Here is a 288,358-nt window from a genome sequence, read left to right as displayed (position 1 = left end):
CTCTTTGTACTTGGACTGCTAAATTTATATAACATAACAATATTTATCATAAACAAACGTACAAAAGGTATTTAAGATAATCTTTCATAGGACAATGTAATAAAACTCTTTATTACTCTTAAATCCATGGTGTCTGTGGGTACCGGTCCAACAATAACATAATCTCCCATGCGGCCATACAATAGTTGCTTGTAATCTAGAAGTTCTGTCCTATAAGCTGGGCCTCCACTAGTGCAGACTGCTTTTTCTTGGTTAATTTAATTTTTATAAGTTTTCGGGTGTTTGTCAATACTTTTTTTGCATACCTTTACATCTTTGGGACAACTTTCCTCTGCGGACACTGCTTTGCTTATTTGTTCCCAAAGAAATTGTTTTCTAGCAGCCTGCTCCATAAGAATAATATACTGTCGTTGGGTAGCTCCATAAGAATAATATACTGTCGTTGGGTAGCTCCATAAGAATAATATACTGTTGTTGGGTAAATTGAACACTTCTTCCGCTGTTGGTTTTTCCACTGGAGGCCATGTTAAAAATATTGTTAAGAAGGCGCAAAAATAATATATAAGAAAGTGCAAATAAAACATATATTTTCTTGAAGATCATTGTTTTTTTTATACTGAAAAAATGTCTGTAGAAAAACATAATTTATGTAAGAACTTACCTGATAAATTCATTTCTTTCATATTAGCAAGAGTCCATGAGCTAGTGACGTATGGGATATACATTCCTACCAGGAGGGGCAAAGTTTCCCAAACCTTAAAATGCCTATAAATACACCCCCCACCACACCCACAAATCAGTTTAACGAATAGCCAAGAAGTGGGGTGATAAGAAAAAAGTGCGAAAGCATATAAAATAAGGAATTGGAATAATTGTGCTTTATACAAAAAAATCATAACCACCACAAAAAGGGTGGGCCTCATGGACTCTTGCTAATATGAAAGAAATGAATTTATCAGGTAAGTTCTTACATAAATTATGTTTTCTTTCATGTAATTAGCAAGAGTCCATGAGCTAGTGACGTATGGGATAATGACTACCCAAGATGTGGATCTTTCCACGCAAGAGTCACTAGAGAGGGAGGGATAAAATAAAGACAGCCAATTCCTGCTGAAAATAATCCACACCCAAAATAAAGTTTAAATGAAAACATAAGCAGAAGATTCAAACTGAAACAGCTGCCTGAAGTACTTTTCTACCAAAAACTGCTTCAGAAGAAGAAAATACATCAAAATGGTAGAATTTAGTAAAAGTATGCAAAGAGGACCAAGTTGCTGCTTTGCAAATCTGATCAACCGAAGCTTCATTCCTAAACGCCCAGGAAGTAGAAACTGACCTAGTAGAATGAGCTGTAATCCTTTGAGGCGGAGTTTTACCCGACTCGACATAGGCATGATGAATTAAAGATTTCAACCAAGATGCCAAAGAAATGGCAGAAGCTTTCTGGCCTTTTCTAGAACCGGAAAAGATAACAAATAGACTAGAAGTCTTTCGGAAAGACTTAGTAGCTTCAACATAATATTTCAAAGCTCTAACAACATCCAAAGAATGCAACGATTTCTCCTTAGAATTCTTAGGATTAGGACATAATGAGGGAACCACAATTTCTCTACTAATGTTGTTGGAATTCACAACCTTAGGTAAAAATTCAAAAGAAGTTCGCAACACCGCCTTATCCTGATGAAAAATCAGAAAAGGAGACTCGCAAGAAAGAGCAGATAATTCAGAGACTCTTCTGGCAGAAGAGATCGCCAAAAGGAACAAAACTTTCCAAGAAAGTAATTTAATGTCCAATGAATGCATGGGTTCAAAAAGAGGAGCTTGAAGAGCCCCCAGAACCAAATTCAAATTCCAAGGAGGAGAAATTGACTTAATGACAGGTTTTATATGAACCAAAGCTTGTACAAAACAATGAATATCAGGAAGATTAGCAATCTTTCTGTGAAAAAGAACAGAAAGAGCAGAGATTTGTCCTTTCAAAGAACTTGCGGATAAACCTTTATCTAAACCATCCTAAAGAAATTGTAAAATTCTCGGAATTCTAAAAGAATGCCAAGAAAAATGATGAGAAAGACACCAAGAAATATAAGTCTGCCAGACTCTATAATATATCTCTCTAGATACAGATTTACGAGCCTGTAACATAGTATTAATCACAGAGTCAGAGAAACCTCTTTGACCAAGAATCAAGCGTTCAATCTCCATACCTTTAAATTTAAGGATTTGAGATCCTGATGGAAAAAAGGACCTTGCGACAGAAAGTCTGGTCTTAGCGGAAGAGTCCACGGATGGCAAGAGGCCATCCGGACAAGATCCGCATACCAAAACCTATGAGGCCATGCCGGAGCTACCAGCAGAACAAACAAGCATTCCTTCAGAATCTTGGAGATTACTCTTGGAAGAAGAACTAGAGGCGGAAAGATATAGACAGGATGATACTTCCAAGGAAGTGATAATGCATCCACTGCTTCCGCCTGAGAATCCCGGGATCTGGACAAATACCTGGGAAGTTTCTTGTTTAGATGAGACGCCATCAGATCTATTTCTGGAAGCTCCCACATTTGAACAATCTGAAGAAATACCTCTGGGTGAAGAGACCATTCGCCCGGATGCAACGTTTGGTGACTGAGATAATCCGCTTCCCAATTGTCTATTCCTGGAATATGAACAGCAGAGATTAGACAGGAGCTGGATTCCGCCCAAACCAGAATTCGAGATACTTCTTTCATAGCCAGAGGACTGTGAGTCCCTCCTTGATGATTGATGTATGCCACAGTTGTGAACGATTCTCTCTTCAGAAGAGGCCAAGACTGAAGAGCTCTGAAAATTGCACGGAGTTCCAAAATATCAATCGGTAATCTCACCTCCTGAGATTCCCAAACCCCTTGTGCTGTCAGAGACCCCCACACAGCTCCCCAACCTGTAAGACTTGCATCTGTTGAAATTACAGTCCAGGTCGGAAGAACAAAAGAAGCCCCCTGAACTAAACGATGGTGATCTGTCCACCACGTCAGAGAGTGTCGTACAATCGGTTTTAAAGATATTAATTGAGATATCTTTGTGTAATCCCTGCACCATTGGTTCAGCATACAGAGCTGAAGAGGTCGCATGTGAAAATGAGCAAAGGAGATCGCGTCCGATGCAGCAGTCATAAGACCTAAAATTTCCATGCATAAGGCAACCAAAGGGAATGATTGTGACTGAAGGTTTTGACAAGCTAATATCAATGTAAGACTTCTCTTGTCTGACAAAGACAGAGTCATAGACACTGAATCTACCTGAAAACCTAAAAAGGTTACCCTTGTCTGAGGAATCAATGAACTTTTTAGTAAATTGATCCTCCAACCATGATCTTGAAGAAACAACACAAGTCGATTCGTATGAGATTCTGTTAAATGTGAAGACTGAGCAAGTACCAAGATATCGTCCAAATAAGGAAAAACCAATACCCTGTTCTCTGAATACAGACAGAAGGGCACCGAGAACCTTTGTAAAAATTCTTGGAGCTGATGCTAAGCCAAACGGTAGAGTCACAAAACTGGTAATGCTTGTCTAAAAAAGAGAATCTCAGAAACTAAAAGTGATCTGGATGAATCGGAATATGCAGATATGCATCCTGAAAATCTATTGTAGACATATAATGCCCTTGCTGAACAAAAGGCAGGATAGTCCTTACAGCTACCATCTTGAAGGTTGGTATCCTTACATAACGATTCAATATTGATAGATCCGGAACTGGTCTGAAGGAATTGACCTTCTTTGGTACAATGAAGAGATAGAATAAAACCCCAGCCCCTGTTCCAGAACTGGAACTGGCATAATTACTCCAGCCAACTCTAGATCTGAAACACATTTCAGAAATGCTTGAGCCTTTGCTGGGTTTACTGGGACACGGGAAGTAAAAAAATCTCTTTGCAGGAGGCCTTAACTTGAAGCCAATTCTGTACCCTTCTGAAACAATGTTCTGAAACCAGAGATTGTGAACGGAATTGATCCAAATTTCTTTGAAAAGAACGTAAACTGCCCCATACCAGCTGAGCTGGAATGAGGGCCGCACCTTCATGGGGACTTAGGAGCTGGCTTTGGGTTTCTATAAGGCTTGGATATATTCCAAAGTGAAGAAAGTTTCCAAACTGATACCGCTCCTGAGGATGAAGGATCAGGCTTTTGTTCCTTGTTGTGATGAAAGGAACGAAAACAATTATTAGACCTAAATTTACCTCAGATTTTTTATCCTGTGGTAAAAAAGTTCCCTTCCTTCCAGTAACAGTTGAGATAAAAGAATCCAACTGAGAACCGAATAATTTATTACCCTGGAAAGAAAAGGATTGAAAAAAGTTGATTTAGAAGACATATCAGCATTCCAAGTTTTAAGCCATAAAGCTCTTCTAGCTAAAATAGTTAGAGACATATACCTGACATCAATTCTAATGATATCAAAGATGGCATCACAAATAAAATAATTAGCATATTATAGAATAATAATGCTATGAGAATTATGATCTGTTACTTGTTGCGCTAAAGCTTCTAACCAAAAAGTTGAAGCTGCAGCAACATCCGCTAAAAATATAGCAGGAGTAGAGACAGCCCCATAAACCTTAGGGATTTTGTCCCAAACTTTAATCTGTCAGATGACACAGGATATAACTGCTTAAAACGTTTTAAAAGGAGTAAATGAATTACCCAAATTATTCCATTCCCTGGAAATTACTTCAGAAATAGCATCAGGGACAGGAAACTCTTCTGGAATAACTACAGGAGATTTAAAAACCTTATTTAAACGTTTAGTTTTAGTATCAAGAGGACCAGAATCCTCTATTTCTAATGCAATTAATACTTCTTTAAATAAAGAACGAATAAATTCCATCTTGAACAAATACAAAGATTTATCAGCATCAACCTCTGAGACAGAAACCTCTGAACCAGAAGAACCATTATCAGTATCAGAATGATGATGTTCATTTAAAAATTCATCTGAAAAAGAGAAGTTTTAAAAGACTTTTATGTATACTAGAAGGAGAAATAACAGACATAGCCTTCTTAATGGATTTAGAAACAAAATCTCTTATGTTATCAGGAACACTCTGAGTATTAGATGTTGACGGAACAGCAACAGGTAATGTAACAGTACTAAAGGAAATTTTATCTGCATTAACAAGTTTGTCATAACATTTAATACAAACAACAGCTGAAGGAACAGATACCAAAAGTGATACACTTAGCTTTGGTAGCTCCAGCACCGGGCAGTGATTTTCCTGAAGTATCTTCTGACTCAGTTGCAACGTGGAACATCTTCCGATATGTAATAGAAAAAACAACATATAAAGCAAAATTGATCAAATTCCTTAAATGACAGTTTCAGGAATGGGAAAAAAATGCCAGTGAACAAGCTTCTAGCAACCAGAAGCAATAAATAATGAGACTTAAATAATGTGGAGACAAAAGTGACGCCCATATTTTTTTAGCGCCAAATAAGACGCCCACATTATTTGGCGCCTAAATGCTTTTGGCGCCAAAAATGACGCCACATCCGGAACGCCGACACTTTTGACGCAAAAGAACGTAAAAAAATGACGCAACTTCCGGCGACACGTATGACGCCGGAAACAGAAAAAAATTTTGCGCCAAAAAAGTCAGCGCCAAGAATGACGCAATAAAATGAAACATTTTCAGCCCCCGCGAGCCTAACAGCCCACAGTGAAAAAGTCAAATTTTTTAAGGTAAGAAAAAATGATTGATTCAAATGCATTATCCCAAATATGAAACTGACTGTCTGAAAAATAAGGAATGTTGAACATCCTGAGTCAAGGCAAATAAATGTTTGAATACATATATTTAGAACTTTATAAAAAAGTGCCCAACCATAGCTGAGAGTGTCACAGAAAATAAGACTTACTTACCCCAGGACACTCATCTACATGCTTGTAGAAAGCCAAACCAGTACTGAAACGAAAATCAGCAGAGGTAATGGTATATATATAAGAGTATATCGTCGATCTGAAAAGGGAGGTAAGAGATGAATCTCTACGACCAATAACAGAGAACCTATGAAATAGACCCCGTAGAAGGAGATCATTGCATTCAAATAGGCAATACTCTCCTCACATCCCTCTGACATTCACTGCACGCTGAGAGGAAAACCGGGCTCCAACCTGCTGCAGAGCGCATATCAACGTAGAATCTAGCACAAACTTACTTCACCACCTCCATAGGAGGCAAAGTTTGTAAAACTGATTTGTGGGTGTGGTGAGGGGTGTATTTATAGGCATTTTAAGGTTTGGGAAACTTTGCCCCTCCTGGTAGGAATGTATATCCCATACGTCACTAGCTCATGGACTCTTGCTAATTACATGAAAGAAAAGTGCATTGACAAAGCTCCTCAAGGGGCAGAAACATTTATTTTATTGGTTGAAAATCGCCTTTATATATCAGGAAAATTTTCCTCTGTGAAAAGCACAATTGGGCTAAAAGAGGCTGTTCCTGGGTGGTAACTCGCTATAGAACAAGCTACTGAGCTGTTGTTCATTCCGGGTAGAGCACTTCTCTCTTTGTATACAGCACAATACAATGCGACAAAAGTTGCATTGTGTTGTGCTGTAGCAATAGACCAAATACAAGTAACAAATAATAATAAATATATTTCTATTGTGTAGATGAAATATGCTAGGTTAGAAAAATAGTATGTTGTTATTAAAATGGTAAGTCACTATAAAAAATAAGCATATCAGTGTTCTTTAAAAATTACAATAACAAGGCGGAGCCTGGCCACGCTAGCTGATGGCCGCACACTGATTGAGCTCTGAAGTCTCAACGCTCTCATATAAGGCTCAGTGTAAGCACATAGCAAGTTGGAACCAAGATATATTTACTTAAAGCACTAGGGAACAAGTAAGGCACTTAAATTTGAAAACAGGTGCTTTTCTGAGCTTCGCGGACTGAACTTTGTACCACCCCTGATTGACTTTGCTGCTGCGCAGTTGGGCCTACCTCAAAACAGAGCGCACTCCGCACTGCACAGCTGCGGTATCTACGGCGATAACGCTGAGGATCCTTGGGCACGGACATCTGGCCTGATTACCCTCTAGGAGGTCCGCTGGTCTGGAGTAGGAGCCATCGTCAGACGCGGCATAGCACACCGCAAGCGGATTGACGGGGTTGGCAGCGGCCCATACTCTTACACGCAAGTAGCTGCGAAGAGTCTCAACAAGCAGGGGACACAGCTGGAGCCATACTGGGTAGCTGCATTTCCCTCCAATTACTCCGTAACTAAACTTATAGCAGATCTCTGCTGGCAGAGTGGGACAGTAAGCTAGGCCGCCATCAGAAGAGAGGGTGAGAGATAAGCATCTAGGAGAGCTTGGGCCAGTCTCATAACAACATTGCAGCCTGTTAAAGGGGACCGGTGTCTGGAAGTGAGGAGGCTTTTCCTAATATATTCAGAGGCCATGAGGGAAGCCTATGTTGAGTGACGGCACTACACAATACACAGTGCACATAGGGAGCTGATGTCTATTGGGTCCGGTCAGTTTATACAACACATAGAGCCACTATATACCCCATTGTACTGAGGAACTCAGATCTAAGGGGTGCCACACCATAGAGCAGCAAACATCAACCCCTTCACATCTAACCCTCATATTCAAGCTGCAAATAAAGCGTAAGAGAGGGGGAAAGAAGTAGTGCCTAATTGCACATAACGACTGTTGTTTGGGGATGTCTAACAGAAGAATAGCAAAGTCAACTTAAGGCTCCCAATCCACCAATATGGAGAACTACCTAATCCCTTCTGAGGTAACCCCCTGCTCAAATAGAGATCCACCTGAGCCCTGCAGGCAGGCAGCCACTGCACAAATGCAAAATGCAGAGCCCACGTAGCATGGCTACATTACCAAAGATGACATCAAGCACTTATCATCTAAAAATGACATCAAAGAGGCTATGATAGATGTTAAGCACATGTTCGGTGAACTAAAGAAGTATATTGTAGCAGTGGACCACATGGTCTCTCAAGTAGAGGAAATGCAGGAAACCTTGCGTTCTGACCTTCAGCATCAGACAAGTTGTATACAATCTCAAGAAACAAAAATGCTAAATCTGACCGACAGAATTGAGGACCTTGAAAACAGAAGCAGGCAGAACAACCTGCAGCTCAGAGGGGTGCCGGAGTCGATAAACTCGCCTGAAATAGGCCAATATATTCAAGAGCTATTTAAACTTATCAAATAATCAAAAGCTAACAGCGAGATTATGAGCTTTGCGGTAACAGCCTCGGGTGCGGTGCTAACTCTCAGTTTCAGCTCACCGCTCACCTACAGACAACGCAGGTATAACAGTTTTTTTTCAACCCGGCGTTAGCCTCTAAAAAGTGAGCGGAGAGCAAAATTTAGCTTCACATCTCACCTCAATACCAGCTCTGCTTAAGTCAGCGGTGAGCTGGCTGAACGTGCCTGTGCACAATTTTCCCATAGGAATCAATGGGGCAGTTTCGGCTGAAAAAAAACCAAACACCTGCAAAAAAGCAGCGTTTAGCTTCTAACGCAGCCCCATTGATTCCTATGGGGAAATACATTTTATGTCTACACCTAGCACCCTAACATGAACCCAGAGTCTAAACACCCCTAATATTACACTTATTAACCCCTAATTTGCCGCCCCCGACATCACTTAGACTTAGAGAATTCATTGATACAATTTATCATCACATTACTCTGGAACAAAATTTAGTTGATACGCAATCTGATGCAAGTGTCCAAAGATTTATTTCAAAATGGAAAGATATAATTAAAGCGTCTCCTCACAATGTTTAAAAAATTATACTCTATCCCTTTAGAAACTCTGACTTTGTGACTCAGTCTGAATTTTTTGTTCCTTTATTCGCAAGGGAAGGAAGCCCTGCTGATTGAGAATTTAAGCCTGGCGAGAGCTGGGGGAGGAGAGGGTGGCGAGGGTAGGAGGAGGTTGGGGCCTATCCTGTTTTTTTTTTTGTTTTGTTTTTCTCCCCTACCTCTTTCTGTTTAATTATTTTTGTTTCATTTGTTTTTTGTTTTTTTTAGTCTCTCATGTAGGAATTATGTCCTAAATAGATGTTGCAGTAAAATTATTTGATTTAAGCGCCTCAGTTTACTTTATTTGCATGGCTAAAACTCCAATAGCACTTAATTCAATGGGAAGGGAGGTAAATCTGCTAAAAGACACTGTTGTATTCAGTTTCTTATTGACACATAATGTATATTATTTAAAATTTTACATAAATAAAAATGTATAAATATTGCATGTCACCATTAGTTTAAAAAGGGGACTTGTATTTAAATAATCAATAAAAAATAAATAAAAAATATATCATTTGTGTAATACGATTTGATGTCTCACAGCCTGAGAAAAACAACTGCGCAACTGAGGCGCGAAAATAGGTCCGCCCATCTCACTCGATGTCTCACAGCCTAAATTAACTGCACCAGAGCGGTCTAAAACCTAGCCATGTGGGTTCATATACCCATAAATGAAGCCATGTGTACCCTTGTCAAAAAAGCATAAAAACGTCTCTCTTATTAAAAACGTTATCTGCACTCCCAGTCATGTAAACGTTTGCCCACAAACATTCTAGCATCAGTGTCAATCATTTTTTTATAGCCCATATATGCAAGCTCAGTAATACCCCTCTTTATACTTTAGGATTACTGCTTACCCTCTCCCTCATGGGGATACTGTCAGCCAATTCTGAAATAACACAGTCTCTCCAGAAAAAAATGACTGAACATACCTCACTGCTTATAGCATGAAAAACATTCCTCACACTGAAGTTTCTTATGTACTCCTCAGCCATTCTGTGGGAACTGCTCTGGATCTTAGTAACAACTGCTAAGATCATCAGTCTCCAGGCAGAAGTCTTCATCCATCTGCTGCCTGAAGGAAAATAGTACACACCGGTACCATTTAAAATAAAAAACTTGAAGAAAATAAAAACTAACATTTTATCACCTCTTTCACTTTACCCTTCCTATTACTTAGAGTAGGCAAAGATAATGACTGGGGGTAGAGTCAAGGGAGGAGCTATATAGACAGCTCTGCTGTGGTGCTCTTTGCCACTTCCTGTTAGCAGGAGGATAATATCCCACAAGTAAAGGATGAATCCGTGGACTCGTCGTATCTTATAGAAGAAATAAGGGAAGCGCTAAAAAAGTTCTTCTACTCCTAAAGAAATTTATAATAGGACAGGTGCATTGAGTCACTTTGTGATAGACGAGTGCACTCTGTATGCATAATCCCTGTCCCAGAATCTACCAATAACCCTTAGATATCTTATCATAAAGGTTCCTGTACAGGTGGACAGCAGCCTCCTGAAAGGATTACAGCTCACTCTACTAGAGCGGTGGCTTCCACATGGGCTTTTAAAAACAATGCTTCTGTTGAACAGATTTGTAAGGCTGCGACTTGGTCTTCCCTTCATACCTTTTCCAAATTTGATACTTTTGCTTCTTCGGAGGCTATTTTTGGGAGAAAAGTTCTTCAAGCAGTGGTGCCTTCTGTTTTGGCATCTGTCTTGTCCCTCCCGTTCATCCGTGTCCTGTAGCTTTGGTATTGTATCCCACAAGTAAAGGATGAATCCGTGGACTCGTCGTATCATATAGAAGAAAAGTAAATTTATGCTTACCTGATAAATTGATTTCTTCTATGATACGACGAGTCCACGGCCCACCCTGTCATTTTAAGACAGATTATATTTTTTGATTTAAAACTTCAGTCACCTCTGCACCTTTTAGTTTCTCCTTTTTCTTCCTATACCTTCGGTCGAATGACTGGGGTGTGGAGTCAAGGGAGGAGCTATATAGACAGCTCTGCTGTGGTGCTCTTTGCCACATCCTGTTAGCAGGAGGATCACAGAAGAAATCAATTTATCAGGTAAGCATAAATTTACTTTTTTGTTCAAGTTTATAACTACCACATTTGAGACCATCTTTCTCAAGCTAATGAGGAACATATCAAGTCTGTAAATGAGTCAATAAAAAAAAGTACCAAAAAACAAAGCCAAGCGATAGAAAACGAATCACTTTATTCCATTAAAAATGTATGTGGAGATACAAAAACATGAGGTTAAGCTTGTAGGCAAAGATGAATCTGACCGGTTTCGGTCGTATTGACCGTAATCATAGACTAACACCTGTTAGGGGGTGTTCCCTTTTAAGCTAAACACACAATATTTTCATTGGTTAAAAACAAATAGCCAACAATTTAACCCTTTATAAACTTACTAGCATATATGATAGATGTGAATGCAAACTCATTATTTAAAATATTGGGTACAATAAGATGGATTTGATAATTTGATAGGAAGAGGTCAAGTTATAAATACACAATTTGTTAGGATCTGTAGCAACCACAATAAGAAAGGATTAATCAATGTAATGATGAACATATAGTTAAACTTATTTGCAATAGATTTAGCAAATATATGTGACATAGAATAAATGGTAAAGAAGGAACAAACGTGGATACATAGATAAATGCATATGCATGCATATACAGTTGTTACCAGTTGTATAAATATATACATAAATAGATAGTTAAAGTATGCATGAAATCACAATTTGAGACAAATATATATATACATCATACAGAGTGCTACAAAAGATACTTAAATGTCCATGGAAATCCATGGAAAAATAGATCAGCAATATTGACTCCATATCATATAGACATATATCTCTATCAATACTTCAGGTATTTTGTCTAGTTCAATTTAATTGAATAGTGATTCCTGGTAGTGGACCTTCACTGTTGCAATTAACCATAAGACACTCAATACTGTTATTAAACAGTTGCTGTATAGAAAAAATGTTTTTTCTGTCTACACTCTCGAAACATACATTAAGATAAAGTGTAAAAAAAATACTATATACAGACATTTAGTATCCTATTAGTCATTCCATATTGTTCCATACTAGACACAGACATTTAGTATCTTATTAATCATTTCATATCATTCCAAGCTATATACAGACATATGGTGTCTTATTAGTCATTCTATGCTAGTAGCTGAAAAATAGAAGAAAAGAACAACTACAAAAGTGCTTATTATTGGAAAATGGGTAATGCCAATTATTTCTGCCAATAATTGATGATGTCATACTCTGAATTAAAACCCAGTGGTAATAGACACTTGGTTTTGAAAATCCAGTATGTTTCTTGTTTACAAAGTATGGGTAGCTTGTCTCCATCTCTGAGTGGTGTTCTGATCTGCTCAATAGCCTGCCACCTAAAATAGGTCACATCCTGCTGATGGAAATCTATAAAATGTGTAGAAAGTGCAGAACATTTACGTTTGTTAGTAATGTAGGACAAATGCTCTCTGACCCGTTTGCCTACCTCTTTTGTGGTCCTGCCTGTGTATTGTTTTTTACAATTAGTGCATTCTATGATGTAGATAACAAATGTACTTCTGCAATTAATGCATCCTTTGGTATTATATTGTTCTCCCGTGACATGGGATTTAAACGTGGTAGAGACATTAATGTGGTCACATGACGTACATGTATTACGACCACATTTGTAGGTTCCATTGTACCACAACCAGGATGACCCAGAGTTAATTTCTGTCTTTAACATGTTGGGGGCAAGAATATTGCCCAATGTTATGTTTCTCTTTGGAACAAATATGCATCCCTGTTCAATGGTTTTTCTTAGACCTTTGTCCCCCATAAGTATTAGTAGATTTTTCTTAATTATTCGACACACATCTTCATATTGGTTCGAATATGATGTAATAAATTTTGGTTTATATGGGTTGGACAGTTTACTGTTATTTATGGATTCCCTCCTACTATTAAGTAGGTTCACTCTTTCTATATCTTTACTAGCAAAAAAGGCTTTATTTATTACTTTCTTAGGGTAACCCCTCTTCATCATTCGTGTTCTCAAATCTCTGCTCTCTGAACGAAAAGTTTCCTCCAGGGAGCAGTTCCATTTTGCTCGTAAGAACTGGCTTTTAACAATACCCCTAAATACATGTTGTGGATGACAACTTCTAGCATGTAAGAGGCTGTTGCCTGAAATGGGTTTTCGATATAGAGCAGAGGTAACCATATGTCCTTTCTCATCACCTGAAAAGGTCACATCCAAAAAATTAATCTTGGTTTTATGCCATTCATAAGTGAATTGTAATCCCACACTATTGGTGTTTAGGATAGCAACAAAATCACTGGCCGTCTGTAAATCTGATGACCATACAAAGAGCAGGTCATCAATGAATCTAACATATTTGACTATATGTTTTGAAAGGGCATTACTACCTCCATAGATGTGGCCCCTCTCCCACCAACCCATGAACAGGTTGGCATAGGAGGGGGCAAATTTAGCCCCCATTGCGGTGCCACATCTCTGGAAGTAGTAGCCCCCCTGAAACATAAAAAAATGATGTTCCAATAAGAATTTAACAATTCTAACAATCAAAGTTACAGATTCAAATGGCAAGTCTGTAAACAAGTTCAAGAAAAAAGTAACTGCATTGAGACCATGAACATGTGGAATGGAGGAGTACAGGGACACCACATCAATAGTTAGCCAACTGTACTCCTCCTTCCAGCTCACAGGTTCTATGAGTTGTAGGGAGTTGTAACTCCCTGAGTCCAGACTTGCATCTTGTTTTGACTGTTTGTTGCACCTATATTGCCTTCTCTGTTTGTTCTTGTTTTTATTATTTTTGTACTGTCAAAACAAGATGCAAGTCTGGAGTTATCCTAAAAAGTTTACATTTTCTGATTCCGAAAATGAATTAACAGATGAGGATAGATTTGCATCTAGTTTTGAAGGCACTTCAGGGGGGGGAAGAGTCTAATTCTGAACCGGATGAGCCTGTTAATGCACCACCGATGAACGTGGGAGTCAGCACACATAAGAGTATCTTAAAAGGGCATCCAAATCAGGGAGCTAGACCAAAAACTAATGGTCCCATAACATCTTATACACAGTCACATAAGTCTGGTACTAATTCACAGGTTTTTCAGGAGGCCCCCAAACAATTTCAGGGAGGAGGACAAACAATAGAGGGGACCAACAGCAAGGTAAATACAAAACAGATGAGATACACTCGAAGAGGGAAAAACACCAAAACAAAGAAATATTAATAAACATGGTTATTAATATTTCTACATATCAGTTGACAGAAGTTGAAACTAGATTGCTTAATCTGGGTTTGGGATTTGTTCCATCGAGAAAGCTTAATCTCTTTCAGACTATCCTTGATCTCAATAAATTGATCAGAGATTTGAAACTCAAGAAATATTTCCAAGATAGTGTACAGGTGAATCCAGAGGAAACTGGTACTCCAAACACTGATATAGTTGAAGGTAGTAGCATCTCTTTTGCAGATTCATGTGCTCTAGTTACTCTTGAAGACCTGAGTAGTGAAAATAAGGATAGTGAACCATCTCAGGTTTCAAAAATTAAACCCAGACTTAAAGATAAGTCACAATTTTATCAAACACAGGCAAGAGGTAAACTACTTGAAATATTTCATGAAAGGGTTGTTGAAGAACTAACTGACCTTTCTAATTCATTTGATCCTAATCCCTCAAATCTCACCATCAAACAGAGAGAGGCTTTATTAAATCTGCAAAAAAATGAAAAGATAGTGATCAGGCAGTCTGACAAAGGAGGGAGTGTAGTGGTTATGGATACGGTAGACTATAATAAAGAGGCTCTAAGGCAACTTAGTGATACCGATACCTACACAGTTCTTTCCAAAAATCCTACTGCAGCATTTGCAAGAGAGTTATCTTACCTTTTGGATGAGGTGGTGGAGGAGGGTCTTATGGATGGGGACACAGCCAGACTATTTCAGGTAGCAGATCCAGTGACACCCATCTTCCACCACCTCCCAAAGGTACACAAGAATTTAGTGAATGTAAAGGGGAGACCTATAGTGACCGGTATTGGATCTCTATTGGAACCACTAACAAAGTGGGTTGATGATTACCTACAGCCACTAGTTCTTTTGCTCCTCAGTTACATTAGAGATACATCACATGCACTACAACTCATAGAACCTGTGAGCTGGAAGGAGGAGTACAGTTGGCTAACTATTGATGTGGTGTCCCTGTACTCCTCCATTCCACATGTCCATGGTCTCAATGCAGTTACTTTTTTCTTGAACTTGTTTACAGACTTGCCATTTGAATCTATAACTTTGATCGTTAGAATTATTAAATTCTTATTGGAACAATTGTTTTATGTTTCAGGGGCGCTACTACCTCCAGAGACGTGGCACCGCAATGGGGGCTAAATTTGCCCCCTCCTATGCCAACCTGTTCATGGGTTGGTGGGAGAGGGGCCACGACTACAGAGGTAGTACCGACCCCTTCCAAACATATAATAAAATATGTTAGATTCATTGATGACCTGCTCTTTGTATGGTCATCAGATTTACAGACGGCCAGTGATTTTGTTGCTATCCTAAACACCAATAGTGTGGGATTACAATTCACTTATGAATGGCATAAAACCAAAATTAATTTTTTGGATGTGACCTTTTCAGGTGATGAGAAAGGAAATAGGGTTACCTCTGTTCTCTATCGAAAACCCATTTCAGGCAACAGCCTCTTACATGCTAGAAGTTGTCATCCACAACATGTATTTAGGGGCATTGCTAAAAGCCAGTTACGAGCAAAACGAAACTGCTCCCTGGAGGAAACTTTTCGTTCAGAGAGCAGAGATTTGAGAACACGAATGATGAAGAGGGGTTACCCTAAGAAAGTAATAAATAAAGCATTTTTTGCTAGTAAAGATATAGAAAGAGGGAACCTACTTAATAGTAGGAGGGAATCCATAAATAACAGTAAACTGTCCAACTCATATAAACCAAAATTTATTACATCATATTCGAACCAATATGAAGATGTGTATCGAATAATTAAGAAAAATCTACCAATACTTATGGGGGACAAAGGTCTAAGAAAAACCATTGAACAGGGATGCATGTTTGTTCCAAAGAGAAACGTAACATTGGGCAATATTCTTGCCCCCAGCATGTTAAAGACAGAAATTAACTCTGGGTCATCCTGGTTGCGGTACAATGGAACCTACAAATGTGGTCGTAATACATGTACGTCATGTGACCACATTAATGTCTCTACCACGTTTAAATCCCATGTCACGGGAGAACAATATAATACCAAAGGATGCATTAATTGCAAAAGTACATTTGTTATCTACATCATAGAATGCACTAATTGTAAAAAAATAATACACAGGCAGGACCACAAGAGATGTAGGCAAACGTGTCAGAGAGCATTTGTCCTACATTACTAACAAACGTAAATGTTCTGCACTTTCCACACATTTTATAGATTTCCATCACCAGGATGTGACCTATTTTAGGTGGCAGGCTATTGAGCAGATCAGAACACCACCCAGGGGTGGAGACAAGCTACCCATACTTTGTAAACAAGAAACATACTGGATTTTCAAAACTGTCTATTACCACTGGGTTTTAATTCAGAGTATGACATCATCAATTATTGGCAGAAATAATTGGCATTACCCATTTTCCAATAATAAGCACTTATATAGTTGTTCTTTTCTTCTCTTTTTCAGCTACTAGCATAGAATGACTAATAAGACACCATATGTCTGTATATAGCTTGGAATGATATGAAATGATTAATAAGATACTAAAGGTCTGTGTCTAGTATGGAACAACAGAATTTATGCTTACCTGATAAATTTCTTTCTCTTGTGATGTATCGAGTCCACGGATTCATCCATACTTGTGGGATATTCTCCTTCCCAACAGGAAGTGGCAGAGAGAGCACCCACAGCAGAGCTGTCTATATAGCTCCTCCCTTAGCTCCACCCCCCAGCCATTTGACCGAAGGCTAGGAAGAAAAAGGAGAAACTATAGGGTGCAGTGGTGACTGAAGTTTTTTAAATAAAAATATACTACCTGTCTTAAATAGACAGGGCGGGCCGTGGACTCGATACATCACAAGAGAAAGAAATTTATCAGGTAAGCATAAATTCTGTTTTCTCTTGTAAGATGTATCGAGTCGACGGATTCATCCATACTTGTGGGATACCAATACCAAAGCTTTAGGACACGGATGAAGGGAGGGACAAGACAGGTTCCTTAAATGGAAGGCACCACTGCTTGTAGAACCTTTCTCTCAAAAATAGCCTTCAAAGAAGCAAAAGTATCGAATTTGTAAAATTTGGAAAAAGTATGAAGAGAAGACCAAGTCGCCGCCTTACAAATCTGTTCAACATAAGCCTCATTTTTAAAAGCCCATGTGGAAGCTACTGCTCTAGTAGAATGAGCAGTAATTATTTCAGGAGGCTGCTGGCCAGCAGTCTCATAAGCCATACGGATGATGCTTTTCAGCCAAAAAGAAAGAGAGGTAGCCGCAGCCTTTTGACCTCTCCGCTTACCAGAATAGACAACAAACAATGAAGATGTTTGACGGAAATCTTTGGTTGCTTGTAAGTAGAACTTTAAAGCACGAACCACATCAAGATTGTGCAACAGACGTTCCTTCTTTGAAGAAGCATTAGGACACAGCAAAGGAACATCAATTTCCTGATTGATATTCCTATTAGAAACAACCTTAGGAAGGAATCCAGGTTTGGTATGTAAAACCACCTTATCTACATGGAAAACAAGATAAGGTGAGTCACACTGTAAAGCAGATAACTCGAGCCGAAGAGATAGCTACTAAAAACAAAACTTTCCAAGATAGAAGCTTAATATCTATGGAATGCTTAGGTTCAAACGAAACCCCTTGAAGAACTTTAAGAACCAAGTTTAAGCTCCATGGCGGAGCAACAGGTTTAAATACAGGCTTGATCCTGACCAAGGCCTGACCAACTGCTTGAACGTCTGGAACATCTGCCAGACGTTTGTGTAAAGAATAGACAGAGCAGATATTTGTCCCTTTAAGGAACTAGCTGATAATCCTTTCTCCAATCCTTCTTGGAGAAAGGACAAAATTCTAGGAATCCTAATCTTACTCCATGAGTAACCCTTGGATTCACACCAACAAAGATATTTGCGCCAAATCTTATGATAGATTTTCCTGGTAACAGGCTTTCTAGCCTGAATCGGGGTATCAATGACCGACTCAGAGAAAACACGCTTTGATAGAATCAGGCGTTCAATCTCCAAGCAGTCAGACGTAGAGAAATTAGATTTGGATGCTTGAACGGACCTTGGATTAGAAGGTCCTGAGTCATTGGCAGAGTCCACGGTGGAACAGATGACATGTCCACTAGGTCTGCATACCAAGTCCTGCGTGGCCACGCAGGCGCTATCAGAATCACCGAAGCTCTCTCCTGCTTGATTCTGGCAACCAGACGTGGGAGGAGAGGAAACGGTGGAAATACATAAGCCAGATTGAAGGACCAGGGCACTGCTAGAGCATCTATCAGTACCGCCTGGGGATCCCGGGACCTGGACCCGTAACAAGGAAGTTTGGCGTTCTGTCAGGACGCCATCAGATCCAATTCTGGTGAGCGCCATGGCTGAGTCAGCTGGGCAAATACCTCCGGATGGAGCTCCCACTCCCCCGGATGAAACGTCTGATGACATAGGAAATCCGCCTCCCAGTTCTCTACCCCAGGGATATGGATTGCTGAGAGATGGCAAGAGTGATCCTCCGACCATCGGATCATTTTGGTTACCTCCATCATCGCTAGAGAACTCTGTGTTCCTCCTTGATGATTGATATTGGCTACAGTCGTGATGTTGTCCGACTGAAATCTGATGAATTTGGCCGCAGCTAGCTGAGGCCACGCCTGAAGCGCATTGAATATCGCTCTCAGTTCTAGAATGCTTATCGGGAGGAGAGATTCCTCCCCTAACCATAAGCCCTGTGCTTTCAGGGATTTCCAGACTGCACCCCAGCCTAGCAGGCTGGCATCTGTCATTACTATGAGCCACTCTGGCCTACGGAAACACATTCCCTGAGACTGGTGGTCCTGAGACAACCACCAGAGAAGAGAATCTCTGGTCTCTTGGTCCAGATGCAGTTGAGGAGATAAATCTGCATAATCCCCATTCCACTGTTTGAGCATGCATAGTTGCAGTGGTCTGAGGTGTAGGCGGGCATAAGGAACTATGTCCATTGCCGCTACCATGAGTCTGATTACCTCCATACACTGAGCCACTGATGGCCGAGGAATGGAATGAAGAGCTCGGCAAGTGATTAAAAGTTTTGATTTTCTGACCTCCGTCAGAAATATTTTCATTTCTACCGAGTCTATCAGAGTCCCTAGGAAGGAAACTCTTGTGAGAGGGACGAGAGAACTCTTTTTTATGTTCACCTTCCACCCGTGAAATATCAGAAAAGCCAACACGATGTCCATGTGAGACTTGGCTAGCTGGAAAGTCGATGCCTGAATTAAGATGTCATCTAGATAAGGCGCCACTGCTATACCCCGCGGTCTTAGAACCGCCACAAGGGACCCTAGCACCTTTGTGAAAATTTTGGGAGCCATGGCCAACCCGAAGGGAAGGGCCACAAACTGGTAATGCCTGTCCAGAAGGCGAATCTGAGGAATTGATGATGATCTCTGTGAATAGGGACGTGTAGATACGCATCCTTTTAAATCCACGGTAGTCATATATTGACCCTCCTAGATCAGAGGAAGAATAGTCCGAATAGTCTCCATCCTGAAAGATGGTACTCTGAGGAATTTGTTTAGAATTTTGAGATCCAAGATTGGTCTGAAAGTTCCCTCTTTTTTGGGAACCACAAACAGGTTGGAGTAAAAACCTAGTACTTGTTCCGCTCTTGGAACTGGGCGGATCACTCCCATGGTATGTAGGTCTTCTACACAGCGTAAGAACGCCTCTCTCTTTGTCTGGTTTGCAGACAATTTAGAAATGTGAAATCTCCCCCTAGGGGGGGAGTCTTTGAAGTCCAGAAGATATCCTTGGGACACAATTTCTAAAGCCCAGGAATCGTGAACATCTCTTGCCCAAGCCTGAGCAAAGAGAGAGAGTCTGCCCCCTACTAGATCCGGTCCCGGATCGGGGGCTACCCCTTCATGCTGTCTTAGAGGCAGCAGCAGGCTGCAGGTTAGGTCTCCAGACTGATTTGGATTGGACAGAATTCCCCTCTTGCTTTGCTGCAGGGGAAGCTGAAGCGGGACCACCCTTGAAGTTCCGAAAGGAGCGAAAATTATTTTGTTTGGTCCTCATCTTATTTGTTTTATCCTGAGGGAGGGCATGGCCTTTCCCTCCAGTGATGTCTGAAATAATTTCTTTCAGTGCAGGCCCGAATAGGGTCTTTCCTTTGAAAGGGATGTTAAACAATTTAGATTTTGATGACACATCAGCAGACCAGGACTTAAGCCATAACGCCCTGCGTGCTAAAATGGCAAAACCTGAATTCTTTGCCGCTAATTTAGCCATTTGGAAAGCGGCATCTGTAATGAAAGAATTAGACAACTTAAGGGCCTTAATTCTATCCATAATATCCTCTAATGGAGTCTCCACCTGAAAAAGCCTCTTCTAGAGCCTAAAAGCAGAAAGCAGCTGCAGTAGTTACAGGAACAATGCATGCAATAGGTTGGAGAAGAAAACCTTGATGAACAAAAAAATTCTTTAGGAGACCCTCTAATTTTTTATCCATAGGATCTATGAAAGCACAACTGTCTTTGATAGGTATAGATGTACGCTTAGCAAGAGTAGAAATTGCTCCCTCCACCTTAGGAACAGTCTGCCACGAGTCCTGTATGGTGTCAGATATGGGAAACATTTTCTTAAAAACAGGAGGGGGAGCGAACGGAATACCTGGTCTATCCCACTCCTTAGTAACAATAGTCAAAATCCTCTTAGGGACTAGAAAAACATCAGTGTAAACAGGAACCTCTAAGTATCTGTCCATTTTACACAATTTCTCTGGGACCACTATAGGGTCACAATCGTCTAGAGTAGCTAATACCTCCTTGAGCAATAAGCGGAGGTGTTCAAGCTTAAATTTAAAGGCCGTCATATCAGAATCTGTCTGAGGGAGCGTCTTTCCTGAATCAGAAATCTCTCCCTCAGATAACAAATCCTTACCCCTACTTCAGAACATTGTGAAGGTATATCGGATACGGCTACTAAAGCATCAGACGGCTCAGCATTTGTTCTTAACCCAGAGCTGTCACGCATTCCTTGTAAACCAGGCAGTTTAGAGAAAACCTCTGTGAGGGTTTTATTCATAACTGTGGCCATGTCTTGTAAAGTAAATGAATTAGACGCACTAGAGGTACCTGGCGTCACTTGTGCGGGCGTTACTGGTTGTGACACTTGGGGAGAGTTAGATGTTAAACCCTCATTTCCTTGTAACTGAGAATCATCTATTGCAATATTTTTAAGTGCTAAAATATGCTCTTTATAATTTAATCAGTGCAAGTGGGACACATTCTAAGAGGGGGTTCCACAATGGCTTCTAAACACATTGAACAAGGATTTTCCTTGGTGTCAGACATGTTCAACAGGCTAGTAATGTAACAAGCAAGCTTGGAAAACACTTTAATCAAAGTAAATAACACTTTAAACAAAAACGGTACTGTGCGTTTAAGAGAAAAAAAGCTGCACAAACTCTGCAAAACAGTGTAAAAAAGCAGTAAACACAACAAAATTTTTACAGTAGCATCATAAAGCCTTAGTAACTTTGCACCACTATGCAAATAAACAATTAACCCCTTAATGTAAAAACCGGATTGAAAAAACTTCAAAACCGGTAAAATAATGTTCAGCACCTTGCCACAGCTCTGCTGTGGCACCTACCTGCCCTTTAGGAACGATTTGTGGGAGAAAAAACCTCTTTACAGCCCTCAAATACAGCAGGAATCTCTGGAGAAGTAGCTGGATGCTTCTGATGTAAATAAACTGTGCAACTGAAAATAGGCCCCTCCCACCTCACTCGATGTTATGGGGCCTAAAAAACACCACAGAATGTTTCTTAAACTAGCCATGTGGGTTAATAACCCTTAAACAAGCCACAAAGACCCCTTAAAGTCCCTCAAAAAACATTTTATTTGTAATTAAACCAAAACGTTTTTTCCTATTAGTGTCACCAGTAACTATGAGCCCTTTATGCAAGCTTGGATTCCTCTTTTACTGAATACAGCTTACCTTTCCCTCATGGGGATATTGCCAGCCTTTTCTAGAAATAACACAGTCTGTCTAGAAAAAAATAGACTGACCATACCTTAATGCAGTTTAGCCTGCAAACTGTTCCCCCAACTGAAGTTTTCCTGTACTACAGCCCTTGTGAGAACAGCAGTGGATCTTAGTTACAAAATGCTAAGATCATCATCCTCCTTGCAGAAATCTTCATCCCTTTTCTGCCAGAGAGTAAATAGTACACACCGGTACCATTTAAAATAACAAACTTTTGCTTGAGAAAATAAAAACTTAACATTTTTGTCACCACACTCACTTTGCCCTTCCTAACAGTTAAGCAGGCAGAGAGAATGACTGGGGGTGGAGCTAAGGGAGGAGCTATATAGACAGCTCTGCTGTGGGTGCTCTCTCTGCCACTTCCTGTTGGGAAGGAGAATATCCCACAAGTATGGATGAATCCGTGGACTCAATACATCTTACAAGAGAAAATATGGAATGACTAATAGGATACTAAATGTCTTTATATAGTATGTATTTTTGACACTTTATCTTAATGTATGTTTCAAGAGTGTAGACAGAAAAAACATTTTTTCTATACAGCAACTGTTTAATAACAGTATTGAGTGTCTTATGGTTAATTGCAACAGTGAAGGTCCGGTACCAGGAATGACTATTCAATTAAATTGAACTAGACAAAATACCTGAAGTATTGATAGGGATATATGTCTATATGATATGGAGTGAATATTGCTGATCTATTTTTCCCATGGATTTCCATGGACATTTAAGTATCTTTTGTAGCACTCTTTATGATGTATATATATATATTTGTTTTAAATTGTGATTTCATGCATACTTTATCTATCTATTTATGTATATATGTATTCAACTGGTAACGACTGTATATGCATGCATATGCATTTATCTATGTATCCACGTTTGTTCCTTCTTTACCATTTATTCTATGTCACATATATTTGCTAAATCTATTGCAAATACGTTTAACTATATGTTCATCATTACATTGATTAATCCTTTCTTATTGTGGTTGCTACAGATCCTAACGAATTGTGTATTTATAACTTGACCTCTTCCTATCAAATTATCAAATCCATCTTATTGTACCCAATATTTTAAATAATGAGTTTACATTCATATCTATCATATATTCTAGTAAGTTTATAAAGGGTTAAATTGTTGGCTATTTGTTTTTAACCAATGAAAATATTGTGTGTTTAGCTTAAAAGGGAACACCCCCTAACAGGTGTTATTCTATGATTACGGTCAATACGACCGAAACCGGTCAGATTCAGCTTTGCCTACAAGCTTAACCTCATGTTTTTGTATGTCCACATACATTTTTAATGGAATAAAGTGATTCGTTTTCTATCACTTGGCTTCGTTTTTTGGTACTTTTTTCTACTTTTTAATTGAATCCTATAGTGGATATTGGGGCATCCACACCATTTTTAAACAAAGCATTCACTTGTTTGTTAGGCTCTAATACACTCACGTTTTTTCCATATTGGCCATTTTTCGAATGAGCATTTGTGACACTCTCTATGTCATCTGGGGCTCTGGATGAATTTCTACCCTACAGGGAGTGCAGAATTATTAGGCAAATTAGTATTTTGACCACATCATCCTCTTTATGCATGTTGTCTTACTCCAAGCTGTATAGGCTCGAAAGCCTACTACCAATTAAGCATATTAGGTGATGTGCATCTCTGTAATGAGAAGGGGTGTGGTCTAATGACATCAACACCCTATATCAGGTGTGCATAATTATTAGGCAACTTCTTTTCCTTTGGCAAAATGGGTCATAAGAAGGACTTGACAGGCTCAGAAAAGTAAAAAAATAGTGAGATATCTTGCAGAGGGATGCAGCACTCTTAAAATTGCAAAGCTTCTGAAGCGTGATCATCGAACAATCAAGCGTTTCATTCAAAATAGTCAACAGGGTCGCAAGAAGCGTGTGGAAAAACCAAGGCGCAAAATAACTGCTCATGAACTGAGAAAAGTCAAGCGTGCAGCTGCCAAGATGCCACTTGCCACCAGTTTGGCCATATTTCAGAGCTGCAACATCACTGGAGTGCCCAAAAGCACAAGGTGTGCAATACTCAGAGACATGTCCAAGGTAAGAAAGGCTGAAAGACGACCACCACTGAACAAGACACACAAGCTGAAACGTCAAGACTGGGCCAAGAAATATCTCAAGACTGATTTTTCTAAGGTTTTATGGACTGATGAAATGAGAGTGAGTCTTGATGGGCCAGATGGATGGGCCCGTGGCTGGATTGGTAAAGGGAAGAGAGCTCCAGTCCGACTCAGACGCCAGCAAGGTGGAGGTGGAGTATTGGTTTGGGCTGGTATCATCAAAGATGAGCTTGTGGGGCCTTTTCGGGTTGAGGATGGAGTCAAGCTCAACTCCCAGTCCTACTGCCAGTTTCTGGAAGACACCTTCTTCAAGCAGTGGTACAGGAAGAAGTCTGCATCCTTCAAGAAAAAACATGATTTTCATGCAGGACAATGCTCCATCACACGCGTCCAAGTACTCCACAGCGTGGCTGGCAAGAAAGGGTATAAAAGAAGAAAATCTAATGACATGGCCTCCTTGTTCACCTGATCTGAACCCCATTGAGAACCTGTGGTCCAACATCAAATGTGAGATTTACAAGGAGGGAAAACAGTACACCTCTCTGAACAGTGTCTGGGAGGCTGTGGTTACTGCTGCACGCAATGTTGATGGTGAACAGATCAAAACACTGACAGATTCCATGGATGGCAGGCTTTTGAGTGTCCTTGCAAAGAAAGGTGGCTATATTGGTCACTGATTTGTTTTTGTTTTGTTTTTGAATGTCAGAAATGTATATTTGTGAATGTTGAGATGTTATATTGGTTTCACTGGTAAAAATAAATAATTGAAACGGGTATATATTTGCTTTTTGTTAAGTTGCCTAATAATTATGCACAGTAATAGTCACCTGCACACACAGATATCCCCCTAAAATAGCTATAACTAAAAACAAACTAAAAACTACTTCCAAAACTATTCAGCTTTGATATTAATGAGTTTTTTGGGTTCATTGAGAACATGGTTGTTGTTCAATAATAAAATTAATCCTCAAAAATACAACTTGCCTAATAATTCTGCACTCCCTGTATATACAAGCTGTCCGTGGGGCGCAGTTGTTCCTGCAAGAAGACCGGCTAAGTGAGGACTCGCAGTGATTGGTTCTTTTGCACACCGATAGTGAGAACTATACAGCGGATTTTGACGTCCTCAACAGTGAGCTGTTAGATGCTGTCAGACGCCGCTCCAGATTTAACATATTGGTGTGTATCAGCTACATTTACCAGCAGTGCTGCTTGACATATGGACATTGGTGAGTGTCAGTTTTACTGCTCTTTTGAATCAAATATAGACATTTGCTGTTGTTATGGAGATTGGGACTAATTGATTACTCGGTTTTGGGTCATTTATATTGACTTTATTTCTTTACCGGTATACTTATATTATTTGGTCCCAGACCACACACCAGTGTATCTAATAGCCTGCTTTTATAATTATAACAGGCTCAGAAGCTTCGCTCAGAGTGTTCTCCTTTATTTAAACACAGCAATACCTATTGGGATTTGGAAGGTGAAATACCTCCTGGCCACGTACACCACTCCTATTTTTCTCTTTTTTTTTCTGTAAATGAGTATTTACATTGCTGAGCCACTTGAAATCTCCTTTGAATATGGAAGCCCTGGACAAGTGGGAAACCAAGGTGACGCAGCTAATAGAAAACCACTACAAAAGTTTAGAACTTGATCTATGCAACCTATTCTTAACTTCAAGACCTAAATACATTGGTCAAACAGTGAGAATGAATGAGCTGATAAAGGAAAACCATAACAGCTCTCTGACAAAATAAAATGGCACATCAAAGAGATGATAATATACCTCTGGGAGCCCTGGCATACGAACAAGAGCCTGATGACGACCGGGGGCAGATCATACTCCAAGGCAGGACTACAATGGAGCCTTCACCTAACATCTCTAAACAATAGAAGATTTATGAGTTAATCCTATCTTCAGAGCAAACTGATACTAGTGAGGGCCACTTACTTAACTTCGTTGACGCAGTACAGCGATGATCCCTAACAGCATCTGAAACTGTGAGCAGCAAGACGGCAATGTCCATAAATATCCTCGCAGACCCTCAGTACAAAAGCAGGCTGATAGTCTGTGAAGGGTGTCTGGATTCACCCACAGCATATCAACGATCCTCACCTTGTTGATCTACAGGGCCAACACCATGCGCAGCTGTCTCTCCATACCTCACTTGTGATGCCGGACATAATGCTTGTTTGGGACAAAGCTCTCTTCAAACATATATTGCCATTTCAGTCTAGACATCACAGAAGGAAAACATATTACAGTACCAACCCTTCCCTGCTCATACAAGGCAATTGGGACTGAAGGTGATCTATATTTGTTTCTCTATAGATAAGTCAAGCGTTGGGGTGGGCTAATTGTGTAATATTTTCCCAAAGGACATCACTAAATCTAATCTATGCATAGTCAGTTTAGGAAGCTGGACTTTATATCTCATAGTGAATGCTGATGACTACAAAGACATTGTTTTTTTATAACTCTTGTTCACTTTGATGTAACCGCTACAAGGAATGTTATGCATTCACATAAATCTATAACACTAAGATATACATGTTTTGAGCAACAGATGTGCTATGTTTTATTGTGTTAAGGTTACATACACCGACCATTATACCCATCTAGAGTATTCAAGATGATTATTATTCATGTTGCTGGGCCAGTGAGCTTCCAAACATAAGTTGTATTTTATCTTTCTATAAATGCTTAGCCTACCTAATGAAATTAAGATCTTATATAAATAAATACCATAGAGCCCACCAACAACAGGCACAGCATGATCATTGCTCTATCTTGAACCCATAGTCTAGATAGTTCATCATAGTCCTCAGGGATGCCAAATAAAGCCAAACTAGCATAACAAACTCTATTACTACAACCTATATCTTCTGGTTGGCCTACTCCCACAAAACACCTTATAGTATTCCAGCCCTATACAGACAAGGACTATAGAGAAGGTTAAGGGAGTTAAATCTACACATTAAGTTTGTATATACTCTATATTGCACACTCTCATATTCTAGGTATCTGATCAGTGGGATCTAAGGGTGAGGCTATACTCTATGTTAGTTTGTTAGCTAAAACCATTCTATTAGGTGGGTGTGCTATCTGCGCCTGAGATGGTGCATCCTAATCTCTAATAAAAAAACATGCACATTTCTACTTAGTGACAACTGTTGCCCTGTCAGAAAATTCCTTATGGTGATTTAATTTATCCCTCCTAAAACTATTTGAAAATTTTACGATATACAGTGGCCTAGAACTTTTGTATCTACACTAATTAACATTTATAGGATAGAGCTAGTCATTTAAAGATGAGTACAGAGTCTCCCTGTTTACATTATAAGATCATTTCAGTTTACCTACAGTTCATTTGGCTCCTATGATATTTGCTTGTTGATGGTTCTCTCATCATCATTACTCCTATATATGTTCCTCATAGATATTGGATTCAAGTGTGGACCTTTTTATTCATCACATTATATCTTTATATCTCATTTTCAGTAGTATCACAGACAATGGGGCTCTACAATACTATATACTTGTTTTCTTGTTCCCTTTTAGATTGAACCCAAAGTGTTTTTTCTTTCTTTTTCTTACGAGCTCCAGTTACATATAAGCAAAATAAGAAAATAGAGATTTACCTTTAAGACTCAAGAGTAGTCTTCTAATGCCCATGACGGCCCTCCGTAGCTCCGTATTTTTAGTAGTAGTAAGAGGTCCAAAAGTGGCGTCACACACCAGTTTGAGGGCTTACAATAAGCTAGCTGCATGTTTTCTTTTCTATATAATATAATGTTGTCAGTTGAACATGTTATGTCTATTATGTCTGGTTTATATTCACTATTTGTTTGGAAACAACTTCAATGTATGGACTTTATTGACATTATTGGATTGTAAATTACGACTTTACATTTTAATATATTTACTATGTAACACAATTTCATTACTACTATAGACAAGGCACTTTTTTAATCTTATGACAATTATTTGTCTGGATTTTAGAATTTTTGTCCTCCTCAAAGATACGACATTTCTTGACACTTTCATTGTTATGGTATTAGACTTATCTTTAACACACACTAGACATATCTTGACATATGTCTACTTCTGTTATCAATCTTTGAATCAGACTAGAAGGGAGACCACGGAAAAGTAGATTATGTCAAGAGATAACATTAGCAATGCTCTGCTGGATTTTACATGTCAATTTAAATCCATACTAAATTTATAGACGTTTGTTTTCTTCCAAAATTGTAAAAAAAAAAAAAAAAAAAAAAGTAACAAATTAAATATTTAAAACTGTATAAATACAATACAAAATTAGTTAGAACTGGATTTTTTTTAACCTATTAAACACAATATATGTGGGTAAAATAATACTTATTTCATGTATTTTATTCTGTACAGTTTCACCTAGAAGAGAACCTAGATATCTAAGGTCTGTACCAGGGAGTGATGAACAAGATAGTGATGTTGATTCGAACCCACTCCTTAAAGTTTTTCTCTATAATAAAAATAATTAAAAAGTCCAGAGCATTTGCATCCAGACAACTGTAAGTTTATGTCCACAATATTTATCTTTTAATTATGTGCTTTACATTCTGGAATTGTTAAATGTGCATTGTGTTTGTGTTGATTTTTTTTAATAAAGTTGAAGTTCTGAAAAGAGCAGAAGTTTATAATATACAACTTTATTAGTGACACTGGAAGATCATAATCCTGAGGATGGTGATGTCCCACAGAATGAGGAGCTTGTTTTTTTAAAATTTTAATTTACTTCTCATTTAAGTTTTACATGGCATTTGTTGTTTAGAGATAGAAACACCTGAATAGGATAAAAGTCCAGATAAAAAATGTGGATGAAAGTGAGTTATTTCCCTCTTGAAGCCTTTATTGACAACTATCCTGTTGTACTTAATCTTCCTACATTTTCTTGTTTTTCCACAGCTACCTATGGATTGCAGGAAAATTAATCAATGTTTTCAAATTTATTTTTCTCTTTCAGATGACAATAAAGTAACAATAACATTGAATAAAAAAAAAATTTTGGAACTTTTTGAACAAGTTGAGATAACATTTTGCAGAATCTTTAGCGCTATGAAAAGATAAAGTATGAGGCTTTTTTTTTTCTTCACAAAATTATGAGTGATTTTTTCTTAATAAAGATTTTTATTTTTAAATAATACTGTTACTTAATCTTTTTTAAGTATTACAAATAAAAATATGATAACAGGTGAACTAAAAATATATGGGCTAGATTACAAGAGGAGAGCTAATTTATCACACACCCGCAAATGGGCAAATTAATCAGCCATTACAAGTGGCTGGTTATTGCTACCATGAGCTTGCGGTAGCAATTAGTGCTTATAAAATTAACCAGAGATCAGATCTCTGGTTAATTTTATAAATGGGCCCCAAAATACAGTCTAGTGTATTTTATTAAAAAAATATTCAGCTAGATTACGAGATTTGCGGTACGGCTATTAATGCTGAAAAATTGTCCATTACCCTGGAATGGCCAGGAACGCATATTAGGAGTCGAGACGGTATAGCTATACCGCAAGCATTTAGCCTGTAACGCAACGTCCATTCCGCACTCAAAAAAATGATGTTTGAGTGCGGGATTTTCCATAGTGGCATATTACAGGTTGTGTGGTCTGGCTAAAATGCTTGCATTACAGCCTATACCAACACGATCCATACCGCCATCTGAGACCAGTATTTATGGATTTTGCGAAACAAAAATCTTTCACAAAACTCATAACTAAAATGTTACGAAGTACACTATAACCCATAAACTACATATTAACCCCTAAACCGTCACCCTCCAGCATAGCAAACACTATATTAAATTTATTAACCCCTAATCTGCCGCCTACCCATATCACAACTATTAAATAAACCTATTAACTCCTAATCCGCTGTTCCCTGACATCGCTGACACTAAATATAATTATTAACCCCTATTTTGCCACTTCCCGACATCACCAACACTAATAAAAGTTATTAACCCCTAATTTGCAGCCCCCAATATCGCCAACACCTAAATAAACCGCCAGCCCCCACATCACCAAACACTATAATAAAGTATTAACCCCTAAACCTCCAGCCCCCCACATCATAACTACTAAACTAAACCAATTAACCCCTAAACCACTGGCCCCCCACATCGCCAACACTATAATAAAGTATTAACCCCTAAACCTCCAGCCCCCACATCATAACTACTAAACTAACCCTTTTAACCCATAAACCGCTAATCCCCACATTGCAAAACACTAAATTAAACTATTAACCCCTAAACCTAACACCATCCCTAATTTAAAATTAATATATAACTATCTTAAAATAAATAAATAAAAACTTACCTGTGAAATAAAAAAAACTAAGTTTAAACTATAAATTAACCTAACATAACTCTTGTAATAAAATTAAAAAAACTTCCAATTAAAAAATCTAAATTACAAATTTAAAAAACCCTAATCTAATAGCCCTATAAAAATAAAAAAGCCCCTCAAAATAAAAACACCCCCTAATTTACCATAAACTACCAATAGCCCTTAAAAGAGCCTTTTGTAGGCCATTGCCCTAAGTTAAACAGCTTCCCCCCTAAAAGTAAACCCCCCACCCAACCAACCCCCCAAAATAAAAAACCTAATGCTAAAAAAATCCTTAACTACCAATTGCCCCTAAAGGGGCATTTGTATGGGCATTGCCCTTAAAAGGGCATTCAGCTCTTTTACAAGTGCCCATCCCTAATCTAAAAAAAACCCATAAAAAAAAACATTAAAAAATCCTAACACTAACCCCATAAAATCTACTCACGGTTCTTGAAGTCCAGACATCCATTTTTATCCAGGCAGCATGAAGTCTTCATCCAGGCGGCGACTTCTTCATCCATCTTGGGGACATCTTCTATCTTCATCCCGGCAGCGTGGAGCAGAGCTATCCTGGACGGGGAAGACATCCTGCGCGGAGCGTCCTCTTCATGCAGTCACTGCCGTACACTGAATTTGAATGCAAGGTAGCCGTTTCAAAATGGCGTACCTTGCATTCAAATTGACTGATTTGATTCTTCAAATTAAAATCAGCCAATAGAATGAAAGCTTCTGAAATCCTATAGGCTGTTCAAAACAGCCAATACGATGAGAGCTTCTGAAATCCTATTGGCTGTTCAAAACAGCCAATAGGATTTCAGAAGCTCTCATCTTATTGGCTGATTTTAATTTGAAGAATCAAATCAGTCAATAGGAATGCAAGGTACGCCATTTTGAAACGGCTACCTTGCATTCAACTTTAGTGTATGGCGGTGACCGTATGGAGAGGACGCTCCGCGCAGGATATCTTTGCCGTCCAGGATAGCTCTGCGTAGCCAGGATGAAGATAGAAGACGTCCCCGAAATAGATGAAGGTGTCGCTGCCTGGATGAAGACTTCTCGCCGCCTGGATGAAGATGGATGTCCAGACTTCAGGAACCATGAGTAGAATATATGGGGTTAGTGTTAGTTTTTTTTTTTTAGATTAGGGATGGGCACTTTTAAGGGCAATGCCCATACAAATGCCCCTTTAGGGGCAATGGGTAATTTAGGATTTTTTTGGGGGGGGGTTGGTTGGGTGGGGGAGAGTTAGTAATTTTTGTAAGCCCTTTTAAGGGCTATTCGTAGTTTATTGTAGGTTAGGACATGTTTTTATTTTTATAATATAATAATATTACCTATTAGATTAGGTCCAATTGTTTTTATTTTTGATAATTTCGTTTGTTATTTTTTGTAGTGATTGTTTTTTTTAAATTTGTAATTTAGATTTTTTAATTGGTAGTTTTTCTAATTATATTAGAATAGTTATGTTAGGTTAATATATATAGTTTAAACTTAGTGTTTTTTATTTCACAGGTAAGTTTTTTTTTTTTTTAAGAGTTATATTGTAATTTTAATTTAAAGTTAGGGGGGTGTTAGGTTTAGGGGTTAATAGTTTTAGTTTAGTAGTTATGATGTGGGGGGCTGGAGGTTTAGGGGTTAATACTTTATTATAGTGTTGGCGATGTGGGGGGGACGGCAGGTTAGGGGTTAATAACTTTTATTAGTGTCGGCAATGTCGGGGAGCGGCGAAATAGGGGTTAATAATTATATTTAGTGTCAGCGATGTCAGGAAGTGGCGGATTAGGGGTTAATAACTTTCATTAGTGTTGTTGATGTCAGGGAGCAGCGGATTAGGGGTTAATAATTATATTTAGTGTTGGCGATGTCGGGGAGAGGTGGATTTGGGGTTAATAACTTTTATTAGTGTCAGCGATGTTGGTGATTTAGGGGTTAATAACTTTTACTTAGTGTCGGCGATGTCGGGGAGCAGCGGATTAGGGGTTAATAATTTTATTTTGTGTCAGCGATGTCAGGGGGAGGCGGATTAGGGGTGTTTAGACTTGGGGTTTATGTTAGGGTGCTAAATTAAAACATAACTTTCTTTCCACCATAGACATCAATGGGGTGTGTTACGGCGATCTCCATTCCGCGATCGCAGTTGTTAGTTTTTTCTAACACCTTCTCCCCATTGATGTCTATGGGGGAAAGCGTGCATGAGCACGTCAAATCAGCCCTTGGCTTTTGCGCAGTATGGAGCTTAACGCACCATAATTTCACAGCACAAAGAGGCTTTCAATAACTTGTAATGGCAGCGCTATGGAGAGTGCAATAACGCAATTTTTTTGAGGGTTTTTTCGCACCCTGTTTAGCATAAAACTCGTAATCTAGGTGATTGATAGCAGCATCTTTCATTTTTAATAAAATGACTGCACTAGGAAGCATTTTGGGGCTTAAGTTGGTGTGAGTGGGGTGTTGTAAAAAAAAAACAGCACTGAAAATTGTCTTTTTATTGCTGTCTATGAGAACTCTGTGTTCCCTGTAAATATATATATATATATATATACCTGAAGAAATATATTTCTGCAAACTCCAAAAAGCCTTAAAATATATTAGTGTTTCAAGTACATTGAGTGGACCGACCCAAAATATGTCATTGCTAATATTTTGAGGGTGCTGTCATTAAAAAGCTGAGATTAAGAAACTGATTTGGTCATTATTGTACTGAGCAAATATTCCAATCTATTATAGGCTCGCTTGCTATACTAGTAATTATGTTTATTTGCTTGACCCTGCTTTACCGGTAGTGATTCCAATGCTAAGTTAAACATTTATAAATAGCTTATCATATGGATTATTTTAATATGCAAAAACTGCTTCCTGGGATTTCCTGTTAGAGAGAATTCCAGCTGGGATTCAGAAAGCAACGTCTGCTTCTGTTTTCTTATAAGGCCCCTTAAAAGGGGGAACCAGAATCTTGCTTTTCTTATTGGTAACATATGGTTTTCATCTAAAATGAAAGACAAAAAAGGTGATTAGGAATATTAAATGTTTGTGTTAACTATGTGATAACCTAGTGAAGCTTTATTTTATTTTTTTTCAGGGGGGGAGGTAAAAAATGTTGTTATTCAAACCTTTACCTGAATAACTGTTGCTCGTTAGCTATATTACGGCTAGATTTAGAGTTTTGTCGGTAAGGACCCGCGTAGCTAACGCCGGCTTTTTTCTGGCCGCACCTTAAAAATAACTCTGGTATTGAGAGTCCACATAAAGGCTGCGTTAGGCACCAAAAAAGGAGCGTAGAGCATATTTAACGCAGCTTCAACTCTCGATACCAGAGTTGCTTACGGACGCGGCCAGCCTCAAAAACGTACTCGTGCACGATTCCCCCATAGGAAACAATGGGGCTGTTTGAGCTGAAAAAAAACCTAACACCTGCAAAAAAGCAGCGTTCAGCTCCCAACGCAGCTCCATTGTTTGCTATGGGGAAACACTTCCTACGTCTGCACCTAACACCCTAACATGTACCCCGAGTCTAAACACCCCTAGCCTTACACTTATTAACCCCTAATCTGCCACCCCCGCTATCGCTGACCCCTGCATATTATTTTTAACCCCTAATCTGCCGCTCCGTAAACCGCCGCTACTTACATTATCCTTATGTACCCCTAATCTGCTGCCCCTAACACCGCCGACCCCTATATTATATTTATTAACCCCTAATCTGCCCCCCACAACGTCGCCTCCACCTGCCTACACTTATTAACCCCTAATCTGCCGAGCGGACAGCACCGCTATCATAATAAAGTTATTAACCCCTAATCCGCCTCACTAACCCTATAATAAATAGTATTAACCCCTAATCTGCCCTCCCTAACATCGCCGACACCTAACTTCAATTATTAACCCCTAATCTGCCGACCGGAGCTCACCGCTATTCTAATAAATGTATTAACCCCTAAAGCTAAGTCTAACCCTAACACTAACACCCCCCTAACTTAAATATAATTTAAATCTAACGAAATTAATTAACTCTTATTAAATAAATTATTCCTATTTAAAGCTAAATACTTACCTGTAAAATAAATCCTAATATAGCTACAATATAAATTATAATTATATTATAGCTATTTTAGGATTAATATTTATTTTACAGGTAACTTTGTATTTATTTTAACCAGGTACAATAGCTATTAAATAGTTAAGAACTATTTAATAGCTAAAATAGTTAAAATAATTACAAAATTACCTGTAAAATAAATCCTAACCTAAGTTACAATTAAACCTAACACTATACTATCATTAAATTAATTAAATAAAATACCTACAATTACCTACAATTAAACCTAACACTACACTATCAATACATTAATTAAATACAATACCTACAAATAACTACAATGAAATAAACTAAAGTACAAAAAATAAAAAAGAACTAAGTTACAAAAAATAAAAAAATATTTACAAACATAAGAAAAATATTACAATTTTAAACTAATTACCTACTCTAAGCCCCCTAATAAAATAACAAAGACCCCCAAAATAAAAAATGCCCTACCCTATTCTAAATTACTAAAGTTCAAAGCTCTTTTACCTTACCAGCCCTGAACAGGGCCCTTTGTGGGGCATGCCCCAAGAAGTTCAGCTCTTTTGTCTGTAAAAAACCCCACATACAATACCCCCCCCCCAACATTACAACCCACCACCCACATACCCCTAATCTAACCCAAACCCCCCTTAAATAAACCTAACACTAAGCCCCCTGAAGACCTGCACCGCGGACCCATCTTCATCCGGCGACGTCCAACTGAAGAATGACGGTTCCTTTAAGGGACGTCATCCAAGATGGCGTCCCTCGAATTCCGATTGGCTGATAGGATTCTATCAGCCAATCGGAATTAAGGTAGGAATATTCTGATTGGCTGATGGAATCAGCCAATCAGAATCAAGATCAATCCGATTGGCTGATCCAATCAGCCAATCAGATTGAGCTTGCATTCTATTGGTTGATCAGAACAGCCAATAGAATGCAAGCTCAATCTGATTGGCTGATTGGATCAGCCAATCGGATTGAACTTGATTCTGATTGGCTGATTCCATCAGCCTATCAGAATATTCCTACCTTAATTCCGATTGGCTGATAGAATCCTATCAGCCAATCGGAATTCGAGGGACACCATCTTGGATGACGTCCCTTAAAGGAACCGTCATTCTTCAGTTGGACGTCGCCGGATGAAGATGGGTCCGCGGTGGAGGTCTTCAGGATGGAGCCGGTCCTCATCGGATGAAGATAGAAGATGCCGCTTGGAAGATGATGGTTGCCGGTCCGGATCTACTCTTCTTCCCGGATAGGATGAAGACTTTGGAGCCTCTTCTGGACCTCTTCAGCCACCGGATGATGGATCGCCAGCCCCCGCTTTGGTTGGATGAAGATTTTGGAGCCAGGACCGATCGGTGATACCCGGTGAGGTGAAGACAAGGTAGGATGATCTTCAGGGGCTTAGTGTTAGGTTTATTTAAGGGGGGTTTGGGTTAGATTAGGGGTATGTGGGTGGTGGGTTGTAATGTTGGGGGGGGGGTATTGTATGTGTTTTTTTTTACAGACAAAAGAGCTGAACTTCTTGGGGCATGCCCCGCAAAGGGCCCTGTTCAGGGCTGGTAAGGTAAAAGAGATTTGAACTTTAGTAATTTAGAATAGGGTAGGGCATTTTTTATTTTGGGGGTCTTTGTTATTTTATTAGGGGGCTTAGAGTAGGTGTAATTAGTTTAAAATTGTTGTAATATTTTTCTTATGTTTGTAAATATTTTTTTATTTTTTGTACTTTAGTTAGTTTATTTCATTGTAGTTATTTGTAGGTATTGTATTTAATTAATGTATTGATAGTGTAGTGTTAGGTTTAATTGTAACTTAGGTTAGGATTTATTTTACAGGTAATTTTGTAATTATTTTAACTATTTTAGCTATTAAATAGTTCTTAACTATTTAATAGCTATTGTACCTGGTTAAAATAAATACAAAGTTACCTGTAAAATAAATATTAATCCTAAAATAGCTATAATATAATTATAATTTATATTGTAGCTATATTAGGATTTATTTTACAGGTAAGTATTTAGCTTTAAATAGGAATAATTTATTTAATAAGAGTTAATTAATTTCGTTAGATTTAAATTATATTTAAGTTAGGGGGGTGTTAGTGTTTTTTTTCTCCATTGACTTCTATGGGGGAATACATGAACGTGCCCACGTTATTTTGATTTCGGCTTTTTGCGCTTGTCGGGTTAGAGCAAGAGCGAGTACAGTTAACTTTCAACTCAAAAAGCTTACTTCTAGCGCAATTAACACTTGAGCGTAATCTTTCATTTGCGATTCACTCGTAATCTGGCCCAAAATGAATGTGAAAAAAAAAGGTACTGCTAACCCGATATCATTAGATGAAATGATTACTTTGCTATTGTTTCCGTACCTTAATTAGTCATTTAAATGAATGATCTAAGACCAATTGTGTATAATTTGCGTTACAAACATATGTTGTTCTAGGGCTGTTTCAGAAGAGAACATAATATTGAATCATTAATCAGGCCACTTTCTAGTACATGTGCACTGTGTCTGCAACTCATCTGCTAACATCTGTACTGGCTCAGATCTCTGCATGCAATGTTTAAAATGACAGTGCACACTTTATTTTAAAACATAAAACAATTTAACTATGGCCAGTGACTGTTAGTGAAGAGCTTCTAGTTCACAAAAATCTATTGTTCTGAGTCATCATCAGTATGGGTTTAAAAGGGCCAATAAATACCTTGAGATTTTTATATACAATTTGTAGTTACGTGTAATGGAACAACTTTGCAATGTACTTTCATTCATTATTTTGCTCCCTTTTCATTTAATTTAACTCTTAAAGAGATGTTTGTACCACCACATAGATCTGGTATAGGTACAAAACAGTGCGTCTGACCCCTCTTTGACACCTTACAGTAGCCTTTGAAGTGCCACTCTATAACAATGCTTACATCTGAAGTTATATTAGATCTCTGGCGTATTGTATGTTTTTGTATATCATATTTTATTGTTTTCTTCTCTCTGCTAGTTTTGAGCCATTAAAGAAATATAATTATTGTCTTTATGTGCCAGTTTGCTCCCGAAGCTCTTAAATGGTTTATAGTTACAGTTCCTCCAAGCCCTAAGAAAGTACTTAACAGCTGTGTAACCCTATAGAGTTATGTAGTATTTGAGATTTTTTTATAGAGGTAACTCTATGTGTATATACGTGTATATCTATGAATGAATATATGTGTATGTGTATGTATACGCTAACACTTGAGGTTGCAGTGCTCTGAGGTACAGGCCTTATCCATTATAAGCATGTAGACCTGGTGCCACCCAGAAAGGCTACTTTGGGCATTAAAATTGTGAACACTCCAACACAACATTCATACATTTAAAATATCTAAACTCTGAGGTCATAGGTTAATAATTAAAGAGGGTGAAATTAGTTAGTTATACCCGGCCTTGTAGACTAGATTAGTTAGTTATACCCGGCCTTAGTTGCTTGTGAGATATTTTGTTTAATATGTGATCTCAGGTTTGAAAATTCTGACTGTCAAATATTCAGATGCGATACCTTGAGAAAATCACATATTATCATAAACTGTCAGAATATATCATTGGCGTGGAAAAATTGGGAGAAGGGGAGGGGTGATAGCTTCATTGACAGCTATGTTTAAGTGGGTTAGTAGTAGGCTAAAGTGTTATGTTTAAACATGTGATTGATTCCACAATTCTGTGCCCAAGCACTATACTTAGCAATTGTAATATATATTGATTTTTAATGTTATAATATATTATTTACACTTATTCTAAGTTCAGTGGATTGGAAGCTTGACACTATTGGATAGCAGTCAGTTGGAATCTGCAGTCTTAGTCTATGCACATTCAAATGATTATCAGGTTTAGCGTTGGGCCAGTGTCATAATATACTTTATGCGAGTATATTTATTAGCCTTCCCTATGTCACTAAAAAACGTGAAATTAATATATACCCATGTACCATCTATTGAAAGTTGGGTTGTAATACTACTTATGTAGCAGTTGTTACTCTCTTGGTTCAATTCCAGGTGCTATATGTACTAATGAATATGGGACAGTTGCAATTTAGTTGCCAAGCCTGATAACTTGTTTCTTGCGTCAGACATTTGTCTCACGCCTTGTGAGTATTTTTATAGTGATCAACAGATGCAACTTAATATGAGGCAATTGTGACAATAAAGTGCCAATTAAATAGGTGAGCCCCTTATAGCTCCCACTGTTATTTACGTAAGTATCATTAAGTAGTAATTTTATTTAATCATGTATATACTCTCTTAAGCTAATATTTAACCACAGAGTTTAAGCTAAAACAGCGTCCGTGTTTTAGCTTAAACTCTGTGGTTAAATATTAGCTTAAGAGAGTATATACATGATTAAATAAAATTACTACTTAATGATACTTACGTAAATAACAGTGGGAGCCAGTGACGTGCAGTGACATCAGAGGCTGGTGAGGCAGTGGCTAGGATACGCCTTCATTATTTAGATATCTTTTGTTGAAGAAATAGCAATGCACATGGGTGAGCCAATCGCATGAGGTATCTATGTGCAGCTACCAATCAGCAGCTACTGAGCAGATTTAGATATGATGTTCAACAAAGGATATCAAAAGAATGAAGAAAATTAGATATTAGATGTAAATTGGAAAGTTATTTAAAATTGCATGCTCTTTCTAAATTATGAAAGAAAACATATGGGTTTCATGTCCCTTTAAATGGTGTCTTGGAAAACTGGTCACACAATGGTGTCTTGGAAAACTGGAGACAGAGGGGAGTGAGACACATAAGTGGGGAGAGAGGCACATAAGTGGGGAGAGAGGGAACACTGAAATGGGGGAGGCACCACTGAATGTTTAAGTAGTTTATTTTAAGTGACTATCAAATGCTAATAGTCTACAATCTATTTTAAATATCTGAAACAGAACAGCACATATGAATGGGAGCATTAATAAATTATTATTTGTTGTCTACATCAGGGTGGTCCAACATACACCTAAGGAATCCCTGGTTTAAATGAAATACTATAGCTACAGGAGCCATGGAGAATATTTGCTACAACTCATTCTAAACTGCTTGGTTTCATTTTACATTACCATGCTGTTGGTCTAGTTTACTCTTGTCAAATAACAACTCATCCATGCAAACAGCATAATAGGAAGATGTAAGAAAACACAGTTGCAGAGCTACAGAGAGTTCATAAGAGAGTGAGACTATAAACTAGCGTGTAGTACAGAGGCAAGCTGCTAATGTAGTGGGTGTATAGTTTGATTAAACAAAATACAAAAATGATCCTTAAACTGCTGTAAAAGAGTAAAAAAACAAAAAACACTAAACCACATTCATTAAATTATCATTTTCACTAACAGAATCCCTATCAGCAAAATCTAAGGTTGCAGAACTTACTATAATAAAATGTGGCTAAAACACTGCTCTCTCTGCATCTCTTCCTGCTCTGTAAGGAAGTGACAGTGGAACATTCCACTGCACTTGGAGGGGAAGTACTGGACTCTCTTTTTCACTGGAAAAGCTGGCCGCTGCATAGGGCAGCAACAAATTAAATGAAAGTAGTTTTTTTCCGTTTTTGTTTTGTTTTGTTTTATATGATTTAACATCCAGCCCCAATCCTAAATTCCCATGACTGATGCCTCTTACTGAATTGGGTCAGCCCAAAGAGGCCTGCCTCAAATAAGCACTTATGGGTCATGCAATGATCTTAACCACTTTCATCCAGTAGATGGCGCAGCATGTTGTGTAATGGAGGGCAGACCTGCTTGTGCCTCTCCTTTGCACAATATGTAGCTGTGAAAAAAAATGCTGGAAAAAAATTGCAATTTTTTTAAAAAAAAACCCTATAAAAAAATATATATTGTTGCCCATATGAGAGGTGAAGCCCTGCCTCACCTGCCTCTAGTGACTGCACATCACTGGTGGGAGCTATAAGGGGCTCAATAGTTTAGAAGTTAATAAAACTGACGGTGAATATATTTAGTGTGACAGGATAGCTATGCACCAATAAGAGCTATAACACTATTAACTGTGATAAGAATTTAGCGTGACAAGAAGTCTTAGTACAGATAACGTTAACGTTATTCCTGTTACATCCTTGCTGATCCAACTCAGTATATTATGTTAAGTTGAGCGGGGAATTATAAGACGGCAATTTAACCGCTTTGACGGACTTTATATATTTAGTGTAGCAGGATAGCTATATACTAACAAGAACTACAACACTTCTAACTGTGGAATCATTTAACGTGATAAGAAGGCTTAGTAGCGATGACATGAACGCCATGCCTGTTACATCTTTGCTGATTTAACTAAGCATAGTATGTTAAGTTGAGCGGGGAATTATAGACGATAATCTAACCGCATTGATGGATTGTATACCAGAAATATTAGAGGGCCTTTTGCTCAAAGTAATTCTAACCTAACTGTTACAGACTTTGGCGTGATTGATACAGTGTATCCATATCAATTAACCCGAGAGTTAACAACAAATATATTAAGAGTGATACAACTTTATCAGTATTTAACTGGTTAATATATAATACTACGTATTTACATGTAATTATATTAGATGTAATCTAGGGTTAACTGGTCATTATACACTTTGGATATTACGGTGTATTATACCATTCATTATTATTAAATATTGAACTGGGCGGCCAGGAGACCGATAAAGATACTTGATAACAACAGCAATCACCTATTTAATTGGCACTTTATTGTCACAATTGCCTCATATTAAGTTGCATCTGTTGATCACTATAAAAATACTCACAAGGCGTGAGACAAATGTCTGACGCAAGAAACAAGTTATCAGGCTTGGCAACTAAATTGCAACTGTCCCATATTCATTAGTACATATAGCACCTGGAATTGAACCAAGAGAGTAACAACTGCTACATAAGTAGTATTACAACCCAACTTTCAATAGATGGTACATGGGTATATATTAATTTCACGTTTTTTAGTGACATAGGGAAGGCTAATAAATATACTCGCATAAAGTATATTATAACACTGGCCCAACGCTAGACCTGATAACCATTTGAATGTGCATAGACTAAGACTGCAGATTCCAACTGACTGCTATCCAATAGTGTCAAGCGTCCAACCCACTGAACTTAGAATAAGTGTAAATAATATATTATAACATTAAAAATCAATATATACTACAATTGCTAAGTATAGTGCTTGGGCACAGAATTGTGGAATCAATCACATGTTTAAACATTACACATTAGCCTACTACTAACCCACTTAAACATAGCTGTCAATGAAGCTATCACCCCCCCCTTCTCCCAATTTTTCCACGCCAATGATATATTCTGACAGTTTATGATAATATGTGATTTTCTCAAGGTATCGCATCTGAATATTTGACAGTCAGAATTTTCTAACCTGAGATCACATGTTAAACAATATATCTCACAAGCAACTAAGTGGATTCTAAAATTTACGTCTGAAGATCAATTAGTTATTTTAACAACTATACTCTACATAGCTCCTTACAATAGTGTATTATCACTAGTGATGTCGCGAACAGTTCGCCGGGGAACAGTTCCCGGCGAACATAGCTTGTTCGTGTTCGCAGCGGCGGGCGAACATATGCGATGTTCGATCCGCCCCCTATTCTTCATCATTGCCTAAACTTTGACCCTGTATCTCACAGTCAGCAGGCACATTCCAGCCAATCAGCAGCAGACTCTCCTTCCCAGACCCTTACACCTCATGGACAGCAGCCATTTTAGATTCATTCGGAAGCTGCAGTGCTAGTGAGAGGAGGGACAGTGTAGCTGCTGCTAATTTAATAGCGAAATCAATAGCTAGGCTAGTGTATTCAGTGTCCACTACAGTCCTGAAGGACTCATCTGATCTCTGCTGTAAGGACAGCACCCCAAAAAGCCCTTTTTAGGGCTAGAACATCATTTTTTTCTTTTTATTTCTTTTTCTTTGTAATCTAATTGCATTTGCCTGCCTGTCAGCATGTGTCAGGCTTACAGCATATACTGTGCCTACTTGCTCACTGCCACCACTCATATCTGGTGTAACATTAGTGTAAATTTAAAAAAAAAAACTTTTACATCAGTCTGCTAGTGTAATCTAATAGCAGTTGCTTGCCTGCCACTGCCAGCCTGTGTGTCAGGCTCACAGCATATACTGTGCCTAACCACCAGTCATATCTGGTGTAACAGTAGTGTAAATTTTTTAAAAAAAACTTTTACATCAGTCTGCTAGTGTAATCTAATAGCAGTTGCCTGCCTGCCACTGCCAGCCTGTGTGTCAGGCTCACAGCATATACTGTGCCTACTTGCTCACTGCCACCACTCATATCTGGTGTAACATTAGTGTAAATTTAAAAAAAAAAAAAAAACTTTTACATCAGTCTGCAAGTGTAATCTAATTTCAGTTGCCAGGCCAGCCTGCCACTGCCAGCCTGTGTGTCAGGCTCACAGCATATACTGTGCCTACTTGCTCAGTGCCACCACCAGTCATATCTGGTGTAACATTAGTGTAGATTTTTTTTTAAAAAACTTTTAAATCAGTCTGCTAGTGTAATCTAATAGCAGTTGCTTGCCTGCCACTGCCAGCCTGTGTGTCAGGCTCACAGCATATACTGTGCCTAACCACCAGTCATATCTGGTGTAACAGTAGTGTAAATTTTAAAAAAAAAACTTTTACATCAGTCTGCTAGTGTAATCTAATAGCAGTTGCTTGCCTGCCACTGCCAGCCTGTGTGTCAGGCTCACAGCATATACTGTGCCTAACTACCAGTCATATCTGGTGTAACAGTAGTGTAAATTTAAAAAAAAAACTTTTACATCAGTCTGCTAGTGTAATCTAATAGCAGTTGCCTGCCTGCCCCTGCCAGCCTGTGTGTCAGGCTCACAGCATATACTGTGCCTACTTGCTCAGTTCCACCACTCATATCTGGTGTAACATTAGTAAAAAATTAAAAAAAAAAACTTTTACATCAGTCTGCTAGTGTAATCTAATTTCAGTTGCCAGGCCAGCCTGTCACTGCCAGCCTGTGTGTCAGGCTCACAGCATATACTGTGCCTACTTGCTCAGTTCCACCACCAGTCATATCTGGTGTAACAGTAGTGTAAATTTAAAAAAAAAATTACATCAGTCTGCTAGTGTAATCTAATTGCAGTTGCCAGGCCAGCCTGCCACTGCCAGCCTGTGTGTCAGGCTCACAGCATATACTGTGCCTACTTGCTCAATGCCACCACCAGTCATATCTGGTGTAACAGCAGTGTAAATTTAAAAAAAAAACTTTTACATCAGTCTGCTAGTGTAATCTAATTTCAGTTGCCAGGCCAGCCTGCCACTGCCAGCCTGTGTGTCAGGCTCACAGCATATACTGTGCCTACTTGCTCAGTGCCACCACCAGTCATATCTGGTGTAACATTAGTGTAGATTTTTTTTAAAAAAACTTTTACATCAGTCTGCAAGTGTAATCTAATAGCAGTTGCTTGCCTGCCACTGCCAGCCTGTGTGTCAGGCTCACAGCATATACTGTGCCTACTCGCTCAGTGCCACCACTCATATCTGGTGTAACATTAGTGTAAATTAAAAAAAAAAAAACTTTTACATCAGTCTGCTAGTGTAATCTAATTTCAGTTGCCAGCAGGCCAGCCTGCCACTGCCAGCCTGTGTGTCAGGCTCACAGCATATACTGTGCCTACTTGCTCAGTGCCACCACCAGTCATATCTGGTGTAACAGTAGTGTAAATTTAAAAAAAAAAAAACTTTTACATCAGTCTGCAAGTGTAATCTAATAGCAGTTGCTTGCCTGCCACTGCCAGCCTGTGTGTCAGGCTCACAGCATATACTGTGCCTACTTGCTCAGTGCCACCACTCATATCTGGTGTAACATTAGTGTAAATTTAAAAAATAAAACTTTTACATCAGTCTGCTAGTGTAATCTAATTTCAGTTGCCAGGCCAGCCTGCCTGCCTCTGCCAGCCTGTGTGTCAGGCTCACAGCATATACTGTGCCTACTTGCTCAGTGCCACCACCAGTCATATCTGGTGTAACAGCAGTGTAAATTTAAAAAAAAAAACTTTTACATCAGTCTGCTAGTGTAATCTAATTTCAGTTGCCAGGCCAGCCAGCCTGCCACTGCCAGCGTGTGTGTCAGGCTCACAGCATATACTGTGCCCACTTGCCCAGTGCCACCACTCATATTATCTTGTTTAATAGTAGTGTAAGTGTACATTTAAAAATAAAAAAACTATTTTGACTGTGAAACATCAGTCTGCTTTTTTGTGTCAGGCTCACAGCGTATACTGTGCCCACTTGTCCAGTGCCACCACTCATATCTTGTTTAATAGTAGTGTAAGTGTACATTTAAAAATAAAAAAACTATTTTGACTGTGAAACATCAGTCTGCTTCTTTGTGTCAGGCTCACAGCGTATACTGTGCCCACTTGCCCAGTGCCGCCACTCATATCTTGTTTAATAGTAGTGTAAGTGTACATTTAAAAATAAAAAACTATTTTGACTGTGAAACATCAGTCTGCTTCTTTGTGTCAGGCTCACAGCGTATACTGTGCCCACTTGTCCAGTGCCACCACTCATATTATCTTGTGCAAAAGGAAGTCATGGCATATGGGGTCTTTCAAACTGTCTGGCCTGTTGAGGGTCGGGGACCCTCGTATAAAAAGGCTGAAGGAGAACGACCTGTACTGGGTGTCCAAGCATCTTTTTCCATCGCCCGGTTCCTAAAAATTATCTCCGGGTTCCAAAAATCGATGCCATACCTGTACTCGATTGTGCAAAAGGAAGTCATGGCATATGGGGTCTTTCATGCTGTCGTGCCTGTTGAGGGTCGGGGACCCTCGTATAAAAAGGCTGAAGGAGAACGACCTGTACTGGGTGTCCAAACATCTTTTTCCATCTCCCGGTTCCTAAAATCGATGCCATACCTGTACTCGATTGTGCAAAAGGAAGTAATGGCATATGGGGTCTTTCATGCTGTCATGCCTGTTGAGGGTCGGGGACCCTCGTATAAAAAGGCTGAAGGAGAACGACCTGTACTGGGTGTCCAAGCATCTTTTTCCATCTCCCGGTTCCTAAAAATTATCTCCGGGTTCCTAAAATCGATGCCATACCTGTACTCGATTGTGCAAAAGGAAGTAATGGCATATGGGGTCTTTCATGCTGTCGTGCCTGTTGAGGGTCGGGGACCCCCGTATAAAAAGGCTGAAGGAGAACGACCTGTACTGGGTGTCCAAGCATCTTTTTCCATCTCCCGGTTCCTAAAATTATCTCCGGAATCCTAAAATCGATGCCATACCTGTACTCGATTGTGCAAAAGGAAGTAATGGCATATGGGGTCTTTCATGCTGTCGTGCCTGTTGAGGGTCGGGGACTCTCGTATAAAAAAGCTGAAGGAGAACGACCTGTACTGGGTGTCCAAGCATCTTTTTCCATCTCCCGGTTCCTAAAATCCATGCCATATACACGTCCCCTGATAGGGGACGTAACAGGGATTAAACTGATAAGAATAGTACTAGTTAACACACCACTCCTATCTGGTGGCACAGTAGATTGCACGCGGTGCTCTGACAAAATGCAGAAGGACATTTGGCAGACGGACATTTGGCAGACGGACATTTGGCCGACAGGCAGAAAGCTAAAGAATGTTCCAATTTCGGCCGAGGGCAGATACACAGAGTGCTCTGTTCTAATCAGAGCCTCGGGCACCGCAACTGCCTCTGGGAACCTTACCATGGGTCCCAGTCCGCTGTCTTGTAATTCTCTGTCTGGGAAATTATCTATCTATCAAATCTATCTATCTATCTATCTATCTATTGTAGCTATCATCAAATGTATCTATTGCATCTATTGATCTATCTATCTAATCTATGTATTTATCTATCTCGTGGCCGGACCGACCAAGCATCTTTTTCCATCTCCTGGTTCCTAAAATCATCTCCGGGTTCCTAAAATCGATGCCATATACACGTCCCCTGATAGGGCACGTAACAGGGATTAAACTGATAAGAATAGTACTAGTTAACACGCCTATCCTATCTGGTGGCACATTAGATTGCACGCGCAGTGCCCCAAATTGGAACTTGGAAGTAGGAGGACCGACCAAGGATCTCATCTCTGTGTGATTCCTGTTCTTGTAGGACAGTTAATGGGTCAGTCATGTTGCACAGTTTCTCAATGTGACAAATCTTCCTGGTTAGCTCGTCGTTCTCTTTTTCCCAGCTGCTGGATCAGATCAGAGATTGTGAGTAAAACCTGCTGCTGCTGCCGGGTGAGCTCACTCAGGATTCGCTTCTCTAGGTCTTCCAGCTGTTTCCTGATGTCCCTAATCAGGGCAGTAAGTCTCTCTTTTACACCAGCTGCTTTCTCTTGCACCCCTCTCCTGTGCTTCTGCAGACTCTGGACTCTTTTCTCAGTCTCCTCTCTCTTTGTGGTCAGTTTCTGCAGAACATTTCTCAGTTTCTTTTTCTTCTTCTCAGAAGCCTCATTCAGCAGCTCGACCTGGTGTCCCCTGTGCTCTCCGGCCAGGGAGCAGGACACACAGATACAGGCAGCATCCTCAGTGCAGTAATATAATAGGAGCATCTTGTGGGTGGAGCATTTTCTGTTACCCCAGGAAGTGATTGCACGCGCAGTGACATCAGTGAGGACAAGGAACGGGACATGGCTAGCTTGGTATCCAACCTTGTGCAAATGGGGAGTTTGCGGTTGTGCAAATGGACTGTTTGCGGTTGTTTGCGGTGCGTTAAACGGGGAGTTTGGTCTGTCACTGTGAAGCGGGCGTAACCCTTACACTACCTGAACGATACAACATCATACCTGATGTTTTAAAGCACGTTATTCCAAACAATTTAGGAATTTTAGGTGATTTATGCCCTTTATGGATTAAAAACAGACTGCATCAACTATGTAATTTTCCATGAGAGTTTTGCCATGGATCCCCCTCCGGCATTCTACAGTCCAGGTGTTAGTCCCCTTGAAACAACTTTTCCATCACTTTTGTGGCCAGAAAGAGTCCCTGTGGGTTTTAAAATTCGCCTGCCTATTGAAGTCAATGGCGGTTCGCCCGGTTCACCCGTTCGCGAAAGTTTGCGTTCACTGTTCGCGAACGCAAAATTTTAGGTTCGCTACATCACTAATTATCACACATATTAATATTAGAGGGTGTTATTGACTGTCTACAAGGCGGGGTATAACTAACTAATTTCACCCTCTTTAATTATTAACCTATGACCTCAGAGTTTAGATATTTTAAATGTAAGAATGTTGTGTTGGAGTGTTCACAATTTTAAGTTATTGAAATAAAAGTGATGTTTTAACTTAGGAATACCGCTAACTTCCGAGTCTGGGCATGAGAGTGCTATTTGCATACTTTTTTGTGGGTAACTCTTATCCACTACTTCCAGTGTCCAATTAATTTATGCAGAGCACCAACCCACATAATAATCAACAGTGGATTATAGCACATTTGTATATTTTTTAAATCAAGTGTGACCACAGTACTAAAATTAAGTGGGGATTGCCTATTCAAATAGTGCCATTGTTACTTCTCTTTTTGTACTTTGGGCATTAAGCTGGGTTTACTAATACCATATTAGATTTCTCCCATTTTGACCACGCTTTCTCTATTGACCTTGTTGTTTTCTTGTGTTTGTTTTTTCCAGCGTATTATAATAGCTCATTATAGCATGGTCTCCCCGTAGTATCTTCATATCATAGTTTTTATGTTTCCAAGAGTGACCCTATTTCCCCATAAATCCCCCTTTTAGTCAAAGGTAATATTTTAGGAGTCCATGAGAGGCCCTTGTTTACTATTTGGGGATAACATACCACTAGTTCTCTAATCATAATTGATGGGGATATATACTTATATATACTGTATAAATCATTAAAAAAAATAGGTGCTGCATTGTTTGCTTACTTTCATTGTCGTACAGACCATTATAGTTTGAGACATTTACATTTTCTGGCATATCACTTTGTTCTGTAACAATTATTTATTTTCTTTTTGGAGCAGAAAGTATTTTGCAACATTTATGTTACTTTCTTTTCTGTGCAGAACATTGTATTTTGAGATATCTATACTTTTTATGACAAGTCTGAAAAATGTATTTATTGTTTGTATCTGTATAACTCAATAAACCTTATTTTAAAAAAAAAAAATTCTACTGCTCATTTGAAATTCATAATAAGAGCCTCTGCATTGTATTTTTATAATGTATTTGTTGATTATGCAATTCTACTGTACTCAACGGTCCTTTTACTTAAAGGGATATGAAACCCATTTTTTTTTCTTTCATGATTTAGATAAAGGATACAAGTTTTAAAAAGTTTCCAATTTACTTTTATTATAAAATTTGCTTTGTTCTATTGCTATTCTTTTGTTGAAGAGATATACAGATAGGTAGCATACTGCCATCTACTGCTCGTTCTAATGTACTGCAGACATATGCACACTCCTAAACTTACCTTCCTGCTTTTCAACAGAAATAACAAGAAAACAAAGAACATTTGATAATATAAGTAAATTGGAAAGTATTTAAATAGTACGTTCTATCTGAATCCTTAAAGAAAAATGTTGTGTTTCATATCCCTTTATTACGGGAGAGTTGCCCTTTTAACCCTTTAGAGGTCTCAGAAGGTTGTAACACATTGCACACCTTTCAGGCACGAAGAGATTAGCTTCATCCCTAAATCTACTGCAAATAAAATGTATCCCAAAAACAAAGATCTGGTGCTAGTCACTAACCCCTAAACATCTTTTACAACAACTGAGATTGCAACTTTGTTTACTCAAATATCTCCATGGTAATCTTCAGGTTGGATACCCTTTTTTTCCTCTTTAAAAAATGATATGCTAATTGCAGCTTTTTATACAAAATATTCACAATTAAAGGGACATTCTACTCCAAAATTGTTATTGTTTAAAAAGATAGATAATCCCTTTATTACCCATGCCCCAGTTTTGCATAACTAACACTGTTATATTAATATCCTTGTTACCTCCGTGATTACTTTGGGATCATGTCTGTCGCACATCGATAAATGCTGATAGCATACCCTGTCCGCATTTATCACTGCAATGCTGTCCCCTGCACATTAGCGGCCAATCGACCTCTAGCAGGATTGACCTCTAGCAGGGGGTGTCAATCAACCCGATCGTATCCATTCGGGCTGATTGCTGTCCACCGCCTCAGAGTTAAGGAGCAGTGGTCTTAAGACCACTGCTTTTTAATTTACATTTCGGGCGAGCTGGAAAGTATGGGGATAGATAGCAGCGTCCACTGCTTGGTAAATCTACCCCCTTGTATCCAAGCCTCTGCAGACTGCCCCCTTATCTCAGTACTTTTGACAGACATGCAGTTTAGCCAATCAATGCTGACTCCTAAATAACTCTACAGGAGTGAGCACAATGTTATCTATATGACACACATTAAGTAGCACTGTCTAACTGTAAACAACTGTCAAAATGCACTGAGATAAGAGGCAGTTTTCAACTGCTTAGAAATCAGTTTAAACTTACCTAGGTTTAGCTTGCAAAAATGAATACCAAGAGAACAAAGCAAACTTGATGATAAAAGTAAATTGGAAAATTGTTTAAAATTGCATGCCCTATCTGAATCATGAAGATTTAATTCTGTCTAGACTGTCCCTTTAAAGGGACACTTTGAAATTTGAATAACATGTTTAATTATATGAAGTAAAACAACTTTGCAGCACAGTTTTATTATTTACTTAGACCCTTTTTCCTGTAATTTAAGTCTAAAAATTTTGTTTTTTAATTCTAATAGCTGAAAGATCACATGGCGGGCTTCATAAGTCTAACCCTACCACATGTCTGTCCCTTCAGCAGAAATAATCATATAAGTATAACATACTGACCGTGGCTCATCCAAATCAGCTCATTCAAATAAGGCAAAGTGAGGGTGGAGTTTAGCTGCTGAATAGAATTGCCACAAACAAGGTCTTATTTAAAACCCATTTACTGTGTTAATATATTGCAATAGTTTATAAAAATGTTGTAATTACAAGGTGTTTACTGTCCCTTTAATTTCCTGGGTGATAATGTGAATCTCATGTTATCCTTTAAAATATTATTTTCAAATAATGTTTTTTTCCCTCACTGGATTTTATGGGTTAAAATACAATCCTCTTAGAATTATCCTGAACATTCTCTTGTGAAAACCCAGTTTAACAGCACAAGGAGGGGGTAATCTGTTCCCTGTACATACATTGAATTGTTGCATAAAATATTAGCCATTAAGACCCTTCTCATGTTTTTAAAGATGCAAGCTGCGTTGAGAGTTCACCACGAGTCAGCGAGAGCATTGCCTGTGTAACAGAGATTCCATTGTGTACAAAATCTCCCCTGTAATTAAAAGGAGTGATAAACAAGGCATTCACTCACAGGAACCTCATTGCTAAATATTTACAAGTGCATTACAAATACCTTTTGCAGAAGCTTGTGTAAACATTTCACTCTTTGTTTTGAAGGGAATTAGATTTAACATTATATAAATGACCATATCTCTGTGTAATTCTGAAACTTCATTATATTACATTTATTAAAAGCAGACACCTAATATCGTGACAATATATTTAAAATCAACTTTACTTTGGATTTAAAGGGGAATGAACCCCAAATATTTATTTCATGATTATCATAGAGGATACAAATTTAAATTTAAATACAACTTTCCAATTTATTTCTATTATCAAATGTGCACAGTCTTTAGAACTAGAATGAAGTAGTTAAAGGGACAGGAAACCCAAACATTTTCTTTCATGATAGACAGAGTGATTGTACAACTTACAGTAAACCTCTGTTATCCAAATTTGCTTCATTTTCTTGATATCCTTTGTTGAAGGAGCAGCAATGCAATAGTAGAAGACAGTGGAACACATCTGGTGAGCCAATGATAAGAGACACATGTGCTGCCACCAATCAGCAGCTAGCTCCCAGTAGTGCATTGCTACTCCTGAGCCTACCTAGGTATGCTTTTAAAAAAATAAACCAAGAGAATATAGCAAATTAGATAGAAATATATTGGAAAGTTGTTTAAAATAGCGTCCATTTGTTTTTTACTTTACTCTGCATATGCTCCTTTCCTAAAGGGACATAAAACTAAATACATTTCATGCATCCCCCTCTAACTATGGGTACCACCATATTGGAACCTAGGTTTCACTGCAGGTAGGAGAGAGCAGACATAGAAACACAAGGGATGCGGGAGAATAACCTTTATTGTATGCTTATAATATGTATTTAGGGGTAGATTTATCAAGCAGTTGATGAAACATAAGTTAAGAAGCAGCGGTCTTAAGAATATGCAGGGGATGGTATTGCACAAGCAGTTCACATGAAATGCTTGTGCAATGAAAAATGCCGACAGCATATGCCGTCAGCATTTATTGATGTCCGCCCGACACATGATAAATCAGCCCCTTAGTGTTTAACCCCTTCGCTACTGGGACTTTAAGAGAAAACCTTGACCAAAGTCCTGGAGAATTTTTAGCATTTTTGCTATCACTCCGTTTAAACAGAAATAGATTTTAGATTTTTTTAATTTACCTATGAAAACGATATATCCTGAGATGGCATTAGGTAGGCCGTGCATTAAATCTATATATAGCGAAAAGGAAAATGTGTGGTTTAGCTCTGATATTGTATTTTTATTTTGCTCTTGAGAAAGTTGTGTTGTCACCGAAACCGGCTGATTAATTTTATCTGTATATGAGCTTTTATTGTTTTATTAAACTGGAACAATTTGCTATATAAAGATTCTGGTATTTTGAATAAAAGGATGATTTTATTTGCACATTCCTGTACATTCCTTTAAGTGCAAATTCCCAGTCTTGACGTATTGCACTATTATGGTTCTTCTCCTTTGAGGTACTTTGATCTGGAAATCAAAGAGGGGAAACTGACCTGTAACCCAGCAGGAGGACAGCTCCGCCATTTTATCTACAAACAGAACTGAACTTTGCCTTTATATTCACAATTATTGTAGTCAAAATAGACTCCAACAACCATTTTCTCACTCTAATAGATCTGCATTTTTCAAAAAAAGAAAATATGTACCTTTAAGTGGGTTTGTTGGTAGGGGCATTACTATGTATTTCATTGTAAAGGGTGAATACTCTTAGGGTGTTATTTATCTAACTCTTTGGGGTCTATTTATGATAGTGCGGATGGACATGATAAGATGTAGCGTATCATGTCTGCCACACATCGATAAATGCCGACAGCATACGCTGGCTCGCCAGAAACACGGGCCTTCAAGCTCCATATGGAACTTGATAAATAGGCCCCTTTATCTGCAGTTAGGAAGATGGAAGCTCAAATGAAAGGTTTACACTTACCAATAAATTTATGTATTCAATAATTGATATCATATTAATCTATAACGATGGGTATATGGCTTTGTGTCACTTTTAGAAGGTCAACATTTCCCACAACTTTTAGTGACCTCCTCACCTTACATTTGTGCTTCCTGCTGATCTTATATAGGGCTGCATGGTGCTACAGAGAAGCCGACATGTTGCTCACAGGCTGCTTAGGGTAATCAACACCAGCTCCTAGTTCTTATTATGTTGAACTGTGTGTTTACCATATGAATGCTGCTGACATGTCCTCCAAATGTTCTTGTATTCTACAAGAATACATAAAATAACAAATACATGTATATAGAACCAAGAAATGCCTCAACAATGATGTAAATCTGCATCGCATGTGCACACTGACTAGAGCCCACTCTATAAATGTCTATGGCAGTTGCAAGGCCTGCTTCCTGACTGTAACTCAGTTTACTCCTTTGGCTTCAACACATGGGTGTCCTTGCAACCACTCTGGGACTGGGGGATGGTATATGTAAGATTTTGATAGCCCTTTGCATTTGCGTTCCAAGTTCACAAAAAGAGTCTTTACAAATGTGAAGCTTACATTTTGTTTTCTATTACGTTCTAGTGAGATTTTATTAATTTTCACTGGTTCATATAAATAAATGACTACAAAAAAAAAGTCACATTGAAATGAAAAACAATGAATGCTAGAAGGATTAACACTCAATTTAAAATGTATACATTTCTTTCTGTGTTCAAATTCAGTATGGTCAAATAAGTACTGAGAGCTTTCTGTCTATTATGAAACTAGCTGCATCCAGAAAAATTATAAATGATTCTAACTATATCAAACCTGTTTAGGAAAGCTACCTTAAACAACACGACAGGTGGGCACAGAGATATGAAAGTTTGTCAATTTATTGCAGGATAAGAAGAAGTATAAAATCAATCATGAATGGAAACACAGTCTACGCGTTTCGGCTGTCATTTGCCTTATTCATAGACTTGTAGGAAAGCTACCTTGCCATCCATAGGATTATGACCAACAGAATAACTATTTCAAAATGGCCTTATTTTGAAGAAAAATAGTAAAGATGAAAGTCTCTAATCTGACTCTGCTCTAGATATGAAAAAGAAAATGGTTAACTTTAAAGAAAATTGTAAACCCCCCAAAACATGTCTCAATTCCCAAGGGGAACTGGACATATTCTCTTTAGAAACTGAAAGAATATTAAAACAGCAAGATAAATAACTATCTTGCGCTGAAGCAAAACTGAACAAGAAGAGATCACAGTGCTAATAGCTAAAGCAATAGCTATGTTTTCAAACAAATTTTAAACCCCAATCTGATTGGTGGCTGTGGTAAAGACAAAACTCTTCTAGAATATTTGCTATTCAAACACCAACTTTAGGATCAATGCTCTTGAAAAGTGGAATGTTTTGGATAGAGAGATTGCAATGTCACAAAATAAAAACAAACTAAATTTATGCTTACCACAAAAATTAATTTATTTTTAATTGTGGTGAGATTCCACAAGCCATCACGTGTGGGATTAAACTCCAGTCTACTAGGCGGAGGCAAACAAATACCAAACATAACAAGAGCTTTTAATATTTGTGGGAGCTGGACACAAAGAAGGAACCAAGTTATGTTGCCAAAATAAGTAGCCACCAATCAGAAAGCACTACGCAAGGGTGCTGAACCAAAAATGGGATGGCTCCTAAACTAGATTGAAGAAAAATTGATAATAGGAGTAAATTAGAAAGTTGCTTAAAATCGTATGCTCTATCTGAATCATCAAAGAAAACATTTGGATTTAGTATCCCTTTAATTTCTCTGATAAGTGGGACCATGATCTTGGTGAATGTACCTGGGGCTGCTAAAGTCTCTAAACGAACAAACAATAGCATAATAGCTTGTTCTATGGCTAGTTACCACCAAAGAAGCAGCCTCTTTTTGCTCAACATGTGCCTTTCACAGAGAAGAACTTTCCTGTACATGTTGAGCAAAAGGAGGCTGCTTCTTGGGTGGTAACTATCTCCCTAAGCGTGATGCGGAAATCCAGATGTGGATCCGTTGCTCAGTGTACCTAGAGGGATATGGCTGCACCTCACTGACGAGGCCCACCATAGGCCGAAACGTACATCTGGGGTTTTGCTGTTTCTCTCATTCAGAGAGGGATTGCCTGGTATTTTGGGGCTGGACTATACTGTGAAGTCAGGATCAGACTGATATACTTCAGGAAAGTTCTACTCTGTGAAAGGCACATATTGAGCAAAAAGAGGCTGCTTCTAGGGTGGTAGCCATAGAACAAGCTATTATGCTATTGTTCGTTCCCAGGTTGAGCGCTTCTCTTTTTATTTATAGTTCTAATTAAAACTTTCATGATTTAGTTATGGCAGTTTACTTTTATCATCAAATTTACTTTGTTCTCTTGGTATTCTTAGTTAAAAGCTAAATTTAGGTAGACTCATATACTAATTTCTAAGCCCCTGAAGGTTTGTTATGCAAAACTGGGGAATGGGTAATAAAGGGATTATCTATATTTTTAAACAATAAAAATTGTGGAGCAGACTGTCCCTTTAAATAGAGATAATCACGGGGGGGCGGAGCCTGGAGGAGCACAGTGATGGCTGCTTAATCACTGTGCTCTGTGCATTGAAAGCAGATAAAAAGCTGCAAAAGTTTGAATAATGAGCTAAACTGGCTAAAATATAGCAGACAATCTTCCTGAGACTAGTGGGACAAAATTGAGCCGAGGTAAATCACACTGAGGAGAGCCTGCACGGCAAGGATTCAAAACAGACACCCACGCAGTGAACACCTTGGCGCGCCCGCCATTAAGGGAGCCGGTCACAGATGACCATGGAAACAAGCAAAGGGAGGTGAAGATGAAATCCATCCGTTACCGCAACACAGCTTAACCCGGCTCTGGTAAGAGATCTCAATCAGCCATTTGATGCAACGCAACACATAGTTGAGATAAGAGGAGGGGGAACTGAAAAGTGCTATAAGCCGCCATTACTACACTGCCCTAACAGGATCTCTGGCATATAACATATTACACTGCTTACAGGGACCGGGAGCAAGCACATAGCACACAGAGGCATAAATGTACATATCTTGAGACCCCTGCAAAAAAGACTCAGAGAGCAGAGGATTAGACGACAGAGATTACAAATGACAGGGCCCCAGCATCCGGTACATAACAAGGAAAATGTAAATGCGCAATCAGCAATATAGATATATCCCAAAGCCATTAGCAACTATCCAGCTACTGAAAAGTTCACCCCCTACACAGGGCAAGAGCAAGATGATACCATAAAGCCCCAAAGATTTATTTAGGGGAACAAGCATGTGAAAGGCAGATATCGAAGGCCTGCAGAAAGTTATATACCAGCAGCTAAGAGAAAGGAGCTCATCACAAACCGCACAACTATTTGAGGCACAAATGTTTATATATGCTAACTGTTCTATGAAGCTAGATGTTAATTCAGCATATGAAATAATGGGATATTGATACTCAGATCTCAAAGATATTATATTTAGCACTGCCCACCCGGCCTGATTTATCTGACTACAAACAAGGGACAGAATATTCCCCTTCTTTTCTTTTTCTTTCTGCATAAAATGTATTTGCTGGTGCAGGGGACAAATATGTCTGTTAGAAAACAGAATAAAGCAGGACCCAATGCAAAATCGCAACATCCCTTTTTTAAGTCATCTAAAGGAGATAAAGGTCTGGGGACAGATACTGTACCATCAGAGGAAGACATGGACTCTGACACAGACTCCCAAACCACTAAGCAGCAAAAGCAGATATTAAAAATCTTGTATCTAAACAAGACATCAACACGATCTTCGACAAGATGTGGGAAAAGATGGATACTTTACAGACCACAGTTACCACTAGTCTAGCAGAAATTAAACAGGATATCACAGACCTAGGAACCAGAGTTGAATCGATCGAAGAGAAAGAGGAGACAACAATGGAAGAGATAAATGCATTGTCCCAAAATATGACCTCCCATCAACAAGATATAGCTGAAATTCATGACAAGATGGAGGATTTAGAAAACAGAAGCCGCCGATGCAATCTAAGGTTGAAGGGAGTCCCTGAAGCCGTCACACCTTCGGAGCTGCCTGATTTCCTTTTGCAGCTATTTCAAGCTATTACAGATAATAAAGAAGATGGCAAATACGAAATAGAGAGGGCGCACAGGGCCTTACGAGCAAAACCCAAAAAAGGAGATCCACCAAGAGATATAATAATAAAGATGCTGCGTTTTCGAGAAAAAGAGGAGATAATGACAGCAGCAAGAAAGAACCCGACTTTCAAATTTAAGGGCTCAGTTATCCAGTTCTTTCAAGATTTATGTCTAAGAACACTGCAAAGACGAGGTACCCTGCGCCCTCTCACACAACTTCTACGTAAAAACCAGATACCCTACAGATGGGGATTCCCATTTTCCCTCAATATTCAACACGATGGGAAGAATTTGTCAATTAAAGACCCAGCAGAGATCCCAGAAATATGCCAATACTTCAAACTCAACTGCCCAGACATACCTACCTCACCCCAGGGAAACAAAGAAATACATCAGCCCTCCCAACAACCAATGGACAGATGGTCCAAGGTGGCAAAGAAGAAGCAAAGAACCTAAAGTCCCATCAACCTTACAATATCATATTAGGAACTTAACCTTGAAAATAACTGAATCAAGTTGCAGTATTTGGGGGGGACCCTCACAGGAATACACTCCTAATGCTGGAAGCAGTTTACAGCACCATATCAGGAACTAAACTAAAGGATAAGCAGAACTGAGTTGCAATAATCCTGGAGGACCTCCACAGTAATGGACTCCTGATGCTGAGGACAGCTTGCAGATGAGTACACTTCTGTAATCTGTAAAATGTATATATAGATTGGGGGGAAAGAGGGGGTTTCATGTTTATGTCTCCTCTGGGGCCATTAGCTTCAGAGGATAAAACAGGTATGCTATGCACCAACTAAGACTGTCTTTGGAGCTGCCAAATAATTGGAGGTAGCCTAAAATTAATCTGAACTTTATCACACTAAGACTGCTCTTAAATACGCATCTAGCTTTACAATGCACATCCGCCTAGATGTGTAATCACCGAATGTTATTAGATGTTATATATAATTTACACGTTACTGTTTTTATGTTTTATTGTTCTAGTTTTTGTTTTTTAGTTAATGTTATCAGTTCAGTATGGGATTTCTCATACTACACAGTTACTAAATTCAACCGGTCACATACTAGGTATCTTTACCCAGACCCTCACAAGGTGTCACGACTACTAAGAAGAAGATTTAAGGTAAATTATAATATGAATGACTATATGATATGTTTCTGCCTGATTGCTTGCAAAATAGTTTTAGATCCTTATTTCAAAGCACACTTAAAAAGCAATGGTTATGTTAGAGATCACACATACATTATAAAATATGGATACATGGACCATTAACTTAATATCCCACAATGCTAGGGGTCTGAATTCAGATATCAAACGTAGGACAGCAATCACACAGTATAAATCCTTACAAGCAAATATAATTTTCCTCCAGGAAACTCACTTTATGAAGGCTCAGATACCTAAATATTGGACCAGGGCTTTTCCACAACATTTTCATTCCACATCAGACGCAAAAAAACGCGGGGTATCTATACTTATACATTCTTCATTACCCTTTGTACACAGGGAAACAATTGAGGACAAGGAAGGTAGATTTCTAATTGTGAGAGGTCAGATCCAGGGCACTGATATTACCCTATGCAATATATATGCTCCTAATGATAAACAAGATACTTTAATTAGACATATTACACATCTTCTGACAGAGTGGTCTCAGACGAGGACGATTCTGGCAGGCGATTTTAATGTAGATTTTACGCTACAATCTAGAGGATCTCACCTTACGCTCACCAATAAACAGAATAAGCAATGCAAAATGACTAAACTAATACAAGATCACCTAACCACACTTGCTTTAATAGACTCCTGGAAAACTTTATATGGTCACACAGACGACACTACCTTTTTTTCAGCAGCACATAAGACATATACAAAATTAGACTATGTTTTTGTTAGTCAGTTTTTACAACCTATATTAATAACTTCGTCCATTCACTCCTGTGTGTGGTCAGATCACTCTATAGTGCAACTCAAATTAGGCAGTATTCAGGTACCAAATAGGAAAAGAGTTTGGACATACGATCCAATCTGTCTAAAAGATCCTATGGTCCACAACACAATCACACAAAATATGCTGGAGTATTGGGATATTAACACGGGATCTACAGATAATCCTATTTCAACATGGGCAGCTCATAAGACTTACTTGAGAGGACTGCTCATTAAATAAAAATCTATCTTACTCCGCAAAATCAACACACAAAGATTAACTCTCCAAAAAGAGATAGACACGCTAGTGAGACAACACAAACTTACACAATCTGGAAGTATACTAACACAACTCAAAGACAAGCGCATGAAACTGGCAGCAATTCTAAATGATCAAGCGGTAAAAGCAGCATTCCGACTCAAGACAAATTACTATATTTATACTAATAAGCCCGACAGATATATGGCGAATAGAATTTGTGAGAGAACAAAATTAGCCACAATACCACAAATTCAAAAACAAGACGGCACCACTACATCCCACCCGCAGGAAATTGTTGATTGCTTTGCCCAATACTATAGCTCGCTATACGAGGGAACTCATGTCAGCCATTCCCCACATACCGAAAGCATACTCACTAAATTATTAGACGAAGCCCAACTCCCCTCCATTACAGAGACAGAAAGAGATGACCTTAACAAGGAAATCACTATTAATGAGGTACAACAAGCTATCAAAGATCTGAAGCCAGGGAAGGCCCCGGGTCCGGATGGTTTGCCCGGGGAATATTATAAACTATTTAAAGCCTCATTAGCCCCACATTTAGTTAAATTCTCAAATTATATTATGCAAGGTTACGAGATTCCATCTGATCTTCTAAGAGCTAAAATAGTTGTCATCCCTAAACCAGGGAAAAACCCGAAATGGTGCACTAGCTATAGACCTATATCCCTTATAAATCAGGACTTGAAAATTTTCACTAAGATTTTAGCAAACAGATTGAAATATATCCTCCCAAACATAGTACACCCAGACCAGGTAGGGTTTGTTTTAGGTAGAGAAGCACCGGACAATGTTCGGCGCATAATCACTGCAATAAATCACCTAGACCACACTAGAACGCCTTCTCTGGTCCTGTCGTTGGACGCGGAGAAGGCGTTTGACAGAGTTGACTGGACATACATGTTCACAGTCCTAGACAGAATGGGATTTGGAGGCCCCTTTGTAGAAGCCTTGAGAAGCATATACTCTAACCCCATGGCTACGGTAGGTGCCATGGGACATCACTCTGGGCCTATTTACATACGAAATGGCACGAGGCAGGGATGCCCACTGTCTTCGTTGCTATTCGCCCTATGCATGGAACCTCTGTCGGCTAATATTAGACGTTCCCCCGATATAACAGGACTTAAAATTAAAGACACTGACTATAAAATCACCCTCTTTGCGGACGATGTTCTGCTGACGCTGACCAGACCCCTCACGTCTTTAACAGGCCTCTATGATATCCTACAGAGGTTCTCTATTGTGTCAGGATATAAGATCAATATGGATAAAAGTGAGGCGCTAGCAATATCTTTACCAGCCCACACAAAAAAACTAATCGAACTGAATTTCTCATTCTCATGGGCCAAATCATATATTAAATACCTAGGAATTAAGTTAACAGTTCGCTATAGTGATTTATATAATACAAACTATCTCCCTATGTATAGAGAATTGCGAAGAGATATGGCTAAATGGAAGCTTCTTAACTTTTCTTGGTATGGCAGAATCTCTGCAATAAAGATGAATCTATTGCCAAGAATCCTCTATTTGTTTCGGACCTTGCCTATACTAGTCCCGAAAAAAGACCTAAAAACCCTTCAGACAGATATTATCTGCTTTGTAAACGGCAAAAAGCAATCGAGACTCCCTTATAGAGTACTAACTAGACATAGACAATTGGGGGGGGTAGGGGTCCCTGATTTATTTAATTATTATGACGCCTCTAGGCTGGCCCAAACTGTGCTGATGGGATCCTCAATAACACACTTGGTGTGGATGGACCTAGAGAAGGAGATAGGAGAATTAGATTCCCCAGGAGATTTGGTTTGGGACAGACTCCGACCCCAAAGTAAAAATAAAAAATATTCCCAGACCACAGTATTTTTGGTTGATCATTGGACAACGCTAACGAATAATGAGAAACTGATGCCAAGCTTTTCCTCTAAGATGCCACTTAAATATCTTATTCCACATGACTACCGAAGACAGTTAGACAAATGGGAAAACAAGGGTCTGTACCGGGTGGGGGACTTGCTAGCACATAATAAACCACTAACCTTTAATCAACTAAGAGAAAAATTGATACCCATTCCCCTACATTGGTATTTATATTTACAGATTGCATCTGCACTAAATCGATATATACCACACATGCACAAACAGATTAGCACTACATTGGAGAGATTATGCTGTACCCCCTCTAGACCTAAGAAATCCATTTCACTGTTATATCTAGCGATACAAAACTTAAATAATGAAAATAAACCAGCGGTCATGCTCAACTGGGAAACAGATACACATTCAACACTAGAAATAAGCGAATGGCAGGAATTGTTCTATTCCTCCTGTAAGGGACTAATTAGTGCCGATTTAAGAGAAAATAGCCTTAAGACCATTTTTAGGTGGTATCTGACCCCAATCAAAACGTCACACTACACTGAGGGGAGAAGTAGAAATTGTTATTGTGGATGTGAATCGACTGGTACATACATACATATGTGGTGGGAATGCCCTGGTGTGACTCACATCTGGACTAGACTATCGGTATTTCTCAGCACCCTTCTAGATGAGCAGATATCACTGACCATATCCCAGGCGTTATTAAATGCTCCACTTCCAAACTTTAATAGGCATATTAATACCTTCATTAAAATACTCTGCACAGTCACAAGAGTAGGAATAGCCAGACACTGGAAAGAGGGAGTACCGACATGGTGCGAGATACTAGAAAGATTTAAACTGACATACTCTCTACACGAAATGGCAGCAAAAATACTAGATACAACGGAAAATTTCCACAAGATTTGGTTCTATTGGATAATGCATCCACCTTAATATGACTACCCTAATCTAACCTGATAGAACAGTAAAAAGAAACATGATGGGAGTGGGAAGAAGGAAGGAGTTCTGGAGAGACATAATTACGAAGACTACATTAAGTTTACTATATCATATTCAGAGATGTGACACATCAAGAGTTCATTCTAGTGACCAAAAGTTATGTTTAGCTAGTTTTCTTTTATTGTAATAAAAATCCACATGAGAGATAGGTGTCTTTCATAAGAAATATATCAGGTATGCCTTACTGACTTTGAGACTTGATTGTATGTTGTACCAGGTGAAAAAAGATAAACTTCAAACTGTTAAACTTAGGAATTAAAGGGTTTATTTGCCTGACAAGCTGATAATGTAATCAACTGTAAAAGACCAATATTGTATTTAATGATGTTATTTCAATAAAAATTATTTTATCATAAATAGAGATAATCACACTGGGTTTAAATATATATATAGTATATATATATATATATATATATATATATATATATATATATATATATATATATATATATAGTATATATATATATATATATATATATATATATATATATATATATATATATATCTTTGCACAATAAACACAAATATAATAATTTAACTAATACACATTTATAACCATATTATTATTATTATTCAAAGGATGCCAACAATAATAAATGTGAGAATTATCCCCAATAGTTTATAATGGCATATTCTGAATTAAAATATTTTGTAATAATTCTGTACTCTAGCCTGCCATTTAAGTGAGTTTGTATTTTTATGATGAACTTCAATAAAATGTTGCAGATCATGCGTTGACATATGTTCCCTAATAATGGTCCCCATATCATGCATTGTTTTCCCAACGTATTGCCTTAAATACACTACACATTCATCAAGATAAATTACATAAGGGATATTACAATTAAAGGGATATGAAACCCAAAATTGTTCTTTCATGATTTGGATAGAGCATTCATGTTTGAACAAGTTTAAAGTTTATTTCTATTATCAATTGTGCTATATTCTCCTTGAATGCTTTATTGAAAGAGCAGCAATACACTACTGGGTGCTAGCTGAACACATTGGCAAAAGGCATATATGTGCATCAACCAATTAGCAGCTAGTTCCCAGCTTCTAAGCCTACCTAGGTATGCTTTTCAACAAAGAGAACAAGAGAACAAATCAAATTAGATAATGGAAGTAAACTGGAAATTTGTTTAAATTTGTATGCTCTATCTGAATCATGAAATAAAAAACAAACAGATTATGAGTTGTGCGTTCGTGTTTTAACGCTGAAAAAATGGTAATTTCAGCGTTAAAAAAGCAACGCAGCCATTACGAGTCTTGTTGGTATAGCTATACAGCAAGCCTTTTAGCCTGTAACGCAACGTCAGTCCCGCACTCGAAAAAATTACTTTTTTCATGGGATTCCCATAGCGCTGCCATTAAGAGTTTTGCGGTGAGGCTAAAAAGCTTGCGTTACAGCCTATACCGACAAGATCCATACTGCCATCTGAGAGCAGTAGTTATGAGTTTTACGCAACAAAACTGTTACATAAAACTCATAACTAAACTGTTACAAAGTACACTAACACCCATAAACTACCTTTTAACCCCTAAACCGAGGCCCTCCCACATCGCAAAACACTATATTAAAGTTATTAACCCCTAATCTGCCGCTCCCGACATCGCCACCACTAATACAATTTATTAACCCCTATTCCGCCGCTCACCGACATCGTCGCCACTAATAAAATTTATTAACCCCTATTCCGCTGATCCCCGACATCATCGCCACTATACTAAAGTTATTAACCCCTATTCCCCAACATCGCCCACACTATAATAAATATATTAACCCCTATTCCGCCGCTCCCCGACATTGTCGCCACTAAATAAAGCTTTTAACCCCTAATCCTCTGACCTCCCACATCACTACCACTAAATAAACCTATTAACCCCTAAACACGCCAGCCCCCCACATCGCAACAACCTAAATTAAGCTATTAACCCTAACACCGCCTAACTTTAACATAATTAAAATAGAGCTAAATTAAAGTTACAATTATTAACCAAATACCTATTTAAAACTTAATACATACTTACCTGTGAAATAAAACCTAAGCTAGCTACAATATAACTTATAGTAGCTCAGTAGCAGTAAGTTTAACATCCAAAAAATGAATAGTAAATAACTGCCATTAATAAGTAAACTGTAAACCCACCTTGTTTGTATTTAGACATTTTATGAATTACCTTTCCAATAACGAATCAGATTTCCAAACTATCAGCAGGTCATCAATAAATCTTATATATTTAACAATGTATTGTCCAAATTGATTGTTACCCCAATAGATGTGGGTGTGCTCCCACCAATTCATAAACAAGTTGGCATAAGAGGGGGCTATAGCTGCCCCACATCTCTGGAGGTATCAGCAAGCATTGAATTTAAAATAATTATGTTCTTCTAGCAAAAGGCTGTTCATTATATATCAGGTTCAGGCATTGGGGTATATTTACCAATGTGCGAGCGGACATGATACAAAGTAACGTATCATGTCCGCTGCACATCACGGCACATTGATAAATGCCGACAGCATATGCTGTCAGCATTTATCATTGCACCAGCAGTTCTTGTGAACTGCTGGTGCAATGCCACCCCTTGCAGATTCGTGGCCAATCGGCCGCTAGCAGGGGGTGTCAATCAACCGATCATACTCAATCGGGTTGATTTCTGTCCGCTGCCTCAGAGCAGGCGGACAAGTTACGGAGCAGCGGTCTTTAGACCGCTGATTTATAACTTCTGTTTCAGGTTCGCCATATGAAGCTTGATAAATATGCCACATTATCTGGGGTATAAGGAGATGGTTAGGCAAGTTCTCTATGGATTAATTAAGGTGGGAGTGAAGCTTCCAACTGTAGTGGTTTTACTTGCATTAGTTTATGGCTTGATGAAGTGTGGTTGTTCCTCTTATTTTTGGTCCATCTAGATGGCTAGCCCTCCTCAAGGACACCCCACCTCTCATCAAAAACTAGTCTTGCACCTGCTGCTGCTAATATAGTGAAGTGATCTTCCACCTTTAAAAGAAAACTTTAGGAGCAACTGAAGTGGTTGCAAACCAAAATAAAGTGTTCCTCTAATCCATTTACAAATTACACTTTGGGCATAGAACTTATAGGATTCTATCATTCTAGAATATGAAAACAATAGTGTAAAAAGAAGGAGGGTTGATAAATAAGTGGGCTATCTGGAAGGGTCTACAACCAGATATCAGATTAGTTGGTATTAGAGCTGTACAATTGTTTTGCAACAAATGCAGAAAATACCAAATTTTTCATTATTCGTTATGTTCATTAATATACAATTAACAAATATAAAGGGCAATGAATATGAAGAAACGGATTTCCATTCAACACATAGTATTTGTTTATTTATTTTTGTTTCCATAACAACCTGCTGTTATGATGCAAGTAGGCTGTTATCCAATAAAACGAAACCAGGAAAAGCATGCAAATAGATTGACATTTTCACTCAGCCTGTCAGTGGATACCTGTGATGTTTTCTAGCCAACCAGGATTTTCAGGGGGAGGGATACAAGTGGAAAGGGGGATTATTAGGTTATTGCTGATGTTCTGATGCTCAGATCTGTTTGCAATCAGTGAGTTAGCTGTTGGTGTTCCACTGTGCCCCCCACTGAGAGTTACAGAACATCTTCTGGAGAGAAATTGTCTTTGCTTTCCTTTGGGATTGCTGCTTCAGAGAATAATATACCAGCACCTTGTGTGTCTGTGTGTATTCAGTCTCCAAAGACATCTAGACTAGAAAGAAACTAGTGTACTTAATATATTTAATGGTCTGGTAGCGGGAGCGAGCTACATTCATTTTAATGGTTCGATCGGGCCGGCTGTGACTAGACAGTGTGCCCGATGGGCTTAGAAAACAACAGACCCGCTCAGTAGAGCCAGGAGCAGTGGTCTGTAAAATACATTTTTGTAGGAAAATATCTGTGACATACTTTGATTTATACTTTGATTTATAAACTTGGCGCTAACCTAATGTTATATAATTCTGCACTATGTGCAGAATTATATAACATTATTTGGTGGGTTTACTGGCCCTTTAACTGTTTGGCTTTGCATTTGTAATCAGTGTTTCTATAGTCTGACTCTTTAAAACAACAGTTTTTATTTAAAAAATCTTGTGCAATACTGCAGTTGTAGTAATTTGGCATTGCGTGCATACAATGATTTGTTTAATTAAAGGGACAGTCTAGTCAAAATTAAACTTTCATGATTCAGATAGGGCATGCAATTTTAAACAACTTTCCAATTGACTATTATCATTAAATTTGCCTTGTTCCCTTGGTGGTATTTTTGAAAAGCTAAACCTAGGTAGGCTCAAACTGATTCTTAAACCATTGAAAACTGCCTCTTAGCTCAGAGAATTTTGAAAGTTTTTCACAGTTAGACAGTACTAGTTCATGTGTGGCATATAGATAATATTGTGCTCACTCCCGTGGAGTTATTTAGGAGTCTGTACTGATTAGCTAAACTGCATGTCTGTCAAAAGCACTGAGATAAGGGGGCAGTCTGCAGAGGCTTAGATGCAAGGTAATCACAGAGGTAAAAACATAATTTATGTAAGAACTTACCTGATAAATTCATTTCTTTCATATTAGCAAGAGTCCATGAGCTAGTGACGTATGGGATATACATTCCTACCAGGAGGGGCAAAGTTTCCCAAACCTTAAAATGCCTATAAATACACCCCTCACCACACCCACAATTCAGTTTAACGAATAGCCAAGAAGTGGGGTGATAAGAAAGGAGCGAAAGCATAAAAAAAAAAAGGAATTGGAATAATTGTGCTTTATACAAAAAAATCATAACCACCACAAAAAAGGGTGGGTCTCATGGACTCTTGCTAATATGAAAGAAATGAATTTATCAGGTAAGTTCTTACATAAATTGTGTTTTCTTTCATGTAATTAGCAAGAGTCCATGAGCTAGTGACGTATGGGATAGCAGATACCCAAGATGTGGAACTTCCACGCAAGAGTCACTAGAGAGGGAGGGATAAAATAAAGACAGCCAATTCCGCTGAAAAAATAATCCACAACCCAAATCAAAAAGTTTTAATCTTTATAATGAAAAAAACTGAAATTATAAGCAGACGAATCAAACAGAAACAGCTGCCTGAAGTACTTTTCTACCATAACCACCACAAAAAAAGGGTGGGTCTCATGGATTCTTGCTAATATGAAAGAAATGAATTTATCAGGTAAGTTCTTACATAAATTGTGTTTTCTTTCATGTAATTAGCAAGAGTCCATGAGCTAGTGACGTATGGGATAGCAGATACCCAAGATGTGGAACTTCCACGCAAGAGTCACTAGAGAGGGAGGGATAAAATAAAGACAGCCAATTCCGCTGAAAAAATAATCCACAACCCAAATCAAAAAGTTTTAATCTTTATAATGAAAAAAACTGAAATTATAAGCAGACGAATCAAACAGAAACAGCTGCCTGAAGTACTTTTCTACGAAAAACTACTTCAGAAGAAGAAAACACATCAAAATGGTAGAATTTAGTAAAAGTATGCAAAGAAGACCAAGTCTCTGCTTTGCAAATCTGATCAACAGAAGCTTCATTCCTAAAAGCCCAGGAAGTAGAAACTGACCTAGTAGAATGAGCCGTAATCCTTTGAGGCGGGGACTTACCCGACTCCACATAAGCATGATAAATCAAAGACTTTAACCAAGACGAAAAGAAATGGCGGAAGCATTCTGACCTTTCCTGGAACCAGAAAAGATAACAAATAGACTGGAAGTCTTCCTAAAATCTTTAGTAGCTTCAACATAGTATTTCAAAGCTCTAACTACATCCAAAGAATGTAAGGATCTTTCCTTAGAATTCTTAGGATTAGGACACAATGAAGGAACAACAATTTCTCTACTAATGTTGTTAGAATTCACAACCTTAGGAAAAAATTGAAAAGAAGTCCGTAACACCGCCTTATCCTGATGAAAAATCAGAAAAGGAGATTCACAAGAAAGAGCAGATAACTCAGAAACTCTTCTAGCAGAAGAGATAGCCAAAAGGAACAATACTTTCCAGGAAAGTAATTTAATGTCCAGAGAATGCATAGGCTCAAACGGAGGAGCCTGCAAAGCTTTCAAAACCAAATTAAGACTCCAAGGAGGAGAGATCGACTTAATGACAGGTTTGATACGAGACAAAGCCTGTACAAAACAATGAATATCAGGAAGATTAGCAATCTTTCTGTGACAAAGAACAGAAAGAGCAGAGATTTGTCCCTTCAAAGAACTTGCAGACAAACCTTTATCCAAACCATCCTGAAGAAATTGTAAAATTCTAGGAATTCTGAAAGAATGCCAACAGAATTTATGAGAAGAACACCAAGAGATGTAAGTCTTCCAAACTCGATAATAAATCTTTCTAGAGATGGATTTACGAGCCTGTAACATAGTATTAATCACTGAGTCAGAGAAACCTCTATGACTGAGGATCAAGCGTTCAATCTCCATACCTTCAAATTTAATGATTTGAGATCCTGATGGAAAAATGGGCCTTGAGATAGAAGGTCTGGTCTTAATGGAAGTGTCCAAGGTTGGCAACTGGCCATCCGAACGAGATCCGCAAACCAAAACCTGTGTGGCCATGCTGGAGCCACCAGCAGTACAAATGAACGCTCCATTAGAATTTTGGAGATTACTTTTGGAAGAAGAACTAGAGGCGGAAAGATATAAGCAGGATGATAATTCCAAGGAATTGACAACGCATCCACTGCTTCCGCCTGAGGATCCCGGGATCTGGACAGATACCTGGGAAGTTTCTTGTTCAGATGAGAGGCCATCAGATCTATTTCTGGAAGACCCCAGATTCGAACAATCTGAAGAAAAACCTCTGGATGAAGAGACCATTCGCCCGGATGTAACGTCTGGCGACTGAGATAATCCGCTTCCCAATTGTCTACACCTAGGATGTGAACCGCAGAAATTAGACAGGAGCTGGATTCCGCCCATACAAGTATCCAAGATACTTCTTTCATAGCTTGAGGACTGTGAGTCCCACCTTGATGATTGACATATGCCACGGTCGTGACATTGTCTGTTTGAAAACAAATAAACGATTCTCTCTTCAGAAGAGGCCAAAATTGAAGAGCTCTGAAAATTGCACGGAGTTCCAAAATGTTGATTGGTAATCTCGCCTCCTGAGATTCCCAAACCCCTTGCGCTGTCAGAGATCCCCATACAGCTCCCCAACCTGAAAGACTCGCATCTGTTGAGATCAAAGTCCAGGTTGGACGAACAAAAGAGGCCCCTTGAATTAAACGATGGTGATCCATCCACCAAGTTAGAGATGATCGAACATTGGGATTTAAGGATATTATTTGTGATATCCTTGTATAATCCCTGCACCACTGGTTCAGCATACAAAGCTGGAGTGGTCTCGTGTGAAAACGAGCAAAAGGGATCGCGTCCGATGCAGCAGTCATGAGACCTAAAATCTCCATGCATAATGCTACCGAAGGGAACGATTGAGACTGAAGGCTTCGACAGGCTGAAACCAATTTCAGACGTCTCTTTTCTGTCAGAGACAAAGTCATGGACACTGAATCTATTTGGAAACCTAAAAAGGTTACCCTTGTCTGAGGAATCAAGGAACTCTTTGGCAAATTGATCCTCCAACCATGACCTTGAAGAAACAACACAAGTTGATTCGTATGAGATTCTGCAGAATGTGAAGACTGAGCAAGTACCAAGATATCGTCCAAATAAGGAAATACCGCAATACCCTGTTCTCTGATTACAGAGAGAAGGGCACCGAGAACCTTCGAAAAGATCCTTGGTGCTGTTGCTAGACCAAATGGAAGAGCAATAAACTGGTAATGCTTGTCTAGAAAAGAGAATCTCAGAAACTGATAGTGATCTGGATGAATCGGAATATGCAGGTATGCATCCTGTAAGTCTATTGTAGACATCTAATGCCCTTGCTGAACAAAAGGCAGAATAGTTCTTATAGTCACCATTTTGAATGTTGGTATCCTTACATAACGATTCAATATCTTTAGGTCCAGAACTGGTCTGAAAGAATTCTCTTTCTTTGGTACGATGAATAGATTCGAATAAAACCCCAGACCTTGTTCCAGAACTGGAACTGGTATAATTACCCCAGCTAACTCTAGGTCTGAAACACATTTCAGAAACGCCTGAGCCTTCACTGGATTGACTGGAATGCGTGAGAGAAAGAATCTTCTCACAGGCGGTCTTACTTTGAAACCTATTCTGTACCCTTGCGAAACAATGTTCTGAATCCAAAGATTGTGAACCGAATTGATCCAAACCTCTTTGAAAAATCGTAACCTGCCCCCTACCAGCTGCGCTGGAATGAGGGCCGCACCTTCATGCGGATTTAGGAGCTGGTTTTTACTTTCTAGAAGGCTTGGATTTATTCCAGACTGGATTAGGTTTCCAACCGGAAACTGTTCCTTTAGGGGAAGGATCGGACTTCTGCTCCTTATTCTGACGAAAGGAACGAAAACGATTAGCAGCCCTGTAATTACCTTTAGATTTTTTGCCCTGAGGCAAAAAGGCACCCTTCCCTCCAGTAACAGTTGAAATTATAGAATCCAACTGAGAACCAAACAACTTATTACCTTGGAAAGAGAGAGAAAGCAAAGTTGACTTAGAAGTCATATCTACATTCCAGGATATAAGCCATAAAGCTCGTCTAGCTAAAATAGCTAAAGACATATACCGGACATCAACTCTAATGATATAAAAAATGGCATCACAGACAAAGTTATTAGCGTGTTGAAGAAGTTTAACAATGCTATATGTATTATGATCTGTCACTTGTTGCGCTAAAGCCTCCAACCAGAAAGTTGAAGCTGCTGCAACATCAGCCAAAGAGATAGCAGGTCTTAGTAGATTACCTGAACATAAATAAGCTTTTCTTAAAAAAGATTCAATTTTCCTATCTAAAGGATCTTTAAACGAAGTGCTATCTGCCGTAGGAATAGCAGTACGTTTGGCAAGAGTAGAGATAGCCCCATCGACTTTAGGGATTTTATCCCAAAACTCCAATCTATCAGATGGCACAGGGTACAATTTCTTAAACCTTGGAGAAGGAGTAAATGAAGTACCCAGACTATCCCATTCCCTAGCAATCACATATGAGATAGCATCAGGAACTGGAAAAACTTCCGGAATTAACACATGAGTTTTATAAACCGAATTTAAACGTTTAGCAGTTTTAGTATCAAGAGGACTAGACTCCTCCATATCTAAAGCAATCAAAACTTCTTTAAGTAATGAACGAATAAACTCCATCTTAAATAAATATGAAGATTTATCAGTATCAATATCTGAAGTAGAATCTTCTGAACCGGAAAAAAACTCATCAGAAACAGATACGTCAGAATGATGGCGGTCACCTAAAAATTCATCTGAAGTGTGAGAAGTTTTGAAAGACCTTTTACGTTTACTGGAAGGAGGAATAACAGACAGAGCCTTCCTAATAGAATTAGAAACAAATTCTTTAACATTAACAGGAACATCCTGAACAATAGATGTTGAAGGAACAACAACAGGTAAAGGATTATTACTAATGGAAACACAATCTGCATTGGAAAGTTTATCATGACAGGTTTCACAAACTACAGCTGGAGGAACAGTTACCACAAGTTTACAACATATACACTTAACTTTGGTAGAACCAGCATCAGGCAGCGTCTGTCCATTAGTGGATTTAGATCCAGGGTCAGGGTGAGACATCTTGCAATATGTAATAGAAAAAACAACATATACAGGGAGTGCAGAATTATTAGGCAAGTTGTATTTTTGAGGATTAATTTTATTATTGAACAACAACCATGTTCTCAATGAACCCAAAAAACTCATTAATATCAAAGCTGAATAGTTTTGGAAGTAGTTTTTAGTTTGTTTTTAGTTATAGCTATTTTAGGGGGATATCTGTGTGTGCAGGTGACTATTACTGTGCATAATTATTAGGCAACTTAACAAAAAACAAATATATACCCATTTCAATTATTTATTTTTACCAGTGAAACCAATATAACATCTCAACATTCACAAATATACATTTCTGACATTCAAAAACAAAACAAAAACAAATCAGTGACCAATATAGCCACCTTTCTTTGCAAGGACACTCAAAAGCCTGCCATCCATGGATTCTGTCAGTGTTTTGATCTGTTCACCATCAACATTGCGTGCAGCAGCAACCACAGCCTCCCAGACACTGTTCAGAGAGGTGTACTGTTTTCCCTCCTTGTAAATCTCACATTTGATGATGGACCACAGGTTCTCAATGGGGTTCAGATCAGGTGAACAAGGAGGCCATGTCATTAGATTTTCTTCTTTTATACCCTTTCTTGCCAGCCACGCTGTGGAGTACTTGGACGCGTGTGATGGAGCATTGTCCTGCATGAAAATCATGTTTTTCTTGAAGGATGCAGACTTCTTCCTGTACCACTGCTTGAAGAAGGTGTCTTCCAGAAACTGGCAGTAGGACTGGGAGTTGAGCTTGACTCCATCCTCAACCCGAAAAGGCCCCACAAGCTCATCTTTGATGATACCAGCCCAAACCAGTACTCCACCTCCACCTTGCTGGCGTCTGAGTCGGACTGGAGCTCTCTGCCCTTTACCAATCCAGCCACGGGCCCATCCATCTGGCCCATCAAGACTCACTCTCATTTCATCAGTCCATAAAACCTTAGAAAAATCAGTCTTGAGATATTTCTTGGCCCAGTCTTGACGTTTCAGCTTGTGTGTCTTGTTCAGTGGTGGTCGTCTTTCAGCCTTTCTTACCTTGGCCATGTCTCTGAGTATTGCACACCTTGTGCTTTTGGGCACTCCAGTGATGTTGCAGCTCTGAAATATGGCCAAACTGGTGGCAAGTGGCATCTTGGCAGCTGCACGCTTGACTTTTCTCAGTTCATGGGCAGTTATTTTGCGCCTTGGTTTTTCCACACGCTTCTTGCGACCCTGTTGACTATTTTGAATGAAACGCTTGATTGTTCGATGATCACGCTTCAGAAGCTTTGCAATTTTAAGAGTGCTGCATCCCTCTGCAAGATATCTCACTATTTTTGACTTTTCTGAGCCTGTCAAGTCCTTCTTTTGACCCATTTTGCCAAAGGAAAGGAAGTTGCCTAATAATTATGCACACCTGATATAGGGTGTTGATGTCATTAGACCACACCCCTTCTCATTACAGAGATGCACATCACCTAATATGCTTAATTGGTAGTAGGCTTTCGAGCCTATACAGCTTGGAGTAAGACAACATGCATAAAGAGGATGATGTGGTCAAAATACTCATTTGCCTAATAATTCTGCACTCCCTGTAAAGCAAAATTATCAAATTCCTTAAATGACAGTTTCAGGAATGGGAAAGAATGCAAAAAATAAGCTTCTAGAACCAGAAGCAAAGAAAAAGAAATGTTTAAATAATGTGAGTGATAAAAAACGCCCACATTTTTTTGGCGCAAAAAAATGTCTGAATACGCATGCGTAACAGAATACAACTTCCGGCGTAAATTACGTTACCGGAAATGACAATTTTTAGCGCCAAAAAACTTCGCGCCAAAAATGACGTAATAAAAAGAAACATTTTCTGCCCCCGCGAGCCTAACAGCATGCAGGAAAAACATAATTTTTGTAAGAACTTACCTGATAAATTCATTTCTTTCATATTAGCAAGAGTCCATGAGCTAGTGACGTATGGGATATACATTCCTACCAGGAGGGGCAAAGTTTCCCAAACCTCAAAATGCCTATAAATACACCCCTCACCACACCCACAATTCAGTTTAACGAATAGCCAAGAAGTGGGGTGATAAAAAAGTGCGAAAGCATATAAAATAAGGAATTGGAATAATTGTGCTTTATACAAAATCATAACCACCACAAAAAAAGGGCAGGCCTCATGGACTCTTGCTAATATGAAAGAAATGAATTTATCAGGTAAGTTCTTACATAAATTATGTTTTCTTTCATGTAATTAGCAAGAGTCCATGAGCTAGTGACGTATGGGATAATGATTACCCAAGATGTGGATCTTTCCACACAAGAGTCACTAGAGAGGGAGGGATAAAATAAAGACAGCCAATTCCTGCTGAAAATAATCCACACCCAAAATAAAGTTTAACGAAAAACATAAGCAGAAGATTCAAACTGAAACCGCTGCCTGAAGTACTTTTCTACCAAAAACTGCTTCAGAAGAAGAAAATACATCAAAATGGTAGAATTTAGTAAAAGTATGCAAAGAGGACCAAGTTGCTGCTTTGCAAATCTGATCAACCGAAGCTTCATTCCTAAACGCCCAGGAAGTAGAAACTGACCTAGTAGAATGAGCTGTAATTCTCTGAGGCGGAGTTTTACCCGACTCAACATAGGCAAGATGAATTAAAGATTTCAACCAAGATGCCAAAGAAATGGCAGAAGCTTTCTGGCCTTTTCTAGAACCGGAAAAGATAACAAATAGACTAGAAGTCTTTCGGAAAGATTTAGTAGCTTCAACATAATATTTGAAAGCTCTAACAACATCCAAAGAATGCAACGATTTCTCCTTAGAATTCTTAGGATTAGGACATAATGAAGGAACCACAATTTCTCTACTAATGTTGTTGGAATTCACAACTTTAGGTAAAAATTCAAAAGAAGTTCGCAACACCGCCTTATCCTGATGAAAAATCAGAAAAGGAGACTCACAAGAAAGAGCAGATAATTCAGAAACTCTTCTGGCAGAAGAGATGGCCAAAAGGAACAAAACTTTCCAAGAAAGTAATTTAATGTCCAATGAATGCATAGGTTCAAACGGAGGAGCTTGAAGAGCCCCCAGAACCAAATTCAAACTCCAAGGAGGAGAAATAGACTTAATGACAGGTTTTATACGAACCAAAGCTTGTACAAAACAATGAATATCAGGAAGAATAGCAATCTTTCTGTGAAAAAGAACAGAAAGAGCAGAGATTTGTCCTTTCAAGGAACTTGCGGACAAACCTTTATCTAAACCATCCTGAAGAAACTGTAAAATTCTCGGTATTCTAAAAGAATGCCAAGAAAAATGATGAGAAATACACCAAGAAATATAAGTCTTCCAGACTCTATAATATATCTCTCTAGATACAGATTTACGAGCCTGTAACATAGTATTAATCACAGAGTCAGAGAAACCTCTTTGACCAAGAATCAAGCGTTCAATCTCCATACCTTTAAATTTAAGGATTTCAGATCCTGATGGAAAAAAGGACCTTGTGACAGAAGGTCTGGTCTTAACGGAAGAGTCCACGGTTGGCAAGAGGCCATCCGGACAAGATCCGCATACCAAAACCTGTGAGGCCATGCCGGAGCTACCAGCAGAACAAACGAGCATTCCTTCAGAATCTTGGAGATTACTCTTGGAAGAAGAACTAGAGGCGGAAAGATATAGGCAGGATGATACTTCCAAGGAAGTGATAATGCATCCACTGCTTCCGCCTGAGGATCCCGGGATCTGGACAGATACCTGGGAAGTTTCTTGTTTAGATGGGACGCCATCAAATCTATTTCTGGAAGTTCCCACATTTGAACAATCTGAAGAAATACCTCTGGGTGAAGAGACCATTCGCCCGGATGCAACGTTTGGCGACTGAGATAATCCGCTTCCCAATTGTCTACACCTGGGATATGAACCGCAGAGATTAGACAGGAGCTGGATTCCGCCCAAACCAAAATTCGAGATACTTCTTTCATAGCCAGAGGACTGTGAGTCCCTCCTTGATGATTGATGTATGCCACAGTTGTGACATTGTCTGTCTGAAAACAAATGAACGATTCTCTCTTCAGAAGAGGCCAAAACTGAAGAGCTCTGAAAATTGCACGGAGTTCCAAAATATTGATCGGTAATCTCACCTCCTGAGATTCCCAAACTCCTTGTGCCGTCAGAGATTCCCACACAGCTCCCCAACCTGTGAGACTTGCATCTGTTAAAATTACAGTCCAGGTCGGAAGCACAAAAGAAGCCCCCTGAATTAAACGATGGTGATCTGTCCACCACGTTAGAGAGTGTCGAACAATCGGTTTTAAAGATATTAATTGAGATATCTTTGTGTAATCCTTGCACCATTGATTCAGCATACAAAGCTGAAGAGGTCGCATGTGAAAACGAGCAAAGGGGATCACGTCCGATGCAGCAGTCATAAGACCTAGAATTTCCATGCATAAGGCTACCGAAGGGAATGATTGTGACTGAAGGTTTCGACAAGCTGCAATCAGTTTTAGACGTCTCTTGTCTGTTAAAGACAGAGTCATGGACACTGAATCTATCTGGAAACCCAGAAAGGTTACCCTTGTCTGAGGAATCAATGAACTTTTTGGTAAATTGATCCTCCAACCATGATCTTGAAGAAACAACACAAGTCGATTCGTATGAAATTCTGCTAAATGTAAAAACTGAGCAAGTACCAAGATATCGTCCAAATAAGGAAATACCACAATACCCTGTTCTCTGATTACAGACAGAAGGGCACCGAGAACCTTTGTAAAAATTCTTGGAGCTGTAGCTAGGCCAAACGGCAGAGCCACAAACTGGTAATGCTTGTCCAGAAAAGAGAATCTCAGGAACTGATAATGATCTGGATGAATCGGAATATGCAGATATGCATCCTGTAAATCTATTGTGGACATATAATTCCCTTGCTGAACAAAAGGCAAGATAGTCCTTACAGTTACCATCTTGAACGTTGGTATCCTTACATAACGATTCAATATTTTTAGATCCAGAACTGGTCTGAAGTAATTCTCCTTCTTTGGTACAATGAAGAGATTTGAATAAAACCCCATCCCCTGTTCCTGAACTGGAACTGGCATAATTACTCTAGTCAACTCTAGATCTGAAACACAATTCAGAAATGCTTGAGCTTTTACTGGATTTACTGGGACACGGGAAAGAAAAAATCTCTTTGCAGGAGGTCTCATCTTGAAACCAATTCTGTACCCTTCTGAAACAATGTTCTGAATCCAAAGATTGTGAACAGAATAGATCCAAATTTCCTTGAAAAAACGTAACCTGCCCCCTACCAGCTGAGCTGGAATGAGGGCCGGACCTTCATGTGGACTTAGAAGCAGGCTTTGCCTTTCTGGCTGGCTTGGATTTGAGATTGGAGATGGTTTCCAAACTGAAACTGCTCCTGAGGATGAAGGATCAGACTTTTGTTCTTTGTTGAAACGAAAAGAACGAAAACGATTATTAGCCCTGTTTTTACCTTTAGATTTTTTATCCTGTGGTAAAAAAGTTCCTTTCCCACCAGTAACAGTTGAAATAATAGAATCCAACTGAGAACCAAATAATTTGTTACCCTGGAAAGAAATGGAAAGTAGAGTTGATTTAGAAGCCATATCAGCATTCCAAGTCTTAAGCCATAAAGCTCTTCTAGCTAAAATAGCTAGAGACATAAACCTGACATCAACTCTGATAATATCAAAGATGGCATCACAGATAAAATTATTAGCATGCTGAAGAAGAATAATAATATCATGAGAATCATGATGTGTTACTTGTTGCGCTAAAGTTTCCAACCAAAAAGTTGAAGCTGCAGCAACATCAGCCAAAGATATAGCAGGTCTAAGAAGATTACCTGAACACAGATAAGCTTTTCTTAGAAAGGATTCAATTTTCCTATCTAAAGGATCCTTAAACGAAGTACCATCTGACGTAGGAATAGTAGTACGTTTAGCAAGGGTAGAAATAGCCCCATCAACTTTAGGGATTTTGTCCCAAAATTCTAATCTGTCAGACGGCACAGGATATAATTGCTTAAAACGTTTAGAAGGAGTAAATGAATTACCCAATTTATCCCATTCTTTGGAAATTACTGCAGAAATAGCATTAGGAACAGGAAAAACTTCTGGAATAACCACAGGAGATTTAAATACCTTATCCAAACGTTTAGAATTAGTATCAAGAGGACCAGAATCCTCTATTTCTAAAGCAATTAGAACTTCTTTAAGTAAAGAACGAATAAATTCCATTTTAAATAAATATGAAGATTTATCAGCATCAACCTCTGAGACAGAATCCTCTGAACCAGAAGAGTCATCAGAATCAGAATGATGATGTTCATTTAAAAATTAATCTGTAGGGAGAGAAGTTTTAAAAGATTTTTTACGTTTACTAGAAGGAGAAATAACAGACATAGCCTTCTTTATGGATTCAGAAACAAAATCTCTTATGTTATCAGGAACATTCTGCACCTTAGATGTTGAAGGAACTGCAACAGGCAATGGTACTTTACTAAAGGAAATATTATCTGCATTAACAAGTTTGTCATGACAATCAATACAAACAACAGCTGGAGGAATAGCTACCAAAAGTTTACAGCAGATACACTTAGCTTTGGTAGATCCAGCACTAGACAGCGATTTTCCTGTAGTATCTTCTGACTCAGATGCAACATGAGACATCTTGCAATATGTAAGAGAAAAAACAACATATAAAGCAAAATTGATCAAATTCCTTAAATGACAGTTTCAGGAACGGGAAAAAATGCCAAAGAACAAGCTTCTAGCAACCAGAAGCAATGAAAAATGAGACAAAAGCGACGCCCATATTTTTTAGCGCCAAATAAGACGCCCACATTATTTGGCGCCTAAATGCTTTTGGCGCCAAAAATGACGCCACATCCGGAACGCCGACATTTTTGGCGCAAAATAACGTCAAAAAAATGACGCAACTTCCGGCGACACGTATGACGCCGGAAACGGAAAATAATTTTTGCGCCAAAAAAGTCCGCGCCAAGAATGACGCAATAAAATAAAGCATTTTCAGCCCCCGCGAGCCTAACAGCCCACAGGGAAAAAGAGTCAAATTTTTGAAGGTAAGAAAAAATGATTAAATCAAATGCATTATCCCAAATATGAAACTGACTGTCTGAAAAATAAGGAAAGTTGAACATTCTGAGTCAAGGCAAATAAATGTTTGAATACATATATTTAGAACTTTATAAACAAAGTGCCCAACCATAGCTTAGAGTGTCACAGAAAATAAGATTTACTTACCCCAGGACACTCATCTACATGTTTGTAGAAAGCCAAACCAGTACTGAAACGAGAATCAGCAGAGGTAATGGTATATATAAGAGTATATCGTCGATCTGAAAAGGGAGGTAAGAGATGAATCTCTACGACCGATAACAGAGAACCTATGAAATAGACCCCGTAGAAGGAGATCACTGCATTCAAATAGGCAATACTCTCCTCACATCCCTCTGACATTCACTGCATGCTGAGAGGAAAACCGGGCTCCAACTTGCTGCGGAGCGCATATCAACGTAGAATCTAGCACAAACTTACTTCACCACCTCCATCGGAGGCAAAGTTTGTAAAACTGAATTGTGGGTGTGGTGAGGGGTGTATTTATAGGCATTTTGAAGTTTGGGAAACTTTGCCCCTCCTGGTAGGAATGTATATCCCATACGTCACTAGCTCATGGACTCTTGCTAATTACATAAAAGAAAAATGGTCAAATGAAATTTTTCAAGGTAAGAAAAAAAAATTAAATGTATTATCCCAATAATGAAACTGACAGTCTGTATTAAAAAAGGAATACTGATTATCCTGAATCAAGGCAAATATAAGTTTATAGACATATATTTAGAACTTTACATATAAAGTGCCCAACCATAGCGTAGAGTGTCACAAAAAATAAGACTTACTTACCCCCCAGGACACTCCTCTACATATAGCAGATAGCCAAACCAGTACTGAAACGAGAATCAGTAGAGGTAATTGTATATAAGAGTATATCGTCGATCTAAAAAGGGAGGTAGGAGAAGAAATCTCTACGACCGATAACAGAGAACCTATGAAATAGATCCCCTAGAGGTAGACCATTGTATTCAAATAGGCAATACTCTCTTCACGTCTCTCTGACATTCGCTGCACTTTGAGAGGAAAACCGGGCTTCAACCTGTTGCGAAGCGCATATCAACGAAGAATCTTAAGCACAAACTTACTTCACCACCTCCACGGGAGGCAAAGTTTGTAAAACTGAATTGTGGGTGTGGTGAGGGGTGTATTTATAGGCATTTTAAGGTTTGGGAAACCCCTCCTGGTAGGAATGTATATCCCATACGTCACTAGCTCATGGACTCTTGCTAATTACATGAAAGAAACATATATTAATATAACTGTGTTGGTTATGCAAAGCTGGGGAATGAGTAATAAAGGGATTATCTATCTTTTTAAACAATAAAAATTCTGGTGTAGACTGTCCCTTTAAGTGTTGAGTCACAGAGCGCAACAGTAACACACAAGTAAGTAAGAGACTTAAACAAAAAGGAGGCTTTTTGGATATTCCAGTTAGAAACTAAGATACCCCATGGATTGAATAAGGAATGGGACCTTTCTGTGTTTTGTAAAACATTAAATAATGCCACTTTAAAATACTGAATACTGTCGCTTTAAGTAAATAGACTGCTTGTTTTGAATGGGTTAACAAAATGGTGTCTTGGGTGAAGCTATAGGGTATTTAAAGAAGGCTGTATCTGAATATTTTTATGCATGATTAAGGACATGATGGTCTGAAACACTTTCTGATTCACTTTTTCTAAATATTGTATTCATTATTTTATGTGCTGCTGCTTTTTTGTAAATCAAATTCTAATTGGTGCAGTCTTGCAATGTGCACTACTACATACTGGTGCTGAATTATTTGGATTTTTATATAATTTCTAATTCCAGACTTTTATCTCTTTATTTACAGAGAAAGATTTTATTTTGTTCTAGTTTGGATTTCCATTATTACCACTGTCTGGGGTTAAGAAGCTTTTCTTTCTCAAGATTTGTAGTCCAAGGGTATATTTGAAGCTAAGATTTATGTTTTGATCCTTTTATTGGATTAGGGCTCAGAAATCTTTTTCTGCCTAGTATCAGAGTTCTGGTTCCGTTTGGAAATAATATAATAGTTTTTGGTTAATGTTTCAGTGCCTTTTACTGGATTTGAGCACTATACCCTCTGCTTGCAAGCTGGCAAAGCTAGATACCAAGCCAATTTATTTGCTCTGGGGAATGCTGAGGCCCAGTGCCCATTAGTTGAATTAGAACAAGTTAAGCAGTTTAAGATCTTATCCCCATCCAAATTTGCATATAGGTGCAGCCCTTGATGGAGAGGCTTTGGTAGGGGGTAGGTTACTTCTTTTTCAGGAAGCTTGGTTTTAGTCTGTTCAGGTTCCTTGAATTCTTTATATAGTCTCAAGGATATCAAAACCCAAGGGAGGTTTTTTTCTGTTCTATGTTACTAGGAACTCTGTAGACTCAAGTAGATGGGAACTCCAACCTATGAATTGTTTGATAACTTGGAAGGAATTTTCAGATCTATTCTGATCTAGAACCTCTGAATAACTTTCTCAAGTTCCTACTTTTGAAATTGAAACCATTTAGACTTTTCTGTGAGGTCAGTTTATGTCCTCAATAGATTTTAAGAATGCTTACCTTTATGTTCTTACTTATAGTAACAACATGTTTTATTAAGATTTTATTAAAAATGGGTTGAAATTAAAAACTGTCAAGTACTTTATTGTTTCTATGACCAGAACTGATTTGGTACTTTTTGAGAAAGCCAGTTAGCCGGCGAAACATGTAAAGGGGAAAGGGCTATTGGGAGCCTTATTTTAAGTTCCAAGTACTTTAATGGTTGCAAATAGAACGGTGCCAATTATAGCAGTATGTTGAAGATATTTGAGTAAAAGTAGGAATCCTGACCTATGGCTTTAATTTGATCAGTAAAATATCTATGCTGCATAGCGGTTAATTTACAATACCAACCACGCTAATGGTCACAACCAGTGTTTATACAATATTTGGAATCAGCAGCTACTATCTGTAATTTCACAGTCTAAATACAATATTATAATATCAGTAGCATCTAGCAGCAAATATTGAACTGATCTATATGAGACATCAGCTACTTTTGTATCCATCTAAATTGATCAGCTCACAAAAGATACATAAGACCAGTTGAGTAGAGCTAAATTAAAGTTACAATTATTAACTAAATACCTTTATTTAAAACTTAATACATACTTACCTGTGAAATAAAACCTAAGCTAGCTACAATATAACTTATAGTAGCTCAGTAGCAGTAAGTTTAACATCCAAAAAATGAATAGTAAATAACTGCCATTAATAAGTAAACTGTAAACCCACCTTGTTTGTATTTAGACATTTTATGAATTACCTTTCCAATAACGAATCAAATTTCCAAACAATCAGCAGGTCATCAATAAATCTTATATATTTACAATGTATTGTCCAAATTGATTGTTACCCCAATAGATGTGGGTGTGCTCCCACCAATTCATAAACAAGTTGGCATAAGAGGGGGCTATGGCTGCCCCACATCTCTGGAGGTATCAGCAAGCATTGAATTTAAAATAATTATGTTCTTCTAGCAAAAGGCTGTTCATTATATATCAGGTTCAGGCATTGGGGTATATTACCAATGTGCTAGCGGACATGATACAAAGTAGCGTATCATGTCCGCTGCACATCACGGCACAATGATAAATGCCGACAGCATATGCTGTCAGTATTTATCATTGCACCAGCAGTTCTTGTCAACTGCTGGTGCAATGCCACCCCATGCAGATTCGTGGTCAATCGGCCGCTAGCAGGGGGTGTCAATTAACCGATTGTACTCGATCGGGTTGATTTCTGTCCGCTGCCTCAGAGCAGGCAGACAAGTTACGGAGCAGCGGTCTTTAGACCGCTGCTTCATAACTTCTGTTTCAGGCTCGCCATATGGAGCTTGATAAATATGCCCCATTATCTGGGGTATAAGGAGATGGTTAGGCAAGTTCTCTATGGATTAATTAAGGTGGGAGAGAAGCTTCCAACTGTAGTGGTTTTCCTTGCATCAGTTTATGGCTTGATGAAGTGTGGTTGTTCCTCTTATTTTAGGTCCATCTAGATGGCTAGCCCTCCTCAAGAACACCCCACCTCTCATCAAAAACTAGTCTTGCACCTGTTGCTGCTAATATAGTGAAGTGATCTTCCACCTTTAAAAGAAAACTTTAGGAGCAACTAAAGTGTTCCTCTAATCCATTTACAAATTAAACTTTGAGCATAGAATTTATAGGATTCTATCATTCTAGAATATGAAAACAATAGTGTAAAAAGAAGGAGAGTTGATAAATAAGTGGGCTATCTGGAAGGGTCTACAACCAGATATCAGATTAGTTGGTATTAGAGCTGTGCAATTGTTTTGCAACAAATGCAGAAAATACCAAATTTTTCATTATTCGTTATGTTCATTAATATACAATAAACAAATATAAAGGGCAATGAATATGAAGAAACAGATTTTCATTCAACATATAGTATTTGTTTATTCGTTTTTGTTTCCATAACAGCCTGCTCTTGTGATGCAAGTAGGCTGTTATCCAATAAAACGAAACCAGGAAGAGCATGCAAATAGATTGACGTTTTCACTCAGCCTGTCAGTGGATAACTGTGACGTTTTCTAGCCAACCAGGATTCTCAGGGGGAGGGATAAAAGTGGAAGGGGGGATTATTAGGTTATTGCTGATGTTCTGATGCTCAGATCTGTTTGCAATCAGTGAGTTAGCTGTTGGTGTTCCACTGTGCCCCCCACTGAGAGTTACAGAACATCTTCTGGAGAGAAATTGGCTTTGCTTTCCTTTGGGATTGCTGCTTCAGAGAATAATATACCAGCACCTTGTGTGTCTGTGTGTATTCATTCTCCAAAGACATCTAGACTAGAAATAAACTAGTGTACTTAATATATTTAATGGTCTGGTAGCGGGAGCGAGCTACATTCATTTTAATGGTTCGATCGGGCCGGCTGTGACTAGACAGTGTGCCCGATGCGCTTAGAAAACAACAGACCTGCTCAGTAGAGCCAGGAGCGGTGGTCTGTAAAATACATTTTTGTAGGAAAATATCTGTGACATACTTTGATTTATAAACTTGGCGCTAACCTAATGTTATATAATTCTGCACTATGTGCAGAATTATATAACATTATTTGGTGGGTTTACTGGCCCTTTAATTCTTTGGCTTTGCACTTGTAATCAGTCTTTCTATAGTCTGACTCTTTAAAACAACTGTTTTAATTTAAAAAATCTTGTGCAATACTGCAGTTGTAGTAATTTGGCATTGCGTGCATACAATGATTTGTTTAATCAAAGGGACAGTCTAGTCAAAATTAAACTTTCATGATTCAGATAGGGCATGCAATTTTAAACAACTTTCCAATTGACTTTTATCATTAAATTTGCCTTGTTCCCTTGGTAGTATTTTTGAAAAGCTAAACCTAGGTAGGCTCAAACTGATTCTTAAACCATTGAAAACTGTGTCTTAGCTCAGAGAATTTTGAAAGTTTTTCACAGTTAGACAGTACTAGTTCATGTGTGGCATATAGATAATATTGTGCTCACTCCCGTGGAGTTATTTAGGAGTCTGCACTGATTAGCTAAACTGCATGTCTGTCAAAAGCACTGAAATAAGGGAACAGTCTGCAGAGGCTTAGATGCAAGGTAATCACAGAGGTAAAAACAGAATTTATGCTTACCTGATAAATTTCTTTCTTTTGCGATGTACCGAGTCCACGGATTCATCCTAACTTGTGGGATATTGTCCTTCCTGACAGGAAGTAGCAAAGAGAGCACCACAGTAGAGCTGTCTATATAGCTCCCCCCTTAACTCCACCCCCCCAGTCATTCGACCGAAGGCCAAGGAAGAAAAGGAGAAACTATAAGGTGCAGAGGTGACTGAAGTTTACATAAAAATTACTATCTGTCTTGAATAGACAGGGCGGGCCGTGGACTCGGTACATCGCAAAAGAAAGAAATTTATCAGGTAAGCATAAATTCTGTTTTCTTTTGCAAGATGTACTGATTCCAAGGATTCATCCTAACTTGTGGGATACCAATACCAAAGCTTTAGGACACGGATGAAGGGAGGGACAAGACAGGAACCTAAACGGAAGGCACCACTGCTTGCAAAACCTTTCTCCCAAAAATAGCCTCCGAAGAAGCAAAAGTATCAAATTTGTAAAATTTGGAAAAGGTATGAAGCGAAGACCAAGTCGCAGCCTTACAAATCTGTTCAACAGAAACATCATTTTTAAAAGCCAATGTGGAAGCCACCACTCTAGTGGAGTGAGCTGTAATTCTTTCAGGAGGCTGCTGTCCAGCAGTCTCATAAGCCAAACGGATTATGCTTTTCAGCCAAAAGGAAAGAGAGGTAGCCGTAGCCTTTTGACCTCTATGCTTTCCAGCAAAGACAACAAACAAAGAAGATGATTGGCGAAAATCTTTGGTTGCCTGCAAATAAAACTTCAAGGCACGAACCACGTCCAAGTTGTGCAACAGACGGTCCTTCTTAGAAGAAGGATTAGGACACAGAGAAGGAACAACAATTTCCTGATTGATATTCCTGTTAGAAACAACCTTAGGGAGGAACCCAGGTTTGGTACGCAAAACCACCTTATCAGCATGGAAAACAAGATAAGGCGAGTCACATTGTAATGCAGATAGTTCAGAAACTCTTCGAGCTGAAGAGATAGCAACTAGAAACAGAACTTTCCAAGATAGAAACTTAATATCTATGGAATGCATGGATTCAAATGGAACCCCCTGAAGAACTTTAAGAACTAAATTGAGACTCCATGGCGGAGCAACAGGTTTAAACACAGGCTTAATTCTAACTAAAGCCTGACAAAAAGCCTGAACGTCTGGGACATCTGCCAGACGCTTGTGCAACAGAATAGACAAAGCAGATATCTGTCCCTTTAAGGAACTAGCGGACAATCCTTTCTCCAATCCTTCTTGGAGAAAAGACAAAATCCTAGGAATCCTGATCTTACTCCATGAGTAGCCTTTGGATTCACACCAAAAAAGATATTTACGCCATATCTTATGATAGATCTTCCTGGTGACAGGCTTTCGAGCCTGAATCAAGGTATCTATGATCGACTCAGAGAAACCCTGCTTTGATAAAATCAAGCGTTCAATCTCCAAGCAGTCAGTTGCAGAGAAATTAGATTTGGATGCTTGAATAGACCTTGAATCAAAAGGTCCCGTCTCAGTGGCAGAGTCCATGGTGGCAGAGATGACATATCCACCAGGTCTGCATACCAAGTCCTGCGTGGCCACGCAGGCGCTATCAAAATCACTGAAGCTCTCTCCTGTTTGATTCTGGCAATCAGACGCGGAAAGAGAGGGAATGGTGGAAACACATAAGCCAGGTTGAACGACCAGGGTACTGCTAGAGCATCTATCAGTACTGCCTGAGGATCCCTTGACCTGGATCCGTAACGAGGAAGTTTGGCGTTCTGACGAGACGCCATCAGATCCAATTCTGGTGTGCCCCATAGCTGAACCAGTTGAGCAAACACCTCCGGATGGAGCTCCCACTCCCCCGGATGAAAAGTCTGACGACTTAGAAAATCGGCATCCCAGTTCTCCACCCCTGGGATATAGATCGCTGATAGATGGCAAGAGTGAGTCTCTGCCCATCGGATTATCCTGGAAACTTCTATCATCGCCAAGGAACTCCTTGTTCCCCCCTGATGATTGATATAAGCTACAGTCGTGATGCTGTCATAACAAACTGAGTGCCCACAAAAAATTAACCCTTTATGCAAGCTAGTAAAAACCTCTGATAACACTAGGATTACTGCTTACCCTTCCCCTAATGGGGACACTGTCAGCCTTTCTGAGTTAACACAGTCTCTGCAGAAAATATGACTGAACATACCTCATTGCTGTATAGCAAGAAACCGTTCCTCACACTGAAGTTTTCCTGTACTCCTCAGCTTCTGTGGGAACAGCAGTGGACCTTAGTTATAAATGCTAAGATCATCATCCTCCAGGCAGAAATCTTCATCTATGTCCTGCCTGAGAGTAAAAAGTACAACACCGGTACCATTTAAAAATAACAAACACTTGATTGAAGATAAAATAAAACTAACAGTTTAACACCTCTTCTCTTTACCCTTCCTGCTTAGAGCCAGCAAAGAGAATGACTGGGGGGTGGAGTTACGGGGGGAGCTATATAGACAGCTCTGCTGTGGTGCTCTCTTTGCTACTTCCTGTCAAGAAGGACAATATCCCACAAGTTAGGATGAATCCGTGGACTCTGTACATCTTGCAAAAGAAAAATATATTAATATAACTGTGTTGTTATGCAAAGCTGGGGAATGAGTAATAAAGGGATTATCTATCTTTTTAAACAATAAAAATTCTGATGTAGACTATCCCTTTAAGTGTTGAGTCACAGAGCGCAACAGTAACACACAAGTAAGTAAGAGACTTAAACAAAAAGGAGGCTTTTTGGATATTCCAGTTATAAACTAAGATACCCCATGGATTGAATAAGGAATGGGACCTTTCTGTGTTTTGTAAAACATTAAATAATGCCACTTTAAAATACTGAATACTGTTGCTTTAAGTAAATAGACTGCTTGTTTTGAATGGGTTAACAAAATGGTGTCTTGGGTGAAGCTATAGGGTATTTAAAGAAGGCTGTATCTGAATATTTTTATGCATGATTAAGGACATGATGGTCTGAAACGTTTTCCGATTCACTTTTTCTAAATATTGTATTCATTATTTTATGTGCTGCTGCTTTTTTGTAAATCATATTCTGATTGGTGCAGTCTTGCAATGTGCACTACTACATACTGGTGCTGAATTATTTGGATTTTTATAGAATTTCTAATTCCAGACTTTTATCTCTTTATTTACAGAGAAAGATTTTATTTTGTTCTAGTTTGGATTTCCATTATTACCACTGTCTGGGGTTAAGAAGCTTTTCTTTCTCAAGAATAGTAGTCCAAGGGTATATTTGAAGCTCAGATTTATGTTTTGATCCTTTTATTGGATTAGGGCTCAGAAATCTTTTTCTGCCTAGTATCAGAGTTCTGGTTTCGTTTGGAAATAATATAATAGTTTTTGGTTAATGTTTCAGTGCCTTTTACTGGATTTGAGCACTATACCCTCTGCTTGCAAGCCGGCAAAGCTAGATACCAGGCCAATTTATTTGCTCTGGGGAATGCTGAGGCACAGTGCCCATTAGTTGAATTGGAACAATCTAAGCAGTTTAAGATCTTATCCCCATCCAAATTTGCATATAGGTGCAGCCCTTGATGGAGAGGCTTTGGTAGGGGGTAGGCTACTTCTTTTTCAGGAAGCTTCGTTTTAGTCTGTTCAGGTTCCTTGAATTCTTTATATAGTCTCAAGGATATCAAAACCCAAGGGAGGGTTTTTTTCTGTTCTATGTTATTAGGAACTCTGTAGACTCAAGTAGATGGGAACTCCAACCTATGAATTGTTTGATAACTTGGAAGGAATTTTCAGATCTATTCTGATCTAGAACCTCTGAATAACTTTCTCAAGTTCCTACTTTTGAAATTGAAACCATTTAGACTTTTCTGTGAGGTCAGTTTATGTCCTCAATAGATTTTAAGAATGCTTACCTTGATGTTCTTACTTATAGTAATAACATGTTTTATTAAGATTTTATTAAAAATGGGTTGAAATTAAAAACTGTCAAGTACTTTATTGTTTCTATGACCAGAACTGATTTGGTATTTTTTGATAAAGCCAGTTAGCCGGCGAAACATGTAAAGGGGAAAGGGCTATTGGGAGCCTTATTTTAAGTTCCAAGTACTTTAATGGTTGCAAATAGAACGGTGCCAATTATAGCATTATGTTGAAAATATTTGAGTAAAAGTAGGAATCCTGACCTATGGCTTTAATTTGATCAGTAAAATATCTATGCCGCATAGCGGTTAATATACAATACCAGCCACGCTAATGGTCACAACCAGTGTTTATACAATATTTGGAATCAGCAGCTACTATCTTTAATTTCACAGTCTAAATACAATATTATAATATCAGTAGCATCTAGCAGCAAATAATGAACTGATCTATATGAGACATCAGCTACTTTTGTATCCATCTAAATTGATCAGCTCACAAAAGATACATAAGACCAGTTGCTACAGACTGTCAATTGCTAGCTTGACTATATGAAAAGTCCAAGGATAGGAATAACTAATATATCTGCTGAAGTGTGTATAAATATTTCATGATACCAAATTACATCCTTTATTATTTTGAATATAACGTGAAAACATCCATTTAATAGACACCCTATCATACTTCAGTATTATTACAGACAATAAGGAGAAATAATTTATACTGAATCCTTAATTATATTTAATCCCTTATTGACCAGATTATACAAGGGGGTATAATCATAGAGGGTGTCCATATACAAATAACATGTACTTATGGTATTATCTATAATATTAATACTAAGAAACACGTTACCAATAAACGCTACTCCAAGTATAAAAGTACCTGTTTGTACCTACATTATATTAGACCAGCACATACAGTACTAACCAGAAGGACTTTAAACCTATGGAATAAATTTCTATATACATATACCATAATGGAAGTAATTGGTGGTCATATTAAAATTATAGATAAACTGTGGTGCAATTTGAGCTATATAATTAACAGAGGTTGTGACGACAATTGTTGGTACTAATAGGTAATAGAACTGACATTACAGCAATAAATTCACTACCATTTATAGAATTAATCTTCAGTTACCAAACGTTCTTATTAGACCAAGTGATATTTGCAATAGGGTAAAACCTTGTTTGAACAGACTTAAAATAAGTTCAATACCCAATCAGTACTGGTCATAGAAACCATAAAGTACTTGACCGTTTTTAATTTCAACCCATTTTTAATAAAATCTTAATAAAGTTTTTTTTGTTTAAATTGCATCACCATGCACAATATAAAAGGGATCAATAGAGTGCTGTATATAGTATCCTTTTTTCAGTCCTTTAGACTAAATTTGTAAAAATAATTACCAGATACTAAGCACCTTATGCCCTTTAAATTCATTTAATAAAGGCATATTATTACCTTAAAATGTCAGTATCCCAAATTTTGAAATAAGACAAGCAGTGCCATTGGTTCCACACAGACTTATTTATAGGAACATCATTGGTTTCTGAGTTTTGATTTTGTTTGGATGAACTTTTTCATTTTGTTGCTCTACTGTTTGGTCTGGCTCCAGCTCTTTCTTCTTCTCTAAGGTACTGGATACCCTCTTATCTGTAATCAGTTTTCAGGGTATTGCAGTGTTTACTGGACTTAATTATATCTTGGTTCAAGTTCCATCTTTTCATTCGGCACTATTTCTCTCCTGCAGACTGCTGTTTTTTGAACATTTTTCCAAACATTTTACTGGATCCTCAGATAAAGGTTGCTTTTCTGAGGGTTTTATAGATTCAGTTTCTATGAGACTTTCTTTGGCAGAGCAAAGATGATTGTACCTGGGGTTTGCCTGTTAGAACCTTGAGTCTCAGTTTTTTTCTTCAGTTTCTACTTGCATGGAGGTATCAGGTCTCGTGTTTTTGGCCTTGGTTGCTATTCCGTTTGCTCGCTTCCATACGAGTCCTCTTCAGCTTTGTATCTTTTTCCAATGATACAAGGACCTGTCTCAGTTGTCTTTGATGACTCATTTACATTCCAGAACAAGTCAGTTTCTGTCTTAATAGATGAGCTATTAGCTCTTTATGTAGGGGGCTTCATTTGTCTGTAAGGGGGGCCTTCTGGGTGTCACAGAAGGCATACGGAATTTTGTTTCCTCAGGAGGCAAGGTTACCTGTTGATGTTTTAACAGGACCCATCAGATTTGGCCTCTCTTGAAAGGGAAATTTTGTTTTCTCTGTTGCAGATTAGACTATGTTACATCTGTATCTTATTTTAATCACCAGGGGGAGGGAACGTTTAGTTCCCTAGTTATGAGGATAGTATCTTTATTTCTTTCATGGTCAGAAGCTTATTGCTGTCTGATTTCTGCTGTTCATGTTCCAGGACTGTATCATTGGAAAGCAGTTTTTTTTTAGTCTTCAGTTCTTCTGTTTGGAAGTGGAGTGATCTCTTCACCTGGTTATGTTCTATCAGATAATAGATATTTGGGGCCACCCAGAGTTAGTTATGATGGCTTCCCAATTGCATCTTAATTTTTTCAGGTACTGTGTAAGGCCCAGGGGTTTCTTTTTTAACTGTGTTTGTGGATGCTCTGATCTTTTATTCCAGGGTGATTGCCAAGATTTGGCAGGAAGAGCTTTGGTGATTCTGTTTTGCTCCAGCTTGTTCCTGCAGTATTTGGTATGCAGATTTGGTTCAGTTATACCGTTTCTCTCTGCTTCTTTTGCTTCCAGAACTTCTATTTTAGGATCATTCTTTCTATCTTGATTCTAGTTCTCTTGGCTTGATCTCATGCAGATAGAATCAGAAACCCTTTGAACTGTTTTGTTCAGTTATTGAGTTTCTTATACAGGCTTGTAAGTCTGTGACTAGGGGAATTGTCTGGAAGTCCTTTATTTCTTGGTGTTCAAATCAAATTTTTTCTAGGCATTCTTTTTGAATTCCCAGATTTCTTTATATTTTTACAGGATGGTTTGGATAAGGATTTATTCAATAGTTATTCACCAGTTCTTTTAACGGTCATTTTTTTGTCCTTTTTAGTTATGTTCTGTAAGACGATTGTTAATCTTTCTGACATTTATGGTTGAATCCTAGCCGGGCCCAGAATTAAGCCTCTTATTATTAATTTTTTCTTCCTTGAAACCATTATTAGGTCTTGAGGATTTTGCAGGTTCCATTTTTTGGGCCTATACTTCAGGTGGATATTAAACTTATTTCTGGAAGTTTTGTTTCATTTAGCTACTCTTTTTTGTGTTCCTCCTTATCTTTAGTATTAGGTTATGTTTTCTGACTATATAAGTTGGGACATTGTTGTTCCTTCTTTATTATTCAGAATGGTCTCTTCATGTTTTGAATTCTGTTATGCTGACACTACTAAGGTTTTCAGGAAAATGTTTAGTTTGTTTGTATGAGGAAGTTAGGGTGTATGGAACTCAGAATGCAGGAACAGATACACAGAACAATGAAAGACTTTTTAAAAGCTTTACTGAATGAGTAAAAAAATTGTTGGTAGTTCAGATTGAAGATCACAGAAACAGCAAGTTTGAACATAGGCCTTATGCAAATCACTAAGTCTTTTTGCAGTAACAAAGTCCAATAGACACTGAAAACTTGTCAGGTGTGGCTGGTTTGAAGAAGGCTGTCACTGTCCGGGCCGGATTATGCCACCGGGATACCAAGAAAAATCCCGGTGGGCCAGGATGTCAGGGCGGGCCGGTAACTGCAGAGTGAGTGACTGAGTGATTGACGACTCGAGCAGCAGAGCACTGACTGAGGGAGCGCAGCTTGAGCAAACAGACTGGCTCAGGCAATGATTTACATAATTCTTTCATGATCATATGTAAACAGGTGAGGGAACAGCAGAACGGCCGCCCTGCTTTTTAGGCTGACTGTGAAAGAGAGGCAGACGAGACAAGCAAGCAGCTGATCAGGATGCAGCAGTGCTGCCGCTGCTGCTCCAGCTCCAATTGGCATTGCAATTTGCATGAATGATGCATCACATCATGATTATAATGCCGCAGCCACAATACTCACTGGGGGAGGGAATATTGGGGGGGGGGGGGGGGGCGTCACATGAGCACACTCACAGTCTCACGCAACATGGTCTGGGTCTGGACTCCAGGAGGGAGCCGAGTTTGCGAGACCACGTGGGACAGACAGCAGTCAGTGTCAATCTCCCCCCTCCTCCTCTCTGCCCAAGCGCGGCACTGACACACTTTACAGCCTTACGCAGGCAGAACTGGCTAGTAAATTAAAATTACTGTAAGAGGGACAGGATGGGCTACAGGGAGGCTTCTGACTTAAGTAATTTATGTCTTCTTTAATGTCTGTTGTTGTCCGGCCTGGGCTAAGTGCTCCCAGCCTCACTTCCTTTAATCATCCCCCCTCCCCCAGTGTACATCTATAGGATTCCTTTGTATAGAGGAGAGACCCATACTATTGTGCACAGCAGAAGTTCCAAAAAAGGAAAATGATCGTACAGACAGTGCTGTAAGGCAGGAGCGGAGCAGAGCAGCAGCCCCCCTCTACCTCACAGCATACAGCAGCTGGTTTGAAGCTCCATGGGAAAGTGTGGGATCACTTTGACAGTGTTGGAGATTTGTTAGGTGGAAACTGTATGGCAAAGAAGTTAGCTGTGGTAAAGTTTTAGGACATATTACCTGCTCCAGGACAGACCACCACTTGCGTTCACACCATATGGCTGTTCTTTTATTGGTGAGCAGAGGAGCACACTGCCACAGAAAGCCACAGCATCAAAACACTGGCATCAACCTCAATATCCTCAGGCCTCCGAAGAGCAGTGTCAGAGAGAAAAGCAGGTCAGGGCAGTTGGAGGCGGCAACAGCCCACCCTTGAGCAATTTGGTGATTTTCATTCAGGGGGAAGTTAAAGCAGCAGTCCAATAAGGTGACTTGGCTAATTGGATAGTTTATCACTGTAGGAGGTGCTTCCTTTTCTATGATTGAAGAGCCCTTCAAGAAACTACTAGATGCCATAGACCCACTATACCACCAGTTGTTTCGACCCACCTTTAGCAGGAACGTGGTGCCTTCACTTTACCATCCCTGCATGACATTGCTAAAAGAAGAGCTGTCAAAGGCTGCTGGGCAGAGCGCACACTTCACTTCAGACCTATGTAGTGCATCTAGAGCACAGCACACCTTCCTATTCTTTACAGCCACTGGTATCAACACACCAACCTCTGGAGAGGGAAACAGTGTCGCTGATGACAGTTTTTCAGAGAGGAGGTCTGGCAGTGGAGCTGGAAGACAACAGGAACTGGGCTATTGTACCTTCCTCCACACTGAGATTATGGATCGCCAGCATACCTCAGTACATATATTGTCAGCCCTCCAATAAATGTTGGTACAATGGGCTGGAGAGCAGGCTGGGACCAATGTGATTAAGGATATTGTGCATAGACCAAATAGACTAGCCACTCCAAACAGTCTATCTCCCATTCTCCTTCCTTGATAGATTAAAAGTATATAAACCAAAAGAAAGAATGTCACAATTTATTAAATTGATAGCTGTTGCTACAAATTATCAAAATAAAATATACACAATTAAATTAAGTCCTATATAGGATTTTTTTTATGTCAAGTCGTAGCAATGCTACGGTTAGCTGAAATCAATTTCCAGATGGGAACGTTAAAATGCTTTCTTGAAAATTGTTGCACATATAAAAAGTATGGTATGGTATCCATGCTGAGGATCTCTGGTGCGCACCTCTTGTTTGACCATGTGGCTTTGCTTGACCACGTGATACTTTGTCACAATGTCATCACCATACACACTGGGCAACAGTATCTGCTCGCAGTCCTCCGACGGCTTATGTAAAAAATGTACTTGTTTCTTTTTTTTCTCTCCAAATCCTGCACTTTATGTGCTTCAGCACGCAGGACATCAGGATTACAACAGTTGGATTTTTAAACGGGACTTCAGTTAAGTCCCAGTAATCACAACTTAATATCAGTGATGGTTGCCATGTGCTTTTGTAGTTACAGATGGAGCAGCTTACATGGTCAAAGCCCTTAGAGATGGTGAATTTGTTGGTAAGTGCTGTGTGACACACATTCTACATCTTGTTGCAAGAGCCTCTCTCCCAACTGACGGCCATGGCAGGCTAGCCAGCATTATTAAGCAGTGTTGCAAGACTGTTGGACATGTCCAACACAGTGTGAAGACTAGCCAGATGATGAGGGACAAAGAAGACTGGGCAGGTCTGCCCCAGCACCACCTTCACCAAGATGTGACAACTCCAGTGGAATTCCACTTTGGACATGCGGGAGTGGATCCTGGAACAGCATAAGGCCCTACACTCCATGTCTTCAGAAAAGAATATTGGGGTAACTTGACCTCTGGGTAGAGAGGAATGGATGACAATTGTGCAGGTAGTGGCAGTCCTAAAAGCCAATCAGAGATGCCTAAAAGCTACTGTAAGCCTGGGTCAGGCAGTAAGATTCTTTATCCTCCTGATCAGTAAACTTGACAGCTTCAGAGATGGCCGTTTGGCTCTACCCAGTGAGGTGCTTTTGTGTCCACCTAGCAGGATCCAAAATGAGAGCACTTTTTTTTTATCACTGGCAACATCCTAAACCCTCAGTGGTGACAGCTCGCCCCAAACCTGGTTGGGCAGATGACCTTCTTGAAATTCAATCGGCCCAAGCAGGGAGATACAGTCGTGGTCTGTGTTTCGTAGTGGTGTCTTGCACCTGACCCTTGGGTATTCTCTTACCAGCCAGGAAAATTCTGGGACTTTACATGCCACACATTCCATCTCTATTTCCTTTGCACTGCTGTGTTCAGACTTCATTAGGCTTGGTCTTGTCGTCACTTCGATTCCATCTGTTTGCCCCTGTGATGTTAGTAAATGGGACACAATGACAATACAATTCAGCAAGCTGAACATGATTGTAAATTTAATTTTTTTTCCAGCTTGCTGCTTTTATGCTTAATTTTTTAAATAAAAAATGCTGTATCAGGGTATTGGTGAGTGATATTTAATTGATAGATATATATATATATATATATATATATATATATATATATATATATATATATATGTGTGTGTAATATTTCAGTGTTATATAAAAATGTCTTGATATCTATAAATTAAAAAATTAAAAAAAGAGGATCCCAGCATCCTCAAACAGAGGCCTTTATCAGCACTGTCTTGTGCAAAACATGTTAGGGGAGTCTGATTGAGGATGTTGGAATCCTCTTTAATTTTTAAATTTATAGTGGATAATGTTGTTTCAAACTAGAGTCTAAATAGTGTGGTTCTTAGTGGGACTGAGGTGTGTTCCTTGGAGTATTGGTTACTACATATTGCTACATACAGTATTTCCACTAGTCTTGTAGGCATGATACTAACATCAGATTTATCTTAATAATCAGTAGTATGGTGAAAAGCGGTAGCAGTGAGTTCAACTGTCTAGACTTACAGCAACACTCTATTATATCGATAGGATCAAGTTGGCCAATCACAAATTATTATTACACAACTAGATATCCGTAACTGTTATTGGTAATACTGTTGGTAATATCATTTTGATGTTACATGATTGTGATCTCCCCCATATTATTAAATCAGCCTCCGCCAAGTACAAATATCAGAGGTTTCTAAGCTATGCAATTAAGTTTTGCCATGGAAAAACAATTTACATTTGTTGGTAAGCCTAAAAAACTATTGATCAATAGAGATATTATTAGTGTGGTTCTTAGTGGGACTAAGTTGTCACTTGGAATATCGGTTGCTTCATATATCTACTAGTCCTGTAGGAATGATACTTACTTTTGATTTATCCTACTAATTAGTAGTGAGGTGGAAAGCGGCAGCAGAGAGTTTTACGGTCACGGCCAATGACAATACTGTATTATATTGATAAAATCAAGGTGGCAAATTATAAATTATTATTACACAAGTTATCCCTAACTGTAATAGGTTATACTGTTGGTAATATCACTCTTATTACATGATAGCGATTCCCGCATATTACTGTCAGCCTCTGCTATGTGCAAGCAAGCATTAGGGGTTTCTAAGCTATGCAATTAAGTTTTGTCACAAAATAACAATTTACATTTGTGATAAGCTTAATAATGAAAGGTTAATTAAAAATAATTCGGAACCTCTGCTGCTACACCGGCGTGCTTATCAAGATTGCTGTTATATTACTTAGAAAAAAATATACTAGTCGGGTTTGTTTGCTTGAATTTGAAAACACAGACTATCACTTTAATAGTTTAAAAAAATATACTAGTCGGGTTTGTTTGCTTGAATTTGAAAACACAGACTATCACTTTAATAGTTTAGTTTACAGTCTAATCATAATGCTGTAACATAGATATCTGTTACTATTTTGCAAGATTAGTGGCAAATATTTTCTAGAATTTGATTCTAGATACATAATCTGAGGCTCAGTGTATCTATTATGATAAAACATTTATTAAACGGTTTGATCTGTTCCTCTGACATTGTTCAAGGCTAATAATTTTCACCTCAGTTACATTTATCCCCCCTTCCTGAGTGATCTTCATATATTAATCAGATCAGACATTACACTATAAATATCACTACCATAACAGGAAGGGTGGTGAGTGTATATACACATTACAATTCTTTACCCCACTAGTCAAGAGACAATTCTATGTTTGAACCTCATTTTGTCTTTCCACTTTGTTTTTAATGTGTGTTTTCCCATTTTTAATTAAACTAATAAAGTTTTGATTTTTAACTTTTTCTGTTCCTCAACGGGGAAAGTTATTGGAGTCTTGTATACATATTTGTCGAATACAATTCTGACACAGTATTGACTTTTGCTAAAAGGGCTATTACAAATGATGAGTGCTTATACGTACACTATTTACAGTTAAGTTTTAATTATTCCATACTGAGTTAAATATACAAAACCCTAAACTCCTCTTCTGAGTTAAAAGTATCTAAGAAAGTCTTTTAAAACCTGTATATTTTGCAAGCATATGCGATTAAAACTTAAATAAATTAATTGTATAATTATCAGATCTATTTAAAATACTCAGATTATATAAATAAAATATATATTGGTCTGGGAGATATACCTTTATGCCTGATATACTATATTAGATAAGTGTCTGCTGTATTGAGTGGGTAGCTGTATTGATGAAGTTCAAATATTTGACTATATTTCAAAATAAAACTACATTTATTTTTCTTTGTTTCAGGAATCTTGTGTGAAAATGAGGTTCCAAATATGACTAGTAGATACTGGTATATAAAGGCCTATGCAATTTGTGCTGTGACTTATAGCATATTTTTTTATACACTCAGCATTGGAGATATACTAGGTATGAAATTATATGATTCTATTAAAATCAAATATTAGTATGACTAATTATCAACTGATATACAAATAAAGTCAAATATACATATATCTATATTGAATTATAATTACTAGTCCGCTCATAGAAAATACATATTTTAACATATTATGAGTAGGAAATATATATATCATATGTATATATATTCTAATTGTACCCATGTTTAGTCTCAAAAATATGCGCTCAGTTATATTAGATGGGCCATATACTGAACAGATAGTTTATTAATACTAGGAAATAATAAATATATTGAATATACATTTAAGAAAATATACTTTTCTGTAGTAGTATTTGCTAATGAAACTACATTCCGGTGCCTATTGTCCTCTCGGTGTTCAATACGAGAATGGCAACCAAAGGGTATTTTAAATTGTCAGGGGATTTAAAATGACTATATGCATTTCCAAGGGCCAATGAGAGATAAGCTCAGACTAAAAGGGCGTACCCAGAGAATTCCATTGGGTGATTTAGAAATGAAGGTGAAATTGGTCTCAGACAAAAAGACTATGCAAAGAAGGGAAGAGAGACAAAAACACACCTTGGTTTGGGACCTTTGCTAATTAATTTTTTTTTGGTGACTGACTGAGCCTTGCCTGTTGTCCTTGTTGCAATCCTGCCTTGCTGCCATTTTGCTTACAGAGGAACGTGAGTGCGTGAACACAGTTTTCTGTAAGACAAATCCTGCTGGGACCCTCTTTCTGGATAAGAGATTATTAGGCTTAATTCTCTTCCAAAACTGGTGCATTATCCCCCCCCCCCCCCCCGAATGAGTTATCTGGAACATTGAACTCTCATATTGGTTACTGGTAATATATTAACGGTTGTTTAATATTTTTAATGTTTTAAATCAAAGATATTCTATAGCTATAGTTAGAGTGTAGCTGTGATTTGTAAGTGTAATTTGTAGTTACAGGTAGATATTCCACAGGCCTGTGTAGATTATAAATAATCATATCTAGCATCAATCAATTTACTTTTGAGAGGAAAGGTTTTGTATTCCATATTGATAAATTCATTTTTATTTAATGTGAACCCTCTTAAGAGTCGCACATAATGTAGGATACATTAACATTTGACAGATGACATCACACGCATGCGCAGTTAGAATTAGTGAACGCCGTAGGATACACTAACATGAAGTTTTACTCTCCATCAACATATGATACTACTATGTCAAATTCAAGTAAGTAAATACAATTTTAAGGTTATAGACATACACTATCTCCCCAATCTTTAGCTACTATCAGAGGGAATTTGCATCACGCATCTATACATTAATCTTTTTATATCGGTCAATGGTGCCCAATAGGATGATTAATTGTTTAGATGGAGAAATATATATGGGAATATATAATAATAAACAAATAAGTACACTGGTATCGTTGATAAACATCATTTTATTATAATGTAATGATCTATAGTGAGATTTACATATTGTCTCCCAACACAGTAAATGCTGATAGGATGTTCCCAAATGGGAGTTGCCTTATGCCACTCCCCTTACAGGTGTGTCCATTCTTAGTTGATACATTGTTTGGTTATAAATAGCAAGTGTTTGAATTATATGTTGTAAGCCTGATGAAACAGCCTGTGTGCTGAGAAACGCGTCGCTTGTTTTTACTTGTTTTTACTAGTAAATATTATACTTTATTAAAACACACTTGCTCTTGTGCATTTTGTGGACCAATTTATTTTGGCCCAATTTATTGGACACCTGCTGACTGCTTCCTGCGGATACCCTGTCTAAAGTCTGTTGGGTGACTACATTGACCCCATCCTGCTTGAATAGCATCACTGTAGATGCTATATCAAATATTACTCCACTTTATCCTAGAGGTCGGTCTGCTGGGTGACTGTGATTGATCCCAGGCTGCTTCTATTGCACTGATTGAAGTGCTCCCTGAATTGTGAGTTTGCATTAGCACGATTAGATCATATACATTGTGTTGAACAAACAATATTGGGCCATGTGGCGCATCTGTCTCTCTCTTGTTTTGTAGATCGCACATAAATTGGCTATTGTGTTGAATTGATCATTGCATAACAGTCTCTGGGTTTAAGTGAAGTATATTAGATTATATTGGGTGGAAAATAGTGAATTATATTTCCCGGGAAATTCCACTAGATTGAAACATGCATAGCATTGCTCATCAACCACGTGTTTTCCATATTTGGTTTACCCCAGTGAATCAAATCCGATCTGGGGGGACACTTCACTAGCAAAGTGATGACAAAAATGTGGAAAATACTAGGGGTTAAAAAAAAGCTCCATATTGCATATAGAGCTGTCTCTAGTGGTGGTGTAGAGCGCTACAACCAGTCCATTGTAAAAATCTTTAAAAAGTTTGTGAGTGAAACAGGTAAGGACTGGGATGTAAAATTACCTCTAGTCCTAATGGCATTAAGAGCAACACCAAGTAGTGCTACTGAGATGTCACCTTTTGAATTGATGACTGGTAGAAGAATTGTTCTACCTCAACGTTTACTGTACCGTGCAACAGACCAAAACTTAATAAATGCTGCTACTATACATCAATATGTGGAAAACATAAGGAAGCATCTTCACTATGCTTTTGCAATTGCTCAAAGGAACATAGAGAAGGCTGTAACTGCCGCTAAAACTTATTATGACCTCAATAATTCCAAAAAGAAATATGAAATCCATGATAAAGTTTATCTTTATAAATTTGAAAGGGATCAGGTTAAGGAGAGGAAGTTTCTTCCTTCATGGAAGGGTCGTTTTGCCATTACGGAGAAAAAATATCTCCAGTTGCCTATAAAATCAGGATCCCTAAAAATAATACTTTTATGGATAAATGGGTACATATTAATCAGCTGCGAGCATGCTATCCTAGGTCCCAACTCTAAGTCATAGAGGGAGAATGAAAAGTAATTTCCCCAAATACACTAAATGAAGTGTTGTAGTTTAAAGATGAATACGATGTCTAGCTAAAGAGCATAAATATGAGGATTCAAAAATAACGGACTCTCTCTGGTAAGATTGTCTATAATGCATAATGTCCGTACACTCACCAATTACCACTGGATTTCAGTCCATTCCAATACATGTGTCCCACATATCTTAAAATTGAAAAGGGGATTTATGTCAGGGTATTGATGAGTGATATTTAATTGATATATATATAAAATATATGTAATATTTCAGTGTTATATAAAAATGTCTTGATATATGTAAATGATACAGTTCTCTCTATCAATGACTGAGGTGGGCGACCCAGACCCCCCTTTTGTTGAAAGCTCAGATACACAGCACAAGCCTAGCCTGTCACAGTACACAGAAAGAAAGTATGTTTACTCAGACCTCTTGCTGCTGTTCAGACATACACTAACCAGGACTTCTAAAGAGCAAATGTGGTGTGTTTGTTCCAGAGAGCAAACATATGTCCCAAACTGTAAGAGATAATGTCACACCTCAAAAACCTTTGATCATGGTCTCAGAAAAGTTTAATTTCAATAATGTTTTTGTTGTATGGTTTCCCCAGATTAAAATCTTTAAATTAATTTGGCCTAAGAAACCTTTTACCTAGATCACAGTAACCCCTGTTGATCGCAGCCTAGAAGTCTACAAGTGATCACTTATTTGAAGCACAAGCTTCTAGGAAAAGTAAACATTGACAGTTAAGTGTTAATTATTCCATACCGAGTTAAATATACAAAACCCTAGACTCCTCATCTGAGTTAAAAGTATCTAAGAAAGTATTTTAAAACCTGTGTATTTTGAAAGCATATAAGATTAAAACTTTAAAACTTAAATAAATAAATTGTATAATTATCAGATCTATTTAAAATACTCAGATTATATAAATAATATATATATATATATTGGTCTGGGAGATATACCTTTATGCCTGATATACTATATTAGATAAGTGTCTGCTGTATTGAGTGGGTTGATGAATTTCAAATATTTGACTGTATTTTAAAATAAAACTACATTTATTTTTCTTTGTTAAAGGAATCTGGTGTGAAAATGAGGTTCAAAATAGGACTAGTAGATACTGTATATAAAGGCCTATGTAATTTGTGCTGTGAATTATAGCATATGTTTTATACACTCAGCATTGGAGATATACTAGATATATGATTCTATTAAAATCAAATAATAGTATGACTAATTATCAACTGATATACAAATAAAGTCAAATATACTGTACATATATCTATGTTGAATTATAACTACTAGTCCATTTATAGAAATATAACTTTTAAATACATATTTTAACATATTATGAGTATGAAATTTATATATCATATATATATATATATATATATATATATATGAAATTTATATATTATATATATATATATATATATATATATATATATATATATTCTAATTGTACCCATGTTTAGTCTCAAAAATACATGCTCAGTTATATTAGATGGGCCATATACTGAACAGATAGTTTATTAATACTAGGAAATAATAAGTTACAAAATTTATGCTTACCTGATAAATTTATTTCCAGATATGGTGAGTCCACAATGTCATCAATTACTGCTGGGAGTATCACTCCTGGCCAGCAGGAGGAGGCAAAGAGGACCACAGTTAAACTGTTAAGTATCACTTCCCTTCCCACAAACCCCAGTCATTCGACTGAAGGTAATGAAGAAAAAGAAGTAACACAAAGGTGTAGAGGTTCCTGAGGTTTAGCCAAAAACAACTGTCTAAAAATAAAGGGTGGGGTCGTGGACTCACCATATCCAGAAATAAATAAAATTTATCAGGTAAGCATAAATTTTGTTTTCTTTCCTAAGATACGGTGAGTCCACGACATCATCAATTACTGATGGGAACCAATACCCAAGCTAGAGGACACAGATGACTAGGGAGGGACAAGACAAGCAGACCTAAACAGAAGGCACCACTGTTTGAAGAACTTTTCCTCCAAAAGAAACCTCATCCGAGGCAAAAAAAAATCAAATTGATAAAATTTGAAAAAAATATGCAAAGAAGACCAAGTTACAGCCTTGCAAAACCGATCCACAGAAGCTTCATCTGTGAAAGCCCAGGAAGAAGAGACAGCCCTCGTATAATAAGCTATAACTCTCTCAGGAGACTGCAGCCCCGCAGGCTGAAAAGCAAACAAATTAAACTTCTCAACCAGAGAAAAGAGAAGTAGCAGTAGCTTTCTGTTACAGAGAAAACAAACAAAAACAGAATAAAAAATATTAAGCATGCACAATATCCAAATTGTGCACACACGTTCCTCAACAGATAAGAATGAGGACACAGAGAGGGAACAACAAATCCCAAACAATGGCCCAGATTACGAGTTTTGCGTTACAGGCTATGCGGCGCTAACGAGCAGTTTTCACTCAACACTCACTTACATGCAGTGCTGGTATTACAAGTTTTTACAAACCCGTCGTTAATAGACAAGAAGTGAGCATTGAGCAAAATTTTATTTCATTACCGCACTCCAATACCAGCGCTGCTTAAGTCAAAAAAGCAGCGTAAAACTCCTTAACGCAGCCCCATTGATTCCTATGGGGAAATAAAATTTATGTTTACACCTAACACCCTAACATGAACCCCGAGTCTAAACACCCCTAATCTTACACTTATTAACCCCTAATCTGCCACCCCCGACACTGCCGACACCTAAATTAGAATTATTAACCCCTAATCTGCCGTTCTGGACACCGTCGCAACCTATATTATACTTATGAACCCCTAATCTGCCACCCCCAACGTCGCCGCCACTATAATGAACATATTAACCCCTAAACCACCGCACTCCCGCCTCGCAAACACTAGTTAAATATTATTAACCCCTAATCTGCCGTCCCTAACATTGCCACTTCCACAGCAGCGCTGTTCAGCGCAAAGGTGACAGAGTATGACTGCTATACTCCAACAAACATGTAGAAACCAGAGAGTCACCAGCGCTATAAAAGTATCAATCTTTATTCAGGAATCATATACAAAAGCGACGTTTCGGGGATATTAACCCCTTAATCATGTCCCTAACATTGCCGCCACCTACCTACATTTATTAACCCCTAATCTGCCGCCCCCAACGTCGCCGCCACTATATTAAAGTTATTAACCCTTAAACCTAAGTCTAACCCTAAACCTAACACCTCCTAACTTAAATATAATTTAAATAAATTGAAATAAATATTCCTATCATTAACTAAATTATTCCTATTTAAAACTAAATACTTACCTGTAAAATAAACCCTAAGATGGCTACAATATAACTAATAGTTACATTGTAGCTATCTTGTGTATGTAGCTATCTTGTGTATGTAAAATAGAACCTAACCTAAGTTACAATAACACCTAACACTACAATATAATTAAATAAATTAACTAAATTAAATACAATTAGCTAAATTAAATTAATCTAAAGTACAACCCCCCCCCCCACTAAATTACAGAAAATAATAAACAAATTAAAGATATTTAAACTAATTACACCTAATCTAATAGCCCTATTAAAATAAAAAAGCCCCCCAAAATAAAAAAAAAACCTAGCCTAAACTAAACTACCAATAGCCCTTAAAAGGGCCTTTTGCGGGGCATTGCCCCAAAGTAATCAGCTCTTTTACCTGTAAAAAAAAAATACAAACAACCCCCCAACAGTAAAGCCCACCACCCCCACAACCAACCCCCCAAATAAAATACTAGCTAAAAAAACCTAAGCTCCCCATTGCCCTGAAAAGGGCATTTGGATGGGCATTGCCCTTAAAAGGGCAGTTAGATCTTTTGCAAGCCCAAACCCCTAATCTAAAAAATAAATCCACCCAATACACCCTTAAAAAATCCTAACACTATCCCCCTGAAGATCGACTTACCGGGAGACGTCTTCATCCAAGCCGGGCGAAGTGGTCCTCCAGACGGGCAGAAGTCTTCATCCAGATGGCATCTTCTATCTTCATCCATCCAGTGCGGAGCGGCTCCATCTTCAAGACATCCGACGAGGAGCATCCTCTTCTTCTGACGACTAAAACAGAATGAAGGTACCTTTAAGTGACGTCATCCAAGATGGCGTCCCTTAGATACCAATTGGCTGATAGAATTCTATCAGCCAATCGGAATTAAGGTAGAAAAAATCCTATTGGCTGATGCAATCAGCCAATAGGATTGAAGTTCAATCCTATTGGCTGATCCAATCAGCCAATAGGATTGAGCTTGCATTCTATTGGTTGTTCCAATCAAGCCTTTAGCTTAGTCCATTGATCCTGAAAGAACAGCTACCCTCTCTAGGAATCGTAGTTCTCTTAGTCAGAGTAAAAATGTCCTACTACTATAGACACCGTGTGTCATGATATTTAATGGACACAATGACAGGAAACCTCTTTTTAAAGACAGGAGATGGGGAAAACTCCAAGAGTAGCTATCCCATTCCTGTGAAAAATCTCCTAGCACAATCTGGTACAGGAAAAACCTCCACAGAGGAATACTAGTATCTATAAAGTTTACTAGATTCTTTAGGGATTGACAACGAAAGACGTATCAGAGTCTCTCCAAAGCAGCCAAAACTTCCTTTAATCACACACTATGGTGTTCAAGCTGAAATCTGAAGGATAAAGGAATAATACTGTCCAAATCTGAGATTCTACCCTCAGAGGCTGACGTATCGTCCTCATCAGACCTATGAGGAAGGCAATCAGTGTAGCAGCAGGCGGTACAGAAACCTTACTATCTGAATCTCTAATATTCCTCCTGCGATTTTCCCCTGAGAATAGGAAAAAAACATAATTTATGCTTACCTGATAAATTTATTTCTCTTGTAGTGTAGTCAGTCCACGGGTCATCCATTTCTTATGGAATATATCTCTTCCTAACAGGAAGCTGCAAGAGGATCACCCAAGCAGAGCTGCTATATAGCTCCTCCCCTCACATGTCATATTCAGTCATTCGACCAAAGCAGACGAGAAAGGAGAAACCATAGGGTGCAGTGGTGACTGGAGTTTAATTAAAATTCAGATCTGCCTTAAAGACAGGGCGGGCCGTGGACTGACTACACTACAAGAGAAATAAATTTATCAGGTAAGCATAAATTATGTTTTCTCTTGTTAAGTGTAGTCAGTCCACGGGTCATCCATTACTTATGGAATACTAATACCAAAGCTAAAGTACACGGATGAAGGGAGGGACAAGGCAGGAACATTAAACAGAAGGAACCACTGCCTGAAGTACCTTTCTCCCAAAAATAGCCTCCGAAGAAGCAAAAGTGTCAAATTTGTAAAATTTTGAAAAGGTGTGAAGCGAAGACCAAGTCGCAGCCTTGCAAATCTGTTCAACAGAGGCCTCATTTTTAAAGGCCCAGGTGGAAGCCACAGCTCTAGTAGAATGAGCTGTAATCCTTTCAGGAGGCTGCTGTCCAGCAGTTTCATAGGCTAAACGTATTATGCTACGAAGCCAAAAAGAGAGAGAGGTAGCCGAAGCCTTTTGACCTCTTCTCTGTCCAGAGTAAACGACAAACAGGGAAGAAGTTTGACGAAAATCTTTAGTTGCCTGCAAATAAAACTTCAGGGCACGGACTACGTCCAGATTATGCAAAAGTCGTTCCTTCTTTGAAGAAGGGTTAGGACATAGTGATGGAACAACAATCTCTTGATTGATATTCCTGTTAGTAACTACCTTAGGTAAGAACCCAGGTTTAGTACGCAGAACTACCTTGTCTGAATGAAAAATCAGATAAGGAGAATCACAATGTAAGGCAGATAACTCAGAGACTCTTCGAGCCGAGGAAATAGCCATCAAAAACAAAACCTTCCAGGATAACAGCTTGATATCAATGGAATGAAGGGGTTCAAATGGAACGCCTTGAAGAACATTAAGAACTAAGTTTAAGCTCCACGGCGGAGCAACAGTCTTAAACACAGGCTTAATCCTAGTTAAAGCCTGACAAAAAGCCTGAACGTCTGGAACTTCAGCCAGACGTTTGTGTAGAAGAATAGACAGAGCAGAAATCTGTCCCTTTAACGAACTAGCAGATAAGCCCTTTTCTAAACCCTCTTGTAGAAAAGACAATATCCTAGGAATCCTAACCTTACTCCATGAGTAACTCTTGGATTCGCACCAATATAAATAATTACGCCATATCTTATGGTAAATTCTTCTGGTAACAGGCTTCCTAGCCTGTATTAAGGTATCAATAACCGACTCCGAGAAGCCACGCTTTGATAGAATCAAGCGTTCAATCTCCATGCAGTCAGCCTCAGAGAAATTAGATTTGGATGGTTGAAAGGACCCTGAATTAGAAGGTCCTGTCTCAGAGGCAGAGACCACGGTGGACAGGACGACATGTCCACAAGGTCTGCAAACCAGGTCCTGCGTGGCCACGCAGGCGCTATCAGAATCACCGAAGCTCTCTCCTGTTTGATCTTGGCAATCAAACGAGGAAGCATCGGGAATGGTGGAAACACATAAGCCATGTTGAAGACCCAAGGGGCTGTCAGAGCATCTATCAGCACCGCTCCCGGGTCCCTGGACCTGGATCCGTAACAAGGAAGCTTGGCGTTCTGACGAGACGCCATGAGATCCAGATCTGGTTTGCCCCAACGATGAATCAGTTGAGCAAAGACCTCCGGATGAAGTTCCCACTCCCCCGGATGAAAAGTCTGGCGACTTAGAAAATCCGCCTCCCAGTTCTCCACGCCTGGGATGTAAATCGCTGACAGGTGGCAAGAGTGAGACTCTGCCCAGCGAATTATCTTTGAGACTTCCAACATCGCTAGGGAACTTCTGGTTCCCCCTTGATGGTTGATGTAAGCCACAGTCGTGATGTTGTCCGACTAAAATCTGATGAACCTCAGAGTTGCTAACTGAGGCCAAGCTAGGAGAGCATTGAATATTGCTCTTAATTCCAGAATATTTATTGGGAGGAGTTTCTCCTCCTGAGTCCATAATCCCTGAGCTTTCAGGGAGTTCCAGACTGCGCCCCAGCCTAGAAGGCTGGCGTCTGTTGTTACAATCGTCCAATCTGGCCTGCGAAAGGTCATCCCCTTGGACAGATGTGGCCGAGAAAGCCACCATAGAAGAGAATCTCTGGTCTCTTGATCCAGATTTAGCAGGGGGGACAAATCTGAGTAATCCCCGTTCCACTGACTTAGCATGCACAATTGCAGCGGTCTGAGATGCAGGCGCGCAAATGGTACTATGTCCATTGCCGCTACCATTAAGCCGATTACTTCCATGCACTGAGCTACTGACGGGTGTGGAATGGAATGAAGGACACGGCAAGCATTTAGAAGTTTTAATAACCTGGCCTCTGTCAGGTAAATTTTCATCTCTACAGAATCTATAAGAGTCCCTAGAAAGGGAACTCTTGTAAGTGGTAATAGAGAACTCTTTTCCACGTTCACCTTCCACCCATGCGACCTCAGAAATGCCAGAACTATCTCTGTATGAGACTTGGCAGTTTGAAAACTTGACGCTTGTATCAGAATGTCGTCTAGGTACGGAGTCACCGCTATGCCTCGCGGTCTTAGTACCGCCAGAAGTGAGCCCAGAACTTTTGTAAAGATTCTTGGAGCCGTAGCTAATCCGAAGGGAAGAGCTACAAACTGGTAATGCCTGTCTAGGAAAGCAAATCTTAGGTACCGATAATGATCCTTGTGAATTGGTATGTGAAGGTAGGCATCCTTTAAGTCCACTGTGGTCATGTACTGACCCTCTTGGATCATGGGAAGGATGGTTCGAATAGTTTCCATTTTGAACGATGGAACTCTTAGAAATCCAAGATTGGTCTGAAGGTTCCCTCTTTCTTGGGAACCACAAATAGATTTGAATAGAATCCCTGCACGTGTTCCGTCCGCGGAACTGGGTGGATCACCCCCATTAGTAAGAGGTCTTGTACACAGCGTAGAAACGCCTCTTTCTTTATTTGGTTTGCTGATAACCTTGAAAGATGAAATCTCCCTCATGGAGGAGAAGTTTTGAAGTCCAGGAGATATCCCTGAGATATGATCTCCAACGCCCAGGGATCCTGGACATCTCTTGCCCAAGCCTGGGCGAAGAGAGAAAGTCTGCCCCCCACTAGATCCGTTTCTGGATAGGGGGCCCTCTCTTCATGCTGACTTGGGGGCAGCAGCAGGTTTCTTGGCCTGCTTGCCCTTGTTCCAGGACTGGTTAACTTTCCAGCCCTGCCTGTAACGAGCAACAGCTCCTTCCTGTTTTGGAGCGGAGGAAGTTGATGCTGCTCCTGCCTTGAAGTTACGAAAGGCACGAAAATTAGACTGTTTGGCCTTTGATTTGGCCCTGTCCTGAGGTAGAGCATGGCCCTTACCTCCCGTAATGTCAGCTATAATTTCTTTCAAGCCGGGCCCGAATAAGGTCTGCCCTTTGAAAGGAATATTAAGCAATTTAGATTTAGAAGTCACGTCAGCTGACCAGGATTTAAGCCATATCGCTCTGCGCGCTTGGATGGCGAATCCGGAGTTCTTAGCCGTAAGTTTGGTTAAATGTACGACGGCATCAGAAACAAATGCGTTAGCTAGCTTAAGTGCTTTAAGCTTGTTCATAATTTCATCCAATGAAGCTGTGCGAATGGCCTCTTCCAGAGACTCAAACCAGAATGCCGCCGCAGCAGTGACAGGCGCAATGCATGCAAGGGGCTGTAAGATAAAACCTTGTTGAACAAACATTTTCTTAAGGTAACCCTCTAATTTCTTATCCATTGGATCTGAAAAAGCACAACTATCCTCCACCGGGATAGTGGTACGCTTAGCTAAAGTAGAAACTGCTCCCTCCACCTTAGGGACCGTCTGCCATAAGTCTCGTGTGGTGGCGTCTATAGGAAACATTTTCCTAAATATGGGAGGAGGGGAAAAAGGCACACCAGGTCTATCCCACTCCTTGCTAATAATCTCTGTAAGCCTTTTAGGTATAGGAAACACGTCAGTACACACCGGTACCGCATAGTATCTATCCAACCTACATAATTTTTCTGGAATTGCAACCGTGTTACAATCATTCAGAGCCGCTAATACCTCCCCTAGCAATATGCGGAGGTTCTCAAGCTTAAATTTCTATTGGGCTCCACATTGGCCTTTAAACATAGTGAACAAAGAGATTCATCTGTGTCAGACATGTTTAAACAGACTAGCAATGAGGCTAGCAAGCTTGGAAATACTTTTCTAAATAAATTTACAAGCAATATAAAAAACGCTACTGTGCCTTTAAGAAGCACAAAAAGCTGTCACAGTTGAAATAACAATGAACCAAAATAGTTATAGCAACCAATTTTTCACAGTAAATGTATTAAGTTAGCAAAGGATTGCACCCACCAGCAAATGGATGATTAACCCCTTAATACCCAAAAACGGATAACAATTTAATAATTAACGTTTTTCTCACAGTCAAAACACACTGTCACAGGTCTGCTGTGACTGATTACTTCCCTCAAAATGAATTTTGAAGACCCCTGAGCTCTCTAGAGACGATCTGGATCATGGAGGATGAAGTAGACAGATTGTGACTGAATTTTTACTGCGCAAAAAAGCGCTAAAATAGGCCCCTCCCACTCATATTACAACAGTGGGGAAGCTCAGAAAACTGTTTCTATGCAGAAAACAAAGATGGCCATGTGGTAAAAATCATGCCCCAATAAGTTTTATCACCAAGTACCTCACAAAAAACGATTAATATGCCAGTAAACGTTTTAAACCTACATTTGAAAAGTTATGAATTGTTATTAATAAGCCTGCTACCAGTCGCTTTTACTGCAGTTAAGGCTCATACATTATTTCAGTATTAACAGTATTTTCAGAGTCAATTCCATTCCTTAGAAAAATACATTCAGTGTACACACACTCATCAGCCTAATACCAGTCGCTATCACTGCATTTAAGGCTGAACTTACTTTACATTGGTATCAGCAGTATTTTCTCAGTCAATTCCATTCCTCAGAAAAATAATTACTGCACATACCTCATTTGCAGGGGGGCCCTGCATGCTATTCCCCTTCTCTGAAGTTACCTCACTCCTCAGATGAGAACAGCCAGTGGATCTTAGTTACGTCTGCTAAGATCATAGAAAACGCAGGCAGATTCTTCTTCTAATGCTGCCTGAGAATAAACAGCACACTCCGGTGCCATTTAAAATAACAAACTTTTGATTGTAGAAATAAACTAAGTTAAAAAACACCACAGACCTCTCACAGCGACCTATCTTTAGTTAGGCTGCAAGAGAATGACTGAATATGACATGTGAGGGGAGGAGCTATATAGCAGCTCTGCTTGGGTGATCCTCTTGCAGCTTCCTGTTAGGAAGAGATATATTCCATAAGAAATCGATGACCCGTGGACTGACTACACTTAACAAGAGAAAAGATAATGCTACAAATACCCAAAAGATACCGGAGTAGTAAATTCTGCAGGCAAATAACTCCTCCAGGAGATAATGAGGAACCGCAGGTGACGCCATAGAGGCTTAGGACGTGTAAGGAGAAAACTGTGGCATTACCTAAACAGCATCATCCTGGGAGACATTGGGCTCAGAGGCAACACGTTATCTCTATCTTAAGAGATACAGCAAACCAGAACACACATAATTGCATATTTAAAAACAATATTAGTGTCTATAAAGCAAACAGAATTTCCTGCAAAAGAAAAACTAAAAGGCAAAATTAAATTCAAATGTAATATTTTAATATATTAATATAATATTATAAAGAAAAAACAAATTATGCTTACCAGATAATTTCCTTTCCATCTGTATGAGGAGAGTGCACGGCTTCATTCCTTACTTGTAGGAATACTGAACCTGGCCACCAGGAGGAGGCAGACACCCCAGCCAAAGGCTTAAATACCTCCCCCACTCCCCTCATCACCCAGTCATTCTGCAGAGGGAACAAGGAACTGTAGGAGAAACATCAGGGTATAAATGGTACCAGAAGAACAAAAAAATGTGTCCGCCCAATGGAGAAAACGTGCGGGGGTCGTTTATGTTTTCCATCTTAATATGAGGAGAGTTCACAGCTTCATTCATTATTTGTGGGAAACATATTACCCAAGCTCTAGAGGACACTGAATGAAATGGGGGGGGGGGGGTAAAATGAGAGGCGGACCCTATTCTAAGGGCACCACAGCCTGCAAAACCTTTCTCCAAAAAGATGCTTCAGCCGAACCAAAAACATCAAACTTGTAAAATTTTGAAAAGGTATGTAAGGAGGACCAGGTAGCCGCCTTACAAATCTGCTCCATAGATGCCTTATTCTTGAAGGCCCGAGAGAAAGCCACCGCTCTAGTAAAAAAAACCTGTACGTTCCAACATCCCTGAGCCACATCTCACACATGTCACAGCATAAACACGATTAAAATATGTGATTAATCCCTCCTGTTCAATAATCCCCTTCCGGAGACATTAACCCTCAATTCCATTCAGATAAAAGGAGTCACACTGTGATCCTGTCTTCTTGCGTTATCAAAATGTGTATAAAAAAATTAAACTATCTTACCGGAATCTATGCCGTGGAACAGAAACACAGCCTTGTTTGACAGTCTTGTAGCATCGCTCCTGACATGGACTTGAGTGATAGAAGCAGGCAGTGAAACTCGTCAACACCGATTGCTTAGGAGCTGTTAATACGAGTCTGGGTGGGTTTGCAGAAAGACTCTCCCTGCATCTCCAGACTCTAACATTCGTCAATGCTCTCACTGAGAGGCTGACAAGACTACTTAAACAGTCCCATTTCGAAGAGTACTACCCTCCATAAGGAACTACTCTGTATCTTCTGACACTTCTCTGCCAACCTCCTGTGACGAAAGGCAAAGAATGACTGGGGGATGAGGGGAGTGGGGGAGGTATTAAAGCATTTGGCTGGGGTGTCTGCCTCCTCCTGGTGGCCAGGTTCAGTATTCACACAAGTAAGGAATGAAGCCGTGGACTCTCCTCATATTAAGATGGAAAACAGGACTGTCACTTAAAACAAACAGTTAATTTAAGGGACGTTGATACAAACAAACACAGTATAGGCAGTGATGTTTGTGCACATATATATATATATACACATACACACACACTGTATATAAGTAGTAGTTTGTATCGTATAGTAATTTAAAGTTAGTATTGCGCTGTAAATAAAAAAGCTGTGTAAGCACCGTTCTCAGCCGGGGTCACATGACCGCACCCGGCAAGGGACTGAAATGGCACCTCAGCTCCTTCTCAGAGAAGGAGGAGAAACGGCAACAGCATGGAAATAAAGCGTGCAACTATTTTCTAACATTGCGCTTCATTTACCATGTGAAACAAGCCCAAGAAAATACAATTTCGCTGACTCTGCCCTCTATTCACAAGGCAGAGTGGCGGTAAACTCCTTAAAGGACCGCTAGGAAAACGCCAATAAACTGCACAGAAAAAATACATAGTGCGCACACAAAAACATCTAGTATCCACTGTCTCAATACTGTGAAGCTAACACTCCCTGAGATTAGAGAGCTATAGATACACAAGCCCAACAATCAGGGGATTCCTTATTAATCCCTAGTCTCCTGTCACCATAAAGTGCCTTCATCCTGCCTAATATATCCTACTAAAGGATATATCTGTCCCACATAATGTTGCAGAGAAGGCTCCTTAACTCTTTTAGTGCCAGTCCCCCACCCAGAAGACAAAAAGGCACTTACCTGCAGTCTAGCCGTCCGGCAGGAGGACAGCCTACATGGTATGAGAGGATGCCACTTCTCACAGAGACCTGTAGTGAAAAGAAAGAACAGAGTAAACCTACTCTGCCTTTCTATACCATGGGCAGCAACAATGTTAGGAAAACAGAGCAAGGCCCACCTTACAAGTTCCTAACTGCTTTAAAGCCACCACTGCCCTACTGAAGAGACTAACGTTGAGTACGGCTAGATCCAATCCTCGAAAAAGGAAAAAGAACAGAGTAAACCTACTCTGCCTTACTAAAATAAAATATTGTTTTAAGTGAAATAAATCCAATTTTCTTCAGACACCAAAACTTCACCTCCTCCATGCACTAAAGGCAAAGAGAATGACTGGGGTTTGTGGGAAGTGATACTTTACAGTTTAACTGTGGTGCACTTTGCCTCCTCCTGCTGGCCAGGAGTGAAATTCCCAACAGTAATTGATGATGTTGTGGACTCACCATATCTTAGGAAAGAAATATTGAATATTAATTTAAGAAAATATACTTTTCTGTAATAATATTTGCTAATGAAACTACATTCCGTTGCCTATTGTCCCCCCGGTGTTCAATACGAAAATTGCAACCAAAGGGTATTTTAAATTGTCAGGGGATTTAGAATTACCATATGCATTTCCATGGGCCAATGAGAAATAAGCTCAGACTAAAAGGGAGTTCACCCAGAGAATTCCATTGGGGGATTTAGAAATGAAGGTGAAATTGGTCTCAGACAAAAAGACTATGCAAAGAAGGGAAGAGAGAAAAAAACACCACTTTGGTTTGGGACCTTTGCTAAAAAAAATTTTTTTGGTGACTGAGTAAACCTTGCCTGTTGCCCTTGTTGCAATCCTGCCTTGCTTCCATTTTGCTTACAGAGGAATGCGAGTGTGTGAACACAGTTTCTGTAAGACAAATCCTGTTGGGACCCTCTTTCTGGATAAGGGATTATTGGGCTTAATTCTCTTCCAAAACTGGTGCAATATTTCCACACAATAGAGTATTGATCTCTCATATTGGTTACTGGTAATGTATCAACAATTTTATATTTTTAATGTTTTAAATCAAAGGTATTCTATAGCTATAGTTAAATTGTAGCTGAGATTTGTAAGTGTAATTGGTAGTTACAGGTAGATATTCCACAGGCCTGTGTAGTTTATAAATAATCATATCTAGCATCAAGCAATTATTAGACAACCCAAGGTATTGATCTAGGCCTATTTTTGTATATTTCATGCCACCATTTCACCACCAAATGCGATCAAATTAAAAAAAAAGTTCACTTTTTTACAATTTTAGGTTTCTCACTGAAATTATTTACAAACAGCTTGTGCAATCATGGCACAAATGGTTGAAAAGGCTTCTCTGGCATCCTCTTTGTTCAGAAAAAGCAGACATATATGGTTTTGGCATTGCTTTTTGGTAATTAGAAGGCCGCTAATTGCCGCTGGGCACCACACTTGTATTATGCCCAGCAGTGAAGGGATTAATTAGGTAGCTTGTAGTGTTAATTTTGGCTTTAGTGTAGAGACTAGCCTCCCACCTGACACATCCCACCCTGACCCCCCTCAAACAGCTCTCTTCCCTCCCCCACCTCAAATTTCACTGCCATCTTAAGTACTGGCAGAAAGTCTGCCAGTATGAAAAGAAAAGCCTTTTTTTTTTTTAATAGTTTAAAAAAAAAAAAAAAAATATATATATATAAATATATATATATATATATATTTGCTGCAGTGTAGGTTCCCCCCTAACCTCCCTGATCCCCCCCCCAAAAATAAATCTATCCCTCCCCCCCTCTACCTATTTGCCGCCATATTAGGTACTGGCAGTACCCAGTTTGCTGCAAATTTGACTTTTTTTTTTTCTGTAGCGTAGCTGCCCCCCCTCAATACCCTCCCAGATCCCTTTACTTTAACAGATCCCACATGGGATCCCCTCATTGCCCCTACTCCCTCCTTCCCCCTCAATGACGCAGTTTTTAAAAATAAATAAATTTATTCTTACCTGATAAATTTATTTTTTTCTTTCTTGACACGGTGAGTCCACGGATCATCTTAACTACGGTTGAGAATATCACTCCTGACTAGCAGGAGGAGGCAAAGAGCACCACAGCAAAAGCTGTTAAACCCCCCCCCACCCACAAGCCCCAGTCATTCGACCAAAGGGAAAGGAGAAAGGAAGTAATCTAAGGTGCAGAGGTGCCTGAAGTTTATAGAAAAGCAAACTGTCTGAAAAACAGGGCGGGCCGTGGACTCACCGTGTGAAGAAATAAATAAAATTTATCAGGTAAGAATAAATTATGTTTTCTTTCTAATGACATGGTGAGTCCACGGACCATCTTAATTACTGTTGGGAACCAATACCCAAGCTAGAGGACACGGATGATAAGGGAGGGACAAGTCAGTTAACCTAAACAGAAGGCACCACTGGTTGAAAAACCTTTTTCTCCCAAAAGAAGCCTCTGCTGAAGCAAAAGTAACAAATTTTTAAAATTTTGTGCAAAGATGACCAAGTCGCAGCCTTGCAAAGCTGATCTACAGAAGCTCCATTTTTGAAAGCCCAAGAAGATGAAACAGCCCTCGTGGAATGAGCCGTGATTCTCTCAGGAGGCTGCTGACCAGCAATCTCATATGCCAAGCGAATAACAATTCTCAACCAACAAGAAAGAGAAGTAGCCGTAGCTTTCTTACCCTTACGCTTCCCAGAAAAGACAACAAATAAAGAAGACTGGCGAAAATCCTTAGTCGCCTGCAAATATTTCAATGCACGAACCACATCCAGGTTGTGCAACAAACGCTCCTTATGAGAAGAAGGATTAGGACAAAAAGAAGGAACAACAATCTTTTGATTAATATTCTTATCAGAAACAACCTTGGGAAGAAAACCCAAGGCAGTATGCAGAAGAACTACCTTATCAGAGTGAAAAATAAGAAATGGTGATTCATACTGTAAGGCTGAAAGCTTTGAAACTCTTTGAGCCGAAGAAATAGCCACCAGAAACAAAACCTTCCAAGATAACATCTTAATATCCAAAGAATGCATAGGTTCAAATGGAGCCTGTTGAAGGACTCTAAGAACCAAATTAAGACTCCAAGGTGGAGTAGTAGACTTAAACACAGGCCGAATTCTAACCAAGGCCTGACAAAAAGAATGAACATCTGGCACATCCGCCAGGCGCTTGTGAAATAAAATAGATAAAGCAGAAATTTGACCCATCAGGGTACTAGCAGATAAACCTTTCTCCAAACCCTTCTGGAGAAAAGACAAGATTCTAGGAATCCTAACTCTACTCCACGAGTAACCTTAAGATTCACACCAATACAAATATTTACGCCAAACCATATAAGTCTTCCTAGTCACGGGCTTGCAAACCTGACTCAGAAAAACCATGCTTAGAAAGAATCAAGCGTTCAATCTCCAAGCAGTCAGCTGCAGAGAAACGAGATTTGGATGAAGGAAGGGACCCTGCAGAAGCAGGTCCTTCCTTAATGGAAGACGCCAAGGTGGAAGGGAAGACATCTCCACCAGATCTGCAAACCAGATTCTGTGAGGCCACGCCGGAGCAATGAGAATCCCCGATGCCCTCTCTTGTTTGACCCGAGCAATGACCCGAAGAAGAAGAGCAAACAGAGTGAACACATATGCCAGACTGAAAGTCCAAGGAACTGCCAGAGCATCTATCATAACAGCCTGAGGATCCTTTGACCTCTACCCGTACCTCGGGAGCTTGGCATTCTGCCCCCAACAGAGAATGAAGCTGGAAAATACCTCTGGATGAAGTTCCCTCTCCCCCGGATGAAAAATCTGTCTGCTCAGAAAATCCCCTTCTCAATTGTCCACCCCTGGAATATGGATAGCAGACAGATAACAGTTGTGAATCTCCACCCACTGAATAACCTTGGCTACCTCTGTGTAATGATGCTGTACCTTTAAAGGGACACTGAACCCAAATTTTTCTTTTGTAATTCAGAAAGAGCATGCAATTTTAAGCAACGTTCTAATTTACTCCTATTATCAATTTTTCTTCGTTCTCTTGCTATTATTATTTGAAAAAGAAGGCATCTAAGCTTTTTTTTGGTTTCAGTACTCTGGACAGCACTTTTTTATTGGTGGATGAATTTATCCACCAATCAGCAAGGACAACCCAGGTTCACCAAAAATGGGCCGGCATCTAAACTTACATTCTTGCATTTCAAATAAAGATACCAAGAGAATGAAGAAAATTTGATAATAGGAGTAAATTAGAAAGTTGCTTAAAATTTCATGCTCAATCTGAATCACGAAAGAACATTTTTGGGTACAGTGTCCCTTTAAGTCTCTCTCCACCCCTTTTTCTCACTTCCTTGGAGCAGACATTGCTTGAGTATTTTGTAAATAAGTCTAGTTGTTTCTTTACTCTGGATTTAACAACCTCAAACCAGGCTTCCTCTCAAAAGTATTTTGGAAACCTTTATTCTGTTTCCTTTTGTTTTAAACAGCGATTTACTTGCTGTTTATCCTCAATTCAATCGTGTTTTCCTGTGCCTATCAGCCTCATTCTGGCTTCAGACCTCCTGTCAGCTTGCTAGGAATCCTGCTTACAAGGAACTTTGTGTAACAACACACATCTCTGAAGCAGCTGGGATTTCGGATAACAAACCTCCATTTAACAGACTGCAATCCTCTTCATTTCAGCTCTCTGTTGTGCATCTGATTGCAACTACTTCCAAGCCTGTAACCGCAAGTATAACTTTTGTATAAGGAATTAACTGACATTGTTTGTATGCTTGCTTGAACTTTTACTGCACTATATATTTCTGTGCTTTTTTTTAAACAAACCTCTTGTTCTCTCATGCAGATACATTGGGGGGTAGTTATCAAGCCGTCAACCTCAAATACGCTGGAATTCCGCAGCGTATTTGAGGCGAGGCTGATTCGCCTAAGTTATCAAGCCCTAGATACCGGCAAAAGTAGAATTTAGTGACGTAAGCTTCGATCCGCCGGACTCAGTCCGACACAGATCAATGTTTACGTCACTACAGATGTTCCGCACACAAGTGCGGCACAATCTGACTACTTTTGCTAGTTATCAAAAAACTAGCAGGTACGCTCCGCACTTTTCTGGCCCAGCGTACCTGGTTTTCAAACCGCCGCCCTGGAGGCGGCGGATCGCATAGGTATCAATGGGAGTCTGACCATAGCGAAAGTTCATGTTCGCTGCTGCCAGACATCCCATTCATTCCTATGGGAGCTGTCTACACCTAACACCCTAACATGTACCCTGAGTCTAAACACCCCTAATCTGCCCCCCCTACACCGCCGCAACTAAATAAATGTATACCCCCTAAACCGCCGCTCCCGGACCCCGCCGCAACTATATTAAACATGTTAACCCCCTATACCGGCACCCCCCGCAACTAAATAAAGTTATTAACCCCTAAACCGCCGCTCCTAGACACCGCCGCCACCTACATTATACCTAGTAACCCCTATCCTGCCCCCCCTATACTTAAGTTATTAACCCCTATCCTGCCGATCCCGGACCCCGCCGCAACTAAATAAATAGTTTAACCCCTAAACCGCCGCTCCCAGACCTCGCCGCAACCTATCCTAAACTTATTAACCCCTAATCTGCCCCCCTACACCGTCGCCACCTATAATAAATTTATTAACCCCTATCCTGCCCCCCCTACACCGCCGCCACTGTAATAAAATTATTAACCCCTATCCTGCCCCCCCTACACCGCCGCAACTGTAATAAAATTATTAACCCCTAAACCTAAGTCTAACACTAACCCTAACACCCCCCTAACTTAAATATTAATTAAATAAATCTAAATAATATTTCTCTTATTAACTAAATGAATCCTATTTAAAACTAAATACTTACCTTTAAAATAAACCCTAATATAGCTACAATATAAATAATAATTATATTGTAGCTATCTTAGGATTTATTTTTATTTTACAGGCAAATTTCAATTTATTTTAACTAGGTACAATAGCTATTAAATAGTTATTAACTATTTAATAGCTACCTAGTTAAAATAAAGAGAAATTTACCTGTAAAATAAATCCTAACCTAAGTTACAATTACACCTAACACTGCACTTAAATAAATTATTCCTATTTAAAACTAAATACTTACCTGTAAAATAAACCATAAGATAGCTACAATGTAATTAAGAATTACATTGTAGCTATTTTAGGATTTATATTTATTTTACAGGTAACTTTGTATTTATTTTAGCTAGTTAGAATAGTTATTAAATAGTTATTAACTATTTAATAACTACCTAGCTAAAAGAAATACAAAATTGCCTGTAAAATAAATCCTAACCTAAGTTACAATTAAACCTAACACTACACTATCATTAAATTAATTAAATTAATTAGCTACAAATAACTACAATTAAATACAATTATGATAGATCGGATGAGTGATAACTATCACAATCCGCTGCTCATCGCCCCGTACTTGGTGCGCGGCTTTTTGACAGCTTTTTTGATAACTTAGGCGAACGTATTCAGGTCCACGGTGGCGATGGTAGGCGAGCTTAGGCGGGCGTATTGGGCCGGTGAAGGCAGGTAAAGTAGACGGCTTGATAACTACCCCTCATTGTATACATTTTCCTGAACACTAAAGTAAAATACAAAGCATCTATAACCCATCTATTCCTAGGCATATATTTGCATTCCCTGCACAATTTGTTTTCATGTTAAATGAGAACCCACTCATCACTTAATTAACTCTGCTGATTTTGTTCATTGCTAAGGTTAAAGGGACAGTAAACTCCAGAATTTTTGTTGTTTAAAAAGGTAGATAATCCCTTTATTACCCATTCCCCAATTTTGTATAACCAACACAGTTATAATAATATACTTTTTACCTCTGTGATTACCTTGTATCTATGCATCTGCAAACTGCCCCCTTATTTCAGTTCTTTTGACAGACTGGCATTTTTAGCCAATCAGTGCTGACTCTTAGGAGCGTCACATGCCTGAGCTCAATGTTATCTATATGAAACACATGAACTAACGCCCTCTAGTGGTGAAAAACTGTCAAAATGCTATCAGATTAGAGACAGTCTTCAAGGTCTAAGAAATTAGAATATGAACCTCCTAGACTTAGCTTTCAACTAAGAATACCAAGAGAACAAAGCAAAATTGGTAATAAAAGTAAAATTGGAAAGTTGTTTAAAATTACATGCCCTATTTAAATCATGAAAGTTTTTTTTTTTTACTTTACTGTTCCTTTAATACCATTTTTCCTTAGAAGCAAATCTCAGCTACAAAACTATAATTTATAAACACAAGGTTTATCAGACATACTGTTTAAACCTTACACTCTGTCTTGGCCAAGGAACTCCAAGTTACTCCCTGATGATTTATGTAAGCCACTGACATTATGTTGTCCGACTGAAACCTGATAAACTGAAAATTGCTCTCAGTTCCAAAACATTTATTGGAAGAACCGACTCCTCCCGAGTCCATAGACCCTGAGCCTTTAATGAACCCCAGACAGCACTCCAGTCCAGCAAACTGGCATCCGTGGTTACAATCACCCAGGCAGGTCTGTGAAAGCAAGTTCCCTGAGAGAGAAGATCCTGAGACAACCACCATGGAAGAGAATCTCTGGATAACTGATCTAGAACAATCTTTGGCGATAGATCTGCATAATCCCCATTCCACTGCCTGAGTAAGCATAACTGCAGAGGTCTGAGATGGAACCGAGCAAATGGAATGATGTCCATGACTGAAACCATCAGACCAATAACCTCCATGCACTGAGCCACTGACGGCCGAGGAAGGGACTGAAGAGCAAGACACGTATTGAAAATCATTGACTTTCTTGCTTCAGTCAGAAAAATTTTCATCTCTAGAGAATCTATAATGGTCCCCAAAAATACCACTCTTGTAGCCAGAATAAAGGAACTCTTTCCTAAATTCACCTTCCAACCGTGGGAGCGCAGAAAATACAACAACAACTCCGTGTGGGAGTTTGCTAGTTGAAAAGATGGAGCCTGAACTAGAATGTCGTCCAGATAAGGAGCCACTGCAACACCCCTTAATCGAAGCACCGCCAACAATGCTCCCAGAACCTTTAAAAAAATTCTGGGAGCTGTTGCCAGACAAAAAGGAAGAGCTACAAACTGAAAATGTTTGTCTAGAAATGCAAATCTTAGGAACCTGTGATGATCCCTGTAAACGGGAATATGCAGATACGCATCCTTTGGTTCAGAAAGGTCAGTTCATGACCACAGTGGATCTAAAGGAAGAATAGATCGAATAGTTTCCATCTTGAAAGACGGAACCCTGAGAAACTTGTTTACACTCTTGAGATCTAAAATAGGTCTGAAAGTTCCCTCCTTCTTGGGAACGACGAAGAGATTGCAATAAAAACCCAGACCCTGTTCCTGAACCGGAACTATCACTCCCATGTCGGAAAGATTCTGAACACAAAGTAAGAAGGCATCTACTTTTATCTGGTTTATAGATAACCTGGAGAGAAGAAACCTGCCTCTGGGAGGAAAATTCTTGAACTCCAGTTTGTAACCCTGGGACACGATATCTATCACTCAGGGATCCTGAACATCTTGAACCCAAGTTTGAGCTAAGAAAGAGAGTCATCCCCCCACAAGATCCATTCCCAGATTGGGGGCAGACCCTTCATGCTGATTTTGAGTCAGCAACAGGCTTCCTGGACTGCTTCCCCTTATTCCAAGACTGATTTGACTTCCAAGATGGCTTGGACTGTTCCTGCTTGGAGGAAGAAGAGGAAGATTTACCAAAGAAGTTACGAAAGGAACGAAAATTACTCTGCTGACCCTTCTGCTTATTTCTTTTATCCTGAGGAAGAGAATGCCCCTTCCCTCCAGTAATATCAGAAATAATCTCAGCCAAACCTGGCCCAAACAAGGTCTTACCCTTGTAAGGAATAGGCAAAAGCTTAGACTTAGAGAACACTTCCGCAGACCAAGATTTTAACCATAATGCTCTGCGAGCTAAAATGTCAAAACCAGACATTTTTGCTCCCAACTTGATGACCTGTAGAGAAGCATCCGCAATAAAGGAATTGGCCAACTTCAAAGCCTTGATTCTATCTTGAATTTCTTCAAGAGGAGTATCTTGCTGAATAGAATTCGACAATGCATCAAACCAATATGCCACTGCACTAGTAACCGTAGCAATACATACAGCCGGTTGCCATTGATACCCCTGGTGAACATAAATCTTTTTAAGCAAAGCTTCCAACTTCTTATCCATAAGATCTTTAAAGGAACAGCTGTCCTCAATAGGAATAGTGGTCTTCTTGGTCAGAGTGGAAACTGCTCCCTCCACCTTAGGAACCATCTGCCAAGATTCCTTAATAGAATCAGCAATAGGAAACATCTTCCTAAAAATTGGAGAAGGTGAAAAAGGAATAATCCCAGGCTTCTCCCATTCTCGTGCAATAATATCTGAAACACGATCTGGTATAGGAAAATCTTCCACCGAGGAAGGGATATCAAAAAACGTATTGTTTAGTAGATTTCTTAGGAATAACCATGACTGACACCTCAGAGTCATCCAAGGTAGCCAAAACCTCCTTGAGTAACAAACGGAGGTGCTCCAGCTTAAACCTAAAGGAAATAACCTCAGGTTCAGAAGAAGGATTTACACTATCAGAATCCGAGATCTCACTCTCAGATGCTACTGAAGTACTTTCCTTAGACTTATGAGAAGAAACACTAGACACAATTGCAACAGAATCAGAAACCTTATACAGGAAAAGCAGACAAAGCCTCAGATACTGTTGATTAATCAATAAAAAGTTCAAATCAGAATTTTAATGAAACAAAAAAACATTACTGTCCCCTTAAATTTTAAAAATACTTTTTTTTTTTTTTTAAACTAGAAAATCCGTAAATAAACTGCACAATAAATCTTGCAGCAACAATTTTTCACAAAATGAATGTAAAAAGAGACACAAACGTTATAGTCCCTGAAATTCAGACAGAAATTCAGATATAAACAGAGCAACAGCCCCACAAAAAAATCAACAGGCAACCTCCACACCTCAGCAAGCTCTGCTGAGATGCCTACCTGACCTCCTTGCTGCCGGAAACAAAGTCAGAAAATGATCCGGACCCCCATACAGCCGCACCGGAGAGAATGCTGAATCACCTCTTCACCGCAGGAAAGACGGTTTTAAAGGAACATATGCATGTGGGACATGTAAATTCTGACCATATATATGCTGAACATGAAGCAGATCGATATTTTTCCTGCTGGTACAATATACAGTATATTGATTACTTTTTTAATTTTTAAAGCAAAAACATTGTATACTGCATAGAATGCAAATGTAAGAAAAAATATGTTGGAATGTCGGCATGTGAATTCAGAAAACGTTTGTGGGAACACATTTGCAATATCAAAAATGCTAGAAAAGACCTGGAAAAGGATAAAAAAAAACTGACTACGGTGGCTAGACATTTTCTGGAGAGACATGATTGCAAACCAGATCTGCAAAGTTGGATACTCCAGAATGTCTCTCTTGGAATAAGGGGTGGAAATATTGAGAATGCCCTTCTGAGAGCTGAGACGAAGTGGATTTTCAGACTTCAATGCATGAATCCCTTTGGCATGAATGAATGAATTACTTATAGTGCTTTCTTGGAAAAATAGAGAGCAAACCTCCACCATTCATACTAGGAGACCTACTCGCCCTCTACCAACATATCCAATGCTGTTTATTTTAAAGCATAACATAAATCCCTGAGACCCCCATGTGTTTTCTGTGTACCAATGGTTTTGTATGGCTATAGCATTATTATTGGACTTGTTAGCACCCAATTACAGCATCTCTAGAGTTTTGGAGTGTTGGTCCAAACCTGTGAATATGAGATTCATGGTCCTTTTGTTATAATATCCTAGGAGACCTCTCCTCTTCCAGAACCTCTTAATTCTCCATATTAATGTTTTCCTATCAATTAATATTATAAGGACTGCTGTTAGTTCTGATATCATTTTGTTATTGTGTATGCGGAATTGGGCTATTCTCTTCTTCTTTAATTTGCACTATATTATACATGACTTGTCTTCATGTGATAAGTGTCCATATTTTAGTTTACTACAATGGAATGATAACTTAGTGCTTTATAAGTCTGCAATATAGTAGTGTTTAATGAGGAGTATATTTGTACACCAGATCACTGCTGTGGGACACAGTACACTATCACACAGATGTTATGGTTTATATAAGCCCTCTTCTCTCGATACACATTTTGTAAAATCCTCCCACATTATGTGTTTCTCACTTGAGAGGCTATAAACTCAAGTACAGTTCTGATATCCACTTGGTTAGAACACTTCTCCGTAAACAAAGATTTGTCTGACAGGTGGGCGTGTCAGCTAGATATGTGCATGATCGAAAAATTTGTTTCGGTTCGATTCTGAGTTTTTCGAATTTCGTTTAGATTCGGAAAACTTTGAATGAATTCGTTTCGGATTCGAAAAAATTTGGCTGGATTCGGTTCGATTCGATATGTGTGCTGTGTATTAGACTAGTATTATGTACTGTATATTAGGTGTAACCCATAGCAGAGTGATATAACCTAATATACTGTACAATACTAGTGTAATCCATGGCCATCCGAATTTACCGAATAAATCCGAACTAATTCGGATTTATGCGGTAAATTCAGCAGTATTTTAATTCGGAAATTTGGATCGATCCGAATCTCCGAATTTTCCGAATCGATCCGAAACGAATTGCACGTCTAGTGTCAGCATACACTGTGCTGTGTACATGCTATTGATGCAGGGGATACACACCCTCTGAGCTTCTGTCCTGCTTTCCCTTTTTAAAAAAAAATTACTTCTTTTTGGAATTAGGCACTACCTCCTTGCTTCACATAGGTTTGTACTTGGGTGTTTTGAGGTTGTACTACTCCCGGTTTCCCCACCTTCCCTATAGGTAATTAGGGACCTTTCTTTTGAACCTCCACACCTCATCAAGCTCTGCTGAGATGCCTACCTGACCTCCTTGCTGCCGGAAACATGGTCAGAAAATGATCTGGACCCCCATACAGCGCATCGGAGAGAATGCTGAATCACCTATGAGGAGCTATGCAACAGAGCTGCAACATCCAGGAACAACAGGAAACAGCTAAAAGGGCGCCAAAAACGTCCTTGCTATCTCAGATAAGTCTGCCTATTGTGGGCGTGGCCTGACAAACCTCCCGGTAGCCATTAATACACAAACAAAAAACATGTACACCAAAGTGAAAACCTAATAAATTGAGCCAAACATCCCCAGTGCCTGCAAAACTGCCATACAATAAACCGTTAACCTAGAAGGCTGATTGTATATTTAGACAGAATTAACTGTTAAAGTGCCAAATTCTCCTGTATCAAAACAGGGAAAGAAATAGACACTTACCTCAAAAATCTGTCCGGTAGCAGGACAGCTCACTTGGTATGAGAGGGGCTTCCTAACTCACATGGACCTGTGGAAAAAAGAAAAGGCTGAGTAAACTTACTCAAACTTTCAACCAAGAGCAGCATGAAATTACTTGGGAGGCTCAGTGGGGATTATACCTCAAGTTCCCAAACGCTTAAAAGCCACCACTTGCTCTACTGAAGAGACTGAAATGGACTACGGCTAAACCCCAAAGAAAACCAGAGCAAACTTGCTCTGCTTAAAAAATAAACTCTTGATTGAAGAATCAGACACCTAAATTTACCCCTCCTTGCAACTGATACAAGCAAAGAGCATGACTGGGGAGTGTGGATAGGGGAGTGGTATTTAACAGCTTTTGCTGTGGTGTTCTTTGCCTCCTCCTGCTGGTCAGGATTGATATTCGGACAATAATTAAGATGATCCGTGGACTCACCATGTCATTAGAAAGAAAAATTATTCCCTGTAGCGTGGTCGAGCGGTCCCACCCACTACCGCCCTACTCCCGCTTACTCCAGCGATGGGCTGCCCACTGAGTGGCCCTCTCTGCATCAGTAACTCTGCAAATTATTTCTGCAGTGCCCCACTCGTGGGGCATGCAGAAATAGCGCAATCTCGCTATTTTGAGCAAGATCGCGGCAGAGAGAAGACCAGGACTGCAGGGACGTACAGGGTATGTCGCTGATCCTTAAGGGCATAGCGACCAGCGTCGTACAGGATACGGCACTGGTCGTTAAGGGGTTAACCTGTCTGTACCAGGGCATTAATGTTTGTTCAGCAATCATTTATTCATTCTTTCATTGTTTATTGTTTAAACTCATGTGAGTTGAAAGATGATAGTAAAACTTAGTAGTAGTGGACAAAGTTATTTTACACTTACTGTTGCATTATTTTGTTACTTTTTGTAGTAGTCCAACGTACTATAGTAGTATGAGGTAGTCTCATAGGCTTATTTCTAAGCCTTTGAACGCCACCTCTTATCTATGTACATTTTGACAGTTTTTCACAGCTAGACATCGCTAGTTCATGCGTGTCATAAAGATAACATTGTGCTCACTCCCATTGAGTTATTTATGAGTTAGCACTGATTGGCTAACATGCAAGTCTGTCAAAAGGGAACTGAGATAGGACAGTCTGCAGAGGCTTAGATACAAGATAATCACAGAGGTAAAAAGTATATTAATATAACCATGTTGGTTATGCAAAACTGGGGAATGGGTAATAAGGGATTACCTATCTTTTTAAACAATAAAAAAAACATAGATAAACTGTTCATTTAAATTACAAAAAGGGGCAACATTATATTGTATCTGATGTCCTTTTAAAGTTAAGACTTGCCATTTAATTTTCTGGCTTTTTATGCAAGATCTTAAAAACTGTCATAAGCAATATGTGGTTTGCCTTTGAATCAATATAAATAAAAAAAACAAATAAATTATGTGACTGGCTAAATGCTGAAAAATTAACACGCTGTAATAAAAAAAAAAAAGCAGTTACACACCCATTATAAAACTCAGTGCCGTAGGCAACTAGAAAAGAAAAATATTTTATGATAATAAAAAAATCATCATTGTGAAAACATTTATAGACAAAATATTCCAGTAGAAAAAAATGCTAAAGTTTGCCAGATTTATGAATATTTTTGGGCTGTAGTAAGAAACATATGGCTCAGAACAGTCACATAATCGTGGCCAATCATACAACTCCATGGACAAGCGTTTAACACCTTTGCCATGATATAATCTGAACCTTCTTTTGCACTATGATAATGTTAGATACTCGCGTTGACTCCTGAATGACATTTCCATATGTTAAACTGTGGATAGACTATAGTAGATATTTGCAACTCAAAAAGCTTTTACTGTGTGTTCTGATGAGAGAAACACTAAGAGGAAGCTTTGAAAGGAATGATGTACTGAAAAACTGGTTTTCCCTTAATGTGTTAATAATGACTTTTTATACAAGTTGTAGAGTTTATAAAGTAATGGAAATTTTTCCTTTAGGTATGTTTGTATTTGGCTATGCCACCCCAGGACCTTAATGCTCTTCTTTTTGAGGCACTCCTTTGTTGCCTTGAACGTGTGTTTTGGATCATTGTCATGCTGGAATACCCATCCACGACCCATTTTCAATGCCCTGGCTGAGGTAAGGAGGTTCTCACCCAAGATTTAACAGTACATGACCCCGTCCATCGTTCCTTTGATGCGGTGAAGTTGTCCTGTCCCCTTAGCAGAAAAACACCCCCAAAGCATAATGTTTTCACCTCCATGTTTGACGGTGGGGATGGTGTTCTTGGGGTCATAGGCAGCATTCCTCCTCCTCCAAACACGGCGAGTTGAGTTGATGCCAAAGAGCTCGATTTTGGTGTCATCTGACCACAACACTTTCACCCAGTTCGCTTCTGAATCATTCAGATGTTCATTTTCAAGCTTCAGGCGGGCCTGTACATGTGCTTTCTTGATCAGGGGCACCTTGCGGGCGCTGCAGGATTTCAGTCCTTCACAGTGTAGTGTGTTAACAATTGTTTTCTTGCTGACTATGGTCCCAGCTGCCTTGAGATCCTTGACAAGATCCTCCCGTGTAGTTATGGGCTGATTCCTCACCGTTCTTATGGTCATTGAAACTCCACGAGGTGAGATCTTGCATGAAGCCCCAGACCGAGGGAGATTGACAGTTAATTTGTGTTTCTTCCATTCGCGAATAATTGCACCAACTGCTGTCACCTTCTCATCAAGCTGCATGGCGATGGTCTTGTAGCCTATTCCAGCCTTGTGTAGATCTAAAATCTTGTCCCTGACATCCTTTTGGTCTTAGCCATGGTGGAGAGTTTGGAATCCCTTTAAGAGAGTGTTCCTAATCTCAGCTTGTTACCTGTATAAAAGACACCTGGGAGCCAGAAATCTTGCTGATTGATAGGGGATCAAATACTTATTTCACTCATTAAAATGCAAATCAATTTCTAACTTTTTTGAAATGCGTTTTTCTAAAATTATAGACTGATCATTTCTTTGTCAGTGGGCAAACGTACAAAATCAGCAGGGGATTAAATAATTTTTTCCCTCACTGTAGGCAATCTACAATATTTTGCAGGAACACTGAAACAGAATTTACTTTCCGGTCTCTTTAGGTAGCGTGGGATAAGCACCATTTTTATACAAGGGCAAGAAGTGTTTAATGTACTTTGGCTGATTTTTTAAAACTAAATTTGATTGTGGTTCTTTTCTAAGATATTGATTGCTTTGCAGCATAAATACACACACGCTGCATTTGTTAAATACATACACAATCCAACAATGGTAATGAAATCCCAAACAAAGTACGTCTCACACAATTATGGTAAATAGTAGGTCTATATTTTACCTTTTGTAAATAATACATTTTATTATATATGAAAAAGCAGTCATTGACAAATAAAATAGCTCATTTTTGGGTGGGGAAGACATTTTTCCATGTTACACACATATAAGTCATCTAACGTTCCAGCATATAGAACTTTGACACATTCACAGTGACCAATTAAACATTTGGAGAAAAAAACAAAACATACATCATATTAAGGAATATAATTTCATAAAATTGTCTATGTACAGAAGCTTATATATTCTAATGCATCAGACTTTACTTCACGTTTATGGAAGTCTAATTAAAAAAAAAAGTTAAAAAAATGAATGCAATTTTTATTGTAAAGCAAGTGTCAAGCGAGAGTCGCACACAAAAAAAAAATACTGCAACAAAGACATAAAGATGTTAATGGGAGTCTTCAAGTCCTCTATATCAGCCAGCAGTGGATATCTAGTTCCACAATCCAGCTTGCCTTTGTCTAAATTGTTTAGAATGATTCTATTCATTTTTGCTATAAATCTCTGCATGGATTTTCATGCATTCAGATCATTGTTAACGTTTTTTGTGGATGGTCATATATTTAAAGAGACTTTATTGGTTGCATCTAAAAAAAGGGCATTATATATATGCTTATGTGTGTTAACTGTCCACAAATATAGCTATTTAGCCACCTTTTAAACCCACAAATCAGTACACTTTTTGCTGTTGTGAACAAGATAGGTTTAACTTAAAGGGATATTAAAAAGTGCTCCTTTGATTTAACATATTTGTTTTTACCGAAGTAAACTAAAAAAAAAAAAAAAAAAAAAAAGACGATTGTGTAAAAAACAACAAACAATGTACTTGTTTTCTTGCATTATGAGCACTAAGAAATTCTCAGTGTAGTCCCTGCCCCCAGTGTAATATGGGAGCTGACATATTGAAACTTAGGTTACTTTCTGACTGATCTAGGCCTGAGCAAGTCTGACTCCCTGTTATCAGTCTATTCACTTAATAGTAACCAGTCTAGAAGTTTTCTGACATCAGGCTAAGATAAACCTTTCTGCAGAAGCCCCTCCTCCTTGTAAGGATGTGACAAGAAGTAAAGGACACTGCACAAATGTAGAGGAAAAAATAAAGAAAAGTTAAAATCCATTTCAATAGATGAATAATACATATTGCAATTATTTCTATTAAGTATAAGACACAGCTTAGTGCTTTTTTTCTTACAACAATGAAACATCCCTTTAAAGTGACATAAATAGTGCAAAACAAAAAAATTTTGTTGCACCATTGTTTGTATGTAACTATATTTAACCCCAGAGCAGCAACAAACTACTAGAAACTAGCTGAAAACATTAGCTAATGACAAGAGACATATACGTGTAGTAACAAATGACCAGCTAGCTCCCAGTAGTGCATTGCTTCTCATGAGCCTACTAAGGTATGCAAAGAGAACAAAGTAAACTGAACAGTCTCTTACGCTATATCTGTACCATGAACAACTTATCAAATGTTTTACAGTGCGCCACTAATCAAAAAGTTTGATAACCACTGCTTTAACCTTTTATTTTTATTATCATCATCATCATCATCATCATCATCATCATCATCAGGTATTTGTAGAGCGCCAACAGATTCCGCAGCGCCAACCTTTCCATTTTAACACATTTAAATAGAGCTCTGTCATATAATTATTATTTATGTTTTAAGTATAATATTCCTTTAAATCTAATGGTCTGACAGGAATTTAAAGGGACAGTAAACACCAGAATTTTTGTTGTTTAAAAAGGTAGATAATCCCTCTATTACCCATTCCCCAATTTTGCATAACCAACAGTTATAATAATATACTTTTTACCTCTGTGATTACCTTGTATCTATGCCTCTGCAAACTGCCCCCTTATTTCAGTTCTTTTGACAGACATGCATTTTTAGCCAATTAGTGCTTGCTCTTAGGAGCTTCACGTGCCGGAGCTCAATGTTATCTATATGAAACACATGAACTAACGCCCTCTAGTGGTGAAAAACTGTCAAAATGCTTTCCGATTAGAGGCAGTCTTCAAGGTCTAAGAAATTAGCACATGAACCTTCTAGATTTAGCTTTCAACTAAAAATACCAAGAGAACAAAGCAAAATTGGTAATAAAGGTAAATTGGAAAGTTGTTTAAAATTACATGCCCTATTTAAATTATGAACTATTTTTTGTGACTTTACTGTCCCTTTAAGGAAATTGCTCTTTTTTTTGTGTGCGTTTTAAAAAAAAAAAAAAAAAATATATATATATATATATATATATATATATATATATCTTTATATTTTTGCCACTAACTTACCTGATACAGAATGATTAGAGAGGTTTGAACAAACGCTATTTGGCGATCGATGGGATACAAAGAAAAAAAAATATTCTTGTGGACAAGATGGAGCTTACAACTCCTAGTTGGACAGCCCTGTTCTTACTGATGGCAACAGATGCTAGAAGTGTAACCTTACTGGATGATGACTACATTAAGAAATTTGTGAACAATTAACAAGTTAGCACTGCAGTATGACAGGCAGGCTGAACGTATTTTGCACTATTGCTGTACAGTATCCAAAGATCTTCAATTCCATTTATCAGGACCTATTAACAGGCCTGAGGTATCTTACGGTACTGGTGATATAACCACCTGTTTAGAACATTGTGGTTAAATAACCTACAAGGTGTTTTAATTATGCCTAATAAACCATGGATTTTATTTCATACAAGCTGGATCCTGCCTTCTTTGTGACTTTAAATAACCTATTTACATCCAAGATAATCCTACAAATATGCCCTGTTATTGGGTTCTAAGGGTTGAAGTTGAAGACCCCCATTAAAAGAGTGTTACACTTTTTTTTTTTAACCGTTGACACACTATGTAATCACCCTACAAACATAAGTACTGGTATCTCAGAGAACTGGAACGTTTAATTCAAAATGGAAGAAGTCTAACGGAATAACACAGCAATTGTAAAATTGATCCAGTTTTTGTTCACTAAATATATTAACGGAGGCTTAAGATATTACACATGGGAAAAGTTCTCACAAAGCTGAAACTGCTAGATAGCAGGCAATAGCTTTATTTCTGCACCTTATATACACAGATTAATACTAGATTACACGTGTCTCTTCTACCAAATTGTCAAAATGCTCTGTGAACTTTTAATTTAACCATTTCACATCATTATGTCTCCAAATCAGTAACTAGTAAATTAGCTACCAATAAAAAAATAAAATAATATATATATATATATATTTATTTATATTTGGAATATATATGTTACGGGTAAAGTAAGATATCTGGGTAATCCTAGGATTACCCGGGTAAAACTGACATTACCCAAGTGGCTGTGGGTAAAGCCTAATATACTGTAATTCCCCAATCTACACTATTTCTTTTGCCTCTGCCTGGGGGGTTCAAGGTAGGCGCCCCACAGAACCTCTGACATCCACCCACAAGTGAACCTTGGGGAATGAGGTTTATTAGGGGGGACCTTGCCCCCTTTGAACACCCCATGCGGAGGCCATAAAGATAGTGAAGATGGGGGAAATTACAGTGCATTGTGTATATGTTTGATGCAGTGACTCGAAGCGCATGCACTCTGAGGGGATTTTTGATCTTACATCGGGCTTTACCCACAGTCACTTGGGTAATAACCGTTTTACCCGGGTAATCCTAGGATAACCATATTTGTGACTTTATCAATAATATATATAGTCCAGAGCAAAATTATGAAGTTAAAGTGAAGGTACAAATACACTGATACACATTTCCTATTGCTTTATTTTTGTTATTATTGAGATCATGGCATTTTACATGCATGATGGGACTTGAAACATGTCTAAAAGAGTACATTGTATAAATCCTGGCTCTGACAATGAAAAGTGGCAGGAGGACTTGGCATGGCAATGTACAATTTTATAAGAAAAGGAAGTCCTATTCATAAAAAGCTTCCAGACAGAGAGTATGACACAGACAGGGACTGATAACTGCTTACGGCAATAAAGCATGTCAAGGTTTAAGAGGGTTTTACAATTGGTGGTAAAATGACAAATCTGTTTATAGTCTTCTAGTACAGGGTTTAAGTCTTGGATTCATCTGATGAAGGTTTATGCTGTGAAAGATCAATTTCAGGCTGTGCACGTGGTTTATTTCTGGATGGATATATGACCACCAGCTCAATGTTACTTCAGTACTAAAGGTTTGAAGTTATTTCAGGGGATGGAAATTACTTCATACTAATATGCTATACAACAATATTTAACTAAAGCCTTTGTACACAGCAAAGATACCTGTTGCCAAAACCTGCCAGGATTATTAAGTATAAACAAAGGTAGATAAGTGGTTGCATGTATGATAAAAAAAACTGATAAAATGGGTAAAATAAAAATATATACTATATATACTGTGTAAATAAAAATAGGCTTCTGAACTGTTTAAAAGAGCATTTTTTGTTTCTTTTTCTTTTTCCTTTTAATAAGAGGTTTGCTCCTGAATCTGTGCTGAATATAGGAGATTGTTGTTCAATCTAAAATACTCATCCACTCATTCTGGAATGGCAACGGATCAATGGATTTCCAAGTCAACTTAACAGAGTAAACCTTTAAAACAGTCAAGCTCCAATTAAAGGCATTAACGAATACATGAGAAAGTGTTGTCACATTTTTTGGGAAAGCAGCATTGTAACAGACACTTCAAAAGTTCCACCTCTATGGGTGCTGCGTTGCTCTGTAGGAAGCTAGCCAGTTATCGTTCTGTGGTTACATTCCCAATACAGACCGGTCACCAGCTGCTGCTGCTCCAGACTGTTGATGCCTTATTCGGGAACCGGAAGTGAGTAGTTTCAGCCATCATCAGACTCAAATCCTTGAGATACTTCCTCAGAGGAACTGTCTTTGTGGATTCTGCCGTCACTCTTCATGCTATGGAAGGTTTTCTTGAAGGCCACCATCATGGCATGTGCCAGCTTCTTGGCCTCTATCTTACTCTCACACTCTACTGCATGACAATCCATTTGGAAGCTCAGATCATCATTTATTTCCCTATACACCCATGCAAAAATATTGGGGCTCACATTATGATCCGCGGTGCAGTAGGCAATTCTAGCCACTTGGAATGTGTCCATGTGGACAGTGGCTTCACCTTTGTGGTCTTGATGATGGAGTCGTACCTGGAAGGGGCGGATTTCAAGGAGAGCATTAGAGGGGAAAATGTCTTCGCGAGTCAACGTGTGCTTCTTCCATAACTCAATCACTGCCCGTTCTGTGCACCCAGATGTAAACTGAAGTCCATTGGTGGAAACTTTGCCCAGATATATGACCTTAAAAATAAAAATGTACATCAGTTCAATGTCTTCTACATATACAGTGAGTTATTTACTGCATAGCTTGAACAGCTTATAACATTTTTTGCCAACTTGATTATAAATTATAAAATGCTTGTCAAGAACACAATAATTTCACTGATCTGTAAAGGTGCACCAGTTCTGTCTCAACGCACAAGAATATTTGCATTCCAAGAAGGCAGCACCCAGAAACAGTTTAATTTATTAAGACGCTTAATATTGATGCTTTTTAATATTTTGCTTTTAAATAGTTGCAGTAACCCACATTTTTGCATTTCATTATATACAGTATATATACAGTATATATATATATATATATATATATATATATATATATATATATATATACACACATATATATATATATATATATATATATATATATATATACATACACACACATACACACACAGGGATACTTAGTAATTTTTGTTGCATCTAAAAAAGGGCATTTTAAAACATTTTACAGTTAAAAATACATTGTTGTTATATTTGTGGATATGGTTTTACTGTTTCAGTAAACAAAACGTTCCTAGGGATGAGTTGTGCACAGAAAATAAACAGCTTTTGATTTTGAGTTTTTCTTGCAATAAATAAATAAATATAGCTAAACATTCCTAAATAGTGCTCTTTCATATACATTTCAGCTTTTTTTGTTGTTTTTGCGATTTAATATCCGTCAATTAAATGCCTCTGGCTTGCGTCTGTTGGCAAGAGTAGAGTGTCAGTGATGTTCTGTATATGTCTCCCGTGCTCTGCCAAAAAAAGAGAGTTACAGCATCTGGTAATATATATCATTTTAGGTGCAAATATTCCCCTAACTGAATAGATAAAAGAGACCTTGCAAATTTTAGCATTTCATATTTCTTTCATTTTTGAAGCAAACAAAGGGACACACAGGATTCTAGAATATATATATATATATTGTGGACATCACAATGATCCTTTAACAAGGAAAATAAATATTGAATATTATTCTGATTACATTAAATCCTGTGAGTGCCCTCCATTCTTTGGACATAATTATTTCTTGAGGATAGCACCCGGGTTGTGAACACATTGCTGTGGATGGAGTGCTAGGCTACCGGCTACACACATTTTATATATATATATATATATACACATACACACACACACACGCACACACACACACATACATACAAACACACACATACATACACACATATTCTGAAACATAATAAAATTGAAATGAACTAAGATCAAGTATTACATCTCATTTGTTAATCTTTAAAGTATAATCTTGATACCTAATTGCAATTAAAGGACCAGTAGAATTGCATAATCAAAAAACGTGCATATAAAACAATGCAAAAACATTTAGTTTAAAAGTAGTAGATTTTTTTTCCTGACAAATTTCAGTGAGTTCAATTTTCCTTTCCACTACATGTGACAGCTATCAGCCAATCACAAAATGCACATACGTATATACTGTGAATTCTTGTACATGCTCAGTAGGAGCTGTTGCCTCAGATAGTGTGTATATAAAAAGACTGTGCACATGTAGATAATAGCAGTGAATTGAAAAGTTGCTAAAACATTTTGAGCTATATCTGAATCGTGAAAGTTTTATTATGACTTTAATGTTCCTTAAATCACTGATTTCAGATAACTTACAGAAAAAAACACTAGCCAATAAAATATAAAAGCATTACAATTACATTTAGATTAAACTGCAAAAGCAATAGGCCCCATTTTACATGTAATCATTGTAATTCTTGTGCAGCGCCCCCTCTTGAATAAGTAAGCCTGCTTCCGCTACTTAATAAATAGAGCACAAGATCTCTTCAAAGACAAATAAAAAACAAAATGTATGCTTACCTGATAAATGTATTTCTTTCCAGGCATGGAGAGTCCATAAAACATTCTAATTACTAGTGGGATTGTCACTCCTGGCCAGCAAAGAGCACCCCAGCAGAGCTGTTAAAAAGCCCCGAGACAGATGGTCTTGTGAAACCCACCATGAACGTGAGATTCTTGTTGGGGAATCCAAATTATCTTCTGCAAGAGATCTGAGTAGTCCCCATTCCATTGACTGAGCATGCATAGCTGCAGAGGTCTCAGATGGAACCAAGCAAAAGGAATGATGTCCATGGAGGCAACCATCAGTCCAATCATTTCCATGCATTTAGCCACAGATGGATGAATAGCAAACTGGAGAGAAAAGCAATAAATATGAAGCTTGGATTTTCTGACGTGAGTCAGAAAAATCTTCATTGACAGGGAATCTATGATTGTTCCCAAGAAACAAACCCTTGTATCTAGAACAAGGGAACGAAGAATAGACAAAAACATCTCGGTATGAGATCTTGCTAGATGAAAAGATCGCGCTTGAACTAGAATGTTGTCAATACATCAAATACCCTGGGACCTCACCACTGCCAGAAGAGCCCCCAGAACCTTTGTAAAAAATTTGGGAGCTGTAGCAAGGCCAAAAGGAAGAGCAACAAACTGGAAATATTTGTCCTGGAAGGAAAACTTTAGATATTGGTAATGATCCCTGTGAATAGGAACATGGAGATATGCGTCCTTCAGATCTATGGTTGTCATGAACTGACCCTTTTGGACCAAAGGAAGAATAGAATGGATGGTCTCCATCTTGAAGGACGGAATCCTGAGGAATTGATTGTCCCATTCTGGACCTAAAATGTCTCAAAAAGTGCCCTCCTTCTTGGAAACTACAAATAGATTTGAATAGAATCCTAGACCCTGTTCCTCTAGACTAGAGGAACTGGAACAATCACTCCCATGGATGATAGGTCCTTTACACAGTTTAAGAAGGCCTCTCTCTTTATCTGATTCACAGATAACCTTGACAGGTGGAACCTGCCTTTGGGTGGACAAGATTTGAATACTATTCTGTAACCGTGGGATACTATATCTATGGCCCAAGGATCTGGAACAACACGTATCCAAGCCTGGTGAAAAAAGAAAGCCTGATTTAGAATCAACAGAAGGCTTCTTAGCTTGCTTCCCCCTAATCCAAGGTTGACTGGACCTTCAAGAAGAATTGGATTAATCCGACTTGGAAGAGGAAGACTTCTGTCCCTTAAAGTTACGAAAGGAACGGAAATTAGAATTCTGGTGACCCTTAGGTCTATTCTTTTTATCCTGAGGTAGGAAAGAACCCTTTCCACCTGTAATGTTAGAAATAATTTCTGCCAGACCTGGTACAAACAAGGGATAACCCTTATAAGGCAGAGATAAAAGCTTGGACTTGGATGTAACATCTGCAGACCAAGATTTTAACCAGAGAGCTCTGCGAGCTAAAATAGTAAAACCAGGAATCTTAGCACCTAACCCAAGAACTTGCATGTTGGCATCACAAATAAAGGTATTAGCTAGCTTGAGAGCCTTGATCCTATCTTGGATCTCCTCTATAGTAGTTTCTTCTAGGATAAGATTAAATAAATCATCACACCAATAAGATGCTGCCCCCGCAACTGTAGCAATACTAGCAACAGGTTGCAACTGTAATCCCTGATGAATGTACATCTTCTTCAAAAAAGCCTCAAGCTTCTTATCCATTGGATCTTTGAAAGAACAACTATCTTCAATAGGAATAGTAGTTCTCTTAGCCAGAGTAGAGATAGCTCCCTCTACTTTGGGCACCGTGCGCCACGAGTAACGAATAGAGTCAGCAACAGGAATCATCTTTTTAAAAACAGGGGACGGGGAAAAGGAATCCCTGGTTTATCCCATTCCTGAGTTATAATATCTGTCATACGGTCTGGAACTGGAAATACTTCCACAGATGAGGGTACATCATATACCCTATTAAGCTTACTAGACCTCTTAGGATTCTCCGCAACAGATTCAGATTCTTCCAAATTAGCAAGAACCTCCTTCAAAAAAACTCGGTGTTCTAACTTAAATCTGAAATTAATCTCCTCTGAATCTGCAGAATTTGTCACTACAGTATCAGAATCTGAAAATTCCCCCTCAGAAGCCACTGAAGAATCATCCTCATAAGATAATTGAGACAAACTGACTAACGCAGCTTTAGTGGAGTCAGCCTTACTAACATCAATATGTTTAGATTGCCTCTTACGTTTACCAGAAATCTTTGGAAAAGCTGATAAAGCTGCAGAAACAGCAGAAATAATCTGTGCAGCAAAATCACCAGGTAACCCCCCCAGGAGTTTGAGAGGAACCGCAGGGCACTGCATGTGAAGCTTGGGAAGCTTGAGAGGAAAGCTGAGGCGTAGCTAGGATAACACTATCCTGAGAGACAGGAGGCTCAGGGAGAGACATCTTATCTTTAAACTTTAAAGTTTTATTTAAACATGAATAGTAAAACTGTACAGGAGGAATTATCTTAGCCTCCAAACACAATAAGCATTTTTCAAATGAATGAACTTCAGTAATAGTGTCCATAATTTGGTATCAGTTCACAATTAACAAAAAAAAATTAAATGCCAAATTAAGCTTATTTATATGAGGCAAAAAACATAAATAAGCACTTAAAACCCTCAGTTGCTATCCCACTAGCACAGAAAACCGGACACACCCACTAGCAAAAAACACCTCCTTGTTACCGGAACAGCCCAAATCCACTTGCCACTGTAGAAAGAAGAAAATGCAGCCTCCACACTCGCAGCGGCAAACTCTGATCTGAACAGAGAAGCGAAAACCGGAAGTGTCAAACAAAAACGGCACAAAAACCAACAGCAGCACAGCAAAATGCTGAGCTGAAAAGTGATTGCAACAAGTAAGAAATAAAACAAACACCTGTCAAACATTTCATACACTCTCCCATCTCTGAGCCCCCAATAAAAAAATGATGACTCTTTTCACATAAAAGCAGTGGCCCTAAAACAGATTCAAATACTTTCCACAAGGAATTAACCCCTTTAGTGCCGGTACCTTCAAACCTAGAAGGGAAAGCACTTACCTGTGGATCCTGCTCAGTCAGGCAGGAGATGTTTTCTGAGGTGTGGCAGCTTCACCATATCTACCAGGGACCTATAGAAAAGAAAGAACAGAGTAACCAACTCTGGCTTTCTATAATAGGGGTAGCAATAATGTTAGACGTTTAAGCAAAGACCACCTCACTGTTTTTCTAACTGCTAATAGTCACCATTACTCTTACTAAAGAGATTGACATGGACACAGCATAGCCCCTATCCTTGCTTGCAGGGAAAAGCACCCATTAATAGGATTAAAATCTTCAGACACCATCTTCTCCATCCTCCCGTGATCAAGGCAAAGAGAATGACTGGGGGTTATAGTTAAGGGAAGTGATATTTAACAGCTCTGCTGGGGTGCTCTTTGCCTCCTCCTGATGACAAGAAGTGAACAGCCCACTAGTAATTAGAATGTTTTGTGGACTCTCCATGCCATAGGAAAGAAAAGGCAACATAGTTCAAATGCTAAAGTATGCTATTTGCAGGCCTACCAAAAGAGTGTTACTGTAATTTAAAGGGATAGGAAAGTCAAAATTTAAATTTTAAGAATCAGATAGAGCATGTCATTTTAAGACACTTTTAAAATCACCTCTATTTTTAAATGTGCTTTTTTCTCTTGGTTTCCATTGTTGAAAATATATACAGAAATATCCTACACTAATGGGAGCTAGCTGGTGATTGATGCCTGCATACATTTGCCTCTTGTGATTGGCTAACTAGATGTGTTCAGCTAGCTGCCAGTACAAGAGAATGAAGCATATTTGATAATAAAAGTACATTTGAAAGTTGTTTAAAATTCAATGTTCTATCCAAAAATTGAACAGCCAACTGGTGCGTGCGCATGTGTGTGTGTGCATGTAAATATATATATATATATATATATATATTATTGTTTTTGAGCCTCCAGATTTTATGTGTGTAAAATAATTTGCAACATCCCTGGCTCCTCGGCTTTGTTAAGCCCTGTATCTGTATTTATTATAAATGTTTACTCACATTCATTTGCTATAACCCATCTTCAAGCTGTCAGTGTTTGGTAGAGAAAATGAAAGAGTACAAATTGTTTGTCGCTTACACAAGGCTCCACTGAAATTAAATGTGTCTCTAGAATGGCCGGTCCTCAATTGATCCTGACAATGAAATAAAAACTGAAGCTGAAGATGTTATTAAGTAAAACAAATTTCAGACATTAGGTCACTTTCCACAGCTCATTTGCTGCTCTGGTAAATAAACGCCTGCAGTCTGGGACAGTTTGTAATGTTCTTCAGAACTAATATCCAGCAAACACTGAAAAATCACCCTGTGCAAGTTCGCCTCAAATACCTCCTGGCAACCAAGCGGTTAAAGCAGTTGTGTTATTTGGCCAAAGTAGAAGAGATCAAAACTCAGCTCTACACAAAGAGAAACCAAAACATCTGTATTGAACTCCTGCTGAGCAAAAACATTGGATCTAATTTTGCATTCCAAAGCCCAAATCACTTAAATACTCTTCACAGTTAACCTTATGTGTGCAAACGTTTCCTGTAGCACACTCTACAATTTGTCCATATTCACAAAGGATTTTATGTAGTATTGTCAGAGAATATAAAAAAGAAAACACACAAAGTATATCCTATCATGTCACTGAGGGAATTAATTGTTCTCAGGTTTTCAATAAAACGTTTTCAGTCTCTATCAGGGAACTAGGATAGAGACATACACTAACATGCACATACACTATATATATATATATATATATATATATATATATATATACACACACATACACATATATATATATATATATATATATATACACACACATACATACATACATACATATATATATATATACACACAGGTAGCCCTCTGTTTACGCCAGGGTTAGGTTCCAGAAGGAATGGTTGTAAATCGAAACCGTTGTAAATTGAAACCCAGTTTATAATGTAAGTCAATGGGAAGTGAGGGAGATAGGTTCCAGGCCCCTCTCAAAATTGTCATAATAAAACCTAATACATTGTTTTAAAAGCTTTGAAATGAAAACTTTAAATGCTAAACATCATTATAAACCTAATAAAATAATCACACAACACAGAATATATAATTAAGCTAAGTTAAATGAACAAAAACATTTGCTAAACAGCATTATAAAGATAATAAAATAATCACACAACACAGACTTCACTTGCATTTTTCTGCAAACAGTTCTTTCTATGCATTCCAACCTGGACTGATTTATAGACAGGAAAATCTTGTTTCTTTGCTCGATAGCTCAGGTCTGGTTAAACTGATTAATTTCAGCTTGCTTGGCTTTGCTGCAACACAAGCGGACAGCTCCACCTACTGGCTATTTTAATAAATGCACTGCTTCTCAATGCTTTTCAATAGCAGTCACATGACTAGAAAAAAAGGTTGTTATTCTGAAACGGTGTAAATTGAACCGTTGTAAAACGAGGGCCACCTGTATATATATATATATATATATATATATATATACATACATACATATATACATATATACAGGTAGCCCTCAGTTTACGCCGGGGTTAGGTTCCAGAAGGAATGGTTGTAAATCGAAAACATTTTTAAAGCTTTGAAATGAAGACTTTAAATGCTAAAGCATTATAAACCTAATAAAGTAATCACACAACACAGAATATATAATTAAACTAAGTTAAATGAACAAAAACATTTGCTAAACAGCATTATAGACCTCATAAAATAATCACACAACACAGACTTCACTTGCATTTTTCTGCAAACAGTTCTTTCTATGCATTCCAATCTGGACTGATTTATAGACAGGAAGATCTTGTTCCTTTGAAATCTGCTTGATAGCTCAGGTCTGGTTAAACTGATTAATTTCAGCTTGCTTGGTTTTGCTGCAACACAAGCGGACAGCTCCACCTACTGGCTATTTTAATAAATGCACTGCTTCTCAATGCTTTTCAATAGCAGTCACATGACTGGAAAAAAAGGTTGTTATTCTGAAACGGTGTAAATTGAACCGTTGTAAAACGAGGGCCACCTGTATATACACATACATACATATATATATACATATATATATATATATATATATGTATATGTATATGTATATGTATATATATACATATATATATATATATATATATATACACATACACACACACATATAAATGTTTCTTTAAAGTTTTTCAAATTTTTTTCATTGAAAAAAATATCTAAACTTATTTTTTTTAAACTTTGACCTATTTTGCAACAAGCCATCTGCACTATCAAGTTGCACAAAAACAGCTGTATTTTGTCCAGCCAATCAAGACATGCGCTACCATAACAACGCTTTCAACAGAGAGTAGAAGCCAATGTGAGTCAGAAGAAAAGTACAACACTTATATTGTAACATGTAAGACTTCTAATCAGCCCTTTATATGCTACGTTAATGAAAATGTGCTTAAATGGACATTGTATTCAATGATTTCCTAATCATAATGTATAGGAGAGAGCAGCAGTTTAAAAAAAAAATGGTAATTTTTGTATGGGAAAAAAAATGGTTGAGATGGTAATATAAAATGATATATCGTATATATAAAAACACAACTCTGCAATATAGTTTATTTATTTTGTCGCCTTTTTCTGCAATTTTATTCTGAAATTGGGAACTTTTATGTTCCTGTTAGACATGGAAGTGCAGAACACTGTTATATTCCGCACAGCCATTGGCTGCACACTCTAGTGACCTATTTATAACAGTCCCTAATTGGCCACAGAGAAGGTAACCTAAGTTACAACATGGCAGCTCCCACTGTTTTAAAGACACTAAATATTGACAAAAGAATTGTAAAGTTTTAAACAGCTAATTAAACTTTAAAAAATACATCTACGTGTTAATCTCAGACTAATCTTTTCTTTGAATGCTTCATTCTATTTAGCATTTATTTATTGTTTAATGTGCCTTTAAGTAAAAGCTGTACTAACAATAATTACATCTAATAGCTAGATAGATGCAGCTTTCTGGTTGAACGGGATGACTCCCACAGAAAAGGGTTTATTCAGCACAGGAATATAATCTAAATGGATATATAAATGTAAATATAAACTTCTCTGATGTGATGGAGCATCTTATGAATGCACTATTGCTTGCATATAACTATGTGTTCAACCACAGCCAAGGGATTAAACACATAGTGAAAGTCAGCTCCGGAGCAGCAATGCATTACTGAGACCTAGCTGAACATATCTGGTGAACCAATGGCAAGAGGCATAAATGCGTAGCCACCAATCACCAGCTAACTCTCAGCAGTGCATTTCTGCTTCTAAGCCTAACTAGCTATGTGTTTCAACAAAGGATACAAAGAGAATGAAGTAAATAACACCACCACAAGTAAACTAAATAGTCTCTTAAAGTTGTATGCTCTATCTGAAGTATGAAAGTGTCATTTTGACTTTCAAGTACTTATAAAAATAGAAGTAAAAAATAAAGCACATTTTGAAATATAATTCTTTTAGTTAGAAAAACAAAGAAAAAAACAAAAACCATCTTGAGTCACCCCTTGACATTTTAGTTAGAAATGTCCTCATTTAAAAGCAAACGAGGGCTACTAATAAATGTTTACTGCACTGCAGATCGACCCGTACCTTTGTGCACTGGTGAAACCATCTAATTGATCTTTGGAAAAGCTAAGAACAGAACAAATTATTTTTTCATATGTTTAAAAAGAGAAACAAGATGAGGACTTTATAAATGTTTTCACATCTTGATGTGCTGGGATGGGAGCGAGGTTGTCAGCAAATAAATACCACTGTGGTTTAACTCACTGCTAACACGCTGGCTCCTATATCAGTATATATTACTAGAATCCCGAAGTCCCTAAAGCAACAAACGTATTCTCAGCTGTGAAGAGCAGTTCAAAATTGTGTTAAAGGGACATTGTAAAAAAAACAAACCAAGATATAACTCATCTGAGCAGGTGATATTTGTATCACTGACTCACTAACTACACATTATTATGTAATTCCAAACCCTTTGGAAGGGTCCCAAGCAGGAAACTGCTGGTTATTGGTGAGCACATGCAGCTTCTGATTGGCTCTCTAGCCTTTTTCTGTTCATGAGTTGTACTGTTTGCAGCTCGCATTTGAAACTTTAACTATGTGTTTAACTTATTTGCAGGGGGGCAAAACTAACAAAAAAAACCCCCTAACACATAGGGATTGTAATAAAATAATTAAATACTATAACAAATTATAGAAAATAATTTTTTCATCAGAATGTCTTTCTTAAATATAATATCATATGAAAGAAAGACCGGAAAGCATTAGTATTATATTTTATATTAAATTGTTTGCGCATAACAGATCAGAAACTGAACAATAGCATTAAAACATGCATGGTCACAAACCCCATAGTTTTTTTTTATTTTATGATTGCGATAGTGCATGCTTATTAAACAACTTTCTCATTTATTTACATTATCTAATTATCTTCATTCTCTTGGTATCTTTTTTGAATAGCAGGGATGTAAGCTCAGGAGTGTACAAGTGTCTGGAGCTCTATGTCTCAGCACTATTTCCTGCTATGTAGTGCTCCAGATGCCTGCCTAGGCAGCTCTTCAACAAAGAATAACAGATTTGAGAACAGAAGCAAAATAGAAACTTTTTAAAAATGGCATATCCCTTTAAAGGGACAGTATACACTCATTTCCATATAACTGCATGTAATAGACACTACTATAAAGAATAAGATGCACAGATACTGATATAAAAATCCAGTATAAAACTGTTTAAAAACTTACTTAGAAGCTGTCAGTTGAAAAGGTAGCTGGAAAGCCCACTGCAAGTGGCAAATAAGACACTCCCCCCCTCCCCCTTCTTTTGCATATGAAACGACCCTTTACACAAACAGCAGCAAGCTGGAGAAGGTAGCTGACGGTATTCACGTAAAACTTTGGGGCTTGGTTAGGAGTCTGAAAATCAGAGCAATGTTATTTAAAAATAAGCAAAACTATACATTTATTTTTTTAAAAAAACTTTATGGGCTATATAAATAGATCATCTACAAAACATTTATGCAAAGAAAAAATGTGTATAATGTCCCTTTAAGCAATCAGGGAGTGTTACTGAGTAGACAAAGATAGCTAAGGTTATTATATTATTTAATGTTTGCTGTCTCATACCTGATCATCTCTGCTGAAGCCAATTAGGGTGTAATATATATGCGGCAAGGATAGGTTTGTGAGGCCTATCGTGTTCTTCCAGTGGTCAGAACTTTTTGAAATGTTAGGATTTACCAGTGCAACAAATAAAAGGAACTTTTAGTCATAAAGAATAAAATACTTCATGCTGAGAGTTCCTTTATTTTCCTGCAGCGTAAGCTGCTCTGAGCTCCTCAGGCCTCCCACAGCAGAACGCTATTTTATCAGTGAGGTGATGTTAGCCAATAGCGTGCTAGCAGCATAATGCCAACTGGGTTGCACGACTATTGGCTAAGAGGTAGAAAACGTCACCTCATTGATTAAATAGCATTCTGCCATGGGAGGCCACAGGCGCTCAGAGCAGCATACGCTGCAGGCAAACGCTAGGATTTACGATCACTTTAAAATTAAAATTTTACTACAAATAAATAAGTAAAAGTAAAAACTAAATGGACTGGATAGAGAATGACATTTTAAACCACTTTCCATTTTACTACTTTCTCTTGTTATCCTTTATTAAAGAGTAATCCTAGGTGAGCTCAGAAGCGTGCACATGTCTTTAGCCTTCTGACAGCAGTGTTTGCAACAATGTTTATAGCAATATTATACATAATATACTGCTATAGACACATCCACACTACTGAGCTCCTATCAGCCAATCTACTCTTTACTCTTAACAGAGGATATCAAAAGAACAAGGCAAATTTGAAAATAAAACTATTGGAAAATTGTTTAAAATCACATGCTCTATCTGAATCATGAAAGGTTTAAGTACTAAAGGTACATTTCTAATATAAAATAACATGATCTTTGCCCTGTAATGTTTGCATTACCAACCCTAGATTACTGTGTGTTGGTTACACACATAGCAAAAGTCCCATCCAGGAGCCGCAAGCATAGGAGATCTCACGTTGGAAACCGCTTATGAGTCAATCAGTAGAGGCAGATGCACAACGCCTTTGTGGGGGTTAAACACATATTTACTTAGGATCAGTAATACACATATATTACAAGCACAGATTTGTTAAAGGGATAGTCTAGTCAAAATTAAACTTTCATGTTTCAGATAAAGTGTGCAATTTTATGCAACTTTCTAATTTACTCCTATTATCAATTTTTCTTGTTATCTTTCGAAAAAGTCAAAATGTAAGCTTAGGAGCTAGCCCATTTTTTGTTCAGAACCTGGGTAGCGCTTGCTGATTGGTGGCTACATTTAGACACCAATCAGCAACTGATACCCAGGTGTTGAACCAAAAATGTGCTGGCTCCTAAGCTTACATTTTTGCTTTTTCAAATAAAGATAGCAAGAGCACGAAGAAAAATTGATGAGTAAATTATAAAGTTGCTTAAAATTGCATGCTCTATCTGAATCATGAAAGTTTAATTTTGACTAGACTATCCCTTTAAGCATGTAGGTTTGCATGACTGACCCTATTTGCATTATAATGTTCATTTGACATGTTTGAGTCATATTAAACACTTCTTGCTTTTGTGCTAAAATTTTGCTTAGTCCCACACTCCATAAAGAGGCCCAAAAGCAAATGGGCAAATCAAATGATTGGTTTACAGATTTTGCTTTTTGGAATCTATAGGGAGCGAGGTAATAAGCTTACGGCTAGATTACAAGTCACGCGCTGACTGCATTGCACGCGCAATATGTTTTTTCTTTAGGCTGCCTCGAGCTTCTTCAGCCTCTCTAACCTCACCAGTCCTTATGTTATTAAATCGTATAAATAGTATGGGCAGAATTATGTAACATTAACCTAGCGATGCCTGTAAAAAAACGTTTTTTTTTTTTTCACGTTTTAAACCCCCAAAAAGTTACTAACCTTCCTTTCCTTACCGTCCCCTTCAGGTTTTAAGCGTGCTTTGATTAGACAGCGCACCTGTGACTCACTTTTGGAAAAAAAGGACGGCTAGGAAGGGAAGGTAAGTAAAGTTTTGGAGGGGGAAAACATTTTAAATATGCCTCCTTTTTTAGCGACATCGCTAGGTTAATGTTGCAGAAATATGAAACATTAATAACAATGTTGACAGGCCCTTAAAGTTGTATTCTGCCACTTCTAAGCAAGAGCAAAACAGAATTACTGTCTCTCTAGCATTATCTAAATATTAAACCAGCTCAAGTTACTCTAGAAGTTGTATGACATCAAGCTATAAATTCCTTCCTGCAGACACACCAGTCTCCTTAAAGGGCTTAGGGTTGCCACCCAGCTGGTATTTTACCAACATGGGCATTATTTTTAAGGTTCAGATCAAAGTTGAAAATAAAGATTAAAAGATAGAACAACAAAGTTATCATGGTGAAACCCCTTCTAAGTATGTTAAAACCTAATTATAAACCAGTGATGAATTAAAATCAGACCTAGCAGCTTTAGTCCCTAATTTATGCTGTATAATTATATATATATGCAAATGTATGCTAATGAACATGGCAGGTATCTGTTTTCCACAAGAGGTGGCAACCGTAGTAGGGCTGTGACAGGAAGTAATGGACCCTGCACAAATGAAGTTAAAAAATAAGAGGAAAAAAAAAAAAAGGTAAAATACATTTAAAATGATAAATAATAAATATTACAATGATTTCTATTACATATCACACACTGCTTAGTGCTTTTTTATTACAGCAATGAAACAGACTGTTTAATATCCCTTTAACTATCATAAAAAGTTAACGTTATCTTCTACTAACCCACACGGGGCCCCTTTTCTTCCTCTTGATTAAACACATGATCCTGCCTTCTAGGAGGAAAGGTTTCTCCAGGACTTGGCTTCTAAATGGTCAGTATGGCCTCTGCAATGCTAAATTCAATCCAAGATAAACACAATTTAGTATAATTAATGCACTTATCTGATTGCAGAAGAATATCAGTAATAGTTTTCAATGTAAAATAATTTTTAGTTAAAGTTATCAAAGACTTCTGTGGTGTCTCTGGTATGCTGAATATTTTCATTGCTTCATTTTTGGTGATGGTCTTTCAAAAATGCATCTGATGTCTAGGAGGATGTTGGAAGCTAGACACTAAATATCCTGTATAAATATTCTATTCAGCTACGGCCACAGTTCCTCCGTTGCTGCGGTTTGGAATACAGAATTAGAAACTGGGCCAAGATGTGTGTTTTATTTCTTTCAATGAATAGCAGAATTTTAAAATGAAAACCTTTTTTACAATAACAAAACATATCTGTATTTAGTGTACAGCAAATAACTACTACCAATTATTTCATTTTGTTTCTAGAGGAACAGGAAAACTCATAGCGCAGGACTGTGTGAGTTGTAACAGGTTCACAAGTTAATGGAATAAAACTACTTCTTAAAGGGACATTCCAGCAAAAATTGGAATCCACATGGATGCATTTCAATTTTGAATAGAAGCATTTTTGTAATATACATTTATTAGCAAAAATGTTTCTAATAAAAGCTATAGCGGATTCAAACGTGTATTTACTTGCTTAGAGAGTCTAAGGTGCTTATAGTATCTGGTAATGACTCAATTGGTTAATTGCTGACATGACAAAAGCACCACTGGCGCTCTGGACAGCTGCAGCATTTAAAATGCTGGTGCTCTGAGAATATCCAAATATGATTCACGTGAACGTGCAGAGAAAAATTTAAACAAGGGTAACTTTTACTAGTAGCATTTTTGCCAATACATGTATATTGTGTATATGTTTCTATTCAGAGATGTAATTAATGTATGTTCATTTATATTTAGACCTGAATGTTCCTTTAACCTCAAGAAATGAGACAGTTATTACTACACTCTGATTATAAAGTGATTGACTGTTAAAAGCCCTTACAGGTCTGGGAGGTCTTCTGCAACCCATTCAAAAAGAGAAACCCCTTTAATACAAAAACGGAATTACAAAATAAATCATAGCCAGAAATTTCTGGTAAACATACTTAGCAAAATAAGCAATAGAAATGACCTTGCAGTATTCTTTTCATGGTGTGTGAACAAAATGGAGTCAGTCTATTATTCTTGTGCATCTGTAGACACATGAATATCTATCTATACATGGCACACAGACTGCCAGATCCATTGTAGCTTACAAAGACTCAGATATTACACATGGAAGGCAGCAGCTACAAGCACACCCAGTGCTGCTTACCCTACTGCTTGCAAAGCTCTCAATGCAATTGGTTGGAATACAAGCTGATAGAACTGGCTAACAGGCGCTGCTTTCAACCTCCTCCTACAGGGTTCCAAGGTTGACAAACAGACCTAGGTAAAGCGGGGGTTGTAAAGCTGAGGGTATGATGTGAGCATGGATCTAACAGTGTGGTTGCAGGGTCGGCCGATCTGTTATCTTATGTTAGTATGAGACTGAGTGTAGGGCCATAGTTTTGATTGGCTGTCTGATTTGGGAACGTGGTTACACAACAGGGGTCTGATTTAAAGTCTGATTTGGAATGAGGCTGACCCAGGGTCTAATCTTGGAATGGGGATGTAGAGTCAGGGTCTGATCTCACACTTGATGTGAGTATGGGGCTGCAGGACCAGGTGTTTAATCTTAGGTTTGATGTGCGATTGAGGCGGATACAGGGAATGCGACTGGCATTCTGGGACTTTATAGCAGCGTTGCTTACACCAGTCCTAACATATGGTGAAAGCTACAGGATAATTGTGAATTTATGCACCGGTCTAATTTCGTTTTGATGCATATTGCACATTTTCTGTTAATCCAATAAACCTCATTTCACTACTGAAATATTACTGTGCACTTCAGTTATTTGATAGATCAAAATTAAATTGCTGGGGGGCGGAGCCAACAGCCGTGGGAAGCAGACGCAATTCATTTAGGCTCCTTGCTTAGGGCTAATCTACATATATATTTATGGCAGAGAACTAAGTTTTTATTAGCATATCTATAGCCAACGACTAATGCCTGCTCTGGGAGCGCTCTGAGAAGAACAGCTAGATTATTTTACTGAACCATAAGCATAAAAGCGATGAGGCTTGTATATCTTGGGCCATCAGATACATAACCTTATTTCCACTTCAGTCGACCTACTACAGCCAATACTGAAACTTTTTCCCTGCTAAACATGGATGAGATTCGGATGCTCCTCTCTATGCTTGAGATGCAGATGCAAAATAATTTTCTTGAGCTAGCGCTCGTACTCAGGGAGCCATGTGTCCTGAGAGAAGATACTGTAAGCAAGATGGCGGACAACAGAGCCGACTCCCCGCAGGTACAGACCATGCAAGCTGAAATACACATGGATGGCAAAAAGGAAAACCATCAGATATCACTTGGAGGAGGTGATGTGCTGTTAAACGCTGCTTTGCATAAGAGGAGACCCAGTAGTGCTTACATTACAGGCAGTGACACTATGTTAGTGCAGCGATTTGACCCCAGCATGGATCTTTGCCTTTCAGACGCTTGCATTTTAGAAACAGTCCTTTGGAGGCAAGTACAGCAGCACAATTTACAGCCCATGGCTCACACTCCCCGCAATAATGTAACACCTGACCTATTTGGGAGCCCTCCGGCAGTTAAGGGAGCCCTGTCATGCCAGATGTTTGTGCCGGGATCTAAGCAGAGCGAGACAGATACCCAGTGCTGCGTCCTGCAGAAGATAAAGAAGAGTGAGCGTGTCAACAGGCGATCTACAGCCCATACTCCTGTTATCTATATTAGAGGCTGGGGCGACAATCAGGGACATTTGCCATCTAGAGCCCGCAGAAAAGTTGGAATAGGATGATTCACTCTCAACCCTGAACTGTGATTTGTGCAACCTCTGACTAAATCGGCTATTGCACGCACTCATCAGGAACTTTGGTATTTAGAGACGCTATGCAGAACCCCTCTTCTTAAAGTCACCGCATTGCGGGCTGAATCACCTGTCTTTTTATGTATTTAGGATTAGTTTAAACCTTACTTTTTCTTTACAGGTAAAGATATAACATATAAAACGCTCAGACCAGATCCTAATAAATTTTTGATTAGATAGATATGTATAGCTTCACACTGCATACTTTTTACATAGATTTTATAGTCTCATATACTCTATTTAAGTTTACACTTCCTCCAGTTGAGAGACGCTCATATAACTAGCCTGTTTACCTTTAGGTTTAAAAAGGTATATAATATTGTTATAATTGTTTTGGTTCTTTTAGATGCATGGTTGTGTGGGGTTGTTGCAGTTTTTTGTCAACCACCATTGCTTTATGGTTTTATCCTTCCTTAGTGAGGTTATATGTATTTTCATGCAACAGTTAATGTTATTGATTATATAGAGATGATTTAATTGATTGTGGGTGAGTTTGCACTTAGATTGATTTATAATGAGTATACACAGCAAACACAGGGAGACTACATATGTGGTAGCATACAAAGCACTCTCCTTCATTTTACCTTCATGCTAACCTATTTTTTTACAGGAACCTAAATATTATTATATGTTTCCTAAAACATATCTATGCATATATGAGGGTTTACATAGGAGCTTTTGCCCCCTATACTAACTTTTGCATGCTACATCTAGTAAGGAGACATGTCAATTTTTAAAATTTAACCCCTGCGGTTGTACTCACATACGGCTAGATTTAGAGTTTTGTCGGTAACGACCCACGTAGCTAACACTGGCTTTTTTCTGGCCGCACCTTTAAAATAACTCTGGTATTGAGAGTCCACAGAAAGGCTGCTTAGGCTCCAAAAAAGGAGCGTAGAGCATATTTAACGCAACTTCAACTCTCGATACCAGAGTTGCTTACGGACGCGGCCAGCCTCAAAAACGTGCTCGTGCACGATTCCCCCATAGGAAACAATGGGGCTGTTTGAGCTGAATAAAAAACCTAACACCTGCAAAAAAACCGCGTTCAGCTCCTAACGCAGCCCCATTGTTTGCTATGGGGAAACACTTCCTACGTCTGCACCTAACACCCTAACATGTACCCCGAGTCTAAACACCCCTAACCTTACACTTATTAACCCCTATTCTGCCGCCCCCGCTATCGCTGACCCCTGTATATTATTTTTAACCCCTAATCTGCCGCTCCGTAAACCGCCGCTACTTACATTATCCCTATGTACCCCTAATCTGCTGCCCCTAACACCGCCGACCCCTATATTATATTTATTAACCCCTAATCTGCCCCCCACAACGTCGCCTCCACCTGCCTACACTTATTAACCCCTAATCTGCCGAGCGGACTGCACCGCTATTATTATAAAGTTATTAACCCCTAATCCGCCTCACTAACCCTATAATAAATAGTATTAACCCCTAATCTGCCCTCCCTAACATCCCCGACACCTAACTTCAATTATTAACCCCTAATCTGCCGACTGGAGCTCACCGCTATTCTAATAAATGTATTAACCCCTAAAGCTAAGTCTAACCCTAACACTAACACCCCCCTAAATTAAATATAATTTAAATCTAACGAAATTAATTAACTCTTCTTAAATAAATTATTCCTATTTAAAGCTAAATACTTACCTGTAAAATAAATCCTAATATAGCTACAATATAAATTATAATTATATTATAGCTATTTTAGGATTAATATTTATTTTACAGGTAACTTTGTATTTATTTTAACCAGGTACAATAGCTATTAAATAGTTAAGAACTATTTAATAGCTAAAATAGTTAAAATAATTACAAATTTACCTGTAAAATAAATCCTAACCTAAGTTACAATTAAACCTAACACTACACTATCAATAAATAAATTAAATAAAATACCTATAATTATCTACAATTAAACCTAACACTACACTATCAATAAATAAATTAAATACAATTCCTACAAATAAATACAATGAAATAAACTAACTAAAGTACAAAAAATAAAAAAGAACTAAGTTACAAAAAATAAAAAAATATTTACAAACATTAGAAAAATATTACAACAATTTTAAACTAATTACACCTACTCTAAGCCCCCTAATAAAATAACAAAGCCCCCCAAAATAAAAAAATGCCCTACCCTATTCTAAATTACTAAAGTTCAAAGCTCTTTTACCTTACCAGCCCTGAACAGGGCCCTTTGCGGGGCATGCCCCAAGAAGTTCAGCTGTTTTGCCTGTAAAAAAAAACATACAATACCCCCCCCAACATTACAACCCACCACCCACATACCCCTAATCTAACCCTAACCCCCCTTAAATAAACCTAACACTAAGCCCCTGAAGATCTTCCTACCTTATCTTCACCATACCAGGTTCACCGATCGATCCAGAAGAGCTCCTCCGATGTCCTGATCCAAGCCCAAGCGGGGGGCTGAAGAGGTCCATGATCCGGCTGAAGTCATCATCCAAGCGGGAGCTGAAGAGGTCCATGATCCGGCTGAAGTCTTCATCCAAGCGGGAGCTGAAGAGGTCCATGATCCGGATGAAGTCTTCTATCAACGGCATCTTCAATCTTCTTTCTTTGGGAGCCATCATCTTCCATCCGACGCGGAACATCCTCTTCTCCCGACGCCTACTAGCCGAATGACTGTTCCTTTAAATGACGTCATCCAAGATGGCGTCCCTCAAATTCCGATTGGCTGATAGGATTCTATCAGCCAATCGGAATTAAGGTAGGAAAATTCTGATTGGCTGATGGAATCAGCCAATCAGAATCAAGTTCAATCCGATTGGCTGATCCGATCTGATGACGTCATTTAAAGGAACCGTCATTCGGCTAGTAGGCGTCGGGAGAAGAGGATGTTCCGCGTCGGATGGAAGATGATGGCTCCCGAAGAAAGAAGATTGAAGATGCCGTTGATAGAAGACTTCATCCGGATCATGGACCTCTTCAGCTCCCGCTTGGATGAAGACTTCAGCCGGATCATGGACCTCTTCAGCTCCCGCTTGGATGATGACTTCAGCCGGATCATGGACCTCTTCAGCCCCCCGCTTGGGCTTGGATCAGGACATCGGAGGAGCTCTTCTGGATCGATCGGTGAACCTGGTATGGTGAAGATAAGGTAGGAAGATCTTCAGGGGCTTAGTGTTAGGTTTATTTAAGGGGGGTTTGGGTTAGATTAGGGGTATGTAGGTGGTGGGTTGTAATGTTGGGGGGGGTATTGTATGTTTTTTTTACAGGCAAAAGAGCTGAACTTCTTGGGGCATGCCCCGCAAAGGGCCCTGTTCAGGGCTGGTAAGGTAAAAGAGCTTTGAACTTTAGTAATTTAGAATAGGGTAGGGCATTTTTTTATTTTGGGGGGCTTTGTTATTTTATTAGGGGGCTTAGAGTAGGTGTAATTAGTTTAAAATTGTTGTAATATTTTTCTAATGTTTGTAAATATTTTTTTATTTTTTGTAACTTAGTTCTTTTTTATTTTTTGTACTTTAGTTTATTTCATTGTATTTATTTGTAGGAATTGTATTTAATTTATTTATTGATAGTGTAGTGTTAGGTTTAATTGTAAATTAGGTTAGGATTTATTTTACAGGTAATTTTGTAATTATTTTAACTATTTTAGCTATTAAATAGTTCTTAACTATTTAATAGCTATTGTACCTGGTTAAAATAAATACAAAGTTACCTGTAAAATAAATATTAATCCTAAAATAGCTATAATATAATTATAATTTATATTGTAGCTATATTAGGATTTATTTTACAGGTAAGTATTTAGCTTTAAATAGGAATAATTTATTTAAGAAGAGTTAATTAATTTTGTTAGATTTAAATTATATTTAATTTAGGGGGGTGTTAGTGTTAGATTTAGCTTTAGGGGTTAATACATTTATTAGAATAGCGGTGAGCTCCGGTCGGCAGATTAGGGGTTAATGTTTGAAGTTAGGTGTCGGCAATGTTAGGGAGGGCAGATTAGGGGTTAATACTATTTATTATAGGGTTAGTGAGGCGGATTAGGGGTTAATAACTTTATTATAGTAGCGGTGCGGTCCGCTCGGCAGATTAGGGGTTAATAAGTGTAGGCAGGTGGAGGCGACGTTGAGGGCGGCAGATTAGGGGTTAATAAATATAATATAGGGGTCGGCGGTGTTAGGGGCAGCAGATTAGGGGTACATAGCTATAATGTAGGTGGCGGCGCTTTGCGGTCGGCAGATTAGGGGTTAATTATTGTAGGTAGCTGGCGGCAACGTTGTGGGGGGCAGGTTAGGGGTTAATAAATATAATACAGGGGTCTGCGGTGTTAGGGGCAGAAGATTAGGGGTACATAAGTATAACTTAGGTGGCGGTCGGCAGATTAGGGGTTAAAAAAATTTAATCGAGTGGCGGCGATGTGGGGGGACCTCGGTTTAGGGGTACATAGGTAGTTTATGGGTGTTAGTGTACTTTAGAGCACAGTAGTTAAGAGCTTTATAAACCAGCGTTAGCCCAGAAAGCTCTTAACTACTGACTTTTTTCTGCGGCTGGAGTTTTGTCGTTAGATTTCTAACGCTCACTTCAGACACGACTCTAAATACCAGAGTTAGAAAGATCCCATTGAAAAGATAGGATACGCAAATGACGTAAGGGGATCTGCGGTATGGAAAAGTCGCGGCTGAAAAGTGAGCGTTAGACCCTTTTTTGAGTGACTCCAAATACCGGCGGTAGCCTAAAACCAGCGTTAGGAGCCTCTAACGCTGGTTTTCACGGCTACCGCCAAACTCCAAATCTAGGCCATAGTTTTTGTCTTGAGCAATCAGACTTAATATAGTGAGCATGTTCTTGCTACTCCCAAGCATCCTAGCTTTCTTTACAAGGATCCTTTTGGACCATTCTATTGCTGTAAAACCTCAGTGAATTTTTGAAATCCTACCTCTCCGCCTCTACAGTTAATGTTTACTAGGTCCTTCACAGTGTAATTAACTTATATAATCTTGTTTGACTAATGCAGGTAAAATGTTACTACCTCTAGATATTTTGCTCTCATGGTACATATATCTTACATAATCCTAGTAGGTTTGTGCCTTATACTACCCTATCTAGACATTTAGCCCTTATGGCACAGGACTCTTACACTACACTAGCATGTTCATATTACCTCCTCTAGATATTTAGCGCTCATGGTATGTGCATATTCCAACTAGATTGCGCTTAACGAGAGCTATAAATTTATTGTACTACCAAGGTTTATATATTTTGTGTTGTTAGGTAACAGTATGCATGACAATATCCCCCCATAATTTTACTGTATGTAATGTGTACCAGCTCCTGCTTAGGATATTGCACAACTATCACATTACATGAGTTAGCTTAGCAGTTAAATTTTCTAGTTACATGACTTATGAGCATACTGCCCCATTTGTTATTCTTGATAATTCCAGAATTAGATATTTCACTAGTTTCATTAAGGATGAGTGTATTCCCAATTAAGCCCCAGGGCTACATAACCTAACTATATTTATACAGCAAAGCCCTTAGTAGCATCGATGAAAAGCCACTCAATATGCATACTCTATAAGAACACCCATATCATCAGATGATATGTAGCTCACATTTACCCTATGATACTTACACTTAAATATAGCTCCGCCCTCCCACCCCTTTTCCTATACATATAGCGGTGCTTACCCGCTGAATATCCCCCCCCCTATATATCTCGGCCCAAGCGTGGCTGATACTTATGTTAAACCTCCACAGGCTGATATTTTGGTCTTAGGTAATATTTTACTAGAATGTGGAGTTCATACGCTGATAATATAAAAGAATTTCTATTTTATCTCGCCAAAGATATTGTCTATCTTTATAACCAGAATTGAAATGTATTTTTTCTTGCTGTATGTGCATATTGCTTTCTCAATAATGTTCTTGTATAGACAATGTATTATTCTCTCTGTTGTAGTCTTTGTTTAGACAATATATGCTTTAACTTAAATAAAAAAATTATTTAAAAAAAAAAATGAAATTGCTGATCCAAACACCCAATTATTTATAAATGAAAATCATGGAAATTGTCAGGGGTGCCTAAACTTTTGCATACAACTGTACTTTTTGTAAGGTAGTCAAATCAGGAGGCACCGGTTTGGACGTGTGTGTGTGTATATATATATATATATATATATATATATATATATATATATACACATATATATATATACACATATATATATATATATACATATATATATATATATATACATATATATATATATATATACATATATATATATATATATATATATATATATATATATATATATATATATATATATATATATATATATATATATATATATATACACACATATACATACATACATACATACACACACATGGATCATTAGAGAAGGGATCCTAGACATTTCTGTATTTTGGATTTAATTTCTAATTATCTTGGCAATACTTACCAATACAAAGCAATGAAAATAAAATGTTGGGGGGAAAAAAATGTGTAATATATTACAAATATTCTAAATACGTATTGTGGCAAAACTAGACATTGCAATAAAACACATGTTGTCCCCTGAGCAATGAACTTATTAATTACCTACTTTCTTTTGAGGCAAAAATTATTATGGGTGTTCAGAGTCTGGGCAGGCGTTTCTGTCTAAAAATGAATCCTTTTTGTTTAGAATATCTGCTTTACATAGGCAAAGTTGTGCAACTGGAATTATGTTTCTTACTAGGCCCCTTTTTGTCAGTAACTCCTATAATGCCATCCAGGGGAACGTCAAGGTAAACCACAGACCTCAAAGCAAAAGCCATATATACAATGTTCGTGCACACACAATCTTATGTGATAGGGTAAATGGCAGTGCCCATTGGAACATACCTTCCAAGATTAGTGACTAGGTATTAGGGACTCATGAGGTTAAGAGGGTGTCACTGCTTTGAAGGTGGGGTTGTGTCAGGAGGGGGTGTGGTCATGGGTGGATAACAGGTGGTATTATGGGCATGTCCAGGAGTCAGTTGGCGTATCTTTTCAGTCTGTGGGTGGCGCTACAGGAAATATGGACATATAAATGTCTCAGAGGAACAGAAATCAGAATTAGGGACCGTCACCCTTAAATAGGGACAGTTCAGAGGTCTGCCAGAATGCAGTTTACTAGTCTGTATCTGACAGCAAAGCATGGCCAAAATCCTATACAACCAGACTCGGCTCAAGAAACGTCCAAACCAGTGCTTCCTGATTTGACTACCTTACAAAAAGGGAAGCAGCCTTTTCTTTCAGGAATCTCACTGGTATTTGCTAAAACAGCCAATATATTTGTGGTTATAAATGATGTTTTCTCAGTAACATGGGAATTAGTCTGATTCCTTACAGAACATACAACTAACCTCTCCAGCTTACAAAGTCTAGGTCTGATTTCTGCCTGAGATATCACAACCTACTGGTTAACAACGACCGTGAAAAATGAGAATAAATGTACAGGATTCTCTTTCTTTTAGCATAAGCTTAACAGATGGTCGGTTTAATAGACATTTTAATACATAGCCATCTCCAGGATGAAGATAAAACGAATTTCGGTAAAAATAGTAGTCTTTAAAACATGTGTTCTGAGATCTAACAATATACAGCTTGTGTAACTGAGCCCCTTTGCATTTTTAAGCTTAGCACAGAATGAAGAAATGATTACTCCCTATTTCCCCTCTAATAACCACCTCCTGTCTGTGCACACAACATTATTTTTTATTCTTTAGCTGCATACTATTCTTATAAGCTGTGGTACTACTGAAATAGCTTCTGAAAGAGACATTTTTCATTAAATTATTCAGCTCCTATACAATTTACACCGAATGCCGATTTATACATGGCACTGCATTTTCCTGTTGGTGGCTAAAAATGCTCACGCTGTCAAATAAAGATGAAAGGCTAAATTGTGCTTTTTAAAATCAGAATTTAAAAGTTCATGCTATCAAGTTACACCGGGAAAAGGTCACTGTGATCAAGCAACAATCAAAATTCCATTGCATTGTTCTTGTTACACAGATTGTACATTACATAGAAAATATAACAATGATGACCTTAATTATTGGATAAAAAGTCACAAACAATTCTCAGACTATAAGATATGGTGCTTTGTGTATTTCACTGAATACATCTCAGCAAAATTCTAATCCAAAAAGTCTCAATCCTCATCATCTAAAAGCCCCTTTAAAAAGGTGACAAAAAATTGTTTTTTCTTTGTTGCATCAGCATTTAAAATGCACTAGATTTTTTGTAAAACCAACCAATATTCCTACACTATATTGCTTAAGGGGTATGTTAATATCTACTAATAAAGCCAATGAGCATTTGGGCCTTAAGTTCCAGGTTCCCTTCCTGTTATTTTAAAAATATAAAAATTATGCTTACAAGATAATTTCCTTTCCTTCTGTATGAGGAGAGTCCACGGCTTAATACCTTACTTGTGGGAATACATAACCTGGCCACCAGGAGGAGGAAAAGACACCCTAGTCAAAGGCTTAAATACCTCCCCCACTTCCCTCATATCCCAGTCATTTTGCCAAGGGAACAAGTAAAAGTAGGAGAAATATCAGGGTATAAATGGTGCCAGAAGAACAAAACTAAATTTAGATCCGCACTTCAGAGAAAATGGGCGGGGGCCGTGGACTCTCCTCATACAGAAGGAAATGATCTGGTAAGCATAATTTATGTTTTCCTTCTTAATATGAGGAGAGTCCACAGCTTCATTCCTTACTTGTGGGAAACATACCCAAGCTCCAGAGGACACCGAGTGAACGGGAGGGCAAAAAGGCGGACCCTATTCTAAAGGCACCAAAGCCTGCAAAACCTCTCTCCCAAAAGCTGCTTCAGCTGAAGCAAAAACGTAAAACTTGTAAAATTTAGAAAAGGTATGCAAGGAGGACCAGGTAGCCGCTCTACAAATCTGATCCATAGAGGCCTAATTCTTGAAGGCACAAGAGAAAGCCACTGCTCTAGTTGAATGAGCCTTAATCCTCTGAGGAGGCTTTTGTCCCGCTGTCTCATAAGCTAAGCGAATAATGCTCCTCAACCAAAAAAGATAAGGAAGTGGACGAGGCCTTCTGCCCCCTACGCTTCCCAGAATAGACAACAAACAAAGAAGATGTCTGTCTAAACTCCTTCGTAGTCTGAAGATTGAATTTCAAGGCCCGAACCACATCCAAATTATGAAGTAACCGTTCCTTCGGAGGAGGATTAGGACACAAGGAAGGAACCACAATCTCCTGATTGATGTTGAGATCTGAAACGAGCTTAGGAAGAAAACCTAACCCAGTACGAAGAACAGCCTTATCAGCATGAAATACTAAGATAAGGAGGCTCACATTGCAAGGCAGCTATTTCAGAGACTCTGCACGCTGAAGCAATGGCCAGTAGAAAAAGAACCTTCCAAGACAGTAATTTAATGTCAACTACATGCATAGGCTCAAACGGAGCCTTCTGCAAAACTTTATGAACAAGATTTAAACTTCAAGGAGGAGCGCTATATCTAAACACAGGGCTGATTCTAGCCAGAGCCTGAACAAAAGACTCAACATCTGGAAGCTCAGCGAGCCTCTTGTGCAGTAAAACAGATAGGGACAAAATCTGTCTCCCTTAAGGGAGCTAGCAGAAAGGCCCTTCTCCAGACCATCCTGGAGAAAAAGAAGGAATCCTGGAAACCCTGACCTTATGCCAGGGGAATCCTTGCTCTTCACACCAGAATAAGTAAGTTCTCCACACCTTATGATAGATGCGACGAGTAACTGGCTTACGAGCTTGAATGAGTGTATCAATAACTCTGTAAGAAAAAACCTCTCTTGGCTAGGACTAAGCGTTCAATCTCCACACAGTCAGCCTCAGAGAATCTAGATTTTGATGAACAAAAGGACCTTGTTCCAGCAGATCCCTGCAACAAGGTAACTTCCATGGAGGAGATGATGACATCCCCACTAGATCCGCAAACCACATCCTTCGCGGCCACGATGGAGCAATCAGTATCACTGATGCTCGCTCCTGTTTGATGTGGGCCACTATTCGAGGAAGGAGAGGTAATGGCGGAAAAAGGTATATGAGACTGAACCTCCAAGGCGCCACTAATGCATCTATTAGCTCCGCCTGAGGATCCCTGGATTTCGACTCATACCTGGGTAGCTTGGTATTGAGACGGGACGCCATGAGATCCATCTCCGGAGTACCCCACCTGTTGCATATCTCCGCAAACACCTCGGGATGTAGAGACCATTCCCCCGGATGAAAGGATCGCTAACAGCGAACAGTTGTGGGCCTCCGCCCACTCTAGAATCCGAGATACCTCCCTCATTGCTAGGGAACTCCTCATTCCTCCCTGGTGGTTGATATAACCTACTAAGGTGATATTGTCTGATTGGAATCTGATAAACGGGGACGAACCCAGATGGGGCCAAGCCTTCAGAGCATTGAAGATTGCTCGAAGTTCCAGAATGTTGATCGGAAGAGAGCTCTCCTCCCGAGACCAAAGACCCTGAGCCTTCTTGGCTTCCCAAACTGCTCCCCATCCTGAGAGACTCGCATCTGTAGTCACAATCTCCCTGGTTGTCTAGAGAGATCTGTTGAGACAGATCCGAATGACTGTCATTCCACTGTCTCAGCATGCACAGTTGTAACGGTCTGAGATGGAACCTGGCAAAGGGAACTATGTCCATGCTGGACTCCATGAGACCAATCACCTCCATACACTGCGCCACAGAGGGCCTTGAGAAAATCCGGAGGGCAAGACATGCCGAAGCCAGCTTGCAGCGTGGGATCGAAGAAGAGAGAAAAGAGATTCTGAATGTTCTTCCGCTAGACGAAAGGATGGTGCTTGTACCAGAATATCGTTCAAGTAAGGTGCTACTGCAATGCCCTGAGTTCTGGCCATGGCCAAGAGAGCCCCTAGAACCTTCATGAAAATTATTGGGGCAGTAGCTAGGCCAAACAAAAGAGCAATAAACAGGAAGTGCTAGTCCAGGAAGGCAAACCTTGGGAACTGAAAGTGTTCCCTGTGGATTAGGACATAAAGGTAAGCATCCTTCAGATCTATAGTCGTCATGAACTGTCCCTTCTGGACTAAGGGAAAATAAACCTTATTGTCTCCATCTTGAAAGAGGGGACGTTCAGAAACTTGTTTAAGCACTTTAGGTCCAGAATCGGATGGAAAGTTCCCTCCTTTTTTGGGAACACGAAAAGGTTTGAGTAGTATCCCAAGCCTCGTTCCTCTATGGGAACCAGGACAATAACTCCTAAGGAGGACAGATCCCAGACGCACCTCAGAAAGGCCTCTCTCGTCTCTGGTTTTGATGACAGATTTGAGAGGAGGAATCTGCCCTTGGGTGGAAGATACTTGAACCCAATTCTGAAACCCTGAGTAATGACCTCCAGGACCCAAGGATCCTGCACATCCCTGAACCAAGCTTCTGAGAAGAGCAAAAAAGTCTGCCCCCTACCTGATCCATAGACAGATCGGGGGCGATCCCTTCATGCCGATTTAGTTTCAGCGGGCTTCTTGCTCTGCTTGGACTTATTCCAGGACTGAGCCAGCTTCCAAGTCTTAGGTTGCTTGGACTTAGCGGAGGATTGCTGACGCTGGGATTTGTCAGAACAAAAGGAACGAAAATTATTAGGTTGTCCCCTAGATCTGTTCTTTTTATCTTGCGGTAGGAAGGCACCCTTGCCCCCTGTAACCGTGGAGATAATGGAGTCCAGGCCTGGACCAAACAACATCTTACCCTTGAATGGAAGGGAAAGGAGTCTGGACTTGGAAGTCAAAACCGCAGACCAAGACTTCAGCCACAGAGCCTGAACTGAAAACCCAGCAGTTTTAGCATTTAAATGAATAATTTGCATATTTGCATCACAAATAAAAGAATTAGCGACCCAATAAAGCCTTTATTCTATCAAGAATAATATCGAGGGAACCTTCCACTTCAATCAATTCTGAGAAGGAGTCACACCAGTAGGTAGCCGTTCCCACAACCGCGGCAACTTCCACCGCTGGTTGAAATAAAATATCCTGAATGTTGAAACATCTTTCTTAAAGGGACACTGAACCCAATTTTTTTCTTTCGTGATTCAGATAGAGCATGAAATTTTAAGCAACTTTCTAATTTACTCCTATTATCAAATTTTCTTTATTCTCTTGGTATCTATTTGAAATGCAAGAATGTAAGTTTAGATGCCGGACCATTTTTGGTGAACAACCTAGGTTGTCCTTGCTGATTGGTGGATAAATTCATCCACCAATAAAAAAGTGCTGTCCAGAGTGCTGAACTAAGAAAAACAGAATTTATGTTTACCTGATAAATTACTTTCTCCAACGGTGTGTCCGGTCCACGGCGTCATCCTTACTTGTGGGATATTCTCTTCCCCAACAGGAAATGGCAAAGAGCCCAGCAAAGCTGGTCACATGATCCCTCCTAGGCTCCGCCTACCCCAGTCATTCGACCGACGTTAAGGAGGAATATTTGCATAGGAGAAACCATATGATACCGTGGTGACTGTAGTTAAAGAAAATAAATTATCAGACCTGATTAAAAAACCAGGGCGGGCCGTGGACCGGACACACCGTTGGAGAAAGTAATTTATCAGGTAAACATAAATTCTGTTTTCTCCAACATAGGTGTGTCCGGTCCACGGCGTCATCCTTACTTGTGGGAACCAATACCAAAGCTTTAGGACACGGATGAAGGGAGGGAGCAAATCAGGTCACCTAAATGGAAGGCACCACGGCTTGCAAAACCTTTCTCCCAAAAACAGCCTCAGAAGAAGCAAAAGTATCAAACTTGTAAAATTTGGTAAAAGTGTGCAGTGAAGACCAAGTCGCTGCCCTACATATCTGATCAACAGAAGCCTCGTTCTTGAAGGCCCATGTGGAAGCCACAGCCCTAGTGGAATGAGCTGTGATTCTTTCAGGAGGCTGCCGTCCGGCAGTCTCGTAAGCCAATCTGATGATGCTTTTAATCCAAAAAGAGAGAGAGGTAGAAGTTGCTTTTTGACCTCTCCTTTTACCAGAATAAACAACAAACAAGGAAGATGTTTGTCTAAAATCCTTTGTAGCATCTAAATAGAATTTTAGAGCGCGAACAACATCCAAATTGTGCAACAAACGTTCCTTCTTCGAAACTGGTTTCGGACACAAAGAAGGCACGACTATCTCCTGGTTAATGTTTTTGTTAGAAACAACTTTTGGAAGAAAACCAGGTTTAGTACGTAAAACCACCTTATCTGCATGGAACACCAGATAAGGAGGAGAACACTGCAGAGCAGATAATTCTGAAACTCTTCTGGCAGAAGAAATTGCAACCAAAAACAAAACTTTCCAAGATAATAACTTAATATCAACGGAATGTAAGGGTTCAAACGGAACCCCCTGAAGAACTGAAAGAACTAAGTTGAGACTCCAAGGGGGAGTCAAAGGTTTGTAAACAGGCTTAATTCTAACCAGAGCCTGAACAAAGGCTTGAACATCTGGCACAGCTGCCAGCTTTTTGTGGAGTAACACAGACAAGGCAGAAATCTGTCCCTTCAAGGAACTTGCAGATAATCCTCTCTAATCCTTCTTGAAGAAAGGATAGAATCTTAGGAATCTTTACCTTGTCCCAAGGGAATCCTTTAGATTCACACCAACAGATATATTTTTTCCATATTTTGTGGTAAATTTTTCTAGTTACAGGCTTTCTGGCCTGAACAAGAGTATCAATAACAGAATCTGAGAACCCTCGCTTTGATAAGATCAAGCGTTCAATCTCCAAGCAGTCAGCTGGAGTGAGACCAGATTCGGATGTTCGAACGGACCTTGAACAAGAAGGTCTCGTCTCAAAGGTAGCTTCCATGGTGGAGCCGATGACATATTCACCAGCTCTGCATACCAAGTCCTGCGTGGCCACGCAGGAGCTATCAAGATCACCGACGCCCTCTCCTGACGGATCCTGGCTACCAGCCTGGGGATGAGAGGAAACGGCGGGAATACATAAGCTAGTTTGAAGGTCCAAGGATCCCTGGATCTGGACCCGTAGCAAGGAACCTTGAAGTTCTGACGAGAGGCCATCAGATCCATGTCTGGAATGCCCCACAGTTGAGTAATTTGGGCAAAGATTTCCGGATGGAGTTCCCACTCCCCCGGATGTAATGTCTGACGACTCAGAAAATCCGCTTCCCAATTTTCCACTCCTGGGATGTGGATTGCAGACAGGTGGCAGGAGTGAGTCTCCGCCCATTGAATGATTTTGGTCACTTCTTCCATCGCCAGGGAACTCCTTGTTCCCCCCTGATGGTTGATGTACGCAACAGTCGTCATGTTGTCTGATTGAAACCGTATGAACTTGGCCTTTGCTAGCTGAGGCCAAGCCTTGAGAGCATTGAATATCGCTCTTAGTTCCAGAATATTTATCGGTAGAAGAGATTCTTCCCGAGACCAAAGACCCTGAGCTTTCAGGGATCCCCAGACCGCGCCCCAGCCCATCAGACTGGCGTCGGTCGTGACAATGACCCACTCTGGTCTGCGGAAGGTCATCCCTTGTGACAGGTTGTCCAGGGACAGCCACCAACGGAGTGAGTCTCTGGTCCTCTGATTTACTTGTATCTTCGGAGACAAGTCTGTATAGTCCCCATTCCACTGACTGAGCATGCACAGTTGTAATGGTCTTAGATGAATGCGCGCAAAAGGAACTATGTCCATTGCCGCTACCATCAAACCTATTACTTCCATGCACTGCGCTATGGAAGGAAGAGGAACGGAATGAAGTGTCCGACAAGAGTTTAGAAGTTTTGTTTTTCTGGCCTCTGTCAGAAAAATCCTCATTTCTAAGGAGTCTATTATTGTTCCCAAGAAGGGAACCCTTGTCGACGGAGATAGAGAACTCTTTTCCACGTTCACTTTCCATCCGTGAGATCTGAGAAAGGCCAGGACTATGTCCGTGTGAGCCTTTGCTTGAGGAAGGGACGACGCTTGAATCAGAATGTCGTCCAAGTAAGGTACTACTGCAATGCCCCTTGGTCTTAGCACCGCTAGAAGGGACCCTAGTACCTTTGTGAAAATCCTTGGAGCAGTGGCTAATCCGAAAGGAAGCGCCACGAACTGGTAATGCTTGTCCAGGAATGCGAACCTTAGGAACCGATGATGTTCCTTGTGGATAGGAATATGTAGATACGCATCCTTTAAATCCACCGTGGTCATGAATTGACCTTCCTGGATGGAAGGAAGAATTGTTCGAATGGTTTCCATTTTGAACGATGGAACCTTGAGAAACTTGTTTAAGATCTTGAGATCTAAGATTGGTCTGAACGTTCCCTCTTTTTTGGGAACTATGAACAGATTGGAGTAGAACCCCATCCCTTGTTCTCCTAATGGAACAGGATGAATCACTCCCATTTTTAACAGGTCTTCTACACAATGTAAGAATGCCTGTCTTTTTATGTGGTCTGAAGACAATTGAGACCTGTGGAACCTCCCCCTTGGGGGAAGCCCCTTGAATTCCAGAAGATAACCTTGGGAGACTATTTCTAGTGCCCAAGGATCCAGAACATCTCTTGCCCAAGCCTGAGCGAAGAGAGAGAGTCTGCCCCCCACCAGATCCGGTCCCGGATCGGGGGCCAACATTTCATGCTGTCTTGGTAGCAGTGGCAGGTTTCTTGGCCTGCTTTCCCTTGTTCCAGCCTTGCATTGGTCTCCAGGCTGGCTTGGCTTGAGAAGTATTACCCTCTTGCTTAGAGGACGTAGCACTTGGGGCTGGTCCGTTTCTACGAAAGGGACGAAAATTAGGTTTATTTTTGGCCTTGAAAGACCTATCCTGAGGAAGGGCGTGGCCCTTACCCCCAGTGATATCAGAGATAATCTCTTTCAAGTCAGGGCCAAACAGCGTTTTCCCCTTGAAAGGAATGTTAAGGAGTTTGTTCTTGGAAGACGCATCAGCTGACCAAGATTTCAACCAAAGCGCTCTGCGCGCCACAATAGCAAACCCAGAATTCTTTGCCGCTAACCTAGCCAATTGCAAAGTGGCGTCTAGGGTGAAAGAATTAGCCAATTTGAGAGCACAGATTCTGTCCATAATCTCCTCATAAGGAGGAGAATCACTATCGATCGCCTTTACTAGCTCATCGAACCAGAAACACGCGGCTGTAGTGACAGGGACAATGCATGAAATTGGTTGTAGAAGGTAACCCTGCTGAACAAACATCTTTTTAAGCAAACCTTCTAATTTTTTATCCATAGGATCTTTGAAAGCACAACTATCTTCTATGGGTATAGTGGTGCGTTTGTTTAAAGTAGAAACCGCTCCCTCGACCTTGGGGACTGTCTGCCATAAGTCCTTTCTGGGGTCGACCATAGGAAACAATTTTTTAAATATGGGGGGAGGGACGAAAGGTATACCGGGCCTTTCCCATTCTTTATTTACAATGTCCGCCACCCGCTTGGGTATAGGAAAAGCTTCTGGGAGCCCCGGGACCTCTAGGAACTTGTCCATTTTACATAGTTTCTCTGGGATGATCAAATTCTCACAATCATCCAGAGTGGATAATACCTCCTTAAGCAGAGCGCGGAGATGTTCCAACTTAAATTTAAATGTAATCACATCGGGTTCAGCTTGTTGAGAAATTTTCCCTGAATCTGAAATTTCTCCCTCAGACAAAACCTCCCTGGCCCCCTCAGACTGGTGTAGGGGCATTTCAGAACCATTATCATCAGCGTCCTCATGCTCTTCAGTATCTAAAACAGAGCAGTCGCGCTTACGCTGATAAGTGGGCATTTTGGCTAAAATGTTTTTGATAGAATTATCCATTACAGCCGTTAATTGTTGCATAGTAAGGAGTATTGGCGCGCTAGATGTACTAGGGGCCTCCTGAGTGGGCAAGACTCGTGTAGACGAAGGAGGGAATGATGCAGTACCATGCTTACTCCCCTCACTTGAGGAATCATCTTGGGCATCATTTTCAGTGTCACATAAATCACATTTATTTAAATGAGAAGGAACCCTGGCTTCCCCACATTCAGAACACAGTCTATCTGGTAGTTCAGACATGTTAAACAGGCATAAACTTGATAACAAAGTACAAAAAACGTTTTAAAATAAAACCGTTACTGTCACTTTAAATTTTAAACTGAACACACTTTATTACTGCAATTGCGAAAAAGTATGAAGGAATTGTTCAAAATTCACCAAAATTTCACCATAGTGTCTTAAAGCCTTAAAAGTATTGCACACCAAATTTGGAAGCTTTAACCCTTAAAATAACGGAACCGGAGCCGTTTTTAACTTTAACCCCTTTACAGTCCCTGGTATCTGCTTTGCTGAGACCCAACCAAGCCCAAAGGGGAATACGATACCAAATGACGCCTTCAGAAAGTCTTTTCTATGTATCAGAGCTCCTCACACATGCGACTGCATGTCATGCCTCTCAAAAACAAGTGCGCAATACCGGCGCGAAAATGAGGCTCTGCCTATGATTAGGGAAAGCCCCTAAAGAATAAGGTGTCTAAAACAGTGCCTGCCGATATTATTTTACCAAAACACCCAGATTAAATGATTCCTCAAGGCTAAATATGTGTAATATATGAATCGATTTAGCCCAGAAAATGTCTACAGTCTTAATAAGCCCTTGTGAAGCCCTTATTTACTGTCTGAATAAAAATGGCTTACCGGATCCCATAGGGAAAATGACAGCTTCCAGCATTACATCGTCTTGTTAGAATGTGTCATACCTCAAGCAGCAAAAGACTGCTCACTGTTCCCCCAACTGAAGTTAATTCCTCTCAACAGTCCTGTGTGGAACAGCCATGGATTTTAGTAACGGTTGCTAAAATCATTTTCCTCTTACAAACAGAAATCTTCATCTCTTTTCTGTTTCAGAGTAAATAGTACATACCAGCACTATTTTAAAATAACAAACTCTTGATTGAATAATAAAAACTACAGTTAAACACTAAAAAACTCTAAGCCATCTCCGTGGAGATGTTGCCTGTACAACGGCAAAGAGAATGACTGGGGTAGGCGGAGCCTAGGAGGGATCATGTGACCAGCTTTGCTGGGCTCTTTGCCATTTCCTGTTGGGGAAGAGAATATCCCACAAGTAAGGATGACGCCGTGGACCGGACACACCTATGTTGGAGAAAAAAGCTTAGATGCCTTCTTTTCCAAATAAAGATAGCAAGAGAACGAAGACAAATTGATAATAGGAGTAAATTAGAAAGTCACTAAAAATTGCATGCTTTATCTAAATCACAAAAGAAAAACAATTGAGTTCAGTGTCCTTTTAACAGTTTCCATCTTTTTATCCATGGGCTCTTTGAACGATTAACTATCCTCCAGTGGGATAGTAGTGCGTTTTGCAAGCGTGGAGACAGCACCATCCATCTTAGGGACGGAACCCCACAACTCCAATTGAGAGTCCAGAACCGGGAACAGTTTCTTAAAAGCAGACAAAGGGGTGAAGGAAGAACCAATCCTCTCCCATTCGTTCTGAATAACGTTTGCCATCTTTACAGGAACAGGGAAAGTCTGAGGAACAACCCTGTCTTTGTAAACTCTATCCAGTTTAAGAATGAAAGGTTCATCAGGCAGTTAGGTCTCTGGAACCTCTAAGGAGGCAAGTACCCTATTGCCAGTCTTACTTTGAATTGTCTAATCCTTTAAAAGAATGCGCAAGTGCTCCATCCTAAATCTAAAATCTGGTTCCTCTGCAATCGGAGGCTTAGAGGCAGCCGATTCCAACCCAGAAAGTTTACACTCTGAAGTATTAGAAAGAACTTCATCATCAGACAATCGTCTATCAGCAATAGCCAATAAACTGGATGATGACCCCTAGGAAGGATAGCAATATTTTACCCTTCGCTTGCGCTTAGCAGGGCGAGTTAAAGCACTAATGGCTGCAGACACCACCATTTGTAACTGCGCAGTGAAGTCTGAGGTAAAAGGCCTCCTCCAGATGGAGTATCAGGCGTGCTATGGGAAAATGCATGTGTATTAGGAGATGAAAGCAGGATGCGCACCTCACGGGACGGGGTCCCCTCAGAGGTGGAAGGCTCAGTGGCATCAAACATGTTAACCTTTTTTGACATAATCACTTTTTCTAGGCATGTGGAACATTATTAAGAGGGTCGGGTATACCTTGGCCTCCTCACAATATAAACAGGCATTAGTCTTAGGTATATAGGGAGTACCCTCTAAAACATCAGAGTCCTCCATAGCTATGGGTTATATCCTAATATAACAATAAAGAACGTTATATAAATATAAAAAACAGCACCTTTATACCCCCAATGGCTGGGGCACTCACCACCTCCTATGACCCAGACACACAGGGAAAACCACTTCTCTCCGATAACCAGCACGGTCAGAGTAGGAAGTGAAGCTACGACCACACCCGGTCACATGGTGCGCAACCTAGGACTACCTCCACTAAGGAAAAAAGTGCCAAGCTTGTAAAGCTGCGCCTCTGAAGCCTTTTTTTCTGAGCCTATGAGCCTCAGAAAACATCTCACACAACGCAGTATAATTACATAAAAATGTATGAGATCAATCCCCACTGTTCAATAATCCCCCCTCAGGAGATATTAACCCTTGATTCCATACAGATAAAAGAAGCCACACTGTGAACCTGTCTTCTTGCGTTATCATGTGTGTATAGAAAAATGAAACAATCTTACCGGAATCTATGCCGTGGAACAGAAACACAGCCTCTCAAGTTTGACAGTCTTGTAGCATCGCTCCTGACATGGACTTGAGTGATGGAAGCAGGCAGTGAAACTCTTCAACACCGATTGCTTAGGAGCTGTTAATATGAGTCTGGATGGGTTCGCAGAAAGACTCTCCCTGCATCTCCAGACTCTAACATTCGTCAATGCTCTCACTGAGAGGCTGACAAGACTACTTAAAACTCTAGTCCCATTTCAAAAGGTAGATACCCTTCATAAGGAACTACTCCGAATCTTCTGACACTTCTCTGCCAACCTCCTGTGACGAAAGGCAAAGAATGACTGGGATATGAGTGAAGTGGGAGAGGTATTTAAGCATTTGGCTGGGGTGTCTTTGCCTCCTCCTGGTGGCCAGGTTTTGTATTCCCACAAGTAAAGAATGAAGCCGTGGACTCTCCTCTTATTAAGAAGGAAAATCAAAATAGCTTAAAACTCATCTTTTTTAAAAAAAAATTAACACATTTAAACAGTGATGAATGAATGATTATGTTTTTAAATTGTTGGTCATAAATGTTGCTTCTCACAAATACTGACCCAAAGACCCTGGATTTAAAGATGCTAAGAGCCTACCATGAACCCCTGTGGGTTACATGACATCACCTCAGCTAAACAACTTCATTTTGTGCACCTTTTTGCATTCTCAACCCTTGCTATCTAGCAGCCATTGTTAAGTAACATTTTCCTTGCAATTAGACATATAGGCCAAACTCACAGAAAACAATAGCAAATACTACTTCCACTGAAGCCTTTTACACCTTCATATGTAGATAAGCCCTATGGCAATGTGGGTTGTTAAAGGGATGTAAAGTCAAACTTAAACTTTCATGATTAAGATAGAGAATGCAATTTTATTTTAAACAACTTTCCAAATTACTTCTATTATCAAATTTGCTTTGTTCTTTTGGGATTCCTTGATGAAGACTAAACTTAGGTAAACTCAAGAGCAGCAATGCACTACTGGGAGCTGCCTGGTGATAAATTGCTCAGTGGCTAAGGACATCTCCCACAGCCCCATAAATAGATTGGGACAATCCTGTGAAAGCATAAATACAAAAACTTATATAAAAAACACAGTAATAGTATTGGCAGCTGCAATGCAGGTTAAAAAAAAATTGCTTACAGCTGTGCCTAGGGTTGCCGCTAATCTTGGAATAAAATACCGGCCATGCTCATTAACATAAATTTGAATAAATAATTAAACAGCATAACTCAAAAACTAAAGCTGATAGGACAGGACTGATTTTTTTTTCTCTTTTTTAAAAAAAAATAAAAAATGCTTTATTGCAAAACCAAATTTTAAAATACACGAGAGAAGAATACATTTTGTTCAAGCCTTTAGGTGCAATATATGGAGACTAGGTATATAAACAGTGGCAAGTAGGTGCTTGTCCAGTCAATAAAAGAAAAGACTAAACAAAAAAGAAAAGAAAAGAAAAGGGAGGCCTACACCAGGCCCTATCGCGGCCTTTTAACAGTGCTGTCCCAAAATGAGAAAAGATAAAAAAGGGCTGGGGTAAACTAAGCTAAGCTAAAACTCTGTCTCCTCCTCCCAACCCCCCCCCCCCACCTCCCGCCTCAAAAGTTAATGGAACTATTAAGAGCATATAGAAAAAAACAGCAGCTGTACTGCAATGACAATAAAATCCTTCTCTTCCAGGACTTTTCATATGAAACCTCTTCTAAAAGGAGACTCTTTTCTGGAATCTGCACGGACCTAGTGAAAGAGGGCAGATTTTTCTCTTAATTTTCAGCTTAGCAGAATATAGTAAATCGGGCAATGATTTTTGTTTTTGTTTTTGACATACCTGACCAGGCCCGCAGCTTCTTAGAAAAATAAATATAATCAAAATGTTAAAGGGACACTGAACCCAATTTTTTTTCTTTCGTGATTCAGATAGAGCATGCAATTTTAAGCAAGTTTCTAATTTACTCCTATTATCAATTTTTCTTCATTCTCTTGCTATTTTTATTTGAAAAAGAAGGCATCTAAACTAAGGAGTCAGCCAATTTTTTGGTTCAGGACTCTGGATAGCACGTGTTTATTGGTGGGTGAATTTATCCACCAATCAGCAAGAACAACCCAGGTTGTTCACCAAAAATGGGCCAACATCTAAACTTACATTCTTGCTTTTCAAATAAAGATACCAAGAGAATGAGGAAAACTTGATAATAGGAGTAAATTAGAAAGTTGCTTAAAACTGCATGCTCTATCTATATCATAAAAGAAAAAATTTGGATTCAGTGTCACTTTAAGTCGACTCCCCTTTTTGTTTTTTGAGTCCTTGTCTCATTTTTACCCGTACAGGTGGGTTTTTTTTTTTTGTTTTTTTCTCTCTCACCACTGTATTTCAAGATTATTAATACTGTATATCACTATTTATTGAGAGCCCTTAAAATTCACTACAGTATCTCAGGGTCAATGCTATATACTTTTTTTATTTATTGTATTCTAAAGGTTAATAATGTATATCACTTTTTTCCCCTCTTTTTCAGAATTTTTTTTAGGTTCACATTACACTGAGGGTCCCCCCCCTTAAAATTCACATTGTATTATAATTTTGCTAAGTAGAAAGAAGAGCACACTCCTCACTAAGGATGTAATTGTTTTATTTTTTTAATTTACTATTGTATTTTAAGATCAATAGGGTATATTATTGTTTTATGTTTGGTTATTGAAGGAGTTTTTTTAAGCACACACTCTACTGAGTCCTTAAAGCTAGGCATACACCACACCGAGGGTGCAAATTGTTTGTAAAAAAACTTGCTATTATCATGTTCTTTAAGATTTACACTGTATACTACTTTTGAAGTAGGACGAAAGACTTTGTGAGCCTCGCTCCCTCAACTTTGTTCTCCATGCTTCCAATAAAGAATTAGGTTTAAAAAATGTATCAACATCCCTTGTTGAGAGATATTCTTAAGGCCTGGAGAGCCTCCATGAAATTGTTGCATATAGAAGCTAAATGTTCTAATGGTTACCTCTTTTAGGGAACACCCAATTTCCACCAGGTTTAAAGTATAAAGCGTTTAAAAAATGGAATGAAATAAATGTGATATAAAAGGATAAACACAAAATAAAGATATATATAGATCCTTGATAAAGCTTCATGCGAAACGTACGTTGGATTTATTGTTCTTTGGCGTCTTTCCAAGTATCTGCACACCAATAAGAAGAGCTACAGTTACTGGACTTTCTGGGGAAGGTTGTGTGGTTCAGTTTCTACACTCCTTACCACGGTTTCTAGTATCTTGTTAAGCTCATATTGAGCAATTACTACATTGTATTGCCTAAACTTATTGCAAAAGGTGTTAATAGCAGGTCTTGTGACGCTATTTTATATATTGTGTTTTAATAAATTATTTTATCTGAACAACTGGTACAAGAATCTGTTTACTCAACAGTATAAAAGTGGGTGTGCGCTTTTACCTGAGCTTGGCTATAGCTCCACCGCATGCGAGTAACCATTCGCACAGACACAAGTTTTGTATTGCAACAAAGTTACAGAATTACGCTATGTGGCATATTTTCTCTTTTTTATGAGGATCAAGGGAGATCACACAGAAGACTGAAGAGTGCCAGGAAGAATATACATATCCTTATATGAACTCTATATAAATAAATATTTTTTTATGGTTTAAACATATATTAGTGGCACCACATATATATCTTTATTTTGTGTTTATCCTTTTATATCACATTTATTTCATTTATCCCCCCCCCCTTTTTTGTGATACTTTGGTACTTGCTATCAGTTTCAAAAATGGAAGAAACTTCAGGTAACTAACCTTGGATACTTGTGTGACTAACTCTAAACATATATACAACTTTATAGAATTCCAGGAGCAGTATAAGGTTCCATCTAAAAACAGCTTCCATTTCATGCAAGCAAAACACTATTTAAATTCAATTATCCAAGCTGCTCTAGACTCAGTTTTTCAAAAACATCCACTTTTAGATCACCCAAAAGCAATGACAGGAACACTATCAGTTAATTATAAAATAGTATTACTTACATTAGAGCAGCACAAGATAAATTAGTTATATGCTAAATGGGATAAAATCTTACTGATATGTAGTGATGAAAAAATTATACAAAAAAGCTTGGGGACTTTATACCAATTAGACAGAACCATGTCCATTAGGGAATCACACCTAAGACTTATTCATCAGGATTACTTGACCCCTAAGAGGATACAGAAGTGGAACAAGGACATAGAGAATAAAATGTATTAAATGTTCAAAACCCAACCCAGACTTAATACATTTAATCTACTCCTGCCCCAGACAGTTACAACTTTGGGCAAAGGTGGAATTCTTGCCATCTTGTATCCTTGAGATAAGTATCTCATTATCCGGAGTAAATATAATATTTCTTACTAAACACCCAGAATGGGGTCAAAATACCAGATTCATTAAGGTAACGATTCTGAAAATGAGAACATTAATCTTTAAAAACTGGGTCTCCCTACTATTAATCAGCTTAAAAACATGTTGATTAGATATGCAATCCTGGAGGCATATGATTACAAAATGCATAACTTATTATGTCAAGATCTGGGGGAAGTTTGTAAATGTTATGGGCACAGAATACAAAAATCAAATAAATCAAATCACACTGGTGAAACCAATTCACTGGATAGGACTGATTTTAAATGCTCATTTGTTTAGAACTAGTATTCATCACACTCAGAAGTTTTACTTTGAAAGGGGCTCTCATTCAAATTTATATATCTATATATTTTTATACAATCTGTTTGAAATTACAAATTGCAGCAGATGACTTAGAATCCCCCCCTTTCTTTAACGTTAAGTGGACTAGTAACTTTTTCCTTTGGACTAGTAGCTTTTAACCCCTGACTAGTAAACCATAGTGATATTTTTCCATCTATGTATGTGTGTGTGTGTGTTTACGATATACCGGTATATATATATATATATATATATATATATATATATATATATATATATATATATATATATATATATATATATATATATATATACACACACACACAGTATATATATAAATATAATGGTGGTTTGTGTGTGCTCATTTGACATTTCCTCATGCACAGCTCAGGGTACCAAGAAGAGATTTGAACATAAGTAAATATGTAGCAGGAAGTTGCTCAGCTGGATGTTTAAAATTAAATGGTAGCTGTCTAACTGCTGACAGCCTCATCAATCGTCACATAATACCTGCTGTACTAGCCACATTTCTGGCTCACAAGACACACATATGATTTAAACCTCACTGACGACTGTACAGACTCTATAAAAACTGTATAATATCAAAGAAAGATGGAGAAATATCCATCATTTTTGATAAAAACACACACAAATATAATATCTACAAGTGAGTCCAGTTGTAATATTTTTTTTTATAACTTTATTTGTAAAAGGATCTTGAGTTACATCACATGAGTAATATGGTAAAGAAAAGAAACAGTTACATGGGTACAATCTATGCAGTAGTGACAACATAACATTCGTAAGATCTTTGATCTGAATCTTGCAAGTCCATGGTTGTAAATTCAAAGCAAATGTGATGTTCAAGCTCCAACCTTTTCTAGTTTTATAACATAAAAAACATAACAAACTATAACATATAAAACATAAAAGAGGTGCTCAAATGTGCGCTGTTATACAAATGTATGGATAGTGCTTTCATGGGTACAATCAAAGCTTGATGAAACAGCCCATGCTAGGGCTGAGAAACGTGTTGCATTTTAAACCATTGTTTGCTAAGGTTTTTAATATTTGTTTTTAATAAACTAACTTGTTTTATACAAGCTTTGGTGTACCTTCATCTATAGCAGTCACAATCACTGCTACTGACTTTCCACCAACTTTTGAGTGCAGCAGGATTCCCCTGCATTGATCTACCTACACCTGGAGAGCGTTAGCTGGTATACCCCAAGTTACTAGCCTGCACCTACCAGTATATAAGTGTACTTGGGCTATGTAATCTTTTGTGGTTCATCTTATTGATATACACATGAGGCGCCCCTTTTGTCTCCCGTTTTTCATGAATGAAAGTGCCCCTGTTTTTAATAGTATTTTTAAAAACCAGGCACTCATTCTCGAAAGTTGACATTCACTTTAAGAATGAAGATGGAGTGTTGGAAGGGGCGCAATATACAGTACTGTCTCTCTGGCAAGTATAGGAGGTATGGTTCCCATTATCGTATAACAAAAAATGTATTCTCATTTCAAGATCTCCCTGGACATCCATCTGTTCTACTAATAGTTGATGATATAAGATATTAACTAGTTTTTTTTAAATGGGGTTCCCTAGGTTTGGCCCAGTATTGCAGTATTAGTTTCCTTGCAAGGAGTATTACCATATTGAGGAATCTTTGGTGTTTGGGCTTATCATTATCGTCATGAAAGAAAAAGATATATGTAGCCATCAAAGTTGTTGGAATTTTGATTTTCCTTGATACTCAAAACATTAGCTTGCCCCAGAATCTCTGTAGTTTGGGACAGTCACATACTAAGTGCACTAGGTCTGGTGCTATAGCAGAGTATTTAGGACATATAATTTGTGCATCAGGTACCCACTTGGCGCGTAGTTTGGGCGTGATGTAGGCCATGTGTATGAATTTCATGTGGAATCAGATTTGCAGGGAGGGTTGCACACTTAGCTGCCATAATACTTTGTGTTATGAGCTCTTGTGTAATATCTGCTATCCTCTGGTTTTTACCATTTGCTCAATATATGTTGTAAAGATTGGGGTTCATATATTAATTTGTATATATGTGAAATGGAGTGGGAACCTTGTTTGGCTATGTTACAGAGTGTATTGACATTTATTATGCTTTGTGATGTGAGATCCTTTGTCAGAAGAGATTGTACATAGTGTTGGCATTGGTATGCAAACCTGTGGGTGTTAGGAAGGTCATCGATGAGATACAGGGTTTAATAACTGGGCCACCGAGGTAAGTCCCCTGTCTCCCCACTGCTTGAAAGTATTGGTGGTACATCCCAGGATGAAGTTGGGATTGCCCTGGATGGAGAGGTATTTACTTAGCGTGAAACTCATGTTCCAGAGTCTGCAGACCTCTGCCCATGCTCTCAGTGGGTCTTTGAAAAGAATGTGTTTGACGTGAGGGGGAAGGGTGGAAAGTCAAAGTCATTATCTTATTTACACGCTTTACCAGTACCAGTTAGTGAAGTTCTGCATCTTCACACTGGGCGCCGCTATCTTGGGGCTTATATTTGTTATTTCACTTCTAAACTGTGCAAAAAAAGATAACTCTTCTGCTCTCCATTATGTGAGCTAAACTGAAGTGAAAGGTGCAGCTGTCAAAAAGTAGATCTGTGAAAGTGCACTGCTCCTATCACAGGATGCAACAATACGCAAGCTACAAGAGACAAAGAGCTGTGGTTGCTGCAATAAAAGTTTAACGTCTCTTACTTTGCTTCTACTAAGCATGCTTGAAATATTTCAAACAGCTGCCTGTAAGATTTATATACATAAACGATAATCATAAAACATCATGGTGGAGCCTACTTTAACTACAATTAGACTATGCGATTTTTCAAGTTTTTAAAACATCAGCATACTTTATTCACACACTAAAAATGTTCGAAGTATTTAAAAAACATTGGTGTTCCGTTAGAACAGATGAAAGATTCTAAAGGTGGTAAGATTTATACACATGCTCTGTTTTAATAGTCCTGTGAACTGCCTCTAAGTTCTTTATGTTCTTTGGAACTGCAAATCATTCTACGCACTGTAATGGTTGTGCAGTGACAGGATTAGAGATGTACATATCTACCGGCAGACTCCCGTGATGCCACATTCCGCAAAAGTATATGAAGGGCTCAGACTAGGGCGATCAATAGATAAGTGATCAACACATATGAACAACCAGAAGAGGGAATGAGGCACTTCTGAACAATGTACTCACACTGTTATGGGTGACAACTATTTAGTTATTCACATCACTTTCCATGAATGCATCCCACAGTGTTGGTTTAATAATCTCCATGAAAACAAAAGTGAGCATCATATAGCATAGAAACATTACATATACAGAATATAGTGTGTGAAACCTTAATTAAAAACCACTATACCAGTGCTCGACAAATCGGTTTAAAAATCAGGAGTCAGACTGTAGTGTTTGTATATAGATATGTGGAGTATAACCTGCAAAAAAAATAGAATACACTCATATCATCAGTGGAAATATTTTGTTCATCGTACGCATGAGCTGCACATCATTTTAAACACAGTAGTTCATTGGTGTCAAAATAGTGAGTCAAGTTAGTCCTTATACTTAGATATAAGGCAGGGCTTGAGAAATAGGATTATAATGTTTTTTGTTTTTTTTTAATGAAGAGACATGAAGGATCCCCTAGTTTTTAAAAAAGCAAAACTCTTTATTTCTAACATTTTAAAAATATTCCATGTAAAAGCTTTTTTTTTTTTTAGAAAAAAAAAAAAAAAAAAACAGGTTGCAAGCACGTCTGCCTTACGCGTTTCGGCTAGACTTGCTAATAGCTACTCTTCTTTTTATCCAGCTGTAGCTAATTAAAAACAAATGAGCAACCTTAATTAACCCTTTAGGATTCTACCTTCCAATATTATACAATTACCATTCATAATATCAATGTATACTTTCCCCACATTTTAAACATATACAAATATTTTGTATCTTCTTTCTACCTTATTTTAAAAATAGAATCCTAATACAGAGTAACATTCAAAACGTCTTTTTATACATGCAAAAACCAACCATTATTATAATATTTAATTTATTCTATCATTAATCACAGAAATGTATAAGGTCAAATCTGAATTTAAACCGTAAGGTATTCTTGCATTAAGCTTAAATATACAGTAAATTTCCCTTTTGTTAAGTTGTTGCTCCTTACTTACCCCTCTCCAACTACCTCTAATTTTCTCAATCACAGTCCAAGAAAAAGCATCTCTTATGTACTGTAATAAAATGCTTTGCTATCGGAGACCTGATATCTGATGCTTTTTTTTTTGTATTATTTATCTCTTGCATAACTAATATATCTCTTGCAAGCACAAAGCTAGATTAAAAGCAAAATGAAGAGCTAATTACAGCATTTGGCTAAACAACAATAGCTCAGGACCATGTCAATGTCTCTTTCTCTCTGGGTCCATAACCTACAAACACATAATGCATGTCTTCAACCAAACAAACTGAGATAAAAACCAAGGGTGACACGGAGGCGGAGCTTGGCCAGGAAAGCGGATGGCCGCATATTAGCACAGCTCCGTTACAGCAGTAGGACCTTCTTACTCTAAAACAGTGATTGTTGCCACCAAACCGCCACAAAACAGGGCTAAACATTAGGAGATCTAGATGCGAGTACTTCTCTGGCTAAACGAGCTCAGCTCAGCTCGCAACTTCGAAGGGCACGAGAGGTGAGGAGCGCATCGCCGCCATTTTGGATTTACAAACATACGCAAGAGAAATTACTCCAGGGCAAACGAACCATCTTAGCGCAGCATTTTAAGAACTCACTGATCGGATCCCCTATGCTGCTGAAAAAGGTACGCATCTTTGAAATCCAATCTCACACCATGCTGCCTATAGTGATATCAGCCTATATATGACATATGCTTTAAATGATAGCAAAAACGCTACCCCAATGCGGCCTGAAAAACCTTTCTATGTAATGCACATATAACATAGTGCTGTAAAACCTGGATAAGCCCACTTAAAGAGACCGTACCGCAAACCTAATACACAATTAAACTGAGGAAGCCTGGATCAATTTATATATATACAAATAAACATACGCCCTGAATACTGCACATACTGTACTTTAACAAAGAACATGGCTTCTAAAAACAAAAATAAAGGGGAAAAAAGCACTAAAAATCAACCTAATAATAACTCACTGGTTAGCAACTTTTTTCAAGCAACTAACTTAGACTCTCAAGAACCTAACACTCCAGAACAACATGACGCTCCTGACACAACACCCTCTCCGGATTATATAATACAGCTTAAGCAGGACATTGCAAAACTCCCATCTAAAGATGACTTTGAGTCACTTAAATCTTTAATTACCAAAGAACTATCTACATTGCGCAAAGATATATCTGAAATGGGGGAGAGAATAGTAGAGATGGAAGAAATACAGGATACTACAACTGACGCGGTTGGATCCTTATATAATCAAACCAGCACACATGAATCAAAATTGGAAGCTTTGGAAGAAAAAAATCGAAGACTTAGAGAACAGGGGGAGAAGGAGCAATTTACGTATAAGAGGAATTCCGGAGTCAATTAAACCAGCCGACATGTCGGCCTACCTACAAGGCCTTTTTCAACAGTTAATTGGAAACCAGCAAGCTCCACCAATGGAAATTGAAAGCGCACACAGATCTCTCCGACCCCCACCACCTCCAAATGCTCCCCCCAGAGACACTATCCTTAAGTTCCTCAGATTCACTGATAGAGAAACTATCTGGCAGAAGGCGAGAGCCTCTCATGTGATATCCTACTTGGATCATGACTTGCAAATATACCCAGATTTATGTCAAAGCACCATCCAGAAACGCAGAGAATTTTGCTTTATCACATCAGTACTTCAAGATAAACACATCAAGTACCGCTGGGGATTTCCTTTCAGCCTAATTGTACCTCACGAAGGTCAAACCCTTATTTACAAAGGAATCCAAGATCTGGACAAGCTTTCCAAAGGTTTGGGAATGCCTCTGAAACTACCAGGCCCTCCGTCATCCTCTCAGGAAAATCCCCAGGCCACAAGTCTCCAAGCTCACCTGTTCAGCCTGCAGAAAACAGCCTGGAGTAAAGTCCAGCCACACAAAAAGAGAAAGGTCAGAGCGAACATTTCTCCTTCCTCACCCAGAGACTGATTCAAGTTAAGGACAATGTGTACCTTTCATAATTGGTGAGATCCAACCATTATAACAAAATGTTTAATACGCTGACCATAATTTACTATTTGCAATGCATAATATGTTTCTCCTTTTAAGCCTTTTAAGATAATTGTTTATTGCTTACCCAGGACTTTAGCCGTTATAATAAGTTGAACCGAAGTTTATGTGAACTGTTTATCTTTACTCTGACTTTGATAAGGTCCATTTAGTTATATCTGAAGATTGATACTTATAGCTACCTATATACATTGTTTACACGGTTATTCTATAACATATCATCCATGTCCTAACTGTTGTAGGACTTCCGATTGAAATGACTGTAATTTCAATCTTTCCTATGGTTTTCCACCATCCCCCACCCCTAGTTATGTATCCTTATGGTTACTTTGTTATTGTTATGATTTACATTGTTAAGCTATTACAATCTACATTTTCAGATGAATGCCGTGCATGTTCTTTGTCTCAATATTATAGGATGACCTACACATATTACATGGGCCTAAGATTTGACCGGAATTTACTACCACTATTTTTTCCTTTCATCATACATTCCCTCTTTGACACTAAACACATGAATAAAACCACCCATACTAACAGGACGTTGTCCTTTATAACGATCAATGCCAAGGGCTTAAATAACCCACATAAAAGGAATGTAGCAATTAGAGACATTAAAAGCAAGAAAGGAGATTTAATCTTCTTACAGGAATCACATTTCTTAAAGGGCCAGGAACCAAAAACCTTTTTCTACAAATTTGGTCCCTCATACTACTCCTCTAATAAAGTAAAAACCAATGGAGTTGGAATTTTGATTAAAAAGGGAATTCCTTTCCAACTGTTTGACTCCTATAGAGATGCTGAGGGTAGATATTTAATCCTAGTAGGGAAACTATATAATACAATTACTAGTTTGGTAAGTGCCTATGCCCCGAATACGGGCCAAGATAACTTTATATCCTCTTTATCCAGGAAATCTTAGAAGTTGTAAAGGGCATGCTAATAATGGGTGGTGACCTTAATATCACATTAGATCCCTATAGGGACAACTCAAACCACACTTCATCCACACCACACAAGACCATCTCACTCATAAAGTTTCCCAAGCCTCAAAATGCCTATAAATACACCCCTCACCACACCCACAATTCAGTTTAACGAATAGCCAAGCAGTGGGGTGATAAAGAAAGGAGTAGAAAGCATCAACAAAAGGAAATTTGTAAATAATTGTGCTTTATACAAAAAATCATAACCACCATAAAAAGGGTGGGCCTCATGGACTCTTGCCAATATGAAAGAAATGAATTTATCAGGTAAGTTCTTACATAAATTATGTTTTCTTTCATGTAATTGGCAAGAGTCCATGAGCTAGTGACATATGGGATATCAATACCCAAGATGTGGAGTTTTCCACTCAAGAGTCACTAGAGAGGGAGGGAATAAAAACAGCCATATTCCGCTGAAAAAAATTAATCCACAACCCAAAAAAATAAGTTTATTTTCATTTTTGAAAGAAAAAAACTTAAATAAAAAAGCAGAAGAATCAAACTGAAACAGCTGCCTGAAGAACTTTTCTACCAAAAACTGCTTCCGAAGAAGCAAATACATCAAAACGGTAGAATTTAGTAAATGTATGCAAAGAGGACCAAGTCGCTGCTTTGCAAATCTGATCAACTGAAGCTTCATTCTTAAAAGCCCACAAAGTGGAGACTGATCTAGTAGAATGAGCTGTAATTCTCTGAGGCGGGGCCTGACCCGACTCCAAATAAGCTTGATGAATCAAAAGTTTCAACCAAGAAGCCAAGGAAATAGCAGAAGCCTTCTGACCTTTCCTAGGACCAGAAAATAAAACAAATAGACTGGAAGTCTTCCTGAAATCTTTAGTAGCTTCCACATAATATTTCAAAGCTCTTACCACATCCAAAGAATGTAAGGATCTCTCCAAAGAATTCTTAGGATTAGGACACAAGGAAGGGACATCAATTTCTCTACTAATGTTGTTAGAATTCACAACCTTAGGTAAAAATTGAAAAGAAGTCCGCAAAACTGCCTTATCCTGATGAAAAATCAGAAAAGGAGACTCACAAGAAAGAGCAGATAGCTCAGAAACTCTTCTAGCAGAAGAGATGGCCAAAAGGAACAACACTTTCCAAGAAAGTAGTTTAATGTCCAAAGAATACATAGGCTCAAATGGAGGAGCCTGTAAAGCCTTCAGAACCAAATTAAGACTCCAAGGAGGAGAAATTGATTTAATGACAGGCTTAATACGAACTAAAGCCTGTACAAAACAGTGAATATCAGGAAGTATAGCAATCTTTCTGTGAAATAAAACAGAAAGAGCGGAGATTTGTCCTTTCAAGGAACTTGCAGACAAACCCTTATTCAAACCATCCTGAAGGAACTGTAAAATTCTAGGAATTCTAAAAGAATGCCAGGAGAATTTATGAGAAGAACACCATGAAACGCAAGTCTTCTAAACTCTATAATAAATCTTCCTAGAGACAGATTTACGAGCTTGTAACATAGTATTAATCACAGAGTCAGAGAAACCTCTATGACTTAGAACTAAGTGTTCAATTTCCATACCTTCAAATTTAATGATTTGAGATCCTGATGGAAAAACGGACCTTGAGATAGTAGGTACGGCCGCAACGGAAGTGGCCAAGGCGGGCAACTGGACATCCAAACCAGATCCGCATACCAAAACCTGTGTGGCCATGCTGGATCCACCAGCAACACAAAAACATAATTTATGCTTACCTGATAAATTCCTTTCTTCTGTAGTGTGATCAGTCCACGGGTCATCATTACTTCTGGGATATTACTCCTCCCCAACAGGAAGTGCAAGAGGATTCACCCAGCAGAGCTGCATATAGCTCCTCCCCTCTACGTCACTCCCAGTCATTCGACCAAGGACCAACGAGAAAGGAAAAGCCAAGGGTGAAGTGGTGACTGGAGTATAAATTAAAAAATATTTACCTGCCTTAAAAACAGGGCGGGCCGTGGACTGATCACACTACAGAAGAAAGGAATTTATCAGGTAAGCATAAATTATGTTTTCTTCTGTTAAGTGTGATCAGTCCACGGGTCATCATTACTTCTGGGATACCAATACCAAAGCAAAAGTACACGGATGACGGGAGGGATAGGCAGGCTCTTTATACAGAAGGAACCACTGCCTGAAGAACCTTTCTCCCAAAAATAGCCTCCGATGAAGCAAAAGTGTCAAATTTGTAAAATTTGGAAAAAGTATGAAGCGAAGACCAAGTTGCAGCCTTGCAAATCTGTTCAACAGAGGCCTCATTCTTGAAGGCCCAAGTGGAAGCCACAGCTCTAGTAGAATGAGCTGTAATTCTTTCAGGAGGCTGCTGTCCAGCAGTCTCATAAGCTAAACGAATTATGCTACGAAGCCAAAAAGAAAGAGAGGTAGCGGAAGCTTTTTGACCTCTCCTCTGCCCAGAGTAAATGACAAACAGAGAAGACGTTTGTCGAAATTCCTTAGTTGCCTGTAAGTAAAATTTTAGAGCACGGACTACATCCAGGTTGTGCAGTAGACGTTCCTTCTTTGAAGAAGGATTTGGGCATAAAGAAGGAACAACAATCTCTTGATTGATATTCCTGTTAGTAACTACCTTAGGTAAGAACCCAGGTTTAGTACGCAGGACTACCTTATCCGAATGAAAAATCAAATAAGGAGAATCACAATGTAAGGCTGATAATTCAGAGACTCTTCGAGCCGAGGAAATAGCCATTAAAAATAGAACTTTCCAAGATAACAACTTTATATCAATGGAATGAAGGGGTTCAAACGGAACGCCCTGTAAAACATTAAGAACAAGGTTTAAACTCCATGGTGGAGCAACAGTTTTAAACACAGGCTTAATCCTGGCCAAAGCCTGACAAAAAGCCTGGACGTCAGGAACTTCTGACAGACGTTTGTGTAACAGAATGGACAGAGCTGAGATCTGTCCCTTTAATGAACTAGCAGATAAACCCTTTTCTAAACCTTCTTGTAGAAAAGACAATATCCTAGGAATCCTAACCTTACTCCAAGAGTAACCTTTGGATTCACACCAATATAGGTATTTACGCCATATCTTATGGTAAATCTTTCTGGTAACAGGTTTCCTAGCCTGTATTAAGGTATCAATAACTGACTCAGAAAACCCACGTCTTGATAAAATCAAGCGTTCAATTTCCAAGCAGTCAGCTTCAGAGAAGTTAGATTTTGATGTTTGAAGGGACCCTGTATCAGAAGGTCCTGTTTCAGAGGTAGAGACCAAGGTGGACAGGATGACATGTCCACCAGGTCTGCATACCAAGTCCTGCGTGGCCACGCAGGTGCTATTAGAATCACTGATGCTCTCTCTTGTTTGATTCTGGCAATCAATCGAGGAAGTAACGGGAAGGGTGGAAACACGTAAGCCATCCTGAAGTCCCAAGGTGCTGTCAGAGCATCTATCAGGACTGCTCCTGGATCCCTGGATCTGGACCCGTAACGAGGAAGCTTGGCGTTCTGTCGAGACGCCATGAGATCTATCTCTGGTTTGCCCCAACGTCGAAGTATTTGGGCAAAGACCTCCGGATGAAGTTCCCACTCCCCCGGATGAAAAGTCTGACGACTTAAGAAATCCGCCTCCCAGTTCTCCACTCCCGGGATGTGGATTGCTGACAGGTGGCAAGAGTGAGACTCTGCCCAGCGAATTATCTTTGATACTTCCATCATAGCTAGGGAGCTTCTTGTCCCTCCCTGATGGTTGATGTAAGCTACAGTCGTGATGTTGTCCGACTGAAACCTAATGAACCCCCGAGTTGTCAACTGGGGCCAAGCCAGGAGGGCATTGAGAACTGCTCTCAATTCCAGAATGTTTATTGGCAGGAGACTCTCCTCCTGACTCCATTGTCCCTGAGCCTTCAGAGAATTCCAGACGGCACCCCAACCTAGAAGGCTGGCGTCTGTTGTTACAATTGTCCAGTCTGGTCTGCTGAATGGCATCCCCCTGGACAGATGTGGCCAAGAAAGCCACCATAGAAGAGAATTTCTGGTCTCTTGATCCAGATTCAGAGAAGGGGATAAGTCTGAGTAATCCCCATTCCACTGACTTAGCATGCACAGTTGCAGTGGTCTGAGGTGTAAGCGTGCAAAGGGTACTATGTCCATTGCCGCTACCATTAAGCCGATTACCTCCATGCATTGAGCCACTGACGGGTGTTGAATGGAATGAAGGGTGCGGCAAGCACTTTGAAGTCTTGTTAGCCTGTCCTCTGTCAGGTAAATCTTCATTTCTACAGAATCTATAAGAGTCCCCAGGAAGGGAACTCTTGTGAGTGGAACGAGTGAACTTTTCTTTTCGTTCACCTTCCATCCATGTGACCTTAGAAATGCCAGCACTAACTCTGTATGAGACTTGGCAGTTTGAAAGCTTGAAGCTTGTATCAGAATGTCGTCTAGGTATGGAGCTACCGAGATTCCCCGCGGTCTTAGTACCGCCAGAAGAGCACCCAGAACCTTTGTGAAGATTCTTGGAGCTGTAGCCAATCCGAATGGAAGAGCCACAAACTGGTAATGCCTGTCTAGGAAGGCAAACCTTAGGTACCGATAATGATCTTTGTGAATCGGTATGTGAAGGTAAGCATCTTTTAAATCTACAGTGGTCATGTACTGACCCTCTTGGATCATAGGTAAAATTGTCCGAATAGTCTCCATCTTGAACGATGGAACTCTTAGGAATTTGTTTAGGATCTTTAAGTCCAGGATTGGTCTGAAAGTTCCCTCTTTTTTGGGAACCACAAACAGATTTGAGTAAAACCCCTGTCCCTGTTCCGATCGTGGAACTGGATGGATTACTCCCATTAACAAGAGCTCTTGTACGCAGCGTAGAAACGCCTCTTTCTTTGTCTGGATTGTTGACAATCTTGACAGATGAAATCTCTCTCTTGGAGGAGAGTATTTGAAGTCCAGAAGGTATCCCTGAGATATTATCTCTAGCGCCCAGGGATCCTGAACATCTCTTGCCCAAGCCTGGGCGAAGAGAGAAAGTCTGCCCCCCACTAGATCCGATCCCGGATCGGGGGCCCTCAATTCATGCTGTTTTAGGGGCAGCAGCAGGTTTCCTAGTCTGCTTGCCCTTGTTCCAGGACTGGTTAGGTTTCCAGCCTTGTCTGTAGCGAGCAACAGCTCCTTCCTGTTTTGGTGCAGTGGAAGTTGATGCTGCTCCTGCTTTGAAATTACGAAAGGAACGAAAATTAGACTGTCTAGTCTTGGCTTTGGCTTTGTCCTGAGGCAGGGCATGGCCTTTACCTCCTGTAATGTCAGCGATAATCTCTTTCAACCCGGGCCCGAATAAGGTCTGCCCTTTGAAAGGTATATTAAGCAATTTAGACTTAGAAGTAACATCAGCTGACCAGGATTTTAGCCACAGCGCCCTGCGTGCCTGAATGGCGAATCCTGAATTCTTCGCCGTAAGTTTAGTAAGATGTACTACGGCCTCCGAAATGAATGAATTAGCTAGTTTAAGGACTCTAAGCCTGTCCGTAATGTCGTCCAGAGTAGCTGAACCAATGTTCTCTTCCAGAGACTCAATCCAGAATGCCGCTGCAGCCGTGATCGGCGCAATGCATGCAAGGGGTTGCAATATAAAACCTTGTTGAACAAACATTTTCTTAAGGTAACCCTCTAATTTTTTATCCATTGGATCTGAAAAAGCACAGCTATCCTCCACCGGGATAGTGGTACGCTTAGCTAAGGTAGAAACTGCTCCCTCCACCTTAGGGACCGTTTGCCATAAGTCCCTTGTGGTGGCGTCTATTGGAAACATTTTTCTAAATATCGGAGGGGGTGAGAACGGCACACCGGGTCTATCCCACTCCTTAGTAACAATTTCAGTAAGTCTCTTAGGTATAGGAAAAACCTCAGTACTCGTCGGTACCGCAAAATATTTATCCAACCTACACATTTTCTCTGGTATTGCAACTGTGTTACAATCATTCAGAGCCGCTAACACCTCCCCTAGTAATACACGGAGGTTTTCCAGTTTAAATTTAAAATTTGAAATATCTGAATCCAGTCTGCTTGGATCAGAACCGTCACCCACAGAATGAAGCTCTCCGTCCTCATGTTCTGCCACCTGTGACGCAGTGTCTGACATGGCCCTAATATTATCAGCGCACTCTGTTCTCACCCCAGAGTGATCACGCTTACCTCTTAGCTCTGGTAATTTAGCCAAAACCTCAGTCATAACAGTAGCCATATCCTGTAATGTGATTTGTAATGGCCGCCCAGATGTACTCGGCGCTACAATATCACGCACCTCCCTCTGAGCGGGAGATGTAGGTACTGACACGTGAGGCGAGTTAGTCGGCATAACTCTCCCCTCGTTGTTTGGTGAAATTTGTTTAATTTGTACAGATTGACTTTTATTTAAAGTAGCATCAATACAGTTAGTACATAAATTTCTATTGGGCTCCACTTTGGCATTGCAACAAATGACACAGGTATCATCCTCTGAATCAGACATGTTTAACACACTAGCAAATAAACTTGTAACTTGGAAATACAATTCAATTAGAATAATATTAAAACGTACTGTGCCTTTAAGAAGCACAGAAGATCTATGACAGTTGAAAATTAATAAATTGAAACAGTTATAGCCTCAATCATTGTAAATAACACAACTTTAGCAAAGGTTTAATCCCATTAGCAAAGATAACAAATTCTGAAAGCAGGAAACAAATTACAGAATAAACGTTTTTTATCTCAGTCAAACTATAATTCTCACAGCTCTGCTGAGAGAAATTACCTCCCTCAAAATAAGTTTTGAAGACCCCTGAGCTCTGTAGAGATGAACCGGATCATGCAGGGAATACAATGAGTTGCTGACTGAAATATTTGATGCGTAGTAAAAGCGCCAAAAAACGGCCCCTCCCCCTCACACACAGCAGTGAGGGAGAACAGAAACTGTCAGAAAACAGATTAAGCAACTGCCATGTGGAAAAATAGTGCCCAAACATTAATTCACTCAGTACCTCAGTAAATGAAAACGATTTTACATTCCAGCAAAAACGTTAAACATAATCTCTAGTTATTAAACAGCTTTATGTATTTCTTACAGTGTAATTCTAGTGAAGTACCATTCCCCAGAATACTGAAGTGTAAAGTATACATACATGACATTATATCGGTATGGCAGGATTTTCTCATCAATTCCATTGTCAGAAAATAAAAACTGCTACATACCTCTATGCAGATTCATCTGCCCGCTGTCCCCTGATCTGAAGTTTACCTCTCCTCAGATGGCCGAGAAACAGCAATATGATCTTAACTACTCCGGCTAAAATCATAACAAAAACTCTGGTAGATTCTTCTTCAAACTCTGCCAGAGAGATAATAACACACTCCGGTGCTATTTTAAAATAACAAACTTTTGATTGAAGATATAAAACTAAGTATAATCACCATAGTCCTCTCACACATCCTATCTAGTCGTTGGGTGCAAGAGAATGACTGGGAGTGACGTAGAGGGGAGGAGCTATATGCAGCTCTGCTGGGTGAATCCTCTTGCACTTCCTGTTGGGGAGGAGTAATATCCCAGAAGTAATGATGACCCGTGGACTGATCACACTTAACAGAAGAAAGACTGTTCCATGATGATTTTGGAGATCACTCTTGGAAGGAGAACTAAAGGCGGGAAGATGTAAGCAGGTTGATAACACCAAGGAAGTGTCAGCGCATCCACTGCTTCCGCCTGAACATCCCTGGACCTGGACAGGTATCTGGGAAGTTTCTTGTTTAGATGAGAGGCCATGAGATCTCTCTCTGTAAGGCCCCACATCTGAACAATCTGAGAAAAAACATCTGGATGGAGAGACCACTCCCCTGGATGTAAAGTCTGGCGGCTGAGATAATCCGCCTCCCAATTGTCTATGCCTGGGATATGCACCGCAGAGATTAGACAGGAGCTGGATTCCGCCCAGGCAAGTATCCGAGATACATCTTTCATAGCTTGGGGACTGTGAGCCCCACCCTGATGATTGACATAAGCCACAGTTGTGATATTGTCTGTCTGAAAACAAATGAACGGTTCTCTCTTTAGCAGAGGCCAGAACTGAAGAACCCTGAGAATTGCACGAGTTCTAAAATATTTATTGGTAATCTCGCCTCTTGAGATTTCCAAACCCCTTGTGCTGTCAGAGATCCCCAAACAGCTCCCCAACCTGAAAGACTCGCATCTGTTGTGATCACAGTCCAGGTTGGGCGAACAAAAGAAGCCCCTTGAACTAAACGATGGTGATCTATCCACCATGTCAGAGAGTGTCGTATATTGGGATTCAAGGATATTAATTGTGATATCTTTGTATAATCCCTGCACCATTGATTCAGCATACAAAGTTGTAGAGGTCTCATGTGAAAACGAGCAAAGGGGAAATAGAAAACATAGCATACAACATTGCGGCACCAATTGTTTTCGCAGACTAATATTTTAAATGAACATGAAACCCATACTTTCATGATTCAGATGGAGCATTCAATTTTGAACAACTTTCCAAAATTATCCTGTTATCCTTTGCTGAAGGAGCAGCAATGCACTACTGGGAGCTATCTGAACACCAAAGGGTGTATGTGTGGACCTCAGAATGCAGGAATAGATACACATGAAAGTCTTTCTTGAAAGCTTTACTGATTGCAAAGAAAAAGAACACCAGGTAGTGCAGTTTAAGATCATAGAAACGACCTGATGCAAATCACTAAAGTCTTTAGCAGAAAAAAGTCCACAATACACTGGTGTTTGATGAGAATAGTAAAAGGTACATAATACCTATTAGGTACAGTAGGCACAGGATACCCAGGGCGTACTGTTGGTGAGACTGTCACCGAATACCAGGTAGATACAGCAGACACAGTTGGTTCAAAGAAGACTGTCACTGGTATAATAGACACAGGTTTTTCATTAGGCACATAATACCCAGCGGGTACTGTTGGTGAGACTGTCACGGGATACCAGGTAGGTACAGCAGGCACAGCTTCAGGAACAGGATGAGCATACACCAGTATCAGGTTATTCTGCTTCACTTTCAGGATCCAGGTGAGCATAGGCAGGTATCAAGGCAAGTATGCTTGGTCTCAGGAGCAAGGTGAGCATACACAGGTATCAAGGCAAGTATGCTGGGTCCCAGGTCAAAGTGTGCATACACAGGTATCAAGGCAAGTATGCTTGGTCTCAGGAGCAAGGTGAGCATACACAGGTATCAAGGCAAGTATGCTGGGTCCCAGGTCAAAGTGTGCATACACAGGTATCAAGGCAAGTATGCTTGGTCCCAGGTCAAAGTGTGCATATACAGGTATCAAGGCAAGTATGCTTGGTCTCAGGAGCAAGGTGAGCATACACAGGTATCAAGGCAAGTATGCTGGGTCCCAGGTCAAAGTGTGCATACACAGGTATCAAGGCAAGTATGCTTGGTCTCAGGAGCAAGGTGAGCATACACAGGTATCAAGGCAAGTATGCTTGGTCCCAGGTCAAAGTGTGCATACACAGGTATCAAGGCAAATATGCTTGGTCTCAGGAGCAAGGTGAGCATACACAGGTATCAAGGCAAGTATGCTTGGTCCCAGGTCAAAGTGTGCATACACAGGTATCAAGGCAAATATGCTTGGTCTCAGGAGCAAGGTGAGCATACACAGGTATCAAGGCAAATATGCTTGTTCTCAGGAGCAAGGTGATGAGCATACACAGGTATCAAGGCAAATATGCTTGGTCTCAGGAGCAAGGTGAGCATACACAGGAGCTAGAGAGAAATGCTCTGAATAGGGCAATAACTCAATGCAGAATAAAGGGCTAGTTGAGCTTTTATAGGGACTCCCACACCTGAATCTTCCAGGTGGAAGTTCCTGTAATCAGTGGAGGGCCCTTTAAATTAAGGCAGCGCGCAGGCGCCTAGAGAGCTGCAGCCGAGTCAGATGGATCTTGGCGTCTCTCCACGTGGGACGCCAAGAAGGAGCGCAGTACCCTCGGCGTTAGCAGAGACCGGGTCTTCCTGACCCGGTGCAGGTAAGGAATCTAACAGTACCTACAGTGAGCAGAAGACAAGAGGCACAGAAGTGCAGTCATCCATTAGCAGCTAGCTCCTAGTAGTGCATTGTGCTCCCGAGTCTACCAAGGTATCCTTTTCAAAAAAAGATACCAAAAGAATAAAGCAAATTATATAACAGAAGTAAATTGATAAGTTGTTTAAAATTAACATTTAGGGTCTTGTGTAATTTTACTTTTTTCAATATTAAAGAAATAAGTTTAAATACATTTTTAAAAATATACTTGCAAATTATTTTAGGCAGACATTTGCTTTAATTATATCGAAGACTTATTTACCTTTATATAATTTATGTTCCTTTAATTGTGAATGTCACCAAAATAATGCAGGTGACATTCTATATGAACTATACGTATGCTTGTAGATTCAGTGGTGGTATAGTATCTCTATATTATCATATCTGGTGGCATTACAATATCCTTTTGTCTGTCAGAGCAAACCTGACTCACATTCCACTGGCAAGAAAAAACCCTGAATAAAACTTATTTAGATGAACAACTCACCAGAAAATGGACTGAAGAATATGCTATAAACATGAGTGATTGCAGATCAACCCACAAACCCAAAAATGTCAGGCAGAGACAAAATCTGACTTAACACAATAACGTCTTATTTGTCAACACAAACAACCAGTGCAGGTCTAATATTCCCAGCTACTGGATTAGCTGATCACTGTCTATTACAGTAAGTACACAATAAGGTTCTGGCAGAGATCTGGCTTCTCAATCCTTTGTTTTCGCATTGTGAATTGCTTTTATATTACACCTTTTTTTATTGAGAAGCAAGTGTTATCGTAGTTTGGAAATAAAGAAAAGGAAAAAAGAAAAGAAATATATGGGTAGTACAGACAGTTGCTTGGATTCTGACTCAGATTTATAAGGTATTGAGTGTTTAGTGACAAAGAACAGACCAGGCTTCATAGCAGTACCAAAATAAAACAACTGCTGGCCACACTCATACAGAGCACAGCATCTGAATCATTCATTAAATTCACTGGAATGTCTGGTTTCATTCCCCAAATCAGTGTATTTCAGATACAGCACACTTACTGCAGTGATTAAAAACCTTAATTGCTAACACTTAAATACCATACACCACACTGATTCAACCCGATTAATTTACACTCGAGCGGTAGATAGATATCTAGCCCTTAAAGGGACATAAAACCCAATTTTTTCTTTCATGATTCAGATAGAGAATACAACTTTAAACAACTTTCTAATTTACTTTTATTATCTAATTTGTTTAATTCTCTTGGTATAATTTGTTAAAGGAGCAGCAATGCACTAATGGTTTCTAACTGAACCTATTGGTGAGCCAATCACTTTATATATATATATATATATATATACATACACACATACATATATATATATATATATATATATATATATATATATACACATATATATATATATATATATACATATATATATATATATATATATACACATATATATATATATACATATATATATATATATATATATATATATATATATATATATATATACACACACATATACATACACACACAGCCACCAATCAATAGCTAGAACCTAGGTTCTCTGCTGCTTCTGAGCTTGCCTAGATAAACCTTCCAGCAAAGTATAACAAGAGAAGGAAGCAAATTAAATTAAATTATAGAAGTTGGAAAGTTGTTTAAAATTGTATTCCCTATATGATTCACAAATTAACAATTTTGGGTTTCATGTCCCTTTAAGTTGCACACCTCTCAGCTTATTAAACTGACCCCCAGCTAAAATGTAAGACCATATTAAGCTAAAAACATAAATTATGCTTACCTGATAATTTAATTTCCTTCTGTATGAGGAAAGTCCACTGCATCATTCCTTACTGTTGGGAAATACTGAACTTGGCCACCAGGAGGAGGCAAAGACATCCCAGCCAAAGGTTTAAATACTCCCCCTACTTCCCTCATATCCCAGTCATTCTGCCAAGGAAACGAGGAACAATAGGAGAAATATCAGGGTATAAATGGTGCCGTAAGAGAAAACAAATTTTGGTCCATCGGCGTATACGGGCGGGGCCGTGCACTCTCCTCCTACAGAAGGAAATTAAATGATCAGGTAAGCATAATTTATGGTTTCCTTCTTAATATGAGGAGAGTCCACGGCATCATTCCTTACTGTTGGGAAAACTAGACCCAAGCTCTAGAGGACACTGAATGATAATCGGAGGTGTAAAAAAAAAGGCGGACCCTAATCTGAGGGCACCACAGCCTCCAAAAACCTTATGTAGCCGCCTTACAAATATGATCCATAGAAGCCTAGTTTTTAAAGGCCCAAGAGGAAGCCACCGCTCTAGTGGAATGAGCTGTAATCCTCTGAGGAGGTCTAAGTCCCGCTGATTCATAAGCTAAGCGTATAACACTCCTCAACCAAAAAGATAAGGAAGTCGAAGAAGGTTTCAGACCCTTAAGCTTCCAAGAGTATATAACAAACAACGAAGAAGTTTGTCTAAAATCCTTAGTAGCTTGAAGATAAAATTTCAAAGCTCGAACCACATCCAAATTATGAAGTAAACGTTCCTTCGAAGGAGGAGGATTTGGACACAAGGAAGGAACCACAATCTCCTGATTGATGTTACGATCAGACACCACCTTAGAAAGAAAACCCAATAGGGTATGTATGACAGCCTTATCAGTGTGGAACACTAGATAAGGAGGCTCACATTGCAAGGCAGCCATTTCAGAAACTCTGCGTGCTGACGCAATAGCGACCGTAGTCACAATCTCCCAGGATGGTCTCAAGAAGGATGTCCCTTGGGACAGATGATCTGGACAGAGCCACCAGGAGAGCGATTGTTGTCCAGAGAAATCTGTTGAGACAGATCCGAATGATCACTGTTCCACTGTCTCAGCATTCACAGCTGAAGTGGTCTGAGATGGAATCTGGCAAAAGGAATGATGTCCATGCTGGACACCATGTTAACAATCACCTCCATACACCAAGCCACAGAGGGCCTTGAGGAGGTTTGTTGGACAAGACAAGCGGAAGTTAGCTTGTAATGTCTCTGGTCTGTAAGGAATATCCTCATGAATATGGAATCTATTATAATACCCAGGAATTCCACCCTGGTATTGGGAAGAAGATAACTCTTTTCTAAGTTTATCTTCCATCCATGAGATTGAAGAAGAAATAGAAGAGCTTTCGAATGGTCTTCTGCCAGACGATAGGATGGTGCTTGAACCAAAATATTGTCCAAGTATGGCGCTAATGCTATACCTCTGGTTCTGGCCACTGCAAGCAGAGCCCCTAGAACCTTTGTAAAAACTCTTGGAGCAGTAGCTAGACCAAAAGGAAGTGCAATAAACTGGAAGTGCTGGTCCAGGAATGCAAACCTTAGGAACTTAAAGTGTTGCTTGTGTATTGGAACGTGAAGGTAAGCATCTTTCAGATCTATCGTGTCATGAACTGTCCTTCCTGAACTAAGGGAAGGATGGACCTTATTGTCTTCATCTTGATCGAGGGGATAGATAGGAATTTGTTTAAGCACTTTAGGTCCAGAATCGGATGGAAAGTTCCCTCCTTCTTTGGGGCCATGAAAAGGTTTGAGTAGTATCCCAGACCTCTTTCTGCAAGAGGTACCGGGACAATGACTCCCAGGGATGAGAGATCCCTCACGCACCCTAGAAAGGCCTCTCTCTTTTCTGGCCTTGAAGATAGGTTTGACAAGAGGAACCTGCCCCAGAATGGATGAGACTTGAAACCTATCCTGTATTCCTGAGCAATGACCTCCAGGACCCAAGCTTCCGAAGAGAGTTACAGTCTGCCCCCTACGAAATCCATAAACGGATCGGGGGTCGCCCCTTCACGCCAACTTTGTCTCGGCGGGCTTCTTGTTCTGCTTGGATTTATTCCAGGACTGAGCCAGCTTCCAAGTCCCCTTGGATCGCTGAGGCTTTGCGGAAGGCTGACGACGATGGGATTTATCCGAACGAAAGGAACGAAAATCAGGACCTTGTACCTTAGGTTTATTCTTCTTATCCTGCGGTAAAAAGGCACCCTTGCCTCCAGTAACCGTGGAGATAATTGAGTCCAGGCCTGGACCAGATAGAATATTTCCCTTAAATGGGAGGGAAAGAAGTCTCAACTTCGAAGACATGTCTGCAGACCAGGACTTCAGTCAGAGTGCCCTCCAGGGTTGAACAGAAAAACCTAAAGCCTTGGCATTCAGGCGAATAATCTGCATATTTGCATCACAAATAAAAGAATAAGCCACCCTTAAGGCCTTAATTTTTTTCTTGGATCATGTCGAGGGGACCCTCCACCTCGATCAACTCAGATAAGAAGTCACACCAGTAGGTAGCCGCTCCAGCAACCGCAGCAACAGCCGCTGCCGGTTGAAACAAATATCTGGTATGTTAAAACATCTTTCTTAACAGAGTTTCTATTTTCCACAGGCTCTTTAAACGATAAACTATCCTCAAGCGGGATAGTAGTATGTTTAGCAAGCGTGGAGATAGCGCCATCCACCTTGGGGGATGGAACCCCACACCTCCAATTGAGAGTCCGGAACCGGGAACAATTTTTTAAAGGAAGAAGGGGAAAAAGAAGAACCAATTCTTTCCCATTCATTCTCAATAATATTCTGTATCTTTACGGGAACCGGGAAAGTCTGTGGTACAACCCTGCCCTCGTAGACCTTATCTAATTTAGGAATCAAAGGTTCCTCAGGCAATTTGAGCTCTGGAATCTCTAAAGTAGCCAAAACTTCCTTTAGCAGAAAACGTAAATGTTCAATCATAAATCTAAAGTCTGGTTCCTCTGCAGCTGGAGGCTTAGAGGCAACAGATTCCGACCCAGAAAGAGCACCCTCTGAAGTATCAGAGGCATCTTTATCATGAATAATCTTGTATCAGATAAATCCAATAAACTAATAGAAGAGCCCTGGGAAGGATAGCAATATTTTACCTTTCGATTGAGCGTAGCAGGGCGAGGTAAAGCACTAAAGGCAGCAGACACTACCGTTTGTAACTGCTCAGTAAAGTCTGGCGGTAAAAGGGCCCCTCCAGATGGAGGATTAGGAGTGCTACGGGAAGCTGCATGTGTATTAGGAGATGACTGTAGGGTGCACACCTCAAGTGACAGACTCCTCAGAGGTGGACGGCTCAGTGGTATCAAACACTTTCTTTGACATGATTTCTTTATCAAGGCATGTGGAACATAATTGAGCAGGCGGGTATACAGCGGCCTCCTCACAATATAGACAGGTATTAGACTTAGGTAAAGAGGGAGTACCCACTAACGCATCAGAATCCTCCATAGCTTGCGCTTATAAAGCAGACTATTGAATAATAAGATAAAACGGCACCTTTATACCCCCAATGGCTGGGGCACTCACCACCTCCTATGACCTAGGCCAAACAGAGAAACCGTTTCTTCTCCGGTAAACCGCACAGTCAGGAAAGAGGAAATCAGTGTAGCCACACCCAGTCACATGGTGCGCAACGCAGGACTGCCACTGCTATAATAGGGGGAAAAAAGCGCCAAGCCTTTCGGGCTGCACAGCTTCCAAAAACTAAAGTAAAAGTAAACCTATAAGTTCCAACATCTGCCTGAGCCTCATCTCACACATGTCGCAGCATAATCACAATAAAATAAAATTATGTGATTAATCTCCCCTGTTCAATAATCCCCCTCCGGAGATATTAACCCTTGATTCCATACAGATAAAAGGAGCCACACCGTGACCCTGTCTTCTTGCATTATCATACGTGTATAAAAAATGAAATGATCTTACCGGAATCTATATCGTGGAACAGAAACACAGCCTCTCAAGTTTGAGAGTCTTGTATCATTGTTCCTGACATGGACTTAAGTGATGGAAACAGGCAGTGAAACTCGCCAACACTGATTGCTTAGGAGCTGTTAATACGAGTCTGGATGGGTTCGCAGAAAGACTCTCCCTGCATCTCCAGACTCTAACATTCGTCAACGCTCTCACTGAGAGGCTGACAAGATTACTTAAAACTCCAGTTCTATTTCGAAGGGTAGATACACTTCATAAGGAACTACTCCGAATCTTCTGACACTTCTCTGCCAACCTCCTGTGACGAAAGGCCAAGAATGACTGGGATATGAGGAAAGTAGGGGGAGTATTTAAGCCTTTGGCTGGGGTGTCTTTGCCTCCTCTGATGGACAGGTTCAGTATTTCCCAGCAGTAAGGAAGGATGCCGTGGACTCTCCTCATATTAAGAAGGAAATTAGCACTGATTTTTTTTCCATTGTTTCATGCACAAATTATAATTCTATCAATTTAGCGCACAATAGGACTAGCAGTTTTGTGCTTCACCTGTAATCTAGCCCATAATAATTATTAAAAATCTTAAATATTCAGCAAAATTATAATAAAAATGTGTCAAGCAATGGCACACAAAGATTATCATCATTTACTTGTAAAGCACCGCCAAATTCTGTAGCATTAATAATATGTACACGCACAGGTGAGTTTTCCCTCGCAATAGACCATGATCTGCAGGCAGATCTGTAAATGACAAACAATGTGAAAAGAACACACTGTCAGTGTGGTAGGTGTAAGGACTGCACTCCTATTTAAGCCCATACACGCACGTGTTGTCTGTGGTTACTAGCATTGCAAGACGGCTTATGGAGTGATTAAAGGAGTTGTTTACCTTCTACTTGAAGTTTATCCTTTTTAGTACATGTTGCTACTGGTGCTGCCTTCTCTGGTTTACCGGATACGATTAGGGGCCCTGGCAGTGCTTCTTTCCCATTTGTGCTGGACTGATGATTGGGATAATAGCATTGCAAGCCCATTTATAGTGCCCAGTCTAGAGATACTAGACACCTGCTAATGACCTCTGCTATGTGGATAAATAAAATCTATATATTCTGGTTAATTTTAAGGGTAGCATTACGCAGCTAGGTACATTTTTCAGTTTAATTTCTGTGGTATGTGATCTCAGTAAAGAGAGTGTCAGCTTCAGAGTTTACACCTGCCAAGGATCGGCATCAAGCCTGAACATACAGCTTTAAAGAAAAGAAAAGTATTTCTAGTAATTTACAATCCATTACAAAACACCAAGTCACCCCTCCGCTGGGACATAATTAACAAACACTACTCCCACAATTTTAAATTTCCCAATTGTGAGTATCAGAAGTGCACACGGTAGATTTTACAATCCTCTGTCTGTAACTGGCCTCAATAGAGGGATACGATAAGATACAACAAATATGTTTTACTAATAAACTGTGGCTAGCCATGTCTTGGACTTACCAGTCTGATGACATGCAAAAAGTCATACAATTACAAATTATTTAATGTACCTTTAATAAATTACTTTAAAGCCGAAAAAAAATTCACTAATGCAAAGTTTGTTAATTGAATAACATATCCACAATGCACATGTGTTTAGGACTGTTCTCTGGCATAATAAATATGAAAATTTCAATCCCAAGAACAGTGAAATATCAGCTAACACATCTGCTAGCTCCTCTATGGTGAAAGCTTCCTTGTCCAGCAGAGTACAGGTGTTACAAAGTGCTGACCAAGTAAGGGGAACACAGAAATTAAAAACAGATCTCATACTGAGCATGTGCCAGACTAACTTCATATTTTTTTTTAAATAGTTTTTTTACTCACACTGAGCATGTGCCAGATTAACATAGCATTTTACTCGCACTGAGCAAGTGCCAGATTAACATAGCATTTTACTCACACAGAGCAAGTGCCAGATTAACATAACACCGCCGACACCTACATAATATTTATTAACCCCTAATCTGCCCCCCCAACGTCGCCGCTACCTACCTACAATTATTAACCCATAATCTGCCGACCGGACCTCAACGCTACTCTAATAAATGTATTAACCCCTAAAGCTAAGTCTAACCCTAACACCCCCCTAAGTTAAATATAAATTTTTATCTAACAAAATAAAATAAATCTTATTAAATAAATTATTCCTATTTAAAGCTAAATACTTACCTGTAAAATAAACCCTAATATAGCTACAATATAAATAATAATTATATTCTAGCTATTTTAGGATTAATATTTATTTTACAGGCAACTTTGTATTTATTTTAACCAGGTACAATAGCTATTAAATAGTTAATAACTATTTAATAGCTACCTAGTTAAAATAATTACAAAAGTACCTGTAAAATAAATCCTAACCTAAGTTACAATTAAACCTAACACTACACTATCAATAAATTAAATAAACTACCTACAATTATCTACAATTAAACCTAACACTACACTATCAATAAATAAATGAAATACAAATACCTACAAATAAATACAAATAAATACACTAACTAAAGTACAAAAAATAAAAAAAGAACTAAGTTACAAAAAAAAATAATAATTTACAAACATTATAAAAATATTACAACAATTTTAAGATAATTACACCTACTCTAAGCCCCCTAATAAAATAACAAAGCCCCCCAAAATAAAAAAATGCCCTACCCTATTCTAAAATAAAAATTGAAAAGCTCTTTTACCTTACCAGCCCTTAAAAGGGCCTTTTGCGGGGCATGCTCCAAAGAATTCTGCTCTTTTGCCTGTAAAAAAACATGCAATACCCCCCCCCAACATTACAACCCACCACCCACATACCCCTAATCTAACCCAAACCCCCCTTAAATAAACCTAACACTAAGCCCCTGAAGATCTCCCTACCTTGTCTTCACCACGCCGGGTATCACCGATCTGTCCAGAAGAGGGCCCGAAGTCTTCATCCAATCCGGGCGATGTCTTCATCTAAGCGGGGGCTGAAGAGGTCCATCATCCGGCTGAAGTCTTCTATCAAGCAGCATCTTCAATCTTCTTTCTTCCGGATCCATCTTCATCCCGCCGACGCGGAACATCCTTCTTCCCCGACGGACTAACGACGAATGAAGGTTCCTTTAAGGGACGTCATCCAAGATGGCGTCCCTTCAATTCCGATTGGCTGATAGGATTCTATCAGCCAATCGGAATTAAGGTAGGAAAAATCTGATCGGAACAGCCAATAGAATGCGATCTCAATCTGATTGGATCAGCCAATCGGATTGAACTTCAATCTGATTGGCTGATTCCATTAGCCAATCAGATTATTCCTACCTTAATTCCGATTGGCTGATAGAATCCTATCAGCCAATCGGAATTCGAGGGACGCCATCTTGGATGACGTCCCTTAAAGGAACCTTCATTCGTCGGGAGTTCATTGTGGAGGAAGGATGTTCCGCGTCGGCGGGATGAAGATGGATCCGGAAGAAAGAAGATTGAAGATGCGGCTTGATAGAAGACTTCAGCCGGATGATGGACCTCTTAAGCCCCCGCGTGGATGAAGACTTCAGCCAGATGATGAACCTCATCAGCCCCCGCTTGGATGAAAACATCGCCCGGATTGGATGAAGACTTCGGACCCTCTTCTGGACGGATCGGTGATACCCGGCGTGGTGAAGACAAGGTAGGGAGATCTTCAGGGGCTTAGGGTTAGATTAGGGGTATGTGGGTGGTGGGTTGTAATGTTGGGGGGGGGTATTGTATGTTTTTTTACAGGCAAAAGAGCAGAATTCTTTGGGGCATGCCCCGCAAAAGGCCCTTTTAAGGGCTGGTAAGGTAAAAGAGCTTTTCAATTTTTATTTTAGAATATGGTAGGGCATTTTTTTATTTTGGGGGGCTTTGTTATTTTATTAGGGGGCTTAGAGTAGGTGTAATTAGCTTAAAATTGTTGTAATATTTTTATAATGTTTGTAAATTATTTTTTAATTTTTTGTAACGGTTCTTTTTTTATTTTTTTTACTTTAGTTAGTGTATTTATTTGTAGGTATTTGTATTTAATGATAGTGTAGTGTTAGGTTTAATTGTAACTTAGGTTAGGATTTATTTTACAGGTACTTTTGTAATTATTTTAACTAGGTAGCTATTAAATAGTTATTAACTATTTAATAGCTATTGTACCTGGTTAAAATAAATACAAAGTTGCCTGTAAAATAAATATTAATCCTAAAATAGCTACAATATAATTATTATTTATATTGTAGCTATATTAGGGTTTATTTTACAGGTAAGCATTTAGTTTTAAATAGGAATAATTTATTTAATAAGATTTATTTTATTTCGTTAGATAAAAATTATATTTAACTTAGGGGGGTGTTAGGGTTAGACTTAGCTTTAGGGGTTAATACATTTATTAGAGTAGCGGTGAGGTCCGGTTGGCAGATTAGGGGTTAATAATTGTAGGTAGGTAGCGGCGACGTTGGGGGGGGGCAGATTAGGGGGTAATAAATATAATATAGGGGTCGGCGGGGGTTAGGGGCAGCAGATTAGGGGTACATAGCTATAATGTAGGTTGCGGCGGTGTAAGGAGCGGCAGATTAGGGGTTAATAATAATATGCAGGGGTCAGTGATAGCGGGGGCGGCAGATTATAATAAGTGTAAGGTTAGGGGTGTTTAGACTCGGGGTTCATGTTAGGTGCAGACTTAGAAAGTGTTTCCCCATAGGAAACAATGGGGCTGCGTTAGGAGCTGAACGCTGCTTTTTTGCAGGTGTTGGGTTTTTTTTCAGCTCAAAAGGCCCCATTGTTTCCTATGGGGGAATCGTGCACGAGCACGTTTTTTAAGCTGGCCGCGTCCGTAAGCACCGCTGGTATTGAGAGTTGCAGTGGCGGTAAATATGCCTGTACGCTCCCTTTTTGGAGCCAAACGCAGCCCTTCTGTGAACTCTAAATACCAGCGGTATTTAAAAGGTGCGGGGTGAAAAAGCACGCGTAGCTAACGCACCCCTTTGGCCGCAAAACTCTAAATCTAGCCGATTTTTTTTACTCACACTGAGCATCGTCAGATTAACATAACATTTTACTCACACTGAGCATGTGTCAGATTAATATATTTTTACTCACACTGAGCATGTGTCAAATTAATATATTTTTACTCACACTGAGCATGTGTCAGATTAATATATATTTTTACTCACACAGAGCATGTGCCAGATTAATATATTTTTACTCACACAGAGCATGTGCCAGATTTATATATTTTTACTCACACTGAGTGCCAGATTAATTTAGTTATTTACTCACACTGAGCATGTGTCAGATTAATATATCTTTTTACTCACACTAAATATGCTAAAAAAGCCTGTTAATAAATTAAGAAAAAAACAAAAAAACTTTATAAAATCAAAAGACAACTTTATATGTAAATATATTTACTGGTTTCAGAGACAGTGAGTCCCCAACTCCCAATATCAAAGGGCCATTAAATAAAAAAAATAAAAATATTTTGTGCTTCAGATAGAGCAAACAGTTTTAATTAACGTTCTATTTAACTTTTATCGTCAACTTTGCTTCATTTTTATGGTATCCTTTGTTCCTACTGGGAACTAGTCGAACATCTGCGGAGCCAATGACAAGAGGCTTGTATGTGCAGCCACCAATCAGCAGCTAGCTCTCAGTAGTAAATTGCTGCTTGTGAGCCTACCTAGGTATGCTTTTCAACAAAGGTTACCAAGGGAACAGACTAAATTAGATAATAGAAATAAACTGAAAAGCTATTTAAAACTGTATGCTCTATCTGAATCATGAAAGTTTAATTTTGACTTTACTGTCGCGTTTAATTCAATGGAATTATTCTAAAAATCAATGCAATTTGTTTTAAATATATCTCACCCAATTCAATTTAATTTATGACGACAATTACACATCCTTATCAAACGAAGGCAGCAAAATGATAGAATAAATGCAGATTTCTAACGGACCAAGAAAGAAAATGGAAGCCATTTTGAGACCCTGGAGTTTTTTATAGGAGTTCGTTCTGTGAGGATGTCTGTAGTTTTAGACATCACACAGTATTCATTATTTTGTGTTAGACTAGAAATGTGAACAAAACAGTTAATCTGGTTAACCCCACAGGTTTAGTACCTTGCATCCTGCATGCGTTCGAGTCTTCATGAGAGGAGTTGTAGTACACAGCTCAATGCCGTCTGGTTCATGGAAAATCACAGCTGGGAGAGGCTCTTTACGAAGGGTTAATACGTTCAGCTTGGATTTTAGCATGGTCTGGAAGTGCTAAAAGAACACAAAATATTTCATAAGAAAATGAATCAAGGATACAAGTTTAGCTGAGCAGCCTCATAAGCTATAAAACATATTTAAAGAAATGTTCACCCAAAAATGGGTTCTTTTCTAAAAACAACACGGATCATCTGACCTTGCTTTCACTGTTCAAAAACTGATTGCAACACGATTGTGAAAACTACACAAAGCATTTCCGATAATGCAATCCTGGAATCCTATCCAAAAGGCACAGATTTGTTTGTTTTCTAGGCAGAGTCTTTTGGAAAAATCAATTTCCCTGTGTTTCATTTTAACCTCATACTGGTCAGAGTGCCTACTAGTTTATTTTTCATAGTAACCCGTTATTCATTCTCTCTATGCTGTATCCCTTAGTAAAGAAAATAAGTTTACAAAAGAAACATCATTTGAAGAAGCGTATGTAAAAAGGTGGGATAGACGCAGAGTTAAAGGGACATGAAACAATATTTTTCTGTCATGATTTAGGTAGAACATACAATTCTAAACAGCTTTACAGCTTACTTCTATTATCTAATGTTGTTTATTCTCTTGTCATCATTTGTTGAAGGAGCAGCAATGCACTACTGCAGCCACCAATCAGCAGCTAGAACATAGGTTCTTTGCTGCTTCTGAGCTTTACTAGATAAACCTTTCAACAAAGGATAACAAGAGAAGGAAGCAAATTAAATAATATAATTTAAATGGAAAGTTGTTTAAAATGCTATGCTCTGTCTTAATCCTAAATATCTAATTATGACTTTACAGTCCCTTTAAACTACTGCTTAGATATAACTATGTGTTTAAATTCTGCAAAGGCTAAATGTTGTTTGTTGGCTGGTATGACAAAAAAAATTTAAAGGGACACTAAACCCAAAATTTTTCTTTCATGATTCAGGTAGAAAATAGAATTTTAAACAACATTCCAATGTACTTCTATTATCTTATTTGCTTCATTCTTTATATATCCTTTGTTGAAGAAATAGCAATGCACATGGATGAGCCAATCACACGAGGCATCTATGTGCAGCCACCAATCAGCAGCTACTGAGCCTATCTAGATATGCTTTTCAGCAAATGATATCAAGAGAACTAAGCAAATTAGATAATAGAAGTAAATTAGAAAATTGTTTAAAATTGCATGATCTATCTGAATCATGAAAGAAAAAAGTTGGGTTTCATGTTTTAAGTATTCACTCATGCAATATACACCACTTCCAGCTCTTTGTGCAGACATATGAACGTACGTCACTGAAATTGTAACTTTTACAAGTAGCATTTTTTGCTAAAGGAAATATACTGCAAAAATGCTTCTATTTAAAACTGAAATGCACCCATGTACATTTTAATTTTGACCTATTACTTAAAAAAAAAAATTCCCCTGGGACATTTAAAGTTTACTATATTTAGAAATGACCAATTGTTTCCTATGGGACTGGTTTTACTGCAGCAGCAATGCACTACTTGGACCTGGTGAATCAATGACAAGAGGCATATGTGTACAGCCACCAACCAGCTCTCAGTAGTCTACCTAGCTATGCCTTTAAGAAAAGGATACCAAGAGGAATTCAATTTGATAACAGGAGTCAATTTTAAAGTATCTTGAAAAGGGCCTTAATAGTTAAAAAAAAACAAAACAAAAAAAAAAACACAACAACATGCTCTAGAAAATGTAATTTTAAGACTAACAATGCTGCACTGCTGTGTGTTTAACCCTGCAAAGGGGTTAAACACACAGTATAAAGTACTGCTCAGAACACGCAGAGCACTGCTGGTCCCAAGTGGAAACTGACACTAATCCAATCAGCAGCGCTAGTAACACATCTGAGTCGTGCGACCAGCGTTCCTGATTGGATCAGTGCTCTGCATGTTCCAAGCAGTACCTCTACTGTGCGTTTAACCCCTTTGCGAGGGTTAGTGCAGGGTTATTAGTTATCAAATTACTTGTTATAACAAATTAGAGAACGTAGTTTTTAGATTATTTTGGCCCTTCAAAACAAATTGCATGAACTATATGAACCTTTAAACTTTAATTTTGGCTTTCATGTCACTTTAAAACTTAAAAGCTACCAAAAGGTAAATTTGCCGAGTGGTTTGCACATACAATCCCCTATCTTGAACCGAGGTTAATTGACCCTGCATGTTTTTTCCATTAGCTAGCGGGGGCTAATCTTTATAGCATGTGCTTTAGTTCCTAGAACTTAACAGGACATAAGGATTAATCCAAGAGAATGTAAAAGTACCTAGTAACTTACTGTATCGATGCAGACATTTTATAAGGCTCTCATCATCTGGTAGCAATAAAGAAATAAAGCGCTTTACATTCTAGGTGTGATCTATATTTGCTGCTCCCTACAGATGGAATGCTATTTATTGTAAAATAAAGACAGATATCCAAGGGTATTTAACAAACAAACGTTTGCACTACAGCCCAGATGTTCCAAAATAAAGCCTTAACATTCTTCACTGAGCCAGAATAAGCCTTTGGAAAAGCCCAGGGCAAGAGACTGAATTGGGCACCCTAACCCCATGTAACAAAATTCCACATTCTGTGTTTGAAATTATTCTCAAAGGAGAAAGGCCAGAGGCACCTAGATAGTCCAGAAATTATTTTTATACTGCTCACTTGGAAAGAAACATTTACTGAAGAGAGTTGAGATCCAATGCTCTTAACCTGCTAGTATTCTTGTGGGTTAACCATACTGTGCCCAAAGAAGTAAACTGACTCACACCCTATCTGAAAAATATTTCTGCAAATAAAGAAGCCTTGCAGCACACCCACTAGCCAATATGTTATTGTATGAATTTGTTTTCAGTAATCACACTAGAAATCTATGTTTAACCTCCTTATGTTTGAGTTAAATGCATAGAGAAAGTATTGCTTAAGAGCCACAGACAACCAATGGTCCTTAGCAGGAAACAGCCTTGCGAGCCAATCAGCAGCAACGGCGGTGAGTAGGGTAAATATATGTTCTAACTAATTTGAGCAGGTCATTTTTGCACTACCATTTCCCTTTAAACAGATAATGACAAATTGCAGCAGCTGAAAAGGTCAAAATATTTCAGAAAGAAGGGCATAATCTATACTATAATCGCATTTGTAACGCGTCCGTCGCCGTCGCCAGTTGCCCACGCATCCTCAAAGGAATGTTGGCTGCGCGAGGAAGCCAAAAGAATGTTGACTGCACGCACAGCCAAAATAATCCACCTGGATGCAGCTAAGCTGCATCCCGGTGGATTCCGAAAATGGCAGGGTGGTGAAAGAATCTACCAAAGGTGGATTCTTTCACCACCCTGCCATTTTCGGAATCCACCTGGATGCAGCATAGGCAAACATAGGCAGACGCACACAACCGCCTGCACGAAACAACACGTAACTGTCCGCAAGAAATTTAAAAAAAAAACCTAACCACCCGCACAAAGTATAACAAAAAAACCAAAAAAACTCCTGCACGAACTATAAACAAACACGGAAACTGCCAACATCGCAAAATAATAAAGTAATTAACACCTAATCCGCAAATAACATAATTAAAATATTAACCCCTAAACCACCATCCCCCATTAAAATAAACCTAATTAACCTATTAACCCCTAAACCGCCAACCCCCACATCACATTAAACCTAATTAACCTTGTAACCCCTAACCCACCAACCCCCCACATCGCAATAAAAACTAAGTAACCTATTAACCCCTAAACCCCCACATCGCAATACAACAAATTAACCTATTAACTCCTAAACCGCCAACTAACCACAATGCAAATAACTAATTTAATTACTAAGCCCCCTAACACTTGCTAAATTAACCCCAATACTAAGTTACACTTAAAATAGTAAAACCTAACATTAAATTACAAAAAATAAAAACTCTAAAATTACAGAAAAAAAACAAACCAAATTATCAAAAATAAAAGAATTAAACCTAATCCCTATGAAAATAATGAAGCCCCCCAAAATAAAAAACACCCCCTAATCTAAACTAAACTACTAATAGCCCTTATATCAATTTATGCCAGGTTATTAGACAGATATAGTGCTGTTCTATTTTATATAAATCTACAAACAGCAGTTTACAAGCACTAAACACTCTACTGAATAACCAGAGTAAAATAGAAGACAGATATCACATACATTACAGTGCAAACTGGTAAACTGCTCAAGCCCGGTTCTATGTAGATCTATATAAAATAGAGCAGCACTATAAACAGTCTAATAACCTGGCATAAACTGATATATGCTGGCTATAAACCACTAACGTTGCTTACTTGTCTCAGCCTATACAGGAGGCTTTTTTAACTGCTTTATTGCACCGGCTTTTAATAGAGAAAGTTTTTAAAATATTGTACAGTATAGCTATATGGTGTGTGTATATACATGCTAATTTACTCATTAAAGTATAATATTTTTATAAAATGGGTTTATATGGCCTCTTCACATTAAAAAAACTCTCTAACTGTATATGAGAACTATACACCCCAGTCTTTGATATATTGTGGGACAATATTCCTGGCTACAACTGGAATAAGGGAAAGAGGACTAAAGCAGAAACAACACAACGAGATCAGAAAGAGAGATCACCTTTAACCAAGTGTCTTATCTATACCTCATACTGGATGAGGTTGAATCACATGAGTGTGCATTTATTTATTAATTTTAGCTTGTCCACTCTCTATCGTTTCACACACATATATATATATATATATATATATATATATATATATATATATATATATATATATATATATATAAAATGTGTGTGTTAGGGCTGTACGATTAATCGTGGTTGCGGTTTTAAACCGCGATTAATCGCTGCAGTTTAAAAACCGCGAGAGTACGCGATTTTTAGCCCCACCCAGAAGTGACATCATTAGTCCCATGTGCAAAGGCTTAGCGGCGACTGAATAGAAGATCCTGAGCGCATACATGATGGGTCTCTCCCTCTGAGCAGTCAGCGTTCCTGGGATGGTCTTAGACTGGGAAGGAGGTGTCTCTAGCAGGTGATTGGTGGACTGATGTTACTGTAGCATGAGAGTGGCCCATCGGAATTTAGCACCGACACAACACCAGCTTTTTCATTACAGGCGGTGCTGTGGGATCATGATACTACCTGTTCTGTCACTACAGTTCCTGTGAGCCCCACGTCTTCACATCTGAGGGAAAATATTAACTTGTTCTAATGTTTAAAATGCACTGAGGTCCCTGGGAGGCAGCTGAGAGGCTAATACGCTAATAAAGTACCACTTTATTATGCACTGTGTTTTAATTTGAAATAGTATTTTCTAAGCTGCCTCCCAGGGACCTGAGTGCATTTTAAACATTAGAACAAGGTAATATTTTCCCTCAGATGTGAAGACGTGGGGCTCACAAGAACTGTAGTGACAGAACAGGTAGAATCATGATCCCACAGCACCGCCTGTAATGAAAAAGCCGGTGTTGTGTCGGTGCTAAATACTCTCATGCTTCAGTAACACCAGTCCACCAATCACCTTCTAGAGACATCTCCTTCCCAGTCTATGCCCGCCCCTCCTCCCCAGGACCAACCAGGAACGCTGACTGCTCAGAGGAAGAGTTTCGTCACGTGTGCAAAATGAAGGTGTTATAGCAATTTATTAAGAAAATCGTAATTAAATCACAATCGGTCCCCCCCCCCATATCGCCCAGCCCTAGTGTGTGTGTGTGTGTGTAATTGAACTAAATATACACTACACACAGACTACTGCACACACAAACAACTGATGAAATGACTAATAAACAATGTTAATGCCACAGTTTAAAATTCCCAATAAATAAACTGCTGGGTACAACTACAGTAACAGGGTTATTGCACACCGTGCTATTGTTTTTTTCTCATGCACTTGCAGATGTCTTTAAAGCTGTTCTTTTATTTTAACCTATTGCTGAAGCCAGTCGGTAAAGCTCTGCTCCTTTATACTGGGTGCTTCCATCTTGGTACGCACGTATTGTTTTATTCTGTGACAGAAGCAGTGAGCTTGTACAGATCAATGACGTCACTGTTTTTTTGACAGCTGTAACTTGCACTTTGGATTAGCTCGCACAATAAAAAGCAGAAGTTAAATTTTTGAAGTTTTTTTTTTTTACATGGGTTAAAAGTTATATAACAAATATAAAAAAGCCCTCCTAAAAAAAAATAGTATAATCCAGCTACTGCAAAACTGTGCAGCTCTTGCTATGTGCACTCTAAACTGAAAGGGATTGGATTTGCTATGTGCACTCTAAACTGAAAAGGTCAGAATTTTTTTTTGTTTTAATACAGGATCAGAGCTTTGGATAAAATTGTAAGAACAATCACATTAATTTACAATATTGGATCGTTTGCTTTAAAAAAAAAAAAAAAAGTTTTTAATCTGACTTTACTAATCCTTTAAGTGCATGATACGACTTGTCACACACTCACTCATAGGGTTGGCAAAAAATTCCAGGCTCTAAAATTTATGGGCTGGCTTCTAGATTTTGAAGAAATGTTTAAAAGGACATCAGACTCAAAATTTAAATCCTTCAAATATTGAATTATGCATATCTAAAAACATTGTAATGTACTTTCATTTTTATTTCCCCGACTCTCCTGTAGTAGCTGAAGCTGAAATTTGTTGTTTTTCCACTCCCCCTGAGAGATTGATGCGCATTCGATTATTTTCAGAACCCTGACTCTACTATGCTTCGCTTGGGTAGTGCAAGAGCACATTTATATCTGTCCAGAACTAGCCACAGGAGGAGAAATAACATAGCATGCAAGAGTCTTTTTCAAAGGGTGTGTCCCTGGACTGCAAAAGAGTGCAAACTTTAAAATTAAAAACATAAATTATGCTTACCTGATGATTTAATTTCCATCGAGGGGAGGAGAGTCCACGGCTTCATTCATTACTGTTGGGAATTAAGAACCTGACCACCAGGAGGAGGCAAAGACACCTCAGCCAAATGCTTAAATACCTCCCCCCCCCACTTCCCTCATCCCCCAGTCATTCTGCAGAGGAAACAAGAAACAGTAGGAGAAATATCAGGGTATAAATGGTGCCAGAAGATAAATTAAATTTAGGGCCGCCCATTGAAGATACGGGCGGTAGCCGTGGACTCTCCTCCCCTCGATGGAAATTAAATCATCAGGTAAGCATAATTTATGTTTTCCATCTAAAGGGGACAAGAGTCGATGCCTTCATTCATTACTGTTGGTAACATATACCCAAGCTCTAGAGGACACTGAATGAAACTGGGAGGGTAAAAGGCGGACCCTGATCTGAGGGCACCACAGCCTGCAAAACCTCTCTCCCAAAAACAGCTTCCGCAGAAGCAAAAACGTCAAATTTGTAAAACTTTGTAAAAGTGTGTAAGGAGGACCAGGCAGCCGCGTTACAAATTTGCTCCATAGAGGCCTCATTCTTAAAGGCCCAAGACGAAACCACAGCTCTAATTGAATGAGCCATGATCCTCTGAGGAGGCTTATGTCCCACTGTCTCATATGCCAAGGGAATCAAGCTCCTCAACCAAAAAGACAAAGAAGTAGAATAGGCCCTCTGCCCCTTGCGCTTCCCGGAATACACCACAAAAAGAGATGTAGACTATTTAATATCCTTTGTAGCCTGTAGATAGCAATTTAAGGCACAAACCACATACAGATTATAAAGTAACCTCTCCTTAGAAGAAAGCGGCTTAGGACACAAACAACTATTTCCTGATTGATGTTACGGATAGACACCACCTTGGGAAGAAACCCCAAACCAGTGCGAAGCACAACCTTATCCGCATGAAAACAGAATTTATGTTTACCTGATAAATTACTTTCTCCAACGGTGTGTCCGGTCCACGGCGTCATCCTTACTTGTGGGATATTCTCTTCCCCAACAGGAAATGGCAAAGAGCCCAGCAAAGCTGGTCACATGATCCCTCCTAGGCTCCGCCTACCCCAGTCATTCGACCGACGTTAAGGAGGAATATTTGCATAGGAGAAACCATATGATACCGTGGTGACTGTAGTTAAAGAAAATAAATTATCAGACCTGATTAAAAAACCAGGGCGGGCCGTGGACCGGACACACCGTTGGAGAAAGTAATTTATCAGGTAAACATAAATTCTGTTTTCTCCAACATAGGTGTGTCCGGTCCACGGCGTCATCCTTACTTGTGGGAACCAATACCAAAGCTTTAGGACACGGATGAAGGGAGGGAGCAAATCAGGTCGCCTAAATGGAAGGCACCACGGCTTGCAAAACCTTTCTCCCAAAAATAGCCTCAGAAGAAGCAAAAGTATCAAACTTGTAAAATTTGGTAAAAGTGTGCAGTGAAGACCAAGTCGCTGCCCTACATATCTGATCAACAGAAGCCTCGTTCTTGAAGGCCCATGTGGAAGCCACAGCCCTAGTGGAATGAGCTGTGATTCTTTCAGGAGGCTGCCGTCCGGCAGTCTCGTAAGCCAATCTGATGATGCTTTTAATCCAAAAAGAGAGAGAGGTAGAAGTTGCTTTTTGACCTCTCCTTTTACCAGAATAAACAACAAACAAGGAAGATGTTTGTCTAAAATCCTTTGTAGCATCTAAATAGAATTTTAGAGCGCGAACAACATCCAAATTGTGCAACAAACGTTCCTTCTTCGAAACTGGTTTCGGACACAAAGAAGGCACGACTATCTCCTGGTTAATGTTTTTGTTAGAAACAACTTTTGGAAGAAAACCAGGTTTAGTACGTAAAACCACCTTATCTGCATGGAACACCAGATAAGGAGGAGAACACTGCAGAGCAGATAATTCTGAAACTCTTCTAGCAGAAGAAATTGCAACCAAAAACAAAACTTTCCAAGATAATAACTTAATATCAACGGAATGTAAGGGTTCAAACGGAACCCCCTGAAGAACTGAAAGAACTAAGTTGAGACTCCAAGGAGGAGTCAAAGGTTTGTAAACAGGCTTGATTCAACCAGAGCCTGAACAAAGGCTTGAACATCTGGCACAGCTGCCAGTTTTTTGTGAAGTAACACAGACAAGGCAGAAATCTGTCCCTTCAAGGAACTTGCAGATAATCCTTTCTCCAATCCTTCTTGAAGAAAGGATAGAATCTTAGGAATCTTTACCTTGTCCCAAGGGAATCCTTTAGATTCACACCAACAGATATATTTTTTCCATATTTTGTGGTAAATTTTTCTAGTTACAGGCTTTCTGGCCTGAACAAGAGTATCAATAACAGAATCTGAGAACCCTCGTTTTGATAAGATCAAGCGTTCAATCTCCAAGCAGTCAGCTGGAGTGAGACCAGATTCGGATGTTCGAACGGACATTGAACAAGAAGGTCTCGTCTCAAAGGTAGCTTCCATGGTGGAGCCGATGACATATTCACCAGATCTGCATACCAAGTCCTGCGTGGCCACGCAGGAGCTATCAAGATCACCGACGCCCTCTCCTGATTGATCCTGGCTACCAGCCTGGGGATGAGAGGAAACGGCGGGAATACATAAGCTAGTTTGAAGGTCCAAGGTGCTACTAGTGCATCTACTAGAGTCGCCTTGGGATCCCTGGATCTGGACCCGTAGCAAGGAACCTTGAAGTTCTGACGAGAGGCCATCAGATCCATGTCTGGAATGCCCCACAGTTGAGTAATTTGGGCAAAGATTTCCGGATGGAGTTCCCACTCCCCCGGATGAAATGTCTGACGACTCAGAAAATCCGCTTCCCAATTTTCCACTCCTGGGATGTGGATTGCAGACAGGTGGCAGTAGTGAGTCTCCGCCCATTGAATGATTTTGGTCACTTCTTCCATCGCCAGGGAACTCCTTGTTCCCCCCTGATGGTTGATGTACGCAACAGTCGTCATGTTGTCTGATTGAAACCGTATGAACTTGGCCTTTGCTAGCTGAGGCCAAGCCTTGAGAGCATTGAATATCGCTCTCAGTTCCAGAATATTTATCGGTAGAAGAGATTCTTCCCGAGACCAAAGACCCTGAGCTTTCAGGGATCCCCAGACCGCGCCCCAGCCCATCAGACTGGCGTCGGTCGTGACAATGACCCACTCTGGTCTGCGGAAGGTCATCCCTTGTGACAGGTTGTCCAGGGACAGCCACCAACGGAGTGAGTCTCTGGTCCTCTGATTTACTTGTATCTTCGGAGACAAGTCTGTATAGTCCCCATTCCACTGACTGAGCATGCACAGTTGTAATGGTCTTAGATGAATGCGCGCAAAAGGAACTATGTCCATTGCCGCTACCATCAAACCTATTACTTCCATGCACTGCGCTATGGATGGAAGAGGAACGGAATGAAGTGTTTGACAAGAGTTTAGAAGTTTTGTTTTTCTGGCCTCTGTCAGAAAAATCCTCATTTCTAAGGAGTCTATTATTGTTCCCAAGAAGGGAACCCTTGTCGACGGAGATAGAGAACTCTTTTCCACGTTCACTTTCCATCCGTGAGATCTGAGAAAGGCCAGGACTATGTCCGTGTGAGCCTTTGCTTGAGGAAGGGACGACGCTTGAATCAGAATGTCGTCCAAGTAAGGTACTACTGCAATGCCCCTTGGTCTTAGCACCGCTAGAAGGGACCCTAGTACCTTTGTGAAAATCCTTGGAGCAGTGGCTAATCCGAAAGGAAGCGCCACGAACTGGTAATGCTTGTCCAGGAATGCGAACCTTAGGAACCGATGATGTTCCTTGTGGATAGGAATATGTAGATACGCATCCTTTAAATCCACCGTGGTCATGAATTGACCTTCCTGGATGGAAGGAAGAATTGTTCGAATGGTTTCCATTTTGAACGATGGAACCTTGAGAAACTTGTTTAAGATCTTGAGATCTAAAATTGGTCTGAACGTTCCCTCTTTTTTGGGAACTATGAACAGATTGGAGTAGAACCCCATCCCTTGTTCTCCTAATGGAACAGGATGAATCACTCCCATTTTTAACAGGTCTTCTACACAATGTAAGAATGCCTGTCTCTTTATGTGGTCTGAAGACAATTGAGACCTGTGGAACCTCCCCCTTGGGGGAAGCCCCTTGAATTCCAGAAGATAACCTTGGGAGACTATTTCTAGTGCCCAAGGATCCAGAACATCTCTTGCCCAAGCCTGAGCGAAGAGAGAGAGTCTGCCCCCCACCAGATCCGGTCCCGGATCGGGGGCCAACATTTCATGCTGTCTAGGTAGCAGTGGCAGGTTTCTTGGCCTGCTTTCCCTTGTTCCAGCCTTGCATTGGTCTCCAGGCTGGCTTGGCTTGAGAAGTATTACCCTCTTGCTTAGAGGACGTAGCACTTGGGGCTGGTCCGTTTCTACGAAAGGGACGAAAATTAGGTTTATTTTTGGCCTTGAAAGACCTATCCTGAGGAAGGGCGTGGCCCTTACCCCCAGTGATATCAGAGATAATCTCTTTCAAGTCAGGGCCAAACAACGTTTACCCCTTGAAAGGAATGTTAAGGAGTTTGTTCTTGGAAGACGCATCCGCTGACCAAGATTTCAACCAAAGCGCTCTACGCGCCACAATAGCAAACCCAGAATTCTTCGCCGCTAACCTAGCCAATTGCAAAGTGGCGTCTAGGGTGAAAGAATTAGCCAATTTGAGAGCACGGATTCTGTCCATAATCTCCTCATAAGGAGGAGAATCACTATCGATCGCCTTTACTAGCTCATCGAACCAGAAACACGCGGCTGTAGTGACAGGGACAATGCATGAAATTGGTTGTAGAAGGTAACCTTGCTGAACAAACATCTTTTTAAACAAACCTTCTAATTTTTTATCCATAGGATCTTTGAAAGCACAACTATCTTCTATGGGTATAGTGGTGCGTTTGTTTAAAGTAGAAACCGCTCCCTCGACCTTGGGGACAGTCTGCCATAAGTCCTTTCTAGGGTCGACCATAGGACACAATTTTTTAAATATGGGGGGAGGGACGAAAGGTATACCGGGCCTTTCCCATTCTTTATTTACAATGTCCGCCACCCGCTTGGGTATAGGAAAAGCTTCTGGGAGCCCCGGGACCTCTAGGAACTTGTCCATTTTACATAGTTTCTCTGGGATGATCAAATTCTCACAATCATCCAGAGTGGATAATACCTCCTTAAGCAGAGCGCGGAGATGTTCCAACTTAAATTTAAATGTAATCACATCGGGTTCAGCTTGTTGAGAAATTTTCCCTGAATCTGAAATTTCTCCCTCAGACAAAACCTCCCTGGCCCCCTCAGACTGGTGTAGGGGCATTTCAGAACCATTATCATCAGCGTCCTCATGCTCTTCACTATCTAAAACAGAGCAGTCGCGCTTACGCTGATAAGTGGGCATTTTGGCTAAAATGTTTTTGATAGAATTATCCATTACAGCCGTTAATTGTTGCATAGTAAGGAGTATTGGCGCGCTAGATGTACTAGGGGCCTCCTGAGTGGGCAAGACTCGTGTAGACGAAGGAGGGAATGATGCAGTACCATGCTTACTCCCCTCACTTGAGGAATCATCTTGGGCATCATTTTCAGTGTCACATAAATCACATTTATTTAAATGAGAAGGAACCTTGGCTTCCCCACATTCAGAACACAGTCTATCTGGTAGTTCAGACATGTTAAACAGGCATAAACTTGATAACAAAGTACAAAAAACGTTTTAAAATAAAACCGTTACTGTCACTTTAAATTTTAAACTGAACACACTTTATTACTGCAATTGCGAAAAAGTATGAAGGAATTGTTCAAAATTCACCAAAATTTCACCACAGTGTCTTAAAGCCTTAAAAGTATTGCACACCAAATTTGGAAGCTTTAACCCTTAAAATAACGGAACCGGAGCCGTTTTTAACTTTAACCCCTTTACAGTCCCTGGTATCTGCTTTGCTGAGACCCAACCAAGCCCAAAGGGGAATACGATACCAAATGACGCCTTCAGAAAGTCTTTTCTATGTATCAGAGCTCTTCACACATGCGACTGCATGTCATGCTTCTCAAAAACAAGTGCGCAATACCGGCGCGAAAATGAGGCTCTGCCTATGATTAGGGAAAGCCCCTAGAGAATAAGGTGTCTAAAACAGTGCCTGCCGATATTATTTAACAAAAATACCCAGATTAAATGATTCCTCAAGGCTAAATATGTGTAATATATGAATCGATTTAGCCCAGAAAATGTCTACAGTCTTAATAAGCCCTTGTGAAGCCCTTATTTACTGTCTGAATAAAAATGGCTTACCGGATCCCATAGGGAAAATGACAGCTTCCAGCATTACATCGTCTTGTTAGAATGTGTCATACCTCAAGCAGCAAAAGACTGCTCACTGTTCCCCCAACTGAAGTTAATTCCTCTCAACAGTCCTGTGTGGAACAGCCATGGATTTTAGTAACGGTTGCTAAAATCATTTTCCTCATACAAACAGAAATCTTCATCTCTTTTCTGTTTCAGAGTAAATAGTACATACCAGCACTATTTTAAAATAACAAACTCTTGATTGAATAATAAAAACTACAGTTAAACACAAAAAAACTCTAAGCCATCTCCGTGGAGATGTTGCCTGTACAACGGCAAAGAGAATGACTGGGGTAGGCGGAGCCTAGGAGGGATCATGTGACCAGCTTTGCTGGGCTCTTTGCCATTTCCTGTTGGGGAAGAGAATATCCCACAAGTAAGGATGACGCCGTGGACCGGACACACCTATGTTGGAGAAAAACCAGATAAGGAGGCTCACATTGCAAGGCAGCCAGTTCAGATACTCTGCGTGCCGATGCAATGGCCAACAGGAAGAGAACTTTACAGGAAAGTCAATGGAATGCATAGGCTCAAACAGAACCCTCTGCAATACCCTAAGGACCAAGTTTAAGCTCCATATGGGAGCAGACCGTCTAAAGATTCTAGACAGAGCCTGAACAAAAAAGATTGGATGTCATGGAGCTCAGCGAGTCTCCTATGCAACAAGACTGATAATGCCGAAATCTGTCCCTTTAAGGAACTGGCGGCAAGACCCTTCTCCAAACCGTCTTGGAGAAAGGACAAAATCCTGGATACCATCACCTTATGCCAAGGATATCCATACTTCTCACACCAGGACAAGTAAGTCCTCCACACCTTATGGTAGATGCGACGAGTGACTGGCTTCCTTGCCTGAATTAGAGTATCAATCACACTTTCAGAAAAGCCTCTCTTGGCCAAGACAAGGCGTTCAATCTCCACGCAGTCAGCCTCAGAGAGAATTGAGATTTTGATGTTGAAAAGGGCCCTGTTCCAGCGGATCCCTGTGACAGGGTAACCTCCACGGTGGAGAGGATGACATCCCCAACAGGTCCGCAAACCATGTCCTCCCCGGACACAATGGAGCAATCAGAATGGCCGAAGCTCGCTCCTGTTTGATACGTGCCACTACGCTGAACCCCCAAGGTACCGCTAAGGCATCTATCAGCTCTGCCTGGGGATCCCTGGACCTCGACCCGTATCAGGGTAGCTTGCAATTGAGTCTGGACGCCATGAGATCTATCTCCGAAGTTCCCCACCTGAGACAAATCTCCACAAACACTTCGGGGTGAAGAGACCATTCCCCGCATGAGAAAGTCTGCTTCCCAGTTGTCCACACCTGGAATGTGAATCGCTGAGAGCGAGCAGCTGTGGGACTCCGCCCACTCCAAGAAACCTCCCTCATGGCTAGGGAGCTCCTTGTACCCCCCTAATGGTTGATGTAAGCCACCAAGGTAATGTTGTCGGTCTGGAATCTGATGAAGCTGAACGACCCCAGAAGAGGCCATGCCTTCAGAGCATTGTAGATTGCTTGGAGTTCCAGAATATTTATCAAAAGGAGAGACTCCTCCCGGGACCATTTTTCATGTGCCATCCTGGCACCCCAAACAGGTACCTATCCTGCCAGACTCGCGTCCATGGTCACAATCTCCCAGGACGGTCTCAAGAAGGATGTCTCCATGGACAGTTGCCCCAGACTCAAAACTCCAATAAGAGGGAGTTTTGAGTCCGAGCATCCATGGATATCTGCTGTGATAGATCTGAATGATCGCCGTTCCACTGTCTCAAAATGCACAATTGAAGAGGTCTGAGATGGAACCTGGGGAATGGAATGACGTCTATGCTGGAAACCATGAGTCCGATCACCTCCATACACTGAGCCACCGAGGGTCTTGAGGAGGACTGAAGGGCAAGACAAAAGGATGCAATCTTCCGGCATCGATGGTCTGTGAGAAATATTTTCACGGATATAGAGACTATTATCGTGCCCAGGAACTCCACCCTGTTGCTGGGAACCAGGGAACTCTTTCCCGAGTTGATCTTACAACCGTGAGATTGGAGCAAAAGAAGAAGAGCCCTCGAATGATCCTCTGCGAGACTGAGCGACGGCGCCTGGACTAGGATATCATCTAGATAGGGCGCCACAGCAATGCCTCTGGCCACTGCAAGTAGCGCTCCAAGAACCTTCATGAAAACTCTTGGGGCCGTCGCCAGACCAAAGGGGAGGGCCACAAACTGGAAGTGTTGGTCCAGAAATGCAAATCTTAAGAACTCGACGTGGTCCCTGTGTATTGGCACATGAAGGTAAGCGTCCTTCAAGTCTATAGTTGTCATGAACTGTCCCTCTTGAACTAGGGGCAGAATAGATCTGAATGTTTCCATTTTGAACAATGGAACACTCAGAAACTTATTTAAACACTTTATGTCCAGAATCGGGCGGAACGTGCCCTCCTCCTTTGGAACCACAAAAAGATTTGAATAGTACCCTCAACCCCTTTCTGCTAGGGGTACTGGTACGATAACGCTGAGAGAGGAGAGATCCCTCACACACTTTAGAAAGACCTCTATCTTTTCTGGTCTTGAAGACAGATTTGACAGGAGGAATCTGCCCCTGGGCGGATGGGATCTGAACCCTATCCTGTAACCCTGGGCGACAACCTCCAGAACCCAATGATCTTGAACGTCCTGTAACCAGGCTTCTAAGAGAGATAATCTGCCCCTTCATGTCGATTTTGTCTCGGCGGACTTCTTGATCTGCTTAGACTTGTTCCAAGAATGAGCCGGCTTCCAAGTTCCCTTGGACTGGTCCATCTTCGCGGCGGGCTGCTGGGTATTGTCCACACAAAATGGACGAAAAGTAGATCCTTTAGGCTTAGCCTTCTTATCCTGCTGTACAAAAGCTCCCTTGCCTCCCGTAACCGTGGATATGATTGAATCCAATCCTGGACCGAACAGAATCTTTCCTTGAAAAGACAGGGACAACAGCCTCGACTTAGAGGCCATGCCCGCAGACCAAGAATTTAGTCACAGAGCCCTGCGAGCTAAAAACAGAAAAACCTGACACCTTAGCGTTCAGGTGAATCATTTGCATATTGGCATCACAAATGAAAGAATTAGCGATCTTCAACTCCTTAATCTTATCCTGTATTTTGTCAATGGAAGTCTCCCATTCGACCATTTCACACAGGGATTCACAACAATATATTGCATCTCCGGAAACCGCGGCTACAGCCGCTGCCGGATGAAAAACAAACCCTGTGTGATGAAACATCTTCCTTAACATGTTTTCCAACTTTTTATCCATGGTCTCTTTAAACGACAAACTATCCTCGAGGGGAATAGTTGTCTGCTTCACAAGCGTGGAGATAGCACCATCCACCTTAGGGACAGTACTCCACAGCTGAAGCTGAGAGTCCAGAACGGGGAAAAGATTCTTAAAGGAGGAAGAAGGGGTAAAGGAAGAACCTAATTGCTCCCATTCATTCTTAATAATATTAGCCATCTTAACAGGAACCGGGAAGGCCTGAGGCACCACCCTGTCCTCATAAACCTTATCAAGCTTAGGAATGGCAGGTTCCTCTGGAAGCTTTGGTTCCGGAACCACCAGAGTAGCAAGCACGTCATCGTATAATGCTATTTCCATAGGTGTAGACAAACCCTGGGTCGGGCCGCCATGATACGCCCTACGCTTGCACTTACCAAGGCAAGGCATGGATCACTTTCGATAGCGCCGTTTGCAGTTGATCTGCAAAATCTGATGGCCAACGAATCTCTCCCGCAGGAGTAATTGTTGGACCCTGGGGTGCTGCATGTGCAATTGGAGATTAATGCAGGGAACGCACCTCACGGGATGGGGAACCCTCAGAGGTGGACGGCTCAGTAGTACTAGACATCCATTTACCTTTAGAAGTCGTAACTTTATTAAGGCATGTGGAACATAGTTGAGCAGGCTATTCTACCAGAACCTCCTCGCAATAAACACAGGAATGAGACCTTGTTAAAGAGGGAGAACCCTCTAACGCGTCAGAGTCTTCCATAGCTTGTGCTGTTATTACGGACTAGATTAACTTAATAAATAGGCAACTTTATATCTCCAATGGTCAGGGCACTCACCACCTCCTGTGACCGGGACTACAGAAACCGCTTCGTCTCCTGCACCGCAGATCAACAGAGGAAGAGAGATAGCCACACCCGGTCACATGGAATGCCTGGCAGGACCGCCCCTGCCTAAGGAGAAAACGCGCCAAAAAATGGCCGCGCAATACTCCCGTAAGTCACCTGAAGTTCCACACATTACCAGAGCCTCATCTTGCACATAACGCAGAAATGACACAAACAATATCATGTATAAACTCCTTTCAGGGAATATTAACCCTTGATTCCTTAAAGATAAAAGGCGTCACTCTGCGACCCTGTCTTCTGTGTTATCATTATGTAATAAAATGAAACAACGTTACCAGAATCTACGCCATGGAACAGGAACACGGCCCTTCAAGTGTGACAGGTTAATAGCCTCGCTCCTGACATGGACTTGAGTGTAAAAAGCAGGCAGCGAGGGGGCGGAGCCTACAGCTGTAGCGGCAAGACGTGTCTTGAGGGAGCTCCTGGCTCTACTTTGGAGTTCTACATGATAATTTTATTGTTTTCCTCTAAAACTGAGTCTACTTCACAGCTAGATCCCAGCTAACTACTACAGGATTCAAGAATTTGTCAACCCTGGGAGGAACTCTCAGGATTAATCTTTGCCTACGATCTATAGTTAGGCCTCACGGCTGCTGCATTCACACAGTGTTTGCCAGTTTGTGGAGCCGGGGCTACCGCATATTCCCCCCCCTAGGAGACTGGGGTTACGAGTAGTACTACTTACTACTATTGATGCTTTTTGCAGAAAAGAAAAGAAAGGGAGAATAGTCCGTGATATAACTCCTAACAGCAGACCTAATACTATCTTCAGAAACAAGGGACATAACGCCTCTGCATACTATTAACGCATTATCCCCTCACTATGGCGCTGGACTCTAAATGGATTCTACGGGAGGTCGCAGCCATGCTGGATTCTCACTACATTAAGCTGTGTGCAATTATCGACAAGGAATATGCCTCTCTAAAAGACACATGTGCAAGGGCTAAAGGAGAGCCGCAGGCTTCACAGGAACTGCATACCGAATTTAGCACGTATCCGTTCCAAGCACCTGTTGTGGCTTTAACTACCACACACATACAGCATTCACTTAATCGTGAAAGCTACCTAAATTGGGACTTAAACAAACACTTTGGATACGCCGTTAGGCGAACAGAAGGAGCTCTTGGCCAGTCTGGAGAGGAGAACCACACTGATAAAGGACGCCAAATACAAGGGGGAGAATACTGCAAAAGGACCCATGCTGCAGACACAGGAGCAGCACGAAAACAAAAACCTAGACCCACGGAGGATCCTGCTGCCCTCCCTCACAAAAGTACCTGTTTATTCCGCTCGGGTTCTGAGACCTGCAGCTACACTCCCCCGGTCCTACGTCACTACTCCAGGGGTTTCAGCTGGGACTCGTGGGGCTGAATCAGGGGAGGCAGATTTGTCCGGGGAGATGCTGCATTTTTTGTATGGAAGCCGTTACCAGCAGTGCAGAACCGGTGTAGGTTGATCCCTTATCTTATCCCTAAACTGCTGTGGCATGGCCGATTATTTGTGGTCAATCCAAGTAACATGCGTCAATTCAGATTACTCAAAGGGGCACACTGTCGCTGATCTGACGCTACAACCCATGAACTATCCTAGCGATCACCTGCGGTGCCACCTGCACACATCTGCTTAATCCCATCCTTCCTTACAGACAAAATCATGGGGAACTGTGCAGATGTCCGATGTACTTACCAACACCCATGTCAAAAGGGAAGTAATGATATTATTGAGACTTTTTATGGTGTTTTACTCGATAGTTCTGTTTCTAAAAGTTTAAGCTTTAATAAGTATATTTACAAACGCAAAAAAAAAAAAAAAAAAAAGCAGGCAGCGAAACTCGTCAACGCTGATTGCTTGTGGAGCGGTTAATATGAATCTGGATGGTTTTGCAGAAAGACTCTCCCTGCATCTCCGGACTCTAACTTTCAACTAGGCTCTCACTGAGAGACTGACAGGACTACATAAAACTCCAGTCCCATTCCGAAGAGTACTACTCTCCATAAGAGACTACTCCGATCTTCGGCACTTCTCTGCCGTCCTCCTGTGACGAAAGGCAAAGAATGACTGGGGGATGAGGGAAGTGGGGGAGGTATTTAAGCCTTTGGCTGGGGTGTCTTTGCCTCCTCCTGGTGGCCAGGTTCTTAATTACCAACAGTAATGAATGAAGCCGTGGACTCTCCTCCCCTTTAGATGTAAAAGGACAGTAATAAAGGTTTTTAAAAGCCTTTAGTTTTCCACAATTATTATTGCAAAACAAAGATAAAAAAAATTGCTTTAAATGTCCCTTTAACATACCCTTAAACTGCACATATAGTATAGGGAGAAACAAAAGAAAAACAGAATTTATGCTTACCTGATAAATTTCTTTCTCTTGTGATGTATCGAGTCCACGGATTCATCCATACTTGTGGGATATTCTCCTTCCTAACAGGAAGTGGCAAAGAGAGCACCCACAGCAGAGCTGTCTATATAGCTCCTCCCTTAGCTCCACCCCCCAATTCATTCGACCGAAGGCTAGGAAGAAAAAGGAGACACTATAGGGTGCAGAGGTGACTGAAGTTTTTAAAATAAAAATATACTACCTGTCTTAAACAGACAGGGCGGGCCGTGGACTTGATACATCACAAAAGAAAGAAATTTATCAGGTAAGCATAAATTCTGTTTTCTCTTGTAAGATGTATAGAGTCCACGGATTCATCCATACTTGTGGGATACCAATACCAAAGCTTTAGGACACGGATAAAGGGAGGGACAAGACAGGCACCTTAAACGGAAGGCACCACTGCTTGTAGAACCTTTCTCCCAAAAATAGCCTCCGAAGAAGCAAAAGTATCGAATTTGGAAAATTTGGAAAAAGTATGAAGCGAAGACCAAGTCGCCGCCTTACAAATCTGTTCAACAGAAGCCTCATTTTTAAAAGCCCATGTGGAAGCCACTGCTCTAGTAGAATGAGCAGTAATTCTTTCAGGAGGCTGCTGGCCAGCAGTCTCATAAGCCAAACGAATGATGCTTTTCAGCCAAAAAGAAAGAGGTAGCCGTAGCCTTTTGACCTCTCCGCTTACCAGAGTAAACAACAAACAATGAAGATGTTTGACGGAAATCTTTAGTTGCTTGTAAGTAGAACTTTAAAGTACGAACCACATCAAGATTGTGCAACAGACGTTCCTTCTTTTATGAAGGATTAGGACACAGTGAAGGAACAACAATTTCCGGATTGATATTCCTATTAGAAACAACCTTAGGAAGGAATCCAGGTTTGGTACGCAAAACCACCTTATCTGCATGGAAAATAAGGTAAGGTGAGTCACACTGTAAAGCAGATAACTCAGAAACTCTTCGAGCCGAAGAGATAGCTACTAAAAACAAAACTTTCCAAGATAGAAGCTTAATATCTATGGAATGCATAGGTTCAAACGGAACCCCTTGAAGAACTTTAAGAACTAAGTTTAGGCTCCATGGCGGAGCAACAGGTTTAAATACAGGCTTGATCCTGACTAAGGCCTGACTAAACGCTTGAACGTCTGGGACATCTGCTAGACGTTTGTGTAAAAGAATAGACAAAGCAGATATCTGTCCTTTTAAGGAACTAGCCGATAATCCCTTCTCCAATCCTTCTTGGAGAAAAGACAATATTCTAAGAATCCTAATCTTACTCCATGAGTAACCCTTGGATTCACACCAACAAAGATATTTGCGCCAAATCTTATGATAGATTTTCCTGGTGACAGGCTTTCTAGCTTGAATCAGGGTATCAATGACCGACTCAGAGAAACCACGCTTTGATAGAATCAGACGTTCAATCTCCAAGCAGTCAGAAGCAGAGAAATTAGATTTGGATGCTTGAATGGACCTTGGATTAGAAGGTCCTGCCTCACTGGCAGAGTCCACGGTGGAACAGATGACATGTCCACTAGGTCTGCATAACAAGTCCTGCGTGGCAACGCAGGTGCTATTAGAATCACCGAAGCTCTCTCCTGCTTGATTCTGGCAACCAGACGTGGGAGGAGAGGAAACGGTGGAAATACATAGCCCAGATTGAAGGACCAGGGCACTGCTAGAGCATCTATCAGTACCGCCTAGGGATCCCGGGACCTGGACCCGTAACGAGGAAGTATGGCATTCTGACGGGACGCCATCAGATCCAATTCTGGTGTGCCCCATAGCTGAGTCAGCTGGGCAAATACCTCCGGATGGAGTTCCCACTCCCCGGATGAAAAGTCTGACTACCCCTGGGATATGGATTGCTGAGAGATATTAAGAGTGATACTCCGCCCATCAGATTATTTTGGTTACCTCCATCATCGCTAGAGAACTCCGTGTTCCTCCTTGATGATTGATATAAGCTACAGTCGTGATGTTGTCCGACTGAAATCTGATGAATTTGGCCGCAGCTAGCTGAGGCCACGCCTGAAGCGCATTGAATATCGCTCTCAGTTCTAGAATGTCTATTGGGAGGAGAATTTCCTCCCGAGACCATAAGCCCTGTGCTTTCAGGGAGTTCCAGACTGCACCCCAGCGTAGCAGGCTGGCATCTGTCGTTACTATGAGCCACTCTGGCCTGCGGAAACACTCCCTCAGACAAGTGGTCCTGAGCCAACCACCAGAGAAGAGAATCTCTGGTCTCCTGGTCCAGATGCAGTTTAGGAGATAAATCTGCATAATCCCCATTCCACTGTTTGAGCATGCATAGTTGCAGTGGTCTGAGGTGTAGGCGGGCAAAAGGAACTATGTCCATTGCTGCTACCATGAGTCCGATTACCTCCATACACTGAGCCACTGATGGCCGAGGAATGGAATGAAGAGCTTGGCAAGTGATTAAAAGTTTTGATTTTCTGACCTCCATCAGAAATATTTTCATTTCTACCGAGTCTATCAGAGTCCCTAGGAAGGAAACTCTTGTGAGAGGGAAGAGAGAACTCTTTTTTTATGTTCACCTTCCACCCGTGAGATCTCAGAAAAGCCAACATGATGTCCATGTGAGACTTGGCTAGCTGGAAAGTCGACGCCTGAATTAAGATGTCGTCTAGATAACGCGCCACTGCTATGCCCCGCGGTCTTAGAACCACCAAAAGGGACCTTAACACCTTTGTGAAAATTCTGGAAGCCGTGGCCAACCCGAAGGGAAGGGCCACGAACTGGTAATGCCTGTCCAGAAAGGCGAATCTGAGTAATTGATGATGATCTCTGTGAATAGGGATGTGTAGATACGCATCCTTTAAGTCCACGGTAGTCATATATTGACCCTCCTGGATCAACGGTAGAATAGTCCGAATAGTCTCCATCTTGAATGATGGTACTCTGAGGAATTTGTTTAGAATTTTGAGATCCAAGATTGGTTTGAAAGTTCCGTCTTTTTTGGGAACCACAAACAGGTTTGAGTAAAACCCTAGACCTTGTTCTGCTTTTGGAACTGGGCGGATCACTCCCATGGTATGTAGGTCTTCTACACAGCGTAAGAACGCCACTCTCTTTGTCTGGTTTGCAGACAATTGAGAAATGTGAAATCTCCCCCTTGGGGGGGGGGGGGGGGGGGAGTCTTTGAAGTCCAGAAGATATCCCTGGGACACAATTTCTAAAGCCCAGGAATCGTGAACATCTCTTGCTTAAGCCTGAGCGAAAAGAGAGCGTCTGCCCCCTACTAGATCCAGTCCCGGATCGGGGGCTACCCCTTCATGCTGTCTTAGAGGCAGCTGCAAGCTTCTTGGCCTGTTTACCCTTGTTCCAAGCCTGGTTAGGTCTCCAGACTGACTTGGATTGGGCAAAATTCCCCTCTTGCTTTGCAGCAGGAGAAGTTGAAGCGGGACCACCCTTAACGTTCCGAAAGGAACGAAAATTATTTTGTTTGGTCCTTATTTTATTTGTTTTATCTTGAGGGAGGGCATGGCCTTTCCCTCCAGTGATGTCTGAAATAATCTCTTTCAGTTCAGGCCCGAATAGGGTCTTTCCTTTGAAAGGGATGTTCAAAAGTTTAGATTTTGATGATACATCAGCAGACCAGGACTTAAGCCATAACGCCCTGTGTGCTAAAATGGCAAAACCTGAATTATTTGCCGCTAATTTAGCCAGTTGGAAAGCGGCATCTGTAATGAAAGAATTAGCCAACTTAAGGGCCTTAATTCTATCCATAATATCCTCTAATGGAGTCTCCATCTGAAGAGCCTCTTCTAGAGCCTCGAACCAGAAAGCAGCTGAAGTAGTTACAGGAACGATGCACGCAATAGGTTGGAGAAGAGAACCTTGATGAACAAAAATTTTCTTCAGGAGACCCTCTAATTTTTTATCCATAGGATCTTTGAAAGCACAACTGACTTCGATAGGTATAGTTGTACACTTAGCGAGAGAAGAAATAGCTCTCTCCACCTTAGGAACCGTCTGCCACGAGTTCTGCATGGTGTCAGATATGGGAAACCTTTTCTTAAAAACAGGAGGGGGAGCGAACAGAATACCTGGTCTATCCCACTCCTTAGTAACAATTTTCACAATCCTCTTAGGGACTGGAAAAACATCAGTGTAAACAGGAACCTCTAAGTATTTGTCCATTTTACACAATTTCTCTGGAACCACAATAGGGTCACAATCATCTAGAGTCGCTAATACCTCCCTGAGCAATAAGCAGAGGTGTTCAAGCTTAAATTTAAAGGCCGTCATATCAGAATCTGTCTGAGGGAGCTTCTTTCCTGAATCAGAAATCTCTCCCTCAGATAACAAATCCTTTACCCCTACTTCAGAACATTGTGAGGGTATATCGGATACGGCTACTAAATCGTCACACGGCTCAGCATTTGTTCTTAACCCAGAGCGGTCACGCTTTCCTTGTAAACCAGGCAGTTTAGATAAAACCTCTGTGAGGGTTGTATTCATAACTGTGGCCATGTCTTGTAAAGTAAACAAAGTCGACGCACTAGAGGTACTTAACGTCACTTGTGCGGGCGTTACTGGTTGTGACACTTGGGGAGAGCTAGATGGCAAACCCTGATTTCCTTCTGTCTGAGAATCATCTATTGCTATATTTTTAAGTGCTAAAATATGCTCTTTATAATTTAGACATATCAGTACAAGTGGGACACATTCTAAGAGGGGGTTCCACAATGGCTTCTAAACACATTGAACAAGGATTTTCCGTGATGTCAGACATGTTAAACAGGCTAGTAATGAAACAAGCAAGCTTGGAAAACACTTCAAAGCAAATAATACTTAGAAAAAAACGGTACTGTGCCTTTAAGAGAAAAAAAGATGCACAAACTCTGCAAAACAGTGTAAAAAAGCAGTAAACTTTACGAAATTTTTACAGTAGCATCATAAAGCCTTAGTAAGATTGCACAGCTAAACAAATAAACGATTAACCCCTTAATGTAAAAACCAGATTGACAAAACGTCAAAAAACGGTAAAACAACGTTCAGCACCTTGCTACAGCTCTGCTGTGGCGCCTACCTGTCCTTTAGGAAAGATTTGTGGGGAAAAAACTTCTTTTAAGCCCTCAAACACAGCAGGACCCTCTGGAGAAGCAGATGGATGTCTCTGAGTAAAAGAAACTGCGCAACTGAGGCGCGAAAATAGGCCCCTCCCACCTCACTCAATGTTATGGGGCCTAAAAGAAACATACCAGAGTGTTTCTAAACTAGCCATGTGGGTTAATAACCCTTAAATAAGCCACAAAGACCCCTTAAAGTCCCTCAAAAAACATTATGTTTGCAATAAAAAAAAAAAAAAGTTTTCTCCTAACAGTGTCACCAGTAACCAATGAGCCCCTTATGCAAGCTGAGATTCCTACTAAGTGCTGAATACAGCTTACCCTTCCCTCATGGGGATATTGCCAGCCTTTTCTAGAATTATCACAGTCTGTCTAGAAAAAAATAGACTGAACATAAACCTCAATGCAGCTTAGCATGCAAACCGTTCCCCCAACTAAGTTTTCCTGTACTCTTCAGCCCTTGTGAGAACAGCAGTGGATCTTAGTTACAAAGTGCTAAGATCATCATCCTCCTTGCAGAAATCTTCATCCCTTTTCTGCCAGAGAGTAAATAGTACACACCGGTACCATTTAAAATAACAAAAACTTTTGCTTCAGAAAATAAAAACTAACATTTTTGTCACCACACTCACTTTACCCTTCCTAGCAGTTAAGCAGGCAGAGAGAATGACTGGGGGGTGGAGCTAAGGGAGGAGCTATATAGACAGCTCAGCTGTGGGTGCTCTCTTTGCCACTTCCTGTTAGGAAGGAGAATATCCCACAAGTATGGATGAATCCGTGGACTCGATACATCTTACAAGAGAAAGCAAAGTATAATGACTCTGGTATCTTCACCAACTTGAAGAAAAAAAAAAAAGAATAAAACAATTTTTTACATTGGATTTCTTACTACAGCCCTTTTTGTCTACCTCCAAAAATGCGACCGGAAGATTAATAGGGGTTGCCCATGAAAGACAACTGTTTGCTTTGGGCTGGACGCAAATAATACTTCCAAAAATATAATTTTCTGGATAAAACGATAACATGGAACTCATCAACCTACATCATAACCATGAATTTCTTCCACAAAAATTAAAAATTACTGTAAATATACAGGATTTAGCTTTTAGACCTAATCGTCTTAAAGGACCACTAAGCACAGCAGAATTGCATAATCAATAAATAAATAATAAAACGACAATGCAAAATTACTTTAGATTTTTTTCAGGCAAATGTCAACGTTGGTTACAATTTTCCTTCCTAATGCATCATGTGACAGCCATTAGCCAATCACAAAATGCATATAGGTATATCCTGTGAATCTTGCACATGCTCAGTAGGAGTTGGTGCCTCAAAAAGTGAGCATATGAAAAGACTGCGCACATTTAGTTAATTGAAGTGAATTGGAAAATTGTGGAAAATAGTGTGCTCTACCTGATTCATAAAAGATAAAATTCTGACTTGACTGTCTCTTTAAGAAACAGAGAATGGTTATCACCTTTTCCTCTCTCTATGTACAGACAGAGAGAGAAAAAACACTTTTTTAGCTTTAAAAAGGTCAAAACAATCCGCTTTTACGTTAAAAATATTTTTGCCCGATATATAAAGTAACATTTAACTAGTGCACTTTTTCATACTTTGTACACATTTTGATAGTTCTGTCCCTTTAATGCTGGTGAATGAATGTCAGGGACAGATTCCTTTCCACGCTACCTGGCAAGAAGTGAAACCAAATATAAACACTGTGGGTCTCTGGGCAGTATGTCTAGACCTATTAGTAATTTTTTATTTTTTTTAACATCAGACCATAGAAAATCTCAAATGCCATACAAAACCAATGCTATGTACACAAACTGCTAAAGGGGAATCATGTAAAAAAATAAATACAGTGCAAAGGAAATAATACAAAAATAATTCGACACTATCACAGCGATTTCATTTCTCTTTTTTTTGTTGTTTTTTTTTTTTTAAAAAAAAGGAAGTTTAAAATTCCAGCATTCTTAAGAAATCAAAATAAGGGCATGAACCCCCCCCCCAAAGAACATTGAGACAGATAAGCCAGGAAAAATAAAGCCTAGATATGATGACTACAAACCACAGCAGTGTCCTGTTATTTCCCCCCTCATAACCCCATACAGAACACTGACGTTTCAATAATTTATTAATAAAAATGTGCCGTGTGGTCCTATTAGAGTAGTTCTTGCACGCACCATCTGTTTAACTAAAGAGAAGTATCATCTACTAAATATTTTAATTAAATCAAATTTATTTTTTAAAAGGAACATTCCTTATATGCTACCAAACTTGATACCCAATTTCTTTCTTTCACTGAGCATACAATTTAAACAAAAAAAACAACCCCCCAAAATTATTTCTATTATCAGATTTGCTTTAATCTCTTGGTACCATTAGTTGAAAAAGCAGCAATGCGCTACTGAGAGCTAGCTGAACATATCTGGTTAGCCAATGACAAAAGGCATGTATATATAGCCACCAATAAGCAGCTATCTCCCAGCAGTTTATTGCTTCTTATGAGCCTACCTAGGTATGTTTTTTCAACAAAGAAAAATTGTATTATATTCTATGCTCCATTTAAATGATAGAAGGTAATTTTGACCTTACTATACCTTTAACGTCCAATCTGGATGGCTGTTAAAGGACTTAGAGTAATTTTCCCCCGGCATATGCAGAAGTGCATTTCATTCTTGACAGCTGTCAAAACTGACAATCATATCACGTGACTGAGAAGCCAGATTTCTGTTTCAACATTTTCCTATAGGTCACAATTAAAGGGACACTGAACACAATTTTTTTCTTTCGTGATTCAGATAGAGCATGCAATTTTAAGCAACTTTCTAATTTACTCCTATTATCAAATTTTCTTCATTCTCTTGGTTTCTTTATTTGAAAAGCAAGAATGTAAGTTTAGATGCCGGCCCATTTTTGGTGAACAACCTGGGTTGTTCTTGCCGTTTGGTGGATTGAATTAACCGACCAATAAACAAGTGCTGAACCAAAAAAATAACTTAGATGCAAATAAAGATAGCAAGAGAACGAAGAAAAATTGATAATAGGAGTATATTAGAAACTTGCTTAAAATTGCATGCTATCTGAATCACGAAAGAAAAAATTTGGGTTCAGTGTCCCTTTAAGCCTTAAAGGGACTGTCAAGTCCAAAATAAACTTTCATGATTTAAAAAGGGCATGTAATTTTAAACAACTTTCAAATTTACTTTTATCACCAATTTTGCTTTGTTCTCTTGGTATTCTTAGCTGAAGGCTAAACCTAGGAAGGCTCAAATGCTAATTTCTTAGACCTTGAAGGCCGTCTCTATTCTGAATGCATTTTGAAAGTTTTCCATGAATAGAGGGTGTTAGTTAATGTGTGTCATATAGATAACATTGAGGTTGCGCATGTAAAGTTACCTAGGAGTAAGCACTGATTGGCTAAAATGCAAGTCTGTCAAAAGAACTGAAATAAGGGGGCAGTTTGCAGAGGCTTAGATACAAGGTAATCACAGAGGTAAAACGTGTATTATTATAACTGTGTTGATTATGCAAAACTGTGGAATGGATAATAAATGGATTATCTATCTTTTTATACAACAAAAATTCTTATGTTGAGCGCCCCTTTAATCTTGAAGAACAAAAAAATGACTGGCATATGCTAACACTTTGTTCTCTTGCACTTACATATTTCTTCTTTTTGCAGTACTTGGCAATGTAAGTTTGTTAACAGAAATAAACTTAAAAAAAAGGTGTCTTAAAGTTAAATTTTCTATCGCAATCATGAAAGTTTAAATTTTGACTTTCCTATCCCTTTAACTGCCGTTACAAATATAACATAACAGCACCGATAGTGAACGACAAATTACATCTAAATGATTCTAATTGCATCTTATCTTTCTTCAGCCACAACCAATAATACATTTCCTTTCGGCTCACAACCTTTTGAATTATTCCACATATAAAAATACCATTGTATCTGGTTACAGGAGTATTAATATTTTAAATTCTTTAACTAATACAGAGCATAATTAATCCTGGTAACAGCGATTGTTTGGAGTCAGGCTTGACAAATATACAACGTGACTTCAAAAAGTGTTACTGGCACAAAGGGGTGTGTGTATATATATATATATATATGTGTGCGTGCGTTGTCATGTGTATGCGTGCATATGTGCGTTTACGTGGGTTGAAACCCAAAAATCTTCTTTTGTCATTCAGAGCATACGATTGTAAAAAAGTTTCCAATTTACTTCTATGATCAAGTTAGTTTTGTTCTTATGAAATTCTTTGCTGAAGAGATACCTAGGTAGGCATCTGGAGAACTACATGGCAGGAAAAAGTGCTGCTATTTAGTGCTCTTGCAAATGAATAACAAGCGTGCTAAGCTACTGCCACATAGCGCTCCAGAAAAGGGCTGCCCCCTAAGCATATGCCCCTTCTTTTCAACTAAAGATACAAAGAGAATGAAGAAAAATTGATACTAGAAATAAATAAGAAAGTTGTTTAAAATCCCATGCTCTATCTGAATCATGACAGAAAAATTTTGGGTTTTATATCCCTTTAATGCCACCATAGCCAGAGCAGGACCCACGCATGCTCCATAAACCCTGCCTAGGAAGGCTTCCGTTATATAGGTCTATTTTAAATAAAATAACATAGGGTTGAGAAATGATTATTATTACAGTGCTAAATTGTGATACCAAAACGGGAAAGGAATGGGTTTATAAGTCTTTGTTTTTTAAATAAATGCTGTCTAAACATTGTCAAAAAAAGGTCTTATGATCCTTTAAAATGGTACATAAAAAAGTGTATGTTATGAGTAGTGCATTGGTCTTCCTGGGCCTAGCTAGGTATGATTTTCAACAATGGATATCAAGAGAAAGCATAAAAGTTTAATTTTCTTTTTAAAAGGGACATGAAACTCAAAATTATTCTTTTATGATTCAGAAAGAGAATACAATTTTAAACAACGTTCCAATTTACTTCTAGTTTTTAAATTTGCTTCCTTCTTTTGTTATCCTTTGCTGAAGGTTTATCTAGGAAAGCTCAGGAGCAGCAATAACCTAGGTTCTAGCTGCTGATTGGTGGCTGTATATATATATATATATATATACATATATATACATATATATACACATATATACACATATATATACATATATACACATATATATACACATACATATACATACACATATACATACATATACATACACATATACACATACACACATACACATACACACATACACATACACACATACACATACACACATACACATATATATATATATACACATAAACATACATACCGATTGTCATTGGCTCACCCATGTGTTTAGTCAGCAACCAGTAGTGCATTGCTGGTCATTCAACAAAGCATACCAAGAGAACAAAGAAAAATTTATAATAGGAGTAAATAAGAAAGTTGCTTAAAATTGCATTCTCTATCTGAACCACGAAACAAAACATTTGGGTTACATATTCCTTTAATGTCTCTTAAAGGGTCATTGTACACTAGGTTTCTCTTTGCATAAATGTGTTGTAGATGATCTGTTTATATAGCCCATCTGGTAGTGTTTTTGTAACAATGTATAGTTATGCTTATTTTTTTAATAACATTGTGCTGATTTTCAGACTCCAAACCAAGCCCCACAGCGTCAGATATATACATGCATTTACAGACTACTGCTGGCTCCTGTTGCAGGGGGGTTTCCAGCCCCTGTCACTGGGTGTCACAGCCTAACCTCTCTAACAGTGCTAAACTGGGAGCTTCTAAGTAAGTTTTTAACCCCTTAGTGACCAGAGCACTTTTCCATTTTCTGTCCGTTTGGGACCAAGGCTATTTTTACATTTCTGCTGTGTTTGTGTTTAGCTGAAATTTTCCTCTTACTCATTTACTGTACCCACACATATTATATACCGTTTTTCTCACCATTAAATGGACTTTCTAAAAATACCATTATTTTCATCATATCTTATCATTTACTATAAAATAATTTATAAGATATGAGGAAAAATGGAAAAAAAACACACTTTTTCTAACTTTGAACCCCAAAATCTGTTACATATCTACAACCACCAAAAAACACCCATGCTAAATAGTTTCTAAATTTTGTCCTGAGTTTAGAAATTCCCAATGATTACATCTTCTTTGCTTTTTTTGTAACTTATAGGGCCATAAATACAAGTAGCACTTTGCTATTTTCAAACCATTTTTTTTTTCAAAATTAGCGCTAGTTACATTGGGACACTGATATCTTTCAGGAATCCCTGAATATCCATTGACATGTATATATTTTTTTTTAGAAGACATCCCAAAGTATTGATCTAGGCCCATTTTGGTATATTTCATGCCACCATTTCACCGCCAAATGCGATCAAATACAAAAAATCGTTCACTTTTTCACAAATTTTTTCACAAACTTTCAGTTTCTCACTGAAATTATTTACAAACTGCTTGTGCAATTATGGCATAAATGGTTGTAAATTCTTCTCTGGGATCCCCTTTGTTCAGAAATAGCAGACATATATGGCTTTGGCATTGCTTTTTGGTAATTAGAAGGCCGCTAAATGCTACTGCGCACCACACGTGTATTATGCCCAGCAGTGAAGGGGTTAATTAGGAAGCATGTAAGGAGCTTTTTGGGGTATTTTTAGCTTTAGTGTAGTGTAGTAGACAACCCCAAGTATTGATCTAGGCCCATTTTGGTATATTTCATGCCACCATTTCACCGCCAAATGCGATCAAATTAAAAAAAACGTTAAATTTTTCACAATTTTAGGTTTCTCACTGAAATCATTTACAAACAGCTTGTGCAATTATGGCACAAATGGTTGTAAATGCTTCTCTGGGATCCCCTTTGTTCAGAAATAGCAGACATATATGGCTTTGGCGTTGCTTTTTGGTAATTAGAATGCTGCGCATCACACGTGTATTATGGCTAGCAGTGAAGGGGTTAATTAGGTAGCTTGCAGGGAGCTTGCAGGGTTAATTTTAGCTTTAGTGTAGAGATCAGCCTCTCACCTGAAACATCAGACCCCCTGATCCCTCCCAAACATCTCTCTTCCCTCCCCTACCCCACAAATGTCCCCGCCATCTTAAGTACTGGCAGAAACTCTGCCAGTACTAAAATAAAAGGAAAATTTTGGCTTTTTTGTGCATTTTTTTTAGCATATTTACATATGCTTATGTGTAGGATCCCCCTTAGCCCCCAACCTCACTGATCCCCCACCAAACAGCTCTCTAACCCTCCCCCTCTGACTTAATGTGCGCCATCTTGGGTACTGGCAGCTGTCTGCCAGTACCCATTTTAGTGAAAAATATGCTGTTATAATTTAAAAAATGTCCCTTTTCTGTAGTGTAGCTTCCCCCAATACCAACCCCCCACCCCTTCCTGATCCCTTAGATGCTTTTAAAAAAATAAGTTTATTTTAATTTTTTTCACAATTTACTTGTAATTTTTTTCTGTAGTGTAGCGGTTCCCACCCGCTCCCGCCCCGTGCACGCGCCCGCCCGGCGCCCCCGGCGATCCCGCCCCCCTCTCTGACTAAGAAGCCATCGATGGCCGCCCACCCACCTCCTACTTCAGCTCCCACCCACCAACGAATGCGGCCATCGATGTCCGGTGCAGAGAGGGCCACAGAGTGGCTCTCTCTGCACCGGAGGGGTAAAAAATGTTATTGCAGGATGCCTCAATATCGAGGCATCCTGCAATAACCGGAAAACAGCTGGAAGTGATCAGGATCGCTTCCAGCTGCTTTCCAAACCGAGGACGTGCAGGGTACGTCCTTGGTCGTTAAGTGACTTTTTTAAGAGGACGTACCCTGCACGTCCTCGGTCATTAAGGGGTTAAAATGTTTTATACTGGATTTTTAGATCAGTATCTGTGCATATTCTTCTTTATAGAAGTGTCTGTCTATTACATGCAGTTATATGAAAATTGGTGTATACTGTCCCTTTAAACTTACTAAGCAAATTAGGTTATTGCAATTCCAGAAAACACCATCCATTATAACACTGTTCATCGCTATAACAACCTCCCCAGGTATATAAAGAAAGAAAGTCTAATGGTAATTGTAACTTAATCTTTTATATCCCAATGCAATTATCACATTATAATTCAGTCTACTTGTGGTATAGGTGATTCAAATTTTATAAGCAACGGAAATTTTCTTACGAATAATTTTTATGTCTGGCCAATAATAAGAATGACATACACAGAAAAAAGGCTAAATTACATGAGTCCCTGGAATCCACACACATTCCAGACTCCTAAGATCCTCCGTGATCAATGCCAAGAGAAGCGCTCATAATGCAAGAAAAATACAAAATGTACTCCACGAAAAACATTAAAAAAGGGTGCGTTATATTCTTGCGTAATAAAATGGAAACCAATCAGTGCATACTATTTAATGGAGACAGAGCATTCACTTTTTCCATCATTCTTTTAAAAGTGCATGTTGCAATTTGCAAATATTACAACAATTTTTTCCCCATGTAAACAAATGATCTAAAACGTAGACACTTTGGTCTAGATTACGACTGGTGTGCTAACTGTTGCACACGAGCGATAAGGGTTTTTGCGTCAGGATAGAGCAGCCTATGGTTAACTCTTATGCTCGAGTAAAACGTTGCACAAAACATATCAAAATTACATTTAAAAGAAGAGAGTTACACTCATAACAACACTGTCTAATAACAATTATTTATATATAAATTTGTTTTGTAATTTCCCCTATGGTTCTTGCATCCAGACTTGTCTGGGGTTAACTGCCTGTAACTCTGGTGACAGCACAGCTTCTTGTGAGTGCCACTGACCACCAAGGGCTGAGCATGTTGCAGGGTCATAGGATGTGTACCCGGTCCGGTCTTGGAGTACAGTCCCCTTCCATGAGAGAGCCAATGCAAACTTGTACTAAATACAATAAATAGTACTGAATGGGTAGCAAACGCAGGTTGACTGTAGATGTGTTTAGTTTGTGTGTGCCAGATTTAGGGCTGGGGTATATGGGACAGGTGGTTATCCTTGGTACTAAGTTAAAACTGAGTGGGAGAAATGTACAGCTAGGTGAAGCAGTAATGCCCCACTGATAACTACTGAGCATTACATCAGCTTGCTCACAAGTGTGGGATATATTAGACTTCTTATCCAATCGCAGCAAAAGGTAGCCAGAGGCAGACACTGGAGTCCCCTGTCTGACCCGAGCCTGCAGCTATATAAACACATCAGTGAGCACAAGCGTGGGGTCATATCACCTAGAAGCACAGGGGTACATGAGGACACAGCCCCTGATTTCCCCTAATCACAGCCCCATTATAAGCCCAGAGCATACACCCTGCCCCTGGGCAGCACATGTAATGGCTGCTAGTCTTTTTTAGTAGCCCAGCGCAGCGCACGATAGTCAGGACTACTACAGAGAGCCGCGATGTACCAGCAGGCAGCCCGCCCACCCGGTGCCGCACTTCTTCTGCTTGCCCCGCAGCCCACTACTCCCATTGACTCCCGTACAGCCACAGAGTAGCTGGGAACAGCCAAACCAATACCAGCCCCGGACTGTGCCCAGACGCGCCCTCATTTACCCGAAAAGACCTCTGATTGGTCACCGCGCACCCCATATACAAATGAGACGAGGGGAATGACATTCCTTCGGACTCTTACTGTAAAAGCAAATTTATTTCCAGTTAAAGGGACAGTCAACCCAGACGCCAATGTGCATGCGTAAAAACACAGGAGCGTGGAATAACGAGAATTAGCCGAGTTAGAGCTGGACACTGAACAACCTGACGATCATGATGACGAAATATGGGAGGGGGCAGGCAGGCATTTTAAACAGCAAGTAAGAAACAAGTAAGTAGTAATGCTTATAAATGATTTAGGCTAATAAATTAGGCTACAGTGCAAACTAAAAATCGTTAGCAACTTTATAGGAATTACCTATTTGAAAATTTGGGTTGACTGTCCCTTTAATACCATAAATAGTAATAGGCGTTATGTTTACTCCTAGAGTATATAATGAGTTTGGAAATTATAGAGAAATGCTTAAATAATGCATTACACTTTAACTAAACCCCTTAGATTTTAGTCGACTAAAACTAGACTAAAACTAAAACAATTCAGATGACTAAAATACGACTAAAACTAAAATGGCATTTTAGTCAAAAGACTAAAACTAAGACAAACTAAATTTGCCGTCAAAATTAACAATGATCCACATACACACCCTCTCCAGACCAGGCACTAGCCATTTTAGTATCTGAACATAAGTCTCTAGTGTGCACAAACTGTATAAGTGCACAAACCAACATCACCCCCAATTTAAGGCAACTAGCCTGAATGAGGAAATTCTGAGTAAAATAAAAAGGACTTACCCATCTGCTGCTCCAGGATGTTCTAGCAGCAACACAAGTCTTGAAAAAGTGAAATAACACCAGTGTAACTAACACTTCAGGACTGTATGGGTGTATATTAATAGCCCACAGGGTTAGGCCTGGAACTTCCCTGCGATACAAGGACAGCTTAGATACTTCCCTGATCCTCTCTGGAAGGAAACAATACATTCAGGATACAAAAACTTGCAGAGCACCTCTAATCTCTACCTACCTCCCAGATGAGGCAAAGAACTACTGGGAGGGAAGTGGGAGGGATCGTTGAATGCTCTGTTTAGGGTGTCTTTGCCTCCTCCTGCTGGCCGGGTGATGTATTCCCAAATGTAAGAATAGGATTTTGTGGACTCTCACTACCATTAGAAAGAAACTGATAATAGAAGTAAATTAGAAAGTTATTTAAAACTGCACGTTCTATCTGAATCATGAAACGAAACATTTTGGGTTTCATGTCCCTTTAATCATTATGATTAAGGAATGATTTAAGGGACAGTCTACTCCAGAATTTTTATTATTTAAAAAAAAAAAAAAAAAAGATAATCCCTTTATTACCCATTCCCCAATTCTGCATAACCAACACGGTAATATTAATATACTTTTTACTTCTGTGATTACCTTGTATCTTATCCAGACTGACCCCTTATTTCAGTTCTTTTGACAGACTTGATTTTAACCAATCAGTGCCCTCTCATAAGTAACTCCACTGGCGTGAGCACAATGTTGTCTATACGGCACACATGAACTAATGACCGCTAGCTGTGAAAAACTGTCAAATGCATTCAGATAAGAGGTGGCCTTCAAGGGCTTAGAAATTAGCATTTGAGCCTACTTACAACTATGTGTATCAATGGACAACACACTACTGTGGCACCCTTACTTTCTTTTTCATGAAGCACAATGCTGTTTGGAAAGTTGCAACCTGACATGAATTTGAGGTCCTTGGAAGTGAATTAAAAAAGGATTTAAGTGCAATAAAACAGGTTGAGATCTGTGCACATCCTAAAAGGGCTAATTAACTAAAATAGTATGCATAAAAAAAATGTTTAAAAATGGTATTTTCAAAAATAAGCAAAAATACTTACTTAGCCATGATGTCTGGAACACTGTGATCCACCCCCTTATCAGTATTTAGACACAGGCATTGTATTTCAACTGAGTTCACAGCTTCTAGGCATGCTCCAGCAGATAATTCCTATTCACTTTTGCCTTCTACCAAAGCAACAACAGATAAAGAAACAGCCATAGAAGGAAACGTATGTGTGTGTGTGGGGGGGGGGGCGCTTTAGAATTCAGAAACTTAAATTAAAGGGTTAATGGCAAGGCACTGCAGTATAAAATTTGTAGGTAAAGTAATTAAAGTACATATTATATTTTTTCTCTATCCCAACTTGTTTTATGTCCCTTTAGGAAATAAATGTACAGAAAAAACAAATCTGACAAGTCTAGTTGAGAGTTTTGGTAACAATTTGTGATATTTTTAACATACATCCAAGTCACTGACAAAACAGAAGACAATTTTACCATCCGGGTAAGGACAGTGGAATTTTTTTTTTTCCAATATTAAAACATTTTCTGCTATTTATAAATATGACTTAATTTAAAATAAATTGATTTCATGATAATTGTGCAACAAAGATTTAAAAAAAAACAACAAAAAAAACGTAACATTAGCTAATTTTAGCTTAACACTGTATTACATTTTTGCTGAGTGTTCAGTAAAGTCAGCCTACCTAGGTTTAGATTTCAACTAAGAATACCAAGAGAATAAAGCAAATCATGAAGGCTTAATTTTGACTAGACTGTCCCTTTAAATACAACTTTGAAACAGCTATAGTTTAACTAGTAGCATTTTTGCCAATACATGTATATTCCACAAATGTGTGTACATATATTATTATTATCATCATTAGTAAAGCGCCACCAAATTCCGTATATGTGTTATTCCTCTAGGGCTGTAGGGACGCATTAGTGCTTAGACTGTTACTTCTAAGAGGGTAAACGGGGGCAGAGAGAGAGAGACTGGAGTGAAAATGGAGGAGATAGATTTAAGAGAGAGTGTAGGAAAAAAAATTAGAGTGTAGAGATATGAGAAATGGGAAAGAAAGAGGGTAAAGAGAAGATATGGACAGTTTAAAAAAGAGAGAGGAGGGAGTGGAGAAAGTTATTTAACAGAGAAGGGAGATATGATGATTATAAAAAAATAAAAAATCTCCTTTCTTGACTGCCAGCACTCTCTGCACGATCTCAGTTCAACAACTTCCTTTTTCTATCCAGCTGTTGTCTTCCCCAGAACCTAGTTGTTGTTTCTAATTGCTATGCACTTATTTTTGTTAATGTATTACTGTATGTAGGTTTATATAATTTTAAAACAATATTAAAAATGACTGCACAATAAAGTGTTTCACAATAATGGCTAAACATATGCAAAGATGGGATGGAGAAGTGATGTGATTGGGATCAGAAGTGGCGAGTAACATCTTGGCCTGACTAGTAGCTTAGAAATAATGTATAATGCATTTGTAACATCTTTAATACTTTTATGATGAATTTTAACTTCAACTATCCCTTTAAAAAGGGACAAAACATGATCTTTTTTATTTTCACTAATTGTACACAGTGAATAAGAATTAATCTGTTTGATTCCATTTAACTGTTAATCGTTTTTTTCCTACAGCCTCTTTTTAAAGGTTAATTCATAAAATATGGCATTGCATGATTTTTTATGCTTGTTAATCAAATCGACAAAAGGAGCTATGGCTTTATAAGTACTTTTTACTTCTATAAAAGTAGTATGTGTATATTTATGTAGGCTCCTCATCCCTGGTTCCAAAAACATTTCAATGTTGTTACTAAAAAAAAACAAAAAAAAAAACTAAGTTTTAAACAAATTCACCTATTCTGGATAAAAGAAAAAGGATAAAATTATGCTTACCTGATAATTTAATTTCCATCTGTACGTGGAGAGTCCACGACTGCATTCATTACTTGTGGGTGTCTTTGCCTCCACTAGGAGTAGGCAAAGACACCCCAGCCAAAGGCTTAAATGGACATTCAACACTTCCCTTAATATTATTTGCGCTAGAAATATAAGAACCGAAGATCCGCCTGCAGTATATCCCTCCTGCCATGCCGCCTTGCTTCTGTAGTAATCACTTTCGGTAACTTGTGTAATACCGGGTAAATATGGCAGCCGGACTCCCCCCACCGTTACGTAGCTGCCTTCTTCTTCAAATCATCATCAAATCAGAATCCAGTCCTCGGACAGAAATTGCACGCGCGTAGATGCAAGAACAACACTACCTACTGGAATGCATAGAGCCTACTGTAAAGTTTGGTGGAGGAGGTATTATGAGCTAGGGTTATTTTTCAGGGTTTTGGCTAGACTCCTTAGTTCCAGTGAAGAGTCATCTTAATGCGCGTGCAATTTCTGTCCGAGGACTGGATTCTGATTTGATGATGATTTGAAGAAGAAGGCAGCTACGTAACGGTGGGGGGAGTCCGGCTGCCATATTTACCCGGTATTACACAAGTTACCGAAAGTGATTACTACAGAAGCAAGGCGGCATGGCAGGAGGGATATACTGCAGGCGGATCTTCGGTTCTTATATTTCTAGCGCAAATAATGTTAAGGGAAGTGTTGAATGTCCCTTTAAATACCTCCCCCCACTCCCCTCATCCCTCAGTCATTCTTCCGAGGGAACAAGGAACAGTAGGAGAAATATCAGGGTATAAATGGTGCCAGAAGAAAAAACTAAATAAATTTAGGTCGTGGATTCTCCTCGTACAGATGGAAATGAAATTATCAGGTAAGCATAATTTATGTTTTCCATCTTAATATGAGGAGAGTCCACGGCTTCATTCATTACTTGTAGGAAACAAATACCCAAGCTCTACAGAACACTGAATGAAAATGGGAGGGTAAAAAACAAGGTGGACCCTATTCTGAGGGCACCACAGCCTGCAAAACCTCTCTCCCAAAAACCGAAGCAAAAACGTTACATTTGTAAAACTTTGAAAAAGTATGAAAGGAGGACCAGGTAACCGCATTACAAATCTGCTCCATAGAGGCCTCATTCTTGAAGGCCCAAGAACAAGCCACAGCTCTAGTGGAGTGAGCCGTAATCCTCTGAAGAGGCTTATGTCCCGCCGTCTCATAAGCCAAGTGAACCATGCTCCTCAGCCAAAAAGATAGGGAAGTGGATGAAGCCTTCTGTCCCTTGCGTTTCCCCGAATAGACAACAAACTATGCTGAAGTCTGTCTGAAATGCTTCGTAGCCTAAAGATAAAATTTCAAAGCTCGAACCACAAATTATCAAGAAACCGTTCCTTTGAAGAAACTTAAATTATGCTTACCTGATAATTTTTTTTCTTCTGACGGGAAAAGTCCACAGCTACATTCATTACTTTTGGGAATTCAGAACCTGGCCACCAGGAGGAGGCAAAGACACCCCAGCCAAAGGCTTAAATACCTCGCCCACGTCTCTCATCCCCCAGTCATTCTGCCAAGGGAACAAGGAACAGTAAGAGAAATATCAGGGTGAAAAAGGTGCCAGAAGAAGAAACTAAATTACAGCCGCCTCATCAATAAACTCCCGTCAGAAGAAAAGAAAATTATCAGGTAAGCATAATTTAAGTTTTTCTTCTTAAACGGGAAGAGTCCACAGCTGCATTCATTACTTTTGGGAAACAATACCCAAGCTATAGAGGACACTGAATGCAAACAAAGGGCGGGTACAGAAGGCGGCCCCTCAAAGGGCACCACAGCCTGAAATTACCCATAAAAAAAAATGAAAACAAAAGTAACTGCCTATCAGTTAAACAATCTGCATGTCGTACTGGAGACCACTCAAAATCCTTAGATTCCACTGAGCACAATGCCTCCAAGGAGCAAAGTCCGGCAGGCTCCCAAATCGCTCAAACTTACCCGAAGGGAAAGCATCTCCATCTACCCACGAAGGGGAGAGCGGAGTACCCAAAAGGAGATCCAAAGGACCATCATAACAGGGTAAGAAAACCCCAAGACAAAGCAAAACGAAGGTTGTTACAGGACAAACACCCAGAGAAAAAGACTCTCTATAAAGTCCATCTCCCAAGAGACACTCCTATGAAAGAGCGATCACGAGGAAACACAAAAATCCATCCTCAGATCCTCTGACACAACACCCTATAACTTATGGTGCTCAAAGGAAGCCACGCGTTCCCTACTGAACCCTAGTCTAGCAGACACAACCGCTAAAACTAGCCACATATTAGGTAGGAAAACCATACCAGGGCTGAAGGAAAAACACGGAGCCCACCGACAAGATGGAAGAACAAACTGTCCCAGCAGAAAAAGAGCTCTCTGCAAAACACAGAACAACAACTGACCGAACTCGCGAGCTCCAGGGCAGCAAAGCTGACCCTAAGTCATCATGGGACCTCATCCCACAGATAGCCGAATTATCGAAGGTAAATCCGGACCCCAAAAAACATCTAGCACCAGCAGCAATGCAACCAGCGAAGGAAGGAACACCTGTGAACCCCCCACCAGGGAGGATAACAGGGTCAACAGATGGTACACGGTCAGACCCAAGAGAGCAGACAGATCCCCGACCTCCCTTCCAAGAAACGGACCCAACCCAAAAAAAGGGCTGGTAAAGTCCGCTACAAGAGAGAATGGAGGTCCTAAGAGGAAACTAACCCATTGGAGAAGCAATCTGACCAATAACTAGCAGCTGGCATGTACCACGATCCAAGACAGAAATATAAAGCTTGCGAGCATACATCCCAAGTGCAAATGGCTGCAGCTGGTTTCAAACTGCAAACCTTCAGCTTGCCAGGCAGCTAAGCTAACCATCAGGCTACTACAGCTAGCTCTTCGTGCTTGGGTTCCGAAACCCTTACACAGTTCCTGACTAAGAAGGAACACTCCCAAAAGGGAGATAGGGCACAGAGCTACCACAATACCCTAGTACCAGAGCCAGTCCCCCTGACATCCCACATGCAAGGAGGGAAGTAAAGAATCCTCGAACGAGAAGATAAGGACCCACAGGGTCTTCATGGAAACTGTATACTTCCAAATCCTCCCCAAAAAGGACAAAAGCCAAGGGGAACACTTCCCCCGCCGTAGGCAAGGCAAAAATAGTAAAACAATACCATGGAGTAATAACCCCACGGTCATTACTACTAGCTCAGTTGAGACAAACAACCTCGAGCCCACCTAAAATGCAAAAGTGTCCACTGGCGACAACCGTAGATCCACCTGAAAGGCAGCAAACTAACCATCAGGCAGATACCAAATCTCCCATGAGCGACTGTTCTAAACCCTTAAGTTTGAAACTGAACCGCCCAGGACCGAGTGCAGCGACCCAGACCCCAAAAACTCAGACAAGACAAGAGACATGGCCCTAAGCCAGACCCCCAAAACCCGGAACAGGCCGTATGGCCTGAGGAACCACCAAGTTGCCTCATATGGAGAAGGGCACACTAGGTAGTGCATTCCATACCCCAATTTCCTTGAACCTTGGACGCTCGAAGAGACTTAAACCAAGATAATAGAAAGACATCTAGACAGGCCTCTGAGATGGCACTCTGCACCCGTAGGTGGATCTGAACCCTGGACCCTCCATCTGCAACCCCAGAAAACAAGAGCTCTTAGAGGTTTGAGTGCAACACTCCAAGTCCACGGACCCCAGAGTCTACCAGGGACAAGGCTCCATATAATGGAGAACATACCACAATAGCTGGATTCAACACGCAACCTTAGCCATGTGGGCAACTAGGCAACAACGGCAAGCGTAACAAGCCCCCTAGTTGAAGAGCCAAAGATCCTCACAGGATCATCCTCCAGAAATCCTGTACCAGGAATAACAGACAACCCCACAATTCCCACTGAGAAGCGGACCAGAGGCGGTTGCCTGCCTGCGCTCCATCTTATTAGAGTGTGCGATATACTGACAAAAAGGGGAGACTGACATACCCGAACTTCCGGACTCAGATGACCAGACCAATCAAGAAGGGAAAAACCGTCTCAGAAACCTAAAGGGGTACCTGCGACTAGGCCACAAGAAAAACAGACATCCGGAAAATACCAAGATTGAAATAAAAAGTAATCCAAACTGGTACCCCAACTGTCTATCAGTCATCCAGACCTCTAAACTCCTTGGGAATGGAAAACTTCGGTTCCGAGGCCAAAAACCTCCAGAACCCACGAGGAGTCATATACGGATCCCCACATAGACAGAGGACCTATACAACCCCTCCAACACTCCGATCATCGAGGACGAAGAGCAAGCTTACGTATAAGAAACAAAAGCACCCCCTCAAGTAATGGATAAACATAAAACGAACACTCCAACAATTGAACGACTCAACACCCAACAGGATAAACAGTGCATCAGCACCACGTGGGTGACATGAACCCTAAGGAACAGCAGCTAGCACCCGACCAGTACCTGTCTGGTACAAGGAAGACCAAAACTGTCCAAGGTCCAAGAAAAATCAAAGCCCCAAAGGGATCGAAAACAAACTATAATCATAACTAAGTTCTGATATAGAAAATGCGCAGCTTCCAAAGAAGTGTGCACGCGACCACAAAATCGCAAGTATCAGTTCCAGAGAGAAATGTTCCCAAAATGGAAATATAGTAGACATGAGCTTCATAAAACAAATCAAATATATCCTAACCGGATTAAATAAAATGAAGGCAGCACTCGAGGGTGAACGCCCAAGGAAAACGGCACGCCACCCGGACCAGCCGATTAGAGGCCCAAGCTCAGAACTTGAACAGATACTTAAAAGAAAAACTGAGACGTTAAAGAGATTGGTTCATCCCTACACGTCTAATCCAGTTTGCCATCCGGCACAGAAGACCGAGGATCCCTCGGCCCAGTAGGGCTGGAATCTTCCAGCACCGCCAAAACATGCCTTAATAAAACACGAAGACATGCCAGTCTATAATGGAAGGCAAAATTTCCCCCCACCGGTTTAATGGGTGACCCCGGCCCCGAAGGTGGGGCCCCTGAAGCCTCAGAGGCCATCGCTTCCCCAAAAGGTACAACTGACTCAGGCGATCCCACGCCCGATGAACCCCTGTTAACAGAACACTGACAGTATCTTAAAAATACCTCACTAGGAAGAAATAAATGAGCCAGCGCTATAGATATAGCCATGCGGAACCGTGCTGTAACCTCTGGAGGAAACCAGTCGCCTTTCGGAGGAGTAACGCCATAGGGACACCTGCTTGCGTAGCAAAAGAAGGTTCTGGGGCACGCGCCTCCCGGGACATGGAATCCACAGGGGCGGATGGCTCAACGCACTCTAAATTCCCTGATTGGGGGGAAGAGAGTACTCTAGAACGGCAATCGGAACATAACTGATGGGCATGGATAACCCTGGCCATTTCATACTCCTCGCAAGACGTATACTCCGAATCAGTGATATCAGTCTCCAAAAAAAATCTGAATCCTCCGAAAACTTGGAGATTGCAATTATGGACAAACACAAACGGCCCCTTTCACCTCCAATGGCTGGGGCACTCACCACCTCATGTGAACCAGACAACTAACAAACAGACTCTCTCCGTCGCCACTCGGTCAAAGTGCAGAAATAGAATACAACGTGAACACACGGTCACAAGGTGCATCCCTAGGACCGCGCAAGCAGATGAAATAAGGCTGTTATGTCCGAATAGCCATGAGCCCAAGTATCACTACACAATAGCAGGCAAAAATCACATAAACATGATTAAAGGCCCCCCGTTCAATAGCCCCCCTCAGGAGATATTAACACTTGATTCCATAAGGTAAAGGAGTCTCACTGGGACCCTAACTTCTTTCGTTAACATTACATTCACATATCAAAATAAAATGAAACGATCTTACCGGAATCTACGCTATGGAACAGGAACACGGCCCTTTAAGTGTGACAGATGATAGCTTCACTTCTGACATGGACTTCAGTGAATAAAGGCAGGCAGCAAAACTTGTCAACTCTGATTGCCCAGGAGCTGTTAATATGAGTCGGGATGGTTTCGCAGAGACGACTCTCCCTGCATCTCCGGACTCTAACTTTCACCCATGCTCTCACTGAGAGGCTCACATGATTACTCCAGTCCCATTTCGAAGAGTACTACTGATCAGACACAACCTTAGGGAGAAACCTCAACCCAGTGCGAAGGACAGCTTTATCGACATGAAAAGCCAGGTAAGGAGACTCACATTGCAAGGTCGCCATCTCAGAGACGTGCCGAAGCAATAGCCAATAGAAAAAGAACCTTCCAGGACAGAATCTTAAAATGTCAATAGCCAGGTTTTGCAGAGCCCTCTGCAAAACCCTAAGAACCAGATTCAAACTCAAAGGATTAGCAGAATGTCTAAATACAGGCCTAATCCTGGCTAAGGCCTGAACAAAGAACTCCGCAAGCTTCTTGTGCAACAACACAGATAGAGCCGAAATATGTCCCTTTAAAGGAACTGGCAGCAAGTCCCTTCTACAAACCGTCCTGGAGGAAGGAAAGTATCTTGTATAACCTGACCTTATGCCAGGGATATCCACGAGTCTTACACCAGAGAAAGTAGGTCCTCCACACCTTATGATATCCTGGCTTGAATGAGAGTATCAATCACACTCTCAGAAAACCCTCTCCTGGCCAAGGCTAAGCGTTCAATCTCCACGCAGCCAGCCTCAGAGAATCTAGATTTTGATGCACAAAGGGGCCCTGTAGCAGCAGATCCCTGTGAAAGGGCAACCTCCATGGAGGAGACAATGACATCCTTACCAGATCTGCAAACCACATCCTCTGCGGCCAAGACGGACCAATCAGAATAGTTGATGCGGGCCACCACTCGAGGTAGAGGTAGAAGTGGTAATGGTAGAAATATGTAGACTAGGTTGAATCGCCAAGGCAACCCTAAGGCAGATCTATCTACGACGTCCCCACTCTGTTGCAAATATCTGTAAACATTTTGGGGTGAAGAGACCATTCCCCCGGATGAAACAATTGTCTGCTGAGAAAATCCGGTTCCCAGTTGTCCACACCCGGGATGTGGATTGGTGACAGCGAGCAGTTGTGGGTCTCCGCCCACTCCAGAAACCGAGATACTTCCCTCATGGCTAGGGAGCTTCTCCTTCCCCCCCTAATGGTTGATGTAAGCCACCAAGGTAATGTTGTCCGACTGGAATCTGATGAACTGGGACGAACCCAGGAGGGGCCAAGCCCTCAGAGCGTTGAAGATCGCTCGAAGTTCCAGGATGTTGATCGGAAGAAGCGACTCCTCCCGATTCCACCTGCCCTGTGCCTTCCTGGCACCCCAAACAGCTCCCCATCCTGAGAGGCTTGCGTCCGTAGTCACAATCTCCCAGGAATACCTCAGGAAGGATGTCCCCTGGGAAAGCCGATCTGGACGGAGCCACCAAGAGAGGGATTCCCTCGACCGGTTGTCCAGAGAGATCGGTTGGGATAGATCCGAGTAGTCGCCATTTCATTGCCTCAACATGCACAACTGAAGAGGTCGTAGATGGAACCTGGCGAATGAAATGACATCTATACTGGATACCATGAGCTCAATCCCCTCCATAAACCGGGCCGCAGATGGCCTTGAGGAGATCTGAAGGGCAAGACAGCTGGAGGCAATTTTGCGACGTCTCTTGTCTGTCAGGAATATCTTCGTGGATATGGAGTCGATTATCTTGCTTAGGAACTCCACTCTGGTACATCATGAGATCAAAGAAGTAGAAGAGCTCTCAAATGGTCTTCTGTCAGCCGACAGGACGGAGCCTGGACCAAGATGTCGTCCAGATACGGTGCTACTGCAATACCTCTGGATCTCGCCACCACAGGCAAAGCTCCCAGAACCTTCATGAAGACTCTTTGACCAGTAGCCAGACCGAAGGGGAGAGCTACAAACTGGAAGTGCTGGTCCAGAAAAGTGAATCTTAGGAACTTGAAGTGATCCTTGAGTATTGGCACATGAAAGTAAGCGTCCTTCAAGTTTTTTGTAGTCATGAACTGACCCTCATGAATAAAGGGCAGAATAAACCTTATCGTCCAGGGGTGCAGAATTTTTTTTTAAAAAAAATCTACTTGTCCAACGGACTAAAGTGGGAGCCCAATCTACTTGCCCCTCATGACAATCTACTTGTCCTGATACACAAAATAGTTTTACTTATTTTTAGGGCACCTAAAGAGAAATACTAAATAAATGAATGAATTAATTTGTCCTGATCTGGGAAACACATATGCCTTTTCAATATTTTTGAGGAATTCTGGGCCTAATACTTATTGTAAACTATTTTTCATTTTTTTTAAAAAGCTAAAAGGGGTCCCCAGGTTAGACAAGCGGCATACAATGTGCACCTGCAATGAATGAGACACTTAGGGACAGTTGTGTATTTTGAAAATCACTGTCATGAGGAGGTTAAAAAAAAAAAAAAAACTAACCCCTTACGATGCAAAACAGATCTGCAGCTCATCTGCAGATAAGCACCATAAGGGGTTAATTTTTATAGTAATAACAATACAATTATTTTTGTTTGCATTCTCTGTATGTATTTTTGTGTGTGTGATGTGTTTGTGTGTGAGCGCAAATGAGATCTTTTTTCTGTTTGTAATGTCAGTATGAACGGCGTTTCTCAAAAATATACGGATTCACTCACAAACACAGATTCATACACACATTCACAGATAAAACCACATACAGTCCAGATACTCGCAATCACAAATTCATACACTCACAGATTCAAACACATTTAATCAAATTCACTAACAGATTAAAACACTTATAAATCACAAAAATGAGAAGAGAAATATATACACAATATATACACAGTGGAGTGGTAGTGGGATGTTTTTTTGTTTTGTTTTTTTTTAATAAAGAAAAAAAAATCCCTTTATAACTTATTGGCCATTTGGCCATTTGCAGTTCACTTTTTATTTAATATATTGCAGGACCTGCAATACATTAAATAAAAAATAATCCCACCTGGGTTGTCTAGTGGAGGAGCATTTGGTCTGCACCTCTGTCTGCTGCAGACCATATTAATAGCTCATTCTGGCTGGCTCTAAGTAATGTGAGCCAGTACATGCTGCACTCATTCACACTGAGAGCTGGAACCAGGAGGGGAGCAAATAGTATGGTCTGCACCAGACAGATGTACAGACCAAATGCTCCCCCACTAGACTACCAGGGAGTGAATACTTTTTTATATAATATATTGCAGGATCTGCAATAAATTAAATAAAAAGTAAACTTCTAGCGTGCCCCAAGACTGCTTCCTGAGCCGACCCTGGATAAGAAATCTATCAGACTATCTATAAGACTGCTTCCTGAGCACTGTGTAAGCAAACTACCAATGCGCCCTAAGACTGCTTCCTGAGTGCTGTATAAGTCAACGGTCCCTAATGCCTCCACCCACCAGGAAATTTTCCAATATCCCAGTTGGCCTTTCTGGGGCTGTATGGAGGGCGCAGTCGGCATCCCCGGTTGTCAGGCTCTAGTATGTGACTCGGTGGCCGCACCTCAGGCTGCAGAATACTAGGATATGTAGATACCAGGTTCAGCCTAGCCACAGCGATTGTCTACACATAAATAGCAGATTATATGCACGTAGTTCCTTGTGTCACGGATAGCACTGGGTTATGAAAATAATTTAGCATTCTGTGCTTGCGGATAGGTCCGGTGCACTGCTAGCCCGCAGCAGGGCTAAAGGTGGGGAAAATCTACTTGCCCGGTGCTCAAAACTGCATGTCCCGGGCGTCGGGACCTGTGGTATCCATCTTGAATGGTGGAACTGACAGAAACTTGTTTAAAGGGACACTGAACCCAATTTTTTTCTTTTGTGATTCAGATAGAGCATGCAATTTTAAGCAACTTTCTAATTTACTCCTATTATCAAGGTTTCTTCATTCTCTTGATATCTTTATTTGAAAAAAAGGCATCTAAGCTTTTTCCTTGATTCAGTACTCTGGACAGCAGTTTTTGATTGGTGGATGAATTTATCCACCAATCGGCAAGGACAACCTAGGTTGTTCACCTAAAATGGGCCGGCATTTAAACTTACATTCTTGCATTTCAAATAAAGATACCAAGAGAATTATGAAAATTTGATAATAGGAGTAAATTAGAAAGTTGCTTAAAATGTCATGCTCTATCTGAATCACGAAAGAAAACATTTGGGTACAGTGTCCCTTTAAGTACTTTAGGTCTAGAATCGGACAAAACGTGCCCTCCTTCTTTGGGACCACGAAAAGGTTTGAATAGTACCATAGACCTCTTTCTGCTTGAGGTACCGGTACAATTACTCCTAGAGAGGAGAGATCCCTCACACACTCTAGAAAGGCATCTCGTTTTTTTGGTCTTGACGATAGATTTGACAAGAGGAATCTGGGAGGGTGAGTTTTGAAACCTATCCTGTAACCCTGGGCAATAACCTCCAGAACCCAAGTATCCTGCACGTCTCTCATCCAAACCTCCGCGTAAAGACATAGTCTGCCCCCTACGAGATCCAGAGACGGATTGGGGGCAGCCCCATCATGCCGATTTTGTCTCTGTGGGCTTCTTGCTCTGCTTGGCTTTATTCCAAGACTGAGATGGTTTCCAAGATCCCTTGGACTGCTCGGGCTTCGCGGCAGGCTGCTGTCATTGGGACTTATGCCAATGAAAAGGGATGAAAATTAGGACCCTTAGGTTTATTCTTCTTATCCTGCGGTAGAAAGGCACCCTTGCCCCCCGTGACCGTGGATATAATGGAGACCAGGCCTGGACCGAAAAGAACCTTTCCCTTAAATGGAAGGGAAAGTAATCTAGATTTGGACGTCATATCAGCAGACCACGACTTCAACCACAGGGCCCTCCGGGCCTGAACAGAAAAACCCGATGTCCAAATTAAACTTTCATGATTTAGATAGGGCATGTCATTTTAAACAACTTTCTAATTTACTTTTATCATCACATTTGCTTTGTTCTCTTGTTATTCTTAGTTGAAGGCTAATACTAGGTAAGATCATATGCCAATTTCTAAGCCCTTGAAGGCCGCCTCTAATTTGAATGTATTTGACAGCCTCCACACATGTGGGGTTACTGGGGCGTTTGGCCAATTGATAGAGCATTTAACAGGAGCATGGTCCGACCATGTAATCACATTGATACTGCTTCCCGTTGTAACCGTAAGACCCGCTGAATCTGTAAAAAGGTAATCAATTCTGGTGTACTTCCTATGAGGGTGCGAATAGAAAGTGAAATTTTTGTCTGTTGGGTGGAAGGTACGCCAGATATCGTGCAAGTTCAGATCTCTAAGAGACCTAATTAGATGTTTAGATACTTTATGTGGAGCGCTGGAGAGGCCGTTCGAGGTGTCCAAGCTCGGGTTTAGGGAAATATTAAAATCCCCTCCCAAGAAGAGGACACCTTTCTGTGATTCCAAGATCAACTGTGTGATTTTCTTAAAGAACACATCTTGAGCCTTGTGTGGGAGGTATAGGTTGGCCAGGGTCACGGATCTATCATATAGTTTGCCTATCAGAATTATATATCTACCATTGGGATCTTTAATAGTTTGCTCCAATTGGAATGGAACATCATGGCGAAACAAAATGTCAACTCCATTTTTTTTGGAGGGCCCAGATGCAAAACAAGCCTCTGGATAATATCTGTTAAACCATTTGGGTTCCCTGTGTTTAGAATAGTGCGTTTCTTGAATAAAAATGATGTCACCGCCCATTCTGTGTAGATCTCTCGTGATAATCGAGCGTTTCTCTGGGCTATTCAAACCCTTAACGTTAACAGTGAGAAGATCCAGATTGTGGGATTTATGTAATGGTTGTGGGCGCGCCATGGATAAGGTGAGGGAGGGGGAAAAAAAAAGGGGGGGGGGGGAGGAGGGAACAAGGAGGGGAAGGAAGGATAAGAACAAAGAGAGGAGGGTCTCAAAAGAAGAGGGGAGGTTTTTAGCAGAAGTGGGGAAAGTGCGTTAAGGAGGAAGAGCAAAGGAGAAGGGCAAGTTAAGGTTGCTAGAGAAAAGGGGAGGAATGTAGAGGCAGAAAGTAGAGGGGAAAGGAAAAAGAGAGTTCAAAGAGAATCAAGCAAAAACAGGCTAGATCCTCACACGTATTACAAAAGGATGTAAGATTGGAGAGTAAGAAGAAAGGGGATAAAAATCTACTTATTGAAGTACACAAATAGGAGGTAGTAACCCCAAAACTCTTGCATAGAAAAATTAACAGATATTTAAACTTTGTAGGTAAAGTAACTCAATACATATCAATAACCATTGTCAGAACTAAAATATGGACTAGAAGCGGGAAACACACAACTCTCTCCCATGCTGACCCTACCTAGAGTCCTATGTTCTCTAGAAAATACCCATTTATGACTCACTCAATTTACTGAATCCAAGACTAGTGCAGACTCTTCTACACCCATCCCCCAGATTTTTTTTTTTTTTTTTTTTTAGAATTTCTTTTATTTATGCATTCTGTAAATATGGTGAAGTTTACATTCTATTAGGCCTAGAGAGAGCAAGAAAAAGATTTGCTAATACCTAATGCCAGTCTTATTTGTTGATAAAGCATATTCCTGTATCTGAGAAATTAAATAGACACACAACATCGTAAAAGTAGCTGCAAAAAACATTTAGATAAGCAACAAAGAGCAAGTGAAATGCACACTCCCATATGAGAGATCGGTTTCCAACACCTGTCAAAGTCTCTCAGTGTCCAAATGGCTTGACCAAGGTGTCAGAGATGCATATTGCTAATTCTACAATTATACAGCTAAAAGAGAAAGTTATACATACAACATGTGTCTGGAGTTGAAACATATATTTATAAACTTATCTGGTGTAGAGGGTGGTGGAGTTTTCATTTCCAGGCAGGGTGTTCCATGGGAGTTCCAGCTCCATTAGCGTGTCAGGTATGACACGACAATGCGAATTGACAAGGCCTCCGGTAGCCTAGTCAGGACCTCGGTCTGCTACCCCGTGAATAACATTAGGGCCCGGTTGTGCGGGGGCAACAGGTATGTTTGGTGGTCTAATCTGTAAACCAAATGCCTGATTTAGAGTGGGAAGATCTTCCAACGATTTGTAAATTGCTGTTGAGCCATTCTTAGATGCGATGATACAGGTGGGAAATCCCCACCTGTATTGGATGTGGTGGTCTTTAAGGCTGGAGGTAATGTAGCGTAGATCTCTTCGCTTCTGTAGAGTTGTAGGGCATAAATCCGTAAACACCTGGAGATCAGTACCTTCATAGGTAAGAGGGTGCTTATTTCTAGCCAGCCGAAGAATTTCTTCTTTGTCCCTGTAGGAGAGAAGTCTGATGATAATATCCCTTGGTGGGGCCCTGGCCGGCGGTCTGGGCCTGAGAGCCCTATGCGCTCCTTCAACCTGTATATCAGCTGCATCTGGAGCGCTTTTAAGGAATTTGAAGAAATCCTGAATGTATTGACCTATCTCTGGAGGATTCACTGCTTCAGGGACGCCGCGCAACCTCAGGTTGTTGCGCCTGCTCCGATTTTCAAGGTCTTCGATTCTATCGGTCAAGGACTGGACCGTAGCATTCTGGGATTGCATACAGCTGGCCTGGTGTTGGAGGTCTGAGCGTATTGTTTCCTGCATTTCCTCAATCTGGGAGACTCTGATCCACTGCCACTATATCTTTCTTCAAATCCCCAAACATAAGTTTGATATCTGTCATAGCCTCCTGTATATCCTTTTTAGATGACACATGTTTAATGTCCTCTCTAGTGAGATAACAAGGCTGCAGGGGATCTAGATTGGAAGTCTGCACAGCAGCAGCTTGTTTACTACTGTCTGGTAGTTCTTTATTGGTGCCAGGAGCATTTTCAGCAGAGATTAAGTAGTTTTCCATATTGGAAGATTGAGACCCCTTGGCCATTTTCATTTACTGAGCAATAGGGTAGGGCAAGAGGGGTTTTCCTAGGTCTGGCTGTATAATGTATGTAAACTGTCAGTTATGTCTCTGTAGAGGGAGCCAGTTCAGGTCAGACAGGCCTGTGTAATTCAGCAATGCTTCAGGTGAAATCAGCTAAGGATTCTCCCTCACATCTATTAGGCTTATTTAGCAATAGTGTTCAAAGTCCATGGGTTCCTTAAACGGCGAACTATCCTCGAGTGGCATAGTGGTGCGCTTAGCGAGCGTGGATATAGCTCCATCCACCTTAGGGACAGATCCCCAGAATTCTAGCTGAGAATCAGGAACAATTTCTTAAACGAAGAAGGGGAGAAAGATGAACCAAGTCTCTCTCATTCATTCTTTATAAGAACCGGGAAAGTCTGGAGGACCACCCTGTCAAACTTTATAAAGCTTAGGAATAGAAGGTTCCTCCGGTAACTTCGGTTCCGGAACCTCTAGGGTAGCTAACACCTCTTAATAAAAAGTGTAAGTGCTCCATCCTAAACCTAAAGTCTGCTTCCTCTGCAGCCGGAGGTTTAGAGGCCGCAGATTCCAACCCAGAGCAAGAGTCCTCTGCATCAGTGGATAGTCTAGTCTCAGATACATCCAACGGATTCGATGACCCCTGGGAAGTATAGCAATGTTTAACCTTTCACTTAGCAGGGTGAGGTAAAGCACTGAAGGCCAGACACACCGCCGTTTGCAACTGATCAGCAAAATCTGGCGGCCACAGGGCCCCTCTCGCAGGAGGATTAGTAGTGCACTGGGAAGCTGCATGTGTAATCGGAGATAATTGTAGGGAACGCACCTCGCAGGATGGAGACCCCCCAGAGGTGGACGGCTCAGTGGTACTAAAAACATCTTGTTCTTTTTAGATATCATTATTTTATCAAGGCATGTGGAACATAGTTGAGCAGGCGGGTATACCGTAGCCTCCTCACAATAAACACAGGCATTAGATTTAGGCAAAGAGGGAGTGCCATCTAACGCATCAGAGTCCTCCATTGCTTGCGCCTTTAATATGGCTTATGGAAAAATAAATGGCACCTTTATACCCCAATGGCCAGGGCACTCACCACCTCCTATGACACAGGCCCAGAGAGAAACGCTTTCATCTCCTGCAACAGAAGGTCAGGAAAAGGCAGAGAATGAGGCCACACCCAGTCACATGGAGTGCAACACAGGACCGCCCCTGCAGTCGAGAAAAAGTGCGCCAAACTAAACAAGCTGCAGTAATCAAATGAAGGAAGAACGTGACTGTTCCCACACTGCCAGAGCCACATCTCACACATGTCACAGCAAAAACACAATAAAGCAATGATGTATAAATCTCCCCCCCCAGTTCAATAATCCCCTTCTGGAGATATTAACCCTTTATTCTAAACAGATAAAAGGAGTCACACTGTGAACCTATCTTCTTGCGTTATCATTGCAGGTATAAAAAAATTAAATTATCTTACCAGAATCTATGCAGTGGAACAGGAACACGGCCTCTCAAGTTTGACAGTGTTGTAGCATCGCTCCTGACATGGACTTGAGTGATAGAAAGCAGGCAGTGAAACTTGTCAACACTGATTGCTTAAGGAGCTGTTAATACGAGTCTGGATGGTTTCGCAGAAAGACTCTCCCTGCCCTGCATCTCCAGACCCTAACATTCGTCAATGCTCCCACTGAGAGGCTGACAGGACTACTTAAAACTCCAGTTCCTTTTCCGAAGAGTACTACCCTCCATAAGAGAATACTCCGAATCTTCCGACACTTCTCTGCCATCCTCCTGTGATGAAAGGCAAAGAATGACTGAGGGATGAGGGGAGTGGGGGAGGTATTTAAGCTTTTGGCTGGGGTGTCTTTGCCTCCTCCTGGTGGCCAGGTTCAGTATTTCCCACAAGTAATGAATGAAGCCGTGGACTCTCCTCGTATTAAGATGGAAATAAAAAGATTTAAAAACAAATATATAGGTGACAAGAAAATGAAATAAACTATAAGTTCTTGTCTTCCATGAAAAATAAATAAATAAAAATCCTAACTGCAGTGGAAACTTGGGTTATTTTGTGACAAATTAATATATTTATAATGTTTTGGATTTCAGCACTCAAATTCAGCCGAAGGTCTTCCTATGTAAACAAATTACGCAGTTAAAAACATGGGAACCAAATCTCCTTTTACTGAGCTTTGCTTTAATATATACACAAGAAGATTACAATCTTTTGTTTTACAGGTTTGTTTCATAGAGATACTTGTGCATTTGTAAACAGGCATTTTATTGATAATATTCTTCAAACAATGAAAACAGGAGTGTTGCTGTCATACTATAAGATGTGAAGATGTTTCACATCTACAAACATAGCACTTCAAAAGCTCAGATATTGCAGAATCACTTGCTCTACATGTGCTATTTTCAAACCATATTTTCATGAAAAAAAAAAAAAATACCTTCAAAGTGATGCAGGCTTGAAACAGATTCACTTTTTTTGAGAAAATATGCAGAGCACATGTAGGTTTTTTTTTTTATCTAAAAGACTTGCAGCAATTTAATATCTGCAATTGTGCACAGCAAATTATATTGCTGTTTTAGATTTTCTCCATGGTGTTTTATAAGAGAATGGTTACAGGTTTATGAAATTATAACGATAACATTATTAACGGAGGCACTTCAGTACCAAGACTTGAAGACATGGGGGCCGATTTATTAAGGACCGAATGGCCCCCAATGCTGCCGTTTCCACCGAGCCTTCAGGCTCGCCGGAAACAGGAGTTAAGAAGCAGCGGTCTTAAGGCTGCTGCTCCTTAACTCATATGCCTCCTCTGAGGCTGCGGACATCAATCCCCCTGATCGTGTACAATCGGGTTGATTGACACGCCCTGCTAGCGCGCAAATCGGCAAGGGGCGGCATTACACAAGCAGTTCACCAGAACTGCTTGTGCAATGATAAATGCAGACAGCGTATGCTGTCGGCATTGAGCGATGTTTGGCGGACATGATCTGCTACAGCGGATCATGTCCGCCAGACATTGATAAATCGGCCCCTAGGTCTTCTACAAGATTACAAAAGGTGCTGGTGTTCAGGACCAATGAACAATTCAGACATTACTAAAGCACATATAGAAATCCATTTTTACTATTTTCACTAATAGTGAACCTAAAAATGTCTTAAAGGGACATAAAATTGCATTAAGAAATTCCTGTAAAGCATTAGAGGATTTTCATTTTGTATTATTGCTAGTCTATTACTTTATGATTAACATCTACAAAGGACTTAAAAGGGACATGAAACTCAATTTTTTTCTTTCATAATTCCGATAGGGCATGTGATTTTAAACAACTTTCAAATTTACTGCTATTATCTAATTTATTTTGTTCTCTTGGAATCCATAATTGAAAAGGATACCTAGGTAGGCTCACAGCTGTTTATTGGTGGCTGCACAGTCTTGTGTTATTGGCTCACCCATGCATTAACTAGCTCCAGTAACGCATTACTGCTTTTTCAATATAGGATTCCAAGAGAGAGAAATTAGATAACAGTAGTAAATTGGAAAGTTGTATAAATTGTATTCTCTATTCTATCTGAATCATAAAGAAAAAAATGTGGAGTTTCATGTCCCTTTAAACACACAGTTACAGAAAGCTCAGCGCTGAATATGGGCTGGTGAGCAAAACAGGAGGCGGCATATGTGTGTACCTGCCAATCACCGGCAATGTTTATATCTCAGGCTAAAAAAAAGTGTACTACCACTCCGGAGCTTAATTCAATGGGGTTTAATCCCTTTTGCGACAGAGGAAAGAAAAAGGGCAATAAATATTTTATTTTTATGTCCCTTTAAATCAGCGGTAGAGATATTTGTTTGAAACCACACATAATTCTGAAGAAGCAGCTATAGAATATCCCAGAGCAAGGAAATTATTTTAGTTAGGGATGAATATCGAATAATCCAAAATATTTTGTGTGTACTGTACTTAAAGGGAGACGAAACTTCCTCAAGACCCAATATTTATTCCACAAGATGAGGGCTCTCTCAGGACTTACATTTTGACACAATTTTATTGAATAATCAAAAGCAATCATAAAAACAAATCACTTGACTTGTTTATATGAAGATTGTGTTTGATTAAAGACACTTGACTTGTTTATATGAAGATTTCTTTTGATTATTCAATAAAATTGTGTCAAAATGTAAGTCCTGAAAGTGCCCTCATCTTGTGAAAAAATAAATGATATATTTATCTCAATATCAAAGATATACTTGCCTTATGGTTTGTTGCTTCAGTCTCAAGATGTGTGCACATGAACATGGCGGACTGGAGACGCTCTGGCCTGTTCAGTGTATATTGCAAAGGGAATGAGCCACTGTATGCATTTTTTAATGCAAAATGTATGTTTAAAAAAAATATTTTAATAAAATTGCAATATTTCATTTAAAAAGCGTGATTTTTTTCCTCCATATTGCACACCCATGAATACGATCATATTGGAGTGGGTGCATGGTTACAGTTAGGATATACAGCCGTTTTTGAAAAGCTAGGATTTACCAGTGCTACAAATAAGTATAAAAACTTCATGCTGAAAGTTCCTTTGTTTGCAGCAAGTTTATGCCGAGCTGAGCACCTATGGCCGCCCACAGCAAACCGCTATTTCCTCTAAGCCAATAGCATGCTAGCCATCTGGCATAATGCCGATTGACTCACACTATTCTATAAGTGGTTGAAACGTCACCTCAATGAAAAAAAAATAGCGTTTTGCCGTGGGCGGCCGGAGGCGCTCAGCTCGACATAAACTTGTTGCAAATAAAGGAACTTTCAGCATGAAGTTTTTTTTTATACTTTATGACTGATAGTCCCCTTTATTTGTAGCACTGGCAAAAATCCTGGCTTTTAAAAAACGAATTTATTAACAAACAAAAAATTAAAAAAAAAATTACAAAAACAGAACCTGGGAAAGAAGTTTATTCATAAGGATAATTCTGAAAATGTTATTATAGACCAGGATCACTGTCAACCAGATAATTTATATTTATTGGTTGAAAAATAACATTTAAAACCACAATTTCTAATGCTTACAAATATGTGCTTCACGATCATTCACATAGTATAAAATACTATTAAAGTGAAAGTCAATCCTAGCGTTGTACAAATGCTAGGATTGACTATTGAAACAAATAAAGGGGACTTTCATTCATGAAGTATAAGAAACTTCATGTAGAAAGCTCCTTTATTTGTTTCAATGGATCGTCGCTTTTAGCTGCTACAGCAGCCCACGGCTAAAAAATTATTTTGCTAAGAGGTGAAGTTTTCACCTCTTAGCCAATAGTCGTGCGGTAAATCCAGCTCCCATGGGCGCCAAGCCGGATTTACCGCACGGCTATTGGCTTAGAGGTGAAAACATCACTTCTTAGCAAAACATTTTTTAGCCGTAGGCTGCTGTAGGCACTAAGAGCGGGGATCCATTGAAACAAATAAAGGAGCTTTTTACATGAAGTATCTCATACTTTATGAATGAAAGTCCCCTTTATTTGTTTCAATAGTCAATCCTAGCATTTGTAGAACGCTAGGATTTACTTTCACTTTAAGTGACAACAGATTTTGCACAAGAAAGTATGTAACTTTTGTTTATGTTTTTAATATAAACATTTAATGTCAGCAGCTCTCCGTTCACTTTGTTGTGTTGTATGCATTTAACATAAAGCGTTCTAAACATTTAATATTACATAGGAGAACAGTAATCCAACTCTCTTGCGCAAGCTTTAAAAGGAATACTGTATTGCGTTCAGTTCAGCAGATGTCCAGGTTTAGCAAACATAGAACATCTGTTAGAGTCAGGAAGAAAAGGGGCAGCGCAGCTAAGTAGCGAATAAAACAGGCTAAATAAGTGAAAGAGGGTCACATCTGGAAAAAGAAGGAATGACATGGCCACATAGTTGTGCGAGGAATTTTAAAACAATTTACACAGCTTGTGGAAGTGAAGAGTGGCAGTTAGAAGGGCTCCTGCTGGTCCTTAATCTATAAGCAACGTGCAGAAAATAGCTCTAGTGACATGGCAGTGATTGAGTCCTCACCAAGAAAATAGGCCATGTACTGAACATTATTTCACAGTCTAGACAATGGTTGCAGAAAACTGAAAGACTTAGGGTTCCATGTTCATTTAAAGGGATTAGATAGCAAAGCATGTGCTACCACTACATTTGTATAGGCCAATAGGGAAATGTTATGGGACATTAGATATAAAAATGTTTTATGGTCGATATTAAAAAGAGCAGCATTTAAACCGGTGTATGCAAAAATGTTAAAGGACCACTCAATGACAATTATTTAACACCTACTCTGAATTTCAAATAAGCAGATTTTTTTTTTTTCTGACATTTATTTTTCTCCCATTTTCCGTCCCCCTGTATCATGTGACAGACATCAGCCACAGACTAGTATTCGTATACCCTGTGAGCTTGTGCACATGCTCTATAGGATCTTGTTCCGCAGAAAGGGTGAATATAAAAAGACTGCAAAATTTGATAATGGAAGTAAATTGGAAAGTGTCTTAAAACTGCAAGTTCTCTGAATCATAAAAGTTTATTTTGACTTGAGTGTCCCTTTAAGTAAAGCATATTACAACAACAACGAAGGACTCTAAAGTTGTTGGGGTTTTTTTGTTTTAATTATCTGAAAGTGCACATTTTGTTCATAAGCTTATCTCACTTCAAGAGGTTTTGTTTCATTGGCGGGAGTCTTGCTTATTATCCAGTATGTATTTAAAGGGACACTCAAGTCAAAATAAGCTTATATGATTCAGATAGAATAAGCAGTTTTAAGACTCTTTCAAATTTACTTCCATTATCAAATTTTGCAGTCTTTTTATATTTACACTTTCTGGCGAACAAGATCCTACTGAGCATGTGCACAAGCTCACATGGTATACGTATACTAGTCTGTGATTGGCTGATGTCTGTCACATGATACAGGGGGCTGGAAAATGGGAGAAAAATAAAATTGTCAGGAAAAAAAAAAAATCTACTGCTTATTTGAAATTAAGGAGTAGGTGTTATTGCCCTGCCTTTTTTATTATGCACTTGTTAATTATGAATTTCTACTGAAATGAGTGGTCCTTTAAGGCAATTGTGTCTACTCGCATATAGACTTGCACTTCCTGTTCGTGTATATATGTGTGTGTGTGTGTATATGTGTATGTATATATATATATATATATATATATATATATATATATATATATATATATATATATATATATATATATATATATATATATATGTGTGTGTGTATATATATATATATATATATATATATATATATATATATATATATATATATATATATATATATAAATTCTATGTAAAAAATATTATAACTATTTAAATAGTGCTTTTTTTGCTTTTTGTTCTCTTGCTATCTTTATTTGAAAAAGAAGGCATCTAAGTTTTTTTGTTTTTTTTCAGTACTCTGGACAGTACTTTTTTATTGGTGGATGAATTTATCCACCAATCAGCAAGGACAACCCAGGTTGTTCACCAAAAATGGGCCGGCATCTAAACTTACATTCTTGCAGTTCAAATAAAGATACCAAGAGAATGAAGAAAATTTGATAATAGGAGTAAATTAGAAAGTTGCTTAAAATGTCATGCTCTATCTGAATCGCAAAATAAAAAAATTGGGTACAGTGTCCCTTTAAGCTAATGACAGTAGGACACAGAAAATAAAACTATCTTTTCTATTTCTCAAAAAAACGGCACCTTTATACTCCCAATGGCTGGGGAACTCACCAACCACCTCCTAGACCCCGACACTACAAAGAAAAAGTGTCTTCTACGACAGCCAGCTCGGTCAGGAAAGAGAAAATGAAAGCGGGACCATTCCCTGTTACATGGTGTGCAAGGCAGGACCGCCCCTGCTATGAGAAAAAGCGCGCCAAGCTACAAGCTGCGCAGCACTCAAAGTGAAAGTAAAAACCTGTGCGTTCCAGCCATATAACAAACAGCCTATGAGCCCAATAAAATCTCACACATAAAGCAGCATAAAATCAAAGCATCACATTTGATTAATCCCTACTTTTCAATAATCATCCACAGGAGATATTAACCCATCTATTAAGATAAAAGGAGCCACACTGTGACCCTGTCTTCTAGCGTTTTCAATATATGTAAAAATGGAAATGATCTTACCAGAATCCATGCTGTGGAACAGAAACACATCCTCTCAAGTGTGAGACAGTCTTGTAGCATCGCTCCTGACATGGACTTGAGTGAGGAAAACAAGCAGGCAGTGAAACTCGTCAACACCGATTGCTTAAAGGGACACTGAACCCAAATTTTTTCTTTCCAATTTACTTCTATTATCAAATTTGTTTTGTTCCCATGATATATTATGTGTTGAAGAGCTATCTAGGTAGGCATCTTAAAGGGACACTGTACACAAAAATTTTCTTTCGTGATTCAGATTGAGCATTAAATTTTAAGCAACTTTCTAATTTACTCCTATTATCAATTTTTCTTCGTTCTCTTGATATCTTTATTTGAAAAAGAAGGCATCTAAGCTTTTTTTTATTCAGAACTCTGGACAGCACTTTTTCATTGGTGGATGAATTTATCCACCAATCAGCAAGGACAACCCAGGTTGTTCACCAAAAATGGGCCGGCATCTAAACTTACATTCTTGCATTTCAAATAAAGATTCCAAGAGAATGAAGAAGATTTGATAATAGGAGTAAATTAGAAAGTTGCTTAACATTTCATGCTCTATCTGAATCCGAAAAGAAAAAAATTGGGTTCAGTGTCCCTTTAAGGAGCTGTTAGCAGGCAGTCTGTATGGGTTCGCAGAAAGACTTTCCCTGCATCTCCAGACTCTAACTTTCGTCAATGCTCTCACTGAGAGGCTGACAAGACTACTTAAAATCCCAGTCCCATATTGAAGGTTAGATACCCCTTCTAAGGAACTACTCCGAAATCTTCTGACACATCTCTGCCATCCTCTTGTGACAAAAGGCAAAAGATTGACTGGGGAATGGGGGAAGTGTGAAAGGTATTTAAGCCTTTAAGTAGTTCCCAACAGTAAGGAATTATGCCGTGGACTCTCCTTATATTAAGAAGGAAAGAATATTCTACAGTATTCATTTAATCAAACTATGCTAGGAAAATTATTATCAATAGTTAAAAGGTCTCCTAGTGTAGATGGGCAGAATAGAACATTGATCTACACTTTGTTATACTACATATATACATACACACACACACACATATATGTGTCAGGATTCCTGTTATTGCATCTACCATCCTGTCTAAACTCCTCCCAGATTCCCTTTAAAACTTCTGCACGCCCTTTTCCTACTGCTTAGTATTTTTGAGTAGTGCCTAGAAACTAACGGATACCTAAGCTCCAGTCCTGATATTCACTTTACCAGGATTCCTATCATCTGTGGACTTTCCCTGCAGAACTTGGCATTAACCTTACTGAAAGCAGTTTATTCACTTACAACCTGTTACGGCTTTACTCGCAGCAGAGCTACTCAAGCACATATTGCCTCACTACCACACTGCCGTGTGTATTCGGATAAATTCTGGTGAATACAGCAGACATCCCAACTCTCCCTGAAGTTCAGGGTGTCTCCCTGATTCTAATAGCGCCTCCCTGATGCCAGCAAATGGAGTGCAATCTCCCTGAAATTCCAAGTACCATGATCCAATGTGGCCCAAATCCGGAAAGTGTTTCTTTAAGGAATTCCTTTAGTTGCTGGGATATTATAGAACCCTCAAAGCATCAGTAACCAAAAAGCCCCCACTGATTTTAATAAAATAAAACACAAATACTACCTTATTTACTACACGTAATTAAACTTCATATTCTAAAATATTTAAGCATTCGACAAGCGTACGATCACTGGAAAATAGGTTTTTTGTATGTGGTTGTGCAATAAAACTACTTTTTTAAATGTGACTTTAGTGGGAAGCTACTTTAAAGATAAATCTCTATCTTATTTAGGGTTTCAAGGTGTCCAATATATAACTGGGGGGGGGGGTAGGGGGTGGCGGCGCAGTAGCAGGTGAAGCCACCTCCCTGAAATGAGTTTTTGCAGGTTGGGATGTCTGATACAGGCTAACATAAAAACCCCGACATCAGAACTCACATTGTCGATTAAACACCGTCTCTTGCAGCCAGTCTTCCCAAACACGGAACTCGAGCACACACCTGTTTAACCGCTGACGTCAGAAGTCAATCAATCAATCTCCTGTCGGACGCAGTGTTACTGCTCTGCCGCACGGCTGCTAACAAGTTGAACTGTTTAGCATACTCTGTTACCAGATTCAAACAGACACTCTGTTGCATCGAACATCCTAGGGCTCCCAAATATCATAACGGTAATCTATATATTTACCTTCCACTGTCAGGTTCTTCCTAAACTGACACAGAGATATCAAATCCACAGCTAAAACAGCCTATCCCATTACTCTCAAGGTTCACTAATGCAAATTTCTCTGAAGTAAACTTCCACACACACACACACATATACACACAGTATATAAAAACTTGTTTAATCTGCAGTTTCATGCTACATACCAGATGTATAAATTAATTAATTTCAAATTTAGGATCTAGCATGAATATTTATCAGCAAGAGGCACTTTAAGGGGACTGACAATGTTTTTATTTATATACGTAGAATAATCCAATATGTAGAAGCCAGGAATACAATTCTCAGAGCTATGCTTCCATGACTCCCAGAATGTGTAAAGGTATGCGATTATGGTCACATAGGACAGCAAACGTAATTACACAAAGAATCACATCAAGTGAATATAATAGGGATATGAAACCCAAAATTCTTTCTTTTGCGATTCAGACAGAGTATGCCATTTTAAAAAAAAGTTTACAATTTACTTCTATTACTAAATTTGTTTATTTCCATGGTATTCTTTGTTGAATAGATACCTGGGAAATAGTGCTCCCATCTAGTGCTCTTGCAAATTATAGAAAAACATTCTTACAAAATTGCTTACATATAGTGGTCCAGACACATGCACGCTCCTGAGCTTATATCCCTGCTTATTAATAAAAGATACAATAGGAGTAAATTATAAAGTTGTTTCAAATTACAAGCTCTATCTGAATCACTAAATTAAAATTTGAGGATTTATGTCCCTTTAAATTCAGAAAATCAAAACACTCAGTCGAAAAGCAAAACATATGAAGTATATTTCATAAAATTATTATTTAAAAAATGGTTTACAATAAGGATGGATAAATCAAAAGGGAATTATGGCCACTGAAATTTTAATGTTGGCGTATGTTTTATTAATCTCTTTTGCAATGCAATACTGACCGACTCCGGCCCTTTAAGAACGTCAGTAAGATGGTGTGTCTTAATTTGGCAATAGACGGCTCCATACCAGCTGCGTCCTGTTAGCAAGTGAACCAGAGACGCTCATCAGGATTTAGGAATGGGAGCTATTTCCCTGTTCAGATGCAAAATTTAGCCTTTCAAGTAACAAACACGCTGCAGCAAATCTAATCAGCTCCAGAAGTAGTAGCGCAGCCACTCATTGTGTCGTTATACCTCCTGATCAACGTCCCAAAGCCAAACATTCTTGTTCTCAATGAAGAACTCCATGCAACTGAAATGTTTGTGACCGCCTTACACATGCATCCCCAAATCCTTCAGCATCGAAGACAGAAAAACTATTTTTTCTTTCACGATTCAGATAGAGAATACAATTCTAAACAAGTTTCCACTTTACTTCTATTATCAAATTTTCTTTTTTATCATGTTATTCTTTGTTGAAGAGATATCTAGATAGGTAGCGTGCACGTCTGGAGAACGACATGACAGGAAATGGTGCTGCCATCTAGTGCTCTTGCTTATGTATAACATTTTTGCAAAACTGCTGCAGACACATGTACACTCCTGAATTTACCTTCCTGCTTTTCAACCAAGGATACCAAGAGAACCAAGAAAATTTAATTATGAAACGTTGTTTAAAATTGTATGTTTTATCTGAATCATGAAAGAAAAATTGTGGGTTTATGTCCCTCTAATAACATTAAAAGCTCCATTTAAAAATGGTAGAAATCTAAGTTTACTGTGCCTAAGCGCTCTAGAAATTTGTTCAAAATCTAGGAGCCAGCCCATAAATTTAGGAACTAGAAACGTTTGTCCGTTCTTCTTATTGTTGTTTGCAGGGAAGAATGCTGCACTCCAGGCTGGCCCCCTGGCCTACTCTCCCCCATGTTCCCGACAGCTTCGGTCAGCATCACGCTTCCACAAGAAATCAGGTGACATTAACTCTCTCCACCCATGTTGCATCATTGATAAAGAGGCTCCGCAGGAGTTATTAGACAGTTGACTTGGCCAAAGTTGAACTTGTAATTTCCAGCTGTGTGGTCTAGAGAGGATTCAGCTGCACCAGGCTAAATTTTAGGTGTGGGGAAAAGTGGGGGGCGCCCAGTGTTGTCTTGGGAGCTCTAAACTAGGGCCTAATTTTAAGGCTTCAGTGGCTTGATGGCGCCCGAGTTTGTCAAGCTCTGCCTTAATGGATTCTTAATGTGATATTAACATATTTTTCTATTTATATATTGAAAATTATTCACTTCATTGCAAAAGATCTGCCTACAAAATATGTCTTTTTAGGGACACTAAACTAATACATTCTATGCGCCTCCCTCTTATCGTGGGTGCTCACTTTTTGGAACCTAGGTTACACTGCAGGTATCTGAAGGATAGTTGCTGCACATGAGCAAACACATCAGCACTGCAATGTAGTGAAAAATACATTTCAACATGGCATCACCCAAGACCAGAGGAAGCGCGGGAGGGGAAATGACCTCCATACTATGCTCATAAAATCTATTTAGTGTTAAATGTCCCTTTAAAAGCATATTTTTATTTTGGTATAATATGAATTGTTTTGCAGTCCTGAGACACACACACATTTAAATGTCACTTGAACATATTGCATAAGTATGTAGAATATTTCTACTCACCACTAAATGCAGAAAAGCAACTTCCAAGCTGCTAAAATACCCACATGCTCACTGATGAACAAAAATAAACCTAAGGAGCCAAACAAAACCATTTAGGAGCCAGATTTGGATTCATACAAACTATGCACTTTCATGAGTCAAGTGTAAATGTAAGAATGTGTGATTCATCAGAGATTTACACCCAAGTTAGTTCTAAGACAACTGAATTTGACTGCTATTTAACCCTTTGAGTGCTAATGACGGCTCTGACCCGTCATGAGCACTCTCCCACCTTGAGGGAGATCTGGGGGCTCCTTACTACTCCTACCCCGGCGATCATGCCTGTAGAGTGATGGGCATCGCCGGGGCTTCACGTGATGCGCGGTGACGTCACGTGCAATTACGTGATGACGTCACCGCGCAACTTTATTTATACTTAACAATGTTAAGTATAGCAGGAGGGGGCATGCTGCTTAGAAGCCTGTATCTCAGGCATCTAAGCAGCTACAGACCCCCAAGACACACTGTTGGAAAGGTAATCGCCTTTCCAACAGTGTAAGTATTGGGGGTCTGTAAAAAAAAAATGAAGTTAAAAAAAAAAAAATTCAAAAATTTAAAAAATAAAAAAAATTAAAAGAAAAAATATTAGCACCCAGGTGGGAAATGGCTTAGCAGCCAAAGGTTTAAAGAGACATAAAAGTGCAGTTAAAAAATACACAGAAAACAACTTTATGTTCAATTAAAGGTATACATAATCCATTTTTTTCAGATAGAGCATGCAATGTTAAGCAACTTTTCTAATTTACTCCTATTATCAATTTTTCTTCATTCTCTTGCTATCTTTATTTGTAAAGTAAGGAGCCGGACCATTTTTGGTTCAGCACCTGGGTAGAGCTTGCCGATTGGTTTGCTACATTTAGCCACCATGAAGCGCTACACAGGTGCTGAACCAAAAATGGGCCGGCTCTTAAGCTTACATTCCTGCTTTTCAAATAAAGAGCATGAAAACAAAGAGAAATTGTTAATAGGAGTCAATTAGAAAGCTGCTTAAAATTGCATGCTCTATCTGAATCATGAAAGAAAAAAAAATTGGGTTTAGTATCCCTTTAAAGGGCATTTTTCTAACACAATTATTCTGGTCTTCATTTATTTTCAAAATTAATCATGGGCTTTCGTCAGTTTCTTTCACACCAAGGCTATGATTATGGAGCACTTCCGAAACGCGTAAGCCATACAGCGCTGCGCCCTCTACACCAATTTCATTTTGCTGTGTTTACCTACCGATTTCAATTGTTACTAATAAAGACTTCCTTTTATGGAACAGCTGAAACTTTGCTTTCTTTGAATCTTCTTTCACGCCAAAACATATTCTAATATATTGTGGGGCTCATGCTCCGCTGATGCATGCCCCGAAAGATGGTGGCCGAGTATTCCAAATTTAATTTACCAACTTTAAAAACAAGTAATAAAATAATAAAAAAACACAACAAAAAAGTAATCTAGATAACGTAAATGAAAAAAATAAAAAAATACAAACTAGAAAGGAAAGGCAAAAATGGCCCTACATCACAGCTTGACATACCTCAGGTAGTAAACTATAGCGCCTTAAAGGGACAGTCTACACTAAAATTGTTATTGTTTAAAAAGATAGATAATGCCTTTACTACCCATTCCCCAGCTTTGCACAACCAAAATTTATATTAATATACTGTACTTTATAACATTTAAACCTCTAAATTTCTGGTTTTGATTTTTCCTCACATAGCTATAAACACTCCCAGGATGTACAACTGTCTACTCAACATATATTATGGTTTCTAAGTTTTATATAAATGTGTCATCCCCAGCTCTACTCCACAGAAAGACTTATTTTTGAGCGGAGTTCAGATGATAAACATAAAAGAACTGTGTGACTGATAGAGGATAACTACCAAATTTTCCAGTGATCACAAAATTTCAATCACAACACCAGCACATGAGCGACACAAAATGACACACAAGTCATGGAGATTCTGTCTGCCTACTTATGCCTTCATTTATAGAGTTGACAAATCTGTTTAAGATTGAGGATCCAGTAAGAATATTTAGGAGCCAGACAGTGGTATTTGTATATAGATGGAGTTAGAAGGCAGGTGTTGAATTTTAGGAGCCAGTGACTCCATGGCTCCTGAGTTTGTCGAGCCTTGGGGTTAACGAAATGACTAATAAAAGTCAAATAGGTAGGGGCGGAGCCAACAGCCAAAGAAACAAGACGCACACCTCTGGAGCTCTCTGTTTTACAGCCAAATAACCCTATATATTCGACAAGGAAATATCTAATTTTGTGATAAGACTTATGGTACTTGGCTCTAGACTAAAGGACATCATATCTAAGACAACTTCTGCTACAGATGTAGCTTATGAAACCGTCAAACGGAGTAAACTGTTGTCTCTCCCTGGAGAGTAGATCATGGTCCTGCTCTCGTTAAAGCCAGCTTGCTCCAGCACGGGGCGAATCCTTAATTGATGTCCTAATTCATGGGCTATAACTGAGACTTCTATATACTGACCCAGTCTGCTGAGAGCGCAACTAGGGACCCGAAAGAGAGCTCACAACGCTTCATCTCTACAGCCTCCTGGGTTAGAACGGAGATAGCCATATTGCAGACTGAGCCCACGATACTATACTTAGGCTGAAATATGGAGGCAGACTACTACTAAAGACGCTACTCGGTAGGATTGAACATTTCACGATCTCATGCATACTCTTAAAGCTACTATGGGAACAGGAGACACCTGCGCAACCAAAATGGCGGACAACAGTGTTGGCTGGCTATCAAGTACAGAGTCTCAACCCGCCGCAAACCACTACTACCCCTCGGCTGCTGTTCTGGAAGCCCAGCTTGGTGTTCGGGACACAGAGATGCCGAAACTGCAAAATCCCTCTCTTCTCGAGGATGGACCTGCCTCCTGCAGCTCTGATTTCCCTGCGCAGGACGTGAGACGCTGTGTGAAACTACTCCTAGGCAGTAATCAGGATGATGCGGCCGGCCTCTGGTCGGATTCCGATAGCAGCTCAAGTGTCAGGTACCACAATGTCCAAACTTGTCATACAAACAGACCTAAGGAAATAGACTATCCCAATCTAAGGAAGCAGTTGGGTCAGTCACCTCTAACCAGCGTAGCTGCAAACAGCCTAACTATCCGGAGGCGACAGCCATGTCTTCAGATGACGACTGTGAGGCCTGTCAGACTGGTAAGTGAGATTTTGCTGAAACTTTCAATGAATGGAGATATAACCGTAATCCTTATGAAAACTGGCATAGGCTGATAACTTTGGATTTGCAGCCTGAACCCATCGCTGGGTATATACTGACGGGACATTTTATTGAAAGCTGGCTGGTTTGATGAGAGTGCCCAATTTGTTATACCTGGCGCAAATTTTATAATATATTTTGTTACTAGTCTTCTTGATGCAATGTAATGTTTATATGCTTGGATTATATGTTTGCTTGCACTCTGATCTCTCTATTATACTATATAAACTAACGTTGCTTTGCCTGTATCTCCCTATTATATGGTACTAAGGTTGTGGGTGTGTAATATGTACTGGGGCATTTGGGATCAGAATTTCAGTACCTATTTAGGATTCCCATTTCTCACAGTCTCTCTCTTACAGCCCTTTTTGCTAGCTATAATTAATAGCTATCTAATCTCCCTTGTATCTAACCCTCAATACAGGCTCTTTCTGATATGTTTAAAGTAGGCAGGTTTTTTCTGAATATGTTCTGCTGTTCTGCCCAAGAGACAATCACTTTGTTAGCAGAGATTTAGTTTCACTACCTAACAGAACGTATGCCTAATATTGTTTTATGAGAGCTATAATTTTTGAATCCCGCCTTTACTCTATTCTAGTTTATTTCCTATAAAATACTGTTTACACTCTTTCATTATCTAAAGAACAGGATGTGTTCTTGCTGGTTCATTTACACTCTATATCTTAATTGGTTATGCAGTATTAATGAAAATTACAGGGTAAAACTTCTTGCAATCTGCCTGAATTTTATGTAAATGTATATTCTGCTAAAGGCACAGCCTTTGGTAAACTTTACACATGTGTGTGCCAATATTTATGCTCTTCTTCTAAACCCTCAAGTTTACTGTTTCAGGGTTTAACAAGTTTGACACTATTATTTGAATGTTCTATATATATGTACTAGATATGTAGATATGAGCTTGCAGTCCTTACAAAACTCTATATGTAAAGGTTTACTCTAGAAGCTGGTTATTACTAATTCTAATATATGCTAGTGTAGCGGGGTATATCTATCTCTTAATAATACTCACTAAATAATTTAAAAGAAAAAAAAAAGGAGAAAAAAAAAAAGGATATGTTACTTAGTCATATTCTTAATGCTATTATTCCTGCTTATTGCTGTGTGTGTAAAAGGACTTCTTGTTATTAGCAGGACTGTCTGCATTATTGTTGATATATGTCTGAGAAGCCCCACAGGTTTGTACAGATTATTTTCCAAGTTACCAAGTTCTGACCATTACAAATTTGTGAGATTTATGTTATACCTCTATATGGGGCGATATAACTTTATATTTACTTCATGCTTAGAAGATGTACATGTGTGGGCTGGATGCGATGTTGGATATTGTATAATATAATCCTATGGTCTGTTCTCCACTTTATCCCCCTTTAATTATAAAAAAAGGGAAGAGAAAAAGAAAAGAAACTCATCTTTCCACAACCCCCTTTCACAGCTAAGATAAGGAGCTAATACATTATAGTTTATGTGTTTATCATCAGATTACTCAACCTTTGTGTTAAATTTTAAATTGCTCTTCTATATACCCCTAACATGCTTTCACATGACTAATAATACATAGCTGGGTAACTTGATATCTTAGCCCATTTACTTTGCTACATTACCAAAATTAATAGGCCCCTCCAAGTCTCCTACTATACTCCTATATTCCTATGGCTCCGCCCTCCACCCTTTCCCTACTATACATAGCGGTGCTTACCCGCTGAATATTCCCCTCCCCCCACCTATTATACACGTATTCATGCTCCTTTTGAAGCTCTTAAAGAACTAGATTTCTGGTCATCAGTTATCTATTATTTCCTATACTCTGGGTCCATTGGGCCTAAAACAAAGCACCTCACTGGCCAGCTACGCATGACATACTTTGAAGCTCCTAGCGAGCTAGACTTCTGACCGTCAGATATCTATTATTTTTCATATTTTTGGCCCATAGGGCCTGAATCTATGTTCCTAACAGGTCAGTCATATGTGATATATTATTGAAAAATCGAGGTTTCATTAGCCTCTCACCAAGCTGTGGTATGATTTCCAAAATATTTCGGTTAATTATGTTTGTATTTTGTTCTCTTTACAAAATAGTGTATTGTGTTTTATGTATGTTCTACGCAAAAACCTCAATAAAAAATTATTTAAAAAAAAAAAAAAAAAAGTCAAATAGGTAAATGTGCCAATGTTTAAATCCCTTTGCGCAATATCTAGAATTTCACTAATGGGTTATACAAAACGTCAAACATACATTTTATAAAGTACATTTTCCAAGGCTTCAGCGCCATTAGTACCAGGCTCCCTAAAAAGATATTAGTCACAAATACGAATAAACTTGTTTTTCTCCAAGATACAAAGAAGCATGGGAATTGTTCTTACCAGCCAGTGAGGCAATGGTTTAATGGTTAAAGGATCTCACACATATGAAACAATTACGTATATTAAATATATACATTTTAGTATGAAAAGGGTAAAAGGAGAAATGCATTGTGGCAAGTAAGTTCAATGTATTACAAATGAGAAAATACCATTAAAGGAGCCATTTTGTGAACAACTTAAAGGGACAGGAAAGTCAAAATTTAATGTTCATGATTCAGGAAGAGAAACAACTTTCTAATTTACTTTGATTATCAAATTACCTTTGTTCTATTAGTATCTATTGTTGAAGAGTAATCCTAGATAAGCTCAGAAGCAGCAATGCACTACTAGGAGTTAGATTTACAAATCTTCACCTAGATTACAAGTTTTGCGCTATAGAGGGTGCAAAATGAATGCAACAAAAGTTCCGTTAGTTCACCCTCTATAGCGCTGCCATTACAAGTTTCAGAAAAGCCGCCTTGTGCATGCGATATGGTGGCGATGAGCTCCTTACCGCACACAATCCAAGGGCTGCTTTGACGTGCTTGTGCACGCTTTCCCCATAGACATCAATGGGGAGGTGTTAGAAGAAAAAAAAAAACTACCACCGGAAGCACGGAATGCACATTTTTTTTTAATATTTAAATTTAAAGTTAGGGGGTTGTTAGGTTTAGGGGTTAATAGTTTAATTTAGTTTTTGCGATGTGGGGGCTGGCGGTTTAGGGGATAATAGGTTTATTTAGTGACGGTGATGTGGGAGGCCAGAGGTTTAGGGGTTAATAACTTATTAGTGGTGGCGATGTCTGGAGCGGCAGATTAGGGGTTAAAGGGACATTCCAGTCAAACATGTAATGCACGGATTAATTACATCTTTGAATAGAAACATATTTGCAATGCACATGTAGTGGCCAAAATGCTTCTAGTAAAAGTTATCACTGTTTTAGTGTAAAAATTGTTACTGCACGTGCATGTGAAACATAGCTAGATATTGTCAGTGCCATTGTAAAAACTGTAGCTGCCCAGAACACCAGTGGGGCTTGTATTATGTCAGCAATAAACAAATTACCAGATGGTACAAGCACCTAAGACTCTCTGAGCAAGTGCTGTGTTTAAAACGCTGGTGCACGGTGCATACTTAAATATACTTTTGAAACTGCCATAGCTTTTATTAGAAGCATTTTTGCTAATAGATGTATATTATCAATTTTGACTGGAATGCCCCTTTAATAAGTTTAATATAGTGTTTGCAATGCGGGAGGGTGGCGGTTTAGGGGTTAATAGGTAGTTTATGGTTATTGTACTTTGTAACAGTTTAGTTATGAGTTTTGTGTAACAGTTTTGTTGTGCAAAACTCATTACTACTGCTCTCAGATGGCGGAACGGATCGTGTCAGTATAGGCTTGTACGCAAGTATTTTAGACTCACCGCACAACTTGCAATTGCAGCGCTATGGAAATCCCAGGCAAAAACTTCATTCATTTTTTTTTTTTTTTTTGAGTGCGGGATTGACGTTGTGTTACAGGCTAAAATGCTTGCGATATAGCTATACCGACAAGACTCGTAATGGCTGCGTTACAGGTTTTTTACGCTGAAATGGCCATTTTTTTCAGCGTTAAAACCGAAACGCAAAACTCGTAATCTAGATGCTTGTAAGCCAATGAAAAGAAACAAACGGGTGCAGCCATCAATCATCCGTTACCTACCTAGTTATGCTCTTCAACAATGGATACTAAAAGAACAAAGCAAATTTGAGAAGAGACGTAAATTGGAAAGTTGTGTAAAATCGATCCGAATCATTATATTTTAATTTTGAACTCACTGTCCCTTCTTAACTTCCAGCCTTTCTTTAGAACAGGTTTTGCCTTTAAATTGGGACCTGAAAGTTAAAATTAAACTTTTATTATTCCATGCAATTTTAAGCTGCTTTTCAAACTTACTTTGTTTTCTTGGTATCCTTTGTTGAAAGGCATAACTATTTAGGCTCAGGGGCAGCAATGCACTACTGGGAGCTAGCTCCTGATTGGTGCCACTTTTCATTAGCTGGCTAGTTCCCAGTTTTGCATTGCTATTGTTTAACCTCTTTGCAGGGTTAAACAAAGTTATATGTAAGCAATAGTGCAATAATAAAATGCTGTAACACATTTGAGGATTTTTTATTTTTTTCTGTACTTGTTTGTCCCTTTAATCATATATTATTTTTTATAAAATCAGAAAACAATTTACCCATTTACTGGTTACGATAGGGCAGTGGTTTTCAAATCTGTCCTCAGGCTTCCCTAACAGGCCAGGTTTTCAGGATTACCTTGGATAAGAGCAGGTAAGATACGATTATTTCCCCTGTGTTCCAGATCAGATATCCTCAAAATGTGGCCTGAAAACCAGTGAGATAGGGTTTCTTAAAGACATTAACCAAAGCTGCAACACTTGTTCTTAGTTATTGTTAAAGGGACATTCATTTTTGTTTTATGGTTTTTTTTTCTTGTTTTATCAGTCAATAAAAAGGACAGTCTATTCAAAATTAAACTTTCATGATTCAGATAGGGCATGCAATTTTAAACAACTTTCGAATTTACTTTTTTCATCAAATATACTTTGTTCCCTTTTATATTCTTTCTTGAAAGCTAAACCTAGGTAGGCTCATATGCTAATTTCTAAGCCCTTAAAGGCTGCCTCTTATCTGCATATGCATTTTGATAGATTAACAGCTAGACAGCGCTAGTCCATGTGTTCCATTTAGATAACATTGTGCGCACGCCTGTGGAGTTATTTATGAGTCAGCACTGATTGGCTAAAATGCAAGTTTGGCTAAAATGCAAGTCTGTCAAAAGTACTGAAATAAGGGAGCAGTCTGCAGAGGCTTAGATACAAGATAATCACAGGGGTAAAAAGTATATTAATATAACTGTCCTTCCCACCAGGCCAGATATTCAGGATTGCCTTAAATGACAGCGGGTTAATTACCATGTTTACTATTTAGCTGATTATTTCACCTGTGCTCCAGTACAGATATCCTCAAAATCTAGCCCGTTAGGGAGGCCTGGGGACAGGTTTGAAAACCAGTACTCTAACTGAATCATGAAAGTTTAATTAGTGACCCTTAAAAGGGACACTGTACCCAAAAATTGTCTTTCGTGATTCAGATTGAGCATGAAATTTTAAGCAACTTTCTAATTTACTCCTATTATCAAATTTTCTTCTCTCTCTTGGTATCTTTATTTGAAATGCAAGAATGTAAGTTTAGATGCCGGCCCATTTTTGGTGAACAACTTGGGTTGTCCTTGCTGATTGGTGGATAAATTCATCCACCAATAAAAAAGTGCTGTCCAGAGTACTGAAACCAAAAAAAAAGCTTAGATGCCTTCTTTTTCAAATAATGATAGCAAGAGAATGAAGAAAAAATGATAATAGGAGTAAATTAGAAAGTTGCTTAAAATTGCATGCTCTTTCTGAATTACAAAATAAATGTTTTGGGTACAGTGTCCCTTTAATGATCAGTTATACCTACAAGCAGAGCATTCCATGTGTCTGAAGTTGTTCTGTGTGTTTATTTTTGTATTTTAAAGAACATGTTTTGCTCATTAAACCATCACCTGTTGTTCTCAAGAACATGCCTGTAAAAATGGGCTGAGCCTTCAGGTAAAAAAAAGACAAGCTCAGAATGTTATCGATGTCTAAATACACGCCTAAAAAAATAAGTATGACTCAAAATGCGCCACCAGCTATTTCAGGTACAAAAAAAAAAAATCTATCTTTTTCCTATATTAACTAACTAATTTGAGCGTAATATTGGCTTAAATTTAAAGGGACAGTGTACACAATTTTTCATATAACTGCATGTAATAGATGACTACTAACACAGATACCGATTTAAAATTCCAGTATAAAACATATTGCATTTTACTTAGAATCTTTTAGTTTAGCACTGTCGATGAGATTAGGCTGGGACACCCATTGAAAGGGGCTGGGGGAAAAAAAGAGCAAACACTCCACTTTCCCCTGCATATGAAATGACAGACAACATAAACAGAAGCCAGTAGGAGTCTGTAAACCCATGTACATCTGACACTGTAGGGCTTGGTTAGGAGTCTTAAAATAAGCACAATGTTATAAAAAAAAAAGAATCTAAACTATACATTGCTAAAACAACACTCTCCCAGATGGGCTATCTAAATGGATCATCTACAAAACATTTATGAAAAGAAAAAATCCAGTGTACAATGCCCCTTTAAGCACGGTGGTGTGCCCATTTTATAGGTTCTAGTGAGAATACCGTGTCTTGAGCATCATCTCATTTGTTGAAACTAGGCTTCATGCACTGGTCAGCCGTTTGGTTGTTTCTCATTAAATTGCAGATTTCAGTGTAGTTCATTTTAAGGTGTCTAGCAGGTTAGCTTATACTTGAGGATCTCATGTAATTACATTATAATGTATGGGGCAGACAGTAGGTCAGCTTTGGCCGTTTGACCAAAGAAAATTATATATATACATAAAGGGGAATCAATTGAAAAAGGAACAAACCCCTACAAAAAGGGGGCTGAAGTAGATCAGTGGTTCTTAATCTTTTCTGTACTATAACACACCCCAATCAAACACAAATTTACAAGGAACAGCAATGGGTTTTAAAGACCACATTTATTACCATTACATACTAGGGATGAATAAATAAAACACTTGGAGTGCATATGGATGGGAAAGTAAGTAGCATGCCTCTCAAAATGTGCTGCTCCCAAAATCCTGATGCCCTGGGCAAAGGCCTAGTGTGCACACTCCTCAGCCTACCTAAGTATGTTCTTCAACAAAATAAAGAGGACAAAGTAAATTTGATAATAGAAGTAATATTTAATGGAATTATGAAACTTTAAATTTTGACTTTCTTGAGCCTTTTAAAAAGGGACAGGAAAGTCAAAATCAAACTTGCATGATTCAGATAGAGCATGCAATTTTAGGAACCGGACCATTTTTGGTTCAGCACCTGGGTAGCGTTTGCTGATGGCGGCTTAATGTAGCCACCAATCAGTATGCGCTACCGAGGGTGCTAAACAAACAAAATGGGTCGGCTCCTAAGTGTTTTTTTTCCTATGTGTTTTTATGTGCCCCTAATGGAACGATTACTAGTACAGTAGCACATGTCTAGGATGTGAGTCTCAAAATTTTATTTTATTTTTAAAAAAGAAAAAAAAAAAAATTCCTCATGCCATTAGATGAGTTTTGCCTTGTAATATGTTTTATTTCAGCAATCGAGAGTTTGCTGAGAGATTTAAAGTTGCTTGGGACAAGCCAAGAAACTAGGTCTGTGGGATCTTGTATATTCATCTGGCATCGAGTCGGACTCACCATCTGGAGAAGATTTTCTAGCAAAAGAGAGGGAGGCAGAGGCTCTAGCTAAACAGGACAAGCAACCCTTGGTCCCCCGGGGACCTCTTTAATACGTGTCACTCAGAAGACTCTTCTGCAGAATGCAATCTCAGTCCAACTTTCCAAATTGCACAAGGAACCACACAAGTCTAAATAAATGACTTTTGGAAGAGACAAAAAGGAAAACTTTAAAGAGTGAGGGGGTTAATTAACCCCTTTAAATGAGAGGCCATGGTCGCTTACACCAAATATTTTGATAATATTTAATTTATATGAGGATTTCCCAGTATGCTGACCTTTAAACTGTTACGTTAACCCTTTAGTGACCAAACACTGCCTGCCATCAAGTGCTTTAGAACTATATTGAACATGTAGGTTGGTGTTTCTGCGAAATTTAGTGAGGTATCTACTGGCACCACAAAACAATAGCTTGTTGCTAAAAGATTAATTTCCTTGCCCCTGTACAGACTAAGCCAGGATGACTGCTCGTCAAACAATAGCAACATTACGTCAATATGTGACTCTATGGGGCCGAATTATCAAATGGCGGACGGACATGATCCTCTGTAGCGAATCATGTACGCCCAACATCGCTGAATGACGAAAGCATACGCTGTCTGCATTTAAGATTGCACAAGCAGTTCTGGTGAACTGCTTGTGCAATGCTGAAGCAGGGATATTCAGGGCCATCCGGCCCTTGATAATTCGGCCCCTAAGGGTCAAGTCAGATGTTCTAACTAAATAACTACATACAATGTTGATGCATTACAATGACATGACATGTCTTTTACCGGGCCACACAAATAAATGAGTAAAAGAGAGGATCATTACTTGTTATGTTTAAAAATACAGCTTGTTTATTTCATCTAGAAAGTATTGCCTTAAACAAAATCCACCAATTGCTATATGATCCCAGCATTCAAGAAATTCCACACCAAACAGTTGAAGGGACTTGAAACCTAAAAATGTTCTTTCATGATTCAGATAGAGAATACAATTTTAAACAGCTTTCTAATTTACTATTATCTAATCAGTTTCATTCTCTTGGTATCATTTGTTGAAGGAGCAGCAATGCACTACTGGTTTCTAACTGAACACATGGGTGAGTCTATCACAATCAATATATATATGCAGTCACCAATTAACAGCTAGAACCTAGATTCTCTGCTGCCCCTTAGCATGTCTAGATAAACCTTTCAGCAAAGGCTAACAAGAGAAGGAAGCAAATGAAATAATAGAAGTAAATTGGAAAGTTGTTTAAAATCGTATTCTCTATCTGAATCATGAAAGAAATTTTTTAGGTTTAATGTCCCTTTAAGAGGCACTATGCCAATTATTTTTTGCTAACAAAAATTAGCCAGTTCACATTTTTAGAAACAGTTCAACTGTTATGTCCATAGATATGTTAATCTAAATGAAGTTAAAGGGATATAAAACCCAAAAAAAAAAAATATTTTGTCATTCAGACAGAGCATACCATTTAAAAAAAAACAACAGGAAAGTTCTTCTCTGTGAAAGGCACATATTGAGCAAAAAAGAGGCTGCATCTTGGGTGGTAACTAGCCATAGAACAAGCTATTATGCTATTGTTCATTCCCAGGTTGAGCGCTTCTCTCTTTTTATTTATGCAAATTATGACACTTAGGGAAGTCTCCCTAAGTGTGATGCGGGAATCCAGACGTGGACCCGTTGCTCAGTGTGCCTATAGGGATATGGCTGCACCTCACTGATGAGGCCCACAATAGGCCGAAACGTACATCTGGGGTTTTGCCGTTTCTCTTGTTCAGAGAGGGATTGCTTGGTATTTCGGGGCTGGACTGTACTGTGAAGTCAGGATCAGACTGATATGCTACAGGAAAGTTCTTCTCTGTGAAAGGCACATATTGAGCAAAAAGAGGCTGCTTCTAGGGTGGTAACTAGCTATAGAACAAGCTAGTATGCTATTGTTCGTTCCCAGGTTGAGAGCTTCTCTCTTTTTATTTATGCAAATTATGACACTTAGGGAAGTCTCCCTAAGTGTGATGCGGGAATCCAGACGTGGACCCGTTGCTCAGTGTGCCTAGAGGGATATGGCTGCACCTCACTGATGAGGCCCACAATAGGCCGAAACGTACGTCTGGGGTTTTGCTGTTTCTCTTGTTCAGAGAGGGATTGCTTGGTATTTCGGGGCTGGACTGTACTGTGAAGTCAGGATCAGACTGATATGCTATAAGAAAGTTCTTCTCTGTGAAAGGCACATATTGAGCAAAAAGAGGCTGCTTCTAGGGTGGTAACTAGCCATAGAACAAGCTAGTATGCTATTGTTCGTTCCTAGGTTGAGCGGTTCTCTCTTTTTATTCATTTTAAAAACAAGTTTCCAATTTACTTCCTTTTATAAAATGTATTTCGTTACCATGATATTCTGGGGTCAATTTATTATTTTGAAGACAGACATGATACAATGTAGAGTATCATGTCCGCCGCACATCGATAAATGCCGACAGCATTCTTGTGAACTGCTGGTGCAATGCCGCCCCCTGCAGATTCTAGCAGGGGGTGTCAATCAGCCCGATCGTATTCGATCAGGCTGATTGCTGTCTGCCCCTCAGAGGTGGCGGACGAGTTAAGGAGGAGAGGTCTTAGGACCGCTGCTTCTTAACTTCCGCTTCAGGAGGAACTGAAGCGGAGTGGGTCGGAAGCAGCATCTGCTGCTTCATAAATCGACCTCTCTGTGTTGAAGCGATACCCAAGTAGACACCTGGAGCTCTACATGGCAGAAAATAGTGCTGTCATCTAGTGGTCTTGCAAATCTGCTGCCATATAATGTTCCATAAATGGGCCAGCTACTAAGCATATGTCCCTGATCTTCAAAAACAGATACCAAGAAAACAATAAAAAAAAAATTGATAATAGAAGAATCTTAATCATGAAAGAAAATGTTTGGGTTTCATATTGATTTAGAATTTTAGGAGCATCAATGACAGTTCAAATAATCTGTTCAGTCTATAATGTGGATCTAAAACAGGATATTCTGAGTGGGTCACCGAGTGTATGAATATGCACAGCATATTATTCCTCATGTAACTACTATATTGTTCAGTGGCACAGACTTCTAACTTGTGCCCACTCTACTGAGGGACGTCACAAAACATTGGAGAAGGGGCACACTTCACTTGCTGTGTGTAGGAAACGAAATTGAAAGACATTTCAAACTTTAATGAATGTTAACCTGTTTGGTTCCAAAATTGATAGTATATAAAAGGAAGACTCTTTTGGTTTAAGAGACAGCATTGCAACATAAACATAAATTGGTTTAACATATTTTGTTAGCCATTCAACAAACATAACATATTTACAAATGTGCACTTAATCTCATCTATTGCACAAACTTCTAGAGACTTAGTAAAATGTACCTCTGCTTTCTATATTTTTGTTGTTTATTAAACATTTCAGAGCACCTTTTATCCTTTATTAATAAATATTGTAATATGTCCAATGCATCATATACAGTATACAGAAGTTCCCAGAAGTGAGCACAGCATCCTTACTTTGTCTGTTACCAATAACATTTTAAACAACACATCTGGTACTATGTTCCTTGCTTTGTTACACTGTCATATGCAAACACAAATTAATTGCAGAAGGCTTAAAAACATATTTCTTCATACAATTAGTATGACTCATAAAGCCATGCAAAACATCTCCCCTTGGATCTCCCAAGAAGATCATAGTGCAAAAAAACTCACAATTTAAGTTGTATTCACAATATAGTACAAATTACAGAACATGAGTAATTTTTATTCCATAAAAAAACCAATAACAAACATGTCAGATTTGTTCCTGGTGTTTAACTTTCCTCTTAACACGTTGTTAAAGGGACAGTAATGCCATAATTAGACATTCATTATGTAAACAGAGCATACAATTTTAATTTAATTAGCTTCCTTCTCTTGTTATCCTTTGCTGAAAGGTTTATCTAGGCAAGCTCTGGAGCAGCAAAGAAGCTAGTTTCTAGCTGCTGATTTTGGTGGCTGCGTATAATATATATATCGATTGTGATTGGCTCACCTATGTGTTCAGTTAGAAACCAGTAGTGCATTCTTGCTCGTTCAACAAATGATACCAAGAGAATGAAGCAAATAGGAAAGTTTTTTCAAATTGTATGTTCTACCTAAATAATGAAATAATGTTTGGGGGTTTCATCTCCCTTTAATATAGGAATTACTGATAACTTTCTAAAATAAAAATAGATTATCTTTATGAAGACCAAGCATTCACAGCTTTCCACTGCAATAAATATAACATTTAGATTGCTACTACTTTTAATAGGCACTATATGAATCTGATATATCTGGTCAAAGATTAACTACATTCCATTTATGAAATTCCCTTACCATGTAAAGTATTTGTAGCTAACATTAGAACACATACAAATCTTAGAAATGTAATTGTAACTAAATAAAAATAGTACAACACAAACATTATCCTTAGAAAGTGAACCCCTTTACCCTGCCCCTCCAGCACTCTCTAAATATCTCTGCACTTTGTAGTCACAACACTCAGGTCCAAATACTAGATACACAACACAAATATCCCATACAGATAAACTATATATACCTCCAGCATTCATCTGCCACACCACTGAGACCCCAGTATAGATACCAACATTCTATAGAACTCCCAGACAAATACCTACACTCACTAACTCCCTAAGCTAACACTAAAACCAGCAATCATTCACTACTCAATACATTCCAACACTTCCCACCACTATGTACAGCCCAGGTACTTATATCAAACCTTTTTACCATTACTAATTCTATTATATACACACACAACATCCATTCACCCACAGACCTGTCAAAATAAGGAATTCTCTACACTGCACCCCATGAAACATAGTGTATCCAAACTATCAGTGAATGGACATTATTCACCATCGGCCCTCACGCAACCCCCTTACCTCCCTGTAAAACGTATTATACCGACCCCCTCTGTACCAGTGCCTCAAACATCACAATCACCATCCATAAACACTGCTGCATATGTCACTCAAAGGTTTAGCCTAGCTCACCTGTAGTCTCTCGCTGGCTGGCTGCCACATCTCCCTCTGCTCCCCTCCGGGTGTATCCAGAGCTCTGAGAACCCCGATGCTGGACACCGTGCCTCTCCCAGCCTTCAGTCCGACTCCGCCCCGTCTCCTGCCTCCTAACTCAGCCTCCTGCCCCAACCAACTATCCTCCCCATCTGCGCTCAGCACGCCCCATTCCCATATAGTGTAGGCGTGGCGAGTGTAACTTGAACGCCCCTAAGAGCTAAACTCCTGGAAATAGGCGGGCACAGCTAGATGTCACGCCTCGAACTAAACGTGCTCAAAGTGTGTGGGTGGAACCTTACTAACGCACACCCCTAAGTGGGCAGTCCATACTCTAGATACACCTTTTAAGTTTAATAGATCTCGTTCGCGCACTCGTAATGAATTGCCAGGGAAACGAAATAACCCTTTCTGTGCTGTCAACTTTGAGAGACTAGACTAGAGTGTTTTTTTATGTAATGCTGCGTGTAAAGTTCATGTTATTTGCCGTTTTTTAAATGTATACACAGCACAGCAGGCCCTTGAACTAAGGTTGCCAGGTGTCCTCCACAAAAATACCGAACACCCAAGAAAAAAACTAGGCGGGATTTCATTGCGGTGAAATTTACTGAAAAATATATATATGTGTGAGAGTGAGTATGTACACATACAGTATATACACAGTATTTTATATATACATATACACACACACACACACATATATATATATATATATACAGTATATATATGTTTGTGTAAATATATATACAGTATATATATATACATAGTTGCCAACATTTGAAAAAAATTTCCAGGGACACTTTGCAGCTATCAATTCCGTGCATGAAATGTTTTACCACACCCCCTGCCCTAAAGTACCGCCCACTTTACCAAACCCACATAATTAGCATAATTTAGCTCCGCCTATTTGTTATGGGGCTGATATATATATATATATATATATATATATATCTGCCACTGTTATATACAGTTTATTAGTCATTATCTAATATGTTGGTTCTGTAAGTACTGATATTTTGTAGTAAAGCTTCAGAATCTTTACTGCAAAATATCTGTACTTACAGAACCAACAGATAATAACAAATAAACTGTACATAACAGTGGCAGATCATTTGCTAATATCAGCCAGGGTAATTAAAAAATTAAGAAGCTTTACTGAAAAATATCTGTACCAGCAGATATAACAAATAAACTGTATATACTGTATATAACAGTGGCAGATCATTTGCTAATATCAGGGGTATTAATTAAAAAATTAAGAAGCTTTACTTCATTTTTTTAATTACCCCTCAGATTTGCGAATTAATATCTACCTGCTGCTGGTTCTGTTACTAACACAGTTAGTTTATAATTTGTAATTTTTTATTAACCTTTTTTCTAGCATAACAGACTAAATCTGACAAGTAGTCAAAAGTCACAGAATATTTGTTTTATTAATATTTTTTAAATAATTCATTGGTGATTCACGGTGTATCAACAGCTGGCTAAAACTTTTTATTGCAGCCGGTTCATTTAGGGCTGAGTCTCACCTCGTCCAGATCGGCTGTCTCTACACTAAGTCAGGCAGATGATTTTTTTTAGGGTGTGCGACACAGACACTCTCAGCTCAGACTCAGCTCTGTC

General features: G+C 39.4%; 1 protein-coding gene across 1 annotated transcript; it reads right to left on the bottom strand.

The window, feature by feature from the left end:
- Positions 1-129,617: 129,617 nt before the first annotated feature.
- On the bottom strand, positions 129,618-286,851 carry PID1 (phosphotyrosine interaction domain containing 1). The gene is made up of 3 exons (XM_053709837.1): positions 286,715-286,851; positions 205,440-205,586; positions 129,618-134,953 (listed from the first exon to the last, which is right to left on the bottom strand). The coding sequence occupies exons 1-3, from the start codon at positions 286,742-286,744 to the stop codon at positions 134,477-134,479; spliced, it is 654 nt and encodes a 217-aa protein (XP_053565812.1). The 5' UTR covers positions 286,745-286,851; the 3' UTR covers positions 129,618-134,476.
- Between the last annotated feature and the right edge of the window lie 1,507 nt (positions 286,852-288,358).

The sequence above is a fragment of the Bombina bombina genome, chromosome 4, assembly GCF_027579735.1.
Source record: "Bombina bombina isolate aBomBom1 chromosome 4, aBomBom1.pri, whole genome shotgun sequence".
NCBI lineage: Eukaryota > Metazoa > Chordata > Amphibia > Anura > Bombinatoridae > Bombina > Bombina bombina.
This window is presented reverse-complemented; position numbering and strand designations above follow the sequence as displayed.

Bases quoted from the DNA above. Each gene is read 5' to 3' on its own strand.
- PID1 (XM_053709837.1), bottom strand. From the start codon at position 286,744: ATGTGGCAGCCAGCCAGCGAGAGACTACAG. The intron at 205,587-286,714 runs GTGAGCTAGGCT...GTGTTCTTTTAG, and splicing joins CAGCCAGCGAGAGACTACAG to CACTTCCAGACCATGCTAAA. The intron at 134,954-205,439 runs GTACTAAACCTG...TTTATTTTTAAG, and splicing joins GAACGCATGCAGGATGCAAG to GTCATATATCTGGGCAAAGT.